The 288,358-nt window shown below is 48.8% G+C and overlaps 1 protein-coding gene across 1 annotated transcript; it reads left to right on the top strand.

Moving 5' to 3' along the window:
- Positions 1-106,695: 106,695 nt before the first annotated feature.
- Positions 106,696-109,467, top strand: LOC138481181 (C-C chemokine receptor type 3-like). Its single transcript, XM_069613146.1, has one exon. The coding sequence runs from the start codon at positions 106,854-106,856 to the stop codon at positions 107,904-107,906; it is 1,053 nt and encodes a 350-aa protein (XP_069469247.1). The 5' UTR covers positions 106,696-106,853; the 3' UTR covers positions 107,907-109,467.
- The last annotated feature ends 178,891 nt before the right edge of the window (positions 109,468-288,358 follow it).

Genomic DNA, 288,358 nt, shown 5'->3' with positions numbered 1-288,358 from the left:
AAAAGATCAGGACTTGCCCGACTCCCTTGGAAGCAGACCCATAACCCCGGTTCCGAGTGCCGGCCAGTCCCAATTGGGACCTTTTGGACCCTGTCCTGGCGCCAGTGGCACCAGGCTCATAAAGATGCCCAGTCCCAGCGCTGGAAGCGCCGGGCTCATAATGCTTGGGTGGACTTACCTGCAGCAGACCATGCTGCTTACTTACCTGCCAGTTGAACCCCTGGTCCTCTTCTGTTTGGGATTACTTTTCCTGTTGGGTGGGGCAGGAGCCACTCCCTAGGTTCAGAACACTGGAACTCTTCTGGAAAGCAGGAACTCTTTTCTTACCTAGGCGTGGCTGTGGAAGGAGACACCTAAGCACTACAGGAGGCTATTTAAACCACACCCGATGGATGAATCTTGCTTTGCGTTATTCTGCATTCTCTGCAGCAGAACGCTCATCGTGTCTTCTGCTTCTGATCCTGGGCCTAAGGGAGCAAAGGCTTACCATCCTGGAATCCAGTCTTCAGCAGCACCTGTAAAGACAAAGAAAGAACAGGTTAGCACTACGGTCTTCAGTGGCAGCGCATCTCTTACCTGGTCCATCGGCTGTCACCAACGCCTCGCGCTGCATTTCGGCATCTGAAAGACAAAGGCTTACCTACTCTTCGCATGCTCCGGAGGTCTTCGCACTGCATTCCGGCATCTGAAAGACAAAAGCTTACCAGCTCTTCGCACGCTCCGGATGCCTTCGGCGCTGCATCCCGCATCTGAAAGACAAAAGAAGGTGCGTTTAAAGACATTGGGCAACTTTATTACTCACGTGCCATTACTCCTTCCCACTCCGAATCCAGTGGGTATTCCAGCACCCTTCAGCTTCTCTAAAGCTCCGAACATGCACCTGCAAGATAAAAGGGACAGTTAGTGCGCATCGTGAAGCAGGCTACAAGCGCTTACTTACGTGCTTCCAGGCGCTTCTATTCCTCACGTGGGTTCGATCCTCAACTCTCATCAGCCCGCCATCCGCCATCGCCGGAACCCTGCAAAACAAGAGATATCATTACAAAAGACTTTTAAGACATTTGAAGTGCCCAGAACTTATCGTTCGTGCAGTTAACGACGGACAGCAGTCCTCTGAGGTCAAGAGGCCTGCACCCTTAACCAGTGAAGAAACTGGTTACGGCACCCTGCCCCGAGGCAGATGGAGAGCTCGGCGTTCACTTACCTAAGACATCTTACTCTTTGAGTCAGACATACAGTGCACAGAGGTCCAGCCCAAAGAGCCAACCGTGTGTTACACATCACCTTTGAAGATACGGCATTCACCCAGTCAAGACCGGCGCCTCTGCGGGAATCAGGTGAGCGTTACAGAGTGGAGGAGAGGGTGGACAAGATGTCCTGGATTTTAGAGATAAAGTGAGAGGCAATGGCATTGCAAAGAGCTTGCGAGGCGAGAGGAGGGGTGGATACTGCAACAGGGTTGGCCAGCTCCTTGCAGATATTAAAGAGATCAGCTGAGTTGTTAGATGCCACAGAGACGCAGGCTTGAATGTGGACTCTCTTTTTGGTGCGGACAGAGAGTCGGTATTGCCTTGGGAGCAGGCGGCAGGCCAGTTTGTCAGAGGATGAGCAGGAAGCCCTCCATTTCCTCTCTGCCACCCTACACTTACGTTTAAGTGTAGCTAGGTCAGAGTCATCCCAAGAATTGCACTTGGCTTTGGACTTCAAGCGGATCCTTGTGACAGGGGCAAGAGCATCAAGAGTAGCAGAAATAGAGGAGTAGAGCAGAGACAGGGCTGTGTCAGGATGTGAGTTAGCCCAATGTGGAGGAGGGGGTTAGAAGGTGGCAGCGAAAACCTTGACTGACACATGCTTCATGGGCCGGATTTCCGAGAAGGTGGGTGTCAATCTTGGGGAAGGCTTGGCTTGAGAGGAGGAGGTAGACAGATGAGAGGAGAGGAGGCAGTGATCACTCCAGGAGAGAGGAGTGGTAAGAGGAGTAGAGAGAGGGAGGCCAGAGGAGATCAAGACATGCAGTGTGTGACCAGCAGAGTGGGTCGGGCCGGATTGGAGGATAGAGAGGGAGAGTGAATCGCAGAAGTTGCGAAAGAGTGCAGATGAGGAGCAGGGAGAATCAAGATGGCTATTGAGGAGGAGGAGTTGAGTGGTTGTGATCAGGAGGGAGGAGGAGAGGTCAGCCCACTCAGAGAGAAAAGAGGTGATTGGACCAGGGGGCGGGTAGAGAGTAGCAACAGTGAGAGAGTGGCTAGGAGAGAGAGAGAGAGCCTGCAGACAAGGCATTCGAAAGAGGAGTAAATCTGAGTAGGGATGATAGAGGCTGGAATCCACTCAGGGAAGATCAGGGCTACAACCCCTCTGGGCCGGGTGGATCTGGGGGCGGAGAGGATTTTGTAGCCTTCAGGGAGGAGAGTGTCAAAACTCGTGACAGAGCTGGCGGTAAACCATGTCTCAGTAAGACCGAGGACATCCAGGTCAAGTTCTTCCAGGAGGTGGCAGACATCAGAGGAGTGTTTGACAGCAGAGCGAGGGTTCAGAGTGGCAAGATGAAGAAGGTTGGCAGCCTTAAAAACCTTCCCAGGAGGGGTACATATCAGAGGTATGCCCTGCAGAGGTGTGGAGGGAGCTTGAGAAGGGGAAGAGGAGGAAGGAGAAGAGGGCAAGGTAGCCAAGGGAGGAGAGTAGGGGACAGCTGGAGAGCAGAATAAGTTGATAAGGCGAGAGAACCACCTATCGAAGAGGAGGAGGTTAGCCTGAGTGCTTTGCACCATGACAGTGCCATTTAGGTAGACATTAATGATGACTCTGTAGGAATCAAATAAATCAATGAGGACTTCCCAGCGGGTGCCACCATTAATGGGAGAGGAGGAGACAGGACAGAGCACATAGATCAAATGAGGGGTCCAGAGATTTGGCAAAGGAAGGACAAAGAGGATGTCAGTGAGGGTTTGTCTGGCAGAAGCGCTAGAATAGGTATCAGCGATGGGGAGAACTTGGTTGGAGGCCAAGATATCCTTTTTAAATTTCTTCTTACCAGACGTAGTCAGAAGGGAAGGAAAGTTGATAGAGAAGCAGTTGGAGTAGATAGGAGAAACAGATAGTGTCATGGACAGGTAGAGAGAGGGAGTAGTGGGAGAAATAAGCAAGTACAGCAGTGTGGAACAGTCACTGGGCTAGCAGGTTACAATTGAGGTACAAAGTAAAATAAAAAAAACACACCAAAATTAGACTTTACAAAAAACACCCAAACTAGACTTCACAAAAACAGTTCGAGCTGAGTTCCAGTCTGCCCCAGTCCCAGTCAGGACGTGCTGTCTGCTCTCTGCTGCCGAGACCTACAATCTTCTGTGTACACCTTTAAGAAAAGTGAAAGCCCAACCACCTTTAAAAACTCTTTTCCGGGCGGAGCGCGCGCGGAGTTCGAGCTGAGTTCCAGTCTGCCCCAGTCCCAGTCAGGACGTGCTGTCTGCTCTCTGCTGCCGAGACCTACAATCTTCTGTGTACACCTTTAAGAAAAGTGAAAGCCCAACCACCTTTAAAAACTATTTTCCACACGGAGCGCGCGCAGAGTTCGAGCTGAGTTCCAGTCTGCCCCAGTCCGCTCCGGGAGCTAGGGGCTGACTGGCTGACCGCCGCACCGAGGGAATTCCAAGGATACAGAGGTAGGCGCTCACTGTCCATTGGCACCCTCCTTCGAACTGCCTTTCTGAACTGATACAAATTGGGAAAAAAAAAACTTTGCGCCTTCCTCTGCCGTCCTAAGTCTTCTGATCCCTGTTACCCGGCAGCGACGCTCCAAAACTTTGCCTCGGTCGCTGCCTGTTCTTTCCTTCTCCATCCCTTCCTTCCCCTCCGTTCCTTTACCTTTACCTTTCTGTCCCGCTCCGCCCCTCCCCCTCCCTTCCCTCCCGGACCTCTGTCCTCCCCCCCTCCCTCCCTCTCCCTCTCCCGTCCCCTCTCCATCCTTCATCCGGGATGGAGGAAGATTCGGATCAGCGTCTACTAAGGAGCCACATGAAAAAGACCCCACTTACCTTGACTCTGCCCGCGACTCTCAACGCTAAGGTTTTCACAGATAAAAGTAACGGACCTCTCCCAGGCCAACGCCAATGTCCGGCATCATCACCCGGTGATGGCCGCCCCCTCACCGCTTCGGCGAGTGACCCATTCTGTGCGGGAGCCGGAGGGCCCCTGCCAGGGGGTCTGAGGGTGGCCACATTGGCGATGGTAGCCGCGCACGACGCCTATTTCCTCACGTCCCCGGCTACCACCTTTGAGCCGGCGGCCACCTCTGCTTCGTCCAACACACAAGTAGGAATGGGCGGACCTGTACTGGCCCCACTTCCTCTGGAGGCTTTGAGCCCTGCCCAGCCTAACATCAATCTACCCGACCTGGAACAACACTGCAACTTGCAGAAGAGCCCGGCCTACCAGATCACCATGGCCCTGATTCGCCTGGCTCTGGAGGACCGACTGGGTAGCCCTGGCCCGGTCGGTGCAGTCTACCCACGGAACCTACCTGCATCCGGTGCAACTGACGAGGCTACCCTTTACCCTACAATCAGCTCACCCGCGTCGTCTTTGACGGCAGAGGCCACAGTGCCCCTTCACACTTAGATGGAACTCTGGAAAGCAGGGCGTCTGTTGTCACATCCTCAGACATTCACAACCAACCTTCTCCTACGAACCCTCTGCTAGAGGAGTTTCATGATTCAGACTCCGATAACTCCTCTGCTACATCGGATAATTTCAGTTGCAAACCTTCCTCCAACCAAAACAAAAAAAGACCAATATACAGGAAAAAAGGCAAACCTGCACCCAAGCCCACGGCTGTATCAGCCACAATCAACAAAGCGCCTGTCTCTACAAAAAAAACAGCAAAACCCATCGACCATCCCTCCAAAAACCAACAGTCAGATCAAAAAGGTCGCCTCACAACAAGGCCAAAGAAAGAAGGGCTATGCAAAATTTGCTCTCTCCACCCCGCTCTTGTCAACTGCATTGATGAACTTTTTTAAGACACAAGGCAAAAGGAAACTATCTAATGATTCCGAACTTTCAGACGCGGAAATCCTGGAAGCTCTTGACGAGACCCCTCCAGCGCCTAAATCCAGGAAAACTACCGCTGTTAACGGCACTCAACTCTCCTCAGTCGGGCAAGTCCCGCCACAAATCACTCCCCTCCTCGGATCCTTACCGGACGCGCCAGCCCCGCCTCAACCGGGCTTTGTATGCCCGCTTAACAACATTCCAACTTTACCTTCAGATACTCAGGCGAAGTCCCCACCACCACCCACTCCTAGGTGGGTGGTCTCCTCAATTGCTGATCCAATCAATACCACTCAACTGCCACATCAGCGTCTCTTGGACATTCTCGACCTATTGCAGCCAAAAGCTGGGCCACAAAGAGAAATGTCCCCCCAACCGCGGGTAAAGAAACATTTAACTTCTTCCATTCCCGCTGCTAACCAGCAAGTCCCCTCATCTCAGACCTCATATTGGGACGACCTCAATTCCCAAACGAGAGTAGCAGCACCAAGGCCTTCCACCTCGCTTGACATTGGAGGCTCCAACCCCAGGCGCAGGCATTCATTGGCGAACCCTCCATCTCTAGGATCAAGAGATACGCCAGTGAAGAGTGGAAGAAGATTGGACTTCTCTTCATCTCCTCATAAAGAGTCGCCTAACAATAGAAAGGATCTGACTACAATCATGTCAGCCATAACCATCGCTATGGCCCCATTCTGCAAACTTTATGAAACGCTAAGTGACGTCTCAAAAGACAACACGGCCATTCTAGCGAGCATACAGTCAAAGCTAACCTTTTTAGAAGGATACATAACTGCCATCGACCTGAAGTATGACCTTCTGCACACATCAAGACATGAGGCAGTCCTCGCGTCGGCCACGTACTTGGCTCCCTCTTCTTCCAAAAAAGGTTCTCCATCAGACTCAGCAATGCACAAGTCAACTCAGACCACCCAGCTCAAACACCTTAACGAATTTGCTACAATATTTGCAAACAAACCACAACCATCTCCAAGTGTAAACATGACTACACGCAAGAAAGTCTTAAAACTAGCTACGAACGACCAACCACCCGACTCAGCTCGCCAATCAACCCAACGCAAGCTTGAATCTGTGGTACTGACGCCTAATCATCACACAGCTCCCGGAACTGCAGCTCATGGTCTCACTCGAGCGGGTTCCGTGACGGACCTGACCAAGTCCCCCATCTTAACAGAAGAATGCCTAAACTCAAGTCTCCTATTGTCTGCGTCGCCTCACAACGCTCAAGTATCGCCTGAGAAAGGACCTACTCAATGCAACATCCCACCAACATCTCCCCCTGCCCCCAACTCCAAACCTATAGCGGACCCTCTACTCCGGTCATCGGTGGCTTCCAGTCCTCACAAACCCACCCAGGGCCTTCGTAATAACGATCCTCCAAGACTTGCGCCTGACCTACAAAGTAGATCTAGACTACGAACCAAATCAACGAGATCTCCTACGCCAGGGGCACGCACAGCCCGAAACCAAACAGAAAAATACGCTGAACATACGAGGGACAATTCCACCCGTCTCTTCAAAATAGAGCAAATCTCCAGCAAAGACAAGTATGTCATCTTGAACAGAAGAACTGTGTTAAAGATAACATTGTCTGTACCTTCCCTAAAGAAATTAAACTCGGAAGACTTTAAGAGGGTCGAGCCCTACCAAAGAGATAACAGGGCAAAAGCCTACCTTCACATCTATTCCTCCGCAATCCAAGACATATGCCGCCAAGCCAGTGAAGATTTAAAAGCGCAAGGCTTGTTGCTCTCTGAACTAACAACTCTGGATCTTAAGAACCTCACCAAGGGAACATATCCTAGAAAAGGAAGACTCAGCGACCACAGTCCATCCCAACAACATGTTGATCGAAGAAACGAACTGAAGTCTCACTTTACAGTTCCATCCAGGACTCCGAAGACGCTCCAAGACTCACCTGGCCGTCCACCACGCCCATCACGTGACTACCCTGATCTGAAGCGAACATCACTGAAAACTCACCATTCTATTAATGGCAGACAAGAAACATCTATGAATCGCCCGTCCCATTCTCAAAACCACAGATCCCGTTCGGATCAAAGAAAGCAAAGCTGGAGAGATCAGTCCCCGCGAAGAGACCCGTCCAACTACAGATCCCGTGCGCAATTCAAATAATCTCCGTCGATCGCCATCAAAAACTCGACAACTCCATTCGGCCCATGGGAATGGATAAAGGGTGCCTTATCCTCAAAACGCCTTGGATAGCAACTACCAAAAGAAGCCGACATTCAATCTCGTCAAAAGTCCTTATTGTTGGCCTCTTGGAACACTAGAGGACATATCCATCTAACTGATCACAACACTGTCGACCTGGGTCAATTTGACATATTTTGCTTACAGGAAACATGGCTCCATGAAAAACTGTCAATGGACGGAAACGACATTGTGATCTCGCCAGCTGTCAAAGGTCTGTTAGGCCGCCCCTCAGCAGGTCTTCTTATTGGAATTCGGTCAGACCAAAACTTAAAACTCATCAAAACAACGGCAAGATCCTATGAGGTGTTGGCGGTCTTAATCGAATGGAACCCTGCGCCTGAATTCCCGAAACAATGTGCAAAGCAATGTTCATCACTGCCACTCGCCTTGATTACTACTTATTGGAATCCTCAAAGGACATCAACACTACTTTTTTGTCAAACTATGGCTGAGGCAATCGACGAGATCCTTACTGAATGGAATACTCCTTTTCTACTTATCTGTGGAGATCTCAACGCGAAGTGCACACAACCGCAAGACATCCCTTCAAATTCCACCGACACCACAGCAGCGGAGCTTAGGGGTCAAGCTTGGATGACCCTTATGGCATCCAGGAACCTGCACAATGTCGCCTGGATTCTGGAAGGGCAGTCCCACTTACCGACCTGGGAGAGAGGCCAGTCATCAGCTACTCTAGACTACATCTTTGCCTCCCCAGCACTGTGCGCAGTAATCCAAGATTTTCAAGTAGTCAAAACTCTACCAAGCGACCACAACATGTTAACTGTATCATGGCCCTCTACCGGCCGCACCCCATCTCGCTACCTATCATCGGTCGAAACAAATCCCCAACAAACGCGCCTTCGTCTGACATCGGCCAACATCAGATTGATCACCCAACAGTACGTCTCGGAAACTGAGACGGAACTGTTTCATGACCCATCCCCAAGGCCGAACTACCTGCCTATGCTTCTCAAGTACAAGCATCATGCGTCATCTGGTCTGTCGATCCCAAAAGCCTACAATCACCAGTATGACAAACAAACAGCACTGAAGAAAAACGCATTGAGAAAGCTCAGAAGACGCGCTAAGGCAGGCAACACCATTGCTGCATGGGACTGCTGGAAAGACGAAAACAAAATCTACAAATCATGGATCAGAGCACGCCGAGCCATTTTATACCAACATGACGCTGAATCAATGCTGAGAGTCTTACGGCAAAGAAAACAGCGGATTTCTGGTCCCTGATAAACGCCTCTCAAGGAACCACAGCCTCAAGCATGATTAACTCAGTCCCGGAACAAGCCTGGGTCACTTTCTTTACCGATCTCTTCGCCAGTCCGACTCCTGCAATGAATATGTCTTTCGACACCACCGCAGCCCCTTGGATTGACTTGTCAGCCCCAGCGCACATAATGTAACGCTCACCTGGTTCCCACGGAGGCGCGGCGTCGAAGGCGCAGAACTCTGAAGATGAACAGGAAGGGCCCCTCTATTCTGGCTTCCCTGGCTCGTTGGATACCCTCCTGTGCGTGAAAAGGGAGTATTACCAACTGTGGAACAATGCTCAAGCCTCCCACTCCCTTCCAACCCTCCACGATACCTCCTCCACGATTCCCCGTGAAGCCTCACCTTAGGGTTTGGAAGGATGAGCTCTCCATCCTGCTTCTGATGCAGGGGCGCGTTGAAACCCAGTTACTTCACTGGATTGAGGATTGATGGGAGTTCAGGTAAGCTTGACTGTTCAGGTAAGGCGCTGTAAAAGTTCTGTTCAAAAGTTCAAGCTTAATAATAATGTTCGTTGTCTAAGTGCAGCAAGCGCTAATGCTTATGTCTTTTTCCCCTTAGGGGCCGGGGTTCGGAGTGCCGGAGATATGGCGCCGACCCGAAGTGAAACAGTTCTGGATGAGCGCTCAGGTAATGTCTTTGCATTCGCTCATTCAATGTCTTTGTCTTTTTTCCCCGTAGGGGCCGGGGTCCGGAGATGCCAGGAAGCGGCAGGACCCGAAATGCAGTGGGAATAATCCAACAGGTAAGACTTAAAAGGAAACTGAGCTTTCCTTATTCCTTTCCTCCCTCTCACCTTTGTTCTTGTCTTTTTTCCTCTAGGCGCCGGGGCGTAGCTGAATCCGGAAGATCGCTACTGAAGATGGAAGCGCCTTGCAAAGGTGAGTAAAATGCAGCGCTGCAGCGATCGAAACAAAATGCCTTTAAAATGATGTCTTCCTTTTCAGGGCCGTTGGAGAAATGACTCCGGGATGCAGATTTAGCAGGTAAAGGCTTTTCTTCTCCTATTCTCTTCCTTTCTCCCCTTGCAGGTGTTCCAGGGTGCTGGCAGGCGTGGCTGAAGTCAGGATGCAGGAGCTGACACGGTGAGCGTCCAGCTGCTAGGTGCAGAACAACGCGAAGCACGTGTGGCTGTTCGGGTGGGGTTTAAATAGCCTTGGAAGAAGTTCCTGGTACGTATCCTTCCACCAATCAGGTATGTATCCTTCCCCGACCACACCCGGGTGGTGAAGTAGTCCTACAGGTAAAGTAGTCCCATTCAGGCCTCAAGAGGGCCTGGATGAAGCAGCAAGGTCTGCATCAGGTAAGTGTGCACCCAAGCACTTAAACACATATCCTCTTCTATGAGCCTGGCGCCTAAGGTGCCAGGACTGGGGTCCGCTATGAGCCTGGCGCCTAAGGCGCCAGGACTGAGTCCAAAGGGCCCCGACTTGGGCCCGCTGAGACTTCCCTGGGGAAAATGATGTCTGCCTCTGGGTTTGCTGGGCCCGGCCTGGCTCTTTGGAGGTAGGCATCATGACAGTACCCCCCCTCAAGGCCCCTCCCAAGGTCTTTTCCTCCGGGGGTTTTGGTTTGTGCGGGAATCTTCGATGGAATCGTTGAATTAATCGTGGTGCGTGAACATAGTTACTGGGTTCCCAAGATCTTTCCTGAGGTCCATATCCTTTCCAATCAACAAGATAGAACAGTTTCGACTTAACTATCTTGGAATCTAAAATGTCTTTCACTTCGAATTCTAATTCTCCATCAATTTGGACAGGGCCTGGGGGCTCAGACAGTCTGGTTCCAGGTTGTACTGGTTTTAGAAGAGATGCGTGAAAAACGGGATGAATCCGCATGTTGGATGGTAAATCGAGTTTAAAGGCCACTGGGTTGATAATAGCTTTGATGGGGTAAGGCCCAATGAATCTGGGATTAAAAGTTCGCTGACCCTTGAGGGGTAGATGTTTAGTTGCTAGCCATACCTGATCTCCTACTTGGTAAGGAGGAGTTTTACTTCGGTGCAAATCAGCGTTTTCTTTATACTTTTTCTTGGCTTGCTGTAAGTGGGTTGTAGCTTCTTTGAAGGTTTGGGTTATTGTGGAATGTAGGTGATTTACTGCAGGCATCTCCAGGGTCAGAGGTGGATCTAGGTCAGAGGTCCGAGGATGGTGACCATACAGGGTATAAAAAGGAGTCTGTCCGGTTCCAGAATGCACTGAATTGTTGTATGCATATTCTGCAATCCAAAGGATGTCTTTCCAATTTAACTCGGATTGGTGTAACATGCACCGCAGATATTGCTCGAGAGTCTGATTGGTTCTCTCGGTTTGTCCGTCGGTCTGGGGGTGGTGGCTGGTGGATAACCGCACGTCTATTTGTGCTAGTTGGCAACATTTCTTCCAAAAGTGGGAGATAACTTGACTTCCACGGTCTGAGACTAATATGGAAGGGAAACCATGTAACCGCACTATATTTTCCATAAATTCCTTGGCCAAGGTGGAAGCTGACGGCAATCCTTTTAAAGGGATAAAATGGGCCATTTTGGAGAATAGATCCACTATTACGAGAATCGTGTTGTAACCACCACAAGGAGGCAGGTCAGTTATAAAGTCCATTGACAAGGTGTGCCAAGGTGCTGGTGGAATGTCCAAAGGTTGAAGTAGGCCGGCTGGCCTTTTCTTTTGACTCTTATTTTGGGCACAGATTCCGCAAGACAACACAAATGACTTTATGTCTTTTCTCCAAGAAGGCCACCAGAAGTGGCGTTTGATCTTTTCTTCTGTTTTCGCGATACCGGGGTGTCCTTCCATTAATGATTCATGATGACGGGTAATGACAAGTTCCTGCAATTCTTTACTTGGCAGAAATAACCGCTCTTGGAAGTAGGGTAAATCATCCTTAACGGTGTACTGAGGACCCTATTGACTCCATTCCAGTAAGGCAGAAGAGTCAAAAAGCTGTTTTACTTGAGCTTGGATATCCTCAATGGTTTGCAATGAAGTCAAGCCCAGAATTCTTTGTTCCGGTATGATTGGCACAGGTTCTAAACTCGAATTGGGTTCTTCCATGCCTATCCGGGATAAGGCATCTGCCTTACCATTCTTGCAGCCAGGGCGATAGGTAATTACAAAATCAAATTCCGCAAAGAATAAAGCCCATCGGAGTTGTCGCGAAGATTGAGCTTTGGCCGTCTTTAAATACTGCAAATTTCTGTGGTCCGTAATTACGGTGATGGTGTGTTTTGCACCGAGAAGATAGTGACGCCAAGCCTTGAAAGCTGATTTAATAGCCAGTAGTTCTTTGTCGGTAATTGCGTAATTGAGTTCAGGTGGAGAGAATTTTCTGGACAAAAAGGCTACAGGGTGTAGTTGGTTAGTTTCTGGGCCTCTTTGCGACAGGACAGCTCCCATGGCCGAACTGGATGCATCGGTTTCCACGATGTAAGGGAGATCTGGGCGCGGGTGCTTCAATACAGGTGCAGAGGTGAATTTGGTTTTCAGGTCCTGAAAGGCTTGTTCAGCCTCAAGAGTCCATTCAAAGTGTTTATTTTTCTTTAGGAGAGCTGTGATGGGTTGAACAGTTCGAGAAAATTCCGGGATGAACCTTCGATAGAAATTGGCAAAGCCAAGCATGCTTTGCACTCCCTTCACAGAGCTAGGAGATGGCCATTTGAGAATGGCGTCCACTTTCCGCGAGTCCATTCGGATTCCTTGAGGTGTCAGGATGAATCCGAGAAACTCCACTTCTGTGGTATGAAAAACGCATTTTTCGAGCTTGGCAAATAATTTGTGCTGGCGCAATTTCTCAAGAACTGCCCTAACATGGTTTCTGTGATCAGATTCTGAGGAGGAATACACCAGGATGTCGTCAATATAAACGATGACACAAACATCGATAAGTTCCCAAAGAACATCATTCATGAAGTACTGAAAGGCGGCAGGTGCGTTGCACAAACCGAAGGGCATTACTTGATATTCGAAGAGCCCAAATTTGGTGCGGAATGCAGTCTTCCACTCGTCGCCCTCTTTTATACGTACCAGGTGGTAAGCTCCTCGGAGATCTAGCTTGGTGTACACACAAGCATCTTTTACTTGGTCGATCAGCTCAGGTATCAGGGGCAAAGGGTAACGATTCTTAATCGTTATCTGATTTAGGGCGCGGTAGTCAATACAGGCCCTAAGGTCTCCTTCCTTTTTAGGTACGAAGAACAAAGCGGAAGAGACTGGTGACTTTGATGGCCGAATGAAGCCATTGGCCAGGTATTGATCCAAATACTGGCGCAAATGCAGGTTCTCAGGTTCAGTAAGAGCATAAATCCTACTACAAGGTAGTTGTGCATTGGGTACCAAGTCGATTTGGCAATCGTAAGATCGATGGGGAGGTAAGGTGTTAGCCTGCTCTTTCTGAAAAACGTCTTGGAATTCTTGGTATTCAGATGGTAGCTGTACAGGGGTGGAAGTTACAGAGGCTAGACCCATAGCTGGATTCCTTGGGTAACAGGTTGGTTCACAATCAGGAAAAGTTATCTTCTTTGCTCGCCAGTCTATTCTCGGATTATGTGTTTCTAACCAAGGGATACCAAGAAGTACTTGAAATTGTGGGGCCTTGATCACATCAAACACGATTGCTTCCCGATGTCCGTCCTGACCCACCAGAGTGATTTCAACTGTGGAATGCATTACAGGCCCTGAGGCTATTTCGGTTCCATCAACTGTAGTAATTACATCTTGGGTTACTTTCGGGCGGAGAGGAAGCTTAATCCTGGAAGCCGATTCACGGTCTATGTAATTTCCAATAGCTCCACTGTCTATGTATGCTTTTATAGCATGCAACTGCTGAGGCTGTTTTGGGTTCACAAGCACCATTGGCATGACAAAATGCGAGGTTAAAGAGTTTGTTTTCAAGCTCGGCAAGCGAACCCCTACGCTTGTCGGGCTAGGTCGTTTCCCGAACCAGGTGTCAATAACTCGTTATCAGTGGCTCCAACCACCTTCTTGGGTGGTTTAACTGGACAACTTTGAAGAAAGTGACCGGAAGTTCTGCGATACAGACAAAGTTGCATTTGTCGCCTTCTCCCTCGTTCCTTCTGCGTTAATGGTCCTTTAACACTGCCAATTTGCATAGGTTCGGAAACGTCAGTACTCTTGGAGTTAACGTGGGTCTTGATAGGTACTCTGGTTTCATACTTGAGCCGATCTGCTTTTCTATTTTGAAGTCTGTGATCAAGTTGAACCACTAAGTCTATGTAGTCTGCGCAGGCCTGGGGTGGATCTACTATCTGAGCTATAACATCTTTAAGCTCTCCGCGCAGAACTTGATGAAACAATGTGATCCTTTTATTTTCAGGCCATCCGGTTTCCACAACTAGTCTATTAAAGGTGGCGATATAGGACAAAAGATCCTGATTACCTTGTCGTAAGGATAGCAGTTCGTTGTCAAGGGCCTGTCCCTGCGAGTGTCGAGCGAACAATTTTTCCATGCTGGCCTGGAAGCCCTGGAAATCCCGGAGAATGGGATCATCCTGATTTACCAATGGAATAGACCAATCGGCAGCACAGCCACTGAGGTAAGATAGTACAAAGGCTACTTTGGTCTGGTCGTTGGGGAAGGCCCCGGGCCTGCATAAAAAGTGTAAACGGCATTGGTTCATAAAAACGGCATATTTCTTGGGATCCCCTGCAAAACGTTCCGGCGGGGCCAAAGGCATGTGTCCAGGTAGATTGATTTGTACCGGGTTATTTGAACCCATTGTTGTAGAAATATCTCCGGAAACAGGTAAAGGAGTGTGCTCTGCCTGGCCCTGCAATAACCTTTTGGCCAGATCATCAGTTCTTTCCTTGGATAGGATTAGTTGCCTTCTGAGAGCATTAGTCTCCTGGCGGGCTGAGTGCACTTCTGCCCGTAATTTCCCTAAAAGATGGGCCAGCTGATCTGTCTCGGAAGTCTCCATAGCGCCCAGGTGGGAAATTGTGGTAAGGCTTCGCGTTCTGTAACGCTCACCTGGTTCCCACGGAGGCGCGGCGTCGAAGGTGCAGAACTCTGAAGATGGACAGGAAGGGCCCCTCTATTCTGGCTTCCCTGGCTCGTTGGATACCCTCCTGTGCGTGAAAAGGGAGTATTACCAACTGTGGAACAATGCTCAAGCCTCCCACTCCCTTCCAACCCTCCACGATACCTCCTCCACGATTCCCCGTGAAGCCTCACCTTAGGGTTTGGAAGGATGAGCTCTCCATCCTGCTTCTGATGCAGGGGCGCGTTGAAACCCAGTTACTTCACTGGATTGAGGATTGATGGGAGTTCAGGTAAGCTTGACTGTTCAGGTAAGGCGCTGTAAAAGTTCTGTTCAAAAGTTCAAGCTTAATAATAATGTTCGTTGTCTAACTGCAGCAAGCGCTAATGCTTATGTCTTTTTCCCCTTAGGGACCGGGGTTCGGAGTGCCGGAGATATGGCGCCGACCCGAAGTGAAACAGTTCTGGATGAGCGCTCAGGTAATGTCTTTGCATTCGCTCATTCAATGTCTTTGTCTTTTTTCCCCATAGGGGCCGGGGTCCGGAGATGCCAGGAAGCGGCAGGACCCGAAATGCAGTGGGAATAATCCAACAGGTAAGACTTAAAAGGAAACTGAGCTTTCCTTATTCCTTTTCTCCCTCTCACCTTTGTTCTTGTCTTTTTTCCTCTAGGCGCCGGGGCGTAGCTGAATCCGGAAGATCGCTGCTGAAGATGGAAGCGCCTTGCAAAGGTGAGTAAAATGCAGCGCTGCAGCGATCGAAACAAAATGCCTTTAAAATGATGTCTTCCTTTTCAGGGCCGTTGGAGAAATGACTCCGGGATGCAGATTTAGCAGGTAAAGGCTTTTCTTCTCCTATTCTCTTCCTTTCTCCCCTTGCAGGTGTTCCAGGGTGCTGGCAGGCGTGGCTGAAGTCAGGATGCAGGAGCTGACACGGTGAGCGTCCAGCTGCTAGGTGCAGAACAACGTGAAGCACGTGTGGCTGTTCGGGTGGGGTTTAAATAGCCTTGGAAGAAGTTCCTGGTATGTATCCTTCCACCAATCAGGTATGTATCCTTTCCCGACCACACCCGGGTGGTGAAGTAGTCCTACAGGTAAAGTAGTCCCATTCAGGCCTCAAGAGGGCCTGGATGAAGCAGCAAGGTCTGCATCAGGTAAGTGTGCACCCAAGCACTTAAACACATATCCTCTTCTATGAGCCTGGCGCCTAAGGCGCCAGGACTGGGGTCCGCTATGAGCCTGGCGCCTAAGGCGCCAGGACTGAGTCCAAAGGGCCCCGACTTGGGCCCGCTGAGACTTCCCTGGGGAAAATGATGTCTGCCTCTGGGGTTGCTGGGCCCGGCCTGGCTCTTTGGAGGTAGGCATCATGACACATAAGTACAGCTATTCAAAAATTAAAAGCGTCAAGAGCCCCAGGCCCGGAACATAGACCTAAAGAAACATCTCACTGAATGGGCCACCTTCATTGGCATTCTGTTTGAGCATTGTAGATCCACCAGAAAGATCCCAACATCGTGGTGCAAAGCAACCATCATTCCAATTTTCAAACAAGGAAGCAGGGAAGCCCCCGCAAACTATCGTCCAATTGCCCCATTGGACATCATGGGCAAACTCTTTGCGACTCTTCTTTTGGACCACTTCAACCAATGGGCGAAAACGGCTCCCTGCAGCGATCCTTTCCAACTAGGATTCAAGAAAAATGGCGGTACTGCATTGAACATCCTTATACTTACCATCTTGAAAGCCAAAATAAAACAAGGTTCCCCCACAGTTTACGTGGCGTTTATCGACCTCTCACAGGCCTTCGACAAAGTCGAGAGGCCAAGACTGTGGAGAAAGCTGGAAAATTGGAATTGCCCGAAAGATGTACTACAACCAATAATAGCCTTTCACACCAACACTACACTCAACGTCCGGCTGAATAGACAAGGAGCACTGTCTAAAGAAATCCAAGCACACAGAGGAGTAAAGCAAGGCTGTCCCCTGGCCCCGGCGCTCTTCATGGCTTTTTTGGGGGACTACAAAGACTCGTAAGCCCAGGTCCGCAGCTTTCCGCCGAAGTTTGGTCATTGCACCCTCTCCCGTCTTCTCTACGCTGACGACATGATCCTGTTTGATCAAACTCCGATCGGCCTCCAGCGGCAGCTGGATAACCTGGCAGTCTATATGAGCACCAACAATCTCCAGATCAATCAGACAAAAACTAAAATCATGATCCTCTCTAGATCTGGCCGCTCCCAGAAAAAAACCCGGTCCTGGTCAGTGTGTAAAACCAACATCGAAGTGGTCCCTCCCTTCAAATATCTAGGAGTGATCATCGATGGGACTTCGCAGGAACTTAAAATGCAACAACATCTGTGGGCCAAAACCAAACAACTGACTTACCAACTAAGAGTGATTGATAGAAAGTACGGCAAATTCTCGCTAGCGCCGGCCATTATTTTCTATAAGGGAAAAATGGTTCCAGCTCTGACCTATGGCATGGACGCCATGTTTACTGTACCGTCCCAACTATGGAGGACACTGGAGGGCTACATCTGGAAATCCCTCCTAGGCCTACCCACCGCCATTCCAATCGAAGCCATCAGAAGAGAGCTGGGCCTTCTATCGTTAAGCGCCACCGTCAGCGGGGCCTCACTTGCCCTCTTCAGGAAGACCCTAATCAAAGACGGCTTGCCAATTCTCAACATCATTGGACAGGAACTCGAATCAACGAACTGCAAGGCTGCTCAAAAATGGGTACACCTCCAAAAAACCAAACTGGAGGATCTGCAATGCACACTAAACGACCTGATCACGAACCCGCAAAGAGTCAGCGAAAAACTGAAACTTCAAGACTGGATTAGCACTATCGACAAAGCGGTAGCAACCAAGTTCCTAAACCATCTTCCACCGACTTACAATAAATTGAAACTCCCCATGGCGTACTGTCTGAGATTCCCGGATAAAAAACTACGTTCAACATTTCTAAGAGCGTGCCTAAACTTGCTCCATACTCGAGAAATCTTAGTGATGAGAAGGCTGTCCACCGTCACCACATGCAGACTGTGCAAAACTCTGGACTCTATTGAGACCATTCACCACCTTCTCCTAAACTGCCCCGCCTTAACTCAAGTTTGCACAGCTTTTCTCACTCCCCTATGGCTCGACTCGGTTCTGATCGATGAGCAAACATGGTGGTATCGCTTGATATCTGGCGAAAAATCCCGCTGGGCTGCCATCACGGCCAAAATAATGGAAGCAGCCTTTATCAAAATCAACGTCGCAACCTAGACGGCTCTCTGGCCATCGAACTTCAATGTTCATGCATCTAACAATAGATGATTTCGCCACAGATAAACTTTGAGATAACTATTGCGTTCGACACGCCCTGACTCAGGCTCTATAAACTTTAATCTGTACTCTCTTCATATGATGCCTTCTTGTAAAAATAATTTGCTGTGATTATACAGAAGTAAATAAAAAAAAAAACACCCAAATTAGACTTTACAAAACACACCCAAATTTGACTTTTCTAAAATACACCCAAATTAGACTTTACAAAACACACCCAAATGTGACTTTGTAAAACACACCAAAATTTGACTTTTCAAAAACACACCCAAATTTGCCTTTGCAAAACACAGCCAAATTAGACTTTTCAAAAAACACCCAAATTTGCCTTTGCAAGACACAGCCAAATGAGACTTTTCAAAAAACACCCAAATTTGACTTTGCAAAAACACACCCAAATTTGACTTTACAAAACACACCCAAATTTGACTTTTCAAAAACACACCCAAATTTGAATTTACAAAACACACCCAAAAGTGACTTTGCAAAACACACCAAAATTTGACTTTTCAAAAACACCCAAATGTGCCTTTGCAAAACACAGCCAAATTAGAGTTTTCAAAAAACACCCAAATTTGACTTTGCAAAAACACACCCAAATTTCACTTTACAAAACACACCCAAATTTGACTTTTCAAAAACACACCCAAATTTCACTTTTCAAACACACCCAAATTAGAGTTTACAAAACACACCCAAATTTGATTACCAGAAGCAAATGCTTAGGCACCATAGGTAAAAGAAATGAGGTATGAGTTAGAGGAGAGTGCTGAAACGAGAAGTGTTAGGGAGCATACAGGGAGAAAAATTGCAGTAGGCAGAGGGGAGATTGAAGGTTAAAGAAGGGAAATGAAAGGGTAAGCAGAAGGAGGGACCTAACCTATGAGGAGGGAAGTGAGAGAGTCTTGGTAGTCCAGTTTCATAGCAGAGTGAGTTTGACAGCCCCAGGGAGGGTCAGGGTGTGGTAGTAGAATCATTTAGCGTCCTGGTACCGGACAGGAAGCAAAGGAGAAAAGGACACCTTTGCACACCTAAATGTATCTAGACTTTTGTGTGAGTTATTTTTTATGTTTCTGTAACGTTATCTAAAGTCAAAGTGCGGGGGAGAAAAATAGCAACCCTGGCATATGGGTTGAAGGAAATATGAGAACAGAGTAAGTTCCCTATTAGGGAACTCCCGTCCCCTGCACACTATCTGGGGCTTATGGAGCCAAAGTATTCAAAAAGTATCTAATATAGGTATTTGGTATAGTTTTTGGTTAGACTTAAACCAAGCGTTAATTGAAGAAAGTGTTTTTTTTGCCTAACATAGTTAAAACATAGAGACAGTTATAGAATGGATATTCACTTAAGTACAAAAGACAACTTGTGACTTGATCTTTGGTTCAGGATTTATTGGTCCAAACAGGATTGCCCAACGCGTTTCGAGAGTTATTCTCTTCTTCAGGGGCTATATGCAATTCAAAACTTTAAATCTATTAAAAAAAGTTAAACAATGTTCTAGATTAGTTGAATAATTGATATTAATAATTTGCAGTCAATTGCAATATTCATTTTTACAAGAAGATATTCATTAGATAATAGAAGACCTCATTATTTACAATTCCAGTATAAGCATTGATTATCGTGTAACAGTGATCCCACTGTCGCATATGTTCACAATTTTGGCAATTACACCATACAAAACCAAAAGAGGTATCCATAATTCTTGTGGAAAAAACTTAGTTCATTGAAACCAATTGGTTTTTAGCTAATATTAAAGTAACAGAAAGAAAAAGCACTAGTTAATCGCCATTTTCAGAAAGAAGGACATAGAGTAATTCCTAATTACATATTTTATTATTTCAGCACGAGATCTCAAGGTGGTAAGGAATAGTGGTTGGCTTACCCTGTTTTTATGTTTTAAACATTAGAATAAGAAGGATGATCCATGATAATGGGTCTGTAAAATATTTCACATCGACAGTTTCAACAGGAGTCATCTTTCCCACATCTCTAGAGATTGAACTCCATTAAGTAAGTCCATTATATATCCCCATTAGTGAACATCTCAGTTTAGATTGTTCGTGTCTTTAATCATATCAATATACCAATATACTTAGACTGGTCCATTACTTTATTTTACACAGGCTTAAACACTGTATTGACTCCTGTTGAAACTGTCAATGTGAAATATTTTACAGACCCATAATCATGGATCATCCTTCTTATTCTAATGTTTAAAACATAAAAACAGGGTAAGCAAACCACTATTCCTTACCACCTTGAGATCTAATGCTGAAATAATAAAATATCTGAATGTGGTGAAACCTGCAACACACTATTGATGTACAGTCTCTCCTTATTCATACACACTAAATAATACCTACTTTCAGTACCATTTGACTGTTTCTTGGCCTTCTTGCTTCTGAGTGGCATCCTCAGTTCTAGCACTGGTAGACATGTTAGGTGTCTGACAATTTGACTGTTGCAGCTTTGACACAATTTCCTGGAGGCTTACTTATATGGTTGTCAGATTGTTGCCATTCCTATTATGGGGAAGGCAAACTGGGCACATACTGTAACATATACCGTGGGAGTCCTTTTCTAAGTCTTGAGAGTTTTAAAGCAGGTTTAAAAACCTGGCATGAAAGATGGACGCCTGGTTTTGCATCTGTTTCAACACCAGGGGCCTATTTATTTTTGGCAGGTTGAGCAAGGGCATGGAATGAAATTTCTGTTCCTGCCAGCCTCATATGCTCCACCTGCCTGCCAAAAAAACATGCATCGAGTCCAGCATCACATTTTCATGCTGGCGTTAATGCATAGGATGCCTTTGAAATCTACCTGTTTCTAGCACCTGTGTTAGAAATCCATTGTAAAGGCCTCCTGCAAGTGCAACATATTTGAGATATTTAGGCTTCTTTGGCAATATGAAGTGCAAAACGTGTACTTCGTAGTGCAAATGATGAAAATGAGATGCCAGGGAACACAGTGTGCTTATGTGCACAGATTGGAAGTCCTCGCTTTATAATTTACACTTTGTAAAATATTATACCTATTGTGTTTCAGAACGAGGGTAACCTTTGTCTTGTAGCATTATGGTGTGCTACCCTGCAGAGTTCTAGTTCAATGGGTCTCAAACCTCAGATGGCTCACCAAACACTTTTATAAGGGCCTGAATTCAAGTCACTGGAATGCACAGGCCTGCTCTTCTCTACATGGAATTTTCATCTTTCTACCTGCACACTGATCTGGGAGCCACCACAGTCTTTGAGTAGTACCTTGAATCAGCCATTCAGGTTCTACTTACTGGTACATCACTGACACTCCACGCAGATCATCAGCAAATATCAGGCAGATGAGGAGCAGGTGCAAGTGGATCTAGGTCACCTGGCCTAAACCACGCCCACCTGGTGCCTTCCTGCCTGCCGCTCTTTTTGACCACTTAGGAAGCCCCGCCCAACTGGTGCCTTCCTGCTTGCCGCTCTTTTTCACCACTTAGCAAGCCCCACCCACCAGGTGCCTTCCTGCTTCTCGCTCTTTTTCACCACTTAGCAAGCCACGCCCACCTGGTGCCTTCCTGCTTGCCGCTCTGTTTCCCTACTTAAGGAGCCCTCCAGCTTCTTTCCCTTTGCAGATGGGGAGCAGGTGCAAGTGGATCTAGGTCACCTGGCCTAAGCCCCGCCCACCTGGTGCATTCCTGCCTGCTGCTCTTTTTCACCACTTAGCAAGCCCCGCCCAACTGGTGCCTTCCTGCTTGCAGCTCTTTTTCACCACCTAGCAAGCCCTGCCCACCTGGTGCCTTCCTGCTTCCCGCTCTTTTTCACCACTTAGCAAGCCACGCCCACCTGGTGCCTTCTTGCTTACCGCTCTGTTTCCCTTCTTAAGGAGCGCTCCAGCTACTTTTCCTTTGCAGATGGGGAGCAGGTGCAAGTGGATCTAGGTCACCTGGCCTAAGCCCCGCCCACCTGGTGCCTTCCTGCCTGCCGCTCTTTCTCACCACTTAGCAAGCCCCACCCACCTGGTGCCTTCCTGCTTCCCGCTCTTTTTCACCACTTAGCAAGCCATGCCCACCTGGTGGCTTCCTGCTTGCTTACCGCTCTGTTTCCCTACTTAAGGAGCCCTCCAGCTTCTTTCCTTTGCAGATGGGGAGCAGGTGCAAGTGGATCTAGGTCACCTGGCCTAAGCCGGGCCCCCCTGGTGCCTTCCTGCCTGCCGCTCTTTTTCACCACTTAGCAAGCCCCGCCAACCTGGTGCCTTCCTGCTTTCTGCTCTCTTTCCCTACCTAAGGAGCCCTCCAGCCTCTTTTCCTTTGCAGATGGGGAGCAGGCGCCAGTGGATCTAGGTCACCTGGCCTAAGCCCCGCCCACCTGGTGCATTCCTGGCTGCCGCTCTTTTTCACCACTTAGCAAGCCCCGCCCAACTGGTGCCTTCCTGCGTGCAGCTCTTTTTCACCACTTAGCAAGCCCCGCCCACCTGGTTCCTTCCTGCTTCCCGCTCTTTTCACCACTTAGCAAGCCACGCCCACCTGGTGCCTTCTTGATTGCCGCTCCGTTTCCCCACTTAAGGAGCCCTCCAGCTTCTTTTCCTTTACAGATGGGGAGCAAGTGCAAGTGGATCTAGGTCACCTGGCCTAATCCCCGCCCACCTGGTGCCTTCCTGCCTGCTGCTCTTTTTCACCACTTAGCAAGCCCCGCCACCTGGGACCTTCCTGTTTCACGCTCTTTTTCACCACTTAGCAAGCCACGCCCACCTGTTGGCTTCCTGATTGCCGCTCTGTTTCCCTACTTAAGGAGCCCTCCAGCTTCTTTCCTTTGCAGATGGGGAGCAGGTGCGAGTGGATCTAGGTCACCTGGCCTAAGCCCCTCCCAACTGGTGCCTTCCTGCCTGCTACTCTTTTTCAGAATTTAGCAAGCCCCGCCCAACTGGTGCCTTCCTGCGCCCCGCTCTTTTTCACTACTTGGCAAGCCCCACCCACCTGGTGCCTTCCTGCTTCCCGCTCTTTTTCCCCACTTAGCAAGCCCCGCCCGCCTGGTGCCTTCCTGCTTGCCGCTCTTTTCCACCACTTAGCAAGCCCCGCCCAACTGGTGCCTTCTTGCTTGCCGCTCTGTTTCCCCACTTAAGGAGCCCTCCAGCTTCTTTTCCTTTACAGATGGGGAGCAAGTGCCAGTGGATCTAGGTCACCTGGCCTAAGCCCCGCCCACCTGGTGCATTCCTTGCTGCCGCTCTTTTTCACCACTTAGCAAGCCCCGCCCAACTGGTGCCTTCCTGCTTGCAGCTCTTTTTCACCACTTAGCAAGCCCCGCCCACCTGGTGCCTTCCTGCTTCCCGCTCTTTTCACCACTTAGCAAGCCACGCCCACCTGGTGCCTTCTTGCTTGCCGCTCTGTTTCCCCACTTAAGGAGCCCTCCAGCTTCTTTCCTTTGCAGATGGGGAGCAGGTGCGAGTGGATCTAGGTCACCTGGCCTAAGCCGCTCCCACCTGGTGCCTTCCTGCCTGCTACTCTTTTTCAGAATTTAGCAAGCCCCGCCCAACTGGTGCCTCCCTGCGCCCCGCTCTTTTTCACTACTTAGCAAGCCCAACCCACCTGGTGCCTTCCTGCTTCCCGCTCTTTTTCACCACATAGCAAGCCCCGCCCAACTGGTGCCTTCCTGCTTGCAGCTCTTTTTCACCACTTAGCAAGCCCCGCCCACCTGGTGCCTTCCTGCTTGCCGCTCTTTTCCACCACTTAGCAAGCCCCGCCCACCTGGTGCCTTCCTGCTTGCCGCTCTGTTTCCCTACTTAAGGAGCCCTCCAGCTTCTTTCCTTTGCAGATGGGGAGCAGGTGCAAGTGGATCTAGGTCACCTGGCCTAAGCCGTGCCCCCCTGGTGCCTTCCTGCCTGCCGCTCTTTTTCACCACTTAGCAAGCCCCGCCAACCTGGTGCCTTCCTGCTTGCTGCTCTCTTTCCCTACCTAAGGAGCCCTCCAGCCTCTTTTCCTTTGCAGATGGGGAGCAGGCGCCAGTGGATCTAGGTCACCTGGCCTAAGCCCCGCCCACCTGGTGCATTCCTGGCTGCCGCTCTTTTTCACCACTTAGCAAGCCCCGCCCAACTGGTGCCTTCCTGCTTGCAGCTCTTTTTCACCACTTAGCAAGCCCCGCCCACCTGGTTCCTTCCTGCTTCCCGCTCTTTTACCACTTAGCAAGCCACGCCCACCTGGTGCCTTCTTGCTTGCCGCTCTGTTTCCCCACTAAAGGAGCCCTCCAGCTTCTTTTCCTTTACAGATGGGGAGCAAGTGCAAGTGGATCTAGGTCACCTGGCCTAATCCCCGCCCACCTGGTGCCTTCCTGCCTGCTGCTCTTTTTCACCACTTAGCAAGCCCCGCCACCTGGGACCTTCCTGTTTCACGCTCTTTTTCACCACTTAGCAAGCCACGCCCACCTGGTGGCTTCCTGATTGCCGCTCTGCTTCCCTACTTAAGGAGCCCTCCAGCTTCTTTCCTTTGCAGATGGGGAGCAGGTGCGAGTGGATCTAGGTCACCTGGCCTAAGCCCCTCCCACCTGGTGCCTTCCTGCCTGCTACTCTTTTTCAGAATTTAGCAAGCACCGCCCAACTGGTGCCTTCCTGCGCCCCGCTCTTTTTCACTACTTAGCAAGCCCCACCCACCTGGTGCCTTCCTGCTTCCCGCTCTTTTTCACCACTTAGCAAGCCCCGCCCAACTGGTGCCTTCCTGCTTGCAGCTCTTTTTCACCACTTAGCAAGCCCCGCCCACCTGGTGCCTTCCTGCTTGCCGCTCTTTTCCACCACTTAGCAAGCCCCGCCCAACTGGTGCCTTCTTGCTTGCCGCTCTGTTTCCCCACTTAAGGAGCCCTCCAGCTTCTTTTCCTTTACAGATGGGGAGCAAGTGCCAGTGGATCTAGGTCACCTGGCCTAAGCCCCGCCCACCTGGTGCATTCCTGGCTGCCGCTCTTTTTCACCACTTAGCAAGCCCCGCCCAACTGGTGCCTTCCTGCTTGCAGCTCTTTTTCACCACTAAGAAAGCCCCGCCCACCTGGTGCCTTCCTGCTTCCCGCTCTTTTCACCACTTAGCAAGCCACGCCCACCTGGTGCCTTCTTGCTTGCCGCTCTGTTTCCCCACTTAAGGAGCCCTCCAGCTTCTTTCCTTTGCAGATGGGGAGCAGGTGCGAGTGGATCTAGGTCACCTGGCCTAAGCCGCTCCCACCTGGTGCCTTCCTGCCTGCTACTCTTTTTCAGAATTTAGCAAGCCCCGCCCAACTGGTGCCTCCCTGCGCCCCGCTCTTTTTCACTACTTAGCAAGCCCAACCCACCTGGTGCCTTCCTGCTTGCAGCTCTTTTTCACCACTTAGCAAGCCCCGCCCACCTGGTGCCTTCCTGCTTGCCGCTCTTTTCCACCACTTAGCAAGCCCCGCCCACCTGGTGCCTTCCTGCTTGCCGCTCTGTTTCCCTACCTAAGGAGCCCTCCAGCCTCTTTTCCTTTGCAGATGGGGAGCAGGTGCAAGTGGATCTAGGTCACCTGGCCTAAGCCCCGCCCACCTGGTGCATTCCTGCCTGCCGCTCTTTTTCACCACTTAGCAAGCCCCGCCCAACTGGTGCCTTCCTGCTTGCAGCTCTTTTTCACCACCTAGCAAGCCCTGCCCACCTGGTGCCTTCCTGGTTCCCGCTCTTTTTCACCACTTTGCAAGCCACGTCCACCTGGTGCCTTCTTGCTTGCCGCTCTGTTTCCCTACCTAAGTAGCCCTCCAGCCTCTTTTCCTTTGCAGATGGGGAGCAGGCGCCAGTGGATCTAGGTCACCTGGCCTAAGCCGTGCCCCCCTGGTGCCTTCCTGCCTGCCGCTCTTTTTCACCACTTAGCAAGCCCCGCCAACCTGGTGCCTTCCTGCTTGCTGCTCTCTTTCCCTACCTAAGGAGCCCTCCAGCCTCTTTTCCTTTGCAGATGGGGAGCAGGCGCCAGTGGATCTAGGTCACCTGGCCTAAGCCCCGCCCACCTGGTGCATTCCTGGCTGCCGCTCTTTTTCACCACTTAGCAAGCCCCGCCCAACTGGTGCCTTCCTGCTTGCAGCTCTTTTTCACCACTTAGCAAGCCCCGCCCACCTGGTTCCTTCCTGCTTCCCGCTCTTTTCACCACTTAGCAAGCCACGCCCACCTGGTGCCTTCTTGCTTGCCGCTCTGTTTCCCCACTTAAGGAGCCCTCCAGCTTCTTTTCCTTTACAGATGGGGAGCAAATGCAAGTGGATCTAGGTCACATGGCCTAATCCCCGCCCACCTGGTGCCTTCCTGCCTGCTGCTCTTTTTCACCACTTAGCAAGCCCCGCCACCTGGGACCTTCCTGTTTCACGCTCTTTTTCACCACTTAGCAAGCCACGCCCACCTGGTGGCTTCCTGATTGCCGCTCTGTTTCCCTACTTAAGGAGCCCTCCAGCTTCTTTCCTTTGCAGATGGGGAGCAGGTGCGAGTGGATCTAGGTCACCTGGCCTAAGCCCCTCCCACCTGGTGCCTTCCTGCCTGCTACTCTTTTTCAGAATTTAGCAAGCCCCGCCCAACTGGTGCCTTCCTGTGCCCCGCTCTTTTTCACTACTTAGCAAGCCCCACCCACCTGGTGCCTTCCTGCTTCCCGCTCTTTTTCACCACTTAGCAAGCCCCGCCCAACTGGTGCCTTCCTGCTTGCAGCTCTTTTTCACCACTTAGCAAGCCCCGCCCACCTGGTGCCTTCCTGCTTGCCGCTCTTTTCCACCACTTAGCAAGCCCCGCCCAACTGGTGCCTTCTTGCTTGCCGCTCTGTTTCCCCACTTAAGGAGCCCTCCAGCTTCTTTTCCTTTACAGATGGGGAGCAAGTGCCAGTGGATCTAGGTCACCTGGCCTAAGCCCCGCCCACCTGGTGCATTCCTGCTTGCCGCTCTTTTTCACCACTTAGCAAGCCCCGCCCACATGGTGCCTTCCTGCTTCCCGCTCTTTTTCACCACTTAGCAAGCCCCCCCCACCCGGTGCCTTCCTGCTTGCCGCTCTGTTTCCCTACTTAAGGAGCCCTCCAGCTTCTTTTCCTTTGCTGATGGGGAGCAGGTGCAAGTGGATCTAGGTCACCTGGCCTAAGCCCCTCCCACCTGGTGCCTTCCTGCCTGCCGCTCTTTTTCAGAATTTAGCAAGCCCCGCCCAACTGGTGCCTTCCTGCTTCCCACGCTTTTTCACCACTTAGCAAGCCCCACCCACCTGGTGCCTTCCAGCTTCCCGCTCTTTTTCACCAATTAGCAAGCCCCACCCACCTGGTACCTTCCTGCTTGCTGCTCTGTTTCCCTACCTAAGGAACCCTCCAGTCTCTTTTCCTTTGCAGATGGGGAGCAGGGGCAAGTGGATCTAGGTCACCTGGCCTAAGCCCCTCCCACCTGGTGCCTTCCTGCCTGCTACTCTTTTTCAGAATTTAGCAAGCCCCGCCCAAGTGGTGCCTTCCTGCGCCCCGCTCTTTTTCACCACTTAGCAAGCTCCGCCCAACTGGTGCCTTCCTGCTTGCAGCTCTTTTTCACCACTTAGCAAGCCCCGCCCACCTGGTGCCTTCCTGCTTGCCGCTCTTTTCCACCACTTAGCAAGCCCCGCCCAACTGGTGCCTTCTTGCTTGCCGCTCTGTTTCCCCACTTAAGGAGCCCTCCAGCTTCTTTTCCTTTACAGATGCGGAGCAAGTGCCAGTGGATCTAGGTCACCTGGCCTAAGCCCCGCCCACCTGGTGCATTCCTGGCTGCCACTCTTTTTCACCACTTAGCAAGCCCCGCCCAACTGGTGCCTTCCTGCTTGCAGCTCTTTTTCACCACTTAGCAAGCCCCGCCCACCTGGTGCCTTCCTGCTTCCCGCTCTTTTCACCACTTAGCAAGCCACGCCCACCTGGTGCCTTCTTGCTTGCCGCTCTGTTTCCCCACTTAAGGAGCCCTCCAGCTTCTTTCCTTTGCAGATGGGGAGCAGGTGCAAGTGGATCTAGGTCACCTGGCCTAAGCCGCTCCCACCTGGTGCCTTCCTGCCTGCTACTCTTTTTCAGAATTTAGCAAGCCCCGCCCAACTGGTGCCTCCCTGTGCCCCGCTCTTTTTCACTACTTAGCAAGCCCAACCCACCTGGTGCCTTCCTGCTTCCCGCTCTTTTTCACCACTTAGCAAGCCCCGCCCAACTGGTGCCTTCCTGCTTGCAGCTCTTTTTCACCACTTAGCAAGCCCCGCCCACCTGGTGCCTTCCTGCTTGCCGCTCTTTTCCACCACTTAGCAAGCCCCGCCCACCTGGTGCCTTCCTGCTTTCCGCTCTGTTTCCCTACCTAAGGAGCCCTCCAGCCTCTTTTCCTTTGCAGATGGGGAGCAGGTGCAAGTGGCTCTAGGTCACCTGGCCTAAGCCTCGCCCACCTGGTGCATTCCTGCCTGCTGCTCTTTTTCACCACTTAGCAAGCCCCGCCCAACTGGTGCCTTCCTGCTTGCAGCTCTTTTTCACCACCTAGCAAGCCCTGCCCACCTGGTGCCTTCCTGGTTCCCGCTCTTTTTCACCACTTTGCAAGCCACGTCCACCTGGTGCCTTCTTGCTTGCCGCTCTGTTTCCCTTCTTAAGGAGCCCTCCAGCTACTTTTCCTTTGCAGATGGGGAGCAGGTGCAAGTGGATCTAGGTCACCTGGCCTAAGCCCCGCCCACCTGGTGCCTTCCTGCCTGCCGCTCTTTCTCACCACTTAGCAAGCCCCACCCACCTGGTGCCTTCCTGCTTCCCGCTCTTTTTCACCACTTAGCAAGCCACGCCCACCTAGTGGCTTCCTGCTTGCCGCTCTGTTTCCCTACTTAAGGAGCCCTCCAGCTTCTTTCCTTTGCAGATAGGGAGCAGGTCCAAGTGGATCTAGGTCACCTGGCCTAAGCCGTGCCCCCGTGGTGCCTTCCTGCCTGCCGCTCTTTTCCACCACTTAGCATGCCCTGCCCACCAGGTGCCTTCCTGCTTGCCGCTCTGTTTCCCTACCTAAGGAGCCCTCCAGTCTCTTTTCCTTTGCAGATGGGGAGCAGGTGCAAGTGGATCTAGGTCACCTGGCCTAAGCCCCGCCCACCTGGTGCCTTCCTGCTTGCCGCTCTTTTTCACCACTTAGCAAGCCCCGCCCACCTGGTGCCTTCCTGCTTCCCGCTCTTTTGCACCACTTAGCAAGCCACCCCCACCTGGTGCCTTCCTGCTTGCCGCTCTGTTTCCCTACTTAAGGAGCCCTCCAGCTTCTTTTCCTTTGCTGATGGGGAACAGGTGCAAGTGGATCTAGGTCACCTGGCCTAAGCCCCTCCCACCTGGTGCCTTCCTGCCTGCCGCTCTTTTTCAGAATTTAGCAAGCCCCGCCCAACTGGTGCCTTCCTGCTTCCCGCGCTTTTTCACCACTTAGCAAGCCCCACCCACCTGGTGCCTTCCAGCTTCCCGCTCTTTTTCACCACTTAGCAAGCCCCACCCACCTGGTGCCTTCCTGCTTGCTGCTCTGTTTCCCTACCTAAGGAACCCTCCAGCCTCTTTTCCTTTGCAGATGGGGAGCAGGTGCAAGTGGATCTAGGTCACCTAGCCTAAGCCCCGCCCACCTGGTGCCTTCCTGCCTGCTGCTCTTTTTCACCACTTAGCAAGCCCCGCCCAACTGGTGCCTTCCTGCTTGCTGCTCTTTTTCACCACTTAGCAAGCCCCGCCCACCTGGTGCCTTGCTGCTTCCCGCTCTTTTTCACCACTTAGCAAGCCACGCCCACCTGGTGCCTTCCTGCTTGCCGCTCTGTTTCCCTACTTACAGAGCTCTCCAGCTTCTTTCCCTTTGCAGATGGGGAGCAGGTGCAAGTGGATCTAGGTCACCTGGCCTAAGCCCCGCCCACCTGGTGTCTTCCTGCCTGCTGCTCTTTTTCACCACTTAGCAAGCCCCGCCCACCTGGTGCCTTCCTGCTTGCCACTCTCTTTCCCTACCTAAGGAGCCCTCCAGCCTCTTTTCCTTTGCAGATGGGGAGCAGGTGCAAGTGGATCTAGGTCACCTAGCCTAAGCCCCACCCACCTGGTGCATTCCTGCCTGCAGCTCTTTTTCACCACTTAGCAAGCCCCGCCCAACTGGTGCCTTCCTGCTTGCAGCTCTTTTTCACCACTTAGCAAGCCCCGCCCACCTGGTGCCTTCCTGCTTTCCGCTCTTTTTTACCACTTAGCAAGCCATGCCCACCTGGTGCCTTCCTGCTTGCCGCTCTCTTTCCCCACTTAAGGAGCCCTCCAGCTTCTTTTCCTTTACAGATGGGGAGCAAGTGCAAGTGGATCTAGGTCACCTGGCCTAATCCCCGCCCACCTGGTGCCTTCCTGCCTGCCGCTCTTTTTCACCACTTAGCAAGCCCCGCCAACCTGGTGCCTTCCTGCTTGCTGCTCTTTTCCACCACTTAGCAAGCCCCGCCCACCAGGTGCCTTCCTGCTTGCCGCTCTGTTTCCCTACATAAGGAGCCCTCCAGCCTCTTTTCCTTTGCAGATGGGGAGCAGGTGCCAGTGGATCTAGATCACCTGGCCTAAGCCCCGCCCACCTGGTGCATTCCTGGCTGCCGCTCTTTTTCACCACTTAGCAAGCCCCGCCCAACTGGTGCCTTCCTGCTTGCAGCTCTTTTTCACCACTTAGCAAGGCCCGCCCACCTGGTGCCTTCCTGCTTCCCGCTCTTTTCACCACTTAGCAAGCCACGCCCACCTGGTGCCTTCCTGCTTGCCGCTCTGTTTCCCTACTTACAGAGCCCTCCAGCTTCTTTCCCTTTGCAGATGGGGAGCAGGTGCAAGTGGATCTAGGTCACCTGGCCTAAGCCCCGCCCACCTGGTGCCTTCCTGCTTGCCGCTCTTTTTCACCACTTAGCAAGCCCCGCCCACCTGGTGCCTTCCTGCTTCCCGCTCTTTTTCACCACTTAGCAAGCCACCCCCACCTGGTGCCTTCCTGCTTGCCGCTCTGTTTCCCTACTTAAGGAGCCCTCCAGCTTCTTTTCCTTTGCTGATGGGGAACAGGTGCAAGTGGATCTAGGTCACCTGGCCTAAGCCCCTCCCACCTGGTGCCTTCCTGCCTGCCGCTCTTTTTCAGAATTTAGCAAGCCCCGCCCAACTGGTGCCTTCCTGCTTCCCGCGCTTTTTCACCACTTAGCAAGCCCCACCCACCTGGTGCCTTCCAGCTTCCCGCTCTTTTTCACCACTTAGCAAGCCCCACCCACCTGGTGCCTTCCTGCTTGCTGCTCTGTTTCCCTACCTAAGGAACCCTCCAGCCTCTTTTCCTTTGCAGATGGGGAGCAGGTGCAAGTGGATCTAGGTCACCTGGCCTAAGCCCCGCCCACCTGGTGCCTTCCTGTCTGCTGCTCTTTTTCACCACTTAGCAAGCCCCGCCCAACTGGTGCCTTCCTGCTTGCTGCTCTTTTTCACCACTTAGCAAGCCCCGCCCACCTGGTGCCTTGCTGCTTCCCGCTCTTTTTCACCACTTAGCAAGCCACGCCCACCTGGTGCCTTCCTGCTTGCCGCTCTGTTTCCCTACTTACAGAGCCCTCCAGCTTCTTTCCCTTTGCAGATGGGGAGCAGGTGCAAGTGGATCTAGGTCACCTGGCCTAAGCCCCGCCCACCTGGTGTCTTCCTGCCTGCTGCTCTTTTTCACCACTTAGCAAGCCCTGCCCACCTGGTGCCTCCTGCTTGCCACTCTCTTTCCCTACCTAAGGAGCCCTCCAGCCTCTTTTCCTTTGCAGATGGGGAGCAGGTGCAAGTGGATCTAGGTCACCTAGCCTAAGCCCCACCCACCTGGTGCATTCCTGCCTGCGGCTCTTTTTCACCACTTAGCAAGCCCCGCCCAACTGGTGCCTACCCGTTTGCAGCTCTTTTTCACCACTTAGCAAGCCCCGCCCACCTGGTGCCTTCCTGCTTTCCGCTCTTTTTTACCACTCAGCAAGCCATGCCCACCTGGTGCCTTCCTGCTTGCCGCTCTCTTTCCCCACTTAAGGAGCCCTCCAGCTTCTTTTCCTTTACAGATGGGGAGCAAGTGCAAGTGGATCTAGGTCACCTGGCCTAATCCCCGCCCACCTGGTGCCTTCCTGCCTGCCGCTCTTTTTCACCACTTAGCAAGCCCCGCCAACCTGGTGCCTTCCTGCTTGCTGCTCTTTTCCACCACTTAGCAAGCCCCGCCCACCAGGTGCCTTCCTGCTTGCCGCTCTGTTTCCCTACATAAGGAGCCCTCCAGCCTCTTTTCCTTTGCAGATGGGGAGCAGGTGCCAGTGGATCTAGATCACCTGGCCTAAGCCCCGCCCACCTGGTGCATTCCTGGCTGCCGCTCTTTTTCACCACTTAGCAAGCCCCGCCCAACTGGTGCCTTCCTGCTTGCAGCTCTTTTTCACCACTTAGCAAGGCCCGCCCACCTGGTGCCTTCCTGCTTCCCGCTCTTTTCACCACTTAGCAAGCCACGCCCACCTGGTGCCTTCTTGCTTGCCGCTCTGTTTCCCCACTTAAGGAACCCTCCAGCTTCTTTTCCTTTACAGATGGGGAGCAAGTGCAAGTGGATCTAGGTCACCTGGCCTAATCCCCGCCCACCTGGTGCCTTCCTGCCTGCCGTTCTTTTTCACCACTTAGCAAGGCCCGCCCACCTGGGACCTTCCTGTTTCACGCTCTTTTTCACCACTTAGCAAGCCCCACCCACCTGGTGCCTTCCTGCTTTCCGCTCTTTTTCACCACTTAGCAAGCCCCGCCCACCTGTTGCCTTCCTGCTTGCTGCTCTGTTTCCCTACCTAAGGAACCCTCCAGCCTCTTTTCCTTTGCAGATGGGGAGCAGGTGCAAGTGGAACTAGGTCACCTGGCCTAAGCCCCACCCACCTGGTGCCTTCCTGCCTGCTGCTCTTTTTCACCACTTAGCAAGCCCCGCCCAACTGGTGCCTTCCTGCTTGCTGCTCTTTTTCACCACTTTGCAAGCCCCACCCACCTGGTGCCTTGCTTCTTCCCGCTCTTTTTCACCACTTAGCAAGCCCCGCCCACCTGGTGCCTTCCTGCTTGCCGCTCTGTTTCCCTACTTACGGAGCCCTCCAGCTTCTTTCCCTTTTTAGATGGGGAGCAGGTGCAAGTGGATCTAGGTCACTAAGCCCCGCCCACCTGGTGTCTTCCTGCCTGCCGCTCTTTTTCACCACTTAGCAAGCCCCACTCACCTGGTGCCTTCCTGCTTGCCGCTCTTTTCCACCACTAGGCAAGCCCCGCCCACCTGGTGCCTTCCTGCTTGCTGCTCTCTTTCCCTACCTAAGGAGCCCTCCAGCCTCTTGTCCTTTGCAGATGGCGAGCAGGTGCAAGTGGATCTAGGTCACCTGGCCTAAGCCCCTCCGACCTGGTGTCTTCCTGCCTGCCGCTCTTTTTCACCACTTAGCAAGCCCCGCCCAACTGGTGCCTTCCTGCTTGCAGCTCTTTTTCACCACTTAGCAAGCCCTGCCCACCTGGTGCCTTCCTGCTTTCCGCTCTTTTTCACCACTTAGCAAGCCATGCCCACCTGGTGCCTTCCTGCTTGCTGCTCTCTTTCCCTACCTAAGGAGCCCTCCAGCCTCTTTTCCTTTGCAGATGGGGAGCAGGTGCAAGTGGATCTAGGTCACCTGGCCTAAGCCCCGCCCACCTGGTGCATTCCTACCTGCCGCTCTTTTTCACCACTTAGCAAGCCCCGCGCAACTGGTGCCTTCCTGCTTGCAGCTCTTTTTCATCACTTAGCAAGCCCGCCCACCTGGTGCCTTCCTGCTTGCCGCTCTTTTCCACCACTTAGCAAGCCCCGCCCAACTGGTGCCTTCTTGCTTGCCGCTCTGTTTCCCCACTTAAGGAGCCCTCCAGCTTCTTTTCCTTTACAGATGGGGAGCAAGTGCCAGTGGATCTAGGTCACCTGGCCTAAGCCCCGCCCACCTGGTGCATTCCTTGCTGCCGCTCTTTTTCACCACTTAGCAAGCCCCGCCCAACTGGTGCCTTCCTGCTTGCAGCTCTTTTTCACCACTTAGCAAGCCCCGCCCACCTGGTCCCTTCCTGCTTCCCGCTCTTTTCACCACTTAGCAAGCCACGCCCACCTGGTGCCTTCTTGCTTGCCGCTCTGTTTCCCCACTTAAGGAGCCCTCCAGCTTCTTTCCTTTGCAGATGGGGAGCAGGTGCGAGTGGATCTAGGTCACCTGGCCTAAGCCGCTCCCACCTGGTGCCTTCCTGCCTGCTACTCTTTTTCAGAATTTAGCAAGCCCCGCCCAACGGGTGCCTCCCTGAGCCCCGCTCTTTTTCACTACTTAGCAAGCCCAACCCACCTGGTGCCTTCCTGCTTCCCGCTCTTTTTCACCACATAGCAAGCCCCGCCCAACTGGTGCCTTCCTGCTTCCAGCTCTTTTTCACCACTTAGCAAGCCCCGCCCACCTGGTGCCTTCCTGCTTGCCGCTCTTTTCCACCACTTAGCAAGCCCCGCCCACCTGGTGCCTTCCTGCTTGCCGCTCTGTTTCCCTACTTAAGGAGCCCTCCAGCTTCTTTCCTTTGCAGATGGGGAGCAGGTGCAAGTGGATCTAGGTCACCTGGCCTAAGCCGTGCCCCCCTGGTGCCTTCCTGCCTGCCGCTCTTTTTCACCACTTAGCAAGCCCCGCCAACCTGGTGCCTTCCTGCTTGCTGCTCTCTTTCCCTACCTAAGGAGCCCTCCAGCCTCTTTTCCTTTGCAGATGGGGAGCAGGCGCCAGTGGATCTAGGTCACCTGGCCTAAGCCCCGCCCACCTGGTGCATTCCTGGCTGCCGCTCTTTTTCACCACTTAGCAAGCCCCGCCCAACTGGTGCCTTCCTGCTTGCAGCTCTTTTTCACCACTTAGCAAGCCCCGCCCACCTGGTTCCCTCCTGCTTTCCGCTCTTTTCACCACTTAGCAAGCCACGCCCACCTGGTGCCTTCTTGCTTGCCGCTCTGTTTCCCCACTTAAGGAGCATTCCAGCTTCTTTTCCTTTACAGATGGGGAGCAAGTGCAAGTGGATCTAGGTCACCTGGCCTAATCCCCGCCCACCTGGTGCCTTCCTGCCTGCTGCTCTTTTTCACCACTTAGCAAGCCCCGCCACCTGGGACCTTCCTGTTTCACGCTCTTTTTCACCACTTAGCAAGCCACGCCCACTGGTGGCTTCCTGATTGCCGCTCTGCTTCCCTACTTAAGGAGCCCTCCAGCTTCTTTCCTTTGCAGATGGGGAGCAGGTGCGAGTGGATCTGGGTCACCTGGCCTAAGCCCCTCCCACCTGGTGCCTTCCTGCCTGCTACTCTTTTTCAGAATTTAGCAAGCCCCGCCCAACTGGTGCCTTGCTGCGCCCCGCTCTTTTTCACTACTTAGCAAGCCCCACCCACCTGGTGCCTTCCTGCTTCCCGCTCTTTATCACCACTTAGCAAGCCCCGCCCAACTGGTGCCTTCCTGCTTGCAGCTCTTTTTCACCACTTAGCAAGCCCCGCCCACCTGGTGCCTTCCTGTTTGCCGCTCTTTTCCACCACTTAGCAAGCCCCGCCCAACTGGTGCCTTCTTGCTTGCCGCTCTTTTCCACCACTTAGCAAGCCCCGCCCAACTGGTGCCTTCTTGCTTGCCGCTCTGTTTCCCCACTTAAGGAGCCCTCCAGCTTCTTTTCCTTTACAGATGGGGAGCAAGTGCCAGTGGATCTAGGTCACCTGGCCTAAGCCCCGCCCACCTGGTGCATTCCTGGCTGCCGCTCTTTTTCACCACTTAGCAAGCCCCGCCCAACTGGTGCCTTCCTGCTTGCAGCTCTTTTTCACCACTTAGCAAACCCCGCCCACCTGGTGCCTTCCTGCTTCCCGCTCTTTTCACCACTTAGCAAGCCACGCCCACCTGGTGCCTTCTTGCTTGCCGCTCTGTTTCCCCACTTAAGGAGCCCTCCAGCTTCTTTCCTTTGCAGATGGGGAGCAGGTGCGAGTGGATCTAGGTCACCTGGCCTAAGCCGCTCCCACCTGGTGCCTTCCTGCCTGCTACTCTTTTTCAGAATTTAGCAAGCCCCGCCCAACTGGTGCCTCCCTGCGCCCCGCTCTTTTTCACTACTTAGCAAGCCCAACCCACCTGGTGCCTTCCTGCTTCCCGCTCTTTTTCACCACTTAGCAAGCCCCGCCCAACTGGTGCCTTCCTGCTTGCAGCTCTTTTTCACCACTTAGCAAGCCCCGCCCACCTGGTGCCTTCCTGCTTGCCGCTCTTTTCCACCACTTAGCAAGCCCTGCCCACCTGGTGCCTTCCTGCTTGCCGCTCTGTTTCCCTACCTAAGGAGCCCTCCAGCCTCTTTTCCTTTGCAGATGGGGAGCAGGTGCAAGTGGATCTAGGTCACCTGGCCTAAGCCCTGCCCACCTGGTGCATTCCTGCCTGCCGCTCTTTTTCACCACTTAGCAAGCCCCACCCAACTGGTGCCTTCCTGCTTGCAGCTCTTTTTCACCACCTAGCAAGCCCTGCCCACCTGGTGCCTTCCTGGTTCCCGCTCTTTTTCACCACTTTGCAAGCCACGTCCACCTGGTGCCTTCTTGCTTGCCGCTCTGTTTCCCTACCTAAGGAGCCCTCCAGCCTCTTTTCCTTTGCAGATGGGGAGCAGGCGCCAGTGGATCTAGGTCACCTGGCCTAAGCCGTGCCCCCCTGGTGCCTTCCTGCCTGCCGCTCTTTTTCACCACTTAGCAAGCCCCGCCAACCTGGTGCCTTCCTGCTTGCTGCTCTTTTTCCCTACCTAAGGAGCCCTCCAGCCTCTTTTCCTTTGCAGATGGGGAGCAGGCGCCAGTGGATCTAGGTCACCTGGCCTAAGCCCCGCCCACCTGGTGCATTCCTGGCTGCCGCTCTTTTTCACCACTTAGCAAGCCCCGCCCAACTGGTGCCTTCCTGCCTGCTGCTCTTTTTCACCACTTAGCAAGCCCCGCCACCTGGGACCTTCCTGTTTCACGCTCTTTTCACCACTTAGCAAGCCACGCCCACCTGGTGGCTTCCTGCTTGCCGCTCTGTTTCCCCACTTAAGGAGCCCTCCAGCTTCTTTCCTTTGCAGATGGGGAGCAGGTGCGAGTGGATCTAGGTCACCTGGCCTAAGCCCCTCCCACCTGGTGCCTTCCTGCCTGCTACTCTTTTTCAGAATTTAGCAAACCCCGCCCAACTGGTGCCTTGCTGCGCCCCGCTCTTTTTCACTACTTAGCAAGCCCCACCCACCTGGTGCCTTCCTGCTTCCCGCTCTTTATCACCACTTAGCAAGCCCCGCCCAACTGGTGCCTTCCTGCTTGCAGCTCTTTTTCACCACTTAGCAAGCCCCGCCCACCTGGTGCCTTCCTGTTTGCCGCTCTTTTCCACCACTTAGCAAGCCCCGCCCAACTGGTGCCTTCTTGCTTGCCGCTCTTTTCCACCACTTAGCAAGCCCCGCCCAACTGGTGCCTTCTTGCTTGCCGCTCTGTTTCCCCACTTAAGGAGCCCTCCAGCTTCTTTTCCTTTACAGATGGGGAGCAAGTGCCAGTGGATCTAGGTCACCTGGCCTAAGCCCCGCCCACCTGGTGCATTCCTGGCTGCCGCTCTTTTTCACCACTTAGCAAGCCCCGCCCAACTGGTGCCTTCCTGCTTGCAGCTCTTTTTCACCACTTAGCAAACCCCGCCCACCTGGTGCCTTCCTGCTTCCCGCTCTTTTCACCACTTAGCAAGCCACGCCCACCTGGTGCCTTCTTGCTTGCCGCTCTGTTTCCCCACTTAAGGAGCCCTCCAGCTTCTTTCCTTTGCAGATGGGGAGCAGGTGCGAGTGGATCTAGGTCACCTGGCCTAAGCCGCTCCCACCTGGTGCCTTCCTGCCTGCTACTCTTTTTCAGAATTTAGCAAGCCCCGCCCAACTGGTGCCTCCCTGCGCCCCGCTCTTTTTCACTACTTAGCAAGCCCAACCCACCTGGTGCCTTCCTGCTTCCCGCTCTTTTTCACCACTTAGCAAGCCCCGCCCAACTGGTGCCTTCCTGCTTGCAGCTCTTTTTCACCACTTAGCAAGCCCCGCCCACCTGGTGCCTTCCTGCTTGCCGCTCTTTTCCACCACTTAGCAAGCCCTGCCCACCTGGTGCCTTCCTGCTTGCCGCTCTGTTTCCCTACCTAAGGAGCCCTCCAGCCTCTTTTCCTTTGCAGATGGGGAGCAGGTGCAAGTGGATCTAGGTCACCTGGCCTAAGCCCTGCCCACCTGGTGCATTCCTGCCTGCCGCTCTTTTTCACCACTTAGCAAGCCCCACCCAACTGGTGCCTTCCTGCTTGCAGCTCTTTTTCACCACCTAGCAAGCCCTGCCCACCTGGTGCCTTCCTGGTTCCCGCTCTTTTTCACCACTTTGCAAGCCACGTCCACCTGGTGCCTTCTTGCTTGCCGCTCTGTTTCCCTACCTAAGGAGCCCTCCAGCCTCTTTTCCTTTGCAGATGGGGAGCAGGCGCCAGTGGATCTAGGTCACCTGGCCTAAGCCGTGCCCCCCTGGTGCCTTCCTGCCTGCCGCTCTTTTTCACCACTTAGCAAGCCCCGCCAACCTGGTGCCTTCCTGCTTGCTGCTCTTTTTCCCTACCTAAGGAGCCCTCCAGCCTCTTTTCCTTTGCAGATGGGGAGCAGGCGCCAGTGGATCTAGGTCACCTGGCCTAAGCCCCGCCCACCTGGTGCATTCCTGGCTGCCGCTCTTTTTCACCACTTAGCAAGCCCCGCCCAACTGGTGCCTTCCTGCCTGCTGCTCTTTTTCACCACTTAGCAAGCCCCGCCACCTGGGACCTTCCTGTTTCACGCTCTTTTCACCACTTAGCAAGCCACGCCCACCTGGTGGCTTCCTGCTTGCCGCTCTGTTTCCCCACTTAAGGAGCCCTCCAGCTTCTTTCCTTTGCAGATGGGGAGCAGGTGCGAGTGGATCTAGGTCACCTGGCCTAAGCCCCTCCCACCTGGTGCCTTCCTGCCTGCTACTCTTTTTCAGAATTTAGCAAACCCCGCCCAACTGGTGCCTTGCTGCGCCCCGCTCTTTTTCACTACTTAGCAAGCCCCACCCACCTGGTGCCTTCCTGCTTCCTGCTCTTTTTCACCACTTAGCAAGCCCCGCCCAACTGGTGCCTTCCTGCTTGCAGCTCTTTTTCACCACTTAGCAAGCCCCGCCCACCTGGTGCCTTCCTGCTTGCCGCTCTTTTCCACCACTTAGCAAGCCCCGCCCAACTGGTGCCTTCTTGCTTGCCGCTCTGTTTCCCCACTTAAGGAGCCCTCCAGCTTCTTTTCCTTTACAGATGGGGAGCAAGTGCCAGTGGATCTAGGTCACTTGGCCTAAGCCCCGCCCACCTGGTGCATTCCTGGCTGCCGCTCTTTTTCACCACTTAGCAAGCCCCGCCCAACTGGTGCCTTCCTGCTTGCAGCTCTTTTTCACCACTTAGCAAGCCCCGCCCACCTGGTGCCTTCCTGCTTCCCGATCTTTTCACCACTTAAGGAGCCCTCCAACTTCTTTCCTTTGCAGATGGGGAGCAGGTGCAAGTGGATCTAGGTCACCTGGCCTAAGCCGCTCCCACCTGGTGCCTTTCTGCCTGCTACTCTTTTTCAGAATTTAGCAAGCCCCGCCCAACTGGTGCCTTCCTGCTTGCAGCTCTTTTTCACCACTTAGCAAGCCCCGCCCACCTGGTGCCTTCCTGCTTGCCGCTCTTTTCCACCACTTAGCAAGCCCCGCCCACCTGGTGCTTTCCTACTTGCCGCTCTGTTTCCCTACCTAAGGAGCCCTCCAGCCTCTTTTCCTTTGCAGATGGGGAGCAGGTGCAAGTGGATCTAGGTCACCTGGCCTAAGCCCCGCCCACCTGGTGCATTCCTGCCTGCCGCTCTTTTTCACCACTTAGCAAGCCCCGCCCAACTGGTGCCTTCCTGCTTGCAGCTCTTTTTCACCACCTAGCAAGCCCTGCCCACCTGGTGCCTTCCTGGTTCCCGCTCTTTTTCACCACTTTGCAAGCCACGTCCACCTGGTGCCTTCTTGCTTGTCGCTCTGTTTCCCTTCTTAAGGAGCCCTCCAGCTACTTTTCCTTTGTAGATGGGGAGCAGGTGCAAGTGGATCTAGGTCACCTGGCCTAAGCCCCGCCCACCTGGTGCCTTCCTGCCTGCCGCTCTTTCTCACCACTTAGCAAGCCCCACCCACCTGGTGCCTTCCTGCTTCCCGCTCTTTTTCACCACTTAGCAAGCCACGCTCACCTGGTGGCTTCCTGCTTGCTGCTCTGTTTCCCTACTTAAGGAGCCCTCCAGCTTCTTTCCTTTGCAGATGGGGAGCAGGTGCAAGTGGATCTAGGTCACCTGGCCTAAGCCGTGCCCCCGTGGTGCCTTCCTGCCTGCCGCTCTTTTCCACCACTTAGCAAGCCCTGCCCACCAGGTGCCTTCCTGCTTGCCGCTCTGTTTCCCTACCTAAGGAGCCCTCCAGTCTCTTTTCCTTTGCAGATGGGGAGCAGGTGCAAGTGGATCTAGGTCACCTGGCATAAGCCCCGCCCACCTGGTGCCTTCCTGCTTGCCGCTCTTTTTCACCACTTAGCAAGCCCCGCCCACATGGTGCCTTCCTGCTTCCCGCTCTTTTTCACCACTTAGCAAGCCACGCCCACCTGGTGCCTTCTTGCTTGCCGCTCTGTTTCCCCACTTAAGGAGCCCTCCAGCTTCTTTCCTTTGCAGATGGGGAGCAGGTGCAAGTGGATCTAGGTCACCTGGCCTAAGCCGCTCCCACCTGGTGCCTTCCTGCCTGCTACTCTTTTTCAGAATTTAGCAAGCCCCGCCCAACTGGTGCCTTCCTGCTTGCAGCTCTTTTTCACCACTTAGCAAGCCCCGCCCACCTGGTGCCTTCCTGCTTGCCGCTCTTTTCCACCACTTAGCAAGCCCCGCCCACCTGGTGCTTTCCTGCTTGCCGCTCTGTTTCCCTACCTAAGGAGCCCTCCAGCCTCTTTTCCTTTGCAGATGGGGAGCAGGTGCAAGTGGATCTAGGTCACCTGGCCTAAGCCCCGCCCACCTGGTGCATTCCTGCCTGCCGCTCTTTTTCACCACTTAGCAAGCCCCGCCCAACTGGTGCCTTCCTGCTTGCAGCTCTTTTTCACCACCTAGCAAGCCCTGCCCACCTGGTGCCTTCCTGGTTCCCGCTCTTTTTCACCACTTTGCAAGCCACGTCCACCTGGTGCCTTCTTGCTTGCCGCTCTGTTTCCCTTCTTAAGGAGCCCTCCAGCTACTTTTCCTTTGTAGATGGGGAGCAGGTGCAAGTGGATCTAGGTCACCTGGCCTAAGCCCCGCCCACCTGGTGCCTTCCTGCCTGCCGCTCTTTCTCACCACTTAGCAAGCCCCACCCACCTGGTGCCTTCCTGCTTCCCGCTCTTTTTCACCACTTAGCAAGCCACGCTCACCTGGTGGCTTCCTGCTTGCTGCTCTGTTTCCCTACTTAAGGAGCCCTCCAGCTTCTTTCCTTTGCAGATGGGGAGCAGGTGCAAGTGGATCTAGGTCACCTGGCCTAAGCCGTGCCCCCGTGGTGCCTTCCTGCCTGCCGCTCTTTTCCACCACTTAGCAAGCCCTGCCCACCAGGTGCCTTCCTGCTTGCCGCTCTGTTTCCCTACCTAAGGAGCCCTCCAGTCTCTTTTCCTTTGCAGGTGGGGAGCAGGTGCAAGTGGATCTAGGTCACCTGGCCTAAGCCCCGCCCACCTGGTGCCTTCCTGCTTGCCGCTCTTTTTCACCACTTAGCAAGCCCCGCCCACATGGTGCCTTCCTGCTTCCCGCTCTTTTTCACCACTTAGCAAGCCACCCCCACCCGGTGCCTTCCTGCTTGCCGCTCTGTTTCCCTACTTAAGGAGCCCTCCAGCTTCTTTTCCTTTGCCGATGGGGAGCAGGTGCAAGTGGATCTAGGTCACCTGGCCTAAGCCCCTCCCACCTGGTGCCTTCCTGCATGCCGCTCTTTTTTAGAATTTAGCAAGCCCCGCCCAACTGGTGCCTTCCTGCTTCCCGCGCTTTTTCACCACTTAGCAAGCCCCACCCACCTGGTGCCTTCCAGCTTCCCGCTCTTTTTCACCAATTAGCAAGCCCCACCCACCTGGTGCCTTCCTGCTTGCCGCTCTGTTTCCCTACCTAAGGAACCCTCCAGCCTCTTTTCCTTTGCAGATGGGGAGCAGGTGCAAGTGGATCTAGGTCACCTGGCCTAAGCCCCGCCCACCTGGTGCCTTCCTGCCTGCTGCTCTTTTTCACCACTTAGCAAGCCCCGCCCACCTGGTGCCTTGCTGCTTCCCGCTCTTTTTCACCACTTAGCAAGCCACGCCCACCTGGTGCCTTCCTGCTTGCCGCTCTGTTTCCCTACTTACGGAGCCCTCCAGCTTCTTTCCCTTTGCAGATGGGGAGCAGGTGCAAGTGGATCTAGGTCACCTGGCCTAAGCCCCGCCCACCTGGTGTCTTCCTGCCTGCTGCTCTTTTTCACCACTTAGCAAGCCCCGCCCACCTGGTGCCTTCCTGCTTGCCACTCTCTTTCCCTACCTAAGGAGCCCTCCAGCCTCTTTTCCTTTGCAGATGGGGAGCAGGTGCAAGTGGATCTAGGTCACCTAGCCTAAGCCCCGCCCACCTGGTGCATTCCTGCCTGCGGCTCTTTTTCACCACTTAGCAAGCCCCGCCCAACTGGTGCCTTCCTGCTTGCAGCTCTTTTTCACCACTTAGCAAGCCCCGCCCACCTGGTGCCTTCCTGCTTTCTGCTATTTTTTACCACTTAGCAAGCCATGCCCACATGGTGCCTTCCTGCTTGCCGCTCTCTTTCCCTACCTAAGGAGCCCTCCAGCCTCTTTTCCTTTGCAGATGGGGAGCAGGTGCAAGTGGATCTAGGTCACCTGGCCTAAGCCGTGCCCCCCTGGTGCCTTCCTGCCTGCCGCTCTTTTTCACCACTTAGCAAGCCCCGCCAACCTGGTGCCTTCCTGCTTGCTGCTCTTTTCCACCACTTAGCAAGCCCCGCCCACCAGGTGCCTTCCTGCTTGCCGCTCTGTTTCCCTACATAAGGAGCCATCCAGCCTCTTTTCCTTTGCAGATGGGGAGCAGGTGCCAGTGGATCTAGGTCACCTGGCCTAAGCCCCGCACACCTGGTGCATTCCTGGCTGCCGCTCTTTTTCACCACTGAGCAAGCCCCGCCCAACTGGTGCCTTCCTGCTTGCAGCTCTTTTTCACCACTTAGCAAGGCCCGCCCACCTGGTGCCTTCCTGCTGCCCGCTCTTTTCACCACTTAGCAAGCCACGCCCACCTGGTGCCTTCTTGCTTGCCGCTCTGTTTCCCCACTTAAGGAGCCCTCCAGCTTCTTTTCCTTTACAGATGGGGAGCAAGTGCAAGTGGATCTAGGTCACCTGGCCTAATCCCCGCCCACCTGGTGCCTTCCTGCCTGCCGTTCTTTTTCATCACTTAGCAAGCCCCGCCCACCTGGGACCTTCCTGTTTCATGCTCTTTTTCACCACTTAGCAAGCCCCACCCACCTGGTGCCTTCCTGCTTCCCGCTCTTTTTCACCACTTAGCAAGCCCCGCCCACCTGGTGCCTTCCTGCTTGCTGCTCTGTTTCCCTACCTAAGGAACCCTCCAGCCTCTTTTCCTTTGCAGATGGGGAGCAGGTGCAATTGGATCTAGGTCACCTGGCCTAAGCCCCACCCACCTGGTGCTTTCCTGCCTGCTGCTCTTTTTCACCACTTAGCAAGCCCCGCCCAACTGGTGCCTTCCTGCTTGCTGCTCTTTTTCACCACTTAGCAAGCCCCACCCACCTGGTGCCTTGCTGCTTCCCGCTCTTTTTCACCACTTAGCAAGCCACGCCCACCTGGTGCCTTCCTGCTTGCCGCTCTGTTTCCCTACTTACGGAGCCCTCCAGCTTCTTTCCCTTTTTAGATGGGGAGCAGGTGCAAGTGGATCTAGGTCACTAAGCCCCGCCCACCTGGTGTCTTCCTGCCTGCCGCTCTTTTTCACCACTTAGCAAGCCCCGCTCACCTGGTGCCTTCCTGCTTGCCGCTCTTTTCCACCACTTTCCAAGCCCCGCCCACCTGGTGCCTTCCTGCTTGCTGCTCTCTTTCCCTACCTAAGGAGCCCTCCAGCCTCTTGTCCTTTGCAGATGGCGAGCAGTTGCAAGTGGATCTAGGTCACCTGGCCTAAGCCCCGCCCACCTGGTGTCTTCCTGCCTGCCGCTCTTTTTCACCACTTAGCAAGCCCCGCCCAACTGGTGCCTTCCTGCTTGCAGCTCTTTTTCACCACTTAGCAAGCCCTGCCCACCTGGTGCCTTCCTGCTTTCCGCTCTTTTTCACCACTTAGCAAGCCATGCCCACCTGGTGCCTTCCTGCTTGCCGCTCTCTTTCCCGACCTAAGGAGCCCTCCAGCCTCTTTTCCTTTGCAGATGGGGAGCAGGTGCAAGTGGATCTAGGTCACCTGGCCTGAGCCCTCCAGCCTCTTTTCCTTTGCAGATGGGGAGCAGGTGCCAGTGGATCTAGGTCACCTGGCCTAAGCCCCGCCCACCTGGTGCATTCCTGGCTGCTGCTCTTTTTCACCACTTAGCAAGCCCCGCCCAACTGGTGCCTTCCTGCTTGCAGCTCTTTTTCACCACTTAGCAAGGCCCGCCCACCTGGTGCCTTCCTGCTTCCCGCTCTTTTCACCACTTAGCAAGCCACGACCACCTGGTGCCTTCTTGCTTGCCGCTCTGTTTCCCCACTTAAGGAGCCCTCCAGCTTCTTTTCCTTTACAGATGGGGAGCAAGTGCAAGTGGATCTACGTCACCTGGCCTAATCCCCGCCCACCTGGTGCCTTCCTGCCTGCCGTTCTTTTTCACCACTTAGCAAGCCCCGCCCACCTGGGACCTTCCTGTTTCACGCTCTTTTTCACCACTTAGCAAGCCCCACCCACCTGGTGCCTTCCTGCTTCCCGCTCTTTTTCACCACTTAGCAAGCCCCGCCCACCTGGTGCCTTCCTGCTTGCTGCTCTGTTTCCCTACCTAAGGAACCCTCCAGCCTCTTTTCCTTTGCAGATGGGGAGCAGGTGCAAGTGGATCTAGGTCACCTGGCCTAAGCCCCACCCACCTGGTGCTGTCCTGCCTGCTGCTCTTTTTCACCACTTAGCAAGCCCCGCCCAACTGGTGCCTTCCTGCTTGCTGCTCTTTTTCACCACTTAGCAAGCCCCGCCCACCTGGTGTCTTCCTGCCTGCCGCTCTTTTTCACCACTTAGCAAGCCACGCCCACCTGGTGCCTTCCTGCTTGCCGCTCTTTTCCACCACTTAGCAAGCCCCGCCCACCTGGTGCCTTCCTGCTTGCTGCTCTCTTTCCCTACCTAAGGAGCCCTCCAGCCTCTTGTCCTTTGCAGATGGCGAGCAGTTGCAAGTGGATCTAGGTCACCTGGCCTAAGCCCCGCCCACCTGGTGTCTTCCTGCCTGCCGCTCTTTTTCACCACTTAGCAAGCCCCGCCCAACTGGTGCCTTCCTGCTTGCAGCTCTTTTTCACCACTTAGCAAGCCCTGCCCACCTGGTGCCTTCCTGCTTTCCGCTCTTTTTCACCACTTAGCAAGTCATGCCCACCTGGTGCCTTCCTGCTTGCTGCTCTCTTTCCCTACCTAAGGAGCCCTCCAGCCTCTTTTCCTTTGCAGATGGGGAGCAGGTGCAAGTGGATCTAGGTCACCTGGCCTAAGCCCCGCCCACCTGGTGCATTCCTACCTGCCGCTCTTTTTCACCACTTAGCAAGCCCCGCGCAACTGGTGCCTTCCTGCTTGCAGCTCTTTTTCATCACTTAGCAAGCCACGCCCACCTGGTGCCTTCCTGCTTCCCGCTCTTTTTCACCACTTAGCAAGCCACGCCCACCTGGTGCCTTCTTGCTTGCCGCTCTGTTTCCCTACCCAAGGAGCCCTCCAGCTTCTTTCCTTTGCAGATGGGGAGCAGGTGCAAGTGGATCTAGGTCACCTGGCCTAAACTGCGCCCACCTGGTGCCTTCCTGCCTGCTGCTCTTTTTTACCACTTAGCAAGCCCCGCCAACCTGGTGCCTTCCTGCTTGCTGCTATTTTCCACCACTTAGCAAGCCCCACCCACCTGGTGCCTTCCTGCTTGCCGCTCTGTTTCCCTACCTAAGGAGTGCTCCAGCCTCTTTTCCTTTGCAGATGGGGAGCAGGTGCAAGTGGATCTAGGTCACCTGGCCTAAGCCCCGCCCACTTGGTGCCTTCCTGCTTGCTGCTCTTTTTCACCACTTAGCAAGCCCCGCCCACCTGGTGCCTTCCTGCTTCCTGCTCTTTTTCACCACTTAGGAAGCCACGCCCACCTGTTGCCTTCCTGCTTGCCCCTCTGTTTCCCTACTTAAGGAGCCCTCCAGCTTCTTTTCCTATGCCGATGGGGAGCAGTTGTAAGTGGATCTAGGTCACCTGGCCTCAGCCCCTCCCACCTCGTGCCTTCCTGCGCCCCGCTCTTTTTCACCACTTAGCAAGCCCCACCCACCTGGTGCCTTCCTGCTTCCTGCTCTTTTTCACCACTTAACAAGCCCCGCCCAGCTGGTGCCTTCCTGCTTGCTGCTCTGTTTCCCTACCTAAGGAGCCCTCCAGCCTCTTTTCCTTTGCAGATGGGGAGCAGGAGCAAGTGGATCTGGGTCACCTGGCCTAAGCCCCGCCCACCCGGTGCCTTCCTGCTTCCCGCTCTTTTTCACCACTTAACAAGCCCCACCCATCTGGTGCCTTCCTGCTTCCTGCTCTTTTTCACCACTTAACAAGCCCCGCCCAGCGGGTGCCTTCCTGCTTGCTGCTCTGTTTCCCTACCTAAGGAACCCTCCAGCCTCTTTTCCTTTGCAGATGGGGAGCAGGTGCAAGTGGATCTGGGTCACCTGGCCCAAGCCCCACCCACCTGGTGCCTTCCTGCTTGCCGCCCTTTTTCACCACTTATCAAGCCCCGCCCACCTGGTGCCTTCCTGCTTGCCGCTCTTTTCCACCACTTAGGAAGCCCCGCCCACCTGGTGCCTTCCTGCTTCCCGCTCTTTTTCACCACTTAGCAAGCCACGCCCACCTGGTGCCTTCTTGTTTGCCGCTCTGTTTCCCTTCTTAATGAGCCCTCCAGCTACTTTTCCTTTGCAGATGGGGAGCAGGTGCAAGTGGATCTAGGTCACCTGGCCTAAGCCCCACCCACCTGGTGCTTTCCTGCCTGCTGCTCTTTTTCACCACTTAGCAAGCCCCGCCCAACTGGTGCCTTCCTGCTTGCTGCTCTTTTTCACCACTTAGCAAGCCCCACCCACCTGGTGCCTTGCTGCTTCCCGCTCTTTTTCACCACTTAGCAAGCCACGCCCACCTGGTGCCTTCCTGCTTGCCGCTCTGTTTCCCTACTTAGGGAGCCCTCCAGCTTCTTTCCCTTTTTAGATGGGGAGCAGGTGGAAGTGGATCTAGGTCACTAAGCCCCGCCCACCTGGTGTCTTCCTGCCTGCCGCTCTTTTTCACCACTTAGCAAGCCCCGCTCACCTGGTGCCTTCCTGCTTGCCGCTCTTTTCCACCACTTAGCAAGCCCCGCCCACCTGGTGCCTTCCTGCTTGCTGCTCTCTTTCCCTACCTAAGGAGCCCTCCAGCCTCTTGTCCTTTGCAGATGGCGAGCAGTTGCAAGTGGATCTAGGTCACCTGGCCTAAGCCCCGCCCACCTGGTGTCTTCCTGCCTGCCGCTCTTTTTCACCACTTAGCAAGCCCCGCCCAACTGGTGCCTTTCTGCTTGCAGCTCTTTTTCACCACTTAGCAAGCCCTGCCCACCTGGTGCCTTCCTGCTTTCCGCTCTTTTTCACCACTTAGCAAGCCATGCCCACCTGGTGCCTTCCTGCTTGCCGCTCTCTTTCCCTACCTAAGGAGCCCTCCAGCCTCTTTTCCTTTGCAGATGGGGAGCAGGTGCAAGTGGATCTAGGTCACCTGGCCTAAGCCGTGCCCCCCTGGTGCCTTCCTGCCTGCCGCTCTTTTTCACCACTTAGCAAGCCCCGCCAACCTGGTGCCTTCCTGCTTGCTGCTCTTTTCCACCACTTAGCAAGCCCCGCCCACCAGGTGCCTTCCTGCTTGCCGCTCTGTTTCCCTACATAAGGAGCCCTCCAGCCTCTTTTCCTTTGCAGATGGGGAGCAGGTGCCAGTGGATCTAGGTCACCTGGCCTAAGCCCCGCCCACCTGGTGCATTCCTGGCTGCCGCTCTTTTTCACCACTTAGCAAGCCCCGCCCAACTGGTGCCTTCCTGCTTGCAGCTCTTTTTCACCACTTAGCAAGGCCCGCCCACCTGGTGCCTTCCTGCTTCCCGCTCTTTTCACCACTTAGCAAGCCACGACCACCTGGTGCCTTCTTGCTTGCCGCTCTGTTTCCCCACTTAAGGAGCCCTCCAGCTTCTTTTCCTTTACAGATGGGGAGCAAGTGCAAGTGGATCTAGGTCACCTGGCCTAATCCCCGCCCACCTGGTGCCTTCCTGCCTGCCGTTCTTTTTCACCACTTAGCAAGCCCCGCCCACCTGGGACCTTCCTGTTTCACGCTCTTTTTCACCACTTAGCAAGCCCCACCCACCTGGTGCCTTCCTGCTTCCCGCTCTTTTTCACCACTTAGCAAGCCCCGCCCACCTGGTGCCTTCCTGCTTGCTGCTCTGTTTCCCTACCTAAGGAACCCTCCAGCCTCTTTTCCTTTGCAGATGGGGAGCAGGTGCAAGTGGATCTAGGTCACCTGGCCTAAGCCCCACCCACCTGGTGCTGTCCTGCCTGCTGCTCTTTTTCACCACTTAGCAAGCCCCGCCCAACTGGTGCCTTCCTGCTTGCTGCTCTTTTTCACCACTTAGCAAGCCCCGCCCACCTGGTGTCTTCCTGCCTGCCGCTCTTTTTCACCACTTAGCAAGCCACGCCCACCTGGTGCCTTCCTGCTTGCCGCTCTTTTCCACCACTTAGCAAGCCCCGCCCACCTGGTGCCTTCCTGCTTGCTGCTCTCTTTCCCTACCTAAGGAGCCCTCCAGCCTCTTGTCCTTTGCAGATGGCGAGCAGTTGCAAGTGGATCTAGGTCACCTGGCCTAAGCCCCGCCCACCTGATGTCTTCCTGCCTGCCGCTCTTTTTCACCACTTAGCAAGCTCCGCCCAACTGGTGCCTTCCTGCTTGCAGCTCTTTTTCACCACTTAGCAAGCCCTGCCCACCTGGTGCCTTCCTGCTTTCCGCTCTTTTTCACCACTTAGCAAGTCATGCCCAACTGGTGCCTTCCTGCTTGCTGCTCTCTTTCCCTACCTAAGGAGCCCTCCAGCCTCTTTTCCTTTGCAGATGGGGAGCAGGTGCAAGTGGATCTAGGTCACCTGGCCTAAGCCCCGCCCACCTGGTGCATTCCTACCTGCCGCTCTTTTTCACCACTTAGCAAGCCCCGCGCAACTGGTGCCTTCCTGCTTGCAGCTCTTTTTCATCACTTAGCAAGCCACGCCCACCTGGTGCCTTCCTGCTTCCCGCTCTTTTTCACCACTTAGCAAGCCACGCCCACCTGGTGCCTTCTTGCTTGCCGCTCTGTTTCCCTACTTAAAGAGCCCTCCAGCTTCTTTTCCTTTGCAGATGGGGAGCAGGTGCAAGTGGATCTAGGTCACCTGGCCTAAGCCCCGCCCACCTGGTGCCTTCCTGCCTGCTGCTCTTTCTCACCACTTAGCAAGCCCCGCCCATCTGGGGCCTTCCTGTTTCATGCTCTTTTTCCCCACTTAGCAAGCCACGCCCACCTGGTGGCTTCTTGATTGCCGCTCTGTTTCCCTACCCAAGGAGCCCTCCAGCTTCTTTCCTTTGCAGATGGGGAGCAGGTGCAAGTGGATCTAGGTCACCTGGCCTAAACTGCGCCCACCTGGTGCCTTCCTGCCTGCCGCACTTTTTTACCACTTAGCAAGCCCCGCCAACCTGGTGCCTTCCTGCTTGCTGCTTTTTTCCACCACTTAGCAAGCCCCACCCACCTGGTGCCTTCCTGCTTGCCGCTCTGTTTCCCTACCTAAGGAGTGCTCCAGCCTCTTTTCCTTTGCAGATGGGGAGCAGGTGCAAGTGGATCTAGGTCACCTGGCCTAAGCCCCGCCCACTTGGTGCCTTCCTGCTTGCTGCTCTTTTTCACCACTTAGCAAGCCCCGCCCACCTGGTGCCTTCCTGCTTCCTGCTCTTTTTCACCACTTAGGAAGCCACGCCCACCTGGTGCCTTCCTGCTTGCCGCTCTGTTTCCCTACTTAAGGAGCCCTCCAGCTTCTTTTCCTATGCCGATGGGGAGCAGTTGTAAGTGGATCTAGGTCACGTGGCCTCAGCCCCTCCCACCTCGTGCCTTCCTGCGCCCCGCTCTTTTTCACCACTTAGCAAGCCCCACCCACCTGGTGCCTTCCTGCTTCCTGCTCTTTTTCACCACTTAACAAGCCCCGCCCAGCTGGTGCCTTCCTGCTTGCTGCTCTGTTTCCCTACCTAAGGAGCCCTCCAGCCTCTTTTCCTTTGCAGATGGGGAGCAGGAGCAAGTGGATCTGGGTCACCTGGCCTAAGCCCCGCCCACCCGGTGCCTTCCTGCTTCCCGCTCTTTTTCACCACTTAACAAGCCCCACCCACCTGGTGCCTTCCTGCTTCCTGCTCTTTTTCACCACTTAACAAGCCCCGCCCAGCTGGTGCCTTCCTGCTTGCTGCTCTGTTTCCCTACCTAAGGAGCCCTCCAGCCTCTTTTCCTTTGCAGATGGGGAGCAGGTGCAAGTGGATCTGGGTCACCTGGCCTAAACCCCGCCCACCTGGTGCCTTCCTGCTTCCCGCTCTTTTTCACCACTTAACAAGCCCCGCCCAGCTGGTGCCTTCCTGCTTGCTGCTCTGTTTCCCTACCTAAGGAGCCCTCCAGCCTCTTTTCCTTTGCAGATGGGGAACAGGTGCAAGTGGATCTGGGTCACCTGGCCCAAGCCCCACCCACCTGGTGCCTTCCTGCTTGCCACTCTTTTTCACCACTTATCAAGCCCCGCCCACCTGGTGCCTTCCGGCTTGCTGCTCTTTTCCACCACTTAGGAAGCCCCGCCCACCTGGTGCCTTCCTGCTTCCCGCTCTTTTTCACCACTTAGCAAGCCACGCCCACCTGGTGCCTTCTTGTTTGCCGCTCTGTTTCCCTTCTTAAGGAGCCCTCCAGCTACTTTTCCTTTGCAGATGGGGAGCAGGTGCAAGTGGATCTAGGTCACCTGGCCTAAGCCCTTCCCACCTGGTGCCTTCCTGCTTGCCACTCTTTTTCAGAATTTAGCAAGCCCCGCCCAACTGGTGCCTTCCTGGTTCCCGCTCTTTTTCACCACTTAGCAAGCCGCACCCACCTGGTGCCTTCCTGCTTCCCGCTCTTTTTCACCATTTAGCAAGCCCCGCCCACCTGGTGCCTTCCTGCTTGCTGCTCTGTTTCCCTACCTAAGGAACCCTCCAGCCTCTTTTCCTTTGCAGATGGGGAGCAGGTGCAAGTGGATCTAGGTCACCTGGCCTAAGCCCCGCCCACCTGGTGCCTTCCTGCCTGCTGCTCTTTTTCACCACTTAGCAAGCCCCGCCCAACTGGTGCCTTCCTGCTTGCAGCTCTTTTTCATCACTTAGCAAGCCCCGCCCACCTGGTGCCTTCCTGCTTGCAGCTCTTTTTCATCACTTAGCAAGCCCCGCCCACCTGGTGCCTTCCTGCTTCCTGCTCTTTTTCACCACTTAGGAAGCCACGCCCACCTGGTGCCTTCCTGCTTGCCGCTCTGTTTCCCTACTTAAGGAGCCCTCCAGCTTCTTTTCCTATGCCGATGGGGAGCAGTTGTAAGTGGATCTAGGTCACCTGGCCTCAGCCCCTCCCACCTCGTGCCTTCCTGCGCCCCGCTCTTTTTCACCACTTAGCAAGCCCCACCCACCTGGTGCCTTCCTGCTTCCCGCTCTTTTTCACCACTTAACAAGCCCCGCCCAGCTGGTGCCTTCCTGCTTGCTGCTCTGTTTCCCTACCTAAGGAGCCCTCCAGCCTCTTTTCCTTTGCAGATGGGGAGCAGGAGCAAGTGGATCTGGGTCACCTGGCCTAAGCCCCGCCCACCTGGTGCCTTCCTGCTTCCCGCTCTTTTTCACCACTTAACAAGCCCAACCACCTGGTACCTTCCTGCTTCCTGCTCTTTTTCACCACTTAACAAGCCCCGCCCAGCTGGTGCCTTCCTGCTTGCTGCTCCGTTTCCCTACCTAAGGAGCCCTCCAGCCTCTTTTCCTTTGCAGATGGGGAGCAGGTGCAAGTGGATCCGGGTCACCTGGCCTAAACCCCGCCCACCTGGTGCCTTCCTGCTTCCCGCTCTTTTTCACCACTTAACAAGCCCCACCCAGCTGGTGCCTTCCTGCTTGCTGCTCTGTTTCCCTACCTAAGGAGCCCTCCAGCCTCTTTTCCTTTGCAGATGGGGAGCAGGTGCAAGTGGATCTGGGTCACCTGGCCCAAGCCCCACCCACCTGGTGCCTTCCTGCTTGCCGCTCTTTTTCACCACTTATCAAGCCCCGCCCACCTGGTGCCTTCCTGCTTGCCGCTCTTTTCCACCACTTAGGAAGCCCCGCCCACCTGGTGCCTTCCTGCTTCCCGCTCTTTTTCACCACTTAGCAAGCCACGCCCACCTGGTGCCTTCTTGTTTGCCGCTCTGTTTCCCTTCTTAAGGAGCCCTCCAGCTACTTTTCCTTTGCAGATGGGGAGCAGGTGCAAGTGGATCTAGGTCACCTGGCCTAAGCCCTTCCCACCTGGTGCCTTCCTGCTTGCCACTCTTTTTCAGAATTTAGCAAGCCCCGCCCAACTGGTGCCTTCCTGCTTCCCGCTCTTTTTCACCACTTAGCAAGCCCCACCCACCTGGTGCCTTCCTGCTTCCCGCTCTTTTTCACCACTTAGCAAGCCCCGTCCACCTGGTGCCTTCCTGCTTGCTGCTCTGTTTCCCTACCTAAGGAACCCTCCAGCCTCTTTTCCTTTGCAGATGGGGAGCAGGTGCAAGTGGATCTAGGTCACCTGGCCTAAGCCCCGCCCACCTGGTGCCTTCCTGCCTGCTGCTCTTTTTCACCACTTAGCAAGCCCCGCCCAACTGGTGCCTTCCTGCTTGCAGCTCTTTTTCATCACTTAGCAAGCCCCGCCCACCTGGTGCCTTCCTGCTTCCCGCTCTTTTTCACCACTTAGCAAGCCACGCCCACCTGTTGGCTTCTTACTTGCCGCTCTGTTTCCCTACTTAAGGAGCCCTCCAGCTTCTTTTCCTTTGCAGATGGGGAGAAGGTGCAAGTGGATCTAGGTCACCTGGCCTAAGCCCCGACCACCTGGTGCCTTCCTGCCTGCCGCTCTTTCTCACCACTTAGCAAGCCCCGCCCATCTGGGGCCTTCCTGTTTCACGCTCTTTTTCACCACTTAGCAAGCCACGCCCACCTGGTGGCTTCCTGATTGCCGCTCTGTTTCCCTACTTAAGGAGCCCTCCAGCTTCTTTCCTTTGCAGATGGGGAACAGGTGTAAGTGGATCTAGGTTACCTGGCCTAAGCCGTGCCCACCTGGTGCCTTCCTGCCTGCCGTTCTTTTTCACCACTTAGCAAGCCCCGCCAACCTGGTGCCTTCCTGCTTGCTGCTCTTTTCCACCACTTAGCAAACCCCGCCCACCTGGTGCCTTCCTGCTTTCCGCTCTGTTTCCCTACCTAAGGAGTGCTCCAGCCTCTTTTCCTTTGCAGATGGGGAGCAGGTGCAAGTGGATCTAGGTCACCTGGCCTAAGCCCCGCCCACCTGGTGCCTTCCTGCTTCCTGCTCTTTTTCACCACTTAACAAGCCCCGCCCAGCTGGTGCCTTCCTGCTTGCTGCTCTGTTTCCCTACCTAAGGAGCCCTCCAGCCTCTTTTCCTTTGCAGATGGGGAGCAGGAGCAAGTGGATCTGGGTCACCTGGCCTAAGCCCCGCCCACCTGGTGCCTTCCTGCTTCCCGCTCTTTTTCACCACTTAACAAGCCCAACCACCTGGTGCCTTCCTGCTTCCTGCTCTTTTTCACCACTTAACAAGCCCCGCCCAGCTGGTGCCTTCCTGCTTGCTGCTCCGTTTCCCTACCTAAGGAGCCCTCCAGCCTCTTTTCCTTTGCAGATGGGGAGCAGGTGCAAGTGGATCTGGGTCACCTGGCCTAAACCCCGCCCACCTGGTGCCTTCCTGCTTCCCGCTCTTTTTCACCACTTAACAAGCCCCGCCCAGCTGGTGCCTTCCTGCTTGCTGCTCTGTTTCCCTACCTAAGGAGCCCTCCAGCCTCTTTTCCTTTGCAGATGGGGAGCAGGTGCAAGTGGATCTGGGTCACCTGGCCCAAGCCCCACCCACCTGGTGCCTTCCTGCTTGCCGCTCTTTTTCACCACTTATCAAGCCCCGCCCACCTGGTGCCTTCTTGCTTGTCGCTCTTTTCCACCACTTAGGAAGCCCCGCCCACCTGGTGCCTTCCTGCTTCCCGCTCTTTTTCACCACTTAGCAAGCCACGCCCACCTGGTGCCTTCTTGTTTGCCGCTCTGTTTCCCTTCTTAAGGAGCCCTCCAGCTACTTTTCCTTTGCAGATGGGGAGCAGGTGCAAGTGGATCTAGGTCACCTGGCCTAAGCCCTTCCCACCTGGTGCCTTCCTGCTTGCCACTCTTTTTCAGAATTTAGCAAGCCCCGCCCAACTGGTGCCTTCCTGCTTCCCGCTCTTTTTCACCACTTAGCAAGCCCCACCCACCTGGTGCCTTCCTGCTTCCCGCTCTTTTTCACCACTTAGCAAGCCCCGCCCACCTGGTGCCTTCCTGCTTGCTGCTCTGTTTCCCTACCTAAGGAACCCTCCAGCCTCTTTTCCTTTGCAGATGGGGAGCAGGTGCAAGTGGATCTAGGTCACCTGGCCTAAGCCCCGCCCACCTGGTGCCTTCCTGCCTGCTGCTCTTTTTCACCACTTAGCAAGCCCCGCCCAACTGGTGCCTTCCTGCTTGCAGCTCTTTTTCATCACTTAGCAAGCCCCGCCCACCTGGTGCCTTCCTGCTTCCCGCTCTTTTTCACCACTTAGCAAGCCACGCCCACCTGTTGGCTTCTTACTTGCCGCTCTGTTTCCCTACTTAAGGAGCCCTCCAGCTTCTTTTCCTTTGCAGATGGGGAGAAGGTGCAAGTGGATCTAGGTCACCTGGCCTAAGCCCCGACCACCTGGTGCCTTCCTGCCTGCCGCTCTTTCTCACCACTTAGCAAGCCCCGCCCATCTGGGGCCTTCCTGTTTCACGCTCTTTTTCACCACTTAGCAAGCCACGCCCACCTGGTGGCTTCCTGATTGCCGCTCTGTTTCCCTACTTAAGGAGCCCTCCAGCTTCTTTCCTTTGCAGATGGGGAGCAGGTGTAAGTGGATCTAGGTTACCTGGCCTAAGCCGTGCCCACCTGGTGCCTTCCTGCCTGCCGTTCTTTTTCACCACTTAGCAAGCCCCGCCAACCTGGTGCCTTCCTGCTTGCTGCTCTTTTCCACCACTTAGCAAGCCCCGCCCACCTGGTGCCTTCCTGCTTTCCGCTCTGTTTCCCTACCTAAGGAGTGCTCCAGCCTCTTTTCCTTTGCAGATGGGGAGCAGGTGCAAGTGGATCTAGGTCACCTGGCCTAAGCCCCGCCCACCTGGTGCCTTCCTGCTTGCCGCTCTTTTTCACCACTTAGCAAGCCCTGCCCACCTGGTACCTTCCTGCTTCCTGCTCTTTTTCCCTACTTAAGGAGCCCTCCAGCTTCTTTTCGTTTGCCGATGGGGAGCAGGTGCAAGTGGATCTAGGTCACCTGGCATCAGCCCCTCCCACCTGGTGCCTTCCTGCTTCCTGCTCTTTTTCACCACTTAACAAGCCCCGGCCAGCTGGTGCCTTCCTGCTTGCTGCTCCGTTTCCCTACCTAAGGAGCCCTCCAGCCTCTTTTCCTTTGCAGATGGGGAGCAGGTGCAAGTGGATCTGGGTCACCTGGCCTAAACCCCGCCCACCTGGTGCCTTCCTGCTTCCCGCTCTTTTTCACCACTTAACAAGCCCCGCCCAGCTGGTGCCTTCCTGCTTGCTGCTCTGTTTCCCTACCTAAGGAGCCCTCCAGCCTCTTTTCCTTTGCAGATGGGGAGCAGGTGCAAGTGGATCTGGGTCACCTGGCCCAAGCCCCACCCACCTGGTGCCTTCCTGCTTGCCGCTCTTTTTCACCACTTATCAAGCCCCGCCCACCTGGTGCCTTCCTGCTTGCCGCTCTTTTCCACCACTTAGGAAGCCCCGCCCACCTGGTGCCTTCCTGCTTCCCGCTCTTTTTCACCACTTAGCAAGCCACGCCCACCTGGTGCCTTCTTGTTTGCCGCTCTGTTTCCCTTCTTAAGGAGCCCTCCAGCTACTTTTCCTTTGCAGATGGGGAGCAGGTGCAAGTGGATCTAGATCACCTGGCCTAAGCCCTTCCCACCTGGTGCCTTCCTGCTTGCCACTCTTTTTCAGAATTTAGCAAGCCCCGCCCAACTGGTGCCTTCCTGCTTCCCGCTCTTTTTCACCACTTAGCAAGCCCCACCCACCTGGTGCCTTCCTGCTTCCCGCTCTTTTTCACCACTTAGCAAGCCCCGCCCACCTGGTACCTTCCTGCTTGCTGCTCTGTTTCCCTACCTAAGGAACCCTCCAGCCTCTTTTCCTTTGCAGATGGGGAGCAGGTGCAAGTGGATCTAGGTCACCTGGCCTAAGCCCCGCCCACCTGGTGCCTTCCTGCCTGCTGCTCTTTTTCACCACTTAGCAAGCCCCGCCCAACTGGTGCCTTCCTGCTTGCAGCTCTTTTTCATCACTTAGCAAGCCCCGCCCACCTGGTGCCTTCCTGCTTCCCGCTCTTTTTCACCACTTAGCAAGCCACGCCCACCTGTTGGCTTCTTACTTGCCGCTCTGTTTCCCTACTTAAGGAGCCCTTCAGCTTCTTTTCCTTTGCAGATGGGGAGAAGGTGCAAGTGGATCTAGGTCACCTGGCCTAAGCCCCGACCACCTGGTGCCTTCCTGCCTGCCGCTCTTTCTCACCACTTAGCAAGCCCCGCCCATCTGGGGCCTTCCTGTTTCACGCTCTTTTTCACCACTTAGCAAGCCACGCCCACCTGGTGGCTTCCTGATTGCCGCTCTGTTTCCCTACTTAAGGAGCCCTCCAGCTTCTTTCCTTTGCAGATGGGGAGCAGGTGTAAGTGGATCTAGGTTACCTGGCCTAAGCCGTGCCCACCTGGTGCCTTCCTGCCTGCCGTTCTTTTTCACCACTTAGCAAGCCCCGCCAACCTGGTGCCTTCCTGCTTGCTGCTCTTTTCCACCACTTAGCAAGCCCCGCCCACCTGGTGCCTTCTTGCTTTCCGCTCTGTTTCCCTACCTAAGGAGTGCTCCAGCCTCTTTTCCTTTGCAGATGGGGAGCAGGTGCAAGTGGACCTAGGTCACCTGGCCTAAGCCCCGCCCACCTGGTGCCTTCCTGCTTGCCGCTCTTTTTCACCACTTAGCAAGCCCTGCCCACCTGGTACCTTCCTGCTTCCTGCTCTTTTTCACCACTTAGGAAGCCACGCCCACCTGGTGCCTTCCTGCTTGCCGCTCTGTTTCCCTACTTAAGGAGCCCTCCAGCTTCTTTTCGTTTGCCGATGGGGAGCAGGTGCAAGTGGATCTAGGTCACCTGGCCTCAGCCCCTCCCACCTGGTGCCTTCCTGCCTGCCGCTCTTTTTCAGAATTTAGCAAGCCCCGCCCAACTGGTACCTTCCTCCTTCCAGCTCTTTTTCACCACTTAGCAAGCTCCACCCACCTGGTGCCTTCCTGCTTCCCGCTCTTTTTCACCACTTAACAAGCCCCGCCCACCTGGTGCCTTCCTGCTTGCTGCTCTCTTTCCCTACCTAAGGAGCCCTCCAGCCTCTTTTCCTTTGCAGATGGGGAGCAGGTGCAAGTGGATCTAGGTCACCTGGCCTAAGCCCCGCCCAACTGGTGCCTTCCTGCCTGCTGCTCTTTTTCACCACTTAGCAAGCCCCGCCCAACTGTTGCCTTCCTGCTTGCCAATCTTTTTCACCACTTAGCAAGCCTCGCCCACCTGGTGCCTTCCTGCTTGCCGCTCTTTTCCACCACTTAGCAAGCTCTGTCCACCTGGTGCCTTCCTGCTTGCTGCTCTTTTTCACCACTTAGCAAGCCCCGCCCACCTGATGCCTTCCTGCTTGCCACTCTGTTTCCCTACTTAAGGAGCCCTCCAGCTTCTTTTCCTTTTCAGATGGGGAGCAGGTGCAAGTGAATCTAGGTCACCTGGCCTAAACCCTGCCCACCTGGTGCCTTCCTGCCTGCCGCTCTTTTTCACCACTTAGCAAGCCCTGCCCACCTAGTGCCTTCCTGCTTGCCGCTCTTTTCCACCACTTAGCAAGCCACGCCCACCTGGTGCCTTCCTGCTTGCCGCTCTGTTTCCCTACTTAAGGAGCCCTCCAGCTTCTTTTCCTTTGCAGATGGGAGAAGGTGCAAATGGATCTAGGTCACCTGGCCTAAGCCCCGCCCACCTGGTGCCTTCCTGCCTGCTGCTTTTTTCACCACTTAGCAAGCAACGCCCACCTGGTGCCTTCCTTCACCATCACTGTCTTGTGGCCAATGCTGGATTTGACTTTTATGGACTTCATTCACGGTGTGTCACTCTTTCTCAACTCTCATGCTGGACTTCCTTTGCATCTTGTACTCATGGTGGCCCTGAATCATGCTGTTCCCATCTTCATCTTGTATCCTGGCTTGCAACATTATGTGTTACTACTGACTTCTGCAATTGTATTCGCTCTCCACTCTTGCTTCTCCACTCTTTTTAACTGCTTACTCTCTGTTCTCTCCTCCTTTCCCTTCTCCCTTTTCCTATCTCCTCCCCTTACTTTCTTCTATGCACTTACTCTATCAGAATTGTCCCTGCACCTAATAGGATAGAAACCTCGTCTGTTTCCTCCACCCTCCCATTACTGTTTTTTTCCTCCCCACCACCCCTCCAGCACTATCTGAAATGTCATCAGGCCTAGTATGATAGTCGCTTGTTTTGTTCCTCCCCTCCCTTTCTGCACCCCTCTCCCTCACCTTTTTTTTCTTCTCCGGCTCTACCAGAAATGTCGTCAGGCCTAGTACGGTAGACGCCTGTCTGTTTCCATTTCCTTCCCACTCTCCCCCTCCCTCCCTTATCTATGTCTTAGCTCTTGCACTATCTGAAATGTCATCAGGCCGAGTACAATAGTTAATTTCACATCCTTACTGTTCATGGACTGTAACAATGTGGTTGTATTTTCCCTTGTTCCCTCCCTTGCCTTGAAGCGCTTTGAAACACATTTTGTATAGGCGCTATATAAATAAACGATCATATCATATCATATCTGCATGGTCCATCACAGCCCTAGTTTGAAGTAATTGAAATGAGGGTGAGGCGACTTCATTTAATGTAATAATTATTTAAGAATTATGGAAATAGAATACAGATGCTACTGGAGCAGACTCAAGAACGTATTGCAGCTCCCAATTAAATTTCAACGCGTGTATTTCACATTCTAAGCCATCTTAACCTTCTTAACACATGCCACAAAAAGGTTAAAATGCCTGCTGGTGAAATCTTTGAATACCCAACAAGCCATAGGTTCAATCACAGCCATAAAGCTCTGCAGGGTTAAGGTTTTTGTTGTTGATGTTTGCCAGTCCCTTGTCAGCACCCAACACCTGTGCCAAAGATTATTGTTGTCAAAAGTTAACCCATTCGCTCTTCCTCTGGCTCCCACCACTTGGGCCTACATTTACCATGGGAATGTAGCAAGTTAGATATCAAAATACGTCATAGATATGCTCTTCTACAGTCAGTTCCAGCCTGCATGGTTGGGAATGTTTCTATTGCCTCTCTATCAATGAGGGTCATTTACCAGGTGAAACTATCAAATAAAAGTGGTAGAAAACCCTGTTTCTGGCACTTTTACCATTCTGCTTAATTGTGCTGCCTTTGTAAGTCTCTGGTGGGAAGCTGAAGGGACATAATGTGCTTGCCCCCATTTGCCCCTCCGCCATACAAATGCGGAGGCGTTATTGCCCCTTTAACCTTCATAGAAAGAAATTAATGAAGGCCACCCCTGCATGTGTGCTGCATGGGGGTCCCTTCAAACAAAAACAAAGATAGAATGGTGAACGGCACGAGTGGAGCACCGTTGACTGAGTTAGAGTTAACCCTTACTTTGGAGGGTTGAGCACGGCCCTACACTCAGCGCCACCTTAAATGAAAAAAACACACAAATACCTGGCTGATCCTGCCTGGATCGATGCAACCCATTGCCAGGAGGGGTGCCGCTCCGTGAATACATCAACGCGGCATGGGCTTTGCAGAGACGCAGCACCCTGTTGCCAGGAGGGTGCCGCACTGACACTCCCTGTGAGAAGGTGGGGAGAGCCACATGACTGGTGCTGGGCTCATCCCCTGCTATGCCGGCACAAACTAAATCCCAACGTCGGTACTGGCAAATGTGTCCCAACCAAGACTCCCTGCCAGGCGGCCCCACACTTTTGCTATCATGCCGGGCTGGCCCTGGCATATGCAGGCTGGCTTAAAAGAACTTTGGGGGCTCCTCCACACTACTGCTGCCTTGCCTGCACCATCTAAGAGCACCTGAGAATATCATCTGTGGCACCTTGGACCTTGGGACAGCCCTGGCCAAGCTGTCTCCCAAGTAAGTATTTTGTATATATTTTTTTAGTAACATGTAGTGCACTTTATAAGGACTTTTTATATAGTTATAAAAGGCTCTTTTTTATGCAGCTGCTTAGAAATAGTTGTTGTATAGTGTGAAATGTGTTAGCCCCTTTTGATATAAAAACTAGAGAACTGCTGGTATACTGAGACTGAGTCAAGGTATATATGTCCGCCTTTACTCTAAACTAGCGTTTCTTGCTAGGGGCTTGAGGAATCCTTTTACTGTTGCCTTTTCTGGGGTGATCCAGAAACTCAAGTAAACGGGGGATGCCGGAGACAGGTAAGAGGCGGGTTAAGTATTCATAAGTGAAGAAAAGTGTGTTACAGTGCCCGCCGGCACATATCGCCCACCAGGTAGGAAAAGATCCATCCCTGCTAAATGTTTTGGAGACACTTCTGAGGTCACCCTTTAGTGTGCCTATACCTACCCTCCCAATTTACCTGGTCATTCCTATCCTCTTTCTTTTCACCATCTTGGGGCTACTGTAAATATTGCTAGAGTAGGTTTTTGTTATTTAGTGCAAATTTGTGAATAGGGTGATTTGTATATTATAGTGCTGAGGTTGCTGCACTACAACAGTTCCGTCCTAGTGCCCATTCATTTTACCACAGAGGAAAAAGTCACATTTTTGCTCTAGCACACAGCGAAAACCTCTGGATGGATTTGGACCAGGTACGAAACAACTTTGGTACGAATCATTGACTCGATTTCTAGGGGGTGGGTCTGTGGTTATTCCATCCAATAGTTTTTTAAATATTTTACGGACAAGGGGGTTCCCCCTTCTCCCAAAAATATAGTGATATCTCCCATGGTGCTTTGCAGCAGAGAGGCCGACAGGATTTTCAGAAATGAAAAAGCTGCAATTTTTTCCCAAAATTCTATTGTTAATAACTTTTGACTTGCTTGATGGATTTGAATGACATTTTTTAAACTAAAGGGTTGGCAAGGCAAGCCCCGGCCCCCCAGACTGCACAGTTTGAGAACAATATATTATAAAATGAAAAAATGATCAAGAAAAGAAAACTCCACAATTTCACAGTTTCATTCAGCCCCCTCTGCTGACTGCCCATGAGAAAAATAAATGTGGGCTCATTCTTAAGAAGTCTGTCCTCTCGTCCTTTTTTATTGCCATCTCCAATTTTCTCGATCACTGCCCAACTAAAATCCTCATAGCCATGTTTCAATTCCAGACAGTGCTTCACTTGTGGAACATTCTCCAACTTATGCTTTAAACAACTTTTGTGTTTCAAGATCCAGGTTTTTATTTCTTTTATTGTCTTGGCTATATATTTGAGGCCACATGGGCGAGAAATCATATATACCATGCAGTCTGTATTACATTTCGAGAATTCCTTTTGTGAGTACATCCTGCCTAGGCCAATGTCAATCTCAGTTGTTTTCTTGGTCAATTTACAGAGTCCACATGAGCCACACGGATGATGTCCTGTGACCGAAGGTAATCCCCATGTTTAGGGCAAAGTGATTACAAAGTGATTACTGTGGACTGTGGTTTCCCTGCCTTATTTTTGCAGACTATATGGTGGCTTGAGAGGCTCTTTTTATAGGCGAAAATGGGTCTCTTGACCTCTTCTTCTTCTTTGGGGAACACCTTCCAATTTTTACAAATGATATTCTTAATTTTCAAGCTTAGATCTGTAAAGGTCGTGTGACACAGACCAACTGTTGTGACATTTGTTCTTTTGGTTGGTGCTCCAACAAAGCTTCTGTGATTTTTATAGGCCCTTTATCACTGATCTGCAGATTAGTCTTTGGGATAATGGTCTACGTGGGTTTGCAGGCAGTTTTCCAGAGTTTTTACTGAGTTATGATTTTTCATACGCATGTTGTCGGGATGCCGGCAACCGTTAAGGAGGACCATGCGCTGGGTCCCCGACATGCAGGCCTGCTTGCGAGGGACCCCACGCACTGTTTGAAGGGTGTGTGTATTCGTGCCCAGGGGAGCACGCAAAGGTAGCTGTTCTGGCTGATAATCCTTTGCGTTGGGTCGTGTCAGGGACGTTCCGGGCACAACGTGTGAATATGGTTACTTTGCGCAGTGAATTCCCTGAATAGGCAGGCGCACATTTTTGATTCTGCACTCAGGCTTGCGCAGTGTCCTTCTCAGCACACAGCCCTTTTGGAATTTCTGCTCACATTTCCATGAATCGGGCCCCAAATGTATTTGTATTATTTGTAAACTTAAGTAGTGTAAAGTTTTTTGGGGAAAACCAGACACACTTAAATAAACAAATAAAAATATACAGTCAATTTACAGGAAACACTGCTTCACGCCCTTAAATGTGCTGGAATGGTGTTAATTTGGTTGTGCTGTGCTTCTTGTTTCTCAGAGAAAACAGTATAGGTAATAGAAACCGTTTCCAATTAAACTAGTTCTAATTGAAATCTTTTAGGAGAGCTGTTTAGTGAACATGCATTATTCGTTTAAATAATTTCAAACCTTGCAAAACATCATGTATTTCAAAATATTAATAATCTATTGCACTTTTTGGAGCAACGTCAAAATTAATATTCACACATCACACTCGTCTTTCAGTATCTGCCTGACATTAACTCTGCAAAATACAGATGCTCAACACAAACACCACCATTGCACAGATACTCAATAACATGCTCCCTGTTGTGAATAGAATGTCAACAGTCAGAAACAAACACAAAACCCATGACTTTACCTCTCCTAAAATACGGTGACGTTATATTGATCACCAAACAATCGCTCGCTTCAGCCTGCAATGCCATTTCATCTGATGTCTTCCTTCAGAACTACTAAATCCTGACATAACACTGAGTCAGTCAGGAAGGTCATCTGTTCAACGTAGAAAAATGACATCTCAGCCACCAAAATTGCAAAATCATGTTACAATTCCATTCATGGAAATGCTCACAATATAATGTTACCCAAGCCCAAACAAAAGCATCCACAAATATAGAGAACAAGGCTCTCTGACCTCTCAAGGAATCTTTCACCTCTGTCGCCATAAGCCTAGCAAGTTAACTGTTGAACACTGCTTCATCCCAGTCTCCAATGCTGACAACAGCACCATCACTTTTCTTTCAAGTCACAAATAAGCAAACCAATACCAGGCCCAGGAGAAGTGCCCACTGCCATTAATCATAGAACAGCAAGGACCTTCCTTAATTTAATGGTTGCAAAACAGATCTTTTGTTCCCCAAAAGCATGACCAATCACAGTTCTGCGTCATCTCAGCTCACTGCAAGAAGCCTAAGAGTCATAGATGGCAAATAAATGTCCTTCGCCTCCTGCACTGTTTCCGTGGTCAGCACATCTCACCACTGCCTACTCAGATGTTCCCTTCCTTTCATGCACCCTTTTGGTTCATTAAGTGGCAGAACAGCACAAAGAAATGTCCAAGACTGAACAGACTGCTTTTACAAATCTACATTACATTACTTCAATTTTGAGTACACAACACATGCTATAAAGAACTGAGATTACCTTTTGATGATGTGGTTGGTTTTTTCATCCAAACCATTGGCCTTGAAGTGATAGTCTGCTACAGCACTGCGTTCTATTCCTAGACTTCTACATAAATCCATATTTTACTGCATTTGGGGTAACTGCACAAATGTACAACAAATATTAATGGTTGTTGTGAAATAAAATCCATTAAACCTATACAAAACACACAAATAGATTCAACTGAATTGAGAAATATATATTGTTTGCACACATGCCCTGGACTGATATTTCACAAAGATATTTTGTTCCATGCTATTATTTACAGAGGTTTGTACAGAGTAACATTGACAAAACATGTCCAAAGGGACACAAATTAAATTGCAAAACAGAACATTAATTCAAAGACACAATATTTCTATGTAGTACTACCAAAACGGAGTTTAAATAAGTTACCTGATTTACAAATTCTGACCATGATCGGACCGAATCCCTGATGGCAACCTTGTTGATTTATCAACATAGTGACATTTTTTACTACCTCCACCGCAATTTTAGATCTCAAAGGATATGCATATACTCATTTTGAATATTAATCCGTGGCAGTCAAGATGAACCAATAGCCTTCCAGTGTGCAGCTGAGCGGGCCAAGCTGATCAATCCCTTATAATTCCCAGAATTTGGAAACCTACATTAGGTAAAAAAATGTATGCAATCAGCAGACTTCATCATGCACAAACTTAGATAAGATAACACAATGAGTGGAGGTTTCTTTCTTTATGTCCTGCTATTTAATGAGAGAACTTTCCTAATCTGTATTAATGTAAGTTTGCCAAATATTACTAATTCACAGCACTGCATTGCTTTGGGATTTTTCGTCAAATCTATGATACAGTATGAATGGGCTGTGGGGCTAATGTAGACTATACAGAGACAAAAGTTAGCCAAAGCAAATTACTTGACTTGTTCACTAAAGACAATCACAATCCCACTTGTGTGGTATCTTTTGATATTAATGCACTTCCCCTAACTCCTTGAATCTACAAATGAAAAAAACGATGAATAGGATAAAAACATGTAAAAAAAATAGCATGCACATTTTGGCTATTAACATTGTCGAAAGAAAATACTTCTTTGGGGTTTAAAGCTTAATTATTTTTATTATTATTACATCATTTTACTTTTATGCTGTGCAGGACAGAATCAACATTTAATATATCACCACCTTTCTAGCAATCTTCACAAGTAGATACCTTGGATGAAAAGGAAAAGTTACATGTCCGCTAAAGAGATATACGCGGTCATTACAAGTTTGCCAGTATCCCGCCAGTAATTCCAGTGGGATACCGGCAAACAGACCTACCATTAGCAGCACCTGATATCCTGGTATTACCAGGATATTACAGGTGGCATCAACGGTAGGGATTGCCGGTATTTCCGGCACCAGTAATACAGTAATACCAGTGCTGGAAATACCTGCAGTTTTTTGCCTGATTTACCTCCAGCTCTTGGTAGTTTGCGGGACCGGGAAAAGTGCAGGTCATAGTATTACCGCCACTTTTACTGGCATTTTTCTAGACCGGAAAACTTGTAATGAGGATCATAGAGTGTAAACTTAGTTGAAAATGTGGCTGTGTACTTACAGCTGCTCTGTTTTTGTACTACTTTGCAAGTGCTGCAAACGTGAGGATATATCATGAAGGTTAAATTCAGCATAGGATCTTATGTTTGTACCCTAAATATTAGCCAAATGAGTAACACAAACTTCAGCGTAACGGACTGTGGCTTTACAATCTGTAAATCACTCATATGATAAGTCAGCAAGTGTCAGACTCAGACAGTCAATTCTGTGTAGACAAAACTAGTCATCAGATATTATTAACACCACAGTTACCCATTCTTCTATATGTTTGGGCATGCCTGGCCAATATTCCTAAGAAGATCATGGGCAACCTTTTATAAAAGGTGTTTGAGGATTCCCACAGGTGTAGAATTCTTTAGCAGTTGTTGAATTTAAAGAAGCTCCCAAGATGGCAAACTCTGTTAACTATATATAGTTGATGACAGTACAATTTTCATCGGCTGAACCGTGTCTCACTTTAATTCTTGGAGGTGGCCAATAATAATACATATTGTTCCTTGCATGACGTGCAAACTGGAACTGCACAGAAGTTTAAAGATTAAGGGAAGTAAGGGATAATAGCATTACTGCCAGACCCATGAGCAATAATGTTATTAGCAAATTCATTTGTCATAGCAGTCACCTCTTTACCTTCTTGCCATCCTATTTTTCTCCATTCTATAGTTAGTGCTTGAAATGGGATGAATTCTGCTTGAAATTTCAGAAAGTCCCTAGAGTAGTAATTACGTACTGTACTTTGTAAAATGTGATTCTCTCTATATGTGCTTTCCTTATCGTCTAACAATAAACATAAAATGTGAAAGGTTTAAGGATGTACGTACTGTACTGTAGTTTTAATGTCCTCAATCAATGCAGATAAGCATTGATCCCCTATACGGAGATAAACAAAATGTCACATTAAGTGCTTTCTACTTTTAAAATATTTCACACAAACAAATACAGATGTGCACAACAAGCTTAAATCTCTTTCTTGTAAAAATAACTCTGGTGGCACATAAGACTCTAAATAGGTTCTGTAAAAAATTCTCTTTTACACATAGAGACTCATTACAAATGTGCCATTGCAAAAATGCTGGTAAAATTGCTGGTAATTCCGGCTCTGGCATTTTTACCGGACCGGAACACTTCAAGTTTGCCGGTGGAAGCCACGGATCTCCCGGCAGGCCTGACCTGCCAGGAGTTCAGCCCCCTAACGGCAAACAAATGACTGAATCACTGGAACTGTTACTAACAGTGCCGGTGATTCAGTAAATCCCATCCCATGGAGGCCTATGGAAACGGAAACTTACCGACACTCCGCCGCCCATATTATCCCGGTAATACCGGGATGTCGGGCAGTGGAGAGTGTAGTGCAGTTTGCCGGTACCGGTAAAACCTGCGGGATACCAGCAAACCTATAATCAAGGCCATAGTCCAAAGTGGACAATTGGACTATGGGGTTGAATGCAGTCTTCAATGTCTGCGTAATATTTCAACGCTGTACTAAGCGGGCCACAACTTCCCCACTTTACGTCATAAGCCTGCAGAGCTACACTAAAGTTTGTTGTCTCTTCTGATCTCTGTTATGCACTTATGTGTTGTTGTACTCCAGATTAGTACTGAAGATTTAATGTTCCAACTATTGTTTTCTAATGTGTATTTACCATATATATCTACCGGGATCTGAATGCATCTAAGTCAGTAGACACCAGGGTTGTTTGCTTTGTTCCCCCCTCCATCTCCCGACCCCACGGTCTGCGCGCAACTAGTTTTCCCATCATGATTGGAGGATATATATTGCACAGAGATTTGTAGAGTCCTTAAGGCTACAAACAAGTGTTTCCTATGTGTGATATATTTGTAGTAGTCATCCCTGAGACTTAAACATTGTACATTATATGGAGACGAGAGAGAGGAAAATGGAAACTATCCCACCTACATATTTAATTATTTAAGTAGGCATGCTAAGTGAAATAAAGCGTTCTGCAATATAGTTGGGATTCAGTGCTTGCTATCTCTCTCACACACACACACATAAATGTAGTTTGTGGGAGTGAGATATGAATCCAAGATGGATCTTTGTCCACCTTAATGGGACGGGTGGAGTTGCGATAGTGCTTGGCAAGAACTCTGGAAGCACTGGTAAAATACTTTTGAGTGGGTAACACAATACAACTGAACAATGACTCATGTGGGCATTAAACATAAAAGCTGTCTCCTGTTAAGTTGCACAGTGACAGGGAGTGCCTAGAAATATTGAAAGTAGGGTTGCAATAACAAAGATTGAATTGAGTGATTACCAACATTCACACTTTGGGCCTCATCCCGAGTTGGGCGGTAACCCTTAAAATCAGAGGTAACGCTATCAGCTCCGATTTTAAGGGTCCGTCGGATCACAAGTCCAAATACTGCCGGCGCCATTACAGCCGGCGCAAGTACAGCCGGCTGTGCAAGCGTCGGTTGTAAAAGCGCCAGTATCCATTTGCGCTAAAACATAGCAATCACAAGTCTTGCGTAGGCGCAATTAGTGCCAGAAAAGTGGCGGACAATCCGCCGAAAATACCCCCAGCAAAATGCTGGAGGTAAAAGAACACTGGCCACAGCAATAAGGGCCAAGCTGAAACCAATGCAAATCAGAGGCCTACATAGGACCCACCCATGCACAACACACCCTCCCCAACACCATTCCACCAGCAGGAGCAGGGAGGAGACAGCAATAAGGGCCCAGGTGAAACCAATGCAAATGAGAGGCCTACAAAGGACCCACCCAAGCACAACACACACTTCCAAACACCATGCTGCCATTTGAAGCCGGGAGCCTTGATGTGGACATTTACCTGCTGCGGAGCTACAGATTCCAGCCAACCAGGCCAGGGCCCTGGGAGCACAGGGGGTGGTGGGGATGAAGAGAAGGAGGAGGAGAGCAGCACCAGCAAGGCAGCCAGCCATCCCCAGGGTCAGGCCAACACCTTGGGCCCTGACTGATGGGCAGTTGGTGACTGAATCTCGGCTGGACAGGGCAACAATCACCCAGTTGCTGGACACAATCCAGGCTGACATCAGCAGCCGTATAGCCATCAGCACAGCAGTACCCCCGCTTGTGAAGCTCATGTCCGTGCTACAATTCCTTGGGACTGGCAGCTACCAACACACCGTTGCCATGATGCATGGCATGGCCCAGTCCACATTCAGTGCCATGCTGGGACAGGTGCTGGATGCACTGTTGAATCATGTGAATGAGCACATTGCATTGCCAGCCACACAGGCACAGGTGAACCAGCTGAAGGGTCAATTCCATGCCATTGCCCAAGTCCCGAATGTAATAGCAGCCCTGGACTGCACACATGTAGCACTTGTACCACCCCAGGCACATGAGGCAGCCTACAGAAACTGGAAAAATTACCATTCCCTGAATGTGCAGATGACATGTGGCCCTGACCTCACCTTCAGCCACTGCTGTGCCCGCTACCCAGGATCCACCCACGACTCCATGGTCCTGCGCAACAGTACCCTACCAGCGTACATGGAAAGGCACCAAGGGCAAAACACATGGCAGCTAGGTGAGTACAAATATATACCGTAATGCATGTTAATCCACATCTGATGGGGTTGGTCACACACAGTGAAATCTCAGAATGGTAATAGGCAGCACCATCAGTGCAGCATTTCCATTCAAGCACCTTGCACTAGAAACCTTGGACATGTCCAACACAGTAGAAGACACCCATTCAGGATGTAAAAGACATGTGGCAGCCCAGTGACATATGGAAGGCCTACCACCACAAAGCCTCCTGTGTGAGTAGCACTATGGCTTCCCACACTGACGCAGTACAGACATCCCACCCTGCCCAGTCAGTCATGCAAATGTAACTCAAAAGTCGGCACATCCACAAAAGCACCACACATAAGTAGTCTGATTAATGCCAATGTACATCCCCCAAACACTGTCCCCTGATTGGCCAATGAAATGCCTGGAGAACAGTACACTATAGTGGCAACCAGCAAATGCAACAGCAGCCAAAGGGAATGGCAATGACACATGAGGTAGCCACTTTACGCATGCACAAGCAGATGGAAGGGTCCCCTTCCCCAGTGACAAGGGAATGAGTACTGTTGCATTCTGAAACAGAGGCGTACCAAGTTGTGAGTACTTCATTGAATCAATGCTGCTTGTAGCACAGCACACTCCACAATGTTAGTGACCAAATGACAAGTATGCCAAAATGACACTGATGACTGAGCCATTTACACCCACTGAACTTACCTTCTCCCCAAACCTGCTTTCTCTCCCTTGCAGGTGATTCTGGTTATCCCCAGTACACATGGCTCATGACCCGTGCGTCATCCACACACTGCAGCAGAGCGGGCATACAACATTGCCCATGGTCGTACACAGATCTGCGTGGAGAGGGCATTTGGACTGCTGAAGGCACGCTTCCGGTGCCTAGACCATACGGGAAGGGCATTGATGTATGCACCTGAAAAAGTTGGAAAAAATGTACTGACATGTGCCATGCTGCACAACATTTGCTGTCGCGGGAATGTGCCACTGCCCCCTGATGCTCATGTGCAGCCACCTGAGGATGGGAGTGAAGGTGATGACGTGCCTGAAGGTGTTGCACGTGCACAAAGGGTTGGGCTGAGGGAGGGGAGGTTGGCCAGACAGGGCTGGATTGATGATTTTATTTTATACGGGTGACGGCTACATTTTGCACATGTCACTTCAACATTAAAGAGCACTTAATCACAATCACAACTGTCCATGCTTTGTGAATTTTGAAACGTGATTTATTCTCAGTTTAACTATCCCCCCTCCCCCCACTGAACACCCAGCACACAATCCCCCCTCGCCCCGGTGAACACCCAGCACACAATCCCCCCTCCCCAAGTGAACACCCAGCACACAATCCCCCCTCCCCCAGTGAACACACAGCACACAAGCCCCCCTCCCCCAGTGAACACCCAGCACACAAGCCCCCCTCCCCCAGTGAACACCCAGCACACAATCCCCCCTCCCCCAGTGAACACCCAGCACACAAGCCCTCCTCCCCCAGTGAACACCCAGCACACAATCCCACCTCCCCCCCAGTGAATTCCCCACAACAGTGCAGGTAGGTGCATGTTTGTTCTCAGGGCACCCACAACAATGCCATGTCCAACTACGATGGTCGTGGGCGCTTTCCATGTCCAGGCCCCTCTGGTGTGTGTGACCTCCGGTGGCGCATTGAACAGCGCCTAGGAGAAGGCTCAAGGGATCCCTCTGTGGGTGTAGTGGAGGTCGATGGGACTGACCCGGTTGCTTGCATATGCTGATGGAGAAGGTTGTTCCCTTCCCTTGTCTGCTCAGCAAGTGCTGATACTGCCTTGCACAACTCCCTCACCCTATGACCAAACCCTGTCAGGGCTCAGGTGCATTGCTCCACCACTCTGCGTGTGCACGCATTGTCTCGCGCAATGTACTTGCAGCCATGGCGTATGCATGCACTGATGGTCTTGATGTGCCGGCTGTGCACTTTGGCCATGGATTCAACTTCAGCCTGTTTGGCCTGTTTGGCCTCGATTACGTCTAGTCGTCCCATCACTGCTGCTCCCGTGACGAAGGGTACCCCTGGTGTGGCAGGTACCGGCCTTCCACTTGTGCGCTGTTGGGGGGGGGCTGCATGGGGACATGTTGCCGGCTTGGATTGGGCTGCTGGGCTCTGAGTGCCGGTCTTTAGGGCTGCCATATGATGGCGTGTCTTCGTCTGGCTGTGGTGTGTGGACACGACGCACATGCACACGTGGCTTTTGTGCTCCCTGTGTGCCTGGCCTGGGTCCCCTGTGGTGTGCCCATCCCTTCGGCGTCACTGCTTCGGGGGGAATGCAGACGTCCTGCCTGATGTGCACGTGGTGGTGTCACTCCCACGTCGGACTCCGACCCACAGGTGACTCCCTCTGCATCGGGAGTATGAATGGTGGCTTGGGGCGAGCTGGCCGCGGACTCCCTGCGGACATGTGGGTGCTGGAGCAGTCTGGTTGGGCTGCTTTGTGGTGATGTGGGATGTGGCCTGCGTCGGTTCCCTTCCGCGCGGCCCCTTTGTGGGGTTGGTGGTGCTGGTCTCGGGCGCTGTGATGGTGTGGCCTCCTCCCCATCATCTTCGTCCTGTGAGGTTTGCCGTGTGCCTGTGGGGTACAGAGGGTGTGGATTGAGTTCAAGGCAACCTACATAAGTATCAAACAGTTCATGCCATCAAGTGGGATTGTAGACAGTATCAATTATGCATTCATCTTGCATTTTGTTCAGTCACCATGTGGTGATTGGTGTGATGTGTGAGTGTGGAGGTACCCTGCATGGGAATGTTTGTGTGACAAGATCACATGCAGGGTTGGGGTGCACTGCGCTCAGGGTCCTGGGGGTGTATTCTTGCACACTCACACTCTACTTAGCTGTCCCATGGCTATGCATGTCTGTCCCCTGCCCCTTCTATTGATGCACTGCATGTACAGGGTAGTCTAGGCGGCACTACGGTTCAATGATTCAAGAGGTCACTTATGGGTGTCTGCAGTGCCTCACACGCATTTCTTCACATTCATTCACTCAGGGTTTGCATGTGTGGTACTTTCAGTTGCATGCATTTGGGGTGGGACTCACCTGCAGTCGGATCAATGCCAGTGCCTGCCTCCGCTCCACCAATTCCCTCGATGGTGCCAATGTCAATCAGGGCAGTCATCTTCTCCTCCCAGGGTGTGAGTTCGGGTGGGGGTGGTGTTGGCCCTCCACCAGTGCCCCTGCTTGCACTCCTGTGCTGTGAGAGGATGCCGCGGACTCTCATATGCAAATCGTTGAGGCGCTTGCGACAATCCTCACCATCCCGGGGCACGCGCCCTACTGCAGATACCCTTTGGCTGATATTGCGCCAGATCTGTGCTCGGCGCTGGCCACTGGTCGTGCGCTGCTGTAGTTCTTCATGGTGGATCTCTGCCTCCTCCACCAGTACAGCCAGCTCCTGGTCACTAAATTTGGGCTTCCTCACCCTGTTCAGGGCAGACTTGCCCCTAGTGCGCTCCTGTGACATGATTCAGTCTTCCCAGGGGTGGATGGCTTTCAGGGGCTGTGATATCCGATGGATTGTGATTTCCAAGATGGCCGCCGCTTTGTTTCCCGTTCCGGCGGTGATGCGTTTCCCGTGCGCTAATAGCGTGAACTATTAGCGCAGTATGGTGCTAGCGCACGGTGCGCCGGATTGACGGGTTCTTGGACCATTTTCCCGTCGAGCGCTATTTGCGCTACCACCATATCCCCGTGCGCATGCATGAAAACCGTGATCTGACGGACTAACTGCCGGGGGGCTTGGCGTTAGCGCTATTTACGCTCGACGGGAAAACCGCTGCATTACCGCCGAACTCGTGATGAGGCCCTTTATCTTCACTGGGGCAGTGTAAGGAACATGGTGGCAACAGTAAAGACAGACACAAGTGATCACAGTTCAAGGGTGTTTATTAAACTTTAAAGGTAGGTTGGAAAAACATCTAATCTACACCTAAATCTAAGATGGGAGCAAGCTTCGACAATCAAATAATAATAAGGCAGTCCCAGTGATGTCATGTCAAATAAAAGGGCCTATACTAAGCAAAACGTATTGCCAATCATTACGCTTAATACAAAAAAAGAAGTGTGGGATAATGTTCATAAGAAAGTAGGGAGTGCTCACAAATGATAAGTCAGGATGCAGTGCTCGACCTCTCCCTTCCCCATGTTTTCAGCATGGGACAAGGTGGGACTTTGGAGCACAGCACACGCTTGAGCTTTCCCAGCACGAGCTAACAGTCTGCTTTCAGCAATCAGGGCACTCAATGGTTCTACCAAAAAGTCTCTTGCCGCCGTGGGCCTGATGTATTCAGATAATAAACAAAGAGTTCCTTTCCACAGATACATCGGGTAATGACTTTTACCTATGGATGCCCCTCTTCTGGGAACAGATCCCTAGAAAGTTCTTCAACGATACCAGAACCTCTGATAGCTATTTCTCCTGGCTTTGAGGGTCTGTCAAATTCAGAATATCATAACAAAAGTTCCACAAAAAGCGCTTCTCTGTGTTTGGGTGATAGTTCTTCACCCCTGGGTTCGTAATCATACAAGTAACCCATTACAGTATAAAAGAAGGCACAAAAAGGTGCACATTCTGCATTGAAATATGTTTTGTAAGACTGCAATACCTTTTTAGGAACTAAAACACAATCAAATAATACAGGAGAGCTTAATCACACACCCTACCTCATCAGAAAATTATTTACCATTTTTGAAAAGTTTAACAATGTTTCATAGATCTTGTACGGCCAACCATTGCTTTTATTCGAGGTACAAATGATGTTGCGCTGGGAGGCTTGTCTGAAAACGCACAACAGAAATGTAAATGTTTTGCAAAAAAAACAAATCATTGTGATTGTTCTCTCACAAATGATGTATCAAGATATGGTGATAGGAGACTCCCATAGAATTTATTTTTGTAAATCAGCCCTTAAGAATGTATCAAGGTGCCAACTTCAAAAATGAGTTCTCACAAGGTTTTGTATTACCCTATGAAGGAGCATTCTAGATATCAGCACTTTCAAAATTATCGTTTCAATGAAAAAGCTAGAAAACAATGTAAAATGATTTCCCATGAGTAACATTTTCTGATGATCATTACATCCTTGAGAAGTATGTGAAATGACTTTGCCTTTGGGTGGCCAAAGAATAACATCAATATCAAGAGACATTTTGTTGCAGCATTGGCATCCCCAATCATCCAGAAAATGTTAACTCGCCCCTAAATGTTCTACAGCTCTTGCAACGTCTGCCTTTAAATTGACTGCAACTTACTTTTCCTGATGCAGCTCTACTATTCTTTTGAGTCACATCTTTAAAGAGCTTCATACGATTAATACTAGTCATTCTCCACAGGTCTTGTCCTTCCATTTTTTTAAATGCACCTTCTTTCCATCAAAAGACCTAATTATGTAAGGTCCCAGGTACCACCTTGGCGACCTTTCTTCCTGTTATTCATTAAAAACACCTTGTCACCAACGTTCAAACATATTTCTGCTCTTCTTTAAAACTTTTAAAATACCTTTTCTGTTGAAGACACACAAATTCAATGCTACTCTTATTCTACTTTATAAGTTTGGCGGTCTGGAAATAAGGTGCTGTTAATATTGTATGGGACTCCATGGAATGCGGTTTTATCGGCATCTCAGACGACCGTAATATCCCAGTAACACCGGAATATCGGGTGGTGGCAGAGACAGTACGATAGTTCCCCAGTATCGGATTCCGGGAACTCATAATGAGCCAATCTTTCTGTTGTTTAGCTTTTACGTAATTACTTTCTTTTGCCATTACAATTTGATCCAACTTTAAATACAAGTATTGAATAAATCATATGTTACTTATTTTGTACGTGCTGTCAAAAGTTATTCAAGTTTAATAAAGATATGTTGTGAATGGTGATAAAAATGTCAAGTCACATCGATGGACTAGATAAGGCTCACTGTTAAGCGGGGTGCAGTGAAATCAGCAGTTCCTCAGTCCCGGAGTCCCGCTGATGCCAACAATGCTTATTTGTAAATGTGATGCACTTAACTCACTGCAGCAAAAGGACAATGAGGCCACTACATGCGCTTCTTGTACTTGTACAGCCATGAGCACTAGTGCAAGCCTAATCCTGGCCTACTGATGCTACAAAGAACATCCATTGCGTAAATTAAAAAGGTGATATGTAGCACCACAGAAAAAGAGAGATTCAAGGTTTTATAATCCAAAGTGAGACCCTAATCAGTGTAATTCTGAATCAGGCTCTGGCTGCTTAAAGCAGTGGTGACAGCCAACAAATGCAACCCCAAGGCTACTATTTTTTCACTGTGTCCTCATTCATTAATGATGCGCATATGTAATTTTAGTTAAAGAAGCCAATTTTGATGTCTGCTTACAATACAACCACAGCGTGAGATGCCAAGTGATTGGTGCATTACAATTCAAAATTCCAAACCGCATTTTCTTAATAAAATCTGTGATGAAGTCTTGCTGGCCATATATTAATAGTGTAGCCAATTTTAACAGGCCTCAGAATTTGCACCCGCCACTAACTATTGGCTACTGATAAATGACTATTGTCTACTGATAAAGTATATCCAAGGAAAGCGAGTGACATTTTATACCAGGCAATTTGCTTGCGTCTTTTACCTATGACCTTTAAGAACCATGATATCACCATCAGCTTTCAGATGATTTTCATCGTAATAGGGCACATTACAAGTATTTGCACAATGGATTTCACAAAACAAAATGGTTCAACTTAATGGGCATGTTATAGTCAACTTGTTCTCATCTATAAGAAGGTGGTCAGGGACGATCCAGCTAACTATAGGCTTCTTGCAATGAAGAACGTCCCTGACAAACTATTTTCTATCTTTGTGTTTGACTCTCTATGGGAATGGGTTAAGGGGAAGGAGCTTTTGTCCAGGTGCCAGAAGGAATTGCGTCAGAATATGGGCACCATACAAAATATCTGGACAGTACAGCATTTCATGAGAAATTCCATTGAAGGGAAATTTCCTCTTTATCTTGCATTTATCGATTACACAAATGCTTTAGATAGGGTCCTCCACCAAAGGTTGTGGGTGAAGCTTATATTGTGGGGCATCAACCCAATGCTGCTTCATTTCATTAAACACTTCTACTCCAACACCTTAGTAAGAATCAGATTGAATATGAGTGGTCAACTTAGTGAAGCCATTTGTACTGCTTAGGGCCCCTAACAAGGCAGAGTGATGGTCCCATTGGTATTTAAACTGTACATGGTAGATATGGATGTGGTGATAAAACATTGCAGCAACTTTCCTCCTAAGCTGGCAGACACGCACATTCCTTGGCTCTCATATGCCGACGACATTGTCTTGTGTGATAGAACTCCGATAGGTCTGCAGCGCAGTTTGTCGGCACTTGAGGATTACTTGAGGGCTAAAAACCTTAAGATAATTTACAAAACAACAAGATAATGTTGGTCGGCAAATGTAGACGGCATGGAAATTTTGTTTGCAGGGTTGGTAATGATGAAGTCGAAGAAGCCACCAAATGATAAAATCATGCAACTTTATATGGCACCTAGAGCAATATATAGACTTGGCGCAATCATAGCGTTTGCATGCAATAAAGCTGGTTACCCAGTGGAGGGCATGCTAGTAGCATATAAGGCCAGCATTGTCCCTCTAATGCTTTATGCCGTAGAGACATGTATGGATACATTTGTTGACTGGCTATCCAAGCTGGAAAGAAAATGGTGACGTTGCTGTCTTGGTCTTCCTAAATGCATCCCAGTGGAGGCGATACAGATGGAGATTGGATTGATAACTCTCTCGACTCTCGCTAAGACCAAGAGATCCATGTTCTAGCTGAAGATGTTAGAAGACAGAGGGGCCAGAATATTGAGGTACAGTCTATGGCAGAACAAAAAAAACATAGGGTTGACTGATGCAGTTGGTGCCTTAAAAGATGTGTGTAGCGCATCCCAGAAATCCATAGGTTGGACACTGAAAGACTTTGACTCAATGGTAGTGGCTAGTAGAAAATTGGTTGATGAAGGGAATGCCTGGGATATGGTTAGAGCCATTGACTGTTTACATGGAAAACCATCTTGAGGGAATATTCTAGTCAATCCTTCACATTTAATTAAGCAACCTATGGCGTACTTAAAATGTACGGTAGACCAGGGTCTACGCCGATTCCTTATTCTGCTAAGGTTCGGTTTACTACTTTCCTGTTATTACCGGGGCGTGGGAGAAATTTCGGTAGAAAACAGGTTGTGTAGACTCTGCAATAGGAGCATAGAGTATACCAGACATCTGTTAACCCAATGTATGGAATTAAGTAAACAATACAATATCCACTATGGTTCCATGGTGGCAAGAATAGAGGATGTTAGGGGGGACCAGTTTTGGTCTACAATTTATTGTGCAGAGTGGAGGGTTATTTCTGGTGCTGCTTACTCTGTGTGGAAGCATATATTAATCAAGGAGATCTTTTAAAACATTGTTAAATTCTGTCTTTTTATTTAAATTTATATAAAATAGGATGATTTTAGACATATTAGGTTTGTTATAAAATGTAATTTCTGTTCGTTTTTAAGGTGTATAATGTGTAATATTAAATGTAATTGTATTATGATGTGTTTATTAACTAAGTAGTGTAAAGGTTTTTTGGAAAACCAGACACATTTAAATAAAAAAAAATATATATGGTCAATTTACAGAAAGGAAACACTGCTTCACGCCCATACATGAGCTGGAATGGTGTGAATTTGGTTGCGTTGTGCTTCTTGAATCTCAGAGAAAACAGGATAGGTAATAGAAACCGATTCCAATTAAACTATTTCTCACTGAAATCCTTTAGGGGAGCCCTTTAGTGAGCATGCATTATTCATTAATATAATTTCAAACCTTGCAAAACAAGCATTATGTATTTTATGGGCACCAAATACAGGAGGCATCTTGCCATGTATTTTTCGACACTGGCTGTCTTGCTGGCCCAGTTCTAGCCAGTCAAGTTACAGCAGCAAATTTAGTGCGCATTCACCCCAAACTATGTACGAATACTAAAACCGTTCTGGCCGAACAATGGCAAACAATGAAGAGATGTAGTGTTATACAGCATGTAGGTGACTGCTTCAAGCATCTTGCCCAATTGTGAGAATCTTTTAAGGTGGGATGAAACATTGACTTTATGCAGGGTTATAAGTAGTCTGACCAACATCTTGTCTAAAATGACAGGCTATATTGCTCATGTAATATATTGAAAACAATGTGCATATATTGTTTTATGTATTCAATCACACAAATGATATAGAGAAATGCATATTTTCCTAGGCAGAATGTTGCTTGATCAGACAAATACCATATGCTTGATGTGTTCTATTAATATAAGTACATTAGAAACCATAATTATCACCCATGTGGTAGGTGCAAAGAGATTGATCTTTTCATACACTTCTAGATGCCAATTATCTTTGCGATAGTTTACACGTTCAGAATGTTCTGCTTTCTAATTGTATGTAGCAAGGGCTATATGTCGAAATCCTGACAGATGGTATTAGGCAGCAGCAGTTGAATAACAAACCGTCTATGCTTCGCGATTATGGAGAGCAAGTCACAGACCCCTACACTACACAGATAGTTATTAATGTCTCAACCAATCAAACATTTCTTTGCAATCTAATTCAAACTAGGTCATGCTTTATGTGCATTCTGAACTGGTATCCAAATAAAGCAGGTTAGTTCAGCTGTACACATATTTTCATCACATGTTGTAGGACATGTTATTCTCGAGGGGCCACAGTGGATAGGCCATAGTAGCACAACCAGGGACCAGATTACAGACACTTTGCACCAGTGCAAGTGCAATTATTCACGTATTAGCACTGGAACAACGTTTTTCCTAATGTAAAATAAATTGGGGCCACACCAGTAAATGTATGCACTATGGCATAGTAAAAGAAAATGCATTTTTGCACCAGGCCAAAGTTTTCTCTAGTCCTGATACCATTTCTTATTAGCACTATGGCAAACATTTCCAGGTACAAACATGTGTTTAAAGAAGAGGTTTTTACCCAAGGGCAAGTAGCACTATGGCAAACATTTCCAGGTACAAACGTGTTTAAAGAAGAGGTTTTTACCCAAGGGCAAACTTTGCCCTACTGCTAATATCATGCACAATTCCTTTTGTAAAGGTGCAGTTTCTGGAATCCAGGCATTGGAGTCTGCATTTCAGCTGCAACCACGCTCGGGTAGTGACAAAAATGTGTTTACCACATTGCTCAAAACGGAAATAGGTTTGACCCAAATAATTACTATTGCCACCAACCCCATGGCAAGAACTGCCACTTGTTTGTCATTCCCTCTAGTACATGTGTTCTGATTACAGCCATTGTGTAGTTGCTGTATAGTACCCAGCACCCATGCCACCAATTAATTTAATTCAGAAGCCAAGCCCAGACATTGCTACATGGCTTGGCTAAGGAAGTGTGTAGCATAGCGATCATGAGTTTATATGCTCCATTAAAACATTCACCCAAGAGACACTGGGCCTCATTACAAGTTTGGTGGTATCCCGCCAGTAGATTCGATGGGATACCACCACATTTATTGTATTACTGTTACCGGCACTGAGTCTGGTGGTATTACCACTGGATTACAAGTGCCGGCAATGGTTGTGAATCCCCATTCCATGGAGTCCTATTAGACTTCATTGGGGAATTTGCTGGTATTACCAGCACTGGTAATACCAGTGCCAGTAATACTGGCTATTTTTGCCGGTAAGGCACCTGACTTAACTCCAGCTGTTAGCTGTAGGGAAGGCATGGTATCACAAGTATGACACTAACACAATGGATACCATTTGTAAAACCTTTATTGAAAATGCTGAGGTCAGAGAACTTCCTAATTTGCCCTATAACTAAGAATAGTCTCGAACACCAAAAAATAAACTAAACAGTCCTAGTGGCGTCAGTCAAATCAAAATGGCCTATGCTAACAAAACCTAATGTCTGCCCTATCTCTTATACAAAAAGTGTAAAAGGAGAAATGCATACAAAAGGAAAGATCAGTGTTCAAAAAAATAAAGGTAGTTGAATCAGCTCTCCTCCTCACGTTACACCTCACAGAGTAAGGCTGTCCCTGTAGGCAGGATGACACACTCTGGCTCGGTTTCTAGCACTCTAAGCAGTTCCAAATGGTGGATTGAGGCCTGCCTGGCCTTCAACGTTAAAGTCTTTTTCTTGACTTTCCAAAATTGTATTTCCAACAAAACGTTCACAAAGGTCCCCCTCTGCTGGGCTCAGACCTTACAGCACACAGTTCACAAAGGTCCCCCTCTTCCGGGCTCAGACCTCTCATGTCACAGTTCAACACAAACTTGCATGAGGGACTCCCTTCCCCAAGTTTATTGTGTTTTGGGCCTCCCTCAATCGGGCTCTGACCCCTTTCAAGACTTTTGAATGTGCGTGGCATTTTTAACAGACCACCGATCACACCAGGTCAAACCCTTGCAAATAGACATTCACACATTCTTCATATGGTGTAAGAAGCTTAATGATTTATTCAGCAGAAATGTGGAAAGCTTAATGATTAACAATTACTTTATTCAACCTTCAACCTTAAAAAAGTATATTGTGTTAACATACAAGAGACGATGTTCAAAATAAGCTAATGAGCAACAAAAAGAAAAACAGGAGACAATAATCTGATCAAGCTAAAGAAAAAGAAAAAAAATGGATTTGTTTAGAATGTTTAAATGCAAAATAACTCTGCCATTCACCCGGGAGGGTCGCTGGTGTCCTTGGAACACAATGCAATCTTCACTTACGGAATCTGGCCTTCTCCAGGTGTCTTTCACGGTCTGTCAGAGGCAACGACCTCCAGTAAGGAACCCTTGGGGTTTTCGGCCCACTGCTCTCGTCCGTTGGTCCGTTGCTCTACTCCAGTAGGTATGCCCTTGTCCTGGAAGTTCTGCTCGTGATCGTGTCCCACCTGGCTCAGACTGTGTCTTTAGGTGTTGCCCTTTATTCGTATGTGGAGAGCTAACTAGTATCAGATGTATGCACTTAGTGTAAAGTGCCTGACTTTGTCTGACCCGTTTAACGGGACATGTCCAGCACGATGTGAGAGAGTTAGTCTGGTTGCTTTCAGTCATCTTCTTCCTCGGCCCAGTGTTTGTGAAAAAGGGGATGAGTGGGAGTTGGGACTTTCAATACTGCATCTCACCATTGGCTGCCTCACCCCCAATCCCTGAAGAACCCTCATTCAGGAGATCCTCCTGCACTTGTCCACCCCCAGAGTCTGGATCCAAAGGCGATTGCCGTGCCCTGGCCACCTGAGAGAGAGATCTCTGGGGACTAGCGGGTGAGACACCCTCTTGGTTCTCACATAGCTCTTGTAGTTAGTCGGTGCGGAAACCTGCCGACACACATTCATACCGGCACGTTAATTCTGCACCGGCTGTTAGAGTGTGTGTGCAACTCTTGAATGGCAGCCGAACCGCTCGAGTAAATGCGTAGCACTGCTGCAAAATAAGGGAGGACCACACGGAAAGACGTCCGGTCTCAACTCCTTCTTTATTTGAACTAACTCCTTCCCCTGTCCTACAGAACTTCCTTCTCTTGGGTCCTGCCCCCGCCTAGCCCAACTTCCACATAACGATGTGGATAAACTAGAAGTCTGAACATGACAACCATCCCCCTTTTTAAACATTGAGTCGGGTGCCAATGAGTCTTATGGGTTTAGTCTTTGCCCGATGGGGAGACTTTCCCTTGGCAGTTCTGGGCTGTATCGGGGGGGTCTGTCCGTGAGCCACTCACCATCATCATCTGTGACCTTTCCGCCAGACACCTCCTCATCTCTCCAGTATGGGTCCTCAGGATCTGTCCAGGTCCCTTGGTCGTCACAGCCCTCCTGTTCCTCCTCAGAGGCTTCCCAGGGTGAAAAGTCCCCCCGCCATTCTTTGAAGTGTGACGCATTCCTTGTGATTGTCTGTTCTTCTGCGTCCTTCTGCGTCCACTCCTGTGACCATGGTGCCTTTTACTTTGGTGAATGTGAGGGGGCTGCGCGCAAAATGGGAGTCTTCCTTCCTTCTTTAGGCCTGATGTACCAGCACTCTGTCACAGTTCTTTTCAACTGTGTTCTTTGGCTCCCCTCTTCTCATCGGCCGCATTCTTCATTTTCCGTTTTTCTTCAGGATCTCTCGCCCTCATTTGGTCATCCTCCGGTGTGGTGTTGCCCTCCGTGGGTCTCTGTGGCAGCTGTGTCCGCAATCTGCGACCAAACAGGAGGTCAGCCGGGCATTTACCAGTGGTGCTGTGGGGGTGAGCAGTAGTTACGGAGGAGCTGGTACAACATTTGCTCAAAATGTCTGTGGGACAGATGCACCACCTGCAGCGGTCTCTTGAGATTACCCATGAAGCATTCAGCCATGCCAGTGGCTTGGGGCCAGAAAGGTGTAATTTTCCGATGTTTGAAACCCATGTACAGGGCGAAATTTGCAAAATCCAGGCTGGTGAACGATGGGCCATTGTCCAATTTTATTATTTGAAGGATGCAATATGCCGTGACTATGAGGTCCAGAGCAGGGATGACCTCTGTTGCTGCCGAGGATGGTACTATTTGTATTTCTGGGTACCTCGAGTATTCGTCTATCACCACTAAGAAATATGTGCCGTCTCGGAGGGGTCCAAAGAAGTCGACAGCCAGCTCTTCCTATACGCCCCCAGGGAGTGGTGACATCAGTAGAGGATTTCGCTGTGGGGCTGGTGCTAGGGCGCTGCAGTTTGCACAGTTCTTTAGGGTGTCCTCCACTTGTTTGTCCAGCCCGCGAAACCAGATTTTCTGTCTCATGAGTTTTTTTGTCAATATTATTCCTCTGTGTCCTATGTGGGCCAGGTCGACCACTTGTTGGCGCAATGACTTGGGCAGGACGATTCTACAGCCCTTCATGATTATTTGGTCTTCTGTAGTGGGGAGTTCCTCTTGGACTAGCAGCATTGCTTTTACGTCCCCTGCAATGATTCCTCTAGATGTTTTGTTCGCTCCCTTGCATGCTTCAGTTTGCCTTGGCTGATGCACTGGGCGAGGATGGCCAGTACGGGGTCATTTGCGGATTCTTGTTGCAGCATCTTCCACTCTATCAGGAAAGGTTTTAGCTGGTGTAGGATCTTTTCAGGTGTGCATCAGCGATTGAATGTTCCGGGACATATGGCCCTGTGGGGTGACGGGAGAGATAGTCAGCTGGATTCTTGTCCTTGCCTGTCCTGTGGTGGATAGAGAAATTGTAGTCCTGGAGGCGGAGTCCCCACCTTTCTATCCCCTGGGGTATCCGAGCCTGCGGGTTGTCAAAAATGGTGAGGAGGGCTTGGTGGTTGGTGACCACCGCAGTGCGGAAAATAGACACCATTTTCGGGGGAACTCTCTCCCAGGCCCCCTTTCGGGGGAGGGATGTGGGCGTGTCCCAAGAGGCGGTGCTAAGAAAAGCTTCATGGCAAGCATGCGATGTTCTCAGAAAAAAGATTTGCTCTTTTTTTATTACGCAAGACTAAAACCAAAATTAAATGCTACAGATGGCGTGATATCATTTATTGTCACCAGACAGCAGGTTATAGTAACATAAAACACAGAAGGAAGGGAAAATCAAGTTCTTAGGGCTGGATTATTCCTTTTTACAAAATGGCCTAGATTCTTTTTTAACATCAACGTCATTCTCTTTATGTTCCCGTGCCCTGCAAGCAATGTAATTTGCACCCGCCAAGTAGCCAAACTCTTACATATTTGACAGGATCAAATTCTGTAAGGGGTGGGCCATTGCGGTGCAAACACAACAGATGACTGGCTCTGTCGATGTGAAGGCTGCTCTTCAGTTGCGTGATTGTGTTGTTCACATGGCTGAATACATGCTCACACTCCGCAGTGGAGATGGCTATGCTTTTCAGTGTTGTGAAGAGTGGAAGCATTGGCACACACTTCCCTCTATTGTCCTTATATTCCCTAAAGCCTTCCACAATAACCCTTTCTGGCAATTTAAATCTTTTGCAGAATGTGAGTACATCATGTTCCCCATAAAGAATGTCGTAGTCATCTGACCAGTACTTGGGATACAAAACATTGCAGGCCGATATGAGGTCTTGAAATTCTGAGAGGGATGGGTCTATCACTCTGCTTGGTACATGGGAAGAGGCTGTAATGAAGAGTCTACTCTGTAGGGCATTGGCAAGGCTCAGAGAAACTGTGTTCTATTGATTTCTACATCATCTTTCCGGCCCGCATGTAACACAACTCCATGAAATTACATTTTTTGGGCAAAAGCCATACCAACCTTGTGTATTGGGCTTCCCAGTCCTCTGCCAAGGCTTCAAAAACCTTAATTTGACAGCAAATTAAACAATGGGCCTCTGGGAGAGTAATTGAGTGAGCCTGCAATTTCAAGAACAATTTAGCTAGTTCAACGAGGGCATCCGTCATCATACCCAAGTTCTTGCCAAACTCACTACTTGTCAACCTTTCGAGAAGACCTCTATATTTTGCACGGTCTGGGCCTCCCCTTTTTGGGTCTACAGCTGTAGACTGAAAATGTGATGCCAGAGCTGGGTACCCAAACAACCGTCACAGTGCGACAGCTAAATGCAACCCATCGGGTGTCAAACACCCAGCCTATCATTCAGAACATGGTTGCCAATTGAGCTGCACCGTCTTGTAGTTCTCTTTGATTCTTGGGAGAGCTGTGGTATAGGGAATACAGGGCATCCATAAAGGCCTTGAAGATGTTTGTCCCAGAGACCTCCTTCAAAGCATCCCTCACAGCCAACTCCAGTCAATGATTGCAACAATGCCAAATGAGTGTATCTGGATAGTACTCTTTGTTAGTTGTGTTGCAACCCCTGACAGTGAAGGCAATCAGATACTGCTCAATATAATTTTGTGGAAAATATTTCAGGACGCAAGTTTGCAGTTCTCTTGTTATCGCTTCTGCTGTGGTTTGTTGTAACTCAACCAACTCGAGAAAAAGGGTTGTGGGTCGGTGTCCCCACCAAACGCTGCTCTGAGGCACAGAGCCAGCACAGAGCAGTGACTCAAAGTTGTACATTCATCAATCAAAACCGAAAATTTCAATTCTTTATCAGCCATGTGGTTGGTTAACCTTTTTCGCATTTCATGGCAAATGAGGTCACATATGTCGTCACTGCTCTTTCTACTATGCAGAATCCTTCCCATCTTAAGCCCATTTGATAACTGCAAGCCCACCAGAGCAGACATATTAGAAAATGGGCACGCTGTTTTGCAAGCATATATGCAGTGTGAAAAGTCTGACAGGTCACTTGCTCCTCTCTAGCATTTTGTTTTTCAAGGTTTCCTTCAAAACAACCTTCCTTTGCCTTCAGAAGAATCCCCTCTGCATGCTGGTGTGCTTGACTCTCTATGTGTTCCCATATCTTTTTTGTGGTGGCACCTTGTTGCCGCTTTCCTGTTTCAGAGGCTGTGGCAACAAGACACTGAGTCCATTCTTTTGCCAGTCTTACCCCTTTGAGCTGTGTATGTAGCCCATGGTTGCCTAATAGGGCACACACAGTACAAGATTGTCTCCCCTTCTTGATTTCCAGCCAGCGATTTTGGGACTTGAAGCAGTCTGCTTGCTCTTCAGTCCAACAGACTGGTAACTCAGTTCCAGGCACCAAGATGTTGGAGGAAACAGTGGGACCACTGCTAGTGCTACTTATACTGTCTGCATCAGAGAACCAAGATCCACAGCTTTCTTCGCAGTCTGTAAAAACGCTTAGCCCTGTGACCTTGTACTGTCCCTCTACGTTGAGATCCTCACAATGACGCTTAGCCAACATGGTTTCTGAAGCTGCATTCTGAGACACAGTTCTTTGCTCTTCACCTTTTCTCTTATTAAAAAAAGTTAAGAGCGATGCCTGTTTCTGGATTTCCTCTGTTCACTGTGCCCTGCCTGCACAGACTGGTTCACCCAACGGTATGTGTGTCCAATGGCCTGACTCTCTTGTCAACCTGATGAAAAAGGGAAAGTGTAGAGCCTGTTAGCAATGTATGGATGCACTTACTTTTTGTGGAATGCTTTAGTGCTGTTCAACAAAGAAAATTGTGTAGGCTTTATTTTGTCTTCTGAAAGTTCCATTCCTTCAATTCGGATCAGTAAGGGGAGCAAGCTACAATTCTGTTTGTGCTTTACATCTTCTATATGGATGTGCATATTTCTCAAGCTGTTTGTGTAAGGCAAGTTTGGCTACGAAATGGGACATTCTCGAGCCAACAAGTCAGTACAGTATTCGTAAATGACAGACATTAATACATACTCCTACCAACAAGGTCTGAAAAGATATGCAGTCAAGTGCTTAATTTACAGAGTGGTCTCGAATCTCAGCTTCACCACTTTAGCAAAGTGTGTGATCTTGGGCAAATCATTTTTATCTCACTGTGCCTTATCTACAGATTTGTATGTGTAAGCACTGTTATTGCCCTGGACATATGAGAATCTAATAATTAAACAGAACGCAGACGTACAGTTGTTTCTAATTAACAAAGCCGGATTCATTTTATTTTCCCTGATGGGAAATAATTAAAGATGCTGATATTACATTGCAATGGGGGTCTTTTTTCAGATTCCTAATATTAATTGGTCATTTGGCATGCATGTGTGTGTGTGTGTGTCTGTCTCCAATGCTCCCTCGCCCCTTTAAACAAGTGAAATATGGGAACCGAACATTGCTGCCCAGACAAAGTAACAAAGTGTAGGGTTAACATACTCTATGTTCATTCTGTGCTTTATTTTGCTGGGTCTGGGCAGCCGGAAAAGAGCAAAGTTGAGAACGAAATCTTACATTTAGTTAGCCAGGCAGCAGGAAGTCAAACACTGGGCAGTCGGCACGGCAGCAAGCAAGAGATTGTGGCTGGTCAGGCTGACTTGTACTGCGTGTGCGTAAATTTGCTACAACATGGCACTGGTGCGTGGCCATTTTGGACATTCACTTTCAAACGGCAATGAAAGTCTACATTTCTGTGAGTTCAGTTAGAAGGCAGACATGAATTCTCCAACAATTGCAATATTATATTATGAAACAGAGGAGCTCATTATGAAGGATAGTTGCTGTATTGTTCGTTCAAGGACGAGCCGAGAAGGGAGTTGGAGATGTGCAGGTGCATTGATAAGGGGTCCTGGGAACGAGCGCATGAGAGACAAGCTGGGTTTGTCCACTACTGTCTGGAGTTTTCCACTCTTTGCCTCCCATGCTTGCTGTCTGTCCTTTGGCCGGGGACAGTTTGCAACCTAGATGGGGCGGGGATTTGTCCCCCATAAGAAGAGAGGTATCCTGGTGGTAAACGGAGAAGTGAAACCCCAGGTAATGAAGTCTCGCTGAGAGGGAGAGCGCTCCGCTCCAGACCCCGTTAGTACATATGATCTTTCTGCCTACCTGTTTTGGGACTGGGTAGTGTTGTTGTGGCTTAGATTACGTTTTCTCCTGCAACTGCACTAACGGTGATGCAGACCCTTTAATAACCATCCCTTCTTGTGTGTTCATGTATAACCAATTGCATTTATTCCAAACGTTATCTGTATGCTTATTATTGGTGTGAATAAAGGGCTTGTAAATAGCCAATGATATTCCAATCATTGGTCGAGGTGTGTATTATTGCCTTCCTGAGTCCAAGAACTTTTGGTCTGTGTAATAGTGTGAGTAGTTCTAAGGTCATTACACGTGTCCGAAAAGCAAAACACCACTCAAAGATGGCAAACGTTGCAGGCTGGCATCAAAGGAGTTTCAGAGAAGAAGAGGAAGAGGATTGCATAAAGTAAGGTAAGTACAGCTTCCAAACACAACTGTACCATACCACATACAGAGTGAAACTTCGAACGTATAATGTCCCTTAACTAAACCACTTAGCTAGTCTTTGGAAATGAGTCTCACCTGTGAACTCAAGCACACGGGCGACTCCATGACCAAGACCCCAAACACATATCAAGCAATGCTAGTAGCTGGAGAATAAAATAGTTGACTTTTCCGTATCGAGGAACACCAAAACCAAACAGTTGATTGGTTCCCGTGAAGCCCACACTCTGACCACCAGGATGCTGAGGATGTTGCAGCCAGGTTGGACTGGGCCATACAATTGTCTCAGGCACCAATGAAAAGTGGCCCACAGTTGCAAATGGCTATTTATTCCTTCTGTGGCACTGTTTGAGTAGTACCCACGAAAGAGTTTTTTGATAAAATGTGATGCAAATTGTGCAATGGAAAGAATATTTATTCAGCCACACTGGTCAACTTGAAGTAGTCTGCTTGCTCCTCAGTCCAACAGACTGGTAACTCAGTTCCAGGCACCAAGATGTTGGAGGAAACAGTGGGACCACTACTAATGCTATTAATACTGTCTGCATCAGAGAACCAAGATCCACAGCTTTCTTCACAGTCTGTAAAAACGCTTAGCCCATTGCCCTTGTACTGCCCCTTTGCTCTTCACGTTTTCTCGATGCCTGTTTCTGGTTTTCCTCTGTTCATTGTGCCCTGCAAAGCAAATCATGAAACTGGCCCACATTGGCCAAAAAAAGTGTCCCACTTTGACCCAAAAAACTGTCCCACAAAAGCATTTTGTGTTTGTGGTGGGGCCATGGGCCTATTGCCCTGTAGGCGTGTACATGCCTGGTGTCAGTCCCAAAGCTGAAGAAGGGGAAAGGACAGGCTCTATGACCCAACCCTGCCGCTTATGGTGTCCTTGTACACATTCTTTTATACTTACAATGCAACATCACTGACCTATCCTGATGCACCCACCTCTCACACACACCTCAACCAGCAGTTTTATCCATAAAACCTTTGACGCTGCCAGCACCGGACATGTGAAAAATATGTGTGCATGACCCAGGATTATTCATGCCCCTCTCCTTATATGTTTTAGGCTTACAGAGCCTTATCCCCTCAACACCATCCATTTAACCAACATCGCTTCTTCGCAAGCAACATCAATTTAATTAATTTACAAAACTTTTGCAAATCCATTACGGAGTCACCCCAAAACAAAATGGCACTTCTTGGCACTTAGATGTTTGTCTCGCTTTACCAGAAGGCAGCATTTTAGTCTTGCTTTCTTTCTCTCTGTGCTCTTGTTCACCACTAGAGTACAGTATATCAAATTATCATTCTCGCTTTTTTGATGGTTAGGGATTAGCCACCTTTTCCCAGAATTCAGCACCTTATTCTTGTTCTGACTCGCACTGGACTCATCCACTCTGTCAGTGAAGTGCATAAAAAGTCTCTTGCTTGGTTTTACAAGTAAGGATTGGCATCTGTAAAACAGAATGCCGCGTCTTAATCTTGCTCCCTCTCTTACTGAACTCCTTCACTCCATCAGAACCCAGACGTTCAAATGTACCCCTCTCACATCTTTTGGGATTTGCACAACTTTTGTAAACAATCCATTTAACGGATGGTGCTCGCAAGGATTATTTTACTTAAAGGAACAAAAGCAGAAGCAGTAATAAAACAAAAGCAGTAATACAAAAGTAAAATTCTTACCAGAATGAACATGGCACTCCAATATGGCGTAGCTACTTCGAGGCTGAACCGCTGAAGAGGAATTTGATCAGGCTCCTATCTCGTGCTATCAGCAAGTCAGGTAAGTGGTAACTAAATCGATGCTCGCTGTACTTCTTCAAAGCACCCAATGAGGGGTTGCTTCTGTTAATCCTATTCTGCTTCGACTTCCAACCATAAGGACAAGAAGCAAACAGGCAATCTTTGCAACCAGGCAGGTTCTTTGATGAAGAGCAGTGAGCTTCAGACTCAAGAGCTTTTAACATGTGCCAACGGGCTTGGTTTTCGGGGCAATGCCGCTCCGGCAAGACATTTTTTACTGGAACGCCGCTCTGCCTTTTTTCCAGGTCAAATCCTCCCCTGAACACAACCCTCCTGAAGGTTATTTTTACTTTGAAGAAAAATCCCCAGGATTTGTCTCTTCCGACTGCTCCTACTTGAAAGCCCCCTGCAATACAAGCAGTTATTTTTTGCATAAGTTTAGGACCTAAATCATTGCCCCTTTTTACTGTGAGGTATGGCTGTGCTTGAGCATCCACTACATCCTGTTGCTGGTGTTGCCAGGTCTTCTATAGTTAGGCTGTGGGCTACTGAGACATGCCTCTGAGGTGACTCGCAGGCCGGTATCTTTGCATTGTGTTATGGCAAATGCCTTGCTCAGAATCTTTGTTTCTGGTAATATTGAGAGCACCCACGGGTATCCATAAAAGTGCAAAAAAGTGGTTTAAACACTAAGAACACCTTTGTGTTTTAGAAACTGTTAAAAGTTGTCTCGGCTGATTTAGATGATAATAGGATTTTTTTACATAGAATTTAAGGTGCCGAGGAGAAATGAACAACCCGGGCATCTAGGTTGTGGTTCATAAGTGAGAAAGAAAAAGTTCCCAATTTGTGAACTGACGTCCCCTGCACACTATCAAGGGTCTGAGAAAACAGACTAATAACTTGGTTTAGTAGTTTTAGTATTTTTAATAAACACATTTTCAACAGTAATTCAGTATGAAACATATATGTATGAGCAACAATTTTCAAAAAAACGACAGTTAAATTTGTCATCACAAGTATCTTCTTTTATTCATGGTGATGGCAAAGGCCCAACACGTTTCGAGTACAATACTCTTCATCAGGGGCAAAAGTGATTTCTACAAAAAATACATATAAGATATGATCAGTTTGTTTGTAAACACTTAGATATCTATAATTATAAATAACACATCATTCACTCAGTTGCATATTAATTAGGTACAGTTTTTTGGCTGAAAAACAAAAGCTATAAGGTAGACATCAATTGTCTCGCCCTCCCACATCCCCCCATTCTTAAACAATGTTAGTAGTCTGGCGACCTGGAGACCTCAAATCATTGGCTGTCTGAATTATCCCAAACTTAGACCTCATTTCAAGTCTGTCACTAAATTGCATATGCAAATTTCAACCAGGTTTACTGTTCCAGCTCTTTAGCTACGTATAATAAACTTAATAATTCTCTATTTGGTGAAAAAAGTAGCTAACCTTGTGATATGTAGAACGCTTCTTTCAGCAGAAAAGTCAGTGTCATCGAATTAACTTAATTCGAATGTCTGACTCCTTCAAAGGTAAGTATTAGAAAATATGTTAAGTGAAAAGAATTAGACTAACTAGGGAATAAGTGTTCGAAACCGGAGAATCATCTTACCGACTAAATAAGTTGTCAGATCATGGGTACTTAGATTGCCGGTCTGGCATCTGAAGGATTCAATAACCACGTTTCCCCAGTGGATGCTAGAGACAATGTCTGCCTAGGCTTGTATATTCTATGTAAATTGGGAAACAAACAACGGTTTGGAAAGGGATATTAATTCAAATAAGCCGGAGAACCCTAGTTTGGTCACTGTCTAGTTGAGGCAGCGCGAATGTGATTATTAAAAATTTGCTAAGAGGAGATAAAAAAATGACCATTAATTTACTTGGATTAGTAAAACGACAGATGACCGCTGTAGTGTGTCTAAGTGGAATCTTAGCCTTCACTTCAAGGGAGTTCGGTAGGCTTTGAATTAGCTCAAGAACAGTCCAATCTCAGTGGATCTAGTAAAAACGAAAATTATGATGCTTAGAGACTAAGAAGGTCTATGGTCCAAAATAGAACATGATGGAGGAATTCCCACTTACTTGTTCCTAGACTTGATAACCATTGGAAAGACTCAGGTATCCGGCATCGTGAAGAACCAGCCGGAGTGTATGACTCCATTATGGCTCCTGGTGCTTGTTTTTATATGGCTCATTGTGATGACGTCACCATTGCGCATGCGCGTATGACGTCATTGTGTTCCCTGCTATCCAAGATGTTACAAATCTGTACAAAATAGTGCAGATCAATGTTGTTACTATTCTCACACCTTTATTATTTAAGGGTACGACAAGTGGCCCATAATCTTAGTTAATAAGTCGATGCTCGATCCAGATGTCAATAAATGACGTAATCCTGCGCATGCGCGACCTACGTCCATGAAAGTGCCACAGGAGACGCAAAGGGAATTTTACATTTCTCCTTATTGTGGTGTGACCCGCAATCAGCAGAAATGTTTATGTGTAAATCAAGACTCCGATACAGCAATGAAAGGAGGAATAGTGCAGCCCAAATCATGCCTTAATTCTCTCATGGCCATACAAGCAGTCCTGCAGTGGGCTTACTTTGTGCACTATGCTTGTTAGATCAAGTCAAGATGACTAGTGACCCTGCTATCTGTATTTTGGTGCCCCCTGCTGCCAGTATCTGCTTGCCAAAAGCATTTGTAATTTTGCATGAGGTTACAAAACAAGGCGCAGAAGAGTACTTCTGTGCCAAAACACACTACATGCAAGAAAATGGGTAAGCCCATTTAAGCATTTACTGACAGGCTCAACCACCTTCACCACTAATGGGGCAGTGACGCACAGACCCCAGAATGGAAACTCTATTCATCCTTTTGTACACGCCCCTGGCAAATGCTGGGATGGTTATTTTACCTGGATGTACCTCCTTTGTTGTCATGCATTCACCCTATTCATCTTGTACACATGAACATGAAGAGGTGTCCTACGAAACGCCCTCTAGACCTTTAATGCAAGTCTCTAGGATTCCTGGTGATGAGACCTCCGATTTGACCTCTCACTGACAAAGCCTCTTGTTTAGGAGCTCTGTAGAAGACAAGGCTTCTTGTGCATGCAGATCTTATAGACTGGGCCTAATGCACATGAATTTGTCATGGATGGGTCCCCTCAGCTGAGGCTTCAGTGAATGAGGTCTCTTGTAGACAAGGGGCCTCAGTCCAAGTCTGGCGGTCCGGAAATAAGGGTGCCAGTAGCAATGTACCGGCACCCTTTCCGGATAGCCAGACTATGATTATGCCTGCAGGGGCGGGTGCCCCCGGCAGGTGTGACCTGCCCAGAGCACCGGCCCCTGCAGGCATAGTTTCCACAGAAGCCCCGGCACCATTAGCAATGGTGCTGGTGCTTCCGTTACCCCATTCCCGGGAATGGGGACTTACATTTTCCACCACCTGACATCCCGAGGACTTGTACTGTCCCGGTGGCACTGGTGGCACTGGTGTATCAGGGATGCAAGGCGGCAGAACATTGTTACGAGATCATATTGAGGCCCATGGTCTTTTCTTGATGATGCATCTTGCAGATGAGGCCTTTCATTGATGATGCCTCTCGTCAATAAAGCCACAGTGAATGAGGCTCTTTGTAGAAAAGTTTGACATAGACGAGTCTTCATCAAAGATAGGTCTCTTGCAGAATAGGTCTCTTGTAGAATAGGCCTTTTGTTGATGAAGCTGTCGGGGATGAAAACCCTAGCAGTCAAGTCTGCTGAAGACAAATCTCTGACACAGACACATCTGTCCTAGATGAGTGCCATAAAAAGGTCTCTGTTATAGACAAGTCTCTGTAATAGAATATTGCCTACTACAGAAGAGTCTCTTGTACAGATGACTTCTGACATTGACTCATCTATGTTAGACAAGGTCTAATCATAGAATGGTCCTCCCGTAGATTAGGCCTATTGTAGAGTCCTTTTTTTCATGATGCTGTCATAGATAAGGGCTCTCGATGATGGAGCTGTCATAGATAAAGTCTCTCTCAGAGGAAGCTGCCGCAGTCGAATCCTCTTGTAGACTACGCTGCCGTACACAAGGCCAGACATAGAGGTTGCTATTGTAGATACGCTTGTAGTAGACTAGGCCCTTCTGTAGATGAGCCTGTGTTAGACGAAGCGCCTTTGATACGATGCTCTGCCATATACTAGGCTTCTCATTGACAAAGCTTCTCTTTGACGAGTGTTGGTGTAGATGAGGTTGACGAGGTCATCTCGTAGAGTACGTTGTCTCTCGCAGATAAGGCTTCTCCCTGACTAGTTCAATACAATTGAAGTCACACGGGTTATAGATTCTGTCTCCTTCCCCATTTATGTTAGCACGTCATAAGCAGAATCAATTATATCAATTGTAAATTATTTAGACCTTTCTCTTCAGTCCCTACAAATAACTAAATGTCCCTATACAGAAACCTATCTGTCCCTTGAGATGTTTACTCCCTAGAATGGCGCTGATGCATCGTCTATCTAGGTGAGGGGACAATGAAGAGAGCACACCCTAGCCTGGCTCACTACTTTCCTACTTCTAAAAATTGAGCACTGTTGGGCAGTCAACAATCATCTTTAATAGCGTTGATGTCCTTCAGTGTGACTTATCTTAAAAATTCCGTAGGCAGTCCATCAATTCTCCCTGAATAGCCCGTCATGTAGATGAGGCTCCTCATAGATGAATCTGTTGCAGACAAAGCATCTCATAGGGAAGTCCTCTCATACACCAGCCTGTTTTAGACAAGGACATCTGTAGTAGACATGGGCCTCCATAGACAAGCCTGTCATAGAGGAGACCCTCATACACAACACCTGCTAGGTCATTGGGAAAGGCTCTTATACTCCTTAACCCGCTTGGCATATAGGAAGGGCGCACATAGTTTCTCTGTAGAAGCCCAGGGTAAGGCTACTGGCTTTCACCCTTTTACAGCTTTTCCTTCATCTTCTCTCAGGTTCTTTGGGAAGGGTGCCCCATAAGACATGCTTACAGCCCTCCACTTCAAATTACCTTCGATGTAGTGGGTGGACCGTACTACACACCTTATTGGGAGACATGAGTAGGCGGGCACAAAATATACATCTTATGCCTTAATTGACAACTTGACCCGCCTCTTCCTTGTCTCAAAGACCTGCTTACCTGGGTTTGGGATTACCCCGGTGAGCCCCGCTGTGACATGGAGAAAGGATGGAAAGGCAAAGGTTAGGGTAGGATTTCCCCAAATACCTTTAAGGAGAAAGACACTGGGTTAGAATAATTGGCACACAAAATGAAAGGTGGACAAAGGAATGTTGGTGTGGTGTTCTTTGGTGTTGTTTGAATATGTTTTTCTTGAAAAAGTGTAACATAAGACACTATATACAAACACTTTTTACCTAAACCTAAGCAGTTGCATATCTAAATGAAACCTTACAAAAATATAAAAACAAATAGTCCTTTAAACAGTTCTTGAAAAAAATATTTAAAAATACATACACAGTCTCTTAAGTGCACTGTATAAAAAATGATGTTTCTTTACTTCAGAGACAACCTGGGCATGGTTATCTCAAGGTCCTTGCTGCTGCTCTTTCTTGATGTCAGACAGCAGCGGTGTGTGGAGGCCCCAACGCTTTTGCTTTGTCTGGGCTGCTTATGAAAGTTGCATCCCAGCAATCGAAGGCAGGGGGGGGGCACAACTCTCCTCAACGTGGGCCACGTCTGCCTGGTCTGGACCAGGGAGTCTTAGTGGTCTGCATTTCAGCAGGTGGCCCCTTTAAATAAGTTACGTGGCCTGGGAGGCTTTGTTAATGTTGGGCGCTCCCCACTGTGGGGAGTGCCATTATGTAGAATGCCCCAGTGACAAAAGAGCTCACTGGGATTGCAGCTGTGATTTTGGGCGCTCCCCTGCATATCAGGGGAGCGCCACCATGAAGGCCTGGGCAGCCGTGGTGACAGGCACTGAGTTGAGCACCTCTGAACCCTCCTTTATGAAGACTGAGTAACTGTTGCCCTCTGGTGCTCTGCTTGCGCAGTGTAACAGTGTTTTCTTTTTTAGAGTAAAGGATCTCTCGCGTGATCCCTCTTTCATTTTCAAGGATGCCTGATGTGGCTTGACACACTGGTTTTCCTTTTCTTATTTATTTTCCTTTTTTTATATATATCCCTGGCAAGGGGGCTACATGCCCCTCCTTTTTATTTTCTTCAAAACTTTATTTACATTTTTCAAGCACAATCACAAGTACATCATTTAGAGAGCATTGTGGACTCGGTAAGTAATATTTTCTCTGTTCTGGGTGCCATTTGCGGCCAGCTCCCCCCATAGTCTGTGGTTGTGCGATTACATAGTCCGTTCTATGCTTGTATTAACGGTTCCAACTATACCCATTTATCCACGTTCCCCTTCCTAGCCCCTCCCCAACTGGTATGGTTTTGTATACTGCTTCCTTTGGTTATGTATTAGGTGGTCGGTATTCCATCCCTCCGGCATAGTTTTGTCGGGCTACCGTTCTCGATCCGCTGTATTTTTAGTTCAGGATTGCTCTCATTACTACTGGTCTGTAATGATGGGCTTCCTGGTCTTTGACAAACTCTAGGAATGGGTCCCATATTGCTAGAGATTTCTGGTTCTTGCCCTCCCTCAGCGCCCCCACTTCTTCCATTGCCAGTACATTCCAGATTTTGATCCACCAACATGCTATTATGGGGCCTTCCACATTTTTCCATCTGTGAGCAGTAGTAGGGATTATACAAAGGACTACAATTACTGTGACTCAAGCTACACTGACTCAAGGATTTTGGTTAAAAAATATCTTCCGGACTTAACTGAAGCCCTAGGGATAGGCCCACTATCCACCTTCCAATACATTCAGATTAAAGGAGTCCTCACGAAACCTACGTGGAAGGAAAAGCTCCAGAGAGAACTCACCCCGTTCGAACAAATCTTGGACTCAAAGTCTGGACTCAAGGGTCTGATATCCTTAATGTATAAGGAACTTATCGAGGCAGGTGCTGGGTCCACGGAACGTCTCAGGAGCCGATGGGGAAGAGACCTGGGGGAGGAGATAGACCCGGACCAATGGGAGCTGATGTGTAAAGCTGCATCCAAAACATCCTTGTCCACCCAATATAAATCACATGCCATTAAACTCTTACACCGATGGCAATACGATCCACTCAAGTTGTCCCGGATGTTCCAAACACTGAGCCCAAGATGCTGGCGAGAATGTGGAGAGATAGCCGACTACTGGCACATGTGGTGGAGCTGCCCACGTATAAAGGTATTCTGGGAGGAAGTCCTGACATGGATCAAGGATATAGACGGCATACAAAGGGATGCTGATCCACGTCTGATTCTCTTTGGATTGGAGAGGGAAGAGGACGGATGGACCAGACTCAGAGGTCTTGCCCCACAGTTACTCTTCGCAGCCCGAGCGCTGCTGGTAACAAAATGGAAATCCAAAACAGTACCAAGCAAGAGAGAATGGGTCTGCCTATCAACCAACATCTACACAATGGAGACGATCACTGCTTCTTTGCACAACAAAGCGTCCCAATGCGAGACCTTATGGTCAGACTTCCGGAGTAAACATCTTTCAGAGACGACGGACTCCCAACCAGAGGATGACACTGGACCCTAAGTAAAACGAAATCTTACAGCCCTCATTGAGAAATGATGTTGATCCCAGAACTGTAGAAGACCACATGATAAGTGGGTAGAACTCTATCCACTGCGATTATACCGATAGAGAAAATGATTGTTGCAGAGATGTCTGCCCAGTTAGGGGGAGGGAGGTGGGAGGGCACGGGCTATGTTATTTTGCCTGTTACAACCAAGGAACAGACTTGAATATAGTAACGATTTATTGAATGATGAGATTCTGATGCTGCTCCTCAAATGTAAACATATGCTAACAGTGATGTAACAAGTGAAATACTTCAACTGTTTTTTTTTTCCGTTTTGTTTTTGTTGTTGTTTCAAAATCAATAAAACCAAATTTAAAAAAAAAAAAATATATAAGTACATTTATTTTTAAATCATCTGTTCTCAAAACACTTCACTTCTATTGGATAAAACCGCACTCTAAATATACTACACACAACCAATTCCTCTTGTTTAGGTCAATTCAAGGTAAGTACATTAGGATTTGACAGACCAGTGTTTCGAAACAAAGACGTTACCGTGGGTTAATACACAATCACTTTTTGACAGTAATGACAGATCGGTTTTACGAAAGAAAATCGTACCCACGGGAAGAAATGTAACCGTAGTCAAACACACTTAGCATATAGAATAAAACAAGGGAATAATGGATAAAAATCATAGGCAATACTTTTGTCAAGGCAATAGAATCAGAGGACGTGTTCTAAGAGGCAGATAAAGTCAATAGGCCTGCGCCAGTGTCAAATGGAGGAGGGGCTCTGTTGTCAAGGATCACACGGTGAGAACAGCTCAAGATTAACGTTGCCAGGAGTACTGGATATTGTCAAAGGGAAGCAAAAGTTATAAGAGGGAAGGAAGAAAGGACAAGCCTTCGGAAAGGAAAAGGGTTCACCCTGATTCCTCAAGGTTGGACGGAGAGAACGACCAAATGGACACAGTACCTTATTCGGATGAAGAAAGCTCGTGCTACGGCAGATGTTCCTGGTGGTTCCTGCAGACTCACGGTTCCTGAAGCTTCAGTCGTGGGGACAAGAAGGAGGACGTCTGGAGCGATGTGCACTACTAGGGATGATGCCAGCAGCAGCAAAGCAACAATGAATAAAAGGTGCGCTCCTTAAAAACAGGAGAGGGCTCTTCTGATGGCTATCCGGACCACTACAGCTCAGTGCAGTGATTTCGACCCAGAAGAGGATTCTCTGGCTGTAGAAGGTGAGCTGGTTGATTCCACCAAGCTCAAGGGAAGAAGACTCCGGACTGTATCTTCTCTGTTGTTGAAGGGTAGACAGCTCAGGACTACAGCAGGGCTTCACCAGGATCCAGGAGTTGCAGCAGCCGTCTTCTTCTCCACTTCTCTTCGGTTCTTGTAGTTTCAGTGGTGACTCTGACTTCCAGCCCAAGAGTCCTGCCTTTTATGCCAAACTCCCCCATTCACAAACCCTGGCTGTCAATCACACAGCAGGGGGGTTGTCCAGCCCAGACAACCACCTCAGCCAATCGCCACAAAGTGCGACTTGGGTCTCCAAAGAGACCCTGTGCAGGGGGTGACTAAATCCCTCCCTCAAAGCCCACCTAGACACCCAGACGCCAAAAGAGGGCTTCTTCGCAGAAGCCCGCCAAAGGACAGAGAACAAGGAAACCAAACCTGGTTTGGCACGAAAAGCAAACAACAAGAAATACCTTTCCAAAACGAAATGGCGACAAACCAAGCTAGGACCCAAAATAAAAATTATATGGGGTAGCGGGTTTTATGTTCACGTCTGTCACCACAGCCAGAACACTAACACAGGAATCCGTGTAAAAAGTATAGTTACCACTGCCACCAGCCATGTCGAGTCGGGAAGGGGGGACACAAAGTGACCCTTAAGGTACAGAAGGACAGCCGAAATGTATTCCCCTCCAGTACTCCATTGTAATATGGTTGGTACTGGATCTGTATTTAAAAGGACTAGTAAAGCCAATGGTGACTTAACATGTTTCGGGGGGACAGTAGTCATCCCCAGAAATTGAGTTCACAAGGGAAGCCTAAAAGGTGCTGTGTGACACACAAGTAAAAAGATGATGCCTAGGAAGTTGGTGACACTCCATAGCCCATGAGCACAAAACGTACAACACACACAAAAAATACACTGTAAGAGTGGGAAAACGGCTCACACTCTTATCAGGTGGAAAAAATAAATCCCAGAAATCCAGCAAAGCTGCTGAGGGACTAACTAGGGAAAGGGAAATTAGCCATAAATGAAAATTCTCTCTAACAATCCCCCTCTAGTGCCTTGTCTAGTAGCTTACACATTCTGGATATAGCTCTCCTAGTGTCTTCCTCCTGGAGAGTTAGTTCCATCCCTATCGGGCCCTAGATGCCGCTTTTCTGGCCTCTTTCTGTGCTATCCAATGCCTAATTTGTATATATGTATATCTTTCTTTTTTCCTTATTCCAAATTTCTGTTTGCATTCCTCAAATGTAAGCGGGCTCCCCTCATGAAAGAATTCTTTTAGGTGGAGTGTCGAGTGACTGTCCCCAGTTATCCCATAATCTGTCTTGTTTCCCAGGGGTGAAATCTTGGTTGTGTGCCATTGGGGTAAAGGGACCTAGACCCAGTGTGATGTGGCGTCTTCGGAGTGCTCTGTCCCAGCCCCTCAATGATACATGGGGAGCTTCCAATAGTTGCCCTCCCGCTCCCCTAGCCCGTGCCTTTAGCGCGTGCAATGTACCCAGGGGGATAGTGGTTACACCTTGCTCTATTCCCATCCAACATTTCAGTGTATCCTCTCCCCTCCATTTTAACATAGTTGCCACTTGCGCAGCTAGGCTATACCTCTCGATATCCGGGACCTTGAGTCCTCCCAAGAGGGGCGGTCTAGTCAAGACGTCCTTTTGTATCCTGGGTTTTTTCCTGTGCCAAAGGTGGTAATCTCCTTTTGTAGTGCCATGCTCATCTTGGGGGGTATGCCTCGCGGTAAGGAGCCCACCACGTATAGCAGCCGGGGGAGTAGTGTCATTTTGATTGCAGCGATGCGCGCAATCCAAGATAATTCTTGGGCGTCCCACCTGTGTAGGTCCTCTTTCAGTTTCTTCCATAGGGGGGTTATGTTTGCTCCGTGAAGGCTTTTGTAGTGTTTTTTTAGGTGTATTCCTAAGTATTCTACTGTTGTGGGATCCCAGTTTAGGGGGTACTGAACCTTCAGTGTTTCAAACACCTCCTCTTCCTCTGTGATGTTTAGGGCCTTGGATTTAGTGAAATTTATCGGGAAACCCGAGGCCTTGGCTAATTCTTGTCGCTTTCCCAATACTCTGGGGAGCGAACCAATACTGTCGCCAAGAAACAGTAGGATGTCGTCAGCATATAATGCTATTTTATGTGTTATTCCTCCCCCGGACACCCCGATGACCTCCTGGTCCCTCCTTGCCATTTCCGCTATGGGTTCCATCGCCATTCCGAATATCATTGGGGATAGAGGGCATCCCTGTCGTGTGCCCCTCTGTATTTTTATTTCGCCGTAGGTTTCCCATTAGCCATTAAGGTCGTGGAGAGAAGTTTAAAATTCGATTGGATCATTCTAATAAAGGTGGGGTCGCACCCACATTTCTTCAGGACCAAGTTCAAATATGCCCAGTCAAGGCTGTTGGAGGCCCGGCGTGCATCTAAAGCTGCTATGGAGAATTCTGCCCCATCCTGATTCCTAAATCTATGATGTCTACTGCCCGCCTTATATTATCCTGTGCATGCCTTCCTGCTATAAAGCCTACCTGGTCTTCATGGATTATTTTTGGTAATACTGTCATCAAGCTTGTCACCAGGATTTTAGCGTATAGTTTAGTATCACTATTAAGCAGTGATATTGGGCAGTAGCTAGTGCAGTCTTTGGGGTCTTTGCCCGGTTTTAGTATTAGGACTGTAATTGATCTCCCCATGTCAGGTGTAACTGTACCCTTTTCCCTAATATGATTAAAGAGTTTAGTCAATGTACCCAGTAATTGGTTTCGAAATGTTTTGTAATAGCCATTCCCCAGCCCATCCGGACCCAGGGTCTTGTTAAGGGGAAGGTGTGTTATGGGATCGCTTATTTCTTGTGCGGTTATAGGGGCTTGTAGGTTGATGTTGTCTTCCTCAGTGATTTGGGGCAGCACTAGTGTTGACATGTAGTCTACCTGTGTTTGGTGGGGGAGGTTCTCCCTTTTTAAGAGCTCCTGATGAAATGTTTCCATTAAACCTAGTTTCTCCTCCTCTGCTGTATATGTTTGCCCTTTTTGGTTCTTAAGACGTGCTATGTAATTACAGGCCCTTTGTTTACGGAGGTTAGCCGCTAGACATCTATTGGCTTTCCCTCCCTGCACGTAGTATGTCTGTTTAGTGTGTAGTATGGAATGTGCAGTGCGGTCTGCCATGTGGGCTTCTAGTTGGGCTCTTGCTTTGTGGAGAACTCTCAGTGCTTTTTGTGATTGCCTGGATTTATGCTGTGTTTGGGCTTCCCGCAGTTCTGCTTCAAGTTTTTCTCTAAGGAGCCCTCTTTCTCGCATGTATGCTGTCACCTGTGATATGTACTCCCCCCAAACTACCACTTTCCCGGCATCCCATATTACCCCCCCAATATGTCTCCCCATTGTCGTTTTCTTGAATGTAGTTGTTCAGTACCTTCTCCATATGCGTCCTGAGAGCTATGTCTCTCAGTATCATTTCGTTCAGTCTCTAGTGTTTTCGGGGTGTGGCAGTATCAAATAACGATACAAGTTTCATTAAGACTGGAGCGTGATCAGAGAGATACTGGACCCCTATCTGTACTTTCTCTACTTGGGGAACCAGTGTGGCCGAGACCAAGATCATGTCGATTCTTTAGTATCCCCTGTGGGCTGCGGGGTAGTGGGTGAATTCTCTTTCCTGCTCGTGGAAGAAGCGCCATGTATCTCGGCTCTGAGTATAGCATTGGCCTGCTCTATGAATTTGTAAAACCATGATTTAGATGGACAGGCACCTCCTACAGTACGCCTGAACTCCCAGAAACCTGCTCTAAAGAAGGAGGAAAGGAAAACTGAGGGGGAAGGCAATGAGCACCTCACACTGGACACCTGGTGAATCATGAGTTAACTTCATAACAGGTCTGCTCTCCCTGGTGGAACGACGGAGAGCAGTCAGAGCCTCATCTAGGGTTTCCCCTGAACTTGGCAGAGTACTCTGTACCAAGTTGGGGACCATAACTTCCAGTGTAGGAATGGGTAACAGTTCTGCTGCCACATCCACCGTAGCAGGGACGATAGGATCTGGATTGGGAATAGACTGAAGGAACACCCTCAAGTTGGGATTCAGATTCCCTAGGATTGGGATCTGGAACTATGGATGTAGGGACCCACAAGTGTGTCTGATCTAAGAAATGGTCTGGGTAAACACCAAACTGATTATCTTTGGCAGTCTTAACTGGTTTCCTGCTGGATACCTACCAGTCTCTTTGACTCAGTAGCTTGAGAATCTGCCGGGGATTGACACTTCAAAGGATCTTCTTCTGGCCTTTCAGTGCAGTCACTGCTGTCTTTTTATCGGTCCCTTGGCAAATTCTTCTTTGGTCACTTCCAGTGTCAGCTCAGCCTCATCCCTGACTGGGAGCAGGTGGTTTTGGTGCAAGGTCTTGATTTTCCTTGGCTGTCCCTAATCTCAGAGTCGGTAGAAAGGGCGCTCTCCGAGCAGATGCTCAATGATGAAGGGCTGAGACTCCTATTTGTCACCTAGCCTTTTGCATCCTTTCTTTCCCAAGCTGCAGATCAACACACGATGACCAGGTTGCAGTGCATGAAACCGAATCATGGCATCGTAGCAGCGTTTGTTTCCTTGTGCTTTTTTCTCTGCATCAGCCTGGGAGAGCTGATCTGCTTGCTCTACTTGACCCTTGAGCTGTTTCACATAGCTGATGTAATTCCTGCTGCCTGCTCTATATGCGGACACTCCGAAACACAGGTCTACAGGTAGCAGGGCATCTCTTTCAGACATCAAGAAGTACTGTGTAAACCCACTGGCATCGTCCTTTGTACAGTTGTAATCATGGGTCAGGGTGGTCACATGCTGATTCATCTGTTCTTCTCCGGCCTCAGGGTGACATGGAGTTGTATGAGTCTTTTTGATGCCAACCAGCTCAAGCGTCTGCTTGATATGCATCAATTCGAAATGTGGTCCTTGGTCGGAAGGAATACTGGCCAGCCAACTGTAGTGCACAAAGTATTTCTCCCACAACATTCAGGGAATGGTAGTGGCACGCTGCTCTTTAGTGGGATACGCCTGCATCTATAGATTAAAGTGGTCGTCACCACCAGGATGTTCTGTATACCTCACCTGTCCATTTCCAAATTGAGTCGTTGCAGACAAGGTCCATGGGCCCAGAACTCTGCAGATGATGAAGATAGGCTGCAGGGCGAGCCGCAGCCTTCCTGGTGACACACCTGGCACAGTGCTGGCAATAATACTCTACATATGCTAGTAGTCCAGTCCAGAAAAATCTTGAGCGGACCAACTCGAAGGTTCTGTTGCTGCTAAGATGTCAGTGCTGGTTGTGGAGTCTATACAGTACAGCTCATCGGATGATGCAGTAGATGGCGGATACTGCTTCAGCTAAGGACCCCACGCAATCCAGGCTCCTGGCTCTGCCTTTCTCCTGCTGGCTTGCAGCCAGGCAGATAGCTCTGATGCCTGCTGAAGACAAATCCTTCCACGAGGTGTCTCCAGCTGTATCATCTGGCTTAGCGTGAGGCCTCAGAGAGGGCATCAGCTTCAATCTTAGTGCACCTAGGCCTATATTTAAATTGAAATTGTATGTGGACAGTACGGAAAGCCATCAGTGTCCAGTAGCATCCAGTTTCGCCGAATTCAACATATACATTAGGGGGTTGATGTCCGGGCAAGAAAGCATAGGGAGAGCAATGGGTCAGAGGGTGAAGCAATGGTCAAGAGCAGAGAGGAAGCATTGGGTCAGAGGTGGAGTGGTTGGCCAGAAAGCAGAGAGGGAGAAGTGGGCCAGAAGGCAGAGAGGGAGCAGAGTTCCAGGAAACAGGGGTAGCGACGGGCTACAGGGCTAGAGGTGGGCCATAGAACAGAGAGAGCGTGGTTGGTCAGAAAGAGGCAGCAAGCTGCAGATTGGGAAAAAGGATGGGGGAAGAGTGTGATAAAATTGTTTAAAGGATGCAAGCTGCACAAGGAGCGAGAAAGAATGAAGAACTGTAGACTACAGGAGGAACTGGGGAGTGTAAGGTGTGAATTGGGAGCATAGTAGGAGTGTGGCAAGGACTGGTGTGTACAACTTGTTAAACAATGTTCTGTCAAGCCTAGAAAGTCTGGGACTCTTCCTATTAAATTGAATCAAAGGTGCTAACAATGACAACCTGGCTCTCTTGTAGCCTCACACACTGCCTCTTTCTTGCAACCTGCCAATCTTACACCCTGCAGTGAATACAAAATGCGCTGCAAAAATGGAGCCATAAATCAAAACAATTGCCGCTAAATTGGCTTTTTTATGCTGCAAAATGTTCTATTTCATGCTGCAATATCCTGGAGGGGCTGCATAGTGAGTGATGATCTACTAAGGGGAGGTCGAGAGACAGTTTGCTATTGTTGAAAGTTTGCGACTTGTTAAATTTGCACTATGACTGTTTGTCATTCGCTAATAGTGATTTCCTAACCTTGTTTTGGGGATGCTAAGCAGTCCACATCTATCACGATTATCTTCTGGGCACACTCAATTCCTCTTGAAAAACGTCCTAGCCATTCCCTTTCATTCATCTCAGTTTAAATATATACAATGGAAAGGACCTGGAGGCTGCTGGTTGGGATCATGTGGCAGGAAGGAGGGAGGAGGCAGAACAAGCAAAGGAAGACAGAGTAAGGGGATCACAAGGGTTCCCCCATGCCAGAAATCCAAATGCAAGGACGGGGGGGTCACAGAGTTGTCCCCCACAAAATAATTCACACCTGCAATGCACAACAGGACAATAGAGATGCACCTAGACAAAAGAGTGAATGGTGCGGGTGAGGAACATAGAAGACGGAAGGCCGGTGAAGGCCTAAAAATGGGTGAAACGAGATCTGAGAGTAAGGGCATATGAGAGGGGCATGGGCAGTGAGAGACAGAGATGAAGAGGGCAGATGGGAGCAGCAGCAACGGACGCAGTGGCAGATACCGCTGAAACAAGACCTGCTTAAGGGTTGCCTTCGGAAAGAGCTCAAAACATAACGTTTCCACTTATAACGTCCTTTTCCAGCTGTTTTCTTTTTCATAAGGTGTGCGTTATTTGTTTTTTTAATATACGTAATAAACAGTGAACAAGAATAACATTGACATCCAATTGCAAATACATACGAATTAGCTGCAATAGTAAAAATCCAAATGTAGACCATCGCAATAGCAACCACAGCTACATTGCTACATTCATTTTAGACCAGAGCAATGAACAAAGTAACATTAACCTCTGAAGGAAGTAGAGGGAGACATCAGGGAAAGGTTGGGGACGGGAGTTGGGTAGGGAAGGGGAGCCTGCAACATTCCAGAGTTTACACAATTTACATCTCTCATAGTCGCAGCAACATGTCTCAACACAATCAATTCGATATACAAATCATTAAGTGGGCCAAATCAAATCGTAGTTTTCCAGCTGGTCACGATGATTGTAGGAGAGGTTTTTTCACTGCTAGTGCTGTCATGTCCTGCAGCCAGTCATCCACCGTAGGGCTGTACTCTGCCAGTGCCTCAGCACTAATCTTTTTGTGGCATAAAGTCTGTGCACAGCCATTACCTTGATGATTAGAATAGCACCGGGTTTCGACACTGTTCGGCAGGCTCTCACCCTATGGCCACCAGCGGCATGCAGCACGGAATAGGAAGGGAAAATAAATAAATGGATGGTCTGTTGTATGTTTGCAATATGATGAAAAACAAACCTTTGGTCCATCCTCAATCCTTAGGCAAATTTCCTCATGGAATGAATGTAGCTAAACCATAAAATTGGATTCTATGATGGCTGTATTCCGTTAAATGTGTTGCAATAAAGGAAGCACACATTTTTCAGAAGATGCATTTACAGTATTTTCTTGGAGTTCAATCAACATTGCACATTACAGCTGTCACACTTCAAATACAATCCCATTCATATTGGCAGCCCTACGAGTCCTAAGGGCCTAAGAGCCAGCATGGATTGCACAAAAGTACACGCTATATAAATATTTCTGCTCACCCGCTCATTCACTGTGCAGAAATGCACACTCTGCTGATCACTGAACCGAAGATTTCTTAACAAGGACGTACAATAGCAAAGCGCATGATCAAACAGTTCCAACTTTGCTTGTGCCCACCTACAGTATTGCTCATATCCCCTCCCTCTTCCCTCCGCCTTGCTTGGTTGTGAAAGAGAGTCTAAGTAAAGAGCGGAGGAGGGCCAGAATTGAAGAAGCTGACGAGCTGTCAAGGAGTGTTGGGTAAACCACAACTGAACGTTTGCTTTCATTGTCATCCACCCAATGTAAAGTAAAGCAGCAGAAAGCGACTGGAATCTCGACTCTGACAGATTTTTGGGAGAGACTTTTCACAAAGCATCCTGGCATGGCTGGCCCTGCCAATGCTACACAGAAAAACCCCAGCTTCCTGACCCTGACTAATTATGATTACGATGAGGAGCCCATCATCCTGTGTGACAAAAGGGACATTATACAATTTGGGGCCTCCATGATGCCAGCCTTCTTTTACCTGGTCTTTATCTGCAGCATACTGGGCAATGGGCTGATTCTCTTGATCCTGCTGAAATATGAGAAGGTGAAGACGGTCACTAACCTGTTCATCCTCAACCTGGTGATTTCTGACCTGCTGTTTGCCGCTTCACTGCCCTTCTGGGCTGTCTATCATGGCTCAGAGTGGATTTTTGGAGATGCAATGTGCAAACTTATGACAGCCATTTACTACATTGGCTTTTACAGCTGTATTCTGTTCCTGACCCTGATGTCTGTTGACCGTTACCTGGCGGTGGTGCACGTTGTGTCTGCTACCAGAACCAGAAGAGTCGGCTATGCGATTGTGGCCAGTCTCATAGTCTGGGGTGTCAGCTTTCTATCCACCCTCCCTAAATTCTTCATCTACGGCACACGGAGGGACAGCAGTGCCGGCATGTTATGCGCAGAAACTGGATATGACGAGGAGCACATAAAGACTTGGAAGATGGTGGGATACGGCCAGCAGTTTATAATGTTCTTTCTCATACCTCTTATCATCATCCTATACTGCTACATATTAATTATTGTCAAGTTGTTCAGAACCAGGATGCATGACAAATACAAGGCAGTGAAGCTCATCTTCATAATTGTCCTGGTCTTCTTTTTATGCTGGACTCCGTACAACGTGGTCGTACTGGTGAAAATCTTGCAAGAGTCTGCCAACCAAAACTGCAACAGGGGGCTTGATTACGCCTTCTACATTTGCCGTGGGATTGCTTATTTTCACTGCTGTATCAACCCCCTCTTCTACACTTTTGTGGGCACCAAGTTCAGGAGGCATCTTGCCATGCTTTTTCGACACCGGCTGTCTTGCCGGCCCAGTTCTCTCCGGTCAAGCTCCGGCAGCAAATTTAGTGAGCATTCACCCCAAACTTTGTATGAATACTAAAATCAGCCGGGCGAACAATGATAAACAATGAAGAGCTGCAGTGATATATACAGCAGGCAGGTGACTGCGTCAAGCAACTTGTCCTATTGTGGGAATTCTTAAAGGTGGGATGGTAGATTGACTTTATGCAGGGCTCTAGGCAGTCTGACCGATATCTTGTCTAAGATGACGGCAATATTGCTCATGTAATATATTAAAAACAATGTCCATGTCATGTTTTATTAATTCAATCACTCAAATGATATAGAGAAAGGTATACTTGCCTAGGCAGAATAGTGCTTGATCAGACAAATATCATATGCTTGATGTGTTTTATTAATCTAAGTAAGTTAGAAACCATGATTATCACCCATATGGTAGGTGCTGAGAGGATGATATTTTCATACACTTCTAGATACCAATTATCTTTGTGATAGTTTACACGTGCAGACAGCTGTGTTTGTGGAACAACTGTATTTGCTGCTTTCTGATTGGATGTAGGAAGGGCTATTTGTCGAAATCCTGACAGATGGTATAAGGTAGCAGAAGTTGTACAGTAAACCTTCTCTGCTGCGCGATTATGTAGAACAAGTCACAGACCCCTAAACTACACAGATAGTTACTAATGTCTCAATCAATCACACATTTATTTGCAACACAATTCAAACTAGGTCATGCTTTATGTGCATTCCGAACTTGTATCCAAATAAACCAAGTTAGCTCCGCTATACACATATTTTCATCACATGTTGTAGGACGTGTTATTCTCGAAGGACCACAGTGGGCACGCCATAGTAGCACAACCAGGGACCACATTACATAATACTTGCACCAGTGTAAGTGCAATTTTGCGCGTATTCTCACTAGAACAACGTTTTTCCTAATGCAAAAAGAACATTGGGGCCACGCCAGTAAATGTGTGCACCATTACAAGTGACATTTTGGTTTCCCTAGTGCTAATACCATTTCGTATTAGCTTTAGGGCAAACTTTGCTCAGGTACAAAAATGCGCTTAAAGAAGAATTCCTTTTGCAACGGTGCAAAGTTTTTGTAACCCAGCCATTGGAGTCTGCATTTCAGATGCAACCACGCTCGGGTGGTGACAAAAATGTGTTTACCACATTGCTCAAAAAGGCAGTCGGTGTGACCCAAACCCCATGGCAAGCCCTGCCACTTGTTTGCCAATCCCTCTGGTGCATGTGTTCAGATTACAAGCCATTGTGTAGTTGCTGCATAGTACCCCATCCAGACATTACTACATGGCGTGGCAAAGGAAGTGTGTAGCAGAGCGATCATGAGTTTAAATGCTCCTTGAAAACTTTCACCTGAGAGACACTGACTGGGAGAATTGAAGGGGTTATGCTGAGGGGCAGATACCAAAAATCATTGTACTTAGATTGACGATGAAAGCAAAACAATGCAAAGTTTTCATACTGAGATTTCAGTGACAAAAGTGCATTCTGTGTCAATCGCCTGTGTTCAAGAGTGCTTAGAAGCAGATATGTCATCTTTTAATCCTGTATACATGAAGAATACTTTCATGTGATTAAAAAAAAACATTGTTTTTTTAAGTGTTTCTGAATTGGTGACCGATTTGTATAATTTTATTATGGAAGCCATCATTTTGTGTTTCCTAAATCCTTCCATATTTGGGATATTTTAGATGCTCTCACATTAATTGTGTTATTTTTATTACAGTAGATGTTATGATTGGTTATTTATAACACGCTTAATACCCAGAGGTTCCTAAGCGTAGACCTGGGGATTGAACCTGTGTTGCTCCATGTCATTTTGCTTCCAAGGCGAGCACGTTGCCCCTGAGCTATTCTCCCAAGACTCAGTAGACTGCAAAATTGACTGCAAATCGTATAACATTGGTCACAATACGTATGTGAAAAAAGCCCGATATGTAAAAGGTAGAGTAGAACTGGGAAGTAGCTCCTAAGGTAATCTCCCAAATCAATTCTCATGTCCGATCAAATGACATGTATGGAGATCAAGAGATGAAAAGAAGTGTGGCTTGGGGATGCTAGTGGTCATCAGCACCATTTACCCTAATACCATTTTATCCATTACAGCAGGTAAGTCCGGCTAAGAACATTGGAACCACAGAGTACAAATGAATATTGGTCACTAGTAGTGGTCTAAAATGTGTGCTAGGAAATCGTTTTGCGCAGACCAAGTCATTAAAAGAGTAGCATACATTTATTTTCAAGCTGCATTCTTGACAAAGCTATAATAAGGGTTTTCTGGCAACTAATCATTTCCAGCATGGTTTTGATATTTGAATCGCACATGTGCGTGATAACCTCATCATTACATGTGCCATTTATGTGCAAAGTACTTTTTGGCATAGACAATTTTAAATGTTAACTGATTAATAACAGAGTGTGAAACTGCAAATGTGCTCATTGCACCGGGTTGTCTTTCTACAAACTCAAAACATGTATATATTTTGAATGTTTATATAGCGCAAGCCAGACACTGAATTGGCTGTTGTTTCTGTTAGGATTTTCATCCATCAGTGCTAATCACCAGTGTCCCATGGTGTATTATTCTCCCACAATGGCTCACCTTGCGTGACCTCTGGTGCTATTCTCCTCCAATCAGGCTGCTGCTCCAGGAACTGTGCCTTGGGGTCCTGTGAGGTTGGTGTTATTCCTTCTGCTCCCCCCTGTGCAATCTCTTGCTCGTCTCCCTCTCCTGGATACATCTGGGAGATCTCCTAAGCAATCTTCCTGCAAGGTGGCACCCTCCCCCGTTATAGCTACCCATGTGCTCCTTCCTGCGGCCCCAGAATGCATTTCTCTCTTGCTTTTCTGTGCATTCACTCCAGGAACTCGTTTCAGGTTCCTGTGTGGCACGTGATGCAAGACCTTGAATCTATATACAGGGCTCTGTGGGTGGGTTCCTGCATTCATACATAGTGAACGTAGAGAAGAAAGGTTTCAAAGACCTTCTAAGCCTGTTGGATTGTAATGACCATGGAAGTATACAAATCTCAGTGAACCCAGGGATGTGGCCCAAAGGCACTGCATTTTACTAAAAAACAACTTGTGTGCATGCCTACCCATCAATGCAAGGGATGAAGGCCCCAGAAAACGTTTTTCAGTGAGAGGTGATGTATAAAATCTCAATGGTCATTGGTATGGAGGTAGGTTGACCATGATACTTCAATGGAATAGTTGAGATTTCAGGGACTTTGCTAGATGCTGCATTAGACTTAATTATAGCCCGATACAGGCCATTAGAAAGAAATGGGCCTTATTTTCATATTTGCTCAGATAGAACATAACTAGAGTATGAGTTCCATCTATGAAAAATACTTTATCAAATTTGAGCTTGAATCGATCTATATGACTAGATGTCTTGCTGGGATGAATAGGAGTCTAATTATTGCTGTGACACAAATATGGAAGGTTGCAAATGCACATCTAAGAACATTTGAAGAAGGTGTGAAGCTTTTGGCCAATCTATAAGCATTCAGCTTGTTGTATATCTGTCACTCTGTATTGTATATATGTATTATCTTTTTCTGTCTTCTTTGCATTTACTTGTGTTAATTTCTTGTAGTATTTTTATAGTTAAGATTTATTGTATTGTCTGTATAATTGGATCGACAAGAGTATATTATAGCTTCTGTTTCTTTTTCTTCTTTCTCTTTTGTATATATTTCCTTTTTTTTTAAAATCAAAATGTTAAAGGTGAAATTGTAATTTTCTCTTATCCTTCTTGGAATTTTCTTATTACTTGATGTCTTTTTGATATATTTGTGAAAAGTTCTTTGAACTGAAACATAATTAAAAAAAGTTAGACTTAGTTGTAGCTGCCTCATTCCATTGTTATATTGATTCCATGGTTTACAATCTCTGCTCTGAGATGTGCTATGACTCTTGTTACAAACCCAATGCTGCTTGTTTAAAAACCGATTGGAAAATGCTATATTGTGAAGGTTTTGCACCATTGAAAATAATAGCATCTCTACATTCGTCATACAACTCGCAGACAAGCCCAATAAATGACATAAATCATGGAGAAGGCAGAGGCCTATTCAGGTACCCACACAGAGATCAGTGCTACCAGCAGCCACACATACACAGTAACCTTGAAACCTTGAGATTGCTATTCACGGCTATTCACCACTCAGACTAGAATCTTTCTTCTCACTGGGGGAGATGTAAATATTTTGGTGGGAGAACTTTCAAAAGCATTGACAAAATGATCCACCTTCCTGCCATGCACGACTGTAACAGTCCCTCACTTGCTGGTTCAGCGAGTGCTATGTAGAAGTCGGCTTTTAGCATGTGTTCTATATGAAAACATTGACCAGATTTGCCATCTTATGGAGGTCCAGTTTATGAGTAAGGGCGGGAGCTCGAGGGTGCATGAGTACGTTTTGCTAGAATGAGCTAGGGTTGCAAGTGCTGTAGTGCGGTAGAGTGGGTGAGTATGGATGCTGGGGCAAGTTAGGGTGGGAACACGGGTAAGGCTGCTGGAGTGAATTAGGGTGGACAGTGATGCGGTGAATATAGTGTGAGCTAGGGTGAGGGTGCTGGTTGCATTTTCTGGTTTTGCGGTGCAGAGGTCCGATTGAAGTGGTTGTCCTGGGGTGGCTGGGGCTGCTATGGGAGGTGTTTGGTTGAGCTTGGCCATTCTGGGTGCTGGGTTTGATGTGCTGTGGTGGGACTACTGGGATGAGGTGCTCAGTGAAGTTGGGTGGTGATGATGAAGTGAGGTACTGGGGTGAGGGTGGTTTGTGGGGGTGATGTGTTGGTTAGATGGGGGTGCTGTGGACGGATGGAGTGACAGGATGCTGGAGTGAGATTGGGTGATGGGCTGAAGTAGTGTGGGTGAAATGAGGTGTGGAGAAAGGTTGGGTGACTGAGGTGCTGTGTTGGTGTAACCGTGGGTCTGAAATGTTGGAGGCAAGGGTGGGGGTTTCAGTAGGAGACAGATGAAAAGGAAGGGGATTTAAGAGGAAGCACTAACTGAACAAAGTAGAGGATGAGAAGGTGGGGACAAAAAGCAGAACAGATAATGTAATAAGCATTCAGGGAGGAAGAACTCAACAGGCATGCGTACACCAATAGAGTACTTTTATGTGGGCTGTTTGTTGATCATGTGTGCAACTGAGCGATGCTGTGGACAAGTGTTCTGTGATCCCCGGTGCAAGGGAGAGTTGTGCCCGAGATCTCTACTTCAAGTTACATTTGGTTGTTGTATTCTCCTCCCAAGATATTCTTAACTCGTCTGAAGTTGTGCCTTATTAAATCTCAAAACACTAAGAAGATCTCTTTAGTTTTAAAATAATTGGTAGAGGGGGGGTTGGTTCCTCTGGTAGCACACAGATTCTGCCTCTCCAAGTTTGCTAAATGTATGACAGACAGGAAAAGATGATGAAAGAGGGATATGGTTAAAAAGCAGTAAATAATTAAATGTAATGTAAGATTATACCTGATGGTTAACCGACAGTCTTATAAAGTCTCCAGAATAGTGGGAAAACTGCATTATATAATTCTTAAGGAGGTCACTTGATCACATTCACAACCAAAGAAGAGGTCCAACAAGCGGCTAACTTCCAACAAGTAAGTGTTTTGTGTATTAATTCTACTGTTTTATACAACATGAACAATCAATATCATAAAGGTTTTGGGAGCACTTTACAAAATACATCATTGTGCCAGTTAATTAAAAATATAGCTATTTTTTAAATAATACAGTAACCAAACATAATCCTCATCAGAAAGAAATAAAACAAGAGCCCCAGCAGGATTGCGAGACATCGGCCTTCATTATAAATTTGCCATAGCCTGGCTGAAAATTCCTCTAGGATACTGGCAAATGGTAATATTGTTACCGTCACTCAGTCTGGTGGAATGTCCACTGGATTCTGAATGCCGGTAACGGTTGTAACTCCCCATTCCATTCAGTCCCATAGGACTCTATGGGGGTGTTTGCTGGTATTACAGGCGCCTGCATTACTGGGGCCTGTAATACCAGCTTTTTTTGCTGGTAAATTGGTAGAATGAGCTCCATCTTTTAGCTGGAGGTCGGTCCCGACACCTATCCGGCAAACTTGTAACATGCCTTATACGGTAATACATGCACGTTAATACCACACTGGGATTGTCACTTGAAGTAGACATCACTTACCAAGCAAAGATACAAACCTACAAAGTTTCATTTAAATTAAGGGTTGTAAATGCCATAGATGGCAATTACCATTTGTCCAATTATTTAAGCAGCATCAAAAGGTTTACATTGAAGGCTTGTTTCTAATAAGCTTTTTCTGAAATAATATTTTAAAGGCGAAGGGCATTATTACCAGTAGTAAATCTGCCGGAAAACTGCCTAACGGTATTACTGTTACCACTATCTGGTCCGGCGGTATTACGCTCGATTACAAGTGGTGATATGGTGGTGTTAGTCCACATTTATGGAGTTCATAGGATGCCATGAGTATTTCAGCAGCCTTACTGCCAGCAGTAATTCAGCCGATTTTGCCGATTTCTGGCGGTACAGCATCGAAATTTCCAGCAAAGTTGTACTACGGCGGTGCAGTAATAAGGCAGAAATGCAGTGGTAACATACAACTGCATTACCACTGTTTTTTCCCCGCACCACCATACTTATTATGAGGCCCAAAGTTCTCTCTAGTGAGCAACACATTTGTGAGCTGTAAATGTCACTGTCCATGAAGTCCAGCAAAATGAACTGTCAGCAATGATGAGGATGGGTTAATGGCTGTTATCCAACTCTTCTGCTTTGACTCACCATGATTTGCAGGCTACTCTCTCCTTTCTTTGCCACTCTTCCAGTGCTGATGCACATCATCAAGGTTCACTTCATTATGTCAGATATACCTTGGTTCGCATAAGCATGTCAAGGTGACTTTCTTCAAGGTCATTCCTAGATTTGGTCTTAATGGTGTTCATGAGGCTCAACCCTTTCTCACACTCTGCGCTTAAAGCTTGAAATCTGGCGCATATGTCCATGAGCTTCACTCCAAGACAATTTGTAGCATGAAATTAACCATATCTTGGAAACATTTTAAAGGCCCACATTTGTTATTTTCTGCTACCACATAAATGCATTATATTGCGTAACAATGCAATCCACAGGCATGCTTGGGTCCTTAAAACCTCCACTTTCTTAGTATTTTTCCACAAGATGTTTAAGAATGTCTAATCCGAATTCAAAGCTGCAGTGTTGGGTGGCTAGTGAATCAAAATAAAACTGTCCCAGTCCTTCAGTTGGTTTTCCGGAAACCTTTTCACCACATTCTCACATACGAAGAGGATGAAACTCAGAATAGATGTGACGCTGAAATCTCCGTTGTTGTCAGAGTATGTTGAGATAAAGTCTCTGCTCTGACCAAGGTACTGTCCCCTAATGTGGTTGATTTTGCCTCTTGCAAACTGTATGGCTTCAATTTGTGGTTAGACTGATTTTTTTGGAGTAACTTAGACCAATCTGCTAGATCACAAAGAGTATCATTTAACACAGCCAAAGAAATGTGGTAAGTGGGGTCAAGACATTTTCTTGAAACAGTATTTCGGTAGCAGATTTTTTTTTCCTCATTACTTTCCTGCTGCACATTATAATTGCACTTTAATGCATTCACTGAAAGATTTCTTGATAACTACCTCACTTCATTTAGGGGTAGAAATGACAAAGCATCACATCAATGACTGAGGTCGTTTTAAAGGAGATCTACAAAACACAGAAAAAACTGTTCTTAACAAGGTTTCTATGTCCTTGATCTTTGGCACCTTTTTCCAAGGATCCCCAATGCCCAAATATTCACGCTGGGCTACACAGTGTTGCTTAATTAATTGTGCAGTCTATTGATTAAGCGTTGTCCGTGACACTGTTGTTTTTCCCAAGCAGTATGGATGCACCATCTGATTTTAACATCACCATTTTCAGCCGATTCAGACCATTGGCAGTATAACATTCAGTAATAGCTGAAGTGAAAAACTTGACAATTTCACCATAGTTTTGTAAATTTCATGTGGTGTTGCTGCAAGAGACCTGATCTTAAAATAAATGACTAACATTTGACTGACTGAAATGTCTGTGCCTTCATCAACTATGAGTGTGTAGAGCTTTGAGAACCTCTGCCATGATTGTTGATCTGATTGCACTGCTGATGGTATTTAAATGCATAATTCTTACTTCTCCAGCTGTTTGGTAAATTCGTGTGGTGAGCTACGTGATTTTAGATTTCTTGTATGGATAGCATAGCAGTGTTTAATGTTACAGGAAGCAATAATGTGTGCAGCAGAACTGTGACCTATTCAGGCTTTGACTGTTACAGTTGAACCACTGCCAAACTTAACACTCTCAGTAACAGTTTGCGCTAGTATACTGCGCAATACAAACCCCAATTTCCCTGCATAATTCTTGTGCTGGAGAGCCTATACAGCAAAGCCATGTACGTCACCAAGTAAATGGCTTTTCATATAGTCCACTTTCCACACATCTGCCCATTTCGTTGCTTTAGAAAATTCACCGGCAACTTTTGCTTCTGTACACACTGTGCAGATTAGGCCCACATCAGCATTGAACCCAAAAATCTCCCCATGGCTGTGATTTTTGGGACTCCGTCTAGACAAAATACACTTAAACAATACTCTTAGTGGAGCACAACATTTCATCTTAGATGGTGCTGGAACCTGGTTGTACTGAGTCTCTAGATTTAAAAAGACTAGTAAAGTCAATGGCAACTTTACATGTTCTGGGAGACAGTAGTCAGTCCCAGAAAATGGAGATTAAAGTTGGAAGTCTAAAAAGATAACCCTGTGTCACTGCACTAAAGGTGCTTTGTGACACACAGTACAAAGATGATGCCTATGGAGTGGGTGAGACTCCATAGTCCATAAGCACAACAAATTGACAAAACATAGCAAAAGCACATGTAAGAGTGGGAAAAAAGGCTCACACTCTTACCAGGTGAAAAAATTAAACCCTACAAATCCGGCAACGCTGCTGAGGGACTCAATAGGTAAGGGAAATTAGCAATTCTGGAGAATTCTCCCTAACAATGAGGACGCCTTGGATCAGGGGTTAAACAGTTTGTCCATGATCTGGTTAAAAAAGAAACAGCAATAGTTTGCATTCTAAGCAATTGCTTTGCTGCTGGCTGAGGAGGAAATACTAAAGACATAAACCGACGAATGCAAAGCTCCAAACAAGTATTTCTCACCTTTTTCTCCTAAAAACACCCCTTGATCACTCGCATGTATTTTAAAGCACATGCATTGACAAAGGTCGCAAACTTTATGTCCTGGAGGTCCTGGCTTTTAGCTCATGTCATTTCGTATGCCAGCAAAGAACTTGTAGGAGCATTTTCATTTTGTAAAGCAGGCCCCCAAATGTGCACTTGTTGCCAGTGCTACCATTACACAGGCAATGGCGAGTGATGATTCACTCTTGGCAAGTAAGGCATGGTATTTTATGAGGCAGGTTTGTATGAATGCCAATCATACTAGTGCTAAGCCCAACATTGTATCCTTTTAATGAGTGGATAACCTCTGAGCTGTCCTTATTTTTCTTTTGGTTTGGACGTTATTAAAGCACGGTTAGTTTGACGGTGCAGGATAAAGGATGTCTGGTGAGAAGCTGGATCTATTTAGACCATCAGTGGGTTCTGTAATAGGAGTACATGACTCACCTATAAAATGCATTCGCGGAATAAAGTTAAAATTGATATCATGAAATATTTGTCTTTCAAAGATTAACACAAATCTTAAGTATCTAAAAGGATTGGAAGTGTGATTTAATCAGATGAATACTTGAAAATTGGTAAAGTATGGAGTCTGACATGAGCTAGGAGATGGTCTCGGCTTACCTGATTATTTTAGTATCAGGGTGCCCTGTATGGCGCCTCTCGCTGTGTTCAGCGATTCTCGCTCTTGTCTGCTGCCTGCCATTTTGAATTTGATTTCAATATTGGTATGTGACCATGGAGATCTGGCATTTATGCCAGCAGCAGGTAACTTTTATGCCTGACATTTAGCTTCCAACTTGAATTCTTTACCCCAGAATGTAAGAGTAAGAGTAGCAGAATGGATTGCTGATGTGATGTAAAGCTTGCACCTTGGGTTGGGGACCTCTGATATCTCTCATTTTGTAAAGACTTACAGATGCACTCCAAATGCACCTGTGATATATTTGTCATTGTCAGTGCTCACAGCACAGCCCCCGATTGCCTGCTCATAACAAGCTTAAGACGTCATGCGTGGCAGCATTTGTTCCAAAGCAGAGCAGAAGTCCATATACCAATGATGCCAAACTGTGGAAAACAAATGGCAGATAGTCTACCATGTATGCAAATATAATTGGCTCTACTCGAGAGACAGAAATTAAATCCAGCCACATCAAATCTCCCTTAATGGTTTGGACCGCATTGGCAACCGACGTTAGGAAATCTCCCAGCCCCAGACCCAGCCTACCCAATGCATCTCTGAATAAACCCTCTATTAAAACTCTTATAAATACTGCACACAGTCACATATACTGAAATGTCATTCAGACCTGCTAATGCTTTCAGCCATTACTATTAATTACAGTATATAAGTGAGCATGGCATACCTTCCTCCACCCGCAACAAAGCCATCCACATCAATGTGCTGTACATGCACGCACACCAGCTGAAATTGTACAATGCGGGCTCACATTATAGATTTTATTCTCCGTTTGTAGAACCAAATTCCACTTTAGACATGCTTCTGGGAGATGGCTACGAATTGCCTTCATTTTGATAAATGGAAAATGCTGTACACAGTTTGGAAATACTGGATTCTTTTTTTTATATTATACTGTTGGGAGACACACTTGGCAGTAGGACCAATCGAAAAGTTAGTTTACAAAGTGCTTGCTGATGCAGAGTGCAGAGGGAATGGGATTTTGTATGGGCCTACACCCTACACTCCTTTCAAATTGATAGTTATAAATCAGCCATCATCATCCACTTTTTTTCACTGACCAGAAGAACCATTTTTGATTTTGATGTATATACTAACGTTAATTATACATGTGCAGTGATAGGGTCGCCAGGCCAGGCCCCTGCAAACAGACAGGCTCATAGGCTTCTCTTAATATACATGAAACGCCAACAGAATCAGACAAGGCAAGTTAGTCCACACAAATAAACTAATCTCCGTCATTTGCCGATTTGACATACTTTTAAAGTACTGACCTTTATTTTTTGTTTGCAGTCTACATGTTTTCTGGAAAATTGCAGGGTGTGAGCCAGTAGTGGAAAGCTGCTGGAAAATCAGTCATTGATTGGCAGTAGCCCTTAAATGAGGTGGTAACGCTATTATTACCGCTGCATTTAAGGGTTGGCTCAGTCATGAGTTGGGCGGAAAGTATGAGTTTTACCTCCAGCTTTTTGCTCGAGGTAAAAATCGCCCCTTTGTGACTGTTTTCAGATGTGTTCCGAGCGCCGGCAGTAATTGTGCCGAAAACGGCTGAAAACGGGCAGAAAGTTGAGTTTTTGCTGGAGGTAAACATCTCCACTTTCTGCCCTTTTTCAGACGTTATTGGTGTAATTACCGCCAGCGCTATTACCGCCGGCGCGCCAGTTGGGCGGAAGGTGTGAGTTTTACATCCAGCTTTTTGCTGTAGGTAAAAATCTCCACTTTGTGCCTGTTTTCAGACGTTTTCGGCGCAATTACAGTAATTGCACCGAAAATGGGCGAGAAATTTGAGTTTTACCTCCAGTTTTATGCTGGAGGGAAACATCTCCACTTTCTGCCCTTTTTCAGCAGTTTTTGGTGCAATTACTGCCAGTGCTATTACCGCTGGTGGTAATACAGCTGAAATTCCCCTTAGAGTCCTATGGACTCTTAAAATAAATGAGTATTTGCAGCCTTACCACTACTCCGGATCTGACACAAATTTCGCTGGACCGAGTAGCAGGAACACTATTTGCATCGGCGGTATCCCGGCGCAATTACCGCCGGGATACCGCCAAGGCTTTGATAGATCGTATTGTCTGTAGCAGCTCAGCATGTTCAATCGTGCACTGCTGCAGCCAATCATTTTAAAGCAGTGATGTGCACAGCCTTTGTTTGCACACATGAACGTTTGGTCTCAGCACATGCCGGCAAGCGCAGGGATTAGAACTTCATGGGCCGACTGACAATCAGAAGTGCATGAGGACGCAGCCGTACACCTTACAGGGAACATTGAAAGGCTATACACAAACTGGCAAGAAGGTATAAAAGAAAATGAGGGCGAGAAGGTAATACAAGCAAGCACACAGAGAAAAACAAAGCATATAATTTCCTGGGCTACTTCACTATGCATAACCTGGCACCACTCATGGTGTCATCTAGTGGCGAGTACTGCCATACCCAAAAGTCCAGGCCAATATTAATATTAGGGACTCCTGATCCTAAAATAACTGCTTATAGAGACGCAAAACAGTGCAGTGTAATTGGCAAACAGTCTTAGTAGAAAGTACTGGGACAAGGACGAACTGGAATTACCTGAGTGAAGATCCCTTTCCCAGTACTAGGGAACCACAAGATCAGTACTGTGATGAGGGAGATGTGCGCAAGCATGAAGATTACCTATAGGAATCACATTGAACAATCTAGTGTTACCGACTTCCTATGGGTCCAACAGTAGTTGAAATAGAGGAAGGAAACCAGGAAGTGTTGTCAAACCCTCCCTCAAGGAGCAAGGAAGCAGTGCTACATGTAGAAGGGGCAGACCGCTGGGGAACCTCTGCAAGCCGGCATGGGAAGGAGAACTGGAGAAAGCTGCCAAACTCTTCAGTGGATGAACCAAGTTCTAACCCGCACTGGAGGAGCCATGAGAGCGAGACAGGCGAGAAGTCTGGAGTCCGGGACGCAGAAACAGAAGGAGGCTGGTGTGCAGTAGGGCGAGAAACAGGAGACTGCTTGCCGAACATCAAACGCCAAGACCACAACGTATCTCGAAGGGCTTCCACTGCAGGGCTGCAGTAGCACGGTACACAAAGCTAAGAGAAGGAGAGGCCCTGTCAAGGTCTGCAGGCACCAAGGAAAGCCGGCAACCTGCGGAGAATGAGAAACCAGGTACGCAGGTTACCAGGAAGGAGCGAGAGCCAGGGAAAGTCCTGTGAAAGCCCAAAGGGGAGGAAGAGAACAACAGACAAGGTTCTGGGGCCCCTACAAAGTCTGGGACGCCCCACGGGAGCCATGCACAAGGGTCAGGGTCACATATCGACTCGGGGAGACCAGGGAAGCATGCAACCAAAGGTCTGGGACCCATACTAAGTCAGAGAAGCCTTCCAAGAGCTATACAAAGTCAGGAAAGCCCCATAAGAGACATATACAAGGGTTATGTACCCATATCAATTCGGGGAGGTCCTGAGACACACACAAACGAGGGTCTGGGACCCATATGAAGTCAGGGAAATCCTGAGAGGCATGCAAACAGGGGTCTGGGACCCATATCAAGTCAGGGAAATCCTGAGAGGCATGCAAACAGGGGTCTGGGACCCATATGAAGTCAGGGAAATCCTGAGAGGCATGCAAACAGGGGTCTGGGACCCATATGAAGTCAGGGAAATCCTGAGAGGCATGCAAACAGGGGTCTGGGACCAACACATTGGTATGTGAACTTAATTTATGTATTTATTTTTATTTTTGTAGAGCGCACTAAGCCCAGAGGCATGAAGGCGCTGAATACATAACCAGTTACTCGTGAGGACAGAACATGTACAGGTGGAACAAAGAATCAAGTTGCAAGATATCATTCAGGAAAATAGAGAAGTTTTTAGAGAGTTGCAGATTGTCCAGTACAATGTTGCGGCTTGCAGGGCGGGTGGGAGCAGGTTACAGTGTTTACCAGCGAAGCAAGTGAAGCTTGAACCTTGAACCCTATCCTGTTTAGATTTAGGTTGGGAGAGATGATGGGCGTAAGCTGACTTATTGGGTCTGGGGAAGCTTACCTTAGTTATCTTCTGTGAGAGACAAGTGTGCCTTGTTGGAGAGGCACCTACGGGTGAATGATAATCATTTCAATAGAATCTGCTCGTGAATGGGTAGCAAATGGGCCTTTCTACTTGCTGTAGTGATACGTTCTTGGTTAAGAAGTCAGACAGGCCAGGGACCGACGGTGAAAAGAAACAGACCATTAAAAACTATTGATTTCCATAAACAGGTCTGGCAGGATAATGAACCAGACTTGTTGCTACATCAGTGAACCTGAGAAAGTCCATAGTGTAAGGGAGACATTCCGCCTGATATTTGAGAACTGTGCTTTTGTGAATCAGACAGCCTTAGAAAGGCAAAAGGAACAAAGAGATTCCCCCATCTATCCTTTTTGTGCCAGTTTCGAGAAGCCTGAGAAGGTTAGGGGGACGGAGACACCCCCCTACCAGTGGAAACGGAAAAGAGAACTGAAGAGACGTTTATTCTACATATTTTGTGGATTATCCGTCTTGGAAAACTTACTCAGTACTTTTGAGTTTACACAAGAAGAAGCACTCATTTTGTTTCCTCATCCAGAAGGGAAAATTAAGCTATCATTCAGTAGGAAGGTGCAATCCGTCTGCACCAAGAAGATACCCAGTTTACTTTAGAGTTTAAGGGACAGAAATAGGTTTGGACACAAGACGGTGGACTTTTTACTTTATTGGACATCCTGACAAAATCCTTAGTAATTTTGTTGAGGCAGAGTAACCTCTTAGAAGTAGTGTCTTATTACTCAGTAAAAAAAGACTTTGCCAACAACTATGCCACCAATGTGTCAGACTCGCACTTCTGCACCCTTAAACATGCCTACCTTCATCTCTGCAGCAATGCTTTTTGCTCTCTTAGGTGGTGCTAATCCTCACCTACGTGAACCAAAACCGATTAAATAAATCATTCCACAAACCTTTGCATAATGGTACAGCTGCAAAACCTGACCCCATTCGAGGATCTGTCACAAGAAAGCAACCAACCACATAAGGCATGTGAGATATTCTAACCCAGTAGTTAGAGCATTGCCACCAGAACACTATAACATGTCACCCCATTTAATTATCAAGCAACACACACATTTTTTACTCAATTGAACATCCACAAGACAACTCTACTTGGCATATCTCTAACACAATAAGACAAAAAGAATACCACAAAGACAGCTACCCACCTACACACGTGCCAGATGTGTCTAGTTGCACAACGTGCTACCTTTCATGTCGGTCAATTATTTGCGACAGAAAACATAGAGATATACATATTTTAATTCATGGATACAAACACTTAGAAAAATTTATATTAAAACAAGAGGGACAAAAATGCATATTGTTTACACATAACATTCCATAAAAGAACCTATACTGAAAATCAATTATCTTAACCAGTTTGTTTGAACTGAACACATTTGTCAGATACTGGTAATGAAGTGAGGTTAGTAAACATATAAGGTGACATCCTATTATTAAATGAAATCTTAATACAATTCACTATCATTGACTTTGTCAGTTTTTCTGTCCTTGACTTTGTCTTTGTCCTTTATACTCTAACACAGACATCACATGAGGTCTCCTATGACCATTTCCTAACAAGTAAAACAACCCTAATTGTGCACTACAACTCCTTAAATAGTGACACACTATACGTAAACAGGCACTTCCCAACCCGAGCCACCTCACAATTACTGATATTACACCTCACCCACTCATTGCAAGATCACTTATTGCAAGATGAGTCAACTACAAGATCTCACAGTGTTAGGATAGGTGCGCAAAGAACTTCTCACATGGACACAGAGTCTACCAGACTTCACCCACCCACCATATCCTGCAATAGCCCAAGATTTCCTACCTCACCTGTCACGTGATAGATCTTCCTCACTCATCAAGAAAGTCTACAACCTGAGCATGCTCAGCAGTGGTGTGTCCAGACTTCTTTTGGCTTGACTAGGTTGGTCCAAGGGGGGCCCTGACTTATGCAGGGTGGCATGATGTGCGAGCGCACACATACATACACACATACACACACACACAAGTCTGAATAGCATTAATTGACTATTTGTCTCTACTAACCATATGTACTTTAATTACTAACATTAGTGTCTTACATTCCTGTTTTTAAAGTTTTATTACTAACATTAGTGTTTTACATTCATGCGTTTACATTTGAATTTAAAAGAAAAATAGACCTACCAATCACAACACAACAGAGTGGTATCATACAAATGTAATATAAATATTCCATACTTTATTTAAAGAAATTGTACTTCCAATAGTAGGTTACATACAAAAGAAAGCAATGCACATGCAAAAATATACAGTAACAGTATAAAGTGGCAACAAAAAAATAAAATCAATGAGTCTGTGTGGACAAAATATTTACTTGACAAATTGTGCAGAACTACAAATTTGCTACAGTGTAGTTTAGAAAAACAGATACTGTATTAATCTTACCAACAGAGAGACCGGAACTCACTTGCTTATTTTACAACATAAGCCTCACACCTCTCCTAACAAACCGGCAAATCTTGTTTCAACACTGTAACATGACTTGTTAAATAACCAATCTGCTAACAAATAAATAAGAATAATGGTACAGGGACTTTAGTTGTTTAAAACGTAACATTCAGGTTCGAGGCCAGTGATGGAAATAACTACAATTATGAGGAAAACATCTATTTCACCAGCTCCTAAACACAATACTTTGCACAATAAATGGAAATACAGAGGAAAGAATTTTATGATGTACAATATATTAAGTACAATACATTTTATATGAAAAATGAAATATTAAGGCACCCCATGAGGTCCACGCTGGGCAACATGTGGTGCCACATTGTTAGGCAGAATTATATGCAGTACCCTTTGGGAACACAACACACAATTAAGACTAGAAGTGACAGTACAATTTCACCTTTGGTACCAGCATGTACTACACAGTAAAGTGGTTGCAATGGCTGAGCAGCCAGACTTATCTCAAGAGTAAAGTGAGCAGTATCAGAAGTTACACAAAGGACAGCAATTACTATGATTCAGGCAAACATTGACTCAAGGTTTCCAAATAAAAGAATATATATTTATTTACTCAACAGTTGTATAAAATTTCACTATTCTAAGCAAATTAAAAATCACAATCATAAATACACCACACCACTTCCCTTAAATTCCAGACAAGTAAAGCTCACAAAATGAAGTGGGAGCAAAATGGCACTCCAGCAATTTAAAAGGGAGGGAAAGACAAAGGTATTAGAAATTAGGCAAAACCAACAGGTAAGTACACAGGACAATTGAACAAGGGAGACTACAGCGAGGAGATCAGCTAGAAAAGTCTTAGGGCCCAAGTCAATTGGTCAAATGTCTTTTGCTCAAGATCATACAGTTCAGGGTGTTAGGGAGAATTCTCATTCTTTCTCATTCTATGGCTAATTTCCCTTACCTAGTGAGACCCCCAGCAGCTTTGCTGGATTTCTGGAGTTTATTTTTTCCACTTGGTAAGAGTGTGCGCTTTGCCCCCACTCTTACCTGTGTTTTGCCATGTGTATTTCATCTCTTTTTGTGATTGTGGACTCTGGAGTACACCACTTCAGTAGCCCCACTCTTTTGTGTGTTACACAGCACCTTCAGTGCACTGACACAGGGTTGTCTTTTAGACTTCCCACCGACTCCATTTCTGGGGCTGACTACTGTCCCCCAGAAAAGGGTAAAGTTGCCATTAACTTTACATAGGGCCTCATCACGAGTTTGGCGGTAACCCTTAAAAACGGCGGTAACGCTATCAGCGCCGATTTTAAGGGTCCATCGGATCACGAGTCCAAATACCGCTGGCGCCATTACAGCCGGCGCAAGTACAGCCGGCTGTACAAGCGTCGGCTGTAAAAGCGCCAGTAACCATTCGCGCTAAAACATTAGTAATCACAAGTCCGGCGTAGGCGCAATTAGCGCCAGAAAAGCGGCGGATAATCAGCCAAAAATACCCCCAGCAAAAAGCTGGAGGTAAAAGAACACAGGCCACAGCAATAAGGGCTCAGGTGAAACCAATGCAATTCAGAGGCCTACAAAGGACCCACCCATGCACAACATACCCTCCCCAACATCATTACACCAGTAGGAGCAGGGAGGAGACAGCAATAAGGGCCCAGGTGAAACCAATGCAATTCAGAGGCCTACAAAGGACCTGCCCGTGCACAACACACCCTCCCCAACACCATTACACCAGTAGGAGCAGGGAGGAGACAGCAAAAAGGGCCCAGGTGAAACCAATGCAATTCAGAGGCCTACAAAGGACCCACCCATGCACAACACACCCTCCCCAACACCATTACACCAGTAGGAGCAGGGAGGAGACAGCAATAAGGGCCCAGGTGAAACCAATGCAATTCAGGGGCCTACAAAGGACCCACCCATGCACAACACACCCTCCCCAACACCATGCTGCCATTTGGAGCCGGAGCCTTGATGTGGACTTCTACCTGCTGCGCCTGGAGCTACAGAGGCCAGCCAACCAGGCCAGGACCCTGGGAACGCAGGGGGTGGTGGGGATGAGGAGAAGTAGGAGGAGAGCAGCACCAGCAAGGCGGCCAGCCATCCCCAAGCTCTGGGCAGGGCTGGACTGCCCCACCGGGACACCGGGACATCCCCCGGTAGGCCTCTGTCTTGCAGGGCCTCTTTGGTGCAGAAGCGCCACGATTATGGTAATTAAAATTGTATTTTACACTTCAGCATGTTGGAGCTGGAGGATTGGCTCGAACCCCCAAACTTTCAGGTACAAGTCACAGCACTTATTGACTGTGCCACAGAGACTGCATTGAAAATGGCTCTACAGCAAGCCATATAATATGAATGAGAGCAAACGCTTGTTTTGAATTAACATGCCAAGATTCACAGACAAAACGGCACAAATGAGATCATATACAGTTTATAAAAACGAGAAGTGCTGGAAATATGATTGGGTGGTGGTTGTGGGGGCGTGTTGGGGACAATGGCATAACAGGGGTCCCTGCACCCCCCGCGGTGTGGGGGGCCCCGCAACCACATGTTCTGGAAGGGGGCCCCACTTATGTTAAAAAAAAAAAATGTCTACCTTTTTACATTTTCTTTTTAATTCACTCTGCATGAAGGGCAGAGTGAATACAAAAAATCTGGTGGCTACCCCCACCCCATGACATGAAGACCCTAGGCTGGAGGCCTCCCTGTCATGGGGTGGGGGAAGCCTATGACTTCAAAAATAAACTTTTGAAGTCACTCTGCCTTCATAAAGAAATTATTTCCATTATGGTTAAGTCCTTAACAGAAATAATTTCTTTATGAAGTCAGAGTGACTTCAAAAAGAAACATCGGCCTCATTACGAGCATGGCACTGCCTCCTGCGAATAGGCAATAACCGGCCCATTACAAGCTGAATGGGCCGGTAATTTCCCATTCGTGGGTGGCGGTATTGCCGGGCTCACGATCCCCCTATAGGGCAGAATGGGGGTGGGGAGCATGGTTGTGCCGGCACTGTTGTTAACGGTGACGGCGCAATTACGAGTTATGCTCGCTGGTGCCACACAGCCCGCCAGGTAAGACCTGGCGGGCTGTCGGGAACCTGCGTGCAGAACTCATAATGCGGCGGGACAGTATGAACGGTGCCGATGCCCTACCGCCACCGTTCATACCGTCACCGCCAGGGTCCTAATGAGGCCAAATTAATTTTTGAAGCATTATGGCTCCCCTCAACCCATGACGTCTGCATGTGTGAGTGTATGGTGAAAGAGTGCACACAAATGTATGGGTGGCTGGTTATGCGTGTGTGTGTGTGTGTGTGTACAGTGAAAGTATGTACACTTAAATGTATGGGTGGCTGCCTGGGTGTGCCTTTATGGTGAAAGTGTCCACACTTAAATGTATAGTTGACGGTGTGAGTGTATGGTGAAAGGGTGCACACAAATGTATGGGTGGCTGGGTGTGCATGTATGGTGAAAGGATGCACACTTACACTTAAATGTATGGGTGGCTGCCTGGGTGTGCCTGTATGGTGAAAGGGTGCACACTTAAATGTATGGGCAGGTGGCTGGGTGTGTGTGGCTGTGTGGTGAAAGGGAGAACACTTAAATGTACGGGTGGCTGCCTGGGTGTTCTTGTATGGTGAAAGAGTGCACTCTTAAATATATGGATGGCTGGGTGTGTGTGTGTGTATATATGGTGAATGGTGTGCGTGCTTGTGTTCAGGGGCACAACAAAACCTACATTTCAGGGAGGCTAACCCTTCAAATGTTGGGAGAGGCGCTAACTTCACGTGTGGTGGGGCGGAGAAAACGTATTTATGTGGCGGCATCTAACTTCTTTACGCATTTTAATGAGACTATTCTAGTGCAGCTTCAATGTTACAAGCAGTTAAATCTCTCCTTTAGGTCTAAAACACCCACTTATGGACTGCTGTGAGAATGACTGGTCTCCTGTTTCCTCTCTACCCTTCCAATCACTCCCCTGGCAAGCAAGTACTAAACTCACATCGCAATTTCAATTGCTTAAAAAATTTGGTATTTGAATGCAGGTACTAACAGTGAAATGCTATACATTAGTAATTGCTGGGCCGGGCCCTTGTTAACGGCAAAACCCAGGTGCCGTTTAACATCTGTGTCCTTTTCTGTCCGGCAACTGCTCTGTAGGTCAGCCAGGTCAAGTCAACATAGCCCACAATTTCAGTGGGGGGAGGAGTGCTGAAACCCAGTCAGCTCAATGGTGTTCCACCACTACTTGTGTTTAATGCCTTGATTAGTTAATTAATTATTGGTAATCATCTTTCACCTATGCCTATTCTTCCTCATTCCAGTGCTTGTGTATGAGGCACTATGCCTCATGCAAAAGTACTGGGATACGGTAGAGGTACATGAAGGTAATGCCTGACTTAGCTACCTGTAATCTTCATTACTCCTAGTCCCACTCTGCCCCATCCCAGTACTTACCAGTGAGGCAAGGAGCCTCATACGTAAGCACTGGGACAAGGAAGAGGGACATGCAGGTAATTCTGGGCCAATGAGCTGATTTTGGAGGTTGGGGTAGGGGATGGGAGGGAGAAGGGATGTGTGGGGCGTGGGGTTGTGCAATAAATCATAATGGTTGCCCATGTCCATGCTATGCAGGCATGATATGTGGCATTAGTGGCTAGACAGGCCAGTCTAGTCATTCCTCAGTTTGGTATGACTTTTTTGTAACTGGGCATTTCTGATAGAGCAGTCCTGCTAAGCGTAATTCCTGGCTAGACTGACATTTGGGTTCTGCCACTCTAGCCGTTTCTTACTGCGGCACTGTATATTTTTCTGGGCATCTGTGATAAAATGATATGTTATGATATAATAAGTCATATATAACACACCTGTACACAAGCTTTTTTAGGCACGACAAGACAAGGGAAGGAAAACTGAGGGAGGACAAGACAAATGATCTTAGTAAGCCTTGTGTCATTCAGATCTTGCAAGTGTGAGAACGAGAAGTGCAAGGGGAAAGGGAGGGGGGAAGTGCAAGGGAGAGGGGAGGGGAAAACACGGCAGCAATGCTCTGAGTAAGTGCCGCCAGGGCAGCGTGTCTCTGGGTAGTGCAAGGAGAACAAGGGACTGTAGGGTTACAGTTACAGCCCCTAAATGCGTGGTAGGCCTGGAGGCAGTGCAAGGGTGACTGATCAAGAAAGAGCCTGGACTCAGTGAGACAGAGGGTAGCCAAGCAACCAGTTGGTACAGCGGACAGGTAGGTCAGCAGGGGAGGCAGAGAGAGAAAGCAGAGGAGAAGAGGAACGTTTTGAGCTGCTTCCAGAGCGTCAGGTGGTCCGGCTCAGGTTTGGGAGGGTCAGGGAGGCCATTTCAGAGGGAGGCACCTGCAGGGGAGAAGGATCTACCCATCCCCCACTCTCTGCCTGGAGAAGCATCTAACCCTTAGGGCTTGAGAAGGAAGGTATTTTGGCAGATAGCGTTGGATGTAGTGCGTATTCCAGCCCCAGAAAGCCTTGTGGACAATGAAAAGGGTCTTGAACTTGATCCTTGCAGCCACCGAGAGCCAGTGGAGAGATTTCATGGCTGGAGAGATACAGTCCCTGGGCTTGAGGCCAAGGATAAGTCTCGCAGTCCTGTTCTGGATTAGTTGCAGAGGGCGGAGAGTAGAGGAAGGCAGATTGAGAAAGTGGCTGTTGCAGTAGTCCACCCTAGAGAGAACCAGAGCTCTGGAGACAGTGAGCTTCTGGGGGAAAGTGAAAAATGTAAGAGTCCCGTTGAGCAGGTGCAGCTGGTAGTGGGATTTCATGGCTACGTCTGAGATGTGAGGAGAGAGAGAGAGTGGAGTTGAAGATGACACCAGGAATGAGCGAGAGAGGAGAGGCTGAGGGGAGCCTGAAGGAAAGCTGAGTGTCATCCGCATAACACTGTAAATTAGAGGACAAGGTAGTGATTAGGTGGGTCAAAGGGGCCAAGTAGAGGTTGAAAAACCAGGGTGAGAGGATAAAGCCCTGGAGAACGCTACATGTAGAGAGAGGTGACAGAGTGAAAGGGACCAAGTTGGACCTGGGCGGGGCGGTCCAAGAGGAAGGAGGTCAGCCACTCCAGGGCCTGATCCATGATGCCCAGGTTCTCACAGAGTCAATTGATCAGGATGGCATGGTTGACCATGTCGAAAGCAGAGGAAAGTTCCAGGATAATGAGGACAGAAGGAATGCTGGAATCAAGGTTAGAGATCAGATCTTCACAGGTGTTCAGGAGAGCAGTTTCAGTGCCTCTGGCAGCTCTTAAGCCAGACTGATGGTCATGGAGACAACCAACAGATTCAGTTTGGAGTGTAAGCTGGCAGTTGGCCAGCTTTTCCAAGAGTTTGGGAGAGGGGAAAGTTCCGGTGGCAAAAGTATGATTACAGAAATGGATCAAGGGTGTCAATGTGGTCCTTAATGGTTCTGGAGGAGCAGGCGAGCACCTGTTTCGCTGACACTTCCATAGGTGGGACTTGTCTAGAAACCTAGTCAGGTGTTAGAGAGAAAGAGGAGAAAGGAGAAGGAGAGGGAGAGATGGCCAAAGGGAGCCAAGAGAGGAAGAGGGAGAGGAAGAGGAGATAGTGGAGAGGATGTTCTGAGTTTTAGCAGAGAAGCGAGAGGCCAAAGCTGTACAGAGGACCTGTTGAGGGAACAGGAGATGTAGAAACCGCAACAGGATTGGCCAGTTCCTTGCAGATTTTAAAGAGTTTGGCTGTGTTGTTAGAGGCCGCAGAGACGCAGGCTTGAATGTGTGCTCTCTTCTTGACGAGTCTTATTGCTTGGACTGGCATTTTGGTGCAACCAGTCTAGGCATGTCTTAATGTGGCATGACATGCTTTACTGTAATGCTATTATGTGTCTACACTGGTCTACATTGTGCAGCCAGTTGGACATGTTTTCATTGTGGCATGGCATTTTTAATAGCAAAGCATTAATGTTCATGTACACTGTTGGTGACTTGCATGTATTGGATTGCTGTTACCCTACACAACAATACCAAACACTGTGGCTTTTTAGGCAATTTTTCTCAGAAAGTGGGCTGTATATAGCATTAAAACACATATTTATATCTTTCTCCTAGTGCAGTGTGTGGTATACCCCTTCATCAACACGTTTGTGCATATTGTGCAAGCGTGGTAATCTAGGCCGGCCCAGCGTGTGGCGCGACCCGTGATTTGTTGCCGAGTTGGGGGGGCCCTCAGCATGGCTTGCAGGGGGGCCCCCAGACCATGTGTTACGCCACTGGTTGGGGAGGGGCGGTAATTGGTGGGCTGCAACGTGTTACTCCCTCTTTTATGTTGTTGGTCGTCCCAGTTTTTCGTTTTGGAAATCTGGTCACCCTAATCCATCAGCAGACAGCAGAAGCAGGAGGCGACTCGAGGGAGGCTGTGGCTGAGGCTGAGGGCAGCAGCCAGACTGCCGACTGAAAGGTAAGAATTATTTTTGCGTGCTGAGTGCCCCACTCTCCCATTGTATCTTCTGCTGAGTGTAGTTGCTCACGAGGGGCAATGTAATGCCACTGCCTGCAGGCTTAACGCGGGGTCTATCCTCATATTAAGATATGGATGTAGTGTAACTTACTGAATGGCACGTTTCACTGAAGCACTGGCTAAAAAAGGGAAGAAAAAATAACTGAAATCTAAAAAACACTAATCCGAGTCAATACTTCACATAAGTGACTGGACGTTACATTTTCGAACTCTGGACGAGTGTAATTAAGGTTGAGAGTTCAATGAAGCCCCCCGACGATGCCACCGATTGATACAAGGCTGGTGTCACATGAAGAAAACTTTAAACAAAACCTACTTTCCACATAGAGAAAAGTAATCAACCACACCCTTCACAAAAGAACCTACAACACAAGTACATGGAATACCCAGACCATTTACACTTAACACAAACCTAAGCACATGGGAAACATAAGTGTACAGCTGCTGTTATTCGTGGAGACATGTTAACGAGCTTGAAATATGCATAATATCTGCTTATCTTGCTTCAGCATCATTGTGGATACACCACCTGTATCCACAATGGCCAATTCACTGACACCGATTCGAATCAGGCCACCATTTGCTTGACTGAGGTATCACACCAGGTTAGATTGATCCTCGCATACATTTTTTGTTAAATGAATGGGTGCATTGCCATGTTATCCAATGTAAAATACTAGTTAAAACGTACTTGTAGGTTCATTTTTACTTGTTTGTGGTTTTCACTGATGTGCACATTTTGGCAGTGTTTTCCTGACTTTCGTTTTTTGACATAATTTTATATTGTTTGTCGGGGTTTGGTAGACAATTTCCGTGGCTCTAACTTGCAATCCACACAGCCACGTGTTGTAGTGGTGTCCTTGAGTTGTTAGAGTTATTGAAAGAGGTTCCGCAGTCCGCAGAGCACATTTTGAAATGGGGCAGAGGAGAGCCACAGCTGTCAGAAGGGAGTGTCAAAGTCAGCTCCTTGAAGGAGCACACGCCTGTTCATGCCAAGGTCGCAGTGGGGACGGCAGATAGACTCGGATTAGTATTTTGGGTAACACTGCTGAGTGACCATCACTTGCTAGTTCTTCTCTGGTACTTTTACCTCCTTCTTTCCTCTCCTCTCCAGGCTTACCTGCCCTCCTCTCTTCTGGATCCTTCCCATGCCCCCACAGTCTATTTTCTAGAGCCAACAGTAAAATGTACCAACTTGGTCCAGTGAAACTAGGGCACGTGGGTGCAACTGGCCATGAGGGTGTGGTGTCCGTGTATTCCTGAAGTCCGTGTATATCACCAGTCATATCATATGCACTTACTAAGTGTGTTTCCGAAATGCACATTTTGCAAATTATATGGGAGGAGTGTATTTCCACTGTGTGCATGGTGCAAATCACGGGAGGCGCGCTCCCTGCGTGTATATTTTGCAATTCATGCGTTGGCATCACATAACTGAGTAATGGATGGGCATTAGCATTACACAGTGTCCCAAAGTCTGTTTATTACGCAATGGGAATGATTCATCACAAAACGTTTTTTAATGGGTATAGGCCAAAATTCTTCTTGGCCCTTGAACATAGTATGTATGCAGTGGATGCACTTTACACATTTGGTTATGTTTCCTGTACCAATGACCTACTCAGTGTCCCTACATCTTTCTTTCCACAGTGTGATCTCTTTGACCAATCCTTGCACAGTGAGGATTGCATAATTGCACTTTAGTTTCCCTCCCATGCACTTTGCATTGCGTGCCCTGAGGCAGGCCTTTGTGCACATTGTCTGCCCGTTCTTTGCACACTGCCCTGTCACACAAACTTTGCCTGCTGTGTTTCAAATCCAGGGACCTGTCTAATGCACGTGCCCAGTGCCCTGCCTCTGCAGCACATCCACAAAGCCTGGTGGGAATTAATAGCACAGAAGCTCCCCCCAAACACCCTCAGGAGCTGGCTGGGGCACCAAGCCTAAATCACGTCATGTGTGTTTCATACCAGTTTCCTGCACGTTGTGCACTGTGGATTGTGGGCAAACAGGCGTGGCACTGGCCCTTGGCCTGCCTGCCTCCAGGGTACAATGTGTTCACGCAGCTGTCCTGCTGTGTACATAGCACCTACTGCCATGCATACCCCACAACACAGAGTTATTAGTGGCCTGTGCACATGACTCCTACAAGCGTGCACACACAGCGTCACTAGGAACACCCCAGGACTCTGTTTACATCCCTTCATACCCAGACCCCATGCAAGCAGTCCCACACCTCTATGCATGTCTACTACCTCCCTTCACCCACAAGAGCACTTACATGTGTGCATAGCTCCTACATTCATACAGATCACTTGAGAGCTCTCTCTCATGCCTGTGAACATAGCACCTACCTCTATAAAGACACACGGCCATTGAGAGCGTTCTCAGGGGAGCACACATAGCGCTTACCTCCCTACTAACCCAGGGCTATTGAGAGTGCTCTCAGACGCCTACACATAGCCCCCATCACCCTGTACACATGTTACTGTTGTATGAGTGCTCTCAGGGGCCTGTACACACAGCCTCTACCTCTGTGCACACCCTGTGCTATTGATAGCACTCTCAGAAGCCTTTACACATAGCTCCTATCCCCTGCACACGTTAACCCATTGAGAGGACCCTCAGAATCATGTTCACATAGTTCCTATCTGTTTGAACACATTGGGGCACAGAAAGCATGTGGAGGGACAAGTGTACAGAGTTTTCATCTTCCCTCACAAAGCCAGTTAGAGTGAGAGCAAATAGCAGATCCAATGAAAATCTTCACAGAATGTGACTAGTGACTACCACACACCCTGGGGGCCTACATCTGCCAGAGCCCAGGGCTAGGCTTGGAGAGGGCATGGGGGACAACCGTGCCATGGTCAGGGGCCCCAGAAGCACTAAGCAGTTGGCATTGATTTCACGGTGCCCATTTTCCCTAACAGCCTCAGCTCGTATTTGCCTACCTGTGCTTTGGCCCAACAAAGGACCCAAGCTACGAGTCAGTTAACACAGAACCAGAGGAAGGTCCGGGGGAAGACAACACCGGACTCATTCATGGCCTGGGGATTGACCCTAGCCCTTTTAAAGTGCCTAGAAATACCCTTCAGTTGGCACCATCTTGGAAGCAGGGGAGGGCAGGTGTTCCTTCTTCCTGTTAATTTCAATCTCCTACTCTTAATAATAGCAGGTTTCCTAACACCCTTTTGGTGCGGGACCGGGTGTCTCGTGGCATGTCTAATGCACAGTGTGTTGGGCACACGCGCTATGCTCGCTCGTTCAGCAAAATATTGGGCCACTTTGACAACATTTTCCAGGGCCTCTTTTGGTTCCCAGTCCGGCCCTGGCTCTGGGCCCTGACTGATGGCCAGTTGGTGACTGAATATCGGCTGGACAGGGCAACCATCACCCAGTTGCTGGACACAATCCAGGCCGACATCGGCAAGCGCATAGCCATCAGCACAGCAGTACCTCTGCAAGTGAAGCTCGTGTCTGTGCTTCAATTCCTTGGGACTGGCAGCTACCAACATACCATTGCCATGATGCATGGCATGGCCCAGTCCACATTCAGTGCCATGCTGGGACAGGTGCTCGATGCACTGTTGAATCATGTGAATGAGCACATCGCATTGCCAGCCACACAGGCACAGGTGAACCAGCTGAAGGGTCAATTCCATGCCATTGCCCAAGTCCCAAATGTAATAGCAGCCCTGGACTGCACACATGTAGCACTCGTACCACCCCAGGCACATGAGGCAGCCTACAGAAACCGGAAACAGTACCATTCCCTTAATGTGCAGATGACATGTGGGCCTGACCTCACCTTCAGCCACTGCTGTGCCCGCTACACAGGATCCACCCACGACTCCATGGTCCTGCGCAACAGTACCCTGCCAGCTTACATGGAAAGGCACCGAGGGCAAAAGACATGGCTGCTGGGTGCGTAGAAATGTATACCATAATGCATGTCAATCCACAACTGATGGGGCTGGTCACACACAATGAAATACATGAATCTCAATAGGCAGCACCATTACTGCAGCATTCCCATTCAAGCAGCTTGCACGAGAAAACTTGGACGTGTCCAACACAGCAGAACACACCCATTCAGGATGTAAAAGACATGTGGCAGTACAGTGACATATGGAAGGCCCACCACCATAAAGCCTCCTGTGTGAGTAGCACTATGGCTCCCAAAACTGACACAGTACAGACAATGACAGTCATGCAAATGTGACCCATAAGTTGCCACACCCACAAATGCACCACACATAAGCAGACTGAGTAATGGCAATGTTGTACATCCCACAAACACTGTCCCCAGAATGGCCAAGGAAATGCATGGAGAACAGTATAGAATAGTGACAACCAGCAAATGCAACAGCAGCCAAAGGGAATGGCAATGACACATGAGGCAGCCACTTCTCTCATGCAGAAGTAGATGGAAGGGCGCCCTTACCCAGTGACAAGTGAATGAGTACAGTTACTTCCTGAAACAGAGGCGTACCAAATTGAGAGTACCTCATTGATTCAATTCTGCTCGTAGCACAGCACACTCCACAATGTTGTTGACCTAATGACAAGTATGGCAAAATGACACTGATGACTGAGCTCTGTACACCCACTGGACTTACCTTGTCCCCATACCGGCTTTCTCTCCCCTGCAGGTGATTCTGGATATTCCCAGCACACGTGGCTCATGACCCCTGTGTGCCATCCACACACGGCAGCAGAGCGGGCATACAACCTTGCCCATGCTCGTACACGGATCTGCGTGGAGAGGGCATTTGGACTGCTAAAGGCACGCATCCGGTGCCTCGACCGCACGGGAGGGGCATTGATGTATGCACCAGAAAAAGTTGGCAAAATTGTACTAACATGTGCCATGCTGCACAACATCTGCTGTCGCAGAAATGTGCCACTGCCCCCTGATGCTCATGTGCAGCCACCTGAGGATGGGAGTGAGGGTGATGACATGCCTGAAAGTGTTGCACGTGCACAAAGGGTTGGGCTGAGGGAGGGGAGGTTGGCCAGACATGGATTGATTGATGTATTTTTCTAACACAGGTGATGGGTAAAATTGAACAGATGTCACTTCAACATTAAATAGAATTTTCCCACAATCACTACTGTCCATGCTTTGTGATTTTTTGAAACGTGATTTATTCTCAGTGCAACAAACCCCCCTCCCCCAAGTGAATACCCAGCACACAATCCCCCCTCCCCCAGTGAACACCCAGCACACAATCCCCCCTCCCCCCAGTGAACACCCAGCACACAATCCCCCTCCCCCTATTGAACTCCCCACAACTGTGCAGATAGGTGCATGTGTCTTATCAGGGCACCAACAACGATGCCATGTACGACTAGGATGGTCGTGGGCGCTTTCCTTGTCCGGGCCCCTCTGGTGTGTGTGACCTCAGGTGGTGCATAGACCGGTGCCTAGGAGATGGCTCAAGAGATCCCTCCATGAGTGTGGTTGAGGTTGAAGGGACTGACCCGGTTGCCTGCATGTGCTGTCGGATGAGGTTGTTTCCCTCCCTTGTTTGTTCAGCAAGTGCTGACACTGCCTCGCACAACTCCCTCACCCTTTGTCCAAATCCTGTCAGGGCAGCGGTACATTGCTCTACAAATCTGCGTGTGCGCGCATTTTCACACGCTATGTATTTGCATCCATGGCGTATGGATGCACTGATAGCCTTGATGTGCTGGCTGTGCACCTTGGCTATTGATTCTACCTTGGCCTGTTTGGCCTCAATCACGTCCAGTCGGCCCATCACTGCTGCTCCTGTGATGAAGGGCACCCCTGGTGTGGCCTGTACCAGCCTGCCACTTGTGCGCTGTTGGGGGGGGCTGCAAGGGGACATGGCGCCGGCTTGGATTGGGCTGCCAGGCTCTGAGTGCCGGTCTTCAGGGCTGCCATATGATGGCGTGTCCTCGTCCGGCTGTGGTGTGCAGACATGACGCACATGCACATGTGGGCTTTGTGCTTGCTGTGTGCCTGGCCTTGGGGTTCCCTGTGGTGTGACCATCCCTTCTGTGTCACTGCTTCCGGGTGAATGCTGTCCTCCTGCATGATGTGCACGTGGAGGTGTCACTCCCATGTCGGGCTCCGATCGACAGGTCAGTCCCTCTGCATCGGGGCTGTGTCTGGTGGCTTGGGGCGAGCTGGCGGTGGCCTCCCTGCGGGCATGTGGGTGCTGCTGCGGTCTGGTAGGGCTGCGTTGTGGTGAAGTGGGGGGTGGCCTGGGTCGGCTCCCTTCCATGCGGCCTCTTAGTGGGGTGGTGGTGCTGGTGGAGGCTCGCTGCCGTGGGCGCCATGATGGTGTGGCCTCCTCCCCATCATCTTCGTCCCGTTGTATTTGACGTGTGCCTGTGGGGTACATAGGGTGTGGTTTGAGTTCAATGCTACCTACATTAGTGTAATGCAGTTCATGCTAACAAGTGGGATTGAAGACAATATCAATCATGCATTCAACTTGCATTTTGTTCAGTCGCCATGTGGTGCTTTGGGTGAGTGTGTATGGAGGTACACTGCATGGGAATGTTTGAGTGACAAGATTGCATGCGTGGTTGGGGTGCACTGCGCTCAGGGTCTTGGGGGTGTATTCCTGCACACTCAAACTCTACGTAGCTGTCCCATGGCTATGGATGTCTATCCCCTGCCCCTAACATTGATGCACTGCACATGCAGGGTCGTCCAGGCAGCACTACGGTTCAATGGATGTAGCGCTCACTTATGGGTATCTGCAGTTCCTCACACACATTTCTTCACATTCATTCACTCAGGGTCTGCATGGGTGTACTTTCAGTTGCATGCATTCAGGGTGGGACTCACCTGCAGTTGGATTGATGCCAGGGCCTGCCTCCGCTCCAATTCCCTCGATGGTGCCAATATCAATCAGGACACTCATCTTCTCCTCCCAAGGTGTGAGTTCGGGTGGGGGTGGTGGTGGCCCTCCTCCAGTGCTCCTGCTTGCACTCCTGTGCTGTGAGAGGATGCCACGGACTCGCACACGAAGGTCGTTGAGGTGCTTGCGGCAATCCTCCCCATTCTGGGGCACGCGCCCCACAGCATTGACCCTTTGGCTGATGTTGCGCCAAATCTGTGCTCTGCGCTGGCCACTGTTTTTGTGCTGCTGCAGCTCCTCATGATGTGTCTCGGCCTCCTCCACCAGTACAGCCAGCTCCTGGTCACTGAATTTGGGCTTTCCCACCCTGTCCAGGGCAGTCTTGCCCCAAGTGCGCTCCTGTGACATGTTTTGGTGTTAGATGGGGTGGATGGCTTCCTAGGGCTGTGATATCCGACGGATTGTGATTTCCAAGATGGCCGCCACTTTGTTTCCCGTTCCGGCGGTGACGCGTTTCCCGCGCGCTAATGGCACGCGCTATTAGCGCGATATGGCGGTAACGCACGGTGCGCCGGATTTAAGGGTTCTACCCATTTTGCGCTATTTGCGCTAACGGCATGTCCCGGTGCGTGTGCACGAAAACTCGTGATTTGGTGGATTATCCCCCGGGGGCTTTGGCGTTAGCACTATTTACGTCCGACGGGAAAACCGCTGCATTAACGCTGAACTCGTGATGAGGCCCATAGTCATTTAACCACAGATCCAGTACACCCCATCTTAAATGGAGTTTTGGAAAGGGTTAATCCTTAGCCCTTTTTATCTGTACCTCTTGGAGCATTGTTTCGCTCCCTTAACATTAAGACTTGGCTTGTGGTAGTGGTATCTACCCTAATTTTCCTACCGCTATTATATTACATAACGTGGTATTGTTTTAGGCTATTTAAGTAGCCTCGAACTTTAAACCCGCTAGCCCAAATACTTTTTATTTCGGCTCAGGTCGGGTTTAATCGCCATTTCTTTTTGTTAACATCCTTCTTGGGTCTTTCTTTGTTCGCCAACTTTTGGCAGGCTTTTGACCGGAAGCCCTCCTTTGGCGTCTGGGTGTCTAGCTGGGCTGAATGTGAGGGAGGGGTGTAGTCACCCCCTGCACAGGGTCTCCTTGGAGACCCAAGTCGCACTTCGTATTGATTGGCTAAGGTGGTTGTCCGGGCTGGACAACCCCCCTGCTGAGTGTTTGAGAGCCAGGCTGTGTGAATGGGGGATTTTGGCATAAAAGGCAGGACTCTTGGGCTAGAAGTCAGATTCGCCACTGGAACTGCAAGGAACCAAAGAGAAGCCGAGAAAAGGACGGCTGCTGCAACCCTGAGTCCCGGTGAAGTCCTGCTGCAGTCCTGAGCTATCTACCCTTAAACGACAAGTGAAGATACAGTCCAGAGTCTTCTTCCCTTGAGCCTGGTGGGATCAACCAGCTCGTCTTTTTTTCAGTCAGAGAATCCTCTCCTGGGTCAAAATCACTGCTGTGCTTTAGTGGTCCGGATTGCCATCAGAAGAGCCCTCTCCTGATTTAAAGGAGTGCACCTTTTATTCATCGTTGTCTTTTTCGCTGGTGCTGGCCTCATCCCTGGGTAGTGCAGATCGCTCCACACTTGGTCATTCTCTCCGTCTGACTAGCCGGAATCGGAGTGAACCCTTTTCCTCCACAAAGATTTGTTCTTTCTTCCCTCCTTCTTATAACTTTTCTTTCCATTTGACAATCGTTACGAACTCTCGGCATCTCGTATCTCGAACTGTTCAACGTGTGATCCTCGGCAACTGAGCATCTGCTCCATTGACACTGGCGCAGGCCTATTGACTTTAATCTGTATCTTTGAACAAGTCCTTGAGTCTCCTTGCCTTGAAAAGGTATTGCTTTTGATTTTTATTCACTGTTCCCTGGTTTGAAATTCTTAAGTACAAAGTGTGTTTTAACTTCGTGAGCATTTCTATCCGCGGGTACACGTTAGTATCGCAACACCGGTCTGTCATATCCTAATGTACTTACCTTGAATTTACCGGCACAAGTGGAATTGGTTGTGTGTAGTGTATTTTACGTGTGGTTTTGAATTTATAGAAGTGAAGTATTTTATAACAGATGGTTTAAAAATAAATGTACTTATATTTTTTACCTGAAACCTTGAGTCAGTGTTTGCTTGAGTCACAGAAATTGTGGTCCTTTGTGTAATCTTTGCTACTGCTCATTTACTCTTGAGATAAGTCTGGCTGCTCCGCTACTGCTACCACTACCACTACCGCTACCACTTTAACAGTGTAGTACAGGCTTGTACCAAAGGTGAATTTGTAATACCACTTTTAGTCTTAATTGTGTGTAGTGGTCCCCAAGGGCACTGCACAGGATTCTGCCTAACACAGTGTAGTTTGCGGTAAAGTTCGTGGCACAGATTCCTGACGAGGTTTGTTGGTAGAAAAGTTAGTTCAAAGAGAAGAGAAGGACAAGCCCTCGGATTGGAGAAAGATTTCAAACACTTTCACTGTGTCTGAAAGAAACGGACAACTGGATCTGCAAAGTACCTTAAAACGGAGAGGGAGCTGTAGCTGAGGCGGACGTTCCTGGTGGTTCCTGCAGGCTCAAGGTTCCTGAAGCGACTGTCGGACTGACACGCAGTAGGAAGACTGCAGGGTCCTGCGCCACCCAGGGAAGAAACCAGCAGCATAGCAAAACAACTAATAAAAGGTGCGCTCCTTAAAATCAAAGCAGGGCCCGACCTTCCTGGCTATCCGGCCCACTGTAGCTCTGTAGAGCGAATTCGCCCAGAGGAGGGGTCCTGGCTTGTCGTTTGGGTGAACTGGTTGCTCCCACCAGCTCAAGGGAAGAGGTTTCCTGGAGGATCTTCTCTGTTGTCGGATTCTGGCGATTCGGACCTGCAGCAGGGCTTCACTGGGCGGTTCAGTCTTGGTAGGGGTCCTTTTCTTCCAGTTCCTCGTTGGTTCTTTCGTTCCAGTGGCGACTCTGCCTCTCCAGTCCAAGAGACCTGCTTTATATGCAGTGTTCCCCCATTCATACAGCCTGGCTGTCAATCACACAGCAGGTTGGCTGGCCTGGCAAGGCCAGTCCCCTTAGCCAATCAGACAAGAGTGTGACTTGGGTTACCAAGGGAACCCATGACAGGGGTCCGAAGATCCCTCCCTCACATCCTGCCAACCTAGACTGTCAGGCGCCTTAAGGAGGGCTTCTGTGCAGAAGCCAGCGAAAAGACAGCGAACAAAGGAATCATTCCCGGTTTGGCACGCAGATCGAAACATGAGAAAGACTTTAACAAAAAGAAATGGCGAATAAACCCAGCCGGAACCAAAATAAAATGTATTTGGTCAAGCGGGTTTCTGTTTGAGGCTAATATAATAGCCTAAAACAATACCACGTTTATATAATACAATCGCGGTAGAAAAGTTAGGGTAGATACCACTGCCACCAGCCAAGTCTTAATGTTAAGGGAGCGAAACAAGGCTCCAAGAGGCACAGACAAAAAGGGATAAGAGTTAACCCTTTCCAATACTCCATGTAAGATGGGGTGTACTGGGTCTGTGATTTAAAGTGACTACATAAAGTTAATGGCAACTTTGCCTGTTTCCAGGGCTCAAGTTGAGGGTGCATGCGGGGGGACAGAGTCCACCCACTTTATTCAGAGGGTGGACTCAATCCCCCCACCTAAAATGAGAAACATTGAATGACCTCTTTGAATTTATGAATTAAAGCCAACCTCAGCATCGAACCACAGTCGTCCGGTTTGCAGGCAGGTCGCAGCACCACAGCACTAGATATGGTGAAATGTTGCATTGCAGTACTGCAGGGGCCAAGGAAAATATTCGTATTGATGCTTGGAGGTTAAAACATGCACACCTTTTAATGTTTTCAAAAACACTATTAGAGGAAAATATCCTCTCTTGGTTTTGTGTGTGTGTTGATTTTATGAAAGGCAAATTCCATTTGTCCTGTGCAATTTGGGTGGTTATGCAAAGCCAATTTAATAAAATTTGTATATTTCACCTTGATATGCTAATTTATAGCGACGTCGCATCCAATTGCGTTTGTTGAGGAGTCCCCCCACTTTAATTTTTAGGACTTGACCCCTGCCTGTTTCTGGGGGACAGTAGTCAGCCCCAGAAAAATGGAGTCGGTGGGAAGTCTCAAAGATTTATTAGGTAAGGGAAATCAGCCATTTATGAGAATTCTCCCTAACACCTATCTTTATGCAGAGAGGGTGGGGGGGTTCACCCCGTCAGAGGGAGATACAGTTACAACATTTATTCAGGACAGAACTATCCATCAGTGCTTTCACTGCTGCTCGATGGGGTGACTCATTAGCCACTTGGTGTGACCCGCCCACCTTTCAAGTTTTAACAGGTCACCTGCCAGTGGTCGGCTTGTCAGTGTCCAGTCCGGATGCCCTCAGGATGATTCCAGGAGTGCAGTGCAGTTCCCAACACACTCATGAGCCAAAAACCACTCGTCGATGTTGCAGCTTTTCTCCTCTGGTTCCAGGAGCATGTTTTTGGCGTAGATGGGGTGAACACCTCTGATGCAAGATCAAGAGTGCTGGGTCATCTCATAGAGGACCAATATAGGCAAAATTGGTGAAGCTCAGTGCCCGTAACCACTTTGGGCTAACAGATTCGAATCAAGGGTGCAGGGCTCTAAGAGGACGTACAGTCTGGATTACAAACAGGTTTCTGGCATTCAACCTCACTGGAATAGCGTGAGGGATGCCCCCCTGAAAGTCACTGGTCTGACCTTCTAGCTGCAGCCATAATCGCTTCTTTTTGATGGTAGAAATGCACCCGAGAGAGCACGTCCGACAGGAGGTTGCGTCTTTGTTGGCTGGAGGAATAGACGATGGGTACTGTCTAGGACAAGTTCCTCCGCATCTGGAAGATCAAGAAATGACTTGAAGAGAGCACTCACATATGCCGCAAGTTCTTGGTCTGCCACATGGCGTGGAACCCCAGGAAGGAGGACATTGTTCCTTCTCGATCTCTTTTCTAAATCCGCTTGTTTTCGCCCAGACGTCCTCAATGTGTTCCTCGAATCCCTCCACTCTCTTCGCAAGCTCTGTGTAGTCATGTGCCTGTTTGCAAGCTGTATTTTCGAGGTTGTTAACTCGAGATTCTAAGCCCAGCAGATGAGTGTTCAGGTCTGTGATCGGGCCAGGGAGTCTTTAGAGGTTTTTACCTTTTCCTTTATTTCATGCATGATGTCTTGCTTAAGACCCTTTAGCAGATCCTCGAGGTCCCTTCTGGAGAAAGTGGTGTCAGAGAGGGGCGGGCCCGGAGGGGGTGGTGGACCTCAGCCCTCACTGCCTGCATCCCCAGTTTCCCAGAGTCTTTAGGGTATAAAAATGCGGTAATGTCTGTTGGTTTCCCTTTCGCTGCTGCTTTGAGCATTGCTGAGGAGGCCTTATGCATATCAACAAGTGGGGGGGAGGGTTGCTCCCGTGAACGAGGGCCGGGTTGAGCCCCTGGGCGGCCCGCAAGTTCTCCCCAGCACGGTGTAGGCCCGACCTATGCGAGGGGAGCGGTGGACTGTACTCCCGCAGGGGATCCGCAAGGCCAAATATGCTGTTGGGGAGGAGGCCCCACTGTTGGTCTGAAGAGCCTCTGGCAGTTCATGCTCGGAAGTGCAGTTCCCTGCATGGAGGGCCTAGGGATTCAAGACAGAGATCTCTATACACGGTTGCCTTAACACATTCTCTGTCCTTATTAAGGTATGCCGGAATCCTGACGTGGCGTTACTTGGATGGTGCAGGACCGCATAGCGCGGTACTTTCTCATTAAGGCAGAGGCTGTGGAACTGCTGTTCACCAAGGGGCGGGCACCTCCTCCTCCACCGCCCGTATGTGTCCCCCCGAGATCCCCCTTATCTAATTCAGCAGCCCGGACGAGCCTTGTTCAGTAGCTGGATGGGGGAGGTGGTGATAACTGATTCCTGCTTGCAGGCACCGGGGCCGTGCCCCCGGTGTTGACTATGGTGAAGTGTTCGATCCCGAGGCCGCACTCCCAAAGCTTTCTCCTGCGCACCCGGTCCGGTCGCCCACACCACCGGGTACAGGGCCACGTCGGCTCCAGAATCATCTCAGGTGCTCACAAGCACCAGCTCCCTCCATTGGCAGCCCGGGGGTGAGTGAGTGGGAGTGAGAGGGGCCGACCTGGGTGTCACAGCTGTTGGGGCCCGGCTGTATGTCAGTGTCCTCCGCGCCCCATTCCTCACCTCTGTGACCGGGCGGTCACTCCTGTTGTTCTGTATCCCGGGCTCCGGGCTTCCACTGCAGTATGGGGTGGAATCTTGGGACAACTTCTCTGCTCCTCTCAGCGCAGTTACATTAGGTTGGCAGGCTGTTCAGTGGACCATGCAGGGGTCACTCTCCTGTCAGCTCACAGCGTTTCCGCATAGAGGGATCACTGCATCTTTGTCCCGGGCGCGCGTGCCGCCATTTTACGTTCAGAGTCGCTCAAGCATCGGAGGCCAGAGCACCTTGACTACGACTTCCCACATCACATTGTCGTTTCCTGGACTGTTCCTTGACTCGGGGCCACCCCCTGGGTCTGTATAGAGAAGAATGGAGACCATTTCTCTAACTAGCTTCGTGGGATCTCCACCACAGAGCTCACGGCAGGCACATCTTCATGGTGTGCTGCCTAGCCACGCCCCAAAAGAAGTTTCTTTTACAAGTTAGTCTCATACATAAAATTAGTCATCTGTATATTTGTGACTTGTACATTTTAGGTGGGTTAATAAATTAGTGTCTTATACTGTTTGGACAATTTCAGCTTGATGTGCCAGTAAATGAGTGACTTTACTATTCAGACAATTCAGCTTAGTGTGCCAAATTAGAGACTTATACTGTTTGGTCAATTTCAGCGTGATATGGCAGTACATTTGTGACTTTACTGTTAAGTCATTTCCGCTTAGTGTGCCAAGAATGTGTTTCATTGATGACATCAGTGAGAAGCGCTTACAATGGGGATACTTGCTTCTGCACCACAGCAAATGCAGCAAAAAGCTCCAGTTTCCCTTCTTTTCCATTGTCTCTGTGCTGTCATGACTGTGGAATTAATAGATGACACAGATGGCACAAAATCATTTTAAGTCTCAAAGATGGTTTAAGGTTTTTATTTTGATGGTTTTATGGGCCCCTCTCTCTCATCTTATGTTGACCTCCACCCTAACCCAAGCATCCATGACCCTGAGATAGGAGATATCGAAGGGTAACCCCTTCTATCTAAAGTCTGTTTTGTCCTGGTGGTGTTGATCTTAAGGCCAACAGCCTTTTCTATTTAAGGCTTCTTCAGGGACGTTCTGGCTGTCTGCACTCTATCCAATGATTAGTGTTCTAATGGGAGTTGTGATTGTGTCTTGCAATTACTCTGTTTGCATTTAAACCATGTCTTCCATGCCCACTCTCACCTCTTCCTTTCTACTTTTACTATTCAACACCTTTGATGTTTCATTCCTCCTAGGACTTGCCTCCACCCTTAATGTGTTTTCACCTCCCACGATTACTATTCCATTCTCTGTGATGCTACTTCATCTTTCACAATAATACTCAACACTACTACCCTCCTGCACACTGCCACGCCCCTCAAATAAACTACTACTCCCCTTCTTCACACTATTACCCTCCTCGACAGCACTATTCCTCTCCTACAGCTCCACTCCCCCACACTACTACTCTCCTCCCTCTAATCTACTCAAACCGCTCCCCTTTTACTCCTTAACATTTACTTCACAACCGCTCCTTACACTAACCTTTCTACACATTTGCTATGCAAACTTGCACACTCACTCTGCAGAACCACTTACACTATCTAGACAATACCTCACCTGCTCCACAATTCACATCCACAGTCCTCCACTCCTTCCTCCCACCTGCTGGTCGATTAGCCTTCCTCCACCTCCTCAGCTGACCTCAATCTATTAACCCACACTTCCTGCTTCCTGTTCTCTACTTATTCGCCCCCCTTCCTGCCATGATTCAACCACTCTCCTTGGCCAACCTGGCCCTGTCTTCCCCGCCCGAGGTGTGTATGTACAATGAATATTCATTAGTAGGGGAAGCCCCGTCCACTTTCTCCACACAGGCTTGTCCTGCATAGAATATAGAAACCCAGGAAGGCCAGAAGTCTTGTTCGTGTTGTGGGACCTTGTTCCATGGAGTCTCTCGGTAAGTCTGTTAGAAGAAGGTGGGTCCTCCTCTCTTTCCAGTCGCCTGTGTTATAGGGGGCCTCTGTGTTGTTGTGTGGGCTTATCTGCTGTGTTTGGCAGCCCCACATGATCTGCAGCATTGCTGTGTGTGTACACAGTGTCTCTCTCATTGCATGTTAATGGGTGTGCGTAGACTGCACTGTAGTTTCTTTGCTTTTCCTCAGCGGTTTGCTTGTTCTTTACAGCGGATCACTGCATGGTCTTTCAGCTCTCTCCCATTGGGGTCTACATCCTGATGTGGTTTTTCCTCTTCTTACTCTGATGGTATGTTTCTGAAAAAGATAAGAGAAGAGCAATGTAATGAGTTAACAGTGGTCTGCACTGAAACCTATTGGCCCAAGGGGGGAAAGAAATTGGTGCCCTCTCGACTGCCACGATCCACCTCAAGGGTCAGATTGCTCCCTGGTTGGCCTCTCAACCCCGGCTTAGAATGGTTCCTGTGCCCTCTTGACAAGGCAAGGTTACTGGCCTTGTCACACCGACAACCTATAATCAAGGTCTCAAGGTTCAAGGGTATTAAACAACAAATATTAACTGAGGATACAGTGTTGGAATTTCTAAACAATATAAGTAAATCAGGTTTTCTAGAGGACTGTATCTTATCAGTCCTTCCCTTAGTTCTCACCAACTGTTAATCAGAATGTCGCTCATTTGGGGTTCAAGTGCCCCAGCCATTGTTTTTTGGCTCTTCTGGGTTGAATGCTTTCCTTCGTACAACTTTTCAGGACATCTTCCTTTTCTTGATGTGCAGTTGGGCCCACCATCCCTGGTGCTCTGTCCATGTAGATGTGAGCAAGTTGTCTGACTCATTAAGATCTTAGCCAAGCTTATGTTGGGCCCTGTAGTTATCTATCTTATCACCATTGGTGCCTGTCTCAGGTTCTGCCAGAAGCTCTCCCTGCACCAAGGTCTCAATCATTGAAGTAGCTTTTTGCCTTTTGATTTCAGCACTTCGTACCTTTGGCAAACCTCTTCTTTCTTATATTTGTAATCCTCTTGGGCCTCTTTCCACCTCAATGCTCCACCATGCTTTCCTCCTCTCTACTTCCCCTTCCGTCCTCTCTTTTCTCTAACTCTCCCCAAAGGTCCATATCAACACAACTGATTCTTCTCCTTTTTTAGGTTTCTCACCAACACCCCATTGATGTTCTTTATATACTTCTCTGTATGCCTCCTGTCACCCTCTGCCACCTTTTTCTCCTCTGTTTTTCTTGATTACTCCACCTGGTAACTCTTGCCCCCCACCTACTTTTCACTCCTCGTATTCCCCATTTCATCCTACCCTGATTATGTTCTCTCCTCTTCCTTCTTGTGGCTCATATCACCCTTCTTCACCAACACTCCAAAGTTCTAAGTCTTTACGTCCTCGTTTCATGATGTAGGTCTCTCATGCTCCCTCTTCTTATAGCTTCTCCCACTCCTCTTTACCTCCACTCAATAACTCCTACTCTGTCACATCCTCTCAGCCACTACTCTCTTCACCACACCACAAAGCACTCTTCAGCGCAATATGTCAGCAACTCCTGACTCCAACACCTTTCCAAAACTCCTGGCACTTTTTATAGTCTAACGGGTCTGTCTGCTGACATATTGATTACTTAATTACTCTCAACTGGGTTTTGGATTAAGTGAGGTATACTTGCTGATGGCCTAAAAAACCAGCAGTTCATTCTAGTCTCCTTGATATATGTGGCACAGCTTGAGGTTTCCATTCCTTGGTACGCCATGGTCATGCTCACACACTCAGCTGCTGCTTGCATTCTTGTTTCCTTATACTAGATAAATATTCACATCCATTTTCTGGTCTGTCCTCAGCCAACCACTGTAAAACAGTTTTGTAAACCACCATGGAGGTGAGCACACTGAACACTGACTTCAGTGGTGGTGGGTGGATTTTTGAATTGGAGTTGCAAATGCATGTGAGCGTCTGAGTGCTCCGAGAGAGCCAGAACTAACCATGAGGGTTGGGATGGGCTTCTCTCCCACCCTCCCTCCAAACCCCAGAGAATTTCTTTTAAATAATGGGTTAAAACGATGCATTTTACAGCCAACATTTGTTAAAAAATGGGTACAAATGCAGACAATTTTCAATCGGTTTTGTAGGATAACTAATGGCAAAAACCAATAGATGCAAGACACAAACAATGCACAGGAGAATTTTCCAAAACATTTTCATAATGCCTTTTTTAACAATATATGCCAGTATAACAAATGTTTCATGCTGGCTATTCCCAATACATGTCCATGCTGGCCGCACCAATGTATGCCATTATTCCCATATAGGAACATACTCATATTGACCCGCAATGCAAGTCCCAGTACGATAGATCTAAACCTAGCATTCACACTCATAAACCATTCAGCTTCACGCCCCTTTCTACTATTCAGGTTGAAAATATCATCAACAATCTCAAACCCTCCAACTGCCAGTGTGATTTGTGTCCAGACCCCATTATCAAGGAGGCTTCACACAATTTAGCCTCATTCATTACCGCCTTTATAAACTCTTCATTTAGCACAGGTATTGTCCCAAATAATTTGAAGGATGATTGGGTCATCCCGCTGATTAAGAAACCTACATTGGACGCAAGTATACCTTCAAATTACAGGCCTATCACTACTGTGCCCTTCTTGCTAAAAAGGTTGGATCGAGTAGCCTACCTGCAGATCCAAGACTATCTGGAAACTGACAAACTTCTGTGCCTTAGACAATCGGGCTTTTGACACCATCACAGAACCAAAACCGCCCTTATTGACCTAAAAACCCAGAATGAAGACCTAAAAGACAAGGGCAAGTTGCCCTTACTACTCCTTCTTGATTTATCAGCAGCTTTCAACCTGGTAAACCACCAAATCCACTGTCGCCACCTTACATTAGCTGCCCACTCCTCAGACAAAGCTACTGCATGGATCAGTTCATTACTAGATAACAGATTCATGAGGGTCTTCTCCCCCACTGCTGCTGCTGAACCTTCACCAGTTCCTTGCGGTGTACCACATGGATCGTGCGTTTCCCCTACACTCTATAATGTGTTTACGAAACCACTGTTTGATATTTTGGATTATCTGGGTGTCACCTACACGAATTACGCGGATGACACCCAGATAATCATTCCCATTACCAGTGACTACACAGCTGACACAATAGCCGTAAACACCATCTACCAAGTCATCCAAGCCTGGATGGCTCAACACGACCTCTGTCTCAATGACGAAAAGACAGAGCTTCTCATCTTGGGATCTGATCACAGACTCAACAAACTAGACCCCTCTTGCAAATACTTTGTCATTGATGGTAACACCATTAAAGTTTCAAACGACACCAAATCGTTATGTATTTATCTTGACTCCACCCTATTCCTTTCCAGACAAACTAACGCAGCATCCTCGGCCGGAGCTTACACTTTCAAGCTCATCACATCCTGCCGACCGTTCCTCACACCAGCCAACTGCACTACACTAGCCAGGACCCTGGTCATGTCCAAAAACGATTACTGTAACACCCATTATCTAGGCACTAACCAATGCAACCTCAACAAGTTACAGGTCATCCAGAATAATGCCATTAGAGCCGCATTAAAGATCCCTGGGAATCATCACATTTCTGACACCAGGCGGAACCTTCGCTGGCTTTTAGTATTACAAAGAGTTTCACTCAAAACACTTGCTTTGACGCACAAATGCCTTGCCAACCAAGCGCCCAACTACCTGGCCTGTAGATTTGCATACCACACTTCCAACAGACCTCTCAGAACTGCCCAGGCCAAATGCCTCTCCATACCTCGCTTTAAGTTGAAGAGATCAGGTGGGGTGAGCTTCCCAGTCCTTGCTGCGAAACTATGGAACTCACTTCCAAACCCTCTCAGAGCTGAACCTTCGTTCCGTGCCTTCAAGAGTAAGGCCGAAGTATGGCTGTCTGCCCAGGACCTTTCCCTGCACTAACTAGCCTCTGAGCCACCACACGTGCTCTCCACCGCATTGTATAAAACTGCTTGTGTACATAACCTGTAAATTACCTGCTTACCTATTTACTTGTATATATTCTGTGCTTGGTGATCTGTCCTGCTTATCACCTCCTTTTTGCGCTTTAGACCGTAGAAACTGTATATGATTGTAACTTATGCTTCTTCCTGTATACGTTATATTACCCGGTTTGTTATGCATATGTCAACCTGTCTTGTAACCTAAGATATGCACCCGGATGCCCCAGGGCCAGGTGCGCTATTGTCATGATTTCTGCCCCTCATGTCCCCAGCCTTCCAAGATGTCAGGCTGGAGCCAGGCCACGATCACCTACATGGCCTTCAAGGGCCTCTCCATTCCTCCAAAGACCCACTTGTAGTCAGACTTGGCGCTTGTTGCACCAGACTCACTCACTCCTATAGGATAACATTGGGGATTGGACTTGTAGTGCATTGATGGGGATAAGATGGATGCCCCCATATATTTTGGTTCCCAGAACTGCATGCGCAGTCTAGTCTTTTGGGTGTGGTTCAGCCCAGAGACACCTGGGATACCCAGAGACTATTTAAGCCACGCCCCAGGCTGAGAAACATGATTTGTGTTTTCTGCACCTGCAGCGTGACACTCACCGTGTTCGGATCGGTCTCCAGTAGGCCTGCATCTTTCTTCTGCGCTCAACTCCTGCAAGAACAAGAACACCGTTAGGAACAGCCTTATCTTGCAGCGCTTCTGCCCATCATTCATCACTCCATCGGTTCTGCGGGCATCTTCAGCGGTGTCATTCCCATCCCAGCACACCGCTTCCTAAGGAAAAGGGAAAATAACAGAAAAAAGGCATTAGTAAGCATTCCGCAGATCTTCGCTTATTTTTAAAGACTGTACGAGCTTCAAACGCTTACCTGCATCCGAGCCGCTCTGGGGGAACTCTGTCTCCGGAACTTCTCATCCATCTGCAAGAGGGAAAAGACACTCCAGGTTAGCGTGGAAACATCCAGAGGCGCTGCATACCGTGCTTACTCACCGCATTTGTTCTTCATAACCGGCATCCATGCTGAAAACATCGCGGCACCTAAAAGACACAGAAAAAGAACTCAGTTTAATACAAATACGAAAGGGGTGCATCGCGCATCGCGCTCTCACTCACCTTCAGCGCTACTCATTTAAGCAGCATGCCGCCATCCCCGGACGCCGGCCATCATCTAAGGAAGGAAATGAGCAAAGTTAGAGAACTGTTCAAAAGACTCATTATACTTACCTGTCGGACTCTTGCCAGTGAAGTAACTTGGCAGCAAAGAGCCTGCATCAATCAACGCGCCCCTGCGCTGAAAGCAGGACGGAGAGTACACTATCCAAGAAAACAAGGTGAGCTGTGGATCAAAGGGAAGGGTTGGACCCCAGGGAAGAAGGGGTTCAAGCACACAGAGACAATAGGGAGTTAAACTATACCAATACTGTGTTTCAGGCCCAATCTCCAGTCGAGTAGCCTCCAGGGAAGGGTTAGAGGTCATAAGAGGTCAGAACAGGCTGAGTACGTTCCCGTGGATACCAGGTGAGCATTACAGCTATATAAATAAATAAAATACAAATACAAATACTCATGTTTGCTTTACGCATAATGCCAGTAATGATACAGAGAATGTTTCTTACCCTGTAACTCCTGTTCTCCAGCATTGTTATCTTTCACAGATTCACATGCTGTGAATATTCCCCCAGCGTCAGGCTGGGAATCCTCAGTTACCCTTTGGTTTCCCTTGCTAAAGCAAGAAAAACTCTCTATTTTATAGGTAGTCACCCTTGTTATGGGTGGTTTTGGTCTGAACCAATGGGACCTCGAATAGTTAGATACTAGTCCCTCCTCCTCCTCTTCCCTTCAGATTCTGACCGCATGATGAGCGCCCAGCGGGCAAGTATTGTATTACATTCCGGGGTGAAAGAAGGCGCATGTGAATCTATGAAAGATACCGATGCTGGAGAACAGGTGTTACAGGTAAGAAACGTTCTCCTTCTCCAGCATTGGATCTTTCATAGATTCACATGCTGTGAATAGATTAAGTAGCAGTACACAACAGTTGGAGGTGCACAGAGGTAAAAAAACAGTAATTCTCAACCACAAAACATAGGAATGTACCAAATCCTCAACCTCCAAACTTGGAGTGTACTTTATTGGAACAGGCATTGCAGGACCGCCCTTCCTGTCTGCACATCTGCGGCGTGCTGTCTCTCCAGACAGTAGTGCTTTGTAAATGTATGTGGCACCACCATGCCGCTGAGACAGCTGTAGCTCGCGTGGTGTGCGCGTGCGGGGTGCTATGCAGAGGCTTCCCCGCCGATTTATGGCAGAAGGCAATGGTATGATATTTATTTGTATCGCGCTTGTACACAAGTGTTACGTACACAAGCGCTCTTACACAAGTGTAGTGGAGATCCATCATGCTATGCCCTGCTTAGATAGCGCATTGTCTTTACTGGTAGGTCCGTACGCTAGAAATAGCTGTGTCGAATGTCGGAAGGATTGAGTCCTGTCAATGTAGTATTTCAGTGCCCGTTTGATATCTAGCGAATGCAGGGCTACTTGTTGGCTTTTGGAAGAACACTGGTAAGGCAAGTACTGCGTTTTTGTAAAAATCTGTGGGTAACTTGGGGATAAAGTGCAGGTTAGTCATCAGGAGCACTTTATCTTTTTAAAAACACAGAAATGGCTGGCTGACTGCGATTGCTTGGAGCTTAGATAATCATCTGGCCAATGCCACCGCCACCAGAAATGCTACATGACAGGTACCAAAGTGATGTTGTGGCCATTGGTCATGAGGCCTAACAGCACAGTTTTCAGACTCCACTCCGGCGAGATCCGCCTTGCTGGGGTGAAAGATTCAAAACAACCCTATCAGGAAACGCTTGACCTCCCTATTGCCATTAAGGGGGTGGGTGCCCATACTCCTTCTTGTGTATCTTGAAATGTTTGCCAGGTGTACCCATACAGAGTTGTGGATGAGGCCCTGTTTTGCCAATGAGAGCAGGTACGGCAGTATCTCCTCTGGCATAACCTGGAACGGGTTAAGACTATATTGGTTGATGCCCCGTTGGCCTTCACACCATCTTCAAAACCTATTTCACTTCAGCCTATATGATGTATTTGTGGAGTGAGCCATGGCTGCTGACAAGATGTCTGTGCATTTCTGAGAGATTGTTCGGTTTCCGAACTCCGCAAAGTCAGAAGCCATGCCATTAGGCAGAGGGACTACAGATTGTGATCTTGTATACTCCCCTGGTCCTGTGTGATGAGGTTCGGCCGATTGCTGAGTACCTGGTTTAGCGTGGCCAGTTGTGGGCAATGAGTATTACCTTGTATGGGTGTTTGCTTGACCATTTGCACCGTCCTGCGCAGGACTGAGAAGGGTGGAAAAACGTATGTGAAGAGTCCGTTCAGCGGGAAGAAGAATGCTTTCCCATATTGACCTCTGCTGGGGTGTCCTGCTGGCGTATCATGTGCATTCCGTGTTGTGGATTGTGTAGAATAAGTCCACTGATGGGTGGCCCCACCGACGGAATAGTGATTGCACTATGGTGAGGTTGCGTTCCCATTCGTGGCTCTGTGACATCCGCCTGCTGAGCCTGTCTGCTGTTGGGTCCTGTACTAAACGCCTGTAAGGTGATGCCGTGCAAGATGGCCCATTGCCAGCTTTGTTGCGCTTCCCGAGACATGGTCTTGGACTGTGTTCATCCCTGCTTTCACATGTATTAAATTGTGGTTGTATATACCTGGGACCAGTTTGCCACCAGGAACTCCTGTAGCATTCTCATGCAGAGTCTGCAGTGCGGGATGAGGGGTATGCAAGATGCCATTGTTCCGAGCGGCCGCATGCAGTGGCTCACCGTCCTGAGGGTGTCCAACCTTTCCAGAGATGGACGTTCCTGCATTGAGAACTCTGCTCCAAGAAACACTGGCTTCCTTCATGGCTGTAGTGAGGATTTCTTGTAGTTGATGGCAAAGCCTAGTTTCTTGAGGAGACACACCGTTGCTGCCGTGGACTGCCTCGCCTTTGCCCTGGATGGCGCATGCACCAACCAATCGTCTAGATAGGGGTAGACGTGGTGGCCTTCCCTGCGGAGACTGCTTCCACCGGTGCACTTTGCGAACGTGCGAGGTGCTGATGTTAGGCCAAATGGAAACACCCAGAATTAATAGTGGGAGGTGTTGACCACGAGCTGTAGGTATTTCCTGTGCCCTCAGTGGATGGGGATGTGGAAGTACGCATCCTAGAGATCCAGGGACGTTAGCTAGTCATGGTGCTGGACTGCTTCTATTACTTACTGTAAGGTGACCATGGTGAACTTTTAATGTTTGGTGAACTTTTTTTGTTTTCGTAAGTCTAGGGTGGGCTTCCATTTTCCGTCCGGCATGCGGATGACAAAGTACCGTGCGTACACTCCTCTCACCTGGAGTCTTCTGGGGGCCGTTTCTATGGCCCTTTTTTGCAGCATGAGCTGCACCTCCTTGAGGAGCATGCTTCAGTGTGCTTGAGACCGGTGGTTTGGGGGCATGGGGTGGGGTCTTTTTGTAAATTCCAACAGATGTCCCTAAAATACTGCATCCAGCACCAACTTGTCTATTATTTGTCTCCAGTTGTGGGCAAACCTGAAGATCCGCCCCCCTATGGAGCTGTGCTATGGTACATAGTCACTGCTGGGTTTTACTGTGCTGCCCTCTTTGAGAGCTGGAGGATTGCTTTTGGCGCTACATCTGCCTGAAATCCTGGGACTTTTGTATCCTTGGTGCAATCTTTTGTAGCCCTGGGAGTAGTAGGAGGACCCCCTATACTATTGCCTCCCGCCTCTATTGGAGGAGGATGTGGATGCCCTTCCTGCGGCTCCCCAGAAGGGACGAAAGGGACCGGACTGTGTCAGTATCTGTTTTGATGGCTTTGAGGGCTTCATCAATCTTTGGGCCAAAGAGCTCCTCCCCCTCGACTGCCATGTCCACCACCTTTTGGTGGACATCGGTGCGGAAGTCCGTACATTTGAGCCATGTCTGCTGCTTCAGGACAACGCCACTCCCTACTTGCTTAAACCCGTCTTCGAGAGGTCTACCGCCATATTGATGCTATGGTTGGTGGCCTCCTCCCCTTCCTTGAGGATCGCCTTTGCCTCCTTCCTTTTTTCCTCCGGAAGATGCTTCAGGATTGGAGCTAGCTTGTGCCACGTTTCCCTGTCATAGCGGGCGATGATTGCGAGAGAAATGACTGCCTTCACCGCAGTGGCCCCTATCGCCAGTACTTTCGTTCCAAATGCGTCTTGCTTGTGGGCCTCGTTGTCCTGGGGCACTGTGCATTTCTGTTTATCTGACTTGGCTTTGCGACCCGCACGCCGATACCACCGACTCTGGTGATGGTTGAGATGTTAGGCACTTGGGTGCAGTCTCAGGGTGATTATACTTCTTGTCCAGCCGACCTTTTACCGCTGGTGCTGTGAACAGGTGTTTCATCACTTTGAGGTCTTGCTGCCATGATGATCAAGGATCGGTATGACACTATCGCCTTTTCAAGGATCGGTATGACACTACCGCCTTTTCGCCTCTTGCCCATGTGGTTGAACAAGAAGCATTCTTTTTCATCTTCGGAGGCAAGAAGACTGAATTCTTTGCATGCCCTCATGAGCATTGAGCGGAAACCCGAGATGTCATCCGGGGGGCGGGGAGGGGGAGTTTTGCAGGCTCCTCTTCTGGAGGGTGCTTCTGTGTGGTGTCCATATCCCAGTCACCGTTTCTATGTGGGGTGAGAGATGATGAAGGCGACGTGTCCCAGGGATCATCGTCTGTGTCAGTTCTCCTTACCCCTGTGCAGGCCGATCTGGATGTGAGATTGTGTGGCGTCTTTTGAGAGGTGACAAAGTAAATAATGGAGATATACTTCTGCCCCTGTGGTCTAGCCGAGACCTGGAGGGTCTAGGGGACAAGTGAGAGAATGATCTGGATCGTGAATGGTCCCGCTGGGACCTCGTCGCGGACCTGCCCATTGACCTTGGCCTGGACCTAAGATGTGAGGGCTGCCTCGTGTTATAGGCGGGGACGGAGGCTGCTGGGGTGGTGGTTGCAGGGCCGGCAGCGCCAGTTTCATCAATTAGGCGTCCAGTTGGGTAATTATGCTCTGCAAGGATGAGAATACATACAATAAAAGTAAGGCTTGTGGGTTTGTTAGCAATGACCGCATTTCCCTCTGATGAGTCTCCAGATGGCTGGGCCCTGGAGGAATCAGAGTAGGCCCGGCCTCTCCCGGTGGCTGCTGCAGGCCATGACCTGAATCGTCCTATTCGGGAACATTTCTCTCTGGTATTACTGGCCTACTTAGGGTCCCTTCTTGCAATATGACAGATTCCTCTGAATCTGAAGGTTGCACTTGTTCATGTTGCGCCTCTTAGTCTGTATCTATCTCATGCTGCAATATTTCCTCTGGAATAACCTTGGAATATGCAATCGGACAGATTGGTGAGGGCCCGACTTGATGTAAAGGCTCCTCTAGCCTGAGGGCTGTGTTTGGAGTCATTGAGACAGTAGGTTCTCAGGGTTGTAGGTGTACACTCCTTTTGCTTTTCCGTCGCCAAGGGTATCCTCGATGATGAGCAGCCTCTTTGCTGTTTCTTGTGTACCGTCAATGGGGACTTTTCATCACCCTGGGCAGGCGCACCTGCCGGGGCGGGATGGGGAACCCCTGGCCTTTGGGAGTGCTTAGATTGACCCTTCCATCTCTGAGCTGGTTTTCTGCTTATGTTTCATTAGCGTAGCCATACACAGGCCTTCTGTAGGCGATCAGGTCAATGAGACTGAGGTCAGATTCTTGCTGTATCCGGAGGAAGGTTTGCAATGGCCCATGGCTCCAGATATGGACACCGTCGACAAGGAGGTGTCCGTGGGTATGGTGACCATCGACACTGTCGGAGGGGCCTTATGGCTCAAGAGTTTGGCCATTCATGGGGACTTGGGATGCTCCATGTGTCGCCCCGACGTGGACATTGCCTTTGTGGATGACACCTTTGATCCCTCCACACACTTGGATCTGTGTTTATGTTTGGGTCTGTCTGCTGATGTACGAGCTGGTGTCTCCCCCGTCGGCATACTCAGTGTTGGGCTGCTCTTCTGCATGCTCGATGACGATTGCTTTCTGCCAGGTGACCACGGTCTATCAGGAGCTCTGAAAGACCTCTTCTCACTCACCAAAGGGACATCCTGCCCCGTAACTGACTCGTAGCCATGGGCAACCCGGTGCTTGTGTTTCTTCGGAAGCCGTTCCTCCGACCTGGCCCTTTTTTTGGTGCGTGGTCACTTCTCAGCGGGGATGGCCATGCTTTTTGTTGACTTGACGTCTGAGGGCTACTCGGGGTAGTTACCCTCCTTCAGCCAACATACCAGACTCTGGTTCTTATCCTTAATGGTCTTAGAACAAAGGCCTTCGCATTTGTTGCCACGATCGGCCGTGTGATGGGGGTACAAACAATATATACAGTTAGAAAGATTATGGTTCGGCAAGATATCTTGCGCTCAAACCACTGGAAATCAATAGCATCTCCTGATACAAGTTCAATGTCACTCAAAGTTGGTTTTATAAATTCAATGTCACTCCAAAATTCGGTTCAGTGATAAATCACAATAGTGATTTAATTCTTCAGATTGTGAACAGCCGACACCTGTTTCGACCACCAGTCGTTTTCAAGGCTGTTATTTAAATCACCACATAGTAAACAGTAAAAAGTGCCACAAAATAAAAAGTAATGTACAGATGAGAGCAAATACATTCCATCAAAATTAGGAAAACAACTTTGTCAAAAGTTATTACATATTCAAAAACCATACCATGTTGTGTCACATATCAGGTCAGGACGGAGGGATGGATTCAAATCAAAGTCAAACGATAGAGAAAAAGTTGGAGAAAAATAAATAAAAATAACCACGAATTAGAATGTTGGACATTCTTCACGTCCATTGTTTACACTGATGTCATAGACCCCATCTTAATGGGTCAATATATGTATTAATGGTACTACCTTCATGCACAGTACAGTGAAAAAATTCCTGGTTTAATACTACCTTGATGACTGTTAAGAAAAATCATCATGCACATTCCTGTGACAAGAAAACCTTGTGAAGCCATCCTAGCTAATCCAATATGTTAGTAATGTGGGCTAATTCAAAGATTCTATTAACAGTTCCAAACAGTGTATTGATAGTATGAATTGTTAAGTTATTAGTTGTTGATATACCTGGTTCCAAAACCCTTACTCATTCCTTTGATATATGCCGAATTTGATTAGACGTGCTTTTATCAATAGCATGCACTGCCAATTAAAATGGGCTTACCCCACATGTTTTCACTATTCCCTCTCCCTTTGAATAAGGGTTATGTAAATTGTTTTGCACGATTATTCAAAAACCACTCTTGGTCTTCAAGTCCTTCCAATGTCACTCCTATAAGAAAAAACCCCATGATGACCACACGTTCCATTCAAATAATATGAATTTCCAAATTGAGTTAAGATCGGGCATACGACCCACCTTCAGTATTCAGTATTTATCCTTATATTTCAGTCCTTTGGTTGGGGATGAATAATATATACAGTTAGTATGTCTGCCCCCTTCACACACGTTTTTTAGGCCACAAGTGCTGTAGACCTTAAAAAGGGTCCTTCGCACCCTCTCCATCCGCACTTATCTGTCACACGCTGTTGATTCGGAAATGTAGAAATGTTCTCGGAACAATTATGAAGATTTGTATCTATTAATAGTTTGATTTAAACTGTGAATGTGGATTCTACTTGGAGAAAAACCTGAGGACTCCTTTAGCTTCAACACACAGTTGGAATCTGAAGGGAAGTGGAGGAGGAGGGACTAGTGTCCAATTACTCGAGATCCCATTGGTTGGGACCAAAACCACCCATAACAAGGTTGACAACCTACAAAATAGAGTTTTTCTTGCTTTAGCAAGGGAAACCAAAGGGTAACTGAGGATTCCCACCGGGGAATATTCACAGCATTTGAATCTATGAAAGATCCAATGCTTGAGAATATAAGAAAACATGTCCATGCTGGCTCTCCCAATATAGTCTAGTATCCCCATGTAAAAACATTATCCTGCTTGCTTTGCCAGTAAAACTTCAATGTCACATTAAGAAGACATGTCCCGACTGGCTGCACCATTGTAAAACAGTATTGCCAGAATGCAGCTGTCCTCGTTTCTGTTATGCCTTCTTTTTAATCCTGTCACCCAGCATTTTCAGGGGTACCCATTTCAGACCAGTACCACAAGCACTCCCCCTTCCTCGCTAAACCTCAATTACTATGCTTTTCTTAGGGGGGGGGCCAAAAACCGCCTACATATTTGTAAGCATGTGCAGATCATGAGAGGATTACTAGACCCAGGAATGGGGTTCTATGAATAACATGGGAGGTATGTTTTCTTATTTGTTTTGTTACATTAACATCTATTTGTACATTACTCTTATATTTGTACACTGCACATAAGGGTGTTTCACTCAGATTATAAACAATATGCATGTTGCTTTTAGATGTTGCCCTGATGAAGGACCTGCGTGTCTGCAATGCATGTCTGCCTATCAACTAGTAATGAAGACGGATCAACATTAAAAAGAATTGGGTTTAACCATGTTCCAGGACTTGATTTTTTCCAAATCATTAACAAATATGCCGTAGTTATTACTACTAAGCTGGAGCCAGTACTTGTGGGATTCCACAGTCCCCTGCAACTGCCACACCGCCAACACTATGCCCCTTCCTCTCCTTTCACAGGGACAACTTTCGGGGGTCACGAGGGGTCGCAACTGTGGTCTCCCTTGCCACCCCTGTGGCCTCCTTTGCAACCCCTAAAAAATAGAAAAAGAAACATTTTTTTTTTTACAAACCGAAGCTCCTAGTTCTGTGGGCAGCACCATGTGGCTCTTTGTATCTGGAGTGGCTGACTTTCTTGTTCAAGCCTCCTAAAAAAATAAATAAAAAAAAACATAGGGGGTTTCACAAATGTAACAGTGATCCTGAATAAGAAAGAATAGGAATAGTAAATAATTTGTCTTCTGGAATTCTTAACAATAATTGATAAGACTCATTAAAGGTTTATTTTAGGCGCGTTTCAGGTGTTGAGTCACTGGGGGTCATTCCGAGATTGGAGGTAGCCATGGTGCTATTAGCACCATGGCTGCCTCCAATACCAGGTCCGGTCTGGCTGAATGGGGTCTTACCAGGTCATTCCGACCCTCGAGGACCCAGTAAGTCCCCATTCAGTAAACCATTCCCCATTCCCATTTGAGCCCCCATATGAATCAATAGGAATGGGGAAGGTGCTAATAACGGTACCGCAAATTGCGGTACCGTTATTAGCTCCAAGGTCCCTTAACGGAAACCGCAGAGAACGTGTGGTCAGACCACCCGTTCCTGCTGGGACCCGCTAAGGGACCTCGGAATTGGGCGGTAATGGTTTACCGGCACCGGCATCCTTACTGGTGCCCATTAACCCTTACCACCCAACTCGGAATGATCCCCTCTATCTTTCCTATCTCCCTGGCATGCTGTTCAGGATGTTTGTTTGCATGTGTGAGGTAATGAGTGCCCAGGGTACGGGATGTAATGTGAGTGCGCTGCCTTCCCAGCGCTACTCGAAATTCATTGATACACAGTTATGAACCCTGCCAAGGTTATGTATTCTGCAAACCTCTGAAGCCTGAAAAGTGGATCCACGCAGGCTTGACATGTGATCATATTTGCACCAGACCTGCAGATGAACTGGCCTGCTGTTCACAGTTACCAGTTTGATTGTATCCACTACAGATGGTAATTTGCTTTCTGACTTTGAGAATAGTCAGGCATGTAATAGCTAATTCTGCTATAGCTTTTAAGATAGCTCAGTTGTTTGAGAGTTCACTGCTGCAATGTGTGTCTGATCTGCAGGTTGCAGGATTGAATCCCAGCAAGGCCAAGATGCTGTAGAAGGGAAATTCACCCTCCCCAACCACTGCAATTCTTTACAACTCAGTATAAAAAGTAACACAGGCAAATTCGGACTATATATATATAGAAAATGTTTTTTAGATGTTCTTAGACAGCTCATAAACCAATCCAATACTTTAATGTCCACCACAGGACCTAGCAAAAGTACTCCAATGCAGATAAAAAATATGTTTTTACACTGAGCACACGATGATTTATTTTGGTACATTTAGCTGTGGTTATTTAAGGTCGAGTGACAAGCAGTGTTCAAAGGCAATGAAGGGCATGTTTTATGCTACTGGAAAAACGCTCATCGGAAAATATGTCGCAAAGAACAAACATCTCTCATCATGACTCATGTAGCTGGAAAAACAGTCAGACCTGAAACCCTATTTGCCAGATGGAATAATGGCACCCAATTCTAGAAAACATGCTAGCAATAGTTCATGTTCCACTTGTCAGAACCGGAGCTCAAGCAAGAGCAGAACCTTCCTTCCAATTGCACAGGCCGAAGAACCAAAATCAACCTGAGGACTGTGGAATGGGGTAAAAGAGAGGTGTGGGTGCCACCTGGATCCCTCCCTAAGCTTTTGGATAAAGCAAGACTATGGGCCTCATTACGACCCTGGCGGAAAGTGACTGACCGGACCGCAACAGCGTAAATAGCGTTTCCGCCATTGCACGAAGGAGCAAAGTGCGGCTAATTACGACCCATCGGGCACGAGCATTACGACATGGCGGAATCCGAAAGGCTGCGATGGCGGAAATGACCCCAAAACGGCCCTTACCGCCGCCGTACGCTGCACCAGGTGCAATACCGCCACCCATCTTAGCGGTCACCGTAATGAGCGGTCACCGTAACGAGCGGGCACCGCAAATTACGGGCACCGTAAATATACGGAAACGGAAGTAAAAGCATGTGGCCGGAACGGGAAACAGCACGCCGCACAACTATAAAATCCGAATCCCAACACAACCATTAAAAATCCGACCCTGACACACATCCCAACCCGTTAGCAACCCCAGTTAAAAAAATAAATATGGGAAAGGTAGCCAAGAAAGCGTGTGATCGCAAGCGGCAGGTACACTTCTCCCGAGAGGAACTGACCGTGCTCACCGAGACCCTCCAGGAAAATGCCGCCGTCGTCTTCTCCAGTCAAATGACCAGGACGGCCCTTGCCAACAAGAAGGCCATATGGGCCCTGGTGGCACAGCGCGTAAGTGCGGTGGGGACAACACCCCGCACGCCACAGCAATGTCGCAAGCGGTGGGACGACCTGCGGATCCGCGTACGCAGCATACTTTCTGCGAACAGGAACATCGCCACAGCTACCGGGGGGGGTTCAGAGTCGCCCATCAAGTTGACCCCCTGGGAGGATATCTGCGCCTCCACCATAGGAATGGAGAGCATAGAGGGAGTCGGAGGGATGGAGAAAGGAGTGCCGACATCCGGAGAATCAGGTAGGTTGGCCAAGAGAAACAATGCGAAATCCACAAAACACGAACATGTGCAGTACCATGTGACCCCATAGTGCAATACATACTTTGCCCTGACAGCGCCCTCTAAAAGTCAGAATGAATAAACAAATCAATCAAGATGCCATAAACAACCCCTACATGTGCAGCATGCACCCCCTAACTGCAGGCAGCCAAATGAATGCATCCTCAATCCACACGAAAATGAGACCACCTCCAAGGCCCAGTCCCAAATCAGCCTCATGTACCACCCCAATGCATTTGATACGTTGCCATTCCAAATCCGACAGACCCATAACTAACGCTCGCCCCTCTTTACTCCACCACAGGGTCCGATACCAACGACGAGCTGCAGGACACCCCTACCAGCACGCCTGCAAAGAGGGCCAGGACCAACGTCCCAAGAGCCTCCACCTCAGGTGCAAGGATCAAGACACGGCAGCAGCAGGAATCAAGTGGCAGCACACTGGAGGGGACTGCAACAGGCACCCCAGCAGCCAGCAAGTCCACAACCCCAGCACCACAGGTCCCCCCAAAGAACGTATCTGATGGCACTGCCTCTGGTGGTAGCAGCACCATAGGTGACACAGCTGTCATGCCAGCATGCTCCGACACGGAAAACAGTGCTGGCGACGTAGGTACCATCCATGACCTTTCCCAATCCCCCTGCATGTTCCATCCCCTACACCATGACGAAACCACGCAGGGGCACCCTGAAGACGACGACTGGCCAACCCCCACAAGTCCTGTGCCAAGGCAACATGTGTTGAGCAGCCCCCCTGTCACACCACCGCAAATGTCCATGGCCCAGCAGAGGCAACAGTCCCTCGACCTGCTGATCGAGCAACAGCAGGAAGTGTCCACGCTACTCAAGGACCATGCAAATGAATGCGGGGGTTCCAGGGCAGCCATGGAAACATCCACCGAGACACTCAGGGCACAAATAGAGAAAAGTAGTGAGAGCCTCAGGGGAGAAATGGAGAGAAGCACCGAGAGCCTGAGAGCACAAATGGAGAAAAGCACCGAGAGCCTGAGAGCACAAATGGAGAAAAGCACCGAGAGCCTGAGGGGGGAACTGCATGCGACGTCCAAAGACGTTTGTGCTGAACTTGCTGCTGTGCGCCGTGTGCTCTCGGAGCTCTCACAAACCCTCAGAGACATGCATGGACGCGAGCAGGCAGAGACATCATCCGTGGCAAGTTCCGTCCAGGGCAGCCCCCAACGCAGATCTGGCAGGAACCTGCGCTCCACGGGCAGGGGTGCCCCTGATACCCGTAGAGGGGGCTTGCAATAGCGTCTACCCACGGACAGCATGCATATTTGGACACTGGTGTTGGGGGGGGAGGTAGTAGGGTGGAGGGGGTGTGTTGGGCTTCACTGGGTGGCGGGTCCATAGGGTGTATAAATCAAATCACATTAACAATACAGCACCTCATTATCATCCAATGACATGTGTGGACATTGATATTTGCGTACGAGGCCTTCATAGGCGTACAGTCCACAATGTGCCTGTACTACACACACACAGTGCCACAGGTCCCCTTTCCGTGTAATAGGCACCATGCGTGGTTGCTAGAAGCATGCATCTATGATGCTCTGTCGGATTGCACGTGCATCCTGTGCCTCATGGACTCCTTGAGGTGCCTCCACATCCCCACCCTCATCATCATCATCATCTTCAGGTGCATGCAGTACAGCGTCAGGGGGCATGGGCACATTCCTACGTATGCACATGTTGTGCAGCATGACACATGCCATGACCATCTTAGAAACCTTCTCATGGCTGTACATGAGTGCCCCGCCAGACCTGCTGAGGCTGCGGAAACGAGCCTTCAGTAGGCCGAATGCCTGTTCAATGACCACACGGGTACGTGAGTGGGCATGGTTGTAGTCCTCCTCATGCTCGTTCTGTGGGTTCCGGATTGGTGTAAGGAGCCATCTCTTCAGTGGATACCCGGCATCACCTGTATGAGACGAATAAAGGGTGTCAGTGGAATGATAGTGCTAAGTAGCCCCCCCCCCCTCCTGCAAGGTCATTGACGCATCAAATGGGCCACGATGTCATGCATGGAATGAGACTCACCGAGTAGCCAGGATCTGTGCCCTGCGTGTCGCTCCATGTAGCGTGGTATTCTTGTGTTCCTCAGGACCATAGAATCATGGGTAGATCCTGGAAATCTGGCACAACAATGCGTAAAGATCTTGTTGGAGTCACACACCATTTGCACATTGATTGAATGAAATTGTTTCCGGTTGCGGTACTGGACCTCCATGGCATGTGGGACAACCAATTCAACATGGGTGCAGTCGATGGCACCAATGCAACCCGGGATGCCGCCAAGTGCATGGAATCCCACTTTTGCGTTGGTAATCTCCTGGTACGTGCGTGGTAGTGTGATGTGGTCGTCGGCGTGCTTCAGGAGGGCATCGTGCACTTGGAAGAGTGTCCGTGAGAACAGTGGCTGTGAAATGCCATGCAACTGTCCCACTGTGTGCTGGTAGGTGCCTGTGGCCAGGAAGTGGAGTACAGACACCACCTTCAGTAGGGGTGGGATGGCGGTTGGGCTATCTATCATGCTCACGAGGTCAGCATGTGTCATGTCCACAATGGCGATTATGGTGTCCCGGTCCAAACGGTAGAGGGTGTGGATCTGCTCAGCAGTGAGGTTGAACGGATCAGCTCGGAGGCGTGGGATTGCGGGCCGCCTGCGTGGTGGTAGTGGCAGTGCTTGTGGGCCTTGCTGACCCTGCCTTGCCCTCCTCCTCCTCCTTCTCCTCCGTCTCCCCTGTGCGCCCGGTTGTTGTACCTGTTGTTGTTCGTCGTCTTCTTGTAGTTGTAGCACTTGCAGTGCTATCTGGTCCCCCAGGCCCAACATCGCTAGTCCTGCCGGTAGCATTTTGGAGTGGGAGTGGTTGTGGGAGGGGTTTGGGTCTGCTATATATGTGCTGTCGGCCTGTATGGCCTCCACCTGTGCTGATTGAATGAATCTGTGGCAGATGCAATCCCTTCTGGCCGAGCACGTCCCGCACGTAAGGCTGCATTTGGCCGCATGGCATCTTGGGATTGGAATCATGTATCAAATCCCGATGGCAGTGTGATGTACTTTGACTGATTTTCATGCTATGCTCCCATTGTTACACATGCTATGATTGCAGCCGCTTACATACCTGTGAAGAGTCAGTGGTATGTAGGGCTCGATCGATGGCCGACCCTCATGCAGCACAGTAACGTACTTCACCGACGGGCGTGGCGTCCCATTTGTGATTGCAGCCAGTTAGCATTATGACACACAGCCGCACTACATTGATGTAATTGTGAATGCAAGCGTTCACAGAAGCCTTTTCGACGTAATGTTGCAAGTGAGGAATTCGAAGGCCAGCATTTTTGGTTTTGAAGTAGCGGCGAGGATACGCCCACAGGTCTGGCTGGAAATGTAACGTTCTATTGTAGAATGTCCTTGGGACATGGCCCATAACGAGCAAGCAATGAATGATATGAATTGAATGGGATGCGCAATAGCGTAGTGGACGATAAGGCAGGACGTTCCCAAATCCATCTTGCTTCACAACACTACAGATCCGGCCAGGAGCACAGTGGTTTTTGCAGACTGCATTACGCACAGACGCGATGGAAGTTTCACATATTATGTGAGTGAATATTCATGCGTTTTCATTGCGGGATGAGGGAATGATGAATGGATGCATGGACAGATGATTCCGTTTAGGGTCTGCCATGTACATGGGTTTTTTGAATCACTCCCCTTCCCCTGCGCTATGTGATGCAAGGCTGCCATAGTGGGACTTACGTCTATCTGCCCTTGTCGGATCCTCCCTGTCTCGACGCGCCTTCATACACTTGTGTCTAGGCACGTTACTAATCCCATGTCATGGGTTCTATCTTGACGGACGCATGCACAGTAACCGACGTTGCCAATGGTGTATTTACCTCGATTGATTTCGTTATGAATCGATACTGATTTAGGGGTCTGTATATTCCTTTGGAGTGGGCTAGCATGCATATGGGTGTGGATTTGGTGTGTTGAATGAAGATTGTAATGCATCATGAGTCCCGTAATGCAATCGGTTAATTTGTGTTTCATTTGGGTGACAGGTATCTCCTGCCCTATTGCAGATGCCATCTCTACGCCACTCCTCCAGATGGGTTTTACTCTCGACACCTGCAGCTTCGGGTGAATCAGTGGAGCACCATTTCGATCTTATGGGACGATCGCCAATGGGCCACATGCCCTTACGCTGTACTGGTGGCTAGGTGCAACATTTCGGCCTTTCAGCTCGACTAGTGCCTGCCTCATGGGACGGACCTGCGGTTCTTGCCGCTTCCATGTTGCCTTTTGGAACGTTGATGTAGGCCCTGTGTGCCATGATGGTACAGGGCGTCACACAAGTGGAAGCTGGTCAATTATTGCAGATGCAGCCCTCGGTGATGATGGATGTTTTGGTGTTATTTTGCAAATTGCTGTGGGGCCTTTGTCATTTGGATGTGCATTTAAATTGTATTCCGATATTTGTCGTGTTGCGTTATTCTTTGCAGGTGATGTGGCGATTTTCGATTTGTGGCGGTATGTATTGCGAGATGATCTGCATTGTGTTCCGCCTTCTGAGTTGAGTTGTGTGGTACAGTACTGGCCGCGTTTGCCTACGTAGCACAGTATGGTCACGGATAGGGGCTGCCATTGTGACTGTTTACATGATGTGCTGTTCAGGGGCGGGGGATTGGCTTTTGGCCGACTGGTGCCTGTCAGCCAGGTCGATTGGTGGAATGATGGGATGTTCAGAATGTGGCTGGTCACAGGTGCCTGTGTTTGCGTGCGTTTGTTGGAGGGGGACTGGGGTCATGTCCATTGGAATAGCTTCTGTATTCATGCCATCTGTGCCCTGCAGCTCCCATCGGCCCCTCTTGGGATGAGCCTGGCTGCTCAGTCACTCTGCCAACTTGTGTGGTACATGCTTCTGCTGATGGTTGGTTTGTTTACTGGCAAGAGTACAGGGCTGGTGCAATCCCCCTCAGGATGCTGTTTTGGATGTTGCCTTGCGCTGGTGGCAAGCGATGGGGGACTACTGTTGTTTTGTGTCATGTGTTCTTGATTTTCATTTTGATGTATTGTACCTTCACATGCCTGTGCTGCATCAGTACGGCTATGGTGACATGCCGTACATGGATGCCCACTCACGGGGCGCTTTGAGCCCCTGCATGCATTTCTACGTTGGCATGCATGGGTGAATTGTAGATTTCACTGGTTGCATAGTGTGAGTACATTGCGCCTGCCAGGAGTTGTGCAATGTGGCCAGGGAGTGGAGTACAGGCACTCAGTGGGCCATTTACGGTTGGTTCACGATGCCGTATTTCTCGCCATGGCGGAATGGTACTTTACGACGTGCTTGATGGCGTTCAGTACATGTCCGCTAGGGTCAGAATTCGCGTACCGTTGCGCCATGGCGGTGATTCCGGTTTTGCAAGGCGCGCGTGCGCGTACTTGGTGCAGTTAGCGTTGCCGTTCACTGCGGTGTCGCTAATGGCATCGTACTTTACGGTGACGGGTCATAATCGCAACGAGCGGTGTTCGATGGCGGTATTGCATTTCCGCCATCATTTTTCCATTTCCGCCAGGGTCGTAATGAGGCCCTATGTGAGGACAGTCTCTCACAGAGATGCAAGACACAACCCCCATCCTAGTCCAGTACTTTGGGTACTTGTGGTTGTAGATACAATGGCAGGAAGGCAGATGGTCTCCAAGGAGGAGAGAAGAGCTTGTGGAGTAACAGAATTCCTATCATCAAAGTTCCTTGCTATGCAGTCCTAAAGAATCAAAAATCGAGGAGATCCAGGAGCAATCCATAATACATTAGCAGGGGTTTTGAAGACCACAATAAAGCAGTCCAAAATGCCAAAGCCGAGGGAACTCTAGGAGCAGTTGGTGCTCCAGTAGCTGGTGGGTCAAAGACCAGAAGAAAGTGGTCCAAAACTCAAAAGCCGAGGTGATTCCAGAGCCAGTCTGTAATAGAACTATCCCAAAGTCAAGAAAAGAAGCAGTGTGCCGGTGGAGAGTGGGAGAAGGCTAGGTCAAATAGCACCCAAAAAACCATACACAGAACAAATGGCAGCCACGCAACAACCAAGGCGTGTTGCGAAGCACCAGGTCCCTGCACGATGCCCCTTTAGCTTCCACATTGCACGCAGAGGAGATTCTGTCCAGCTGACACGATCACGCAAAGCTTGCTGGGAAATGATGTCCCAGAGGGCGCCCTGGGTCCGTAAACACGTTTGACAAAACACCCCCCCTCTGCGAAAACTGCTGCCATAGGTGACCGTGATATCACTAGAATTAATGAATTCAGAACACTTCAATTACTATGCTTTTTGGGGGGAAGAACCCCAATAACCACCTACATATCTGTAAGGATGTGCAGATCATGAAATGAGTACTGAAACAAGGAATGGGGTTCTATGAATAACATTGGGAGGTATGTTTTCATATCTGTTTTCTTACATTAACATCAATTTGTACATTACTCTTATATTTGTACACTGCACATAAGGGTGGATCACTCAGATTATAAACAGTATGCATGTTGCTTTTAGATGTTGCCCTGATGAAGGACCTGTGTGTCTGCAATACATGTCTGCCTATCAACTAGCAATGAAGACGGACCAACATTAAAAAGAATTGGGTTTAACCATGTTCCAGGACTTTATTTTGCCAAATCATTAATACATATGCGGTAGTTATTACTACTAAGCTGTAGCCAGTACTGGTGGGGTTCCCCCAGTCTTGTAGGTTCCTATGCCCCCTGCAACAGCCACACCCCGACACTGTGCCCCTTCCTGTCCTTTCACCTCTCCCCACTGACATACTGTGCCCCATTTACCTCTCTCTCCTCATCGTATCGATGCACTTGCCCCAAAATACTTCTTCCACCCGAACCAGCTTCTTCCTGCTAATGACATGGCATGTCCCATGGGGGGCAGCATTCTCCCGGCAGCATTGGGCGCAATGCATTGAAAGCACCCAGGTGACCGGAAATGGAATTATCATGCCTGAAGATAGCGTAGAAGGGAAATTCCCCCTCCCCAACCAATGCAATTCTTTACAAATCAGTATAAAAGGTAACACTGCCAGACAGACTTGAGTTTCAAAACATATCTGTTTAAAGAATAATTGCATCCGAATTTCATTGCCAGAGTATGATTTGGAATGCCAGTGTCAATGCTCAACAACATTACATGTCCCTGGAAACAAACAGTGCCAACACGTACTCATAAGCAGTCCTACAGATAAACTCAGTACCCGCCACTTACATTTCATTAATGATAACAGGCAAATACTCCCAGAGAAATAGGGAGTCATAGATGGTAACTATAAAATAGGAAACTTAAAAGTATTCCACTTGTTTCCACCCAATAAAACATGTTATTTGGCATGAACTACTTGCGGGGGTTTGGGGGGGCCAGGGCGTGGACTATGGATTACAAAATTATACCTGTTGTAGATTTAAATATATTTCCACTACCCTAAACAACCTATTAGCAAAGTAAGATACTTTTTCCTCCCAGAAAAATAATTTTACTCTAAACTTAAAAAAACAGGGCATGAAATACTTCACAATCTTATCTCGATCCATGCTTATAACCCAGCCATCGGAAGTGAAATTACTGGGTACAGAATCTGGATTAGGGCACAGAATCTGGACTATAGTTGTTTTGCCCACTCTTCCTTGCACAGTCGAAACAAATGAAAGCCTCTCTGAGGTTCCCCAAGGGCACCCCTTAAACAATTCACATTGTTTCGACAGATAGGTAAATAGGGGCACTGCTCAGGGGAATAACAGATGCAGTACCTTCTCCTGTAACTAGGATTGGAGAGGAAATATCTGTTGAAATGAGAAGCAGGACATCCCTAGTATTACAGAGTCACTGTGCCAATATCACATCCAGTACCTTGTACGCCTGAAAGTAGGACTGACAGAACCAGCAGTGAAATAATCCCAAACCCCCTGAGAGCAACTAGTTAGAAGCTGCCAAGTGCCAAAGGAAGCAGGGTATTCAGGACTGCATCTCCCAAGATGCATCATGTTTAGAGATCCAAAGCCCGCAGCAGATTCTGAAGTGTTTTGTGTATTCAGCAAACAATACACTATCGGGAAAGACTAGCACATCCAGGGAGACCCCTTAATCAATGGGTGCGGATACTCGAAGGGAAAAACCGAACTTATGCCAACTCCCCTCACAGCAGCATTTATTAAGAAGAACGTTTTGTTCCCTCCCCTGCTAATGCAGCATTGAAAGAAAGAAGTACTCCCTTCTCCCTCTCTAAAGGAAACACAATTTTGCACAGGTGGGAATTTACTAGAGGTTTGTCTGTCCATTATGATGGTCTGGTTAACATCAGAAACCCACAAAACCAATTAGTTCTGTAAATGGGGACATCCAGGAAGCAAGGCAGGAGCAGAGCAGCAGAGACACACCAAATCCTGCACTCGAAAGCAAACTAAAAGCAATCCAAAATGAAACAAAGCCTTTTAAAAACATCTTTCCCCTGACTTAGAATAGGAAGTTGATTAATCAATGAATTCAAATGTTTGCCTCAGCTAATGGAAGAATGTTGAAGGCTTTATTACTGAAGGCTTCATTATGAGTTCAAAGTGGCAGTAATTCCGTTACAACAATTTTTTGATGGTAATAGAATTACCACAATTGTTACTCCACTACTCAGTTATGAGCTTTCTGGAAAAGCAGAGGATTCACCTCCACCAAAGATCTGGACATAAATCCTCCACTTTTCCTCCACAAATTGGCAGAATTACAACAGCAGAATTACGACTCATGATAAAGCCCCCAAAACTAACACCGCGCAACGTAACCAGAAGTGAAGGACTGGTCTGCCGGGGCCCACACACTGCTGCTCACGTGCTGGGCTGCTTCTGGCATACACATTCTAGCTACAGATACATTTGGGGCACCCTTCACTCGTCTACTGCCCTGCCTGCCCCATCTCGGGACTGAGGAGCACCTGACAAGATCATCTGCAGCACAACAGACATCGAGAGAACCCTGGCCAGGCTGTTTCTCCAGGAAGGATTTTTTATATAATTAATATATAAAGTGCTCTTTTTATATTTTTTATAAGGACTCTACTTTTTTAATTAGCTTTCAGCTGCTTAGGAGTAATATTTATAGTGTGTAGTGTGTTACCCACTTTTTTTTTATAGATAAACAGAAAACTGCTGGTATACTGGGGACTGATTTCAGATATATATGCATTCCAACAATACCTAAAAGACTGTACAGCAGCATTCCTTTCTCCACCTTTCCTTGTGTTGTACCTCTATTCTAACCTAGTGTTTCTTCTGGGGGGACACGGGGAATTCCTACACCTTTTGCCTTTCCTGCCCAAGTCCTTTTTCTACAGCAGCATACACAGGGTGAACCAGGAACTCAGGTTAGTAGGGGACGCCAGAAACAGGCAAGAGTCGGGTTAAATATTTATAAGTCAGTCTTACAGTGCGTGCCTACACCTATCTCCAGCCAAGAGCAAATAGATCCCCACCTGCAAAACATTTTGGTGGCACTGCTGAGGTCACCATTTGGTGTCCCTATACCTACCCTACCTACCTACCTGCCTGGTAATTCACAATCCCTCCCATCTGCCGTGTTAGGGTTAGTATAAATATTATTAGAGTAAGTTTCTGTTTTTTTCCATAACTTATTTTTGCAAATGTGTGAATAGGTTGGATGTGGGTATTCCAATAAAATCATTGTGTTTATAATTTTACCGGATTTGCCATCACGCTTGTCAGTCAGGCACCATCTCCTGGATCGGCTTCAGTGAGTTAGCTGGGCTGAGTGTGAGAGGATTAAGGCCAAACCTTGCATTGTTATATGTGACGTCGCCTGGAGCACACCCCTCCATTAGGTGCTCAAGATCACGTAGTCCATAGAGTCAGCGGCCACATCAATTGTCTGGGTAAAGCCTCTGGCCTAGCTGGGACTGGTATCATGGTCTGCTATGGCCTCAGAGAAGTCAATCATGAGAGATTATCCACAACCATTCATAGGGGAGACCCAATGGTATCCTATTCTCTTTGAGCCCTAATCACTTGGAGAGGGTTGCAAGCTAGCCCACCCTCCATCCCTAGCCCAAGTCCTGCCTTGCCCAACACTGCATCCAGTCAACCCGCAGCGCCCAGTGTAGGTACCATCATGGCTTTGCCCGCAAGCACTGTTTATTCCTCTGAGCCCAGTATGCATGCCAGTTCCACACCAGAGGATAAAGGTGCCAGACTGATCAATTCCTCCATGGTAGACGTTTTCACTGTCATATTGCAGGAGATCACCAACTGAGCATTGCCTCTACATCCGACAGACCATCTCCGGGGAGAAACCTACCCTGAGATGTGAAGACAAATATCAGATCTGGGTGGACCATGTTAATCAAATGATCTACGACTAGAGGACTTCTGATCTGGAGGAGAAGCGACGCGCCATCCAGAGTGAGTGAGGTCCTGCAATGAGAGTCATTCACGCACCCCCTGCCACCCATTCAGACCCCATAGCAGAAGATATAATGTACACACTGGATGAGAGGCTCTCAGAATATCTGGCCAGGACTGAGCTGACTCTTCCGCTGACTTTCCAGAATAAGGGGGTTGAACAAAACAAGTCGTGCGTGGAGCTGGACAAGATTACTGCCGCTGAAGTATATGCAGTTGCGAATCAGGAAACGGGCACAGAAAACACCTTCCTTTCATGAACTGATCCAGGTGCTGCATATTCTGGATGGAGAGATGGAAGACAATTGTATAGTCTACCCAATCAACTGGGCTCCCCCTATACAGGCCCGGGGTATGACACGAGACATCAAGTTGAACCAGACCATCCGGGCATGCAGCTGCAGAGGGCGCCAGCAAAGACACTGGGCCTCATTACAAGTTTGTCGGTAGCCTTGCGGGTAAAACCGACAGGCTGCTGCCAAACTTGTGATTTTTTACGGCACCCGCGAATGGGCAATTACCGGGTCATTATGGCCCTGCCGAACCCGGTAATTGCCCATTCGCAGGCGCTGGCAAAAAATATGCTCCCCATTCCCATTTGAGCCCTGGGAATGGGGAGGTTGGATGGGGAATGGGGAGGTTGGATGCACCGGCACCATTCAGAATGGTCCCGGTGCATCCGACATGCTCTGCTTGTGGGTGCCGGTAAGCCCACCAGGTCAGTCCTGGCAGACGGGAAGGTACCCGTGAGCAGAACCCGTTGTTACTGGACCGGCAAATTTATAATGAGGCCCACTGCAAAAGTGACATCCAGGTCACCAGAGCAAGGAATAGGCTCTGCACAGCCATCACAGGAGCGGGAACACCAACTCTTCTGGAGTGTTCATGAGCCACAGCAGCCCCACGAGCACCAATGGCAAACCACACTGCTTCAGCCTTGGCAGTTCTGCCACAGGTGTACAAACCCACCAGATTACATCAAAGTCACATAGAGTTTCAAGGCCTTGAACACCCCACACGTGCAATGGTGGGAAACGCTGGTCAGGATCAGGAAATGGAGCACCTGAATTCCCACTAGTACTACTTTTTGACCAAGTACGACCATGAACATCAAGTCTGTGCCACCAGACAGGCCCAAGGCTACAGTGACTCCACTGGTGGGCAAGTCATCTGGGAACTAGCTTCCCCCAGACCAGCTAGTCAACCAGAGAGGAAGAGCACTTGTAGTCTCACTACCAGCAAGCGCAGCACCTGAACAACTTGGGGAGTATCTGAATGGCTCGTAGGAGCACCAAATACTGTGGCAGTTACCGTTGCTGAATGGCAGGCAGAAGCTCAACTGGTTCGCAGCTCACAGGTGACCATATTCTACAAGGCATTCTACTGTAAACACGTGGCATGTATCCCCTGAGAACTATTAGCTGGACTGAACCTTTTCATCATCGGAAGCAATTCCTGCAAATATCCGGGAAACATCTGGGTCAGACTGCAGTTTTCACAGCTGCGAGTCAGCACCTCTATGGTCTGCAGCAGACAGAGTGGAGTACCGTAACATTGGTGGTGATATGAACAAATTCTTTGATTTTTGATGTGCTAAATGCCCGTTTTCAGGAGATGACTGCACCACGATATGACAGCACAAGGTCCATGCAGCCCATGTACCAGTAGGTGTATCTGCAGCGAGAGATTTGGTCCAGAGCTACACCTAATTCCCCTTTTGGAGATGTTCACACCACCAGGATTGGGCAGATCACTCTCCCAGCACATTATATGATATGATAGGTTATTTATAGCGCTTAATACCCAGAGGTTTCTAAGCACGGACCCTGGATCAAACCTGTGGTGCTCCATGTCGTCTTGCTCCCAAGGCGAGCACGTTGCCTCTGAGCTATCCTCCCAATACATAACTGAACATACCCCTGTGATGTGTCTGACAGAGTGTGACTCAGTGGGGCGCAACGTGCATGATATCTAGTTATGGAGGCACCAGAACATTGAGAGCTTCCAGGGGGTTTATTGGTAGAGCAGACACTGGTGACAATTAATGGCATGGGTCTGAAGACCATCAAGGTACAGGTCATGAACGTAACCAATAGGATGATCTGCTTACCAGGATGCACCATCTTAGCACAGTCCCCACCTACCTGCTTCTGTAGCCTGAATGAGTGTCACCACCATTCTATCTGGAATGGTGCCGGATCATAATACCTTGGATGTTGGAGATGCAAGGATCTCAGCAAGGGACAAGAACCATCTGAGTTTTGCTTGCCATGCCTGCTGAGGCTTTCTCCTCCAGCCCCTGGGACACCGACAAGATCCACGCTGTGGAATACTGTATCCATCTGAGCGACGAGAGGCCCTTCAGTTAGCGTTAAAGATGCCAGGCCCCAGAATATGTGGAGGATGTTCACTGCCACCTGGATGATCCTCTGCCAACAGAGATCATCCAGGAGTCCAGGGGCCCCTACGCTTCTCTCACTGTCTTTGCCCAGAAGAACAACAGAGATGTATGGATGTGCATCGACTACTGTTGGCTTAACTCCTGCACTATTCTACACCATTATACTGGGTTGACAAAACATTGGTCTGCCTAACGGGAAGTAGGTGGTTTTTGGTCCTAGACTTGCGGAGTGGCCATTACCAATTCCTGATGCATCTGGCAGGTAATTAGAAGACAGCTTTCATCAGTCCTCTCGAATTATATGAGTTTTTTCAGAATGCCACAGGAGATTTCCATTGCACCACAGATGTTCCAGCACCTTATGGAGAAGGCAGTCAGTGCCATGAACCTCCTGGAGGTGCTTGTTTACCTTGATGACAACAATATTTTCAGCAGGACCCTGGAGGAACAGTAACAGGATGCTTGTGAAGGTGCGGGATTATCTACGGTAGCAAGGGCTACAGGCCAGTGTGCACAAGGGCTAGTTTTTCTGTTTGATTGTCAAGTACATCAGACGCATCGTCTGCGAGGATGGCATTACCGTGGATCCAACAAAAATGGACACCGTCCTCACCTGGTAATAACCTCAGACACTGAAAGAGCTACAGAGATTCCTGGGATTCTGTAACTGCTACCAGATGTTTGTTGCGGGATATGGCAACATCACCCAACCACTTGTGGACCTCATCAAAGGATAACCGATTACACATTCAGGCTGGAGGACTACATCCAACTCTGTGGACCATTTGTACAATCCTCAGGAGCCCTTTGGTGAGGTGGACTAACCAATGCCAGCAGGACTTTGTGTAGCTGATGGGGACCCTCACCACAGCACCAGTCCTGGGCTATGTGGATCCTCATTTGCAGTACATCTAGCATGGAGATGCAGATCTGGACGGATTGGGAGTCGTCCTTTACCAGGAGACCAATGGGGGGATGAGAATGGACGCTTTCACCAGCCGATGCCATCGGAAAAAAACTACCGGGTCCACAAGTTCGATCTTCTGGCATTAAAGTGTGCCATTAAAGAGAAGTACCAGAATTACCTCTGCTGTGTCACAGTGATGATAGACAATAAACCCTTGGGGTGTGTGTGTGTGTGTGTGTGTTGAAGTCGGCATATTGTTTCATGTCTGGATGTTTTGCCAGCCACATGTGTTATGAGGAATTATATTTGTTCTTTGTGACACATTTTCTGATGAGTGTTTTTCCAGTAGCATGATACATGTTCTGCCTTCCCTTTGTGCAATGCTTGCCACTCAACAAATACCGAACCACAACTACACTGATTTTTTACATTGTGCACACAATGCTTTTTATTAGTACAAACATATATTTTCTCTGACAGTAGACATTTTGCTATTCACTGTGGCGGATATTGAAGTCCTGGATTGTTTTTTGAGCTCCTTTAAAACCACTTGAAATACATGTGTTTTTCGACACTATATTTGGAAAAACTGCTGTGAGTGTCATCTTTTACACTGAGTTGTAAAGTATTTCAATGGTTGAGGAGGGGGGATTTCCCTTCTACACTCTCTTCGCACATGAAAGCTCCATTTCAGGTCACTTTCATTGCACTGTGCCCAGCAAACATTGCATGAAAAATGCCACCCAAGAGACATGCCACGCCATTAGAAGGATGAGGCAGGGCAAGGTGGGAGCAATATTTTGGGGGCAGGTGCATTGATTCGATGAGGAGAGGAGGATAAGTGGGGAATAGTGCCTGTGTAGGGAGAGGTGGAAGTAGAGGAAGGGACAACGTTTAAGGGGTGTGTTTGTTGCAGAGGGAAGTGTGCCCAGTATGCAGTGGTTGGGGTCACACTGCAGAAAAAGCACATTAACGCAGTAATTGAAGCTTAATGTGGAGGGAGGAAGTGAGTGTGGTATGGGTCCCCAAAGGGTTCCCCAAAAATACTGTATTAAAAAAGTCATAACAGAAGCCACAGCAGTCACATTGTGAATGAGGTGTAAAAGGGACGGTCCAACGATGATGCAGCACATAGCGAGCAATATATTGGATTATATCATGGAAGCCATAGCTCACTAATTATACATAGTCAAAAAGTGACTTACCTCATAAGTCAGTTGGGCACATGGAAAATAATGTGTGCATGAGAAAAAACAATTTCCTCACTTAGATAGAAATAATTAGAGGGAACATTGAAGCACTTCCCACCTTTGGGGAACGACATTCCTGTATTGCTTCTCAAGTGAGGAGTCTCTGTAGATCTGAGCTGTTCAGTAGAGTCTAACTGGAGAAGTTGATCTATCTTTGGAAGTGGCTAATGTATAGGACAGCATAACCAGTGTGTGCTACTTGAAAGCACCTTTGGCGCTTGGTTAATCTGTAGTTCAGGCAGCGCATGGCCTGCTTGTTTGCCCGGGTGGTGAGGTGGTCCACTGACCGGCGGGCGTCCTTCGTGAGAACTTGAGTGCAAGAAACACGCTTGCATTCCAGATGCCAGCATGCCCGTGTTTCCAACATGGTCACCACACCAATTTGTAGTTTTCTCGCGCAGCATGTCTGGGTAATGTAGTTTGTGTCTTGTTTTCTGGTTTCCCGGTGTTTCTGTTCTGCGCTCTGCTATTGGTCCCTACACATGTGAAAAAGCAGTCTTTCAGTGCAAAGAGAAGTGTCCTTTTCTTTTGATGTCCCCTGTTCACTGCCACAGTTACGGCAACAGTTTGTCGATTGTGCCTCGTTTGCCCCTGGCAGTACTTCCACTCTCACAGAATGATCGAGGTCCAGGCAATTCTGGTGAAAGGTCCTCAGGAGCTGAGTAGCATGGAAGTGATGGCCTGGTTCCCATGATCGTTCTTCTGGGCCGTACCCCATCCAATCTACCAAATACATGAATTCCGCAAATAGGAATTCAGGATTGCTTTAACTTCATATTCTGTGTGGCCCTGGACAGGTATAAGTGAGGGCCTCCTGGTACTTGTTGTGGGCGGGCTGGCTTTAACAGTGACACGTGAAAGACAGGGTGAATCTTCACCTCTGGTGGGAGTTGTAAACAAACTGTTACAGGGTTGGTTAGAATTTTAATAGTGAAGGGACCAATATATCATGGTTGAAATGTAAGTGGCCCTTCCAATTGAACATTTCGGGTAGATACTCGCACCTGGTCCCCTACCTGGTGGTTGGGTCCTGTTCCACGATGTTTCTCTGAATTTTGCTTATATACCTGTTTTGCATGTCTTATGCTATTCTGTGCCTGTTTCAGCACCTGTTGTATTTCCTTGTGCTGTGCTTGGAAGGTAGGTATGGGTGACGGAGAAAGGATGATAGATGGTAGCATGCAGGGGTGGAACCCGTAGGTGTTGAAAAATGGTGTGGGGTTGGTGGATGTGTGCATTGCATTGGTATATGCTAATTCTGCCAACCATATCAACTCCACCCATGATGTTTCTGCACCTGTGAAAAGCACTGTAACTACACTTCCACCCCTTGATTCACCCGCTCCATTTGATCGTCTGTCTCTGAGGGATTACTTGTAGATAGCCTTACATCCATGCCTATTTGTTTGCAAAAGGCAGGCCAACAGCATGATGTGAACGAGGGACTACAATCTGATATTACACAGCGTGGTATCCTATGTAAACGGACAATGCTTTGGAGAGACAAGTACGCTAACATGCCTGCCGAGGGCACTCCTTTACAAGGTACAAAATGTGCTGGCTTCGTAAGTGAGTCAATGATTACCGACAAAGACGTGTATCCTTGGATAGGGGGAACATCGACAATGAGGTCCAACGTCACTGTATGCCATGTTTCGGGTGGTGTTGAACGGTGTCGTAGAAGTCCAGCTGGTTTCGGAGAGTCTGATTTGGTACTTATACATGTTTCACAATCGCGGGCATAGTGGCGTGCATCTGGATGTATTCAGGGCCACCAGAAATGGTATTTTAGTCATGCCTGTGTTTTATTTACTCCTGGGTGTCCAGCCAAAGGCGAGTCGGACATCACTGTAATCCGCATGTTCTCAGGTCTTGCGTGGGCAAGTAAAGCGCCCATCCTTAAAATGGCAGCCCATTCTTAATGGTTCTTCCCAATTCTGGGTTGTTCCAGGGGTTCATTTCCTGTATCGTCATAGCCTTTCCTATCAACTGAAACAAATAATCCACGACAGTGTTGGCTCCTTTTATTTTTGCTAATGGTACTATAGGGATGGGTCCTCCTCCTGGTGCACTGGTTGTTTCTTTTGCCTCAGGATACCGGGATAGGATATCTGCTTTTCTATGATATGCTCCTGGGTGGTAAGTGAATACGAAGTAAAAATCTGTACAGGTACAATGTCCAAAGGAGTGGTGCGCCGCCAATGATCTCTGCCTTAATGCCAGTAAGACGGAGATCCTCCTCATCGCATCACCAGCTCCCTCCTTCCCTCTGACTCTCTAGCCGCCCAACCTGTGCCCTCTTCCTGCTCCTACCTGTGAGGCTAAAAACCTTGGGGTCATCTTCGAATCCACACTTTCCTTCTCTCCTCACATCTCTGATGTCTCTAAGAAGTCAAACTACCAGCTGCACCTCCTCAGAGGTATTCTTCCTTTTCTCACTTTCCCTCAGAAGCTCGCTGTCTCAAGAGCTCTAGTCCTCTCTAGGCTGGACTACTGCAACAGCCTCTTTCTAAATCTACCTGCTTCTACTCTCCGTCCTCTAGAACTCATCCAGAACAGGACTGCAAGACTTGCACTCCAGCACTGAAATCTCTTCATTGGCTCCTAGTGGCGTCAAGGATCAAGTTCAAGGCCCTCTGCATTGACCACAAGGCTTTCTGGGGCCGGGGACTACAATACCTCCAACTCTCTCCACCGAAATATCTTCCTACTCAGGCCTTCTGCTCCTCCACCTCCAACTCCCTGAGGGTCAGTCACTTCTCCAAGCAACTAGTTGGGGGCATATCTCTTTCTTCCGCTGGTGCCTCCATCTGGAACAGCCTCCCTGCCTCTCTGAAATTTGAGTAGAACCATCTCTGGTTTCGGAAGCACCTCAAGACCTTCCTTTTTGCTTCTGCCTTCTCTCTTCCTCTCCCCTGCTGATCTACTATCTGATCAATGCACTGGGCACCTGGCCACCATCTGAATTCAGGCCCAGGACCCTGCCTGTCCTGCTGCAAACCCACACTGCCTCTTGGCCCCCCCCTGCACTTGTGGCCTGTATTTGTAACGCTACAGTCCTCTTTCCCGCCCTTATTAGACACTCGTTGTCTGAACTTCTGTGCACCCGCAATTGCCAACCATTGGCTACACTACTTGTTGTTTCTGTTTTCCTTGTCCTGCACTTCTTCATCCTCCGACCCCCTGGCACTTATCCCCTCCCCATTCCCTTGCGCAATCTGAATGTCACTAGGCCTAGTAAGATCGTTGTTTTTTGTCCTCCTCTGTTTCCCCTCCGTTGCCTTGTCGCGCCTTGAAATACTTGTGTATAGGAGCATTATAAATGCCATATCATATCACCGTAGCTGTTGGGGGCTCAAGGTCCATGCTGATTTTAAGAATTGCAAATTCCAATGGTCCGTTAACACGATTATGGTGTGGCTGGCTCCCAGGAGGTAATGCTTCCACTCATTGATGGCAGCCTTTTTTGCTAATAGTTCCCGATCTCCAATCATGTAATTCTGATCAGTGGGGGGTCAGTTTTCATGAAAAATATGTCATCGGATGTAACAAACCTGTGGCCTTGTCTCGCTGAGACAGTATGGCACCCAAGGCATAACTGGAGGCATCTGTCTTGAAAGTACAAAAGATGCGAAGAATCTGGGTGAATCAACACTGGTGCATTGGTGAATGCCTTTTTCAAGGACTAAAAGCTAGCCTCAGTGCATTTGTCCCATGCAAAGATTTTTCCCTTTCTCAGTAATGTAGTTATCAGGTAAACCAGCTTAGCGAAATTCTCAATGAAATTACGGTAAACATTTGTGAGGCCCAGGAATGACTGGAATTATTTCACAGAAGTCGGGCTAGCCAATTCAAGATTACTTGAATCTTTTTGGTGTTCATATGTACCGCTGCTGGTGCTAAAACAAAACCTAGAAACTCAATGGTGCTATGATGGAATTCATACTTTTCCAGCTTAGGGAACAGTTTGTGCTTATGCAACCGTTGGAGTACTACCGTTATGTGCTATTGCTGTTCTTGTAAGTCACGGGAACAGATGAGGATATCATCAATGTACACGATTGTCAAAACTTCTAAAAACCCTCTTAAGAAATCGTTGAGGAAGTACTGGAAGACAGAAGGTGTGTTACAGAGACCAAATGGCATGATCTGGTATTCGTATAAACAGAACTTGTTCCTGAATGCCATTTCCCACTTCTCTTGGCACACCCGCAACAGATGGTAAGGGCCTCTTGAATCAACTTTCGTGTAGATGGAGGACTTGCGCGCTTGGTCTAGTAATATCGAAACCAGAGGTAAAGGGTACCTTTTTTATGGTTATCCGATTGATTGAATGGTAGTCTATGCAAGTCCTCAAAGTGCCAATCTTTTTTTATACAAACATCAATGGAGAGGATACTGGGGATGAGCAGTGCCGAATAAAACCGTTCCTTAAATGTGTCTCTATGTAGTCCTTGAGGCTACATAGTAATGGTGCTCCAGTTTCCAAATTTATTCAGCAATCAAATGACCGGTGGGGAGGTAAGGTTTCTGCCACCCTTTTGCTGAACACGTCTTTGTAGTTCTCATACTCTGGCGGTATTCCTTCCGCATTCACTACGATTCCCACTGATGGGAACTATCCAGCAACTATTGTGTTAGAGACGGGAATGTGTCCAGCTCGCAAACAGTCACCTCACAGCAATGCACTTTAGCACACATCTGAATCGAATAGCACAGTTCCTTCAGAACAGTCAATGGTAGGATTGTGTGTGCTCAGCCATCAGAGACCCATGATTAGGACAAACAGCAGTGCTGCAATTAGGTTGAATGTGATAAGTTCGCTATAGCCCAAGGGGCGCTGTAACATTGATTCCTGTGTGTGCTGTGTTATGGCTCCTGTCATCAGGGGGGACCAGCCATTCACCCTTACTGGCTCCTCCCTTCCTTTTTGGTTGATGGGACTTGCAACTGGGCTGCAAACGTAGTGTCTATAAAATTACGGGTGGCTCCAGAATCCACCATCAAAGATACCTCTATCTCCTACATTCAGCTTCTCTGATAAGGTCACATGGGATGCTACACTCTATGAAGTGTTTGCTAGGCCTTGTGTCAGGGTTACAGGGGTTTTATTGCCCGGCAGCGCAACCCCTACTGTCGAGGTGGGGCATTCCCGCATTGAAGCCTTTGGGTTTTCTCAGGCAATCCTGAAGAAAATTGTCTGCCTTACCACAGTAGAAGCATATATTTTCTTTTCTTCATTTCCTCTTTTTCCTCTTTGGTTAGAGCACCCCATGCGGTCCCGATTTACATAGGACATCGATCTTCAGTGGCTCCCACTGCACACACAAATCACCTTCAAGTCTTGCTGCATCATCTATAAGGCAGTTGCCCTCAAGTCACCGAGCTACCTTGCGGAGAAAGTCAGCATCTCCAGTGGACAGCGCACCACCAGAAGCCAGGACATGTGCAGACTTGAAATCCGCCGCTGCAAAAAGCAAAGGACCAGAAAACAAGACTTCTCTGTCTACGCCCCAGCAGTATAGAACCTCCTCCCAGTCAGCATCAGACTCGCCCCTGCGCTCCTACAATTCAGAAAAGAGCTCAAGACCCACCTCTTCAAGGTATCTCTCCTCCTCAACAACTAGGCCATCACATTGGCCCTCGTGCTGTCTGACTCACTAGATGCCACCCGCCCCTCTTCTACCCACCACCCGGTACAGCTGTAACCCTCTTCTGTGCCCCTCCGTATCCTACCCCCTGCTGTATATCTGTTCTGTTACCTCTGTAAAGCGCTCTGTTATGCATCTGAATTGTTGTATACCTCTGTAAAGCTCTCTGTTGCTTCTCAAAGCTACGTTCGAGCTCAATAAATACAATAATAATAATAATACATAGGTTCCACCTCATTGCCCTTGTATGCACTTCCTATTGGTGGGCAGGGGTGGTCCAACCGAACCATAAACTGTTTAATGTCCCATTTTCTCTTCTCATTCCTGCATTCACTCTGAATGTGATCCAGACGTAATATCATGTCAATCATGGCCAAACACTCAGTGGGCTGGGGGCCTAGTTCAACTAATAGGTCTTTTTGATCCTCTCCCAACCTCTGGTAAAATAATGCAAGTCTATTTTCATAGGGCCAGTCCGTCTCCACTACCAGTCTGTTACATTGGGTGGCCTATGTAATAAGGTCCTTGTAACCTTGTCGTAAAGACAGCAGTTCTCCATCTTTACTCAAGGATGCTGTAAGCTTATTCAACATTTTACCAAATTCCTCTGGGACCTTTCCCCAATCATATAAACCAGTGTCATCCACTTTTATGATAGTTGTACCAAGTAGATGCCGGCATTGCCAGTGTAAACTGTCTTAATGCCGACTGTGCCCAATAAATGTCAGCACAGCCTGCAGGACACAGTTTCATGCTGGCTGGCCCATGGGTGACATAATTGACTCTCAAAGAATTTAATTTGTTGGTAGTGCTTTAAATAGATGCTGAATGTCACAGTACAAATATTTTTCGGTATCCCCCACGCCCAAAACAAAACACTGAGGCCGAAAATAACGAATTTTTCAGGAGAATTTTTGCACCTTTTAAAAAGATAGATGAGGGGGTTGGGTAAGGGTATACAAAAAGGTAGAGTGGTGTGGGGGATGGAGAGGGGTTCCCCCAGCATTTAATAAATAAAATGAAAGGTTTTTTTTCTGTGAAAATGGGCCAAACAAATTCATTGTTTTTGGCCTCATTGTTTTATTTTTGTAGAACCGATTTTTTGGGGGTGATTAGGTCCAATTACCAACATTACTCTGTGAACTCATTCTTGATGCTGCCTGTGAAGTGTGTCCATTCTATGGCAGATTACACGCACATACACACTCGCACTGCAAACATACACTGCATTCATAACAGGTATGTTCGCACAAAACCACGTTATTTGTTCACACTTAACTTTCCATGTGGTTCAGGGATTCGCCATAAGGTGTCAGGGGCCAGACTCGCCCACTCATGCCTTCCCGCTTGGCACGTGCTCAGTTCCTTCCTCCCACTCACACAGCAGAGTTTAGGCTCATATTGCTGCTTCGTCTCCTGTTCCCTTTCTTTTCCTGCTTAGACATCTGCCTACATAGAACGAATATTAGAAGCTATGTGAACATAGGTGGGGTTTTGCTACGAGTAGGAGACACTACTGAAGCAGCGCTCCCTATTCAATCACCTACTAAAGCCCAGGCTAATGGGTGGCAAGCAGCGTGCATCAGGTACTGATGATGGGCTCGAGGGGAGGGCGGGAGGGAGACTGTCCCTTCACATCCTCTCGGCTTTGCCACTTAGAGAGCGCTGAGGAAGGGGAATAGACCAAACCTTACACAGGGCCAGTTCACATATGAAAGCACAAAGGAACTGCATAGCCCCTCTGCGCAGACAGGCATATGTGAAGAGTAAGCCTCTAATCCTGATCTACTTTCTCGGAGAATGGGCATCTTAAAGAAGCCCACAAAGGGTAGCTCGTATCCTAGCTACCCTAATAGATGTTGATAACTGTTCCACTCTCTTCTCACTCCAGTGTCATGCAAGGTTGTAAAAACCTACCACCCTCAAGGAACTGACAACAAATAAGAAAGAAGATTCAGTTGTCATGGATGGCTGTAAAACCTGACCACCTTGAGGGTCCAGACACAAACTGACCAATCACTAACAGCGTTTTGGAAAGTTGCAAACCCGGGCTCAAACCCACACTGACAAATAACACTCCTGCATTGTGCAAGTTACAAAAGCGAACTACCATGGGAAACAAGCACATACTAACAATCAATCAATTGCGTGGTTTGGGGGGGAGGGGGTGAATGACCTGAACCTTTCGGGTAACAGGCTCCTGAGGAAAACCCACACTGGGCAAATCGTTATCCAGCAACCCAGACAGGTACCACCACCAAGAAGGTAGGATAATGACAAACACAATGCTTCACAAACACATCATCTCATCTTCCTCTTTTTGTGTGCAGTGTGGCCTGTAAGGTGGCGTATCGGCAGGGGCAAAATTACCAGAGGCCATTGAGACGTTTTGGATTTGAATGTAGATTGTGAGCCTGGTTTCAGCTTCTCTCAGTAGGCTCTCTTTTCAGATGGTGTAGCAAAGTTGGAAGAAGAATTTGCAACAGAGACTTTAGAAGAGATATAGTCTCTGGCAGGGGCGTTGCTAGGGGGGGCTAAGGGGGCTATAGCCCCTGATCTTTTAATTGTAGCCCCGGATAGAATCTCAGGAGCTACAGCCAAAAGACTAGCTAGCCCCCAGTCCCAACAGTTCCGACAACAGCTTAGCCCCGGGTCATTTCCAGACCTAGCAACTCCCCTGGTCTCTGGGTTAAAGAACTGACATTTATTGGCAAAGTGCAAGGAGGGTTGAGTCTGGTAGAATGCTGACAGGCTCTGCTTTGACAGTGCCTCTTTTGTACTGATGATTTACTTAATTTGTTGGGTGATTAAAAAGGCTTTACCATGCAACGGGGAGAAAGTCATTTTCCCATGGAACAGGGAGAAAATAAAAAGGAATTAAGTCACACTTCTCATGGAAAATTGCAAAGCCCTAGTGCAGACGGCTGTGCCAATGGGGTCTTTGTACAGTAGGCATTTCGGCTCAGAGGGCTCATTCTATGGTTCAGCATACATGTGTTTCTTATTCAAGCTATAGCACAAGAAAAGAAGTACAACCGTGAAACTTGAGCTGCAAGTGAGGACCGTGCACAGCTATATACTGACATTGCTCTTGTGTTGCCCACTGCATTGGAATACGTTTTGCTGCGGCTCTTCATTGGTTGTGCTGCCTTTTCCATATGAAAGGACAACGCAAGCTCTTGAGGGTGGCAGTCAGCACCACTATCTACTGTGCTTTAAGCTTTACTGCCGCAAAGATGAGCTCTTGGGCCTATATTTGGTGTCAATAAATTTAAGATTCGGATCTCTTGCACTTGTTTTGGACCCTGCATTGCCAATTGAAGGTAAGAGGTTGCATCGAGGGCAATGTAGACAATAAGGAAAACATGTATTCATTCTCTAGTGGAAGAGCGAGAGTTTCTATTAAAGGGGCCGGCAATACCTTTGCATGAGAGAGACAAAAGATTCTCACATCGTCCAGGATTTGTGGATGAAGATGCCCCAGAGGCATTTCATAATCCAGTGTTTGAAGAATTGCCTATGAGGATTCTCAAACAGACTGGGCAGTGCCCTCAACCAATGGTCTTGGGGGCGAACTGTACTTGCTTTTGTGCCTTTTCTGTAACAGTGCTGATGTATGTGGTACAGGGTGGTTTGAGGACTTCACATGACTTCCTTTTCTTGCTGTGATCATTGGGATGGAGAGTAATCTTAGACATTACAACATGGGGCTTGCTCCTAGGTACAATGGTATGGTTAATTACATGTCACTGCAATATCAGGATAACAAGGAATAACTTCAACAGGAGGTGGTTTGTTCTATTCCATGTACAACCTGCTCAAATCACATTGGCCTTTAATGTGTGACCAGAAAAGGAGCATAACAACCTCTAACCAAAAACTTCCAGAGAGAACACACAATCAGATTCAAGATGGTGACCGTAGTTTGTATAGCCTCTGTTGTGTAGACCATGTGACTAGAGGTCACAAACAGGGAATGCCAAGGAATACGGAGGAGTAACAACCAGAAGACCAAGCAGAATTGGCCAGGCGATTCACCACGAATTGAGAGTAGGCTAGAAAGTTATAAGATGGGGAAGAGACACAGTAAAGGGGACAGAAGGTGTGGTGATTAGGACCAGGCAATACAGAGGTGGTAGCTGTTGCAGCTTTGAGAAGTGATGACCAAGATAGTGCTGTAAGCAAAAGTCATGCTGGTCAAGGTGGGGTTGGATTCAAATGCAATGATGTAACAATGAACCCTGTTCAGTGAAGGTGGTCAAAATTCAGTATGCAGCGTAAAGTCAGCAGAGAGGCCACGAGGGGGTGAGCAACCCAGGAACAACTGGTGAGAAGACAGCAGAGCTATCAAGAGAGTGTCCAATGAGGGACTTTCTAAAAGTGGGGATGATGGGATGATTACCTGCATTTCACTTTGTTGCCTCAAAATGGAAGTGCTATGCAGTGCACTTGTTTTACTTGCTGTTGGTTTCTCATTGTCATTTTTCCTGTTTACTTGACATGAAGGTGTGACAATCTCAAGATTTTTTAACTATTTCCTTGCTGGAAAACAAGTTCTACAATGAAGCAGTAGCTGTGCCAGCTTCTGGCAATCACAGGTTGATTTAACAATTTCTTTACTGGAAAAAAAGTCATACAATGAAGCACTTGCAATGTACTAAATATCAAGGCCCACACTTGGGAAATGTGCTTTATTTTGCCTTACTTGACATGCTTAACTGTTTAAGGATGTTGAATGACTATTATGTTTATTATGTAAATGTATTGCTTGACATGCTTAAATGAATGCATCTGGTGAGTACATTGATATACCTATTTAATTTATGTGGGGATGTGTGTGTTCATATGTTCTTACAGGTACCTGGCACCATATCCTGCATGTATCTGAGGGGAACATTGATATACCTATTTACCATAAGGGGGATTATGGGTGTGTATAGGTTCCTACATGTACCTGGGCAAGTACTCTGCATGTATCTGAGGGCAACATTGATACACCTATATAACATATGGGGGATTATGTGTATATAAAGGCTCACACATATACCTAGCCCAGTATGCTGCATGTATCTAGTGAGAACATTGATATACCGTCTTAATTTATGTGGGATTGTGGAGGTGTATAGGTTCTTACAGGTACCTGGCACAGGACTCTTTATGTATCTGAGGGGACCATTGATACCTATTAAACATAAGGGGGATTACGGGTATATAAAGCCTCTCACATATACCTCGGCAAGTATGGTGCATGAATCTGGTGAGAACATTGATATAGCTCTTTAATTTAAATGGGATTGCAGGTGTTGATATGTTCTTACAGGTACTTGGCACCATATCCTGCATGTATCTGGTAGGGCCATTGCTACATCTGTTTAATATATGGGGGATTGTGGGTGTTTATAGTTTCCTACAGGTACTTGGCAACTCTGCATGTATCTGGTGGGGATATTGATATACCTTTTTAATACATGGGGATTATGGGTGTTTATATGCTCCTACAGGGACCTGGCATAGGACCCTGCATGTATCTGGGGGAAACAGTGATCTACCTATTTAATGCATGGGTGATAATGGGTGTTTATTGTTTCCTAAAAGGACCTGGCACAGAACCCTGCACGTATCTGGTGGGGACATTGATAACCTATTTAATACATGGGGGATTATGGGTGTTTATAGGTTTCTACATGTACCTGGCCAAGGACTCTGCATGTATCAGAGGGTAACATTGATATACCTCTTTAGTTTATGTGGGATTGAGGGTGTCCATATGTTCTTACAGGTACCTGGCACATGGCTCTGCATGTATCTGGTGGGGACATTGATATACCTATTCAGTGCAGGAGGGATTATGGGTGTTTATAGGTTTCTACATGTACCTGGCCAAGTACTATGCATGTATCTGAGTGGGACATTGATGTAGCTATTTAACATAAGGGTCATTATGGGAATATAAAGACTCTCACATATACCTGAAGAAGCACATGTGTGGATGGACAGAGACATTTCTTTAGCCCTCCCATGGATAGCAGTGCCACCCCGACTTAACATAACATCTCAACAGAGGCAGCCACACGAACTAGAGTCTGAGACTCAACCGACCACACTTGTTCAAGATGGAACAACTTTTACTCGGTCTTCGCGGTGAATCCCAGGACAAGCAGGTTGTCGGCTAGACAGGCTACCTTTCTAGATAGCAGTCATAGTTTCGATCTGGCTACATGTAGCAGGAACCACTCTAACAACTCAATCATGGCGCCTATACGCGAAAGCCTGAACCCGGGCTGCTGCCAACCCGCCCTCAGAGTTCTTCTTGGGACGCTTGTTTCTGCGTCCACCCACTGCGCGCATTGCTCCGGTATTCACACGGAGGGCAGACGCGAAATGCGGCTGTGCCTGAGCATAGGAAACGATGCTGGTCGATTGTTCTTAGTTGTGAAAGTTGGGGAAGTTATTGGTTATTCCGTTTTGCCTGCATTAATGAACAAACTACTATGTGGTTGAGTACTGCTTGTCCATCTTTCAGAGCATACTAGAAGTAAGTCGTCTACTGGCCCCATACACGGAAAAAGGAGGACATACAGGAAATGCCACCTATATACACCCAGGGTAGCAAGATGGCAGAAAGTGGACAGATGGACCCACATATGGAACCCTGCAAAGGCGAATATCCTAATATGGCCAACGACTTGAGACTGCTTACTTGGAACATCCGAGGGTTAAATAGTTATGTGGAGAGAAACCGAGTCTACGGCTACCTCCACAGACACAGAATAGATATATCCCTACTACAGGAGACCGACCTCACGGCAGACAAAAAAGCAGTAATGGGCTCCCCCTTCTCTTTGTACTCCTATGGTGTAGTAATCTGGATAGCCCCTCTTTGCCCTTTAAAGTGATCCAATATAAATCAGATGACGAAGGTAGAATGGTGCTGGTACAGGGGCTTCTGGAAAATGCAGATACCTGTCTAATTATACATATGCCCCCAACCATGACAAGGCCGTCTTCCTAGACATATGGAGAACTCTCCACCCAAACTCTAGATGTTATTTGCACTTTTGGGCACCACATTCCATCCACAGCAGACTTGATTACTTCTTTGTGGTTAAAGACCTAGTCCCTGAATTCGTAGTCACCGAATACAAGAGTTTGGTTTTATCGGACCATGCCTCCCTCGTGTTGAAGTGGCAATACGTACCTCCTAGACCCCCTATTTCTACATGGGGACTTAGGACTGTAGCACTACAAGACCCCCTATTTCGAGACCATATCCAAAATAGTATTGCAGAATACGTCACACATAACTCTGCCAGTGTCCCGGTGCTGGCACCCTTTGGGAGGCTCTAAAAGTGGTCATCAGAGGTGCAGCCATTGCCAAGTCATGAGGCATACAAACCTTATTAAGTAGGGATCTCACCTCTGTAGAGGAAGCACTAAAAAGGCTTTCACAGTCAAAACAGGGCTAGCAGGAAGGGGATATGAATGTGACAACATTGCATCAAACGTGCGCGGAATGCTAGGAGAGGTTAGGCAAACATAGCTACTCCAAATATATTGTGAAACAGCATGCTGATGGCAGGGGTGAACTGGGAACCAAAAGAGGCCCTGGAAATACTTTCAAAGTGGCTCCATATTACACATTTCTGCAGGCCCAACCCTTTTCCCATGGGAACATTTTGAAATACATCACAAAAGAGCCCCAAGGTTCAGAGGCCAACCAGGAAATCTCCAGAGTTCCCTCTAGGCCAGTCCACCCCTGGCTGAGAGCGACAAACCTGGTCGGTTGCTGGCCTGGCTATATAAGAAGGAAGAACAACGAGTGCCCACTTACTCGATACATACACAGCAAGGCTCCACATGCCTCCCTCAGGAAGGGATTAATGTGTTCTTCTTGGAATACTACTGCAAACTATATCACGAAAAACCTATGCCCCAATGCGTTGATACACAGGAAGTGTTAAACGAGATACAACTTCCCCACCTCAATGTTGCGGCTGTCGATAGTCTGGATGCTCCCATCTCGTTGGAAGAACTAATCGGCCTATTTAGGTAATTGCCATCTGGAAAAACTAAAGGTTCCAATTGCCTGCCTGGCGAGTTCTATAAAGAATTTGCAGCTGATCTCACACCCCATCTCCTGATTACACTAACAGAGGCATATGAAATAGGTATCCTTCCCCCCAGCCTAAGAGAATTGAAAATCATACCCCTACTCAAGCCACACAAGTCACCATTGGAGTGTAGCTCATACAGACCCCTGTTGATGCTAAACCAGGACAGCAAAATCCTGACAGCATTGCTTGCCAATAGACCGAAAAAGGTGATCCATACCCTCGTACACCCCGACCAACTGGATGTGTCCCAGCCAGACACATATCTTGGAAGCTCAGGCGTTTGCACCACATAATCAACAGCACCTCGACATGGGACACCCCCTGCGCGATAGCTTCGTTAGATGCCATAAAAGCACTTGATTCCATTAAATGGGATTGGTTTTATGCCACGTTGAGTCAGTTCAGCTTTGGGCAGACATTCATTAATTGGGTTAGGCTAATATACGCCAAACCAACGGCTAGAGTTAGGACAGGCAAACACTTTTCGGGGTCCTGGGTGCTAGAGAAGGGCACTAGACAAGGCTGCCCGCTTTCATCACTTCTCTATATTTTGGCAGTGGACCCGATAGCGGTATACCTAAGGGCAGAATACATAGATGCAGGCATACTGATTAATGGAACACACCATCTAATATCACTGTATGCCGATGAGATATATATATATATACAAAACCCGGAAGACAACCTGGAACTTATAATGGAGGCTTTAGGACTTTTTGCACGATATTCGGGTATTACAATTAGTAAAGATAAGTTATCCCTATTTCCACTAGCAGGACTATACAGGATGAGTTATGATAGACTTCCTGTCCTGACATTGCAATGGAGCACAAACACATTCAGATATTTAGGTATCAATATATATCATGATGCTGTGTAAGAACACGCCAACAATACTTAAAGAGCCGTGGACAGTAAAAAAAACTCCATAAAGTTCTGAACTAAACTTCCCCTCTAATTAATGGGCAGAGTAGCACTACATAAGACGGTAGCACTCCCCAGGCTCCTACATCATTTTGCAAACATCCCATATAATATATCAAAAATCAAAAACTTTTTTCAAGATCTTAGACTCCCTATGCAGAGAGTTCCTATAGTGTAACGGCAGGTGTAGGATAGCATTAACCTCTCTTCAGAGGCCCTATGAGGAGCCCGGCATCAGGGCCCCACATTTGAGTCATATTACATTGCTGAGCAATTGCAGTTCGTGGTGGGCTGGTTAGCAGATGAGTCTACTGCAGACATTAAATGAGTTAAGCCCCCAGGACCTATTTGCTTTCTCAAAGAGCTACTATGGCACAAGAAGCCCAGGCCCACTCAGAACTCACACTTAATATCGCCAGGCATCCTAATGTGGGATAGAGCGCTCAAACTGATAGGACTGTTAGACCCATTCACAGTACAAATTCCCCTAGCCTCACTCGTGCCAATCGCATTCCCAGGCATGGCTGGTTATATGCACATATTGGGAGCCTTATGGTGTTGCCGTAATAGAGAACCTGATGATTGGTACCTCCTTCACACCCTTCAACGTATTAGTAAACAATGCTGGCATACACATACACCAAGGCCAGTATCTGTTGCCCCGGGGAAGTTGGGGACTGAGTAAAGGTTAACAATGAACTTTGTTATATCATGTAAATATGCTTATCAGGAATTTGACACTGTATGACAGTACTCTTTGATAACAACATTGTAAAAAATATATAAATATGTAGAAGAAGAATAATTGGTCCAGGTGGATTCTGTAATCAGACATGCCATAGTAGGTTTAGCCGGGGCCACCCTGGATCCAACTGTTGGCCAGAATTCTGTAGTATTACAGTGTGTCAGCTGTTTGAGAATAATGTGATTGGCTTTAGTGTGCATTTGAGCTTTAATTCTTTTGACAGCGTTCTTATAGTCTTATAGCTCTGTAATATGCGTTGCTTTCCTAGAATGTAGCCTTCCGTCGTCATATAATTTGTTTGGAGGTTTCACAAACATGTTCTCTTGAGGTATGTTGCCTCTACTAGATTATTATTATTATACACATGAATATATGTCTTGGACTTTTTCAAAACCTTCCTTTGTTTGAAAGGTTTGTTAAATTCTGTGTTGTGGTCTTGTTGAAGTTGACATTTGTGAATAGGTCCAGCTGTTGACACCCCTTTGTTCCTCTACATCAATCTTTCTTTGCTGTATAAGTAAGTAATACAGGCACAAACTCACATTCTACTTTACAGTTAATCCTCCCCTGTCAATGGAAAGTGGAAACAGAGATTGGGAGGTCATATGCATTTTCACCATCACATCCAACTTTAGATGTAAGGCTGATTGGTCACTAATTCCAAGATCCTGTATTGTCAAACAACCAGAGATAGAGTGTAGGTAGTTGGAGAGGTATATGTAGTCTACCGAAGAAGATGATAAGCATCTACTCCAAGATGTCATCTCCATGGTAGAACCAGTTGGAGGCCCCATTTTTGCATGAAGCTGTTGACCTTGCACCACCAGGTCATTTGAGGACCTAACCGGGTCTGATTGTTTGTTGTTTAACCTGGCTCTCCTCTATACAACAGGCGTCGAAATCGCCACCCACAAATATATTAAATGGGTGGCCACAATCCAGCCATTTTGTGAACAGGTCCACCAGCCCCACTTGCATGCTATTAAGTGTCATTTTACAAGGATTCAAGTAAAGATTGACAATCAGAACTGCCAGTTTGGGATGTTCTGATGTAAAGGCAACCGCTAGTAATCCATCAGTGCTTGTTTCTATTGCCTCATAATTCGTCTTGAGGCTGAGATTGATGGCAATTGCAAGGCCTCCAGATGGGCAACCTGTTGCACCTCTAGTGGTTGGTTTCATGAAGGTAAAAAATCCTTCTAATTCAAAATGAGAGCCATGCATAGATTCCTGCAAAAGTAAAATGTGCTTGTCCAGATAAATGTGTGTCAGGTTCGAACCTTGTCCAGATTATTGTACCCACAGACATACCAGGAGATTAAAGTTAAGTTGGAGGTGCTAAAGTTGCTGTGGAGCTTGTCTCAAACTTCCAAACATCTTAAGTGCTGCCTCCAACCATGACCAAAAGGGCTCGGTTTACTGACCGTGACAATTTGCTCACGCCCAAACAAAATTCCAATTCAGTACTGGATAAGAACAATTCACAGATGACATGTGTATTGACCCATGGGCCTCAGACCTTCGAGATTAAAAAACTCATCTCGAAATACTGGCCCATTGTCAAAATAAATCTGCCAGACACACCTCCTCCCCGCTTTGCTTTCAAGAGGGGCAGCAATATTCGTGACAAACTTGTGCACTCTTCCCTTAAGAAAGCCGCCCCCAGAATAGGTCTGTGGGACCTGAGGACCACCACAGGGCATTTCCCTTGTGGATCTTGCTCTGTCTGTCAATTCACCAGGAAAATGAAGGAGTTCAAAATTGGGCCAAAAACATGGACATTTACCACTATGACAAACTGCAAAACCGCACATGTGGTATACTGCATCCAATGCCCGTGTGGCCTTCGGTATGTTGGTCAAACTTCACGACCGGTACATATTAGAATATCAGAACATCGATCTAGAATCAGGTGTAAAACACTTACCGCACCCCTAGTAAGTCACTACATTGAGCTACAGCACTCTGCTAATGACATATTATGGTGGATTCTGGATGTGGTCAAAAATACGCCCAACATAACCCACTGCCTCCTACAGAAGGAGGCTCGATGGATCCATCGTTTATCCACTCACATTAATGGACTTAATGAGGATTTCAGTCCAATTTAACATGTTTTGGCTTCCATCCCACACCTGGGTTTTGCCTTGCGGGCGGCTGCCTCCTTCCAGCAGCATGTGTTCTGCTCCCCAGCCGGACGCTTCTCCGCAGGCTTCTGTCTGCTTTCCGGCGCGGCAGCCTCTCTTAGTTGACGTTACAGAGGCCGCTGTCATGGCGCCCTTTTGTATCCACCCAAGTGAGTGACATGCAGGTGGGGCAGCTCTCAGCCTATCCACACATCTTGTTTTTAGGCCCAATGAAATGGCGAGTTAGGCCTCCTGCCCTCTTTAGGCTATATGAACATTCGTGCTCGCTTTGCAGAGTGTTGCGAGAGGGTTTCAAGAAAGGCTGTTCCCCTCGTACATCTGCATTATACTTTGGTCAAGTCGTTATAGGTAAGACGCGATTTTTTCGTGGGTTCTTTCTTAAACACAGTTTAGTGTTTACTGTATATATCCGTCCATTCTTCTAACACGATTTCTCGTGGGTTCTTTCTTAAACACAGTTTAGTGTTTACAGTATATATCTGTCCATTCTTCTAACACTATTCTAACACTATTCATCATTTTCTATTTTTCAGAGGCTGTACACCTTCTATGCCAGTGATATGGGACCACACTAGGCTACCCGACGCATGTGCTCTCCGCACTATATACTCCACAGACTGCACCTTTCAACTGTGCATGCTATCTAGTTACAGGATTTAATCCACATGTGAGTACATACCTCTACACTCCTCTCCCCATTTGGATAACCTCTATTTGTACTTTTCTTCACTTTTATTCTGATAAGTTCCCCCTTCCATTTCAGTTGTTGTTTTTTTCCAATGTGAGTCCTAACTCGATGCAGTTACACCAAGGGCCCTGTTGGTTCCACTCTTCAGGCATTACTGTTGTGGGCCCCTGAGCCCGTTTTCACGCCTGTTTTTCTAACTTATCCACAGCCTACAAAATTGAGGTAATTTATTTCCTAATTTATTCTCTTTTAAACAACAAGGGCAACTTTACTCAAATTTTGGAGTTCGCTCCCATTATGCTTTTAAATTTAATTTCATTTTCTTTCATGTCTGCTTCCCCTAGGGTTAAACTGTTGTGAGGTTCTTTCGCCCTGAGGAAGGCAACTTTCAACTATGTAAAGAAACTATGGCCAGACAGGCGGCATTTCAGCCGAAACGTTGTTGTGATGATGTCAACCTTGATTTTTCTTGAAATATTTTTTTGACACCTACACGTAGGCAGACCTGTCATTAGGAATATTGGAGTTAGAGTTTGAGAGGATACGGTTGTTCTGTGTAGAGAAGGAAGAACTGTTTACCTTAAGAACCGTCCATATATCTTCTCTCCACTAGTACTCCATTCCTTTTTTACTTCTTCTTTGTGACTTTACAACAAAGAAGAACCTATTTTAAAAAATATTTTTTTCTGCTTCTCAAAAAAAGAATAATTGATTGTTTTCTGTTCTTTAAACAAAATTGTGAATTACAACTGTGAGTGTTTTAACAATTTCTGTTATACTTCTTTGTTATTACAACCTTTATGCTCATCAGGATTTTCTTTGTCTAAATAATAAACTTTTCAAATAACTTTCTAGAAATTTGCCCTTTTTGTTTTCAGAGAATTTCATAAAAATGCATGATACCAGAGTTTGGTACTTTTTTGAACAATTTAATCATGTTGATTTTGATACATAGCAGTAAGGGATCTACGGTGTTATTTTGGTCTTTTGTCCCCTCCTTTTCTGCTCATGGGGCAAATCCCCCCCCTCTTTCTTTGTTTGTCCAACCATGACCATAACTGTTTTGGGGCTGTTATAGGTCCTTGAATTGAATTACTCGTTTGAGTCAGTGATTGAACACTTGCACATTGTTGCAGAGCGCCATTTGCTGGAGCTGCCTGACTGTAGGTGTCTCTAAAAAGGACCTTGACTCTGTCTCGTTGTTTATCTCGTAGAGGTGGAATCCCAAAGATCTTAGGGTGTCTTGATCTTCAAAGACTAATTTTGCCACCAAGTTTGAGTAAAAATTATATAACAGTCGATTGCTGTCTAAATCTGAAAACTCAACTTAATCTATATAGCCAGAGCGCAGAAATCGCAAGGAAGGCATCACTTGAAATTGGTCACGAACTTTGTTCCTGTTCATGGTTATCTCCCCATTAATGTGGGTAGTGTTGGGCCATCCAATTAATTTAGAAGTGAACCTATTAAATGACATTGAATCCTTGGTCATCTGTTCTTGATTTGATGAAGAGCCATTCGATATTTGTCCTGGTAGGTCGAGTAACACTTTAGTTCAATTTTGAGCCAGTGCGGCCCCCTGCCCTGAGTGAGTGAGTCGTTAGAAGTGAGATTTTCTGTGTATGTTGATTGTATCTCAAAATATGAGGGATCTGTAAATTGTGCCAGAGCCTCGGGCTGAGGGGCCAGACAGGATGTTATTTATTGCAGATTTATTTTTTTCACCTACACAGGAATCGATAAACACTCATCTTCGTTTGTTGGTCCCACGATTGGCAGGTATTGTGAACCTCCAATTTCCTCAACGGATTCATTAGAGAGTTTCTCCACCTTTGACAGCAACCTCAAGAACTTTAGTGTACATTTTATTCTGCTGTTACTTTTAGTTGGTTGATTCTTAGTTTTCTTCTTTTGTTGTTGTCGTCTTGTTTTCTGGTCTTGTGTTAAGGGATTTACTCAGAAAAGCAGGAGAAGTTGGACTGTTCATAATAGCTATTATGCTCTGTTCCTCATTAATAGTGTCAGTAGACTCATTACATGTTGACAACAACGGGCTGCTTCCCAAATTACAGTCAATTAGACTGTTGGGGGCTGCACTCCCTATTTCAAAGTTCTGACAAGTGTCTGGGCCCGTCATTAGGACCAGACTTTCATTGATTAGCTATATACTTTTAGAGCGTGTAGATTTGGAGTTTTTCTTTTTCTTGTTCCTGCTGACTAAATTCAGCACTTTCTGGATCCTATTATCGGTCTCTAGAAATTGGAGGTGATTTTGCTGAACTGTGTTCTTGATGTTATCATAAAGCCGGAGTAGCAGCTCAAGCACCAAGTGAAGAGCTGAAAAAGAAGATGGGCCCAGCGTGTCCAAGTCAGGTAGAATGTTTGAGTCTTGTCTAGTTTGGATGTTCCATGGAGTAATGGCCTATGTGTTAGACTTACGTCGCCATCAGCCTTCAGTAGTCGATGATGTTTCTGAGCCACATGTTTGTTTGGTGAGCTCTCCCGTCCACTTGTGTCCTTCTCGTTCAGGGCAATCATGCCCCTACATATATCAAGGAAGGATTAGTCTAGAATAATAGAGCCCTCAAAGATTTTGTTTGTGATCTTTAGTGCATGGGGTACTTCTTGACCGGTCATAGGTCTAAGATCCCCCCCCCCATGTGTCTCATTAACCTCATGAATCATGGCTGCAGTGGTGGAGGTGGCACATGGTGTATGCAAAGGCAAATTTAGGTTCACTGACTGTTAGGCAGAATTATATGCAGTACCCTTTGGGAAAACTACACACAATTAAGACTACAAGTGACAGTAGAATTTCACCTTTGGTACAAGCCTGTACTACACAGTTATAGTGCTAGCAGTAGCGGAGCAGCCAGACTTATCTCAAAAGTAACAGTACAAATGGTTACATAAAGGACAGCAATTACTATGGTTCAGGCAAACACTGACTCAAGGTTTCTAAGTAAAAAAATATATATTTATTTACTCAACAGTTGTATAACATGTCACTACCATAAGCAAGTTAAAAATCACAATCATAAATACATCACACCACTTCCCTTAAATTCCAGACAAGTTAAGCTCACAAAATCAAGTGGGAGCAAAATGGCACTCCAGCAATTTAAAAGGCAGGGAAAGACAAAGTTATTACAAATTAGGCATAATCAACAGGTAAGTAATTAGGGCAACTGAACAAGAGAGACTACAAGGTTAAAATCAGATAGAAAAGGGTTAAGGCCAAAGTCAATGGTGGAAAAGTCTTTTGCTCAAGATAATAGGTTCAATGTAGTTCGCGGTAAAGTTCGTGGCACAGATTCCGAACGAGGTTGGTTGGAAGAAATGTTAGTTCAAAGAGAAGAGAAGGACAAGCCCTCGGATTGGAGAAAGATTTCAAACACTTTCATCGTGGTTGAACGAAACGGACAACCGGATTTGCACACTACCTTAAAACGGAGAGGGTGCTGTAGCTGAGGTGGACATTCCTGATTGTTCCTCCAGGTTCACAGTTCCTGAAGCGACTGTTGGACTGAAACGAAGTAGGAAGACTGGAGGGTCCTGCGCCACCCAGGGAAGAAACAAGTAGCAGAGCAAAACAACTAATAAAAGGTGCACTCCTTAAAACCCAAGCAGTGTCCCACCTTCCTGGCTATCCGGCCCACTGTAGCTCTGTACAGCAAATTCGACCAGAGGAGGCATCCTGTCTTGCAGTTTGGGCGAACTGGTTGGTCCCACCAGCTCAAGGGAAGAAGTTTCCTGGAGGATCTTCTCTGTCGTTGGATTTGGAGATTCAGACCTGCAGCAGGGCTTCACCGGACAATTCAGTCGTGGTAGGGGTCCTCTTCTTCCAGTTCCTTGTTGGTTCTTTCGTTCCAGTGGTGACTCCGCTCTTCCAGTCCCAGAGACCTGCTTTTTATGCAGTTTTCCCCCATTCATACAGCCTGACTGTCAATCACGTAGCAAGGTGGCTGGCCTGGCAAGGCCAGTCCCCTTAGCCAATCAGACAAGAGTGCGACTTGGGTTACTAAGGCAACCCATGGCAGGGGTCCGAAGATCCCTCCCTCACATCCTGCCTTCCTAGACTATCAGGCGCCTTAAGGAGGGCTTCTGTGCAGAAGCCAGCAAAATGACGGCGAACAAAGGAATCATCCAGTTTGGCGCGTAGACTAAAACACGAGAAAGACTTTAACAAAAACAAATGGCGGAAAAAACCCAGCCAGAACCAAAATAAAATGTATTTGGTCAAGCGGGTTTATGTTTGAGGCTACTATAATAGCCTAAAACAATACCACGTTTATATGATATAATCGCGGTAGAAAAGTTAGGGTAGATATCACTGTCACCAGCCAAGTCTTAAAGTTAAGGGAGCGAAACAAGGCTCCAAGAGGCACAGACAAAAAGGGATACGAGTTAACCCTTTCCAGTACTCTATGTAAGATGGGGTGTACTGGGTCTGCAATTTAAAGTGACCACATAAAGTTAATGGCAACTTTACATGTTTCTGGGGGACAGTAGTCAGCCCCAGAAAAATGGAGTCAGGGGGAAGTCTCAAAGACAACCCTGTGTCACTGCACTGAAGGTGCTGTGTAACACACACAAAAAGTGGTGCACATGGAGTAGGTGAGGCTCCAGTGCCCAAGATCACACAAACAGTGAAAACACACATAGCAAAACACATATAAGAATGGGAAAAAGGCTTACACTCTTACCAGGTGAAAAAAAGAAACCCTAGAAATCCAGCAAAGCTGCTGAGGGACTCATTAGGTAAGGGGAATCAGCCATTTATTGGGAATTCTCCCTAACGCTCCCCCCCCGCCCCCAGACTAAGGGACAGGAGGATTTAATCCTCTCCTGGATGAATCTCTACCTCTATTTGGTTACAAACATCCTAGAGAGACCATCAGCATTTTGGTGGTGACATCCTGCTCTATGCTCAATGGTAAAATCAAACCCTGGCAGGCAGATTTACCATCTCAGAAGTTTTGGGTTCTCCCCTTTCATTTGCATTAACCATCTCAAGGGTTGGTGGTCCGTTTGAATCACAAAAGTAGATCCATACAAGTATGGTCTAAACTTCTTCAAGCTCCACACAATGGCAAAACACTCACGCTCTATGATTGCCCACTTTGTTTCTGGTTCCTTCAGTTTCCTACTGATGAAGCAAATGGGGTGCTCCCTACCTTTCTCATCCAGTTGACTAAGGATTGCACCTATGCCTATATTGGAGGCATCTGTCTGCACAATGAAGGGTTGGTGATAACCAGGGGCTTGACAAAGGCTTGAGTGCACTCCCCATTCCATCTAAACTTTTTAGGGAATTTTGGAGAGGAGATCACATTCAAGGGAGAAGCTATGGTCCCATAGTTCTCAATGAAATTCCTGTAGTATCCAGTGAGACTTAGGAAAGCTCTCACTTGGGTTTGAGTAGTAGGGTGGCCCAGTTTTGCACAGCTTGTACTTTGCTGGGCAATGGCCTTATCACACCTCCTCCTACCTCATGACCAAGGTAGACCACTTTAATCTGACCAATTTGACATTTGCTTGCCTTTATGGTCAGATGGGCCTGCTCAAGAGCCTGCAAAACATATCCAAGGTGATCAATATGTTCTTTCCATATAGGGCTGAACACTGCAATGTCATCCAAGTGTGCCATGCAGAAGTCCTCCATCCCATTCAGAACTTAATTAACCATCCTTTGAAATGTAGCAGGTGCATTCTTTAGTCCAAAATGCATTACCTTGAATTGGTAGAGGCCTGCTGGGGTAGAAAATGCAGTTTTCTCTTTGGCATGGTCTGTCAGTGCTACTTGCCAATAGACTGACGTGAGGTCAAATGTACTGAGGTACTTGGCTGAACCAAGTATATCCACCAGTTCATCTGTCATTGTCAAAGGATGGGCATCAGTCTTAGTGACTGCATTTAGAGCTCTATAGTCCACACAGAAATCTCAACTCCTTGGATCCTGCCTTTGGTACTAGAACAACTGGAGTAGACCATGGACTTGTAGAGGGCCCTATAACCCTGAGATCAAGCATCTTGTTGATCTCTCCTTTGATGTGGGATCTCACATGTTCTGACATTCTGTACCCCCTGCTTTTGACAGGTAAACAGTCACCAGTGAGAATATCATGCTGGCCCCAAGGGGCCAAGCCTGGTGATAGTGAAAACAGGGAGGCAAACTGATTTAACAGAACTTTGCACTCCTCCTGTTGTTCAGAAGTCAGCTGAGAAGGGAGATGAACTCCTTCTATCTGTTCATCTAAAGGTTGGCCTCTGAGGAGGTCGGGTAGAGGTTCACTCTCCTCTTCCTCTTGAGCCGAAGCTAGAAGCAAAGCTCCTACTTCTGGTCTTGAGACATAAGCCTTTAAACGGTTGGTGTGAAAGACTCTGGGAGCCTCCTTAGGTCTGTGTTACGCTCACATGGTATCCACAGGGATGCCACCCAGCCGGGTTACTCGCTGGTATGCTTCTCAGCTTTGCCCTGATGTGGTCTGCGGGGTAGGTTCTGCCTGAAAATACAGGAGGACTGTGTTCAAGACTGACTAACTGGGGTAAGTATCCTCCCTCCACCCCTGTATGCTTTCAGTCCCTCTGGCACCCTCTCCTCACCTTGTGGTAGAATTAGGCGTGCTCTCCGTCCTGCCTTCTTTGCAGGGGCGCGTTGTCTTTTATGGGCGAGTGTGGTCCAGTTACTTCACTGACGCCGGCCCGTTTGATATTGTTCAGGTAGGTCGTATTGCTGTTCTTTAGTTTTGTTGCTATCCTGCATGCCTTTCTTTGGTTAAAATGTCTCTTTTTTCTCCCTTAGGTATGCCGAGGTTCAGCGCGGCGAACTGGCTATGGTTGAGCCCTGCTGGTAACTGATGGTGCATAAAGAGCGCTATGATGTGGTAAGTAAGCGCTATGCGCAGCGCTGCAAAGTCTTGCCTTTGCTAACCTGTGTTTTCCTTCCTTGTAGGTCGCGGTGTTCTTCAGCGCGAGTGGAATGTTCGGAGTGGTGCCAGCTGAGAGGTGACCAGCCAGGTAAGCCTTTTGAGCAGTTCGTAATTTGTAAATGTCTCTACTGCTTTCTTTAGTGTTGCCTCTATCTTCCTCTTTCAGGTTGTTCTGTCCGGGAGGCGTGCAAATTCGAGGAAGCTGTTCTCAGTAGCTGTGAGTGTTTAAAGATGAAGACGGCAGGTAAGATGCTGCTGCTAATGATGTTCCTTTTGTCTCCTTGCAGGTTCTGCTTCTCCGAGGTTTGAGGGAATAGCTGACACGATGAGCGTCACGTTGCAAGCTGCAAAGTAATGCGAAGCGTGTTGTCTTGCTCGGGTGTGGTTTAAATAGCCCCAACAAAATAGTCCAGGTAAAGTAGTCCCTAGGCTACCACACCCAAAACACTAGACCGCATAGCTTGGTTCTTAGGAACCAAGCTATGTGGATGCCTCCATGTTGGCTGACAATACAATATAGTAGTTCCCAAGCACATTGTTTTTCATGGTGTATTAGCCTGGCACCATAGGCGCCAGGACTGGCCCCATGAGGGCTTTTGAAGAGGATGCCAGGCTCTAGAGGCCCGAGTCCTGACTCCACCTGGCCAATGGGTTTGCCAGAGGGGGTTTTGGGCGAGGGTCGTGACAGCCTGCCTAAGTCCACCAAATAGTTCACCTCTCCAAGTTTGCCCACAACCTTGAAGGGTCCTATCCATTTGTCCTGCAAGGCCCTCTGCCTTGTAGGCACCATAACTAGCACAAGCTGGTCTTGAGTAAACTCAACCATATTGGCCTTCTGGTCATACCAATGTTTGACCAGAGCATGACCTGCTTTTAAGTTATCACTTGCTTCTGCCATCATGTGTGACATTCTCCTCCGGAGACCTATCACATAGTCAGTCACTCTGACTGGCATGGGGGAAGGAGCACTCTCCAACCCCTCCTTTATCAGGGGGACCTCTGACTGGATGGCAATAGAGAGCTCAAAGGGACTGTAACCAACTCCCTCCTGAGGGACTTCTCTATATGAAAAGAGAAGGCATGGCAGTAGAAAGTCCCACTTTCTTTTTCTCTAAAGCACCTGTCATGCTCTTCATAGTACGATTAAACCTCTATACCAGTCCATTTGTCTGTGGATGGTAGGCTGTAGAGAACTTGTAAGTGACACCACTGTTTTTCCACATGGCTTGCATGTAGTGGGACATAAAATTGGATCCCCTGTCGGATATCACTTCCTTAGGAAACCCTACTCTGGTTAAAATACCAAGTAGAGCCTTAGCCACAGCCTGAGCCATAGCAGTTCTCATAGGTATGGCTTCTGGATACCTTGTAGCATGGTTGACTACAACCAGGATAAACCTGTTCCCTGAAGTTGTGGGAGGGTCAAGGGGACCGACAATGTCAATGGTGACCCTCTCAAAAGGAACTCCCACCACTGGGAGAGGCACCAGGGGTGCCACATTCTTGGCTCCACAATTGCCAGAGGTTTGGAAAGTGTGGCAGCTCCTGCAGAATTTGTCTATTTCTAAACCCATTTTAGGCCAGTAGAAGTAGAGAGAGCCTTTCCTTGGTTTTCTTGAAGCTCAAGTGACCAGCCAAAGGTATATCACAGGCTAACTGTAGGAACTGGAGTCTGTTAGCAAGGGGCACTACAATTCTTTTTGCAGTCCCCAGGGATAGACTCAGTCAGTTCACTGTAGAAGCGGTCATCTGCCCAGCTCTACCTGTGCTTCCCAACTTCTTGCCCATCAAGTTGGTTAGCAGCCTGTTGTCGAAGACCTTCAAGTGTAGGACACTCTCTCTGTCCTTTGCTAAAGTCTGCCCTGTTGGGTCCCCCTTCTGCCAGTAAAGACTGCAGCCCAGGGTTGTCAACAGGGTCAAGATCTCCAACTAAGACAGTGGGCCTCATTACGAGTTGGCCGGTAAAATTGGGGTCATTACCGGCATGCCGGTAAGAGCGGGTCCGTGCTCATATGAACATGCTAATAGCGGGTGATTATGAGTGCACGAGCACGCGCGAACCCCCATGCCGGTAATGGAAATACCGGCATGCCACTAATGGCCCTCCAACCCCCCGATAGTGGCATCGCGGGACCCGCCGATACGGCACCGCCTCAGAGCAACCCCTAAATACCAGCACGGTAATACCACCATGTAAATACCGTGTTTGCAAAAGCGGACCCGGAAATTACATCATCGCGCAGGAATGGGAAATGGGCCGGCGGCCATCTTTAAAAACACAATCCATTGCCATCCTCCCCAACCAGCAGTCCTTTCGTGTTGTGCTGCATCAGAAAACACTCAGGATGTCCAAGGCAACCAGGAAGATGACCCCCCGGAAGCAGAAACAGCGTTTCTCTGACGCTGAGCTCAATATGCTGGCAGACACTCTGGCCCAGCATGCAGACACCATCAGGTCAAACGACATGAAGCATGCTGCCCAGATGAAAAAGAAGCAAATCTGTCAGGAGGTTGCCCAGAGGGTGTCAGCTCTGTGGACCACCCCACGTACAGTGTGCGACTGTCGCAAGCGGTGGGACGACCTCCGCCTCAGGGTGAGGAACATCCTGGCAGTCAACAGGAGTGCGGCCATGGTGACAGGCGGGGGCCACACTCACCAGCAATGCTGATGCTATGGGAGGAGACCGCTAGCTCTTTCATTGATCCAGAGTCAATAGAGGGATTTGGAGAGATGGAGATGGGCGCCGCATCATCCACAGAAGGAGGTGAGTGACCCAGCACATCCCTGTAGGGGAAACCATGACGTGGCACAAGTGACGTGGAAGTGATACTAGGAAAGGCAATGCATGTCCCAGACCCACATCTATATATCCAGTCAAGAATGCGTGCCACACCGTGCCACACACAAATGCATGCTGAGTGCCAATCTCAATACCAACACACGAGCAACATAACTCTACCGTGCCCATGTAACCCAACACACAGACACCATATCAATGGCATGCCACCTGCCATGCATTCATAGCCTACATGCCCCCTCAGAACACCAAATGCCACACCCCTGTAATAAATGGATGCATGAATGTATGGAGATTCCACAGCACAATAGAATGTCGCTGGCATGTGACACCATCACTGATGACCTGCATCTCTTCTAACCCCCAGGCACCGATCAGGAAGATGCCAGGCAGGACAGGGGTGCAAGGGCATCAATATCACGGCAAGGGAGAAGGGCCACCGCCACCACCACCCCCAGGCCTGAGAAACAGGCCAGACCAACAGGCAGGAAACCCAGGAAAGTACACCTGCAGCCAGTGTGGGCCACACACATGGTGACCAGCAGCAGCCACCCACAACAGTGGGATGTGTTCCCGTACCTGCACCGCCAACCACCGCAGACGTTGCGGATGCTAATGTGGACACCCAGGGTGTCACAGTCGTGTCCACTATACCCACCCCAAGCCCCATGACCACCTCCACACCCCATTTGGAGGCCGACGGCAGTGACGATCGCTGCCTCCACGACTCCGACCTCGGAGATTCCGACATTTGCACCTTCGAGGAGGACAGCACCCTGTATGTGGGTCCCACGCAAGCGTCATCAACCACCCCGGCTACCACCACCCCGGCTACCACCACCCCAGCCACCAGTACTCCCACTACCAACGACACCTTTGAGGCTCGCCTGTCGAGGGTGGAGGCACGACAGGAGTCGATGCTAGAACTAATGCAGCAGTATATTGCCGATGGGGAGGACTCCAGGAGGGACATCGCAAATGCCATTGGGGAGACCACAGCAGCCATCGCTGCAAACATTGCGGCCGTTAACGCGTCCGCAACTCTCATGAGGGACTGTCTGGGGGCAGTGACGCAAGTCCTGACGTCCATCCTGCTCCAAATGCAGCGGCCACGCCTTGGAGCAGGCGTGGGACCAGCCTCTGACACGTCCACTGCTATGACCCCTTCAACCACTGCTCACTCAAGCCCTGTGCGGATTACCCGGAGGAGTGCACGGCACTCGGACATGCCACCCCCAGATGCCAAGAAGGCCAAGAAGTAGGGTGGCCAGACAATGGCCGTTGGACACATGGACGTTGTTGAAGGGAACAATCATCAGAGTACATTTGGGGACATCTGGGGTTTGTAGGATGGGTTAGGGAGTTCACTGGGGTTATTTGGGGTTTGTAGTGTGGGTTGGGGAGTTCACTGGGGTTATTTGGGGTTTGTAGGGTCGGTTGGGAGTTCACTGGGGTTATTTGGGGTTTGTAGGGTGGGTTGGGGAGTCCACTGGGGGTTGGGGGGGAGTGTTCACATTGTTGCATGTTTGAAAAATACACCCGTTGTGTGCCAAAAATTCAATGGCTGGACATTCTTCATTTTGTGCATGTACTTTTAATGTGTGATGGTGTTCAGTGGCCAACTCCAAACAATACAAGTGTGCATGTACACATGGAGCCAGTGTGTCACTGACACATGTCTATCATAGTCCCTGTGTTTCAGAAGTATTCATGAATTAGTGTTTGGCGTACAGCATGGCCATCCCGTGCATCACGTACTGTCAGGGGGGCTACTTCACCTCCGTCTCCATCCTCCTCATCCTCACCCAGCCCATGCATGTCAATGTCAGGTGGCAGTGGTACATTTCTCTGGACGCACATGTTGTGCAGCATGACACAGGCCATAGTGATCTTTGCCACCTTCTCAGGCCTATATAGGAGTGCCCCACCAGACCTGCTGAGGCAGCGGAACCGCGCCTTCAATAGGCTAAAGGTCTGCTCAATCACAACACGGGTACGGGTGTGCACACGATTGTACTCCTCTTCATGGCTGTTCTGCGGGTTCCACACAGGGGTGAGTAGCCAAGGCCTCAAGGGATATCCTCCATCACCTGCAAGCAGATACAAATAGGTGTGTGTCACTCTGAACTGCCACCTTCAGGGAGCACAGTCATGGCGGCAGCTATTTGGTGTGGGCATGCACATGTCCCTGTAAACATGCAAAAATGTTACCTAGATGCAATCTATACTGTCATGAGGTGTGGTAGTCTGGATGGCATTCAATAGATGATGCAGGGTGTAATCATGCATGCTGAGACAGATGTGCTGTGGTAGTGCAACTATGTTTAGCCTCCAATTCATGATGTTCACCCCTCACTATGCATGGTCACACTGACCACATTGCCACAGTTGCCATCCTGTTCATTCATGCATTGCTTGCCATCAACATGGTGGCCTGGCTGTGCCTCTTACTTGTTGTCATCGATATGCATTGATTGTGATATGTGGCCCAGTGATGTGTCATGTTCCGTTTGGCTGGATCAGGTCAAGAGTGTTTAGCTCTGCATGCATTCTCCAATCACCGGCTATTGGCACCCAGGTGCTGTATGCCCCCCCCTTTCCCACCCAGTTGCAGTATACCTCCCCTTTCCCACCCAGGTGCAGTATTCCCCCCTCTTATGCATCCCCACACATCAGTACCCCAAAGCACTCCCATGGGACAGTTGTGCTACTCACCAAGCAGCCAGGCACGTGGTCCAGCATGTCGCTCCATGTGACGGGGTAGCATGGAGTTACGCAGTACCATGGCATCATGTGTTGATCCGGGATATCGGGCGCAGCAATGTGTGATGATCTTGCGGGAGTCCATACCATTTGCACATTGATGGAGTGGTATTGCTTGCGATTGCGGTACACCGTCTCTATGGCATGGGGGACTACCAATTCCACATGGGTGCAGTCGACTGCACCAACACAATTGGGCATGCCTGCCAGTGCATGGAAGCCCACTTTGGTGTTGGCTATCTCCTGGGCAGTCCGTGGTAGGGATATGTGGCTGCTTGCGTGCTTCAGGAGGGCATCCAGCAATTGGTTCAACATGCGTGAAAATAGTGGCTGTAAAATGCCATGCAGCTGGCCCACTGTGTGTTGGTAGGTGCCTGTGGCCAGGAAGTGTAGCACAGACACCACCTTTAGTAGCGGGGGATGGCAGTGCGTATTTCTATGAGGCTGGCAATGTCGTTCTGTATCATGTCCACTATGGTGGTGATGGTGTCACGGTCCAACCGGTACAGGGTGTGGATCTGCTCAGGGGTTAGGTTAAAAGGGCTGGGTCTGGTGCGAGGGATTGGTGGTTGCCTACGAGGCACTGCTGCTGTAGTTGTTGCTGCTGTTGTTGCTGTAGTTGAAGCAGTATGGGCATGTCCTCCAGCGCCATGATTGCAACAGCTAGAGGTAGCATTTTGGTGTTGGAAGGGGTGTGGTGTGTGGGTGTGCTCAGTTTATACTGGCCCAGCCTCCATTGACTCCACCTGTGGGGATTGTGTGCACCTGTGGCAGCTGACTTGTATCCTGATTGCTGTTTGCGGGTGGTCCGCGATGCCTCTGTGGCCGGCATCGTGCAGCCCATGATTACAGGCTTCGCGATGCCGGTATTTACATGTCCACGTGGGTTGTGATGTCCCCCTATTACCGGCATGCCGTTATTTGCTCCACGAAGGGGCACGTGTACGCGCCTATGCCGCTATTGGCGGCACCATTGTTTATTAGTGCCGCTTATACCAGGTTTGCGGGTCGGAATACACCAGAGCGGTAAACGATGCCGGTATTACCATACCGGCATCGTTTTTGCCTTACCGCCAACCTTGTAATGAGGCCCAGTGTCTTCTTCCAGATCTGGCTCTTTAGATGCTGGCTCCACCACACAAGTTTGCACCTCACACTCTGCCTCAGCAGGTGGAGTAGTCACAGGTGGGACTTTGGGCAATCTTGGTGATGTCCTTGTTGGTAGCACAGGGGTGCTGTCTGACTTTTTCCTGGAGGTCTTGGCTTCCCCTTTGGCTCATTCTTCCTAGAAATAGCAGTGAGCAACTCCTGTGGAGTGGGAGTAATATTTTCTTCCATCATCTCCTCTGGAGAGCCTCTCAAGGTTCACTCCCTTGCAGACCTTGTGAGCTCCTGTTTCCTTTTACTGGGAGGCCTGGGGCTGCTTGACACAACTCCAAGAGTTTTAAGGTCATTACCCAACAGGACTCTCCCAGGCACTTCACTCTGCACACTAACAGGTATCTTGACAGTCATATCATTACACTGGATGAGAGCTGGTAACTGGGGAAGCATTTGCACAGGGCCTCCAGCTAACCTGGTGAGGCGTTTGGGTGCCTTAGCAACATCCTCCACCTTGAAAAATGATTCATCCACCACAGTTTTGCTGGCTTCAGTGTCTTTGATGGCAGGGGTTTCCTGACCATTCACAAGAACACAATCTTTATAATACTCTTTAGTATCATCTGGGATGGAATTATAGACATCTAAATTCTGTTGTTCCCACAAGCCCAGGGACACTAAATAAACACTAGCTGAGACTCTCATGGGTGCATCAGCCAGTAGGTGAAATTTTCCACTTGCCATAGGTACTTCTTCCTCTGGGGAGAAGGCTAAGGAGACAGTGTGGACCCCTGAAGGTTTACCCTTACATCTGGGATCTCCTTTCACATGGTCAGTTGATCCACAAACATAACATTTCCCAAATGTTTTCATGAATGGGGGGTTTGTTCTGACCTCCATCTGGTTTAGTTTCCCTTGGGGTTTACCTTTATGTTGCTGTTTGTGGCCCTCATTTGGATTCAAGGTATTATAATTCTCTATGTTGTCTTTCTTTGGCTGTTTCCCCTCATCCTTTTTCTGAGTAGCCCCAGAATCTTTGTGAGTAGCCTTATTGGCAACCCACACGTCAGCAGCTTTAGCTAGTTTCTTTGGATCTATAGCCTTAGAATCAGCCAAATGCTGTCTGAGCTCAGGAGAGCAGACATCAAAAAAAGACTCCAACATTGCAAGATTTCTCAATCCTTCATAAGTGTTTACTCTGTGACCCTTAACCCAACCATCTAAGTTTTTCAAACACTCACATACCCAGGTAGCCCAAGAGCTACCATCATGCTTTTTGAGGGTCCTAAACCTCTTAAGGTACTGGGAATGGGTGTTCCCAAATCTAGCAATTTAAGCTAGCTTCACACACTCATAATCCATCCTATCCACCTCCCCAACTCTATCACAACATCAGATGCAACAGTGGGTAGCCTACAGAAGAGCCAGGGAAGCAATTGATTCCCTGTGAGACCTTGAATACCATAGTTCTTTTCAAACATTACCAACCAATCTGAAATATGAAGCTTAACCTCATACATACCCACAATTTCTTTAGGCATATGGGGTCTCTTAGGACTGGACGACCTAGAAGACTCTGGGAGAGAAGCATTCTCAAGAGACAATCTTTTAATTTCTAGTTCATGATTCAACTCAATTTCTCTGAGTTTCAGTTCTTGATGTTTTTGTTCAGTTTGAGCATTTAACCGTGTGAATTCCATTTGAAGCCTCGTTTTCTCTAGAGCAATGAATTCAGGACTGAGTGTAGGACCTGTGGGGGTCCCAGTAGACAAGGGATGAGGTTGCTGAGCAGGCAAGGGAGCAGAGAGACCTACATTAGGAGACACATCTACTTATTCCAACTCATCATTAACAGACATAGCATCATCCTCAATACTTTCCACATTGGTTAGAGAATCAGGCATTTCAGACCCACTCCCTAGACTTGGGTTCTTTAACAACTTTTCAACTAATTCAATCCTTTTTGCCTTTGGCAGAGAGTTTCCTTTCTTTACACATGTTTCTTAAATATATCAGCAGTGTAACTCAGGAGGGTCTCCTGACTGTGGCGTTCCATATCAGACATGATTAATATTGCTTTTTAGTGATGTTAGCCTTGTGGTTAGTTGATCCATGGTAATAGCAGCACTCCAAGTGTAACTACTATACTTTTATCCTCACTGCTGTACACCAATGTTAGGCAGAATTATATAGGCAGAATTATATGCAGTACCCTTTGGGACCACTACACACAATTAAGAATACAAGTGACAGTACAATTTCACCTTTGGTACAAGCCTGTACTACACAGTTAATGTGGTAGCAGTAGCGGAGCAGCCAGACTTATCTCAAGAGTAAGTGAGCAGTACAAATGGTTACACAAAGGACAGCAATCACTATGGTTCAGGCAAACACTGGCTCAAGGTTTCTAAGTAAAAGAATATATGGGATACATTACTCACCGTAATCGTATTTCTGATGCTTGTATCTGCTTAGATTCACATGCTGTGCATAGGCCGACATCTAGTGGAAGCTGCGGAGTATTACAGTTTGTTTTTCGAAACTCTAAAATGGGCGTCGACACAGGGCGTGCCAGTAATACTATCCCTAGTGTGACGTCCACTGTACCCATGATCTCTCACGTGTGTAGGACCCTCAGATTGTATTTTTCTGACATGAGGTAGCATGAGGAGTAGCGTGAGAACAGATTATCCAAGCAGATAGATATGTAGATAAGACTACAAGTATCCATGCGCCTTCTCTCAGAGGGGAGGAAGGGCGGGCGCATGTGAATCTAAGCAGATACAAGCATCAGAAATACGATTACGGTGAGTAATGTATCCCTTCTGAGGCTTGTGGAATCTGCTTAGATCACATGCTGTGCATAGATTAGCGAGCAGTGTTAGAAGAAGGAGGTGGGATGTGAGAAGGGTCATGAGCAAACAGGTGTCTTAGAACCGCTTGTCCCACTTGAGTATCTGTCTTGGAATGGGTGTCAATGCAGTAGTGCGGAGTAAAAGTGTGAATAGAGCTCCTTCGAATGGGGCGGTAATTCCGCCATCCACCATGGTGGAATCCGGCATGGACCATGGTGCTAATAGAACCATGGTCCACCGCCTGACTTGTAATGAGGGCCTATGACTTCAGGAGCCATGCTGCCAAGTTCATTGAGCTGGGTTGAGGATGCACTGTGTGACCTTGGTGCTGGGATAGTAGGTTGTGCCAGCACGGAAGTCTGATGGGTTCACACACTGCTAGTCTGCGTAGGTGTGGGAACCACGGTTGCCACGCCCACATGGGAACAACTAGGATGAGCGTCATCGATTCCCTGTGCATCTTGTTGACCATCTTCCTCATGAGAGGGGTTGGTGGAAAAGCGTAGGCAAATATCCCTGACCAGTTCATCCACAGGGCGTTCCCCTTGGAGTCTGGCTGGGGGAACCTGGATGCGAATCCTGGGCATTGCCAGTTTTCACTAGTGGCGAATAGGTCTATGGTGGGGAAACCCCACTGTGAGAAGATGTCTTCTGCGACCTCTCTGTGTAGACACCATTCATGTTCTTCTGGGAGGGGATCTCTGCGTAAAGCGTCTGCTAGTGAATTGAGATCCCCTGGAACATGTTGAGATGACAGGTAAATGTTTCATCTGAGTGCCCATGTCCAAATTTTCTGGGCAAGCCTGGACAGATATGGCGAACGAGTCCCTCCCTTTTTGTTTACGTAAAATATTGCTGTCGTACTGTCTGTTAAGATCTGTACTGACAGGTTCAACAGGTGGGGTTCGAATGCTCGAAGCTCTCTGAAGACTGCTGGGAGTTCTAACAGATTGATATGATTCTTGGCCACTGTGTGAGACCAGAGACCCTGAGCTGTGTGGTGTATGAGGTGTGCTCCCCACCCTGACAGGGACGCGTCTGTAGTGACTACAGCTTGTACCTCCGGATCGTAAAAGGGTTTCCCCTTTGACAGGTTCTCTCTTGTCCACCAGTGAAGACTTTGTACAAGTGTTGGCGAAACGACCACTAGATCGTCCCACTGACCACTTGCCTGAAACCACTGTTTCGCCAACCATTCTTGCATGGGTCGCATGCGCAGGCGCGCGTGGTGGACCAGGTAAATACATGACGCCATCATGCCTAGCAAACGCATCGCTTTGCACACCCTTATTTGGCGACTGGGCTGATTTATTTTTAAATTTGTTTATTGGCATTTATTATTTGCAGTTGTTACATGGCATTTAAATGTGCCTTTCACATGTGATAATAACAATATGTTCTTAATATAACATTAACATTCTAATAAACAACATTAACTGTCTCCGTGTTTTGTCCATGAGTTTCAGTAGCATATTTCCCAGGCGTGGTAGGGGGGGCATAGTCAGGCGTCAGCAAGAGGGGACCCTCGGGGGACCCCCACAGTCTGCACAGGTCTCTCCTTGGTTATCTATGCTTTGGTTGTAGATTAGCGTTGTCTGAGGTCTTTAGTTCATGGGGGCTTATCATCTGAGGGGTGGAACATGTTTCCATTGAGTTCTTTCCGAGCCTCAAGTGCAATGCTGGAGTCGTCAGTGGACCTGGCAAAGCAGTCCTCCCATGCCTTGGTCTCAGCACTCACCCATCGTTCCAGTTCTCTGTGCCATACATTGTACTGTGGTCCTGCAGGTTTTTTCCAAGACATTGCAATGGTTCTTTTGCCCAGTATGGACGTTATATCCATGAGTCTTACCACATGCTTGAGTTTGGCTAGTCTAGGATAAGTTCCCAGTAGGCACACTTCCGGGGTCCATTTATACTTGGTCATGCCTGCTTTCTCGCACATTTGTCTTTTTTTATCCCACAGGGACCGTGTTTTGGGGCATTCCCACAGCATGTCAATCAAGTCGGCTTTTTCCCCCTTGCACCAGATGCAGTTGGGTTGTATTTGCTTGTTAAATTTCGCTATTCGGCATGGGGTTAGGTAAGTGTGGTGCAGTACGTTCAGCTGTATCTGCCGGAATCAGTGGTTTCTGAAGACCTCTTTAGGGAATGTAAGCGCTCTGCTCCACTCCCCCTTGTCATTTCTCGACCTATGTCTGCTTCCGACTTACTTTTCATTTCCGTGCTTCGGGGGTTGGGAATGTCACTCAGGTGGCTGTATATTTGGGATACCGGTTTCCAGCCATCCCCTAGATTGTACGGCAGTGTCATGAATGGGTCCGTGTCTGGTTCTTCAGCCAGGTATCCCTGTATGTATTATGTCTCCTATTAATCTAGAAAACCGTTTGGCTAATATTGTGGTTAGGATTTTCACATCGTAACTAAGCATCGCGAGTGGCCGGTAGGAGTCACATCTGCCTGCCGGTTTATTGGGCTTGAGGATCGGGACCACAAGCGTCTCTCTCATGCTTTCAGGTGGTATCCACCTCTCGTATGCCTTTTGGTAAACTTCATGTAGCAGGGGAGTCAGGGAGGACTCATATGCTACGTCTTCTGGTGTGATGTCTGCATCTAGAGTTTTGGCTTCTGCAGGGGACAGTCTGGTGAGCCCTATCTCTTCCAGTCTATCTTTTTTTATTTATTTATTTATATATATATTTATAGCGTGCCGAAAGCCCGCAGGCAACAGGGCGCGACAAAGACACAGGGACAGTGGAGTGACAGGACAGGACAGAAAATGGGAAGGATCAGGCTCTACATGGCCACAGAAAGTAAGTGATAAGGGATTTCTTACTTGAATAGCATGGTTTTCAGCTGTTTCCTGAACAAAGGCAAATTGCTTTCAAGCTTGAGATTCCAAGGTAGCTCATTCCAGTAGGTGATGGCCTTGCTAGGAAATGCTCTGCCTAGACCTGCTGGTTTTGCTCTGGGGTGACTAGGCTTGAGCAATCCTTGTTTAGAGGATCTCAAGCTTCGTCCTGGCTCTTACCAGTTGAACTCTTTCTTCAGGTATACTGTAGCTGTTCCATTAAGGCAGCAGTGAACCAGTGTCAATGATTTGAAAATGATACGGTCAGTGATCGCCAGCCAGTGTAGGTCTTTTCTGTCTGTTGTAATGTGTTCGCGTTTGGACTTTCCCACAATGGCCCGGACGGCGTTATTCTGGATGATTTGACATTGCTTTAAGCAACTACTACTGGCACCCAGTAATAAGGCGTTTCCGTAGTCCAATTGTGACAAGATGGTGACTCTGGCTAGTGTGGCACTGTTTTTGGTGTCAAGGAGTGGTCTAATGAGGCAGAGGAGCCTCTGGTAATATTGACAGTTCCGTTTTAGGTAGGCGGTTTGTGCTTTGGAACCTAGAGATGATTGTAGGTATATGCCGAGTGTTTTAACTTTGTTAGACACCGTGATGGGCGAGTCTTTTATGCGGAATGATGTGTAATCAGGTCCTAGGTTTTTTAAGGCTTTTGTGGAGCCAAATGTCATGAGCTCTGTTTTAGTGCTATTAAGGCACATCCAGTGTGATTTCATCCATGTTTCTTTTGTATTATAGATTTCTGATAATCTGTTGTTGTCAGCAGCATGGTTCCCGCACAGTTCCATGATGAGCTGTGTGTCGTCTGCAAAACTGGTGAAGAAGATCCCTAGATGTCTGAGAAGGGTGCAGAGACAAAGGATATATAGATTTAAAAGCAAGGGGGAAAAACTAGCTCCCTGTTGAACACCACAGTCCACTGGGCTGGAGTGCGTGGAATGTCCCCCCCAGGTAATTTTAGAATTTCTATCCACTAAGAAGGATGAAATCCAATCGATAGCTTCCTTAGAGCAATTTCCAGCTGTGTCTAGGGCCTCTCGGAGCTTGCCGTGATCTAATAAATGAAATGCAGCCGAGAGGTCCAAAAGCACCAGCAGACCTGCCTTTCCCTTGTCCAGGATGCCTAACATTTTAGTTTGTAAATCCAATAGGGCAGATTCGGTGCTGTGGGCACTTCTGAAACCTGATTGTTGGGGATGCAATAGGCAGTGTTTGTCTACGTACTCTTGTAGCTGTTTTGTGGCAATTTTATCAAGGATTTTCAACAGAAAATTGCAGTTGGTGATAGGCCTAAGGTTTGTCCGATCCTGTTGGTCTAGACCAGGATTTTTTTACCAATGGTGTAACTGTGATCCCTGAATGAGGCGTTTGTCATGCGACATAGAAAGGGGGCGAAAACATCTGTGTTGTTTAGAATGAATTTAGGAGGTAGGATGTTTTCAGAACAGGAGGTGCAGTTCATAGATGAAAGCGTATCCAGCATATCTTCTACCGATACGGGTAAGAAATGAAATTTGGGAATGTTAAGTTCTGCAATTCCTTCCCTATTTTGGTCCAAGGGTAGTGTTTCTGATAACTTACAATTAATTATGTTATCTCTAGCTTTTGTGATTTCGTTGGCGAACGCTGTTTGGACCCGTTCGCAGTCTGCTAGGCTAGGTGGAAAAGGTGGTGATAGAGTCAGTGGTTTTTCAATAGATTTTAAGATTTGAAACAGCTTGCCTGTTGAGTTAGAAGCCCCAGTAATTTGGTCATTGTAGTAGTTCTTTTTGGCTTCAGTTAATTTGGCTCTATACAGAAAGTCAGATTTTTCCAAGTATCTGTTAACTGATCTTAGGGGACCCGGTCCCTTTTATGAATATAGGTGTGCGTAAAAGTGTCTGAAGGTGTCGTTTATGCTCTGCTGTGTCTGGTGTATGTTTCCGTCCTCGTCTTGCAGTATGGTGATAGGATGTCTGGGATGCTCCTTTTTGCAGAGCCAGGCCACTAGTCTGCTTGTCCTGTCCGCTTCTACATGTGCTCTGTTTCTTTTGGTGGTGTAGATGAATTTTTCAAGTCTGCTCCACACGTTTGTGCTTCTATCTCTGAGTTTTTTTTCAGTTCAACTTCCCTCTGGTGGGTACCTGTGGGATTTGTCTTCAACCGCTCAATCTCTCGTCCCGATTGATCTAATTCTTTTCGGAGTAGTTTCCTGATGCCCCCCGCTTTTGCAATGATTTCTCCCTGTATCACTACTTTTAGGGCGTCCCACATTGTGCTTATGTGTTCTACACTTCCTGTGTTCTCTTCTATGTAGTGGTCAATGGAAACTTGTAGTTCATCTCTAAATGCTGCGTCTTTCAGGGCTTCTACGGGCATTCTCCACATGGGGATCGGGGGTTTGGGGCCAGTGTGGTTCCATTCCACTAAGAGCGGGGAGTGATCCGAGAGTTCTTCCCCGGTATTGTGCTCTTTCCACCTGGGGTAAGTGTTCCCTGCCTATGAAGATATAATCTAACCTCGTGTATAGATCATGCGGGGACGAGAAATATGAATATCCTTGCGTTGCCGGGTGTTCTCGCCATGCATCCGCCAGATCTAGCCTGTCCATCATGGCGGCCAGGGCAGTTGTTGCTGCTGATGGGCCTTTTGGTTGGGGTGCAGACCTGTCCAGTATTGGGTCGTGTACACAGTTGAAATCTCCCCCCCAGATGAAAAGGCCATTGCTGTATTGTGTAATTCTAGTATACAGTGAGTTCAGATAAGCCGGGATACTGTTATTGGGGAGATAGGAGTTCACTATACATATTTCTGTTTGCTCAATGTGCCCCCATATTATCACAAATCTGCCTTCCGGGTCCATCTCTGACTTTGACATGTGGAATGGGAGTTGTGGGTGGATCCAGGTGTAGACTCCCCTGGCGTATTTAGAGTAAGTAGTTCCATATCCCTGCCCCCCCAGTGCGCTTGGAGTCTGACCATGGATTCTGCTGTGCAGTGGGTCTCTTTCAGCAGTGCTATCTCCACCCCTTTTCTGTGTAGATAGGATTTAATTCTGTTCCTGTGGAGGCAAGTGCTCAGACCTTTCACGTTCCATGTCATTATTTTTATTGTTGCAGTCATGGTGGCTCAGGGAGGGTATTACGGGTGTCTGGCTTCCCCGGCATGATTGCTTGGGGTCGTGGTTTGGTTGCCGAAGTTAACACTTGTGTGCGGGCTGGGGCCCGTCCTCTTCCCACCCCCGCTCTCCTCCTCCCTTCTTCATGGTATTACTTGGAGGAGACTTACTAATGGTAGTAACTTTCATTCTGGTGAATGAGAACAACAAACTAGTTAACTTTGAACTGCCCCCAGCAGTTGCTTCTAACTTGCAGCGCTCAGGGGCACCCGAGCCTTCTGGGCCTTGCCAGGCCTTTTGGTGCGGGCGGTGTGTTGGCATCCGGCCTACACATTTTCTGGAGGGGTGGGTCAATGTCATTGGTGCGTGTATGGGTCTTTGAGCTCCTGCCCGATGTTGCTTTCATAGTGTTATAGTTCCTGGTACGGTCTAATAGTCCATTTTTTCATTATGCGAGCTTCAGTCGTTTCCTGCTCCATTAGATATTCATTAGCTTGTGACCGCCTTCGTTGTTTCTTCCTTATCGTCTGCGAGGTTGTTGTGTTCGTGCCACATATTCGCTGCAGCTGGAGTTTCTAAGAAGATGGCTTTTCCCTTGTACAGTACTTTAAGGCACGATGGGTATAATAGCATGTACTTGAGATTGAGTTTCCGTAATCTTGCTTTCACCGCTATTAATGAGTTCCTTGCGCGTTGCACTGTGGGAGTATAGTCCGGGTACATGACTATTGTGGCATCTTGTCTTTTGATTTCCCCACCTTCTTTCGAGAATCGTAGTATTGTCTCTCTGTCGTGGAAATTTAGGACGTTTGCGATTATTGGGCGTGCGTAGGAGCCCGGGGGAGGTCTTTTCTGTAGAGACCTGTGGGCCCGTTCTATCAAAAAACCCTGGGAGAGTTTGCCTGCCCCAATTTACTGTTGTAGCATTGTTTCTATGAATTCTGTTGTGTCTGGGCCTTCCATGTCTTCCGGGACTCCCAGAATTCGAATATTGTTGTGGCAGGCTCGCCCTTCCACGTCCTCTGATCGCACCTCTAGTCGTGCCACCTTTAGTTCAAGATCTTGGACTCTAGTTTTCAGATCTATCGTGTTTTCAATGTTGTCTTGTAGTGTGGCCTCCACAGTTGTCACTCTTTCAGTCAGATTGCGGGCGTCCTGTCGCATCAGCTGCATGTCCGACTTAACTTCTTCTATTTTGGTATCGATAAACGTGCGGAGCGCCGCTATGGCCTGCAGGACATGCGTGTCTTTAGGGTCACCTTCCTGGGCCAGTGGTTCTTCAGTGGCCACGGCATCTTGTTGGTGTTTGGGCCTGACCGTCGTGTAGGAGTCCATTGTTGCAGTTTTCAGTTTGTTTTTAGGGGGAGACATCTCTTATCTTTCTGCTGCCGTGAGTCAGGGGTAGTTACCCGGTCGCTGGTTTCAAGCTCGATGGCAATTGTTTTAGGCTTGGGCGACAGCTTGTTGGATTTTTGGCAGTGTAGGGTTGTGTTGCCGCCTCCCAGGTGTGCTTGCGTGTGGTAGTTGTGGGTCGTCATGGTGGTAGTTCTGTTTGTTGTTTCGTGGCACGGTTGTCGTTGCGTCAGCCTTTTGGTAGCAAGGACCCTGCTTTGTTGGGCCTGAGGCGTGTTGGCCGATAGATGGTCACCGGGCCCAGAGCACCAAAGGGCACATTGTGCGATGGCTTAATTTCTGTATTGGCTTATCACTTGTGGCGCCGGTTCGCCTCCACTCCTGGCTGGTTTCAGCGTTGTATGCCGCCTCTGAGTGTTGGATGTCCTAATGTTGGTATATTCGGCCATTGGGCTGTTCAGTGCATGCTGGTTTTGACCATGAGGGTTGGAGGGCAGATTGCAGCAGATTAGGAAGTGCACTCGCATAGCTGCTTATTTTGAATTTGCTTCCTACTCAAGCTGGTAATGTCCACTGTTAGGCCCAGTGCCACCGGGTTGATCTCCTGTCTCTCCACCTCATTGTTTAAAAGGCTGCTTTATTTTGGGGGGGTTAAGTCCGTGCCTGGGCCCAGCCGCCGGTGGAGTGTGGTGGCCTCCCGTATCCCAGTCTGGCTCGTTTCGGGGCCCCTGGTGCAGTTTATTATTGGGCCACCCTCTCGCTCTCTCCTAACTGGGGTGGCACTCAGCCTCTTCAGCTCCGTCGCAGGGCCCACTGCGCCGACTGCCCGCTCAGAGCTCGCCTCTAGGCTTGTTGCACTCAGCCGCAGCCCGCCCACGCCTCCCCGCCTTACCGGCAGAGCTCCGACGGAGAAGAGATTTTCCAACACGGCCGCTCCCAGTCGCAGCGGGGGTTTTATCCCCCTTCCTTCTTCTCCTTCAGGGCTTCCTTCGCGCTGGCAGTGTCCCCGCACCAGCGCATAGTCTGGGGGGCAGGGTTCGCGGTGCCTCCTTCTCTGGGTCGTGGTTCCCCGGGGGTCCAGCGGCAAGGACGGGCCCTGTCTGTGGCGTCCTATGTGCCTAATGTGGAGGGTGCTGCTCTCCGCTGCCCTCACTCAGCGTGCGGCGGGCTCCCAGCTAATCCATTCTGCTTCGCCGTGGCTTACTTGTCAGCAGCGGTCGCTGCCATCTTATGAGTCGGAGGGGCTCTGCTTCACTCGTTCCGATTATTTATTGTGCAGGCCCGATTTCCTCGCGGAGGCAGCGCCAGGGGTAGGAAAACGGTTCCCCTTCGGATTCCGTCTTCACGCCGTGCGCGCTGGCCACGCGCCCCGACTGGGCTGATATAGAGGAATTTGCGGTAGTAGATTCCGAATTCTTTCCTCTGATGGAAAGCCCAACCCATCTTGAGTGTTTAGTACAGCTCCTAGGAACTGCTTGGAGGTGCTTAGCACCAGGCTTGATTTTTTCTCGTTATTAGAGAAACACAATTCAAAGAGGAGGTCGATCGTTCTTTGGATGTTTGATCTGCAAATTACTGGGGTCTCCCCCGTGATGAGCCCCAGGTAAGGGTACACTGGTATTGCCTCCCTGCGTAGGTGTGCCGCCGCCACCGCCAGTACCTTAGTGAATACCCTTGGAGCCGAGGCTATGCCGAAGGGCAGCACCTTGAACTGGTAGTGCCGACTGTCCACCTTGAAGTGCAAGAATCTTCTGTGCGCTGGGAACATGGAAATATGAAAATAGGCATCTTTCATGTCCAATGTTGCCATGTAAACCCCCCCCCCCTTTTAGGAGGGGGATTACTTCTTGTAGAGTAGTCATGCAAAGTTTTTGGGGCTTGACATACTTGTTTGCAGGGCGTAAGTCTAATACTGGGCGCATTGTCAAATCTTTTTTTGGCACAAGGAAGTAAGTTGGATACCCTTGTTTACCTGGTTGCCCGGGACGAGTTCTATCGCGTCCTTTGCGAGAAGATTGACAATTTCCTCGAGGAGGTTCTTCTGGTGGTCCAGTGAATGTATCTTTTGTCGTGGAGGGTGGTTGTAGGGTCGCTCTAGCAGTTCGATGCAGTATCCTGCGGACACTGTGGACAGCACCCATCTGTCCGATGTGATCCCTTCCCATGCTTGGGTGAAGTTGGAAATGCACCCCCCTACTGGGGATGCGTGGGAAGGGACCCTGAGCAGAATGTCACTGCTTTGCAGGAGGTGTACTGCCGCCTCTGCCGGGGCTGCCTCTACCACGGCCCCTCTTGTTACCTCTGCCGTAACTTTGGGTAGTCTGCTGGTTGCCACCCCATGATGTACCCTGTCCGTGTGTATAATTGGAGCCCCTCTGGGAATTTTATCCGCGTGAGCGTCGAAAATTACTATTCCCTCTTTGATTGGTGGGCTTACTCGTCAATTGTCCCAGGAACTTTAGAGTATCATACTCGTCTTTGGCAGTTTTCAGTGCATCCTCTACCGCTTTGCCAAACAAGACATTTGGTTCCACCGGCATGTCAATAAGGGTTGCCTGGGTCTCGGGTTTAAACCCTGACTGTCTTAGCCAAGCGTGCCTCTTAATGACAGTGCTCTCTGCTATGAGCCGGCCTGCTTTATCTGCAGCGTCAAAGGTTGTCTTAAGAATGCAACCGGACACGGCTCTACCCTCCGATGCGATCTGGGCCAACTGAATCTTTAGTGGTTCTGGTGCAGAGTCAATCAGAGCAGCTACCTGCTCCCAGTGGTGGTAATTATAACTTGCCAGCAGAGTGGTGGTGTTGGTGATCCTTGCTTGGTAAGCGGAAGTGGAGGCTACTTTCCTTCCTAAACCGTAGATTCTTTTGCTCTCCTTGTCTGTGGGAGCCTCTGTTGATGATAGAGGTGCCCCCGCTCTTTTTCTGGTGTTAGTGATTACCAAGGAGTTGGGCTTTAGTTGACCCCTTCTGTAAAGAGGGTCTGACTGGGCGGCCCTGAACATCTTCTCAATTCTGGGGTTCACAGCTTTAGTGAGATTAGGAGTGAGAAGGGAAGGATCAATTCTACATTGGATTGATTTGAGAATAGGAATGGCTTGAGCAATGGGTCTTTTGTCCCCCACTAGCTTCTCTGCAAAGTCCCTCTCTTCCTGCCCCCCCCCCCATGTGTATTTATGTGGAAGTGCTCTGCAGCTTTATCCAAGACCTGATTTAGAGGGGGCTGGTTATCTATAGGTGAGTCAGAAGCCTGTGGTTCCTTGTTAACCGGGGAATCCATATTACAGACTTCCGCTTCGTCTTCCTCCTCCTCATCCTCGTCATCTCCATAATACTCAACTCCAGTTTGGTCGTCCAGCAACATAACGTCTGGGTCATCCTCATACTGTTGGTAAGGCTGAATATGGTAAGGGTCTGAAGACTGTCCCTGAGCTGGATTATCAAGCCGAGATCTCTTATTAGGAGGCTGGGGGTCCTTGGATTTTGAAGGAGTAGCATTGTCCGGGGTATAGCTAAGAAAATGCTATGGATTTTTTCATAAAAATTAGCTAAGGAAGACATTCTCCTCATCACCCTGTCTATGTCCTCAGTGCTCCATTCTCTGGTACTGGGGATGAACCTCCTGTTGAGGTTCATCTTCTACTCCCATATGGTAAGGAGTGGGAGGGGCGACAGAGACAGGGGTCTTAGATTTGTCCTTATCTGACGACCTGTGTTTTTCCTTGTGTACCTGGGGTGCAGAAGTTGGAAGTGTAGACCCTTTCTGCTGTTTGTCCCCTTTTCCGTGAGTGCAAGAGTGTTTCCCTGACGGTTTAGCCTTTTCGGAATCTTTCGACACCTGGCGTTGAGATTCGGAGGTACTCTCTTTCTCTTTTGAGTGTGCACGTCGGGACTCGGCGGCAGATGCCGAACGGGTGCCGGAGCCGACTTTAGGTGTGCGGCTTGGGGATGGAGGTCGGATTTGTCTTCTGACGAACGAACCTCCATTACTTTAGGGAGCGAGGCACTCTTGGCAACTGTGGACGGCTGCCGTGTGTCGTGCAGCGATCTCGACCTGGAACGCCCAGAGGACACCAATTCAGTGGACCGCTCTCTACGTGCCTCTTTCTTCCGAGAACTCGACACGTGTGTCGAGTCTCGGTTGGGCTTAGTGTGTTTAGGTGTAGAAGAAGATGGGGTAGCGCTCGTGTCGCCAGGTGTGTTCCCCATAACTGCCCTGCCGGACAATCCTCTGAGGTCGGGGACTAGCGCTTGGGTGTCTTTCGACACCCCTGTGCCCTCGCCGTCCAAAATGGCGGCGTCGCTGCCATCACTGAAGGCACCCACAGCTTCCATGGCCTCGAGCTGCCTGGCGTGGTGAGCCCAACGTTTACTGGAGCGGTCTTTGAGTGTTTTTGCTTTAAAAAGCTTGCACGCTCTGCAGTTAGCATCAAGGTGGTCCCTCGGCAAGCAGAGATTACAGGTGGCGTGTTTGTCAACCCAAGGGTACTTGCGGTTGCACTTGGGGAAAAATTTAAATGTCACCTTATGGCAGCGGGCTAGTGTGTGTAGGAAAATAAAGAGTGTAGAGTATGTTTCCACTCCCCACTCTCCCTACTTGCAGGGGCGAGGCCAGAGCCCTTCCGAGGCCCGGGCCGAGGCCAGAGGCCTTCCGAGGCCCAAAGTCCATCGTGCAGCTCTCGACGGTTGTCTGTTCTTCGGACCGTTGTCGATCCTAGATGTCTTGACGTGGGAGTGAAAGAACGGGGAACTTAATATTGATTTTAGCAAAATGGCTTAAAGCCAGGGAACTCCGCGCATTGCTTCCGACAAGTATGGCAGAAAAAAACAATCTGAGGGTCCTACACGTGTGAGGGATCATGGGTACAGTGGACGACACACTAGGAATATTATTACTGGCACGCCCTGTGTCGACACCCATTTTTGAGTTTCGAAAAAAACAAACTGTAATACTCCGCAGCTTCCACTAGATGTCGGTCTATGCACAGCATGTGATCTAAGTAGATTCCACAAGCCTCAGAAATTTATTTACTCAACAGTTGTATAACATTTCACTATAAGCAAGTTAAAAATCACAATCATAAATACACCACACCACTTCCCTTAAATTCCAGACAAGTTAAGCTCACAAAATGAAGTGGGAGCAAAATGGCACTCCAGCAATTTAAAAGGGAGTGAAAGACAAAGTTATTAGAAATTAGGCAAAACCAACAGGTAAGTAATCAGGGCAATTGAACAAGACAGACTACAAGGTTAAAATCAGATAGAAAAGGCTTAGGGCCAAAGTCAATGGCTCGAAGGTCTTTTGCTAAAGATAATACAGTTCAGTGTAGTTCACAGTAAAGTTTGTGGCACAGATTCCGGACGAGGTTGGTTGGTAGAAAATTTAGTTCAAAGAGAAGAGAAGGACAAGCCCTCGGATTGGAGAAAGATTTCAAACACTTTCACCGTGGTTGAACGAAACGGACAACCAGATTTGCACAGTACCTTAAAACAGAGAGGGAGCTGTAGCTGAGGCGGACGTTCCTGGTGGATCCGGCAGGCTCACGGTTCCTGAAGCGATCGTCAGACTGACACGAAGTAGGAAGACTGAAGGGTCCTGCGCCACCCAGGAAAGAAACCAGCAGCAGAGCAAAACAATGAATAAAAGGTGCGCTCCTTAAACCCCAAGCAGGGTCCGGGCGGTTCAGTCGTTGTAGGGGTCCTTTTCTTCCAGTTCCTCATTGGTTCTTTCGCTCCACTGGCGACTCTGTCTTTCCAATCCCAAAGACCTGCCTTTTATGCAGTTTTCCCCCATTCATACAGCCTGGCTGTCAATCACACAGCAGGGTGGCTGGCCTGGCAAGGCCAGTCCCCTTAGCCAATCAGACAAGAGTGCGACTTGGGTTTCCAAGGGAACCCCTGGCAGGGGTCTGAAGATACCTCCCTCACATCCTGCCTACCTAGACTATCACGCGCCTTAAGGAGGGCTTCTGTGCAGAAGCCCGCGAAAAGACAGCGAACAAAGAAGTCATCCCCGGTTTGGCGCGCAGAATAAAACACGAGAAAGACTTTAACAAAAAGAAATGGTGAATAAACCCAGCCGGAGCCAAAATAAAATGTATTTGGTCAAGCGGGTTTATGTTTGAGGCTAATATAATAGCCTAAAACAATACCACGTTTATATAATATAATCGCGGTAGAAAAGTTAGGGTAGATACCACTGCCACCAGCCAAGTCTTAATGTTAAGGGAGCAGTCAAGGCTCCAAGAGGCACAGACAAAAAGGGATAAGAGTTAACCCTTTCCAATGCTCCATGTAAGATGAGGCATACTGGGTCTGTGGTTTAAAGTGACTATATAAAGTTAATGGCAACTTTACCTGTTTCTGGGGGACAGTAGTCAGCCCCAGAAAAATTGAGTCAGTGGGAAGTCTCAAAGACAACCCTGTATCACTGCACTGAAGGTGCTGTGTAACACATGCAAAAAGTGGTGCACATGAAGTAGGTGAGGCTCCAGTGCCCAAGATCACACAAACAGTGAAAATACACACAGCAAAACACATGTAAGAGTGTGAAAAAGGTTCACACTCTTACCAGGTAAAAGAATAAACCCTAGAAATCCAGCAAAGCTGCTGAGGGACTAATTAGGTAAGGTAAATCAGCCATTTATGAGAATTCTCCCTAACAGTTACAAGAACCCTTTATTATCATTAAAACAAACACTAAAGGACTCAACCCCGACAGCTGAGTTACAGCAAACTTACCACGCTAGCAAGTGCTCAATGACTGAAGCCCAAGTTGAACATTCAAGCTAGTTCCTCACTAGCCAAGCCTTGCTATGGACAGATAAGGTTAAGGCTGACTTAAATTACCTACTCTCAGGAGAGATCATATCTCCAGCGGCAATCAAGAACATTTCACCAGTAGAACACCAGTGAAGTAACTGGTCCTACGATGCCAGAAGATTTTTTTGGGCAATCAAGAACTTGTTACCAGTAGAACACCAGTGAAGTAACTGCCAGAAGACTAAGTGTCCCTGCACGACTGCAGGACGGAGAGCTTCCCTTTTAAATCCCTCAGGTGAGCAGAAGGATGGTACCATTGGGAGATAGTAAGGAGGAGGTGGATAGCAGAGGTGGTACGAAGGGTGTTGTAGATAGTGACCCCCTTGTCCCTTTGTTTTGTAGAACCAACACCCAGCACTCGATAGACCATCCATAGCAGCAGAGGTACAGAGGATCCAGACGCTCCTGCAGACATAAGGTGAGCGTTACAGTATCTCCTGTTTCCCATGCCAATTGCATATTTTGTATCAGTTTGGCTGCAAAAGTGATTTTAGATTGTTTTGCATGTGGCACATTTATCTTGATGGCTTATTGAGATTGGGCTGAAGGAGTTAGACAGGCCTCAACTTTGTCCATCATAGTTCTTTTTGTTATTAAGCCAATCCAGGCCACAGTAAGGCGGCAGCCGTCCCAGGCCGAGGATAAGGCCCTGTTTTGCCTCCTGTGGCTGGTAGAATCACCTCCAGCGACGGAGTGGGCAGGAGCCCTCCTCCTCCTCCCCCTGCATCTCCAGCGACCGCATCTCACGAAGCAGCCAGCGCCGGATTGCAGCACCGAGAAACCTGCACATAGGGTGAGAATTACCATGATTCCAACCCATTTGACGCCCCAGCTTCTAACCCACCATTTGCCTTGTAACACTTGTTACCGGGGAAACTTGCCACTTCGGTGCCCGTGCCCGAATCACCCTACCGCCAACAACAGCATCTCGACCTTCGACCTGCTAAGCCTGTTGCTCCAAGCCAGCTAATTCATACGACCAAACTCTTTGGCGGGCATGAACCTTGGGAGACTACTTCTTAGGCCTACACCATGACGTGGCCCGTTATACAATGATTGTAGAACACTTAACCTGCATGATACTGTGACATGTTGCTAACGCATCTGTAATTTCGGATATGTATGCTTTCTCATCATTTTGGTCATTTATATGTATGCTTTCTCATCATTGTGGCCATTTATAACGCACAATGTGGATGTACTCGCAATATCTAAACCAACTGGCCTCTATAATGTGTGCCTCAATGTATTACATATGGCATGCATGTTATTGCGTAACTCTTCACCGATCAGCTGAGCATGCATCTGTATTTTTCTAAACCCATCTAAACTCGCTTAGTCCGCTTGCTACTGCACCTCACTGCTACCTACTGAATGCATTAGCCTATTGCACCTGTAACCTTGTGACCTAGCCCACTCCATCATACCTGATTGTACCTACCTATTGCATTTCGTGACCCAGTCACACACCTGATTGTACTAGCTTATTATACCGGTGACCTACTGAATGCTCCATCCTAAGGCACCTTGTGACCTTGTAACTTGGCCCATTGCATCATACCTGACTGTACTAGCCTATAGCACATTGTGACTCAATCACATACCTGATGGTACTAGCCTATTATACCTACTGAATGCTCCAGCCTAATACACCCTGTGACCTTGTAACTTGGCCCATTGCATCATACCTGATTGTACCAACCTACTGCACCTTGTGATTTGGCTTGCTATATCCTACGTGCACCATTCTAGTGGCCTTTTGTCAATGAGTAATCTATCTGTGCTGGCCTGACCATTGATCTGCCCTAGCCTATCACTTCCTATCAGCACAGACCCGCTGCTCTCTTGATTGTATTTTCCCACTACATTCCCACGATCCCGTCTGTACTGGCCCGATTACTGTGCAAACCTAGCCTAATGCACCCTATCTGTGCTGGCCCTCTGCACTATCGACTGTATTAGCTCGTCAAATACCTATGATCATATGTGCACCGGCCTACTGTCACTCAAATGTACTAGCATATTGCACCTGTGACCTGGCCCACCGCATCCTACCTGCACTGGCCTACTGGTTAATGCGTGAACCAATCCACTGCATCACTACACTGATAACTAGCCAGCTGCCTTACCACCAGCCAACGTTATGCCCACAGAACTAGCCCCTGGACTATGGTGTACTACACACTAATCACGGCCACTGCCCTTTCCCTCCTCAATGCAATCCCCCCAGCAGACAACCACTACCCACTACACCTAGTCACACCGTAACAACCCACCTACACATTCACTGAGCCCACTACTGGCAACAACTGTAAAATGCACCCCCCCTGTCTCACCCCCGCCCCCTCCTTAGTCCCACCCTTAGACCCACCGAATGGATCAACCCCTTTGCAGCCCCCCCTGTTCCTTGGACCCCATGCCCAATGGAGGCAAGGAACCTCAGACTCAGCTCACGGATGCCGCCACGGAGAACTCCCCATTGGAGAACCCGCCAACCTGCCTGCCACAGCACCCTCCCACCACCACAACTCCGCTCCCACTCTCCACGCCCAATACTCTTGAAACTCCAAGTACAGATAAGCACCCTATCATTAGAGGTATTTTCATAAATGCCCGCTCCATGATCGCCCACGCCCTAGACATCACAGACCTAATTTCAGCTTCCTGGAATTCACCGAGACCTGGCTGCATCAGGCCGCTCTATCATTAGCTATCCAAGATGGCTGCTCAATAATAAGGAAGGATAGAGAGTGTAGCAAAGAAAGCAGAGTAGCCTTCATCGCTAAAACATCCCTCGGCCTCAGAGCCTCCTCTACAGCCAACCCCACATCTAGGGAGCTACTCTCGGTCAAGCTCCCCCTCTCAGCAACCCAAACCATCCTGATCCACCTCATCTACCGACCCCAGGTCACATCTCCTCCTTCGAGGAAGACATATCTGACCTACTGACCAATAGCACCAAACCTTGCTCACAAATAATACTTCTTGGTGACTTTAACCTAGGTCTATATGATCCTAACGACACCAATGCCTCTTCTGTGGAAAACACCATCTCCCAACTCAGGTTTAGCCATCGTGTGACCTTCACAACTCATAATAAAGGTAGAACCTTGGATTGGTTGGCAGACCTCAACTACTCTACAACCATCCTCCAAAACGCTCCTACCGCATGGTCGGACCATCACTTCATCTCCTTTATCATCTGAGGGAACGCCCAGAGAATCCCCACCTGCCACACTGCCCTGCAAGTCCTCACCTGGAATAACCCGTAACCTAACACTTCAAAACCTACGACACCTGATCCAGAACGTCCTCGACCTAACCATTTTTAAGGACCTTGATATAAACAAGCTAGTGGATCTTTAGATCAATACTCTTGAGGCTGATGTGAACAGCATTGCCCCATCAAACTAGCCAAAGCCAAACCAACTGCCCACCTCAACAAATGGTTTAAGCCTGATCTGAAAATCATGCGGAATGTCAGAAGAACAGCAGAAACCCTCTGGAGACAATCACCCAATCAAACCAATAAGGCCCTCTTCAGTGCAGCAGCAACATCATACAAATCTGCCATCCTCAGTGCAAAAAAGGAAACCTATGACAACCGCACCCACAACGCCAAATCCAAGACTAAAGAGCGCTTCAGTATTCTAAGGGAGCTAGAGTCCCTAGCATCTCCCTCGGAAACCTGCTTTAAAGACGCATTCTGGTGTGCTAACATTCAGAAAGACCTTGCAGACAAAATTGCTCTACTCCAATCCAAAATTGAGCAAAAAAAGAGCAGCCTGATCAAGAACTCCACCTCCCTTACAGCTATCCCACCGCTTAATACCCCAGACTGCCCACCTTCCTCCTTCCCGCCAGTCTCAGCTAAAGAAGTGGGAAAAATCATCAAAAGTCTCAAGCCTTCCAAATGCCAAGGCAACCTCTGCCCAGCTACAGTCATTTAGGAAGGCGCTAAGGCGTTAGCCTCGTTCATCTCAGCGCTAGTCAACTCCTCATTCGAGACCAACACAGTACCTAACAACCTCAGGGAAGCTTGGGTCATGCCCCTCTTAAAAAAAAAACCTAGATCCTAACATTCCCACAAACTATAGGCCCATCTCCACTGTTCCCTACATCCTAATGATCTTAGACAGAGTGGCCTACCTCCAGATCCAGAAACACATGGAGGATCACAACCTACTAGGCCTCAGACAATCTGGCTTCAGGCCCAGGCATGGAACGGAAACAGCCCTCCTGGATCTCAAAATCCAAATGGACGAGGCCAAGGACAATGGTAAGCTTGTCATGCTCCAACTGTTAGACCTGTTGGCGGCTTTTGATCTGGCCGAAAATCAAATCCTCACTGATCATCTGTCTACAGCAGCTGCCTTCTCCAGCAACACCTCTACCTGGATACAATCCTTCCTGTCCAACCGCACCACCAGGGTCTTTGCACACTCTGCGGATCCGATTCCCATCCATTGCGGCGTATCACAAGGCTTGTGCGTTTCTCCAACTATCTCCAACATCTTCACCAAGCTCCTCTTTGACCATCTTGACAACCTGGGTGTCACATACACCAACTATGCTAATGACACACAGGTTCTCATCACCCTCTCGGGGAGCTATGAAGATGATTGTAAAAGAATCAACGAGATTTACCTGGAAATCCAGGCATGGATGGCAGATCACTGCCTTTGCCTCAACGACTAAAAAACTGAGCTCTTGATCGTCAGATCCCAAACCCGCTTGAACAAACTAGACCCCCGCTATGTCTCCATCAACATTGATGGTAATCCAATCAAAGTGTCCAAAGAGATCAAAACTCTGGGAGTCTAACTAGACTCCACACTGTCCCTCAAGAAGCAGGTGAATTCAACCGCGTCTTCTACGGCGTACACTAATAAACTAATTAACGCCTGCAACCAATTCCTCTCACCCACTAGCTGCATCACACAGGCCAGGACTCTAGTGTTATCCAAGATCGACTACTGTAACACTCTCTACCTAGGCACCTCCGAAGGGAACCTCAACAAACTCCATAACATAACAACGCCTTAAGAGCAGCTCTGAGTATACCAAGATCCATGCACATCTACAGCTTCAGACAGGACGCCCATTGGTTCCCAGTACGCAACAGAATAGCCCTTTGCACGCTTGTCATCACCCACAAGTTCCTATCAAACACCGCCCCCAAATAACTAGCTGTTAAATTCAACATGCACCAGCCCTCCAAACCAACCAGGATCATCTACTCACACTGTCTAACCATGTCAAGATTCTGACTAAAATGAGCGGGGGCAGCAAGCTTCCCAATTCTAGCTGCCAAACAATGGAATGCCCTTCCCCTTAGCCTCAGGACAAAACCCGCATTCTGGACCTTCAGAGCTAAAGTCAAAAGCTGGCTCTTCGGGAAGCTCCCCGTTCGCTCAGTCCATGGCCCAGCCACTCCACCCTGCCCGATGTAACCCCCCCTGCCTGACACTGTTCCCCTCCTCGACCACATGCTATAACCTCTGGTCACCCTGCACTTATCTCTGTTATTGTACTCTGTCTATGTATATCTCTGCATCCTAAATCACCTGTATCTCCTGTAAAATTACCTGTATTAACTGTATCTCATGTAAAATCACCTGTATTCACTGTGGATATCTGCATTCATAACTTTGTAACCAGTGTATAAGCTTTAAGCGCCCAGTTTCCCGAGGGTTCGGTGCGCAGTACAAATAAAGAAACTAAACTAAACACCATGTGAGAGTCCTGCTTCCAAAACTAAGCTCACTGGGCCTACAGCCTGCAAGTGTGGAAGCCATCTGGAGCACTATGACTGGCCCCCAGAGTGACATGCAACACACTGCATCCCTTATTCAGACTCCCCTGCACGTCCAGCCCAGGTGTCTTCAGCGAAGGGTGAAAGCAACACAGGGTAGTTTCCTGTTGAGGCTGTGATGGGCATAGGGCCAGAACGCCCTGCACAGCCTAGGGCCTCACAAATCTTACCCTTTACCTTACTTCTGCATCCATGCAAATGGATCCTTCCACACATTCACTATACATTCACCGCTTAACTTCTGTTACTGCACAGGATCAAGGAAAAATTTCTGTTTTTGGTCAGTAAATTGTCATTTGGTTACCTGTAGCTCCATTCTAGCCCAACCCATAACGTACATCTGCTTCTTCCCAGCCAGGCATCTATCCCTTTCCTTTCTGCTCACCCAATATCTTCCTTCTCTCTTTGGCTGCACCCTTTCGTCATTGACTTCAGTTGCCTATTTCTTCTACCCTCCATTATACAACTTTCATTTGCTCTATTTTTCTTTGTAGTCACTCTTCTCCTCCCCTTCTCTCGTATCCTTGGGCCTCAACTTGGAACAACGTCTGCTTTAGTTTATGGCTTCCCAATCTTCTTCCTCCCCCACCTGCAGTAACAGCCCTCAAATAAAATGCTCTAGTTCTCCCAGGATCTCCAACCCCATCTATCCCCACTGCCTACCACACAACACCTTCTCCTCTCCTCCACCTCCTATCACTCTTCCACATGGCTTCTGGAGTACACAATCCCTCTGCAACAAGTCTTCTTACATTACTGACCTCTTTGACTCTTATCACCCCCAGCTTTCCCTTCTTGCTATCATAGAAACGTGGATCTTCCTTCATGACTCTGCTACAGTAGCAGCACTCCACACTGACTCTGCTACCTTCTCCCACTCTACCAGACCTGTTGGAAGGGCAGTGGTGTGAGGTTCGTTATAGAGAAGGCCCTCAACACTGCTCCTATACCCCTTCTGACATCATCTGACATCATTTCTTCCTCTTTTGAATATGACACTATTCAACTCCTCCCTCCTACTGCTCGGGCTCACTTTCAAACCTTTGTTCCACTCAACTCGTTCATCCCTGATTTGACAATTCTCCTTGTGTCACTTCCTACCGACATCCCCATTGTCATGCTGGGGGACTTTAACCTTCCCAGGGCCTCTGCTGCCACCTAGCTTGCACTTAAGTTCCTCATATTTGACCATTCCCTCTACTCCCTTCACAACCAGCCTCCCCACTCCGACTTGTTTTTCTCTCAAATTCACTGTCCTCCTCTGACCTCTCCAATGACCCCTATCCCTCTGATCACTCCATTGTTCTCTTTAACATCTTAGTCCCTCCACCTTCTACTCCTCATCGCCCTTCTTCAATGACTAAGAGGAAATTCAGGCCGGATTCTCTTGCCCTTTGCCATGATATAAGGACCGCTCTCCTGTCTCTTTCACTATTCATGCTTCCTCCATTGACTCTATTTCTCTGACTTTCACTATGCATTATGACTCCATTTGACCAACACTATCCTGCTGGCACATTCAAGCCTTCCAATCCCCAACATTAGCCATGGATTACCTCATAATTCAGGCCCTCAAAACAAATATGTGCAGTGACCTACAAAACTGGTGAAAATTACGGACACTTTCCCTATTCCTAGCCTACAGAAATTCCCTTGCTGCCATTCATTCTTAAATGGACTCTGTCAAATATTGCTACTACACAAACCTAATCTCCTCCCTTCACAATCACCCCCACAAACTTTAATCTACCCTGAAATCTTTGGTCACAGCTCTCAAGCCGATATCCATTGCCTCCTTCCTTTCTTTTAATGAATTTGCTCACTACTTTACCTCTAAAATTAATGTCAACCTCATAGCCCTCCTCTCTCCCTCACCAACCCTCTTTCTGTCCAAGACCTCTACCCCCTCTTCTATGCTCGACTACTTCTCCACTTCCTCTCCTATTGAATTAGCACCATCCTTTGTAATGCCCACCCATATTGTTCTCCTATCAACCCCTTTGCCCCCCATATGGTCAAAGACTTAGTCTCAATCACTTGCCCTTATCTTTAACCTCTCTCTCCGCTGGATTCTTCCAAACCTCCATAACATCTGCAACTGTTTTACCCTTAGTGAATAAACCGTATGCCAGCCCAAACAACCCAGCAAACTATCACCTAGTTTCTCTCCTTCTCTATTATTCAAAGTCCTTGAGCAAGTGGTCTTCAAATGGATTACTAAGTACCCTGAGGATAACGGCCATGGAAATCCACTTGAATCTGGCTTCCGTGGAAAACACTCCACCGAGTCTGCACTCATTCATCTCTCTAACTTTCTCCATAATGTTCACCACTCCAAACTCACTTCTATATCCTATTGGACCTTTCTGATGCTTTTAAAACGGTGAACCACTCCTCTCTCCCCTCACTCTCCAGACCTTGGGTTTTGCAAATCTGCCCTTAACTGGATTGACATGGAAGGTCGATATTTTAAAATCTCTTTGAACTTACAAACCTCTGACCCCACCCTAATCGCTGTTGGCATGCTCCCAAGGTCAGTACCAGGACGTCTGATCTTCACCCTCTATACCTCTGCCCTAAGAAGACTTACGCATCATTTGGATTTTACTATCACGTTTTTGCTGATGACAATCAAATATTTCTCTGCTTTTCCTTCTTCACTCCTGTAACGCTCACCTGGTATCCACGAGGACGTCACTCAGCCTGTTCTGACCTCTTACGACCTCAAACCCTTCCCTGGAGTCTACTCGACTGGAGACTGGGCCTGAAACACAGGATTGGTAGAGTTTAACTCCCTATTGTCTCTGTGTGCTTGAACCCCTTCTTCCCCGGGGTCCAACCCCTCCCTTTGATCCACAGCTCACCTTGTTTTCTTGGAAAGTGTGCTTTCCATCCTGCTTTCAGCGCAGGGGCACGTTGATTGATGCGGGCTCGTTGCTGCCTAGTTACTTCACTGGCAAGAGTCCGACAGGTAAGTATAATGAGTCTTTTGAATAGTTCTCTAACTTCGTTCTTTTCCTTCCTTAGATGATGGCTGGCGTCCGGAGTTGGCGACGTGCTGCTGAGATGAGTAGCACTGAAGGTGAGTGAGAGCACGATGCGACCCTTTCGTATTTGTATTGAACTGAGTTCTTTTTCTGTGTCTTTTATGTGGCGCAACGTTTTCAGCGTGGATGCCGGTTATGAAGAAATAATGCGGTGAGTAAGCGCGGTATGCAGTGCCTCTAGATGTTTCCACGCTAACCTGGAGTGTCTTTTCCCTCTTGCAGATGGATGAGAAGTTCTGGAGACAGAGTTCCCCCAGAGCGGCTGGGATTCAGGTAAGTGTTTGAAGCTCGTACAGTCTTTAAAAAATAAGCGAAGATTTGCTGAATGCTTACTAATGCCTTTTTTCTGTTCTGTTCTTTTCCCTTTTCCTTAGGAAAGTGGCGTGCCTGGATGGGAATGACACCGCCGAAGATGCCCGCAGAACAAAAGCAGCGATGAATGATGGGCAGAAGCGCCGCAAGGTAAGGCTTTTCCTAGCAGTGTTCTTGTTCTTGCAGGAGCTGAGCGCAGAAGAAAGATGCATGCCTACTGGAGACCGATCTGAACACTGTGAGTGTCACGCAGCAGGTGCAGAAAACACAAAGCATGCTTCTCAGCCTGGGCATGACTTAAATAGTCTCTGGGTATCCCAGGTGTCTCTGGGCTGAACCACAACCAAAAGACTAGACTGCACATTCAGTTCTGGGAACCGAAATATGTGGGGGTATCCATCTTGTCCCCCATCAGTGCACTACAAGTCAATCCCCAATGTTATCCTTTGGGAGTGAGTGAGTCTGGTGCCACAAGCGCTAAGTCTGACTCCAAGTGGGTCTTTGGAGGGATGGAGAGGCCCTTGAGGGCCATGTAGGTGATCGTGACCTGGCTCCAGCCTGACATCTTGGAGGGCTGGGGAAATGAGAGGCAGGAATCATGACAGCACTCCCCCCCAAGGCCCCTCTTAAGGTGGCTCTTCTGTCTGGTCCTGGTTTGTTTGGATGGTTTTGATGAAATCGTCTAAGCAAGTGAGGTGCATGGATGTACTCACAAGGCTCCCATGTCCTGTCTTGTGGACCATACCCCTTCCAGTCTACTAGGTAGTATAATTTGGATCTGACGTACTTTGAATCCAGGATGTCCTTGACTTGTAATTCTGGCTCCCCGGCGATTACTACTGGCTGCGGTGGCGTTGCTACCCGGGACCTAGGTTGAACAGGTTTAAGGAGAGACACGTGGAACACAGGATGAATCTGCATGTTTGACGGCAAAGCTAGTCTGACCGCCGCAGGATTTATCACGGAGGTGACAGTGAATGGACCCAGGTATCTTGGACGGAAAGGTCAGGTTCCTTTAATGGACACGTGTTTAGACGCCAGCCAGACTTTGTCTCCCACTTGGTAGTTTGGGGCCTTTGCTCGGTGTTGATCAGCAAACTTCTTTTGGCAATTCTTAGCTTGAAGTAGGGGTTCAGCTGCCGTTTTAAAGGTTTGAGAAATGGTCGTGTGCAAGGTTTTGACTGCTGGCATTTCCAGGGTTGTAGGAACGTCCAACTCAGAAGTATGTGGGTGCCTGCCATACATGGTATAAAAGGGTGTCTGCCCAGTGCTGGTGTGTAGGAAATTATTATAAGCATATTCAGCTATACATAATAGGTCGAACCAGCTTCCTTCAGCTTGGTGTAACATGCAACGCAGATACTGCTTGAGCGTCTGATTTTTCCTCTCAGTTTGACCATCCGTTTGGGGATGGTGACTGGTGGATAGCCGGATGTCGATCTGGGCCATAGAGAAGCATTTTCTCCAGAAGTTAGATACAAATTGAATACCTCGGTCTGAGACCAAAACTGAAGGAAACCCATGGAGCCGTATGATGCCTTCAAGAAATACCTTCGCCAGAGTGGAAGCATTTGGGAGCCCCTTAAGAGGAATGAAATGTGCCATTTTTGAAAATAGGTCCACAACCACAAGAATAGTGTTAAACCCTTGACTGGGTGGTAAGTCAGTAATAAAATCGAGGGGCAACGTGTGCCAGGGTGCTGGTAGGATTTCCAATGGTTGTAATAGCCCAGCCGGTTTATGCTTGGATGACTTGTTTTGAGCACACACTCCACAAGATAGGATGAATTGGATAATGGGCCTCATTACGATCCTGGCGCTAAGTTTTTAACGGCGCCGTAAAAGGCTGCGGTGCCGTTAAACACTTAGCGACTTACTACGAGGTCCCTTTGCGGGACCCGACCTTAATGCCTGGTCTACACCTTCGTTAAAGTATGGATCCGCAAAGGGACCTTGGTGCTAAGCGCGGTACCGTAATTTGCGGTACCGTACTTAGCGCCTTCCCCATTCCGATAGAACCCTATGGGGCGAAAATGGGAATGGGGAAGGGCCATGGTTCAATGGGGAATTACCACCCCGCCAACCTTGGAATGGGGTGGTAATTCCCCATTGAACCATGGCGGACCCGTTACAACCCCGGCACCAACCATGGTGCTAATAGCGCCATGGTTTAGCGCCGGTGTTGTAATGAGGGCCAATGTCTTTACTCCACGTGGGCCACCAATAATTTCGTTTTACCCTGGCTAGGGTTTTAGCGATTCCGGGATGGCCCTCGATCAAGGAATCATGATAACCGGACATGACTTGTTCTCGTAGTTCTTGGTTTGGTAAGAATAAACGATTCTTGAAGTAGGGCAACTGATCTTTTATCATGTAATGTTCTCCTTGTGCACTCCACGCTTGTAATTGCTCCGGACTCATCAGGTTTTGGATTTCTTTGTGTAATTCTTTCTGAGTTATGGTTGCTGTGATTCCTCGGATCTTGTCACTCGGGTTGATTGCTATTGGGTCAGGGGTCTGATACCCTTGCTCTTCCACCCCCATACGGGAAAGGGCATCGGCCTTCCCGTTTTTCACCCCTGGTCGAAATGTAATCACATAGTCATATTCAGCAAAAAAAAAGAGCCCAACGTAGTTGTTGTGAGGATTGGGCCTTTGCCGTTTTTAGGTACTGGAGGTTCCGGTGGTCAGTTATTACGGTGATTGTGTGTCTGGCGCCCAAGAGGTAGTGTCGCTATGCCTTAAAGGCTGACTTAATGGCTAGGAGTTCTTTATCTGTGATAGCGTAATTGAGTTCAGGGGGTGTGAAGTTACGCGATCAGAAGGCAACAGGGTGTGACTGGCCCATTTTGGGGTCCTTTTGTGAGAGGACGGCTCCAATAGCCATGCTTGAGGTGTCCGTTTCCACCAGGTATGGGAGATCAGGGCGAGGGTGGCGTAAGATTGGGGCAGATGTGAATCTTGCTTTGAGTTCCTGGAAAGCTTCCTTGGCTTTTGTTGCCCACTGGAACTTTTTGTTGCTTTTCCGTAGCAATGAGGTGATGGGAAGCACGATTTGTGAAAATCCTGGGATGAACCCGCAGTAGAAGTTTGCAAAACCCAGCATACTTTGAAACCCCTTGAATTAATTTGGGGATGGCCATTTCAGGATAGCATCTACCTTGTTTACATCCATTCGGATTCCATTCGGGCTGAGAATAAAGCCCAGGAATTCCACCTCGGAGACGTGGAATGAGCACTTTTCGAGCTTGGCGTAGAGCTGGTGTTGATGGAGTTTCTCCAATACGGATCGGACGTGTTTAACGTGGTCCTGCTTTGATGCAGAATACACTAGAATATCATCGATGTACTCTAGAGCACAGACATCAATCAATTCCCGTAGGACATCGTTCATTAAGTATTGAAATGCTGCAGGCGCGTTGCAAAGGCCAAAGGGCAGTACTTGATATTCGAACAAGCCGTATTTGGTGCAAAAAGCGGTTTTCCATTCGTCCCCCTGTTTTACGCGACCAAGGTGATATGCACCCCTCAGGTCTAGTTTTGTGTAGATTTGGGCATCTGACTTGATCAAGCAATTCAGGGATCAGTGGCAGGGGGTAGCGGTTTTTTACAGTAATCTGGTTCAGTGCACGATAGTCGATGCACGTTCTCAAGTCCCCCTCCTTTTTCAGTAGGAAGAATAGAGGACTGGCCGCTGGAGACTTCGAGGGACGGATGAACCTGTTGGCCAGGTATTGGTCAAGATAGGCCTTCAGGTGCTGGTTTCCTGGTTCCGTGAGTGTGTAAATTCCCCCACAAGCGATTTGTGCGCTGGGTATCAGGTCGATTTGGCAATCGTATGGTGTATGTGGTGGCAGGGTATTAGCCTGTTCTTTCAGAAAGACATCTTCAAAGTCCTGGTATTCACTTGGTAGGGTGCTGATTGCCACGACACAATCGTGGAGGTTCTGGTGTCTATTGGTTGTTTCTCTTGGCGATAACATGTGTGGGCGCAAGTCTCAGGAAAGGCCAATTCTTTTGCTCGCCAATTGATTTGAGGATTGTGAGCTACCAACCATGGCATTCCCAAAATCAACCGGAACTGTGGTGCCTTAATGAGGTCGAAAACGATTGATTCTTGGTGTCCATCCTGGCACAGAAGGGTTAAAGATGCAGTGCATTGGGATACTGGACCAGAAGCTATTTCCGTGCCATCGACAGTGGTAACAGTGTCGGTGGTTGATTTAGGGCGTAACGGAAGCCCCATCTTTGCCGCAAGATCCTGGTCGATGTAATTCCCAACGGCTCCACTGTCAATGTATGCTCTTACTGTGTACATCTGAGATGGATGTTGGTGATTGATCAAGACCACAGATAGTGCAAAATGAGAGGTCTGTAGTTCACTTTCTTCGCTCCTCAAGTGGACCCCTACACTTGCCAGGCTGGGGAGTTTTCCGATTCCTTGATGGTATCTTCCTTGTCTGTGGCCCCTACAGTCCTCCTCGTTGGCTTCACAGGGCACTCTTTAAGGAAATGACCTGACCTTCCACAGTACAGACATAACTGCTGCTGTCTCCTTTTATCCCTTTCCACCTTAGTCAAGGGGGATCTGACCCCCCCCCGATTTGCATTGGTTCTCCTGAACCTTCCGTTGTGCGGGCAATATTGTCCTTTGAACGCACATACCTAGGGCGAGGGTCCGGTCTGGTTCGATCTGCTCTTCGGTCCTGCAAACTATGATCCAGTTGAACAACAAGGTCAATGAATTCTGAGCAGTCTTTCGGGGGGTTCACTACTTGTGCGAGAACATCCTTGAGCTCCCCCCGCAATCCCTGATGAAATAACGTGGTTCTCTTCTTCACTGGCCCTTCTGCTTCAACTACGGGTCTATTGAACGTGGCTATGTATGTTAATAGGTCTTGATTCCCTTGGCATAGGGACAGAAGTTCGTTGTTTAATGCCTCCCCATGAGTACGATGGGCGAACAGCTTTTCCATCTCCTGCTGAAAGCCCCTGAAGTCATCGTTTTGGGCCACAAAGGGTACAGACCAATCCGCGGCGCTACCACTCAGGTAGGATAGCACAAAAGCGACCCGTGATTGGTCATTCGGAAAGGCCCCTGGTGTAACGCTCACCTGATTCTCGCAGAGGCGCCGGTCTTGACTGGGCGACTACCGTATCTTCAAAGGTGATGTGTAGCACCCGGTTGGCTCTTTGGGCTGGACCTCTGTGCACTGTATGCCTGACGTGTAGAGTAAGATGTCTTAGGTAAGTGAATGCCGAGCTCTCCATCTGCCTCGGGGCAGGGTGCTGTAGCCAGTTTCTTCACTGGATAGGTAGCGCAGGCCTCTTGACTTCAGAGGACTGCTGTCCGTCGTTTACTGCACGAACGGTAAGTTTCGAGTCATTCAAATGTCTTTTTAAAGTCTTTAGTAATGATGTCTCTTGTTTTGCAGGGTTCCGGCGATGGCGGATGACGGGCTGAAGTGAGTTGAAGATGGAGCCCGTGTGATGAATAGAAGCGCCTGGAAGCATGTGAGTAAGCGCTTGTTGCCTGCTTCACGATGCGCTCTAACTGTCTTTTTATTTTGCAGGTACGAGTTCGGAGCGGCTGCAGGGTGCCGGAATACCCACTGGATTAGATGTGGAAAGGAGTAATGGCACGTGAGTATTAAAGTTCCCCAATGTCTTTAAACGCACCTTGTTTTGTCTTTCAGATGCGGATGCAGCGCCGAAGGCCTCCGGAGCGTGCGAAGAGTTGGTAAGCTTTTGTCTTTCAGATGCCGGAATGCAGTATGAAGACCTCCGGAGCGCACGAAGAGTAGGTAAGCCTTTGCCTTTCCGATGCCGGAATGCTAACCTGTTCTTTCTTGTCTTTATAGGTGTTGCTGAAGACTGGATTCAGGATGGTAAGCCTTTGCCTTTCAGATGCCGGAATGCTAACCTGTTCTTTCTTGTCTTTATAGGTGTTGCTGAAGACTGGATTCAGGATGGTAAGCCTTTTTCCTTAGGCCCAGGACTGGATGCAGAAGACACGATGAGCGTCCTGCTGCAGAGGGTGCAGAATAACGCAAAGCAAGATTCATCCACCGGGTGTGGTTTAAATAGCCTCCTGTAGTGGTTAGGTGTCTCCTTCCACAGCCACGCCTAAGTAAGAAAAGAGTTCCTGGTAAGAAAAGAGTTCCTGCCTTCCAGAAGAGTTCCAGTGTTCTAAATCTAGGGAGTGGCTCCAGCCCCACCCAACAGGAAAAGTAGTTCCAAACAGAAGAGGATCAGAGGCTCAACTGGCAGGCAAGTAAGCAGCATGGTCTGCTGCAGGTAAGTCCACCCAAGCATTATGAGCCCGGCGCTTCCAGCGCTGGGACTGGGCATATTTATGAGCCTGGTGCCACTGGCGCCAGGACTGGGTCCAAAAGGTCCCAATTGGGACTGGTTGGCACTCGGAACCTGGGTTATGGATCTGCTTCCTAGGGAGTTGGGAAAACCCTGACCTTTTGGAAGCAGAGATCATGACAGTACCCCCCCTCAAGGCCCCTCCCAAACCGGGCTTCTCCGGGGGTTTTGGCTTGTCAGGAAATGTTCGGTGAAATCTTTTGATCAGGCGAGGAGCATGGACATATTCAGCAGGTTCCCAGGATCTCTCTTGGGGGCCGTAGCCTTTCCAGTCAATTAGGTAGAATAGTTTAGATTTGGAGATCTTGGAGTCCAGAATGCTTTTGACTTCAAACTCGAGTTCTCCATCCACTAGGATAGGTTTTGGAGATTTGGTTAGTCGGGTTTGAGGTTGCACGGGTTTTAATAGAGAGACGTGGAAGACCGGATGTATCTTCATGTGCGGGGGCAAGTCCAACTTGACCGCTACTGGGTTTACTATGGTAGTGATGGAATAGGGACCAAGGTATCTTGGGTTGAATGTGCGTGGCCCTTTTAGAGATAGATATTTGGTGGATAACCAGACTTGATCCCCTACTTGATAGTGAGGGGCTTCCTTCCGATGTTGATCTGCTCCTTTCTTGTATTGTTCTTTAGCCCTTTGAAGGTGAGAAACAGCTTCCTTAAAGGCTTGGGTGATTGTAGAATGCAGGTAGTTTACTGCTGGTGTTTCAAGATCTTGGAGGGGATCCAACTCCGAGGTTCGAGGGTGACTGCCGTACAAAAGAAAAAACGGGGTTTTCCCAGTTCCCGAGTGGACAGAGTTATTGTAGGCATACTCGGCTATCCAAAGGATATCTTTCCAAGTTTTTTCAGTTTGTTGCAGCATGCAGCGTAAATACTGTTCCAGAGTTTGATTGGTCCTCTCGGTTTGTCCGTCGGTCTGAGGGTGGTGACTGGTCGATAGTCTCACATCAATTTGAGCCGACCGACAGCAACTTCGCCAAAAATGAGAAATAAATTGACTACCTCGATCCGAAATTAGAACCGAAGGAAAACCGTGCAGTCGGACGATGTTTTCGAGAAATTCTCGGGCCAGAGTTGCTGCTGTTGGCAAGCCTTTGAGCGGAATGAAATGCGCCATCTTGGAGAATAAGTCCACGATTACTAGAATCGTATTGTATCCGGAGCATGGAGGTAGATCGGTGATGAAGTCCATAGAAAGCGTATGCCAAGGGCGAGGTGGGATGTCAATAGGGCGTAAGAGGCCTGCTGGTCTTTCCTTTTGACTCTTGTTTTGGGCGCATACTCCACAGGACATTATAAAGTCTCTGATATCTTTTTTCCAAGACGGCCACCAGAAGTAGCGCTTGATCTTTTCTGAGGTCTTGGCTATACCGGGATGACCTTCCATTAAAGAGTCGTGATAACAAGAGATTACTTTTTTCTGTAAATCTGTGCTGGGTAGGTATAATCGTTCTTGGAAATACAATAAGTTGTCCTTTACTGCAAAGTCCTTTCCCTGCAGATGCCAATTCTGTATATCTGCTGGAGTTACAAGTTGCCTGGCTTTATCCTTAACTTCCTCTATGGATTCTGTGGCGATTACACCCAGAATTCTTTGTTCGGGAATGATTGGTACAGGTTTAGGGTTGATCAAGTGTTCTTCCACTCCCATCCGAGAAAGGGCATCGGCTTTACCGTTCTTTGTACCTGGTCGATAGGTAATTATGAAGTCAAACTCGGCAAAGAATAATGCCCAACGGAGTTGTCTAGAGGATTGGGCTTTTGCGGTTTTCAAATATTGCAGGTTTCGGTGATCCGTAATCACAGTAACGGTGTGTCGGGCCCCCAGCAGATAATGCCGCCAAGCCTTAAAGGCAGACTTGATAGCCAGAAGTTCCTTGTCAGTAATCGTGTAATTGACTTCAGGAGGCGAGAATTTGCGGGACCAAAATGCCACGGGATGCAACTGATTGGTTACCGGGTCCTTTTGTGATAGAACTGCCCCCATGGCAAGGCTTGAAGCATCAGTTTCCAAGATGTAGGGGAGTTCGGGGCGAGGGTGTTTTAAGATTGGTGCAGAGATAAATTTAGTCTTCAAATCCTGGAAAGCTTGTTCCGCCTCGGTAGACCATTCAAAACGTTTGTTTTTCTTTAACAAGGCAGTGATGGGCTGGACTATTCGAGAGAACTCGTGGATAAACCTGCGGTAAAAGTTAGCGAAGCCTAACATGCTTTGCACACCTTTTACGGAGGATGGTGATGGCCATTTGAGAACTGCATCGACCTTCTTTGAATCCATACGCACCCCGCCAGGTGATAATATGAATCCCAAGAATTCAACTTCAGTCACGTTGAAAACACATTTTTCCAACTTAGCGAAAAGTTTGTGTTGACGCAATCTTTCGAGGACCATTTTCACGTGTTTCCGATGTTCAGATTCCGATGAAGAATAAACGAGGATGTCGTCAATGTAAACAACAACACATACATCTATGAGCTCTCTGAGGACATCGTTCATAAAATATTGAAAGGCGGCCGGGGCATTGCAAAGTCCGAAGGGCATGACCTGATATTCAAATAGCCCATACTTGGTGCGGAAGGCCGTCTTCCATTCATCGCCCTCTTTTACTCGTACCAAGTGGTAAGCTCCTCTAAGATCCAGCTTTGTATATATGCATGCTTTTCTGACTTGGTCCAGGAGTTCAGGGATCAAAGGTAACGGATATCTATTCTTAACTGTGATCTGGTTCAGGGAGCGATAATCGATACAAGTTCTAAGGTCTCCTTCCTTTTTTGGAACGAAGAACAAAGCTGAAGAAGCAGGGGACTTGGAAGGACGAATAAACCCATTTGCCAGGTATTGATCCAGGTATTGTCGAAGGTGAAGGTTCTCAGGCTCGGTGAGGGCATAAATTCTACTACAAGGAGGAGTAGATCCAGGTATCAGGTCTATCTGGTAGTCATAAGACCTATGAGGAGGTAGAGAGTTAGCCTGATCCTTCCAGAAAACATCTTGGTATTCTAGGTATTCGGGAGGTAACTGGGGAGTCTCTGAAGAAATTGCGGCCAGTGCAACACCAGGTGGAGGGTGACAAGTAGAGACACATTCTGGAAACTGGACCGTTCTTGCTCGCCAATCGATCAGAGGATTGTGTTTCTCTAACCAAGGTATTCCTAGAATAATCTGAAACTGAGGGGCCTTGATCACATCGAACACGATCTTCTCATGGTGTCCATCTTGACTTACTAGCGTCACTTCTTGAGTGGTATGTGTTACTGGCCCGGAGGCTATCTCCGTACCATCCACCGTAGTAATGACGTCCTTTACAGCCTTGGGACAAAGAGTTAGATTCATCCTCAAAACCATTTCATGATCCACATAATTGCCGATGGCACCGCTGTCGACGTAAGCTTCAATTGCATGTAATCGATCCGGATTATCAGGGCTAATGAGGACCATAGGTATCACGAAATGCGAGGTCACGGAACTGGTTTTTACGCTCGGCAAGAGGACCTCTATTCTTGTCGGGCGAGGTTGTTTCCCTGCTCAGAGTTTGTAACTTTGGTAACTGCAGCTCCTACTGCCTTCTTGGCAGGTTTCACCGGACAGTCTCGAAGAAAGTGCCCTGAGTTTCCGCAATATAGGCATAATTGCAACTGTTTCCTCCTTTCCCGCTCCCGTTGTGTTAGAGGACCTTTCAGACCCCCTATTTGCATGGATTCCCCGGAGTCTACTCCTTTGGAAGGAGTTGGCGGTTTGGAAAATACTCGAGCATCAAACTTGGAACGATCGGCCTTCCTGTTCTGCAGCCTGTGATCTATTTGAACGACCAAGTCTATGTAATCCGAACAGTCTTGTGGGGGATTCACTACTTGGGCTAAAACGTCTTTGAGCTCTCCACGTAGACCTCTATAAAACAGCGTAATCCTTTTGTCCTCAGGCCATTGAGTTTCCACTATTAGTCTATTGAAAGATGCAATATAAGCCAAAAGGTCTTGATTACCCTGTCGCAACGAAAGAAGCTCATTGTCCAAGGCCTGTCCCTGTGAATGTCTTGCAAACAGTTTTTCCATACTAAGCTGAAAGGCTTGAAAATCATGGAGAACCGGATCATCTTGATGAACTAGAGGGATCGACCAGTCTGCCGCATTGCCACTAAGGTACGAAAGTACAAAAGCTACTTTAGCTTGATCAGTTGGAAAGGCTGCTGGCCGGCATAAGAAGTGCAACCGGCACTGATTGATAAATACTGCAAACCTCTTTGGGTCACCAGAAAATCGCTCGGGCGGAGCCAGAGGTACATTCCCAGGTAGGTTGATCTGCACTGGATTCATAGAGGATGTTGAAGGAAGATTTGCCCCTGATGCGGGTAACGGGGTCTGTCCGGCTTGTGACTGTAGCACTTGTCTAGCAAGATTGTCTGTTCTCTCCTTGGAAATAATTAGTTCCCTTCTTAGAGCATTTGTTTCCTGACGAGTTGCATGCACTTCTGCCCTTAGTTCCCCAAGTAACCGTGCTAGGGGGTCAGTATCCGAGGTTTCCATAGCGCCTGGGCGAGAGTTTTGCGGTAGGCTTTGCGTTCTGTAACGCTCACCTGATTCTCGCAGAGGCGCCGGTCTTGACTGGGCGACTACCGTATCTTCAAAGGTGATGTGTAGCACCCGGTTGGCTCTTTGGGCTGGACCTCTGTGCACTGTATGCCTGACGTGTAGAGTAAGATGTCTTAGGTAAGTGAATGCCGAGCTCTCCATCTGCCTCGGGGGCAGGGTGCTGTAGCCAGTTTCTTCACTGGATAGGTAGCGCAGGCCTCTTGACTTCAGAGGACTGCTGTCCGTCGTTTACTGCACGAACGGTAAGTTTCGAGTCATTCAAATGTCTTTTTAAAGTCTTTAGTAATGATGTCTCTTGTTTTGCAGGGTTCCGGCGATGGCGGATGACGGGCTGAAGTGAGTTGAAGATGGAGCCCGTGTGATGAATAGAAGCGCCTGGAAGCATGTGAGTAAGCGCTTGTTGCCTGCTTCACGATGCGCTCTAACTGTCTTTTTATTTTGCAGGTACGAGTTCGGAGCGGCTGCAGGGTGCCGGAATACCCACTGGATTAGATGTGGAAAGGAGTAATGGCACGTGAGTATTAAAGTTCCCCAATGTCTTTAAACGCACCTTGTTTTGTCTTTCAGATGCGGATGCAGCGCCGAAGGCCTCCGGAGCGTGCGAAGAGTTGGTAAGCTTTTGTCTTTCAGATGCCGGAATGCAGTATGAAGACCTCCGGAGCGCACGAAGAGTAGGTAAGCCTTTGCCTTTCCGATGCCGGAATGCTAACCTGTTCTTTCTTGTCTTTATAGGTGTTGCTGAAGACTGGATTCAGGATGGTAAGCCTTTGCCTTTCAGATGCCGGAATGCTAACCTGTTCTTTCTTGTCTTTATAGGTGTTGCTGAAGACTGGATTCAGGATGGTAAGCCTTTTTCCTTAGGCCCAGGACTGGATGCAGAAGACACGATGAGCGTCCTGCTGCAGAGGGTGCAGAATAACGCAAAGCAAGATTCATCCACCGGGTGTGGTTTAAATAGCCTCCTGTAGTGGTTAGGTGTCTCCTTCCACAGCCACGCCTAAGTAAGAAAAGAGTTCCTGGTAAGAAAAGAGTTCCTGCCTTCCAGAAGAGTTCCAGTGTTCTAAATCTAGGGAGTGGCTCCAGCCCCACCCAACAGGAAAAGTAGTTCCAAACAGAAGAGGATCAGAGGCTCAACTGGCAGGCAAGTAAGCAGCATGGTCTGCTGCAGGTAAGTCCACCCAAGCATTATGAGCCCGGCGCTTCCAGCGCTGGGACTGGGCATATTTATGAGCCTGGTGCCACTGGCGCCAGGACTGGGTCCAAAAGGTCCCAGTTGGGACTGGTTGGCACTCGGAACCTGGGTTATGGATCTGCTTCCTAGGGAGTTGGGAAAACCCTGACCTTTTGGAAGCTGAGATCATGACACCTTGTCTACAAAGGAAGTGCAGGCGGCTCTGGTTCATGAACGTTGCAAACCTCTTGGGATCCCCCGTAAATCGTTCGGGCGGGGCCAAGGGAATTGCCCCAGGAAGGGTTATCTGAACGGGATTGGCTGATGGTGCTGGCATCGAGGGAACGCTTCCCGGCAATGGTGCATGCCCTGCTTGTGACTGGTGAAGTTGCCGGCTTAAATCATCAGTGCGTTCTTTGGCTACCTTTCAGCTCTCTCCTCAGGGTGTTGGTCTCCTGCCTGGCTGCATGTACTTCGGAACATAGATGCCCCAACAAGTGGGCTAACTGGTCGGTTTCTGACGTTTCCATGACGCCCAGGTGGATTTTGATGTGAGGCTTTGTGTTCTGTAATGCTCACCTCGTATCCACGGGGACGTCACTCAGCCTGTTCTGACCTCTTACAACCTCAAACCCCTCCCTAGAGCCTACTCGACTGGAGACTGGGCCTGCAACACAGGATTGGTAGAGTTTAACTCCCTATTATCTCTGTGTGCTTGAACCCCTTCTTCCCCGGGGTCCAACCCATCCCTTTGATCCACAGCTCACCTTGTTTTCTTGGAAAGTGTGCTTTCCATCCTGCTTTCAGGGCAGGGGCGCGTTGATTGATGCGGGCTCGTTGCTGCCTAGTTACTTCACTGGCAAGAGTCCGACAGGTAAGTATAATGAGTCTTTTGAACAGTTCTTTAACTTCGTTCCTTTCCTTCCTTAGATGATGGCCGTCGTCCGGGGATGGCGACGTGCTGCTGAGATGAGTAGCGCTGAAGGTGAGTGAGAGTGCGATGCGCAATGCGACCCTTTCGTATTTGTATTAAACTGAGTTATTTTTCTGTTTCTTTTAGGTGCTGCAACATTTTCAGCATGGATGCCGGTTATGAAGAAATAATGTGGTGAGTAAGCACGGTATGCAGCGCCTCTAGATGTTTCCACGCTAACCTGGAGTGTCTTTTCCCTCTTGCAGATGGATGAGAAGTTCCGGAGACAGAGTTCCCCCAGGGCGGCTGTTATTCAGGTAAGTGGTGATGCTCGTACAGTCTTTAAAAAATAAGCAAAGATTTGCTGAATGCTTACTAATGCCTTTTTTCTGTTCTTTTCCCTTTTCCTTAGGAATCAGCGTGCCGGGATGGGAATGACACCGCCAAAGATGCCCGCAGAACAGAAGGATCGATGAATGATGGGCAGAAGCGCCGCAAGGTAAGGCTATTCCTAACAGTGTTCTTGTTCTTGCAGGAGCTGAGCGCAGAAGAAAGATGCAGGCCTACTGGAGACCAATCCGAACACGGTGAGTGTCACGCTGCAGGTGCAGAAAACACAAAGCATGCTTCTCAGCCTGGGTGTGGCTTAAATAGTCTCTGGGTATCCCAAGTGTCTCTGGGCTGAACCACACCCAAAAGACTCAACTGCACATGCAGTTCTGGGAACCGAAATATGTGGGGGCATCCATCTTGTCCACCATCAATGCACTACAAGTCCAATCCCCAATGTTATCCTATGGGAGTGAGTGAGTCTGGTGCCACAAGCCTCAAGTCTGACTCCAAGTGGGTCTTTGGAGGGATGGAGAGGCCCTTGAGGGCCATGTAGGTGATCGTGTCCTGGCTCCAGCCTGACATCTTGGAGGGCTGGGGAAATGAGGGGCAGGAATCATGACACTCCTACCCATCTCGGAACAGATTACAAACGGTCTCACTGCAAGTCGTCACTGGATGGATATGTGCTGTCTCATGCTGAACTCTTCATTAGAAGAAGTCATCTTTCTCCCAGCTTCCCAGCTTCCATATTAACCCCCCCAACATTCATAAAATTCATCCTTTTTTTATTAACCTCTCTACAAAAACTCTACACTCTTGTGCTCAGCAAACTATACCACTGCTCAAGCCTATTCCTTGGCCTTTGTCTCTACTTCTTCCTCCTTCTAGACAAACTCCTCAACATTGCTAACAATACTCTCTACAACCTACCTAGAACCTACCCCACTTCTACCAGCCGATAACTTGCTGATCGGCTCGCTATGCACAGCCGCTCTCTTTTCAAGTTCCTTTTCCTAGTTTGCAACACTATCAATGGTGTTGCACCTCAGCACCTATCTAATTGTATCTCAGTTTACTCATCATCTCATTCCCTCTGTTCCTCCTCTGCACTCAATATCACTGTCGCATACCCTCCCTGTATCTACTCTCGCTTTTACTCTTTCTATCTACTCGCACACTCCACTGGAACCCACTGTACATAACAATCAAAGCCAGCCAAATTGTGGATCTTTTCTAAACTTCATTTACTTGCTGAAGAGGGAGCCCCCCTTTCCCTCTCCCCTTCCGCCCTACCTGACTCCAGCACTTCCTCCAGTGATGCTATATAATATAATTTTGTATATTTAATTAGTACTCCCCATTAGTTTGAAGCACTTGCCCCCTTAGATTAATGTTATCTTTCAAAACCTGTTTTCTTATATGCATTGTGTTTCTGTTTTCTTTTCTTTTGTAACTTATGTTCTACTTTTTTTTACACCATCATAAACTGGCTCATTACTTGATCTCATATTTATCATATTGTGCAGGCACCCTTTGTGGGAATGCTACCAACATATGTAATATATATATATTTTTTAAAAACTTAAATTTCCACATGTACAGGAACATCTTTTATTTACTCATGTTTGCAATCTTTTCCATTTAATCATTTCCATATAACTGAGTATGAATTTCTATCTTCTTACTCCTAGTCTTAACATATCCCAAGATTCCCATATATCAGCTATGGTATCGGACAGTTTAAAATACCAAATCATCTACATTTTCTTTCTCTTAGTCGACATTTGGTTCATGTTTACACTTTAAAAGTGCGTCAGCCTTTGATTCAAATATTTTGTTCATAAATCTAACCACTCCAAGCGCAAGTGAATGATGTTCCCCCAATCTCAACATGAGCCACCATTCCTCCGGGATCAGGGTGCTTGCTTCATTTACACATTTCCCCATACACATGATTCTATAGTCAGTCAAACCTGTGCAGTAAACAATCATATGCTTCAAGATTACCACATCTGTTTGGACACAATATCTACACAACATTTTAGATTTCTCATGTTGCCTTCGTGCTCCAAGGACTTCCTTGCTTTCAAATAGATTCTTGTGCATAACCATGAATTGTATCCTTGATTTTTTTACATGGGAACGTGATCAGATAATTTGTCAGAGACCTTAAAGATTTAGTTTCTCTGTGATAGTCTCTCATCAGTTTACATGAGTTCCTCCTGTTCTTGGTAGATACCCAGTCAGCTTTGTACACTTTACGCTTTACTCTATCTGGATTAGTGACTAGGTCTTCAGTCTTTATGTTTAAGTCTATCAGGCATTCGGTACCTTTCTGTTTCCAGAAGTTGAGGTGCACTCCGGTTCTCTGCCTGGAATAGTTCCTAAGATTTTAGAAAGGTGGGACAGAGCCTGGGATTAAGTTTTTCCGACACAGGGATAGATGAGTTATTTTAACACCCATAATCCCCATTTATTAAAACACTATTTAATTGCTCCCACTAAGTACATGTTAATTACAATGACAATTACACATAGCAACCTTTAAAGAGGTATTTAAATGTTCCCACCATAAACATGCAGAGTGCCATGCCAGTTATATGGAGATATAATTTAAACACCCACAACCCCCATATATTGAATAGGTAAATCAACATTCCCATGAAATACATTCAGAGTGCAGAGTCAGGAATATGTAAGAGCCTTTGAACCCCTACAAGTATCCATACATTAAACGGGCATGGCAATGTTCCCACCAGATACACGTACTGTGTAGAACCAGGCATATGAAACATTAAACACCCATAATCCCCCATATATTAACTTGGTAAATGAATGTCCCGAACAAGATACAGGTAGAGTACAGCATCAGGTTTCTGCAAGAGCTTTTAAACTCCTAATCCTCCAAGAGCCCCATACTTTAAAGAGATATGTTAATAGTCCCACAAGATATGTGTAGAGTGCTGTGCCAGGCATCTAAAGTAGTCTTTAAACACACATAATCCCCCAAAATAGGTTTATCAATCTTACCACCAGCTACTTGTTAAGAGCAGTACCAGGCACACATAAAAACATTTAAACACCCTCAAGCCACCAAATAGTTATGTTAATATTACCGCAAGGGACATGTAGAGGGGAGCAGTGCCTGGTATTTGTAAGACCTCCTAAACACTAATTTATGAAATAGATATATCAATGTTCCTCTGCGATGCACGCAGAGTAAAATGCCAGGTATAGGTAACAGTCTTTAAACACCCATAATCCCCATATGTTAAATAGGTATACCAAATTCCTCACCAGAACTGTGCCAGATATATGAGGAGCCCCTAAACACCCCAAATCCCCCATCTATTGATTAGGCATATCAGTGTCCCCTAATTTGCAATTCCAGGTTTATGTAAGAGCCGAAAATAGCTAAAATAAGCATGTCAGTATTGGTTTAAAAGATACATGGAGCGTACAGCATGAGATGTATGTAAACCGTATGTAATATGTGAACCTTTAAACACCTATAATCCTCCATATAGGTGCCAGGGTTCCCATGATATGTAGATTACAATGCCAGCTACAATATCCTCACACACTAACTTGCTGTGACGATAGTATCAACACAACATGCAAAGTAAAGTGTAACGTATATGTGGCAGGCTTTGAACACAGACAATCCCCCATTTATTAAACATTCATGTCAATGTTCCTCTCAGAAACATGTATGGTACAATGCCAGGAACGTATGTTCATTATGGACTTTAATGTACATTAAGGTAAATGTAACTAAGGGGTCGATTCATGGAAACAATGTGCGCCGAAAATTCCCGCACAGAGGTGCCAAAACGTGCGAATCGCAGGAAAAGTGCGAAAATCGCAGTGCAAGTGCAAAACAGCGATTCATGGAAGTCTGTGCGCGAGAAAAACATTGGATGTGCGCTAAAAATGTGCGTCATCCAACAGCGTGCGCCACGGCCTCTGCGAAATCGCACATAGCGCGGCGCACATCACAAAAGTAGGCGGAACACGGGGCGTAACACTCGGAATGGGGAACAACGTGTGAAAATATGGGCGTCACGGGGGAAGTACAGGAGGCAAGTGTGCGGAACGCCCACACGCTCGCCTACAACCCGTATTCATGGAATCGAATAGGGAAAACCAGTGCACGGTCAAAGACGCGCACAGGGCCAAACAAGTATGCCACAAGAAAGCAGGTGGTAGCGTCCCTGCGACTCAAAAAAATGTGCGCCAAAATGTGCGCTAACAAAAAGCACCCATATACAGCCATGATGAATGGGCCATACAGTGGCCCTCTAGGACAAATGAGGTGCAAAGGGGCACCGACAAACATAGACACCCGCTGTGTGAAAAATAGCGTGTGCGCGTGTTCCTGGGTGCGTGGGAAGTTCCACACGCGATTGGCCTGGGTACGTGTACTTCGGGGTGCGCGGGAAGTTCCACACGCGATTAGCCTGGGTACGTGTACTACGGGGTGCGTGGGAAGTTCCACACGCGATTGGCCTAGGTAGGTGGGGGTGCACGGGAAGTCCCACATGCGATTGGCCTGGGTACGTGTACTTCGGGGTGCGCGGGAAGTTCCACACGCGATTGGTCTGGGTAGGTGGGGGTGCACGGGAAGTTCCACACGCGATTGGCCTGGGTACGTGTACTTCGGGGTGCGCGGGAAGTTCCACACGCGATTGGCCTGGGTACGTGTACTACGGGGTGCGCAGGAAGTTCCACACGCGATTGGCCTGGGTAGGTGGGGGTGCGCGGGAAGTTCCACACGCGATTGGCCTGGGTACATGTATTCCGAGGTGCGCAGGAAGATTCACACACGATTTCTGCAGGGTACGTGTATTTCGGTGGTGCCGGGGAATGCTACACGTGATTTGGCCATGTGGGTCCTCCCAGGTGTTCCCTCTATACCCTCCACGGCCCCTGCAGGCAGCCCACACCACAGGGTACTACCCTGCACCCCTGCTCATGTCCCACAGGCAACCCATCCACCATGGCCATGCCCACCAGCCAACCCACATGTCACCTTGCACTACTGATCACCAACACATGTCTCCCATCACCCCCACCCCCCAGCAGTGCAGGGGAAGCCTCCACCAGGCCCCCACTCATGTCCAACTCATGTCTCCCTGCACCCCCACGCCCCAGCAGTGCAGGGGAAGCCTCCACCAGGCTCCCACACATGTCCCCTTGCACCCCCACCCCCAGCCACCAGGGGCAGCCTCCACCAGGCCCCCACTCATGTCCCCTATCACCCCCACCCCCCAGCCACCAGGGGCAGCCTCCACCAGGCTCCCACACATGTCCCCCTGCACCCCCACCCCCCAGCCACCAGGGGCAGCCTACACCAGGCCCCCACTCATGTCCCCTATCACCCCCACCCCCCAGCAGTGCAGCGGCAGCCTCCACCAGGCCCCCACCCATGTCTACCACCACCCCCACCCCCCAACCACCAGGGGCAGCCTCCACCAGGCCCCCACTCATGTCCCCTATCACCGCCACCCCCCAGCCACCAGGGGCAGCCTCCACCAGGCTCCCACACATGTCCCCCTGCACCCCCACCCCCCAGCCACCAGGGGCAGCCTCCACCAGGCCCCCACTCATGTCCCCTATCACCCCCACCCCCCAGCAGTGCAGGGGCAGCCTCCACCAGGCCCCCACTCATGTCTCCCGTCACCCCCACCCCCAGCAGTGCAAGGGCAGCCTCCACCAGGCCCCCACTCATGTCCCCTATCACCCCCACCCCGCAGCCACCAGGGGCAGCCTCCACCAGGCTCCCACACATGTCCCCCTGCACCCCCACCCCCCAGCAGTGCAGGGGCAACCCCCCCCAGGCCCTCACACATGTCCCCCTGCACCCCACCCCTCAGCCACCAGGGGCAGCCTCCACCAGGCCCCCACTCATGTCTCCCATCACCCCCACCCCCCAGCAGTGCAGGGGCAGCCTCCACCAGGCCCCCACCCATGTCTACCACCATCCCCACCCCCCAGCCACCAGGGGCAGCCTCCACCAGGCTCCCACACATGTCCCCCAGCACCCCCACCCCCCCCAGCCACCAGGGGCAGCCTCCACCAGGCCCCCACTCATGTCCCCTATCACCCCACCCCCCAGTGCAGGGGCAGCCTCCACCAGGCCCCCACTCATGTCTACCCCCACCCCCACCCCCCAGCAGTGCAGGGGCAGCCTCCACCAGGCCCCCACTCATGTCTACCACCGCCCCCACCCCCCAGCCACCAGGGGCAGCCTCCACCAGGCCCCCATTCATGTCCCCTATCGCCCCCACCCCCCAGCAGGGCAGGGGCAGCCTCCACCAGGCCCCCACTCATGTCTCCCATCACCCCCACCCCCCAGCAGTGCAGGGGCAGCCTCCACCAGACTGCCACACATGTCCCCCTGCACCCCCACCCCCCAGCCGTGCGATTGGCCTGGGTACGTGTACTTCGGGGTGCGCGGGAAGTTCCACACGCGATTGGCCTGGGTACGTGTACTATGGGGTGCGCGGGAAGTCCCACACGCGATTGGCCTGGGTACGTGTACTTCGGGGTGCGCGTGAACTTCCACACGCGATTGGCCTGGGTACGTGTACTACGGGGTGCGCGGGAAGTCCCACACGCGATTGGCCTGGGTACGTGTACTACGGGGTGCGCATGAACTTCCACACGTGACTGGGCCTGGGAGAGCGTGCTACGTGTATTCCTGGGGTGGGTGGGAAGATTCACACGTTCGCCTACGACGTGCCGAACAATAAATGGTCCAATCCTGAGACACGTACGCCAGCCTGAAGCAGGCGTACGTCGACCCGCGCAGCATAAAAGTGCGCGCAAACAACAAACAAGCTCATACGCCAGGATGAATATACCATTCCTAGCAGCAGTGGCCGTGGGTTACCAAAGGAGGAGGAGGAGGATAGTGAGGGCCCGAATTTTCACTCCCAGAACCAGCCTTTTTGGGATGCCTGATGACCAGGTGAATGGGAGGTACAGGTTTCCCCCACACATAATACTGGACCTGGTCAGTGAGTGGGAGGATGACCTCACATCACCCACCTTGTGCTCCCAAGCACTCAGCCCCCTGGAGAAGGTCCTCAATGTACTGCACTTCTTGGCCACAGGATCATTTCAGCGGACAAGTGCCATAGTGGGTGGGGTGTCACAGGCCATGCAGTCACGCTGCCTATACCAGGTCTTGAACATCATCACTGCACGCCCATCAGTCCGTAGGCACATATACCTGCCCAGGACACCTGGAGAAAGGCAGGCTGCCACCCTCGATTTATACGGTGTGGCACAATTCCCAAAAGTGCTAGGTGCCATTGACTGCACCCATGTGGCACTACGTCCCCCCAGAGCATCTGAGCACATCTATAGGAACCGCAAGCACTGGCATTCCATCAACTTGCAGGTAGTATGTAATGCTAAGGGAATCATCACCTCAGTATATGCCAACTATCCAAGGTCCACCCACGACAGCTTCATTTACCGAATGTCTACCCTAAACCGGGACCTAGAAGCTGGGCGGCATGGCGATACATGGCTGCTTGGTGAGTATGAATGCCACTGCACATGCATGCATGTCAGATGCAGAGTTATGTCACTACCCCACTAATGATACCCATCACCTCCTCACCAGGGGACAGTGCCTACCCTCTGAGCACCCACATGATGATGCCAATTCGGAACCCCATCACGCCTCCAGAGGTAAGATACAACACAGCCCATATTGCAACCCGCGGCATAGTAGAGTGCACATTCGGAGTGCTCAAGTCACGCTTTCGCTCCCTTGACCGTTCTGGCGGGCAGCTGTTATATGCACCCCCAGTAGTGTGCAGGATCATAGTGGCAGCATGTGTCCTGCACAATGTTGCAACACGCCGTGGCCTGGCTGTGGACATGGTGGTGCCCCCACATCCACAACCACATGCACGGCCGCTGCGCATGGGAGGGGAGAGGGCACGGGGTGAGGCAGCCCGTACGCAGCTGGTGGCTAATTACTTCACATAGAAATCACACCCCAGTGGAGTGCACACAGGCCTGGCACATACCATCTGATAAGCAATGATGACGCGACCTGACAATTAAGACAAACAAAGGGACTGTCAACTGTCAGAACCATAGCAGCCTGAGATTGTTCATGTGGAAGTGTCACAATGTGTGCATCCCTACCTACACAAACACCACCAATGCAGTGTCATGAAAAGACACTTCCATGCTGCAGAAATGAATACCCACTCGCAAAATACTACATGAAAACAGTGCCATGTCACCCACCCCCTCCCCGGCACGGCCACACAACACACCATGGCATGTCATGCAATGTGAGAGGAAAGAAATTAATCCCCACAACATGCCCTAAGTGTCACCAGCTACAGTGTCCCTAATGGAAACATGTCCACACATGAAATGCTCACAGTAATGCAGGACCTACAACCCACATTACCAAATACTTACCAAGAATACCAATCACCTACACAACCTCTAACCTACCTTAAACATGACATTACAGACCTAAAAATTAGCTAGCCTCACCACCTGATGATGACAGCCCTCCGAACACTTCCAAGTATACAGTGTTAGCGCCACGCAAGAGTGTAGGTGCACTGCTTACAACATGGACTCCAGTTCCAAGGTGGACCGCATTGTGAAGACATGAGGAATGGACCTGCAAATATGGAGGATGAGATGGATGCAGAGGCACATATCAATACACCATGCAGTGTACAATACAACAACAATATGCACTATGAATGTATACACAGTATTGACTACAGACTGCCCACACTGCTCATGGTAGTCCAATGTCACGATGTACGTCAATGTCACTTGGGCACACCCTTTGCAAGCCCATGGAAACGGGAAGCAGGAGGGGTGTGTGTGACAAAAACCCAAGCATCTGAACCACATCCATGACAAGCCTGCATGTGCCCAGCCACAATGCAGCGTATGCCCACGGGAGCCACACAAGGCAACACACTGTCCCAAAAAAAAAGAAAAAAAAGAAAAAATAAATAAAATCAAAAGTGCCCATTAATGGGCCCGGGGGGGGGGGGGGTGGAGGAGGCCACCCAGGAGGTCCGAGGACAGGGTGCACACCAAAACCCACCTGTGTGGATCTTGCGAAAAAAAAACACCTCCATGGGCTCATGGCCTACACGGCTACCCTATTGTGGGAGTATCACTGCTGTCGCTATCCTCACCCTCTGCAGCTGCATCAGGAGGTGGTGGCACTATGGGAGGCAGCCCACGCAAAGCCCTAGTCTGTTCCTCCATGGCTGCAAGCATGCGGGTGTGGTAGGTCTCGTTCTGGAGGATAAGTGTGCGGAGGTCCCCATGCAACAACTCACGGGATGCCCGGACCTCCACCCTAGTTGCCTGCATCTCAGCTGAGAGCGTACGGGTGAGACGCTCCAGCTGCTGTTCTGTCCTTCGGTTTGTTGAAGCCTCAAGCTCAACAAGAGTCGTCCTGAGGTGAAGGAGTTCCAGCCTCAGGGCTTCCCTGTGGCCCTGGGACTCTATGGAGATGGCTTCCTGCAGAGTCGCCAGTGCCGCCCGCCTGTCCCTGTCGGACGCCAACATGTCCTCCCTGTGTGACTGGCAGATGGAGTCGGTTGCCTGCTGTAGTCGCTCCATCAGCCTTTCGGGGGGGACAATGGAAGTGGCCACCCTATCCATGGCCTGAGCCATCATCTCTGATGATGCTGCCTGTTGGGTTGCCATACCGTAAATGGATTGCTCCCATGCGGTATTGCTAGGTGGCGTACGGCCACCACGTCGGCGGGCACCACACCTGTCTGGGGCAAGGCGAACTGCGCCTTGCTGTGCCGGCACTGCCTGAGGCTGCAGGACTGCATTCCCACTCTGATCTGCTGGCCCAGGAACAGGATCAGATGTCGCGGAGTGTGACCCTGCATCTGTAACCACCGAAGGCGTACCTGCCAACACTGAAATCCCCATTGAGGGTTCTTACCCTGGTGCAGGTGGGTCGGACAGAACAGAATCCCTCCCAGGAACACTCATCTGCGACGGCACGTAGGTCTCATCATCCGAATCGACACCTGAATACAGCTCGGGGGAGGTGCAGCCAGAGACACCCCTTGAGAGCACGACCTGCAGCAGTTGTGGGTTCTCACCCACCAACACACCACGTCCCTCACTGGTGGTCGGTCGGCCCTCAGACCCCTCCTGGGTCTGCACCATCTCCACAACCCCAGGAGTATCAAGTGCGTCTTCCCCTGCAAAGACATAAAAGAAAACACGTGGAAACAGGCATTAGCACTATGGCACACAATTAGGGCTGAGAGGCTACAGAAACAGTACTTGATTGACACATGTCCCACATGACTAAAACACTCCCATGCATGCACCGTCACTGCGTGTGATGGGGAGGCAGATGGCACACATTGATGACACCAAGATGGAAGATGAACACATTTGCTGCATGCTGCCTAGCAGTGGCATCACACATTGGCCAGTGATTGGCAGGTCAAATACACATGCCATCACACAGACCCTAGCCATGAAGTGAAGAGGGAGAGGAGGTCACCAATTGTTCATTCAGTCCAGTTTGTTCATATAATTGATTATTTTCATTGTAATGGTTCAAATGTTTAACCTGCAGCTGCCAGTCAAAAATGGTCCTATAGCACAGGGACATGTCTAAACTAATCATGTCCAGGAAACTGAGCCAGTCCACTGTACCATAGCCATGTCAGACATGTGACAATAGGACTGAGAAATCCTGAGTAAAAGTGGTGGTATGCAAACAATCTGCCTGAATAAACAGAGGTAAATAAGCAACAGTGTTGTGGCAAGATGACACTCCAAGGGCAACTGGCGTGGTGCTGGGCTGGATGTCTAATGTTGGCCGAAGGGATGCTGCTATACCCAAATGCTGGTGCCAAGAATGTATAGGAAGAGGCACATGGGTGACCCAAACCACTCAGGCACACACACCCTCCCCTGGCACCCAAACAGAAGCCCTCCCACACACACCATGCACATGGATGACACACACATGCATGTGCACTCACCGGACAATGGGCCTCATCACGACCCTGGCGCTAAGTGAAAAACGATGGCGGTAAATGGTTACCGCCATCTTTTTCCGCCAGGTCCGATCATGACATGTGACCGTTAACTACGATGCCATTAGCGGCATCGTAGTCAACGCTGCCGCTAACTGCGCCAAGGGTGCGCGCCCGCGTCCGCCCACACCGTACTTAGCGCCATGGCGGAAAGTTACGCAAATGCCGACCCAAGCGGACATGCACCTAACGCCATCACCCAGCCCGTTAAGTACCTTACCACCATGGTGCTAACAACGCCATCGCGAACCAACCGTAAAGGGCCATGTTAAGTGAATGCAGCTGCCACAGGTGCACTGAAACAGCACAGGTGAAGGCAATACAGACTCAGGAAGTACAAAAAGAGCCCACCCCACCCCTTCCCACACCCAGACACACTCCACAATGATACCAATTCGAATGGCAATGTTGGGGCTGGAGGACCTGATAGCAATGCATGTGCTACAACAGCAACAACAACAACAACAACAACAACAACAACAGGCAGCACAGAGGAGACGCAGGAGGAGAAGGAGGGCAAGGCAGGCCCAGCAAGCCCCACCTGCACAGCCAGTGCCACCATGCAGGCAGCCCCCAATCCCACGCATCAGAGCCAATCCATTCAACCTCACTGCTGAGCAGATCCACACCCTGTACCGTTTGGACTGGGACACCATCACCGCCATCGTAGACATGACACACAACGACATTGTCAGCATGATAGAAAGTCCAACCGCCATCCCCCCCCTACTGAAGGTAGTGGCTGTACTCCACTTCCTGGCCACGGGCAGCTACCAGCACACAGTGGGGCACCTGCATGGCATTTCACAACCATTATTCTCGCAAACACTCATCCAAGTGCTCGATGCCCTCCTCAAGCACACAGACAACCACATCTCATTACCACGGACTGCACAGGAGATAGCTAACACCAAAGTGGGTTTCCATGCACTAGCCGGCATACCCGGTTGCATTGGTGCCATCGACTGCACCCATGTGGAATTGGTGGTTCCACGTGCCGTGGAGGTACCGTACCGCAACCGGAAACAGTTCCACTCAATCAACGTGCAAATGGTCTGTGACTCCAACAAGATCATCACACATTGTTGTGCCCGATTCCCCGGATCAACCCATGATTCCATGGTCCTGAGGAACTCCACAATACCACGCTACATGGAGCAACATGCAGGCCCAAGATCCTGGCTACTCGGTGAGTCCAATGTAATGGAAGTGGGCAGGTGAATGACGTACCGATGCATACTCCACCTGGCTGAAAGGGGGGGGGATGCATACTCCACCTGGCTGAAAGGGGGGGGGATGCATACTCCACCTGGATGAAAGGGGGGGGGGATGCATACTCCACCTGGCTGTGAGTAACACAGAGATCGGAGACAGAGGATGGGCACTTACAATGCACACAACCCCTCTGCATACATTGGGTGATGGCATGCAAAACAGGCTGGAAGCCATGAGCATATACAGGTAGCATTGTGTGAATAAATTAGGTCATGTAGATGTGAGCCAAATTAACAGTTGGAAGCAAGCCATGATGGAACATCATGTTCCTGATCAGACAACATGACTGACACATACATTCTCGCCTACATACAGGTGATGCAGGCTATCCCCTGAAGAGTTGGCTCCTTACACCAGTCCGGAACCCGCAGAACCAGCACGAGGAGGACTTCAACCGTGCACATACACGTACTCGTGTGGTCATAGAGCAGACATTCGGCCTATTGAAGGCACGGTTCCGAAGCCTCAGTAGGTCTGGTGGGGCACTCCTGTATGGCCATGAGAAGGTGGCAAAGATCGTCATGGCATGTGTAATGCTACACAATATGTGCGTCAGGCAGAATGTGCCCCTGACGCAGAACTACAACCACCTGACGATGAGGATGAGGAGGGAGCAGATGGGGCGGCACCCCATGGAGGAGGCGATGCACAGGAGGGGCGTGCAATGCGCCAAACTATCATCGACCACTGCTTCTAGCACACATGGCTGGTGTGTGTCATATGGTGACTGCACTTGGGGCACTGTGTGGCACCGGGACATGCACACTGTGGACTGTACACCAATAAAGCACACATGCGCAAAGAAAAATTCAACACACTCTGGGTTTTTTTTCAAGGTAAAAGTGTATTCAAGACATGGAACGTCATGACCCACCACCTCCCACCTCCCCCCTGCACACACCCCCCCCCAACTCCCCCCTTAACTCCCCAACACACCTCCCCGCCACCCCCCTGCACACCCCAACACACCCACTCCCCCCTCCACCCTCCCCCCCCCTGGAATCCCAACAAAGGTGTGAGTTAGGCTGTGCAGCAGTGTCTGAAGTAGGATTCCTACACTGTCCGGCCACTATTGGCAGCCCCCTCCACTGGCCCCCGGGGCACCCCTGCCTGTGCTGCGGAGGTTCCTCCCCGATCGGCGGATGGGGCTGCTTGGTGTCGAGCTGGCAACCGAGGAGGATCCTGCCTGCTCATTTGGACGCATGTCCCGAATTGTCTGCACAAGGTCAGTGATGGCGTGCCGCACAGCAGCTAGTTCCGCGCAGATGTCCTTTGTGGACGACTCTATAGCGGCCTTCACTGTCTCCGCACATTTCTCCATTGCTGCACTTGACCCCCCACATTCTGCAACATGTTCTTCGAGCAGCGAGGAAAGTTGCTGCTGCCGGGTGGCAATCGCCTCCAGGGAATGGTTGGTATTCTGGCCCATGGCTAATGGCAGTGGTATTCCCATTGGGCTGATCACCCCCTGCAGCGGGGATGGAGTGGCTGGCCAATCGTCATCCTCTGGCTGACCCTGTGTGGCATCCGCATGCGGGCTGCTTAGGGACAGGTAGGGGGAATGAGGGTGGCCTGTGGGGCTTCTGACATCACTCTCCTCAAAGATCCCTGCTTCGCTATCGGAGGAGGCAGCAATGGCAGCAGTTTCCCCAATAGTGCTGCTTGCAGCAGAGGCTGTGCCTTCTGTGGGCATGATTTGTGTGATGTCTGCTGCTGCTGCTGCTGCTGCTTCTGTACTGCCTGCTGGGGTGGCTGTCTGTGCCCTGTCCTGTTTCCCTTGCATGGATTTTGGCTGCTGTGGGGTTTTCCTCGGGACGGCAGAGGTGGAGGGTTGTGGTGTTGGCACAGTTGTCCTGGCCCTCTTGGTGGGTGTGGAGGCAGTGTTGTCCTCTTCCTCAAGGTCGGAATTTGAGCCTGTGGTGGGACAAAGGAGGGAGAGTGTTATTGATGGGTCTGCGGACATTGGCCGGGCATTGTGGCGACTGGCATCTTATCAGTTAGTACATGTGGCACATTTCATGCAGGGGAAAAAAGTTGTCTCCCTTTTGTGTGGAAGTAGCATGGAGGTATGTGGGTGCCTGCAGTTAGGGTGTGCATACTGCATGTGTACAGGGTGCAGATCGGATGTATCTGTGGGCAGTCTCCTGCTGATGTGTTGCATTTACACTATGGGCCAACATTGTACTTCACATGAATGGACTTAGGTGAGATTTGCATGCCTTGATTTGAGCCACCTACCTGCATCGCCCGATGTCGGGGCTCCTCTCTCCATTCCTCCTACTCCTTCAATGCTCTGCATTCCGATTGTGGAGGCACAGATTTCCTCCCATGGCTGCAATTTAATAGGGGACTCCGATCCTCCCCCAGTTGCCATTGCCTGGTTCATGTTTGCTGATAGTATGCTCCTGACTCTGAGCCGGAGATCGTCCCACCGCTTGCGGCACTGTCTGACATTGCGGGGTGTTGTTCCCAGGGCACTGACCCGCTGAGCTACCAGTGCCCATATGGCCTTCTTCTTGGATATGGCCGGTCTTGTCATTTGGTTGGAGAATACCACTGCAGCGTTCTCCTGGAGGGTCTCCGCTAGCATGGTAAGCTCCTCTCTGGAGAAGCGGTCTTGCCGCTGGCGGTCACAGGCTTTTTTCACCACTTTAGGCATTTTCCTGCAGGTAGAAGGTTGAAGCCGGTATTTGCGGGGTCTCAGGCTCGGATGTCCAGTGGTTGCGGAGGATGGCAATGGATTGTGTTTTTAAAGATGGCCGCCGTGCTCTTTCCCGTTCCGCCGCGGTGACGCTACTTCCGGTTCCGCTTATCTACGGTCAACGCTAATTGCGGTGACCGCTAACTACGGTCACCGCTATGTACGGTGGTCGGGGTGGCGGTGGTGCACCTTGCGCCGCATACGATGCCGGTAGGTGCCGTTTTGGGGGCATTACCGCCATGGCGCAGTTTACATTACCGCCATGGCATAATGCTCGTGCGCGATGGGTCGTAATGTGGCGCACTTTACGCCATCGTCCCACGGCGTTAACGCTCATTACGCCATGGCGGTAATGACGGCGGATTACCGCCAGGGTCGTAATGAGGCCCAATGCCTCGTAATCTGCCAGTTCTCCCACGCCTTGGATCTGTTCCTCCGTGACGTAGGTCCCAGCAACCTGCTCATGTGGAGTGAGTTCTATGCCGTCTGCTGGAGACCCACCTCCAGTCACTAGAGTTGCGGCATGACTTGAGGCCAGCTTATTCTTTGCCCTGCGCTTCAGGTCATTCCAGCGCTTGTAGCATTCATTAGCTGTGCGCCTCACGATTCCAAGGGCACTTATGATGTCCGCAATGGTCTGCCAGTGTGCCTGACGTTGTGCAGGTGTGGTCTTGGATCCTGCAACAATCACCATTTCACGGTCATGTGCGGACACATACTCTACAAGTGCATTCAGTTCGGCTTCATTGAAACTGGGCTTCCTTGACGGGCCGGACTGTGTAGCCGTGTCTGGGGCATCAGCCTCTACTGGACGAGCACTCTTCCTCTCCCGCTTGGAAGGTGGTGGGGATCCTGAGTGTCCTACGCCGCTCTGGACACTAGGGGCAGGAGCATGGGATTGCACACTCAGCATGGGAGTTGGTGCAGGCATTAGCTCAAGTGTGATGGTGTCAGGGGGAATGTCAGCATGATGGACTTGGACCGACACTGTCCTGGATGGGTGTGTGAGAGGTGGGGTGGATGGAGCCGCAGCTGCCCCTGCAGCCTCCCCAGCCTGCCTATGCGGGGCAGCAGATGACCTAGCTGCCCCTGATCCACGTGGCCTGATGACACCAACGTTCACCGGCGCACGTGGCCTAGACCTGCTGACCTAGAAGTCAGCCATGGAGTCACCCTGTGCCAGGTCTGGTTCCACAGTGGGCTGGTCCAACAAGGGCTGAGCATGGATGGTGTCAGCCACGGTAACCTCAACCAGGGGGGGGGGGGCATGGGTGTCCCTGACTGCTCCTCCACACATGGGGGGCTAGGGGCACCCTACAAGTCACGGCCACGTCGCCTACTGGATCCACCACGGCCACCACTTGGGGCTCGGCCACCTTTGCCAGCCTTACTGCTTGGTCGCCTCCCAGCCATGGCACTGATGTTATTGTGCGTATGGGAGTCGATGTGAACTATTGTCCTGGGCAATTGGGGGTCAAAGGGGTTGGGTACCAGATGGTAATCGTACCCTAGTGCTCTAGCAAGGCTTTATGTCACCCCTGGGGAAAGATAACGGGTCACGCAATGCACAGGCACCCCAATAAAGCAAAGTAAGGTGCACGCAACCCCTCCTAGACCACGTGCGTGGAAAAATAAACCTGCACTACGCTGTGGCACCCAGAAACACAAGAATGAACGTATGCGTGTCACACGCAGCCTAGAATGACCTCTGAAGGGGTACGCGACACACGGGGCAAGCACAGATGTTAAATACGTGCGCGACTCACCGTCTGCCAGGAACAAATGCGTGAAAAATATGCGCGTGTGCGCGTTGGCAATACCCCCGCCAAAAGAAGAATTGTACGGTGTCTGAGGAGACAGGACAACAGTAGAAGGGAACGCTGTTTGAGGAAACAGGCCCAGGAAAAAGAGGAAACGAGAAAAAGCTGTCAGAGGTAACAGGGAGTACGAACTGGAAACGCAGTGAAGTAAATCGCGTGTGAACTGACAAGAAGTACAGAATTCACCCACTCGCTCTCCACGAAAAGCACGTACAAGGAAATGGCGTTCTACACGTACCTTTTATACCCACGTCACAGACGCGCATATGCGATGAGGACATTTCCACCAATTACGCGCTTTGACATTTGGACGTGTATCTCTTCATTTTTACACGCGCCATTCTCTACGGCCATGCGCGTGATGTCACAGCTGCGCATGGTGGCCTTGGGGCCAATAAAATCGCATATGCGAGCACACGTGGTAAAACTGCACGTCCGAGTGTCATCGCGTGTAATCGGAGGGAAGTGAGCGTACACGCGATTGGCCTGGGTACGTGTATTTCTGGGGTGCGCAGGAAGTTCCACACGCGATTGGTGGAAATCCACGTGTGCTCTGTCATCACGTGTAATGAGGGAAACACCCGCGCGCGTCACGTCACAGATGCGCTTACGCGCTAAGGGCCTTTGGTCCAATGAAATCGCATATGCGTGCTGACGTGCATACGCGCTAAGGGCCTTTCCTCGATTCACACGCAGACGTGCAGGATTTTCACATGCCAAATCACTCCGTATCAAGCTGGCCACGCGTAAGCACACGGAAGACCACGCTCCTGCCCAGAAGGCCGAATTACTGCCCCCCAGAGCCCCGAGCACGCTCCCACCTGCCATCTGCTGCTGCCTGACTGCCTGCTGCCCACGTGCCCTGCCATTTGCTGCCTGCACATCAGCCAGGGGTGCTGTTGCTGTGACCACCCCTGCTGGAACCGAAGACTCCCGACTGGGATTCCATCGCTCCACAGCCCAGCCCCAGGACCCAGTTGCCCACCCACTCCTGCCTCTGGGGTTGTCATGTCGGGCACTGCAACATCTGGCACCACTGACAACCCCCGGCCATAGAGGCAGAGGGGCACCAGCTTCAGTGCCAGGGAAGTTGGTGTCCTGGTGGAGCAAGTCCTGGGGCAGTATGATGCCCTCTACGGAAGTGTGCGCGCCGACAAGGAAGGACGGACTCGGATCTGGACGGACATCGTGACTGCCATCAACGCGGAGGGGTGGCAGCCCGCGACTTCCAACATGTCAAGAAGCGCTGGGAGGACTTCAGGTCCAGGACCCTGAACAAGGCCCGGCGTCTCTTGAAGGCAGCGGATGCTAAGGGGCGCCGGGGCCACTTGTCGGAAGATCAGATGAGGGTCCTGGAACGCATATCCCCAGCGCTCCACGTCCAGGTCCTTGAGAGGCAGACCCGTCTGGAGTCGAGCGGTAAGTGTACATGCATCATGATTGTAAGCTGTGCGTGTGGTGATATGCCAGTAGTGTGCCGGTTGCACATCTGTTTGTATGGGGCGGAGTATGGGTGGGGGTGTACAGGGCTGTGAGGCTAACACATGCAAGGGCTGTCATGTGTGAGACATGGATGGTGCTTGTGTGTGTAGGCTTGCATGCCAAATGCAGTTGTGTGGGCACACATGTTTGGATGAATGTGTATGTAAGTGGGCATGTTCGTGATGTCACGCATGTATGTTGTTTTCAGCTGCATGTATCAGCACTGTGTACATGTGCATGTGTGTGTATTTGACAAGGGTGCAACAGTGATACAACATGGATGCATGTGACAGCGGGATGTGGAAGCCTGATTGGCAGATGTGACATGGATGCCCATTGGAACACTGCGACAGTTGGCTGAGGTGTACACATGCATGCAAGTGTGGTGGTGTGCGTGCATGTGTAGTGCACTCCCTGTGTTGCATGTGATGTCTGGCTCACCTTTGCCTGTTCATGCTGTTGTATGTGTATGGATGGTGCTGGCAGGTGCAATGTGGCTGTGGTATGGCTCATGTGTGCAAGTTGAAATGACATGTGTGTTGCCGATTGTGATGCCATGTCTGAGTTTTGCCAATGCCACTCATGTGCAACTGTCATGTGTGTATGTGTCCATTGTACAGTGCCCTGATGCCTGTGTTTTATTTCTCCCTGTCTGCAGCGTCAACTGATGAAGAGGGCGGAGAAGGTGCTGTGGAGCACAGCGGCGGGGATCGCACCGCCAGCCGGAGACGCAAGGTCCGGCTCCCCTCCCAGGTTGTGATCTCGTCGGGGAGTGAGGTGTCCGGTGCCGCGTCCCAGGCCGCAGCTGCCGGGGGGAGGTCCAAGAGGCAGAGGTCGGAGATGGACTCCTTGGCAGCAGAAGGGGCAGCTGGGACCCCACAGGGCTCAACGGGGGAAGATGGCACAGAGTCATCCAGGTTGGTGGGGGGTTTGATGGAGGAGGAGGCCGTGCAAGCAACAGAGACGGGGTCTGGAGGTGGGGAGTGGTGCAGCGCATGACCAGGGACAGGAGGCAGCACAGGTCGCCGCGGAGGTGCCTGTGTGCAATCCTGTCCCTGATCCTGTCACTGCATCATCTTGCACCAGCAGGGATGCCTACGTCCAGACCCATTTTCAGGCAGGGGATGAGCTCACGACAACTGGCCTTCCTCTGCCTGCGGACGTGGCTATCCGGGTCCGGGTTGAGCCTGTCCTGACTGGTGTGGCGTTGCGTCAACAGGCCATGCGAGGTGACCTGCAGTCTTTTCATGAGGAGACTGCACGTCATCTCGAATGGCTCGTTGACCGCGTCGGCCTACTGGGACAGGTCACCCAGGCCGGATTCCTCCATTTGATGGGGCTTGCTACGACCCCCTCCTCAACCGAACCCCCTATGCGCCAGTCGTCCTCCGTGCCATCTTCCCACCCATCAGTCACCTGGGTGCCCTGTGGAGCTGCCTCTGACGGTGCGGCCAGGCTGGTGGAGGAGGCATCCCTGCCACAGTCGGGAGTCGGACGTCCAGCAGGGGTGGCCACATCAACAACTGCACCCCAGCCAGCAGAGGATGTGCAGGCCCCAGGAGGCAGTGCATGGGCAGAGGCGCAGCAGCAGCAGCAGCAACATGGTGGGAGCCATGATGGCTCGGGGCTTTCCACATCGGAGGGGCAGGCATCGGCCGGAGGGCAGGAGGACCCAGGACGGGAAGTGTCTTCCGTGTGGCAGAGGTTGGGCCACGCCATAGATGCGGAGCGGCAGCGGGCGGAAGAGGCATGGGTCACGATGGTCAGGGCGGAGAACTCCATGCAGAGGGCCCTGAGGCATGCGAGTGCCTCGAGGCAATCCGCAGGGAGTTTGGGGGGAACATGTGGACGGCCCTGCGGACCCTCGGGGCCATGGAGGAGGAGCGCCTCCGGGACATTGAGCAGGAGTTCGATGATGCCCTGGCCCGGAACATCCCGAAGTGAGCCGTCAGACTAGCCCGCTGCCCTTGTAAATAGTTATATAGTTAGTGTTAGGTTTCCTTTGGTTTGGCTTTATTTTTGGACCTTTTGGACAATGGGCCACATTTTTGTATATAGTTTTTTTTTTAGGTAGTGTTATTAGATAGGTTTCATTTCTTCGGTTGGGATCATGGACCCTGGATAGTTATCTGTACATAGTTGACTTTTGGATTTTCAATTTTTATTATGATTTCGCCATGGAGCAATGGTTTTCGATTTTAATTTGTGACTTTGGACACCTTTCCTTTGCATTATGATTTGTGGTTTAGCATTTTTTCACGGGCCTGCTGTTTTTTTTTTGTTACATTTCTATTATTGTTTGTTTATTTTTGAATCAATTTATGTTGCTTTTAATACATATTTTTTCTTCAAAGTTCAATGTGTAGTATCATCTCATTGGTTTCATGCATATCATGATATGGGTCTTGACATTCACTGACACCCATTGGGTGTATGTGAGGGACATGTGTTCATTTCAAAACTTGCAATTGGGCTTCTGTCATGTTTTTGCAATTTCTAAGTGGGTGGATGCAATACTCGGGTGGGTGTTTGCCATTTGGAGGCTGACCATAAGGGCCAGGGATCTACATTGCGGTGACATGTTGGCTGGGAGACGTGAGTGGGGGCCTGGTGGAGGCTGCCCCTGCACTGCTGGGGGGTGGGGGTGATGGGAGACATGAGTGGGGGCCTGGTGGAGGCTGCCCCTGGTGGCTGGGGGGTGGGGGTGCAGGGAGACATGAGTTGGACATGAGTGGGGGCCTGGTGGAGGCTGCCCCTGCACTGCTGGGGGTGGGGGTGATGGGAGACATGGGTGGGGGCCTGGTGGAGGCTGCCCCAGCACTGCTGGGGGGTGGGGGTGATGGGAGACATGGGTGGGGGCCTGGTGGAGGCTGCCCCTGGTGGCTGGGGGGTGGGGAGCAGGGATACATGAGTTGGACATGAGTGGGGGCCTGGTGGAGGCTGCCCCTGCACTGCTGGGGGGTGGCGGTGGTGGTAGACATGGGTGGGGGCCTGGTGGAGGCTGCCCCTGCACTGCTGGGGGGTGGGGGTGATGGGAGACATGAGTGGGGGCCTGGTGGAGGCTGCCCCTGCACTGCTGGGGGGTGGGGGTGATGGGAGACATGAGTGGGGGCCTGGTGGAGGCTGCCCCTGCACTGCAGTGGGGTGGGGGTGATGGGAGACATGGGTGGGGGCCTGGTGGAGGCTGCCCCTGGTGGCTGGGGGGGGGGTGCTACGAGACATGAGTTGGACATGAGTGGGGGCCTGGTGGAGGCTGCCCCTGCACTGCTGGGGGGTGGCGGTGGTGGTAGACATGGGTGGGGGCCTGGTGGAGGCTGCCCCTGCACTGCTGGGGGGTGGGGGTGATGGGAGACATGAGTGGGGGCCTGGTGGAGGCTGCCCCTGGTGGCATGGGGGTGGGGGTGACGGGAGACATGGGTGGGGGCCTTGTGGAGGCTGCCCCTGCACTGCTGGGGGGTGGGGGTGATGGGAGACATGGGTGGGGGCCTGGTGGAGGCTGCCCCTGGTGGCTGGGGGGTGGGGTGATGGGAGAAATGGGTGGGGGCCTGGTGGAGGCTGCCCCTGCACTGCTGGGGGGTGGGGGTGATGGGAGACATGGGTGGGGGCCTGGTGGAGGCTGCCCCTGCACTGCTGGGGGGTGGGGTGATGGGAGACATGGGTGGGGGCCTGGTGGAGGCTGCACCTGGTGGCTGGGGGGTGGGGGTGCAGGGAGACATGAGTTGGACATGAGTGGGGGCCTGGTGGAGGCTGCCCCTGCACTGCTGGGGGGTGGGGTGATGGGAGACATGGGTGGGGGACTGGTGGAGGCTGCCCCTGGTGGCTGGGGGGTGGGGGTGATGGGAGACATGGGTGGGGTCCTGGTGGAGGCTGCCCCTGCACTCCTGGGGGTGGGGGTGATGGGAGACATGGGTGGGGGCCTGGTGGAGGCTGCCCCTGCACTCCTGGGGGTGATGGGAGACATGGGTTGGGGCCTGGTGGAGGCTGCCCCTGCACTGCTGGGGGGTAGGGGTGATGGGAGACATGGGTGGGGGCCTGGTGGAGGCTGCCCCTGGTGGCAGGGGGGTGGGGGAGCAGGGAGACATGAGTGGGGGCCTGGTGGAGGCTGCCCCTGCACTGCTGGGGGGTGGGGGTAATAGGGGACATGAGTGGGGGCCTGGTGGAGGGTGCCCCTGGTGGCTGGGGGGTGGGGGTGCAGGGAGACATGAGTTGGATATGAGTGGGGGCCTGGTGGAGGCTGCCCCTGCACTGCTGGGGGGTGGGGGTAATAGGGGACATGAGTGGGGGCCTGGTGGAGGCTGCCCCTGGTGGCTGGGGGGTGGGGGTGATGGGAGACATGAGTGGGGGCCTGGTGGAGGCTGCCCCTGCACTGCTGGGGGGTGGGGGTAGTAGGGGACATGAGTGGGGGCCTGGTGGAGGCTGCCCCTGGTGGCTGGGGGGTGGGGGTGATGGGAGACATGAGTGGGGGCCTGGTGGAGGCTGCCCCTGCACTGCTGGGGGGTGGGGGTGATGGGAGACATGAGTGGGGGCCTGGTGGAGGCTGCTCCTGGTGGCTGGTGGCTGGGGGTGATGGGAGACATGAGTGGGGGCCTGGTGGAGGCTGCCCCTGCACTGCTGGGGGGTGGGGGTGATGGAAGACATGAGTGGGGGCCTGGTGGAGGCTGCCCCTGCACTGCTGGGGGGTGAGGGTGATGGGAGACATGGGTGGGGGCCTGGTGGAGGCTGCCCCTGGTGGCTGGGGGTGCAGGGGGACATGCGTTGGTGGGCAGTAGTGCAAGGTGACATGTGGGTTGGCTGGGGGGCATGGCCATGGTGGATGGGGTGCCTGCAGGACATGTGCAGGATAGGCCCCTGTGGTGTGGGCCACCTGCAGGGGCCGTGGAGGGTGTAGAGGGAACACCTGGGAGGACCCACACGTGCAATTCACGTGTGGTGCTCCCTGCGCACCCCTGTAATACACGTACCCTGATGGAATCGCGTGTGATACTTCCCGTGCACCCCTGGAATACACGTACCCTGCTGTTTTTGCATGTGATACTTCCCGCGCACCCCTGGAATACACGTACCCTGATGGGATCGTGTGTGATACTTCCCGCGCACCCCTGAAATACATGTACCCTGCTGGTTTTGCGTGTGATACTTCCCGCGCACCCCTGAAATACATGTACCCTGCTGTTTTTGCATGTGATGCTTCCCGCGCACCCCTGGAATACACGTACCCTGATGGAATCGCGTGTGATACTTCCCGCGCACCCCTGAGATACATGTACCCTGCTGCTTTTGCGTGTGATACTTCCCGTGCACCCTTGGAATACACGTACCCTGCTGTTTTTGCATGTGATACTTCCCGCGCACCCCTGGAATACACGTACCCTGATGGAATCGCGTGTGATACTTCCCGTGCACCCCTGAGATACACGTACCCTGCTGCTTTTGCGTGTGACACTTTCCGCGCACCCCTGGAATACACGTACCCTGCTGCTTTTGCGTGTGTTACTTCCCACGCACCCCTGATGCACACGTACACAGGACAATCGCGTGTGGAACTTCCCGCGAACCACTGAAATACATGTTCCCCGCTTGGCGTTTGCTGTTTGCCAGCCCTGTGAACTGGTCCAGGGTTGGCGCAGCCCTTTGGATTATTTGGGGATTTTGAAGGCTTTTCCTTGCGCGAGGGCATTCTTGGGGGCGTAACTGGCGCTGCTGCAGGGTCGCTGCGCCACGCTGCGCCACGGCTGGTTTTGGATGCGAAAATCCATGAATACACTGTGCGCGGAAATCGATTTTAGCGCACGTGGCTGGCACAGTCATTCGCACGGGCACGCTGTGCGCCAGCAGCATGCGCCACTTTTGTGTGAATTTCTATGAATTACCCTGTAAATGTCAACACCAACAATGCCCATTTTTTAAATATTACTATGAAACAGCTTCATTGTGGGACCTTTTTACAGCAATGAAAGAGTTAAAGAAAATTGTGATTGTCAGAATCTGATACAGCTTCTGCTTCATTGTATACATTTGTTTCTAGCAATTAAATAGGTAAAGAAACTTGTGATTGTCAAAAGCTGGCACAGCTTCTGCTTTAGTGTATGACCTTTCTTCCAACAATTAAATAGTTAAAGAAATGTTTGATGGTCAGAAGCTGGTACAGCTTCTGCTTCATTGTATTCATATTTTTCCAGCAATTAAATAGTTAAAGAAACGTTTGATTGTCAGAAGCTGGCCCAGCTTCTGCTTAATTGTATGACTTTTTCCAGCAATTAAATAGGTAAAGAAACTGGTGAGAGGAACATGAACATGAACAGAAAAGAGGAACAATGACCATGAGAAACCAACAGCAAGTAAAACCTCAGTACTTACTAACGTGCACTAAATAACACTGCCATCTTGAGGCAGCACAGTGAAATGCAGGCAATCATCCCATCCCATCAGTCCCACTAAGCCTTTTAGAAAGTCCTTCCAACGAGGAGCAAGGAACACATCACCAGGAAGTCCATCAGGGGTCTTGTGAGATCTGAAGAGATGTGGCTGGCCTCTGGAGAGAAAGATGATATGCAGCGAGGGGCCGGCAAGGAGTCCACGGGTGAGATAGAGACAAAATGAGAGTTCCCAGAAATTCCAAGTGGAAGAGAAACCCTTGAGGTTCAAGTACATGGTTTGCGCTACATACTGCAAAGTACCAAAACGTCCATTAAACATTGCAAGAGAAAATGATGCCTGCCACTACATTCTGAGAAATACAGTCAAAGTACCAAAGGATCTATGAGATATTGTGATAGGAAGAGAGCTCCCACACTGCAATCTTGGAAATGTAGTCTGAGTTTTAAAGCATCCAAAAAGAACTTATCAGAATAGAGAGAAACCACCTCAAGTTAATTTTCCAAAAGACGCCCCAGGAGACTTTTATGGCAGTACATTGTACTCAATAAGGCCCTGTGAACTTACCAAAAGAATCATCCAGAGAATTGTTTCTGCCAAGACATTGCATTTTAGGAAATGGAGTAACTTTACACAATTCCCAAGAGATTTATTTTTCAAAAAAAATTTATTGAACGTACTGTGGAGAAAGACATTAATATGCACACATATGCAGCTTTTGACTTGGTGGACCATAATACCCTTTGCCACCATCTCTCTTCCACCGCCAACTTCTCTGCTAAGGCCATTGCTTGGATCACCTCATTTCTTCAGGACAGGGTTATGAAAGTCTTCTCTGACTCAGCCTGTGCCCACCCAAGTTTCATCAAATGTGGAGTCCCACATGGCTCTTGCATCTCACCAACCCTCTATAACCTGTTCACCAGGCCATTGTTCCACCTTCTGGACGCCTTGGACATCACATACACGAACTATGCTGATGACACTCTGGTCCTCATCCCCCTTACCGGTGACTATGAGGCCGATGAGGCCACCCTCAAGTCCATATACTCCACCATCCAAACCTGGATGACAGAAAACTGGTTATGCCTTAACAGTGAAAAAAACAAACTTCTGCTAATTGGATTCCCTGCCACTATCAGGTAACTGGACAAACAATACAATTCCTTTACGATTGACAACACATCAATCCCTGTATCAAAGGTGGTGAAGACCCTGGGGGTCTACCTGAACTCTGACCTTTCTATGAACAGGCAGGTCAATGACATTGCATCGACCTCAGCCTACAACTCCAAACTGATTAATGCAGCGAGACCCTTTCTGTCAGAACAGAATTGTCTCACCATTGCAAGAGCAATAATTGGATATCGGCTGGATTACTGCAATGCCCTCTTTCTGGGGACGTCAGCCAAACACATCACCAAACTTCAGACGGTCCAGAATAATGCCCTTAGGGTTGCAACTCCAAGAGGGAACATATCTCGGAAACAAGGAAGCAGGTTCATTGGCTCCCCATTAGAGAGAGGATAGTCTTTAAAGCTCTCGCACTTACGCACAAATGTGTCCATAACTTGGCACCAATGTAACTGGCTCAAAGAGTCATCAAGCATGTTACAACCAGACCCATCAGAATTGCCTATACTAACAGGATATACGTTCCTAAGGCCCTGAGAATGCGTGCAAGAGGATGTAGTTTCCCAGTCTTGGCAGCAACTCATTGGAACACATTACCCCATTACGTTAGAAGTGTTCAGTCGCATTTAGCCTTCAGGAAAGCAATAAAAACAATGCTGTTTGTCTAGAATTATCTTTGGAACCACTGTCATAGGCAGACTGCACTATCAATTCTTACTGCTGTGTAGCCCTCACTGTAATCAAATGACAAACCTAATGTAATCACCTCTGTGTGTTCCTTGATGTTGTATTATTATTGCAAAACTACATGCTCACTGTAACCAAAGAGCCAAATAACCATCTGTAACTAAAATGATTTTGTGCAACAGCGCCTCGATGCCCTTGGGCTGCTAGTGCGCTTTACAAATACAAATAAATAAATAAATACTTTGCATATCAAAAGGATCACATGATTCAACTCACATTGTAAATTAATAGGGAAGCTGGAAATATCCTGGGTCACAGTTCTTGCGCAACAGGAGGAGTCCAGACCACCCAACCTGAACAATGGACTCTTTGGCCAAACCCACCCCCAGGAGCGACCCTCGGAGCCAGGCTCATTGCAATAAAGCAAAGTGTCTCAACTGTGGGAGCTTACCCACTATCGCTGGCCAGTTTTCTGCAAACTCAATGAAGGGTCTCCTGTAACGCTCACCTGATTCTTGCAGAGGCGCCGGTCTTGACTGGGCGACTACCGTATCTTCAAAGATGATGTGTAGCACCCGGTTGGTCTTTGGGCTGGACCTCTGTGCACTGTATGCCTGACTTCAAGAGTAAGATGTCTGTAGACAGAAAATATGGGATTAATGAACTGGGGTTATTGGGGTGTCCCTATCTCTTCCCTTTTTTGCTCTCCTGTAGACCCCCAAAGGTTAACACTCTCACCTTAGGTAAGTGAATGCCGAGCTCTCCATCTGCCTCGGGGCAGGGTGCTGTAACCAGTTTCTTCACTGGATCGGTAGCGCAGGCCTCTTGACTTCAGAGGACTGCTGTCCGTCGTTTACTGCACGAACGGTAAGTTTCGAGTAATTCTATTGTCTTTAAAGTCTTTAGCAATGATGTCTCTTGTTTTGCAGGTTCCGGCGATGGCGGATGACGGGCTGAAGTGAGTTGAAGATGGAGTCCGTATGATGAATAGAAGTGCTTGGAAGCACGTAAGTAAGCGCTTGTTGCCTGCTTCACGATGCGCTCTAACTGTCTTTTATTTTGCAGGTACGAGTTCGGAGCGGCTGCAGGGTGCCGGAATACCCACTGGGGTTGATGTGGAAAGGAGTAATGGCACGTGAGTATCAAAGTTCCCCAATGTCTTTAAACGCACCTTGTTTTGTCTTTCAGATGCAGGATGCAGCGCCGAAGGCCTCCGGAGCGTGCGAAGAGTCGGTAAGGCTTTGTCTTTTAGATGCCGGAATGCAGTGTGAAGACCTCCGGAGCGCACGAAGAGTAGGTAAGCCTTTGTCTTTCAGATGCCGGAATGCTAACCTGTTCTTTCTTGTCTTTATAGGTGTTGCTGAAGACTGGATTCAGGATGGTAAGCCTTTTTCCTTAGGCCCAGGATCCGATGCAGAAGACACGATGAGCGTTCTGCTGCAGAGGATGCAGAATAACGCAAAGCAAGATTCATCCACCGGGTGTGGTTTAAATAGCCTCCTGTAGTGCTTAGATGTCTCCTTCCACAGCCACGCCTAGGTAAGAAAAGAGTTCCTGCTTTCCAGAAGAGTTCCAGTGTTCTGAATCTAGGGAGTGGCTCCTGCCCCACCCAACAGGAAAAGTAGTTCCAAACAGAAGAGGATCAGAGGCTCAGCTGGCAGGCAAGTAAGCACCATGGTCTGCTGCAGGTAAGTCCACCCAAGCATCATGAGCCCGGCGCTTCCAGCGCTGGGACTGGGCACATTTATGAGCCTGGTGCCACTGGCGCCAGGACTGGGTCCAAAAGGTCCCAATTGGGACTGGTTGGCCCTCGGAACCTGGGTTATGGATCTGCTTCCAAGGGAGTTGGGAAAACCCTGACCTTTTGGAAGCAGAGATCATGACAGTACCTCCCCTCAAGGCCCCTCCCAAACCGGGCTTCTCCGGGGGTTTTGGCTTGTCAGGAAATGTTCGGTGAAATCTTTTGATTAGGCGAGGAGCGTGGACATATTCAGCAGGTTCCCGGGATCTCTCTTGGGGGCCGTAGCCTTTCCAGTCAATTAGGTAGAATAGTTTAGATTTGGAGATCTTAGAGTCCAGAATGCTTTTAACTTCAAACTCGAGTTCTCCATCAACTAGGATGGGTTTTGGAGATTTAGTTAGTCGGGTTTGAGGTTGCACGGGTTTTAATAGAGAGACGTGGAAGACCAGATGTATCTTCATGTGAGGGGGCAAGTCCAACTTGACCGCTACTGGGTTTATTATGGTAGTGATGGAATAGGGACCAAGGTATCTTGGGTTGAATGTGCGTGGCCCTTTTAGAGGTAGATATTTGGTGGATAACCAGACTTGGTCCCCTACTTGATATTGAGGGGCTTCCTTCCGATGTTGATCTGCTCCTTTCTTGTATTGTTCTTTAGCCCTTTGAAGGTGAGAAACAGCTTCCTTAAAGGCTTGGGTGATTGTAGAATGCAGGTAGTCTACTGCTGGTGTTTCAAGATCTTGGAGGGGATCCAACTCCGAGGTTCGAGGGTGACTGCCGTACAAAAGAAAAAACGGTGTTTTCCCAGTTCCCGAATGGACAGAGTTATTGTAGGCATATTCGGCTATCCAAAGGATGTCTTTCCAAGTTTTTTCAGTTTGTTGCAGCATGCAGCGTAAATACTGTTCCAGAGTTTGATTGGTCCTCTCGGTTTGTCCGTCGGTCTGAGGGTGGTGACTGGTCGATAGTCTCACATCAATTTGAGCCGACCGACAGCAACTTCGCCAAAAATGAGAAATAAATTGACTACCTCGATCCGAAATTAGAACCGAAGGAAAACCGTGTAGTCGGACGATGTTTTCGAGAAATTCTCGGGCCAGAGTTGCTGCTGTTGGCAAGCCTTTGAGCGGAATGAAATGCGCCATCTTGGAGAATAAGTCCACGATTACTATAATCGTATTGTATCCGGAGCATGGAGGTAGATCGGTGATGAAGTCCATAGAAAGCGTATGCCAAGGGCGAGGTGGGATGTCAATAGGGCGTAAGAGGCCTGCTGGTCTTTCCTTTTGACTCTTGTTTTGGGCGCATACTCCACAAGACATTATAAAGTCTCTAATATCTTTTTTCCAAGACGGCCACCAGAAGTAGCGCTTGATCTTTTCTGAGGTCTTGGCCATACCGGGATGACCTTCCATTAAAGAATCGTGATAACAGGAGATTACTTTTTTCTGTAAATCTGTGCTGGGTAGGTATAATCGTTCTTGGAAATACAATAAGTTGTCCTTTACTGCAAAGTCCTTTCCCTGCAGATGCCAATTCTGTATGTCTGCTGGAGTTACAAGTTGCCTGGCTTTATCCTTAACTTCCTCTATGGATTCTGTGGCGATTACACCCAGAATTCTTTGTTCGGGAATGATTGGTACAGGTTTAGGGTTGATCAAGTGTTCTTCCACTCCCATCCGAGAAAGGGCATCAGCTTTACCGTTCTTTGTACCAGGTCGATAGGTAATTATGAAGTCAAACTCGGCAAAGAATAATGCCCAACGGAGTTGTCTAGAGGATTGGGCTTTTGCGGTTTTCAAATATTGCAGGTTTCGGTGATCCGTAATCACAGTAACCGTGTGTCGGGCCCCCAGCAGATAATGCCGCCAAGCCTTAAAGGCAGACTTGATAGCCAGAAGTTCCTTGTCAGTAATCGTGTAATTGATTTCAGGAGGCGAGAATTTGCGGGACCAAAATGCCACGGGATGCAACTGATTGGTTACCGGGTCCTTTTGTGATAGAACTGCCCCCATGGCAAGGCTTGAAGCATCAGTTTCCACGATGTAGGGGAGTTCGGGGCGAGGGTGTTTTAAGATTGGTGCAGAGATAAATTTAGTCTTCAAATCCTGGAAAGCTTGTTCCGCCTCGGTAGACCATTCAAAACGTTTGTTTTTCTTTAACAAGGCAGTGATGGGCTGGACTATTCGAGAGAATTCGGGGATAAACCTGCGGTAAAAGTTAGCGAAGCCTAACATGCTTTGCACACCTTTTACGGAGGATGGTGATGGCCATTTGAGAACTGCATCGACCTTCTTTGAATCCATACGTACTCCGCCAGGTGATAATATGAATCCCAAGAATTCAACTTCAGTCACGTTGAAAACACATTTTTCCAATTTAGCGAAAAGTTTGTGTTGACGCAATCTTTCGAGGACCATTTTCACGTGTTTCCGATGTTCAGATTCCGATGAAGAATAAAACGAGGATGTCGTCAATGTAAACAACAACACACACATCTATGAGCTCTCTGAGGACATCGTTCATAAAATATTGAAAGGCGGCCGGGGCATTGCAAAGTCCGAAGGGCATGACCTGATATTCAAATAGCCCATACTTGGTGCGGAAGGCAGTCTTCCATTCATCGCCCTCTTTTACTCGTACCAAGTGGTAAGCTCCTCTAAGATCCAGCTTTGTATATATGCATGCTTTTCTGACTTGGTCCAGGAGTTCAGGGATCAAAGGTAACGGATATCTATTCTTAACGGTGATCTGGTTCAGGGAGCGATAATCGATACAAGTTCTAAGGTCTCCTTCCTTTTTTGGAACGAAGAACAAAGCTGAAGAAGCAGGGGACTTGGAAGGACGAATAAACCCATTCGCCAGGTATTGATCCAGGTATTGTCGAAGGTGAAGGTTCTCAGGCTCGGTGAGGGCATAAATTCTACTACAAGGAGGAGTAGATCCAGGTATCAGGTCTATCTGGCAGTCATAAGACCTATGAGGAGGTAGAGTGTTAGCCTGATCCTTCCGGAAAACATCTTGGTATTCAAGGTATTCGGGAGGTAACTGGGGAGTCTCTGAAGAAATTGCTGCCAGTGCAACACCAGGTGGAGGGTGACAAGTAGAGACACATTCTGGAAACTGGACCGTTCTTGCTCGAGGATTGTGTTTCTCTAACCAAGGTATTCCTAGAATAATCTGAAACTGAGGGGCCTTGATCACATCGAACACGATCTTCTCATGGTGTCCATCTTGACTTACTAGCGTCACCTCTTGAGTGGTATGCGTTACTGGCCCGGAGGCTATCTCCGTACCATCCACTGTAGTAATGACGTCCTTTACAGCCTTGGGACAAAGAGTTAGATTCATCCTCAAAACCATTTCATGATCCACATAATTGCCGATGGCACCGCTGTCGACGTAAGCTTCAATTGCATGTAATCGATCCGGATTATCAGGGCTAATGAGGACAATAGGTATCACGAAATGCGAGGTCACAGAACTGGTTTTCACGCTCGGCAAGAGGACCTCTATTCTTGTCGGGCGAGGTCGTTTCCCTGCTCAGAGTTTGTAACTTTGGTAACTGCAGCTCCTACTGCCTTCTTGGCAGGTTTCACCGGACAGTCTCGAAGAAAGTGCCCTGAGTTTCCCCAATATAGGCATAATTGCAACTGTTTTCTCCTTTCCCGCTCCTTTTGTGTTAGAGGACCTTTCAGACCCCCGATTTGCATGGGTTCCCCGGAGTCTACTCCTTTGGAAGGAGTTGGCGGTTTGGAAAATACTCGAGCATCAAACTTGGAACGGTCGGCCTTCCTGTTCTGCAGTCTATGATCTATTTGAACGACCAAGTCTATATAATCCGAACAGTCTTGTGGGGGATTCACTACTTGGGCTAAAACGTCTTTGAGCTCTCCACGTAGACCTCTGTAAAACAGCGTAATCCTTTTGTCCTCAGGCCATTGAGTTTCCACTATTAGTCTATTGAAAGATGCAATATAAGCCGAAAGGTTTTGATTACCCTGTCGCAACGAAAGAAGCTCATTGTCCAAGGCCTGCCCCTGTGAATGTCTTGCGAACAGTTTTTCCATACTAAGCTGAAAGGCTTGAAAATCATGGAGAACCGGATCATCTTGAATAACTAGAGGGATCGACCAGTCTGCCGCATTGCCACTAAGGTACGAAAGTACAAAAGCTACTTTAGCTTGATCAGTTGGAAAGGCTGCTGGCCGGCATAAGAAGTGCAACCGGCACTGATTGATAAATACTGCAAACCTCTTTGGGTCACCAGAAAATCGTTCGGGCGGAGCCAGAGGTACATTCCCAGGTAGGTTGATCTGCACTGGATTCATAGAGGATGTTGAAGGAAGATTTGCCCCTGATGCGGGTAACGGGGTTTGTCCGGCTTGTGACTGTAGCAATTGTCTAGCAAGACCGTCTGTTCTCTCCTTGGAAATAATTAGTTCCCTTCTTAGAGCATTCGTTTCCTGACCAGCTGCATGCACTTCTGCCCTTAGTTCCCCAAGTAACCGGGCTAGATGGTCAGTATCCGAGGTTTCCATAGCGCCTGGGCGAGAGTTTTGCGGTAGGCTTTGCGTTCTGTAACGCTCACCTGATTCTTGCAGAGGCGCCGGTCTTGACTGGGCGACTACCGTATCTTCAAAGGTGATGTGTAGCACCCGGTTGGCTCTTTGGGCTGGACCTCTGTGCACTGTATGCCTGACTTCAAGAGTAAGATGTCTGCAGACAGAAAATATGGGATTAATGAACTGGGGTTATTGGGGTGTCCCTATCTCTTCCCTTTTTTGCTCTCCTGTAGACCCCCAAAGGTTAACGCTCTCACCTTAGGTAAGTGAATGCCGAGCTCTCCATCTGCCTCGGGGCAGGGTGCTGTAACCAGTTTCTTCACTGGATCGGTAGCGCAGGCCTCTTGACTTCAGAGGACTGCTGTCCGTCGTTTACTGCACGAACGGTAAGTTTCGAGTAATTCTATTGTCTTTAAAGTCTTTAGCAATGATGTCTCTTGTTTTGCAGGTTCCGGCGATGGCGGATGACGGGCTGAAGTGGGTTGAAGATGGAGTCCGTATGATGAATAGAAGCGCTTGGAAACACGTAAGTAAGCGCTTGTTGCCTGCTTCACGATGCGCTCTAACTGTCTTTTATTTTGCAGGTACGAGTTCGAAGCGGCTGCAGGGTGCCGGAATACCCACTGGGGTTGATGTGGAAAGGAGTAATGGCACGTGAGTATCAAAGTTCCCCAATGTCTTTAAACGCACCTTGTTTTGTCTTTCAGATGCAGGATGCAGCGCCGAAGGCCTCCGGAGCGTGCGAAGAGTCGGTAAGCTTTTGTCTTTCAGATGCCGGAATGCAGTGTGAAGACCTCCGGAGCGCACGAAGAGTAGGTAAGCCTTTGTCTTTCAGATGCCGGAATGCTAACCTGTTCTTTCTTGTCTTTATAGGTGTTGCTGAAGACTGGATTCAGGATGGTAAGCCTTTTTCCTTAGGCCCAGGATCCGATGCAGAAGACACGATGAGCGTTCTGCTGCAGAGGATGCAGAATAACGCAAAGCAAGATTCATCCACCGGGTGTGGTTTAAATAGCCTCCTGTAGTGCTTAGATGTCTCCTTCCACAGCCACGCCTAGGTAAGAAAAGAGTTCCTGCTTTCCAGAAGAGTTCCAGTGTTCTGAATCTAGGGAGTGGCTCCTGCCCCACCCAACAGGAAAAGTAGTTCCAAACAGAAGAGGATCAGAGGCTCAGCTGGCAGGCAAGTAAGCAGCATGGTCTGCTGCAGGTAAGTCCACCCAAGCATCATGAGCCCGGCGCTTCCAGCGCTGGGACTGGGCACATTTATGAGCCTGGTGCCACTGGCGCCAGGACTGGGTCCAAAAGGTCCCAATTGGGACTGGTTGGCCCTCGGAACCTGGGTTATGGATCTGCTTCCAAGGGAGTTGGGAAAACCCTGACCTTTTGGAAGCAGAGATCATGACATCTCCATACAGATAGATACATGCTATTTCTCCCCGCCCAAATTGCAGTAATTCTATCTGCCACCATAATATCCCACATTTTGACCCACCACATCTAAAACCAGCAGGTCTTCCACCTTCTTCCAGTTGCGTGCGATAGTCAGTTTGGCCGCTAAGAGAAAATGCCAAATCAGGGTAGCCAACGAATCAGACAAGGGATACAGCCCATCATCCGTGTCACCCAGCAATATCACCCAGAAGTTCATAGGAAGGGACAGCACAGTGACCTCCTTAATCCTGGACAATACCTCCTTCCTAAAAAGCTCAACTTGTGTACACGTCCACACCATATGAAGGAGCGAGCCCACAACGTCATAGCCCTGCCAACATCTCTGCGACTAGTCCGCAGATATGCGGCGCAGCCTTTCTGGCGTAAAATACCATCTATGACAGAACTTATATGCGCACTCTTTGTCCGTGACAAACCTGGATAATTTATGCATTCTCGCCCAAATCCGCAACCATGCTTCATCCTCTATCGGCTCCCCAGGTCATCTTCCCTCCTACTCGTGCATGGCAGCCGCACCACTGGGTCCTTTGGGTCTGTACATTTGCAAGACTTTGCCTTGGGTACCCCCTCCTTCAACCATCAGTTCGAGAACATTGAGCAGCCTAGAAGCCCTAGTTCTAGTGGAGATGGGAAGCCCAATGTCGCAACTGCGCATACCAGAAATGCTCAGTTTCTGGTATAGTTAGGGAGAATTCTCAAGAATGTGCTAATTTCCCTTACCTTTTGAGACCCCCAGCAACTTTGCTGGATTTCTAGGATTTTCATTTTTACCTGGAAAGAGTGTGAGCCTTTTTCCCCACTCTTTCATGTATTTTGATGTGTGTTTTATTTTTGTGTTCTTTGGATATGGAGTTTTAAAACAACTCCATAGGTATCACCTTTTTCTTGTGTGTCACACAGCACCTTCAGTGCAGTTGCACAGGGATGTCTTTCAGACTTCCCAAGGTTTAAATACCTTCTCTGGGACTGACTACTGTCTCCCAGAACATGTAAAGTTAAATTGACTTTACTAGTCTTTTTAAATTTACAGACCCAGCACAGACTATCTTCCTATGGAGTGCTGGAGGGGTTGCCTAGCATCCCCTGACTCTAAACACTCATGTAACAGTCAAATGTTACCCTTTCACTCTTGCTTGAAATGGCTGGTGGCAGTGGTTTAAAACAAACTACCATGATGTTTCCCGACTGCGAATACTGGTAGCTAAAAATCGGGGCAGCCATGTTTTTCAATATGGTGCCCAAGACCAATCTGTAAAAACAGACTCCGGTCAACTTTTTTCGCCGTTTCTTTTTGGAAAGGTCCTTCAAAACCAGGTTTGGTCCTAGTGTTCGTTGGCCTTTGGCGGGCTTCAGTGCTGAAGCCCTCCTCTGGTGCCTGAGTGTCTGGGGTGGACAGGATGTGAGGGAGGTGCCGAAACTCCCTGTGCTTAGTTTCCTAGGAGACCCCAATGCCCTCTGGCGTGATTGGCCGGCTAGCTGTCCTGCTGTGTGAGTGACAGCTATGCTGGAATGAATGGGCGAAAACTGTTTAAAAGCAAGCCTCTGGGACTTGGAAAGCAGAGTCTACCACTGGAACGAAAGAACCGAAGACGAGCTGAAGGAAGACGACTGTTACAACTCCTGATCCACCGGTGAAGCCCTGCAGTAGGTCCTAATTGCCTGAAACTACATCGACAGAGAAGCCCTTCAACGTTAACTTCTTCCCTTGAGTTTGTTGGGAACAACCAACTCGCAAGTCACCTGGATACCGTCTCTATACTGGTCGAATTTTCTTCAGAGTGCTGTTGAAAACCGGATAGCCAGTGAGAAGGATACCAGTTTGTGGTCTTTAAGGCACTCACACCATAAACCAACATTTTGCCAAAGCTTGTGGCCTTTTCCCTGGCAGTGCAGGAACCTCCCAACGTCCTCCTTCTTGTCCCCACGACTGACGCTCGGGAACAGCGAGATCGTCAGGAACTGCCAGGAATAACTGCATCAACTACAGCTCTTCTTCATTTAAAAGGTACTGTGCAAGTGCGGTCAGGAAATCCATTTCTGCCGCGGTGAAAGTTTGTGAAACTTTCCCAACTTTGAAGGCTCGTCCTTCCCTAAACCGACATAACTTTTCATCTGACCAACTACTTCTAAAAACCGTGGCAAAGACTTAACCGTTTACTACCAGAACTGTGCTATCCTATCCAAGACTCTGAACCATTGACTTTGGCCCAGGCCTTTTGAATTGAATTGCTGGTTGTAGTGAACTGAAACTATTTGCCCTACCTCTGAAAGTAATTTGTTTTTTAATTCTTTTAATGTTGTCTTTTTACCCCTTTTTAAAGTAACTGAAGTGCCATTTTGCTCCCACTTCAGGGGAGCTGAAGTTGTTCAGAAACTGATTGGTTGTGTATTGTAGTATATTAGATTGTGATATTGAGCTGCTCTTACTAGTGGAATGCTTTCCAACTGACTGTGTACATAAATGTATATTCTTTTACCAAAAAACCTTGAATAAGTGTTTGTTTGAACCACTGTGATTGCTGCCCCTTTGTGTAACCTCTTGTACTGCTCACTTTACTCTTTAGATAAGTCTGGCTGCTCAGCCACTGCTACCACATAACTGTGTAGTACGGGCTTGTACCAAAGGTGAAATTGTACTTACACTTGTAGTCTTAATTGTAAGTAGTGTTCCCAAAGGGTACTTACTGCATGTGATTCTGCCTAAAACTGGTGTAAAGTGGTGAGGATAAAATATAGTTGTTACATTGAGAGTGCTGCTCTTACCTTTGTTCAAATAACCCTCACAGGGCTAACCACCACTAGAGAAGCAATTGTTTTATCAAGCCTCATATGGATAGCTACAGACAGGAGACCCTACTCACTTTAACAGTTGATCAAGTGAGAGAAATGTGTAAAGCTAGGAACCTCACTGTAAAAGGCAAAAAGGTTGAATTGATAGAAACGTTGTTGGAATATCAAAGTCTGAGGAGTGGGTCTGAAATACCTACCCCTGCAGCAAATGTGGAAAATGATGATGAGGATGATAATGTTTCAGAGTCCAACTCAAATGTTATTGATGAGTTAGATGAGGCAGAAGAGTCTCAAAATGTAGGCCCTGTTTTACCTCTACCTGCTCATAGGCCTCAACCTTTGACCACAGGGACCCCATCAGGTCCAACACTAAGTCCTGAATTTGTCTCTCTTGAAAGAATGATACTTGAATTGGAATTCAAAAGAATCCAAGCCCAAACTGAAAGTAAGCATCAAGAACTTAAGCTCAGAGGAATGGAGTTGAATCATGCACTTGAAATGAAAAAAGTTGTCTCTTGAGAATGGTTCTCTCCCAGAGTCTTCTAGGTCTTCCAGTCCTAAGAGGCCTCGCATGCTCAAAGATGCAGTAAGTATGTATGAGGTTAAGCTTGATATTTTGGATTGGTTGGAAACTTTTGAATATAACCATGGGATTCAGAACATTACAGGGAATCAGCTGATTCCTTGGCTCTTTTCTAGGCTACCCCAAGTTGCATCTGATGTTGTAATGGAGATGGGAGAAGAAGATTGAATGGAGTATGAAAGTGTGAAACTAGCTTTAATAGCTGGGATTGGGAAGACCCCTTCCCAGTATCCTAAGAGGTTTAGAACCCTCAAAAAGCATGATGGTACCCATTGGGCTACCTGGGTGTGTGAATGTTGGAAAAACTTAGATGGTTGGGTTAATGGTTACAGAGCTAACACTTATGAAGGTATGATAAATCTGTTTATGTTGGAATCTATTTATGATGCCTGCTCTCCTGAGCTGAGACAGCACTTGGCTGACTCTAAGGAAATTGATACAAAGAAGTTAACAAGGGCTGCTGACTTGTGGGTTGCCAACAGGGCTACTCACGAGGATTCTGGGGCAACTCAGAAAAAGGATGTGGGAAAGCAGCACAAGAAAGATAACAAAGAGAATTCTAATACCTCCAAACCAAAAGAGGCCCCCAAACATAACAAGCGTAAGCCACAAGCCACAAGGGAAACCGAATCAGGCTAGTGTACCTCCTGGTGCAGCTGACCATGTGAAAGGGGATCCCAGATGTAAGGGTAAACCTTCAGGGATCCACGCTGTCTCCTTAGCCTTCTCCCCAGAGGAAGAAGTACCAATGGCAAGTGGAAACTTTCACTTACTGGCTGAGGAACCCATGAAAGTCTCAGCCATTGTTTCTTGAGTATCCCTGGGTCTAAAATTCCATCCCAGACAATACTAAA

This window comes from Ambystoma mexicanum, chromosome 5p (genome assembly GCF_040938575.1).
Source record: "Ambystoma mexicanum isolate Mex_15411 chromosome 5p, UKY_AmexF1_1, whole genome shotgun sequence".
NCBI classification, from domain to species: domain Eukaryota; kingdom Metazoa; phylum Chordata; class Amphibia; order Caudata; family Ambystomatidae; genus Ambystoma; species Ambystoma mexicanum.
The sequence above is the reverse complement of the archived record's forward strand: the minus strand, read 5'-3'. Positions and strand labels throughout refer to the sequence as shown.

Bases quoted from the DNA above. Each gene is read 5' to 3' on its own strand.
- LOC138481181 (XM_069613146.1), top strand. From the start codon at position 106,854: ATGGCTGGCCCTGCCAATGCTACACAGAAAAACCCCAGCTTCCTGACC.